This window comes from Misgurnus anguillicaudatus, chromosome 22 (genome assembly GCF_027580225.2).
Source record: "Misgurnus anguillicaudatus chromosome 22, ASM2758022v2, whole genome shotgun sequence".
Lineage (NCBI taxonomy): Eukaryota > Metazoa > Chordata > Actinopteri > Cypriniformes > Cobitidae > Misgurnus > Misgurnus anguillicaudatus.
In genome coordinates this window covers 3159601-3436277 of record NC_073358.2, presented here as the reverse complement: position 1 = coordinate 3436277, position 276677 = coordinate 3159601, and the positions used below count along the sequence as shown (strand labels likewise).

Below are 276677 nucleotides of genomic sequence, written 5' to 3'. Positions count from 1 at the left end.
TGTAACGTCAATAGTAGAACATATCTAGCGAATATTGCTAACTTAAGTGTCACAACTTTGTTTTTATCATTGTAACAACATTGTACTTAATTTAATGTTGGGGCACATCTCGACTGTAACGTCACAATTGGTGTTATGTTGAGATTGTTCTGTCTTTTGCGTGCAAAAAGTTTACATAAAAATGCGTTTGAGGCTCACGATATCTCATTACCATGTACAGAACTCTTATTATTCATCTGTGCTTAGATAAATACAGTTTTTTATTATATGGCACATTTTATAAGCATCTTTTTGGAAAACCTTCAATGAAAATTTGCATTAACAAGCTATCAACATAACACCACATACTCAACGTGTGACGCATGGAATTTGTGAGAAATTTGGTCAAATTTACACCCGTCACCGTAAACCTAACACACAAGAAATTGTCCAAATACATTTTCCCCTTTCCTTAAAGGGATGACATCCACTGCTAACACCACAGACATGATTTTTTTTTAACTATTTACTATCTTTAAACTATTTAAAGTGTTGTGTTACATAAAATGTGTGTCCACAGCCAATTTATTGTGCTAATTGTTTCAATTACATCCCAGGATAATTCTCTGGTATTTTTATGCAGATAGCAGGCTTGGTAAAGGTTATTATGTTCGATTCCCTGGAAAAAAGCAATGTTTACAAACTAAATGCACTGTACGTCACTTAGGCCCTGTTTACACGAGAACGCTCGGTAAAAATATTTTATCAGATGTGCCTTTCTTTTACACTGCGATATTTTTGGGGCTTAAAAACGCAAAAAAGCGAAACCACCCACCAGAGTGGAAATCCCAAAAACGATGTACCGTTGCATTCCCGTCTAAAGGGTAAAAACGCAAAAGTCTGCTCAAGGTGGCTCTCGTTGTGTACGTGTTTACGTCACAGGCATGGACCAGTTCAGGAAAATAACAAGAAACATGTCGGATTATTTCCATATGTCGGACCTTCAATTTGCCATAGCAGCTCTGATAAATATACAAGAGTCTTTGCAGCAGTATTACTGATCAGAGAATGTGCATTAATTATCTCTATCAAATTGTTGATGCGCCAATTCGTCGAGGGCAAACCAGACGGCTGTGGACGAGACCTGGGAGAACAAGGAAGAAGATTGTACGCAGGCGCGTGGACGTGGTGTTGTTGTGTGTCAGTGCTTCACATTGCCACCTAGCTGCCTGGAGTGCATACTACTAGTGATAGTCGTTTTCGAAGCACTGCTTCATGAGGCTTCGAAACATTTACGAATCTTTTGTTTCGAATCAGTGATTCGGAGCGAGTTTCAAACTGGCCAAAGTCACGTGATTTTAGCAAACGAGGCTTCATTACGTCATAACTGTTTCGAAACGTTTCGAAAATCCGATGGTTCACCACTAGGGGGAGTTGATCGCATGACCAGTGTCTAATACCGGGATGGGCAACTTCGGTCCTACGTGTCCTGCAGAGTTTAGCTCCAACTTGCCTCAGCACACGTGCGTCTACGAGCGTTAAAGTTTCTAGTATGCCTAGTAAGACCTTAATTGGCTGCTTCAGGTGTGTTTAATTATGGTTGGAGCCAAACTCTGCAGGACACCGGCCTTCCAGGATCGAAGTTGCCCATCCCTGGTCTAATATGTTTCGGTGAACTCGGGTCAGTTTTATTATAAAAGTTCATAAAACATTTATCCTTCTGACTAATAACGATGCCATTTTGTCTATTTATTGTTTATAGACAGATTTAATGAAAAAAATGTGCATAATTAAAAGGGTAGTTAGTTTTAATGATTTGTTTGCCCTAAATAAAACTAAAAACACATAATACACTTTTAACTATGTCTTAATTAAGTTAAATAATTAACATATTTTAATAAAAAATCTTGCTATTATTTTGTAAAAAAAAGTGTAAAATGTTTGGCCATATCTGCTTTACACTATTTTGACCAGCAGGGGTCGCCTGCGTGTGTGGTGTGTCGAACTGCTTCGAAAAACTGAACCAATTTTCGAAGCAATTGGTTCAATTGATTCGAAGCTTCGAAAAGCTTCGTTTCTCCCATCACTCGAATATCACACACTTTTGCCTCACCACGCAGATTTACCCCTTAAAACGCTCGTATAAACGCCAAATAAAAAGTGATAACGCAACGCCACTTTTGCTTTTCTTTTCAGATCGTTTCCTTGTAAACAGAATACGACGGTAGATGGTTTTTAAGATTTCCACTCTGGAGAGTGGTTTTACTTTTTGGCGTTTTTAAGCCTCAAAAAATGCCGTCGCCGTGTAAATGAAAGACACATCCGATAAAATATTATTTTTACGTTTTCACCCTCAAGCATTCTCGTGTAAACAGGCCCTTAATTGCAAGCAAATACAAAACAAACCATATGGTTGATCTTATTTTATGTATGTCATGTGGCTCTTCCTGAATAAATTGGTGCTTTTTTTTACCAAATCTTGTAAAAAGTGATGATGAACTGTATGTGTTACTTCATCTCTGTTAAAACCCAACAATTGCACATGTTTATCTAAAAAATACTATTTTGTGCTAAAAATACTCTTCAAGAGTCATTCTGAGAAATATGCACATATAGGGCAAACAGTTCATATCGAAAACAAATCACAGCTCAAGGAATTCAGCATAGCAACAACACCAGCATGTCTGAATCGATGGGTTGTAGCTGCATACGTGTGTTTCAGCTCTGTGTTCGGCTTGGCTGTGGGATGAGAGCCTTAAGTTGCTTTGGAGCCGCTGAGCCCACTTTACGCCCACGTCGGCTCCCACTCGCGCTGACACGTCCAGGGACTCAGCCGGGGGTGGGAGAGTTATGAAATATGAATTTCACTCGGGTTTCCAATGGCAACACAGAGAAAATCTGCCACTCTGTTGCCTTTTGCTTCTGTAGGTTTAGATGTTTATCTTTCATCTACGTTTTGTAATATGTGTGTCATTTACAGAAAATATTATAATTACGTGCTTGTTAATGACGACACACCAACTGACATGCATGATAGAAAATGTGACTATGAATGTGAAGATTTTTGTGGATTTGTGCGTAAATTTTACATTTGATAAGGTAATTAAACTTCTTAATGTCAGACTTTAATCAAAGCCATTAAATCTGTCTGTTTCCTAGTGGGACAATTTTTTTGCATTAATTCCAGTGGAGGGCAGCATTGTATAAAAATGTCCAATTATATCCAACATTTTAAATGTTGTTTGTTTGTTTATTCTTGATGCCATTCCAGCATCTATGGCTATATTCATGGCGAGAACTGGTTAATTCATACACAAATGAATCCACACAAGTTAATCGATAGTGATACACACGTTGGGGAGGGTCAATTTGACATGTCCAACTCACAACCTGCATGTTTTTGGCCTGTGGGAGAAAACAAGCCAGGGTGCAACCATATTATTCTAATTGATATATTTACACAAATTTATGTCCATATATATTTCGACACTGACACAGGTTTTATAATTTTTACAGTTATATAATTTATAGGTTTAAAGTACAGACTCTCTGCTTTAATTTGAGGATATTCACATCAATATTGATGGGTGGTTTGCGGTTTCTTTTTTCTCAGACTGTACCAAATTGTTGATCTGAAATCTATTTATATTCCTCCTGTCTGACTGATAGATTTGTTGTATTTGTGAAATGTAAATATGGTCTGTATCACTTGCATGGAGATCTTCTTGAACCACATGATGTGGGCTCACAGCTTCCAAATGCAAATGCCGCACTTAAAATCAACTCCAGACCTTTAACATCCTTCCTTTATGAGGAAGTTATTTAACATATAAACCAGGGGTCTTCAACTACTTTTCTCCGGGGGCCAGATTTTAAAATTGTAAATATGACGCGGGCCAAACTTTTACCCCTATTTTTACTTTTGATATATTTTTTACTTTTACCATATATGTTTGTGTGTTGTTGTCGTTTTTGTTACTTTTGTTGTAGTATATTAAAAACATGCATTTTCAAAAAAAAATAAAAAAAAATAAATTTAAAAGCCTTTAAATTACTGAAAACTCATATTTTCTTTATTAATATTTAAAAACAATTGCAGTTTAAGATGTAAGAGCCAAATGTTAATAGTAAAAGTGTAAAAGATCAACAATCCTAAACATATTTTGTTTATAACTGTTTAACTTTCATTATTTGTTACATGTCAAGTATTCACAACCTAGCCAGTCTTCCCCTAATGACTAAAATTGCACTACATGTTTTCTTTTTTAATATTTTATAGATATATAGGCTAAACAGCCTTTTCATTGTACATTACATACAGATATAACTGTCGGGAGTTCGCCTCCTAGTGGCGTAATGAAAATGTAGTTTAATCGTAAATCTGTCATGGGAGAGAACCTTTAATCTACGAATATATGTTAATATTTACTTACCAGTAATTAAAGTATTTAAGTGTTACTGATAAAGTAAAACAAAAAATAAGTAATAATTTTAACTTTGCACACAGTTTTGATTGGAACGCACTGAAATACATCACTTCCGGTCGCCGCGTCACATGCGGTGTAGTCGCATAAGTTTATTTTCTTTAATGCATCCAAAGCTCGAATTGGATCAAATAATTACGCACCCGCAGATGGTTGGCACCCCACACAGCCCCTTTCTGTGTTGTCTTGTACAGTGGTAAGGTAAAAATAACCACGCTGAATTTAAATCAGACTTTCTCAATAAGGCTGCAGCCTCCGGGGGTCGCATTTCCAGTCTGCATACGTCATATTTCAGAATTTTAACAATTATAAAGTTGACTATTATTCTTAGTTAATCATAAATTGTTGTAATATGCTCATGATTTGTGAATGTAATGCTCAGTTAACTTAAACTTGATGACGTATGCAGTCTGCATATGCGACCTCCGGAGGCAGCAGGCTTCCGATTGAGAAACGGCCAAAGGTGACCGGCGGGCCGGATAAAGATGATTGGCAGGCCGCACTTGGCCCGCGGGCCGCCAGTTGACTAGCCATAGACAATTCCTGTCCATAAAATAGCTTTTGAGTCAATTGTCCCATTACTTTAAAAGGGGGAGCCGCATATTACAGCATATCCAATTTTAATGAGAATACACTCAAATTACAGCAAAGAGTTTGTAACCCATATTAATTATATAAAAATGTTTTGGTAAACAGCTAAAATAACAAAATGTCCAAACATATATGGACCTTTATATATATAAATATATATGGGTGATTCTCATGAAATCCAGATTTAGGTGTCCAGCATCAGATTTTTTTGAAGACAATTTTTTTGCACATATAAGATTACGGTCTGAATTTACTATAAACATTATTTTTAGAGAATTAAAAAAATATTTCCTATAGAATTATTTACATTTTTTAGATTATCATTATCAAAAATGATCATTACCGCAACATGATATTACATTAAAAATATGCATTTACAAACTCATGTTTCGGTAATGAGAACTAAAAAGTTGTCTAGGTACTATGACAAACAAAATTTCAACTTTTATCTGGAGAGAAAAAATAAGAACTGCTTACCTGTTAACCATTTTGAGTGTCACAGTCAATTATGTCCCTTCAAACAATTTTTTTTTTTTAATGTTAGTTCCTTCAGGGCTTAAACAATGATTGAAAATTGTTGCGGAGGATGAGAAATGTTTTCTTTATATTCCTTATTATGGTCTCTACATTTACCAATGATCACCAAATACCACATGTTTCTTATTTTCTTGAACTTTAAATGTTTGGTTTGGAAGAAATGAAAAAATTACTTCTGACCAACTTTAAATTAGCTGATTAGTCATTCTATAGGCATACAGTATATATTATATTTGAAGAGCTCAGATGTTAAACCTGCTAAATACCACCTGACAAATGCTGTACGTATATATATCAAATACGTTTAAGAATCCGTTAAAAAAGTTTTCAGCAATGTTCTCTAAGTGCACAGATGAAGAATTGAATGAACGATGGATCACATACTTCACTGTGGAAGAGTTTTTTATCCAGTTAAAGGTCATCTACCAAATATATATTATTACTCTTTCGCAAAACTAGACTTATGAGGTGTCATGAAACATTTTGATAAAAAAAGTAAATGCAAAGTAAAGGGGATCGCACACCGGCCTAAAAAAAATCTAACACATTGTTTTGAGTATACGCACACCGGCGCCACCAAGCTGTGACTAAGGAAGTTGCTCAAATCCCTATCGCGCCACACAGCGCCACTCACATAGTTTAACATTAAATAACATCATATTTGTCCCAAATCATTAAGGATTAACATTGGCTGCTAACGTATATTTTGCATTTTGAAGTAGACGCTATCTGACGAAGCTCGCGCTATTCCGGTTTACAAACCTCCAAGTTGTCCTAGACGCGGCGCGGCCGGTGTGCGACTCCCTTAAGAGTATCAAAATAAGAAGCATACAGTTACAAACATCTCTGCATGTACTATTTTGCACATGATTTCAAATGACATCATGACATCAATTTTCATTACCGCAACGTGTCCATGACTGGATTTGGGTTCTTTGACATGAAAATACTTATAATTAAAAAATCTAAAAAATAAAACGCTTCAGTGCATGTTATACTATAAACACTTACAGTAAAGAAAATGAGCGCCGTCTTTAACTCATTCCCCGCCAGCCATTTTTTTTAAGTTGCCCGCCAGCATTTTTTGTGATTTTAACAAAAGTTTCACAAAATGCCTTCCAGGAAAATTATCTTCTAAAAATATATAAACATACAAATATATCAAATGAATAAACAGACTCTCTGCTTTCATACAAACAAGAAAAAAAAACGGGGAAAAAACATTTCCTCCTATCTATAGGTTTTTCTCTGCTTATAAACTCTTAAATATGGATATTTTTCTTTAAAAAATAATATAAAGCTGAAATAATAGCATTTTTATGAAAGAGTTTTGTTAAAGATCAGATTCGGAACAATTATAAAAACATGTTTGTGTATGCACAAAAAGCTCCAAAGACAAAGGAATGCATGAAATTGCATCATATGACCCCTTTAATGTTTATTAATGATGCAAATTGTTCATGTTAGTTCATTGTGCAATAATGTTAACAATTACAACATTTAATAAAAAACAATTGTACTGGAAAATTCTGTAATTTACATGAACTACAATAATAAATAGTAAATGCAGAAGTATTGCTCATTGTTAGTGCATGTTGGTGTTAACAAACACAACCTTATTGTACATTTCCAATGATCAAATTAGTAGCTTGGCTAAATATATTTTACGGGTAATGAATGTATTATTTACTCACAAGAACATTTGTGAAATACAATAAACAGTGAGGCCATGAAGCAACAACCCCCCAAAACACAAACACACACACATTCAGTAAAATCACCAACCCTCCTTTTCCACCCTTACAGACTAATTCAATGACTTACAAACATGCCATCGTGATGCCATGATTGTGTGAATATCTATGCATGTGCAAGTTTGTGTGTCTGTATCTGTGTGTGTATGTGTCAGCAGCATAACATAGCCCAACCCTTAAGGAACCCGCAGTACTCTGAGTTGGGGGACGTGCTAACAAATAATGATGTTAATTGTTTGAGGAAGACTGTGAAACTTCGACCCAATATGAAGGCAGAAAAGGAGGCTTTTCCTTGGGCATCGGCCACTTTAGCGGCACCAATCTTCTTAATCCTTGTAGTTCTGATTCCTTCAGGTAAGAGGAGCGAGTCTAACTTGTATATAACTTATATACAGTATGTTGTATTATTGGCTTTTCCAAAAGCTTACACACAGGTGGTGACGACAGTGAAGAGAGAGTATTTCTATTTACATTTAATGTTGTTCATTTTAAATGTTTTAAAGTTTACAATTTTATTTTAAAATTTTTAAAGCTGTGAGTATTTTTGTAATAATGATATGGACAGATGAGTTATCTACACTGTAATAAGTAAAAACATGGCATTGTTTGGTCTGCCTTAAAGTAGTCCTTTTGATTCAATTAAATATATTATTATTTATTACAGTGTATTTGATGTTGTATATTATCTTATTGTGTATATTTTCTGTACTTCTGTATTGTTTCTTTATCTTTATTTCATTCTATATCTTAACAATTCAATGCATACAATCTAAAAATTGTGAGTATCCAAATATGAAATATGTGTTAATATCAATATGATGTGATTGATAAGTCATATCAACCTATGTTTACGTTCCTTTAACTTATCAACTTAAGTTAAGCAATTTCAAGTTGTTTCGAGGTTGACAGTGTAAAGTTTATTAATATAACAGTATTACTTAAAAAGTTTTAAATCACACATGATGCTGTTTAATACTGTCCACCCAACAGCACAGAGACTGTGAGTTACAAGATGCACATTATATTCATATTAACAGCATCATGGAAACCTAGTGCTATTCTGCATTAAAACTCATCTAGAAGCTGTTTGTGTTGTACAATTGGGCAATGTTGTCATCTGTATTGTCACATAGCCCCATGTGTCACTTTTCATCTGATCACCCTGATTGTTTGTTGCTCTGTGGGTCTTTTTGTGGGCTGCTAGGGAGGAAATTAGGCCAAACAATCCAAGCTTTTGTGTGCTTATCTCTACAGGCCTTTCACACTGTAAAACAGTAACCAGCAGCTTATTACAACCTGTGGTTACAATTTAACGGTGCAGTTCTGTAATATTTTGACAGAAATGCAATACGAAATACATAACTATATTTTCAGTGGTGTATAAAGACTTTTCATAATGAACCGTTATGTTTTTATTACCTTAGAAGAGATGTTTTTATCTACATACACCGAGGGTCCCCTTACATGGAAGTTGCCATTTTGTGCCGCCATGTTTCTACAGAAGCCTTAAACGGACAAACTTTTTTCCCAAGATGACATGTTTGTCTGGTGGGCTCTACCGTAGCTTCTCAATGCGTTTCGGTGAACAGTGGACTGAAATGTTGGTTACCTCACCACTAGATGCCGCTAAAATATACACACTGCACCTTCAAGTTTTTTGTCGTATATGTCAGATTAGACGCCAGTGGAGGCCAGTGACTTCTTTTTCGAAGCCGCACAATGCAAAGCTTGTCAAAACATGTATTTAGCCCGTCATGTGTTTGGCTCATTATATTCAAATGTCTGTTTGGCGGATCGTGTGCATCACGTGTCTCTTTTATCATAAAGCCTTTCGATGCGTGTGCAGCAGACATGACACATGATGCAACAAACACATATTTTGACATGATGAGCCACACATGACAAATATTTTGAATTCGCACCCCTTGGAAGAAAAGTCACCGGCCGCCACTGTTAGACACAATAAATTTTCTGCATTTGTAAATGTAGGCTTTCATAAACATTTTATGGTTTAAAAGATAAATTGGAGCAGCTAACCTCTCGCCACGCACACACAGCTGCCTGTGAATGGCGTGAATTGAGCGTTGGCGCAATCAGGAGCTTGCTCTAGTAGTGACGTGATTACATGAAGCGAGCGGAGTCACAGCAACCCCTCCCATAACGCGAATTTCTGCGTGAATGTCTCAATGACTAGAATGTCACGCACGGCTTTCACGCGCGAATGAAGCGAGTAAACTCATGCTGCGTTCACACCAGCCGCGGTGTGAAGCGCACGTGATTTCAATGTTAAGTCAATGTGAAGACGCATTGATGCGCGTCTGGAGGTCTCGCGGCACAAATGAGGCGTTAAGCGCGGCACGGTAGACGCGATTCCGCATCATTCGCGCGTCTGGTTTGCGCGAATGGTGCGAATTTAGCGTTGCCGCGAGAAACGCACGAGTTGAAAAATTTGAACTTTGGCGGAAAAACGCAACACGTTAAACAATCAGGAGCTTGCTCTAGTAGTGACGTGATTACAGAAAGTGAGCGGCAGAAGCCCTTCACATGCTCAAAAATTTCCGCGTGAATGTCTCGATGACTAGAATTTCACGTGCGAATGAAGCAAGTAAACTCAAAATGTTTAAGCAGCAAACTAGACGCAGTAGACGCCAATTTGATGCCTCAAATGCGGCTGGTGTGAACCCACGGTCAGACAGAAAGAAACTTCCGTGGCCTTGCAACCAATTTGGCGAGCTGCCCCATTTGTTTTACTTTGTTATCTGACGATGACACTAAGGTAACCGCAACATTTAAAATTAACTCACATGTCTGTCTCAACGAAAATTAACCTACCGCCAGCCACACAATATCGCAAGCGCTCTTGACAAACAGATGAGAGGTTTGAAAAGGATATTGACGCGAGATAGTTCGGGTCTTCTCGGGTCCGTTCGGCAAAAACACATTCATTTTAAATTACCCGAGACCAGATGCGCTATTATTGTACCCGACCCGTGTCCTAGGCACATGTGAAACTTTTAGACCCGAACCCGATTGGGTCTCGGGTCGGACCTCAGGTTTTCGGATCTAAGTGGACCTGTGAAGACCTCTAATATGTGCTTCAGGTCAGTGTTTCCCTTTCTGGCAATGCAATCTGATTAGTTTATTATTATGGCTTAAAATGATTAAGATAGTGAAGTCAGAAAAAAGGCTAAATGAAACAGCTTATTTACACCGACAAGGTAAATGCAGTCTTTCCTGTGTGTGTGTGTTGAAACTAAATGATAAGGGCAAAGCTAAACTACACACATGGATTGATGAATCATTGCTAATCTCTCAGACCACTGTATATGGAAATGAAGCAATCAATAGTTCAGATAGATCAGTCAACATCAAATTCTACAAAAGTCATCACAAAAGTGTAGATTCACTAGACACAATTGAATCAATTGTCTCATGACCCTGCATGTTGGAAGAAACATGCTTAAAAGGACACTCCACTTTTTTTAAATATGCTCATTTTCCAGCTCCCCTAGAGTTAAACATTTGATTTTTACAGTTTTGGAATCCATTCAGCTGATCTCCGGGTCTGGCATTAGCACTTTTAGCATAGCTTAGCATAATCCATTGAATCTGATTAGACCATTAGCATCACGCTAAAAAATAACCAAAGAGTTTTGATATTTTTCCTATTTAAAACTTGACTCTTCTGTAGTTACATCGTGTACTAAGACCGACAGAAAATTAAAAGCTGTGATTTTCTAGGCAGATATGGCTATTAACTATACTGTCATTCTGGCGTAATAATCAAGGACTTGGTTATTAGTTTTGCAGACAAATGTGCATATGCATGGCTTTTTTATTTATTCATTCATTTATACACATGAGTAAGACCGAATTGTGAAGGAAAACAGCCGGAAAGTAGTAAACAGACAGTTTGCGATGCTAATGGTCTAATCAGATTCAATGGATTATGCTAAGCTATGCTAAAAGTGGTAGCGCCAGACCCGGAGATCAGCTGAATGGAATCCAAAACGGTACAAATCAAATGTTTAACTCTAGCTGGGAATTGAGCAAATTTTCAAAAATAGTGGAGTGTCCTTTTAAGTTATTATCTCATCATGATGTGGAGCTGTGGTCTAGGCAATGGTCAAAAATGTTCCCTGGGTACACATTTGTACCCACAAAGTTCATTTTAGTTCCTATTGGTACCAAAGAGTGCATATTAGCCTATCACACAGATACATATTGATATCTGTATCTAAATGGCATATATTAAGATATTTTAAGGGTACTGTCCCGGTAACAGCTTTTTGACCTTTTTCCTGACATTGTACTATAAAGATGTTCAAATATGTGATTGATTAAATAGTCCATGTTTCATAGGATGTGTTCAAGGGGTGAACATTACGAGTTCAGAGACTCTGATCAGAGGGACGGTGGGTGGAGAAGCTCTTCTCTCCGTCCGTTACTCAAGCACCAGTCAGGATCCTCCTGTTATCAAGTGGCAGCTGAAGAGGGACAAACCCGTCACGGTGGTCCAGTCCATCAGCACTGTGATCATCGGTAACCTGCGGCCAGAATACAGAGATCGTATACTTGTGTTTGAGAACGGCACACTGCTGCTCCATAACCTCAGGCTGTCTGATGAGGGCACTTATGAAGTAGAGATCTCCATCACAGATGACATATTCCCTGGAGAGGGAAGCATCGAGCTAACAGTGGATGGTAAGATTTAAGCTTTCTCAAAAAAAAGAGACCTTTTTGATGGACTAGGTGCTCATACTGATATTCAAATACTTTGAATAAGATCTACCAATACTGATAGATACTGATAGTTTTGCATTTTACATCTTGTTTTTACTCTTTCCCCGCCATTCACGAGTTATCTTGTCAATTAAGAGAAAAGATAAACGTGTTGAGTTTTTCTGGTTATCTGTAATATAACGATTATCCACTAGATGGCGCACTTACCTAATTAATAAAAAACTGAAGGAAAAAATTATTTATTAATTTTAAAAGTATGTTTTGATAATCATTCTGAATCTGATCTTTAACAAACTTCGTTCACAAAAATGCAATTATTTCAGCTTTTTGCTAAAAAAAAATACTTGTATTAAAAGTTTATAAGAAAAAAATATAGATAAGATAAAACTTTTTTCACTTTTTGGTTGTTTGTTTGTTTATTATTTGTTTGAAAGAAGGGGGTCTGTTCTTTCATTTGATATATTTGTATGTTTATATATTTTTAGAAGAACATTTTCCTGGAAGGCATTTTGTGAACTTTTGTGAAAATCACAAAAAATGCGAGCGGGCAACTTTTCAAAAAAAAGGCGGGCGAGAATATGTTAAAGTATGTCATTGTGAAATCCTATAAGTGCTAAGTGTACAAACTGCAATTCTGTTGTCACTGTCACTCAATTCAAAACGAAAAAATGTGTCATCTGCCGATAACGCTTATCGGCCGATATATCGGCACATCCCTACTTAAGCCCTTTTTTACGATAATTGTTTCTCATGGGGACGTAAGTTATTTTTATCATTTAAAAAGGGCAGTCAGTGATTTTATTGCCCAATCCAGAACGTCAGTGTTTGCTACCCAGTCTCATGTAGATGCGTATAAATACCATAAAGTGTGAAAACTCGTGCAATACATACACCAAATCCCAATTTAGCATGCATATGATACGCCAGTCCTTCCAGTTCACTTAATACGGCACATCTTTTGTGCCATTTTATCTATTGGTTTCTCCATTTTTTCCGTTTTTTAATCCATTTTCGCTTGGGTTAGATTTTAAATTTGCTTTAGGACGTCATAGGTTTCTGCATGTTTTTGTCTATTTTTAAGCCATGGTCGCTTGGAGTTGGGTTTAGAATTGGGGGTAGGATGTTTTTTATGTAATAAAAAGTTGTTCTAACCCCAAACCCAAGCGAAAATAAAAAAATAGAAAAAAAGTGAAACCAAAACAAACAACGACACAAAAAGATGCACCGCGCCAAGTGAACAGGAAGGACTGGCGCACCACACGCATGCAAAACTGGAATTCGGCATATGCATTGCACACTTCATTTCACACTTCGTGCTATTTATATGAGACTGGGTGTTTTTCTCCTACCTCCCACGTAAAAATTCCTGGCCGAATTACCTACAGTTTTTTGACAAACACTAAAGTCGTGTGATCATTTAATTGCCATCCGAATCCTGATCTCTGTGTTTATAAAAGGGGATCAATGCAAAAGTCATTTTGCACATCTTTTTAGACCACTGAAAAGCATCGTATGGTCACGCGCTTTGCATTTATTCTGAACCAATGAAGCGTCTTTTTTTTGCGAGCATTTTAAACATTGACATCTTCATAACTAAAATGATAAGAGGTATGGTCACAATCTTTCATCGCTCTTCTATAACGAGTGGGAGCTGACGTCAATAAAAAGAAGAAAATCGCAAAAACGTTAAAAATTTCAATTATGAGCTGCAATGAGTGCAAATCTATTTTTACAGACAACCATGAGAAACAATTACTGTCCGAACAGGGCTTTAGACATATAACCTGCATTTAAATCACAAAGCTTGGAACCAACATTGTACTTGTCAAAACAATGATATTACCACCGCTGAATAATCTGATTTAAACTTTTCAGAGCCAATCTCTAAACCATACGTCCACATGGTGACCTCCACTGTTCTGGAATTGACTGAGAATTTCATGCTAAACTGCACCCATGATACCGGCACGAAGACCACCTACAGCTGGACAAAAGGTGGGAATCAATTATTGAATGAGACTCGCCTGATCCTCTCAACTGACCAGAAGGTCCTGACCATCACACGTGTATTAATGGTAGACGATGATGTCTACATTTGTATGGTGGAAAACCCCATAGGTAGCATGCAAAGCCTACCAGTCAAACTTACAGTTTACAGTAAGAATTTCTCTTTTAACATAATCATTTCAGTACATTACAATACATTCACAATATACATTTGCAGAAATGACTTATTTTGTTTCCAGAAAGAAGCTCCCTTTATATCATACTGTCTACGGTGGGCATCTTTGTCCTTGTCACTCTTGTAACTGTGTGTGCTTGCTGGAGGCCATCAAAAAAGTAAGAAGCGTTTTACTTTTCTCTCTTTCCTTTTTCTGGCTCAGTGTAATGAAATTGATAAACTTGTAACTGCTAAATATTTGTATTAGCAGATCTAAAAAACAGAGGAAAAAGACTATGATACCAAGAGCCATTCCCCAAAACCATCACATCCACTATCATGACAAGCCAGAGGGTATGTATTAAACAAAATGTAGTTCAGAAGTGCATTAATCGCAACTAATCATTTGCAGAATAAAAGGTTTTGTTTACATCATATATGTGTGTGTACTGTGTATAAGAGGCTGTTTACACTTGGCATTAACATGTGTTTTCGTTGATCGGATCACAAGTGGACGACGTTATGCCAGGTGTAAACGGTGTTCAAAACGTTTTGAGCTCGTCCACTTTCGACCACTTTCAACCGCATCCAGAGGTGGTCGAAACCACTTTCGATCGGATCGCTTTGGAGTTGCGGAACGCACATGTGGTTGAATGCGTTCGAACAGCCACACGCGACCGCCTTCTCTCCGCCCATTTATCTAATCTGAGATATTAAACACAAGTTTTACGTCTTTTTTGACTTCTGGCGTGAACATTCGGTGAACAGCGCTATTTTTAGCCTTTCATTGATAAAACTAAGCGGCTGGTCTCCGTAGTTTCGTTTTGAAAGCGTGTAAAAGTTGCCCGATCCTATTTCATCAATTGCGCTGAAAATTCAAAGAAAGCTCTTACATACTCATGTAGAAAACACTGTGCAGCATGTTTACTTGCTAAACAAGCAGTGCACTCCGACATAATATTAGTTTGCGTCCATATAAACTCATAATTACTCCCGCTCGGGTTTGAATGACAGCAGAGAGACTCGCCCACTGTCTCACAGACCAGCCCCTCTTAGTATTCAGCACAGAAGCGGTCGAAAGTGGACAAAAGAGACGGATTTAAATACCAGGTGTAAACGTAATGTGTCTCTCTCGTCCACTTGTGATCCGATCGATGAAAACACATCTTAATACCAAGTGTAAACAGACACTAACTCTTTCCCTGCCATTGACGAGTTATCTCGTCAATTAAGAGTAAGCATTTGCATGTAAGAAACGGGTCCCTATAGGTTTTATGTTAATCTGTAATACCGTGATTTTCCACTAGATGGCGCACTTACCAAATTTATAAAAAACCTGAAACAAAAAAATTATTTACTAATTTTAAACTCTGTGTATGTTTTGATAATTGTTCTGAATCGGATAACTAACAAAATTCCTTCACAAAAATGCAATTATTTCCTTTTTCTTTTTTTGCTTAAAAAATAACGATATGATGTTTTTTCACGTTTGTTTGTTTGTATGAAAGCAGATGGATCTTCTTTTTCCTGATATATTTATATGTTTATATATTTTTAGAAAAAAATTTCCTGGAAGGAATTTTGTGAAACTTTTTGTGAAAATCACAAAAAATGCTGCCGTGCAATAAAAAAAAAGACTGGTGTGGAATGAAATAATAATTATGTCAACCCAGTCTCTTGTAGATGCGTATAAATAGCATGAAGTGTTCAAACTTGTGCAATACATACGCCAAATTACAATTTTGCGTGCATATGATACACCAATCTTTCCCGTTCACTTAATATGGTGCATCTTTTTGTGTCGTTTTATGTATTGGTTTCTCAATTTTTTTCTGTTTTTTAAACCATTTTCACTTTGGTTTGGGTTTAGATTTGGGATTTGCTTTAGGATATCATATAATCTATAGGTTTCTCCATGTTTTTGTCTATTTTTAAACCATGGTCGCTTGGAGTTTTCACACTTTGTGCTATTTACACGCATCTGCATGAGACTGGGCTCAATTATGTATATATAAATACAGACACACATATGTATAATTTTCAGGAATTAATAAATAAATTATTTAATAAATAATATAAAATATAAATAAATATGAAATTAGTGCTGGACAAAGATTAATCGCAATTAATCGCATACAAAATAAAAGTGATTTTGTGCATAATATGTGTGTGCGCTGTGTGTAATTTTTGTGGATATTTAACCACAAACACATACATATATTCATTTCAGAATTTTTTAAATCTATTTTTAAAATGTATATATATATATATATATATATATATATATATATATATATATATATATATATATATATATATATATATATATATATATATATATATATATATATATATATATATATATATACACACACATGTAAATGTTTCTTAAATACATACATGAATGTGTGTGTATTTATATATACATAATAATTACACACAGCACACACTCATATATTATGCCAAAAATCACTTTTATTTTGTTTGCGATTAATCGCGATTAATTTTTGCCCAGCACTAATAAAAATGTATATACACATGTAAATATTTCTTAAATATAAACATGCACGTGTGTGTATTTATATATACATAATTATTATACACAACACGCATATATGATGCAAATAAAAACTTTTATTATGCAAACGATTAGTTGCGATTAATCGTCATGCAGCTCTACTTTCAATTCAATTTTGATTTATTTACAAACTGAGGGGCGTGTCAATATTATATGACAGAGCTTATCTTGTATTGTCCTGTCACTTTTTAGGGTATTTATCTTTATTATATATAACAACATATATCATATTCAAGTATTTTATGGTTATCCAGATGATGTCATCCCAATAATGATTGATCATGAGCGGAGGAATCCTGTTTCACTCTACATCTTAAAAGAGAAGGTAACATTTGATGCAAGCTCACTCTTTTAATGTGTTGAAATAGCCCATCGAGTGTATGAGTGGTCCATTATCTCAACAGAGCGGTCTGTGATTCAGAGAACAAATGTTGAACTCAACAATCTTGGGAATGCTTTTTTTCGTGTTTTACATTAATATTCATGTATTCACCCTATAGTCTGAACTGAAAGAGGTTATTAGATTAGCATATTTCTGCATCATAAGAATAGCCAGAAGACTGGAAGTATTACCACACGAAAGCATCCAATTAGTATGAAAGCACGTAGGCGTGTGCAGACTGTAAATGCATGCGCTTGACACCCTCAGGATCCTCCAGCTGGTGAACCGACGACAACATGTGAAACATGCACCTCCAACGGAAGCAGCCTTCCAGGCTACAGCAGCTCGATTCCTCCTCCATCCGACTCTCTCGAGCCACCAGCACGCTCCACACGCAGATACCCTCGCACCCCGACTAAATCCCCACCGGCTCACCGCCGCCGGAGGAAGGGACACAGCCAGAGCCCACCGGCTCCCTCTCCTTCTCGCAGCCGGGTGTCGAGTCGCTCCTCGTCTGTGCCCTCACCTGTGAATCCATCCAGCCCTGCATCAGAATCCAGAGGCTCTCCAAAAACATAGATGCTGACCTCTGTCGAGCCCACCTGCGGCAAAGAGACTTTTGATATTAGTGACCTGCACAAATACTTTGAATTAATGTGTGTACATATGTAAATACACAATGTGAGTGGCCCCAAACAATGCATTTCAAGATTGTTTTCCTTTATCTTTTTATATCTGAATGCACTTTGTGAATGTAGGTTCTTTACTACACTCTTATAGATGCCAGGTACTGAAATGTGATTATGTTGTGTTGACAAAACAAAAAATACTGTTATCGCTCAAACAAGGCTAGGGTTTTATTTCTAAATTCGTTCATCCAAAGCAAAAATGTTGAACTTGCAATCCCATTCAGTTTCAAGCTCCAACCCATTTAGTCTGATCTGAATTAATTTGCTAAAGTTTTTGTCTTTCTAAATGATTCTGATTGGTCAATAGATGTGCTATCTGCTTGTTAAGGCTGTGTCCGAAAGTTTTAAAATGCTGCCTTCGGAGGCAGGAAGGCATCAAGGCACATCCGAATCCAATGTTAGGTTTACTTCCTGTCTCCTGAGATACTTTCATCAGCCCTGTCCCAAATGGCACACTCCGGACTTGTGGACTTCCTCAGAGTCCACGCTTTGATGACATCATGTAGTGCAGACCTTAGGGACCCTTGACCCGAGTCCACAAGGGTGCACTGGAGTTGTATTTGGGGCAGACTCGAGCATAATGCTGCAAATAGGAAGAGAAGTGCTCGTTTGATTGCTCTTTCGCAAGGACTTTTGGGTTGGTAAAGTGTGTGGTGCCTAAGCCCATTAAGGGTGCAAAGGGGGCGCTGATGAGCACACTTCAGAGCGTAAAATGACAGATGGGACACTATAGACTAAGCAAGCATGCGCAATTTACGACCACTAGACCGAAAGTCCACATCAAGTGCGCCATTTGGGACAGGACCATCGTCTTGTCCCACAATTCTATGCGTGTGTGGGAGGGGGGAATGTGATTGGTTGAGTTCGAAAAAACAAAATGGCAGCCAAGAATGGACTTGCTGGAGCACAAATTTCGTGTAAATTAGGTGATATTTTCACTTTTTGATTGCATTTCTAGTGAGAAATTAGTATTGTACTTTTCAAATATGGGATTCGTTATCACAAAGGCACTCTCTGTTTATATTTTAAACAAAATTTCACTACGCTGCCTATGAAGTCTGTCCGAATGCGTTTATAAAGTCCAAAAGTCATTGCCTCATGAGGCAGCGAGGCAACAAGTCAGCTGCCTACGCGGCCATCATCACACAAGCTTGTGTTTTCAGTCTGACGCAATCTCAAACGTATGAATGGAAGTCAATGGAACAAAAAGTCTAGTGTGATCGTGGCTTTAGCCATAAACCCAAAACAGACTGGATTGTTTCATCCTATAATTGGTTCCATCTAGGTTAATTTAGTCTATAGAGTTACCCAACCATGGATTAAAACAACCCAGGATTTTTACTGTAGCAGTGCAACCTGTCAGTAAAAACTACCAACACCATATAAACCAGAATCTGCCAAGCAACCACTCACAACACCATCAAAACCAACTAGCAGGTCACTGCAGCGTCATCTTAGCAACCACTGAGGACACCCTAGCAACCACTTAACATACTGTAAACTTTCATGCAGTCTTCATTCCAAGCCAACATTTAGAGTTTGTCTTAATGAAGTGTTTTTCTAGTTTCAGTGAATGTAAACAAAAAGTAGAGATATTCTGTAAATAAAAATGTTAAAAAGCACAAGTGGAATCTTTCACAGACGTGGTTTTGTGCCATGTTTCTCCTGATGAAAATCTGAGTGTTATGCAATCTCTCTCTAGACGAAGTTCATACCGTTCCTGAATAGGGAGTGACAATGTGCTTGCTGATTCACACAAAAGACACAATAGGCTCCTTGTTGTGCATAAACACAGCCTTTGAGAACAAACATTGTAAAGTTTAAAAGGCTGTTATTGTGTTACTTTATTCCCATACATAAATTGGAGGAATAAAACACAAATGCTTCGGGAAACGCTGAAGTTATCATACAGACCAGTGGTTCTCAAACTTTTTCGGCATGCAACCCCCCCTGTGTACACTGCATCCCTTCATGGCCCCCTAAAGAAAATGTAAAGAAAATGTATGACATAAAACATGACCTACTATAAGCTACATAACATTAAACCTAAAATTTGAATTAAACAAAACATTAAATTATACTATGTAGTGATATTTTTAAGTTTAATTACACAGAATTTATGATAATGTTTTTCATAAAATATCATTAAACGGGGGCCCCCTGGCACCATCGCCGGGGCCCCCAATTTGAAAACCACTGTTAAAGACAATGCTATTTTTTTTTAAAATATAGCCTAACATCTATAAATATACTAAATGTTTTATTAAATATAAAAATGCTGTTTTGAAAAGTTTTTTAAAAAGTCACAAAGAGTAGCCTAAGTGCAAACATTAACAAACAGAAAAGTCATTGTTAAAGTCAAAAAATATTACCTTTCGTCTCGTGTGCTTTTAGATAGTATTTATATATTTCATCGAATTTTTACAAATCAGCTTATCGATAGCACTTTGTTGAGCCTGAAATTTGGGAGATCGTTCTTATTATTTTCAACATTAAATTGACCAAACTAAATATGTTGTAGTCGTTGATAATTTAAGTTTTGATGGTAATAAACACGGAACAACAATGAGCGGACACTGTGTTCCTAGCCGAACATACATTTTAGAGCACACCAAGGGCGGGGCTCTAAGCAAACTGCTACGGTTTTTATTGACGTTATTTTAGACGAATTAAATCAAAGCCTTACAAAGCAACAGCCAATGGAATTTGTAATAGGCGGGACTAAATGGATGCTAGCGTCATTGACAACGGGTATGATTTGATTCGAGTTGAAGTTTTGAGTCTATTTACATTTTAAAACATGATATTTTGCGTCGGGAAAATACTTACTTTTGGCGAAACCTTGTTGAGAAATGACCGCTGTCTTGCTTTGTAATGTTGTCTGAACGCTTGCTGAGAGTAGCAGCTATTCATACTACACAGTATTTACCAGGGTGCACACATCGAGTGTTTAAAGAAAATGAATCAACCACGAACAACTAAAGAAAAGTGTTCGATAACACAAAGGAAGCTTGTAAAAGAAAACAAAAAGTTAAGCTCAGGAAACGTCAAAAATGTTAAAGTTTTGGCAGAAAGGAACCCGGCTGTGGCACCTGTTGGGGCTTGGGTAGAAAGTGGACATGAGTGTCAGGAACATCCCGAGGTAAGAAATTATAACACTATATGACTAACATAGGCATCTTAAATTATAGATCTAAATGTGTGTTTAATTTTACGCAGCACTGCGCTGATCGATCTATGTATGACGTCAAAATACCAAACCGCACGAATTACTCTCGCGGTACTCTGATGTCATACTCCGATCAGTCTGCGCAGCGCCTCATAACGTCGAACAGCTTATATTTCAGGCAGTTATATGTGGTAAAATGTAAGTAACTGTGTTTGTTTGACAGATGCGTGCTTTGCTCACAGAAGAGCTTTTAGAGGAAATCCGACAGGATAAAGAAGAGAATCTGCGCAGATTTCAGGATGCAGTTCGCAAACGCATATCTCAACAGGCTCGTCTGCGCAAACGACAGCAGCTGCTGAAATCATATGAGACCGTAAGAAATCTGTTGGGTTAAATGTATTTTGGATATAAACAGCTGCCCTGTTACTTTTTAAAAACGATAAAGAGGGAAAAGGGTCGCCAGTTCTTTAGCTGAAGAAAAATATTAGATATGATGTATATAAACAATTTTTAGTCTTGACTGCATGTGTCAAAAAATATTTTAATTAGGAAATTTTCTTACAATACAGTTACATATGCATCTGCCAAATGCACAAGCTTTTTGCATACATTTTTATCAGTATTCATCCCTGTGTCTTTACTTTAGTGCTTATTTGTCACCAACAACCACACTTTCTGTACACTGTCTTGGTAATTTTAGGTTGAATGTGAGGGCAGAATATTTCAACAAACCAGTAAAGTAACCCAGCATCTTACAGCACAGAAAACTCAATTGCCTTCTTGGTCTCATGACCAGCTGGCCATCTGCAGCCCCAGCTCTCGCTGCTTCAGTACTCAGAGGATGGATGCATCTGATCAACATACACATGTATGAGTATTTACTGCATCAGGGCATGAATCGTGTACTCCCATATGGAGCATTCTACATGTAAGTTGCTTATTTTACTTTTCAGGTCAGTAAAGTCCTTAAGCAGGTGAGACGAAGACTAGCCACGTGTCAAACGGTGCAAGACGGAGATGAACTTTCACAGCTACCTGGTGGAATATGGAAAAAATCTTCGACAAGAGACGTGAGTCATGTTTCATGCAATTTTTAAGACCTGATGTTCAATGTTTTAGTATTAATGTCTTTGCTATTTGCTGTAAACAGAAAGCTGAATCACACATTTTGAGAGATAATGAGGATTGTACAAGTACAGAAGGTGCAAGTGATAAAGAGAAAAATGAGCAGGGCGTTGACGCAGAAGAGAAGATACCATTGGTATGGCAACACGATAAGGCTTCGAATTTACACCACCACAGAAGCAAGACCGTAACTTTTCAAAATGATATGGTGAGATGTTGCGTTGATAAAACAAATTAAACTCATCATATTATATGATATGATATGATGTGCTATTATGTTCAATACTTAAGATGACATAAATGTTCATGTATAAATGTTTTAGGTCTACGAGAAGTTGCTAGGGGAGCCAGATCTAACTTTTACAGACTTTAGAGCTTCCCAGGTCCTATGGCCTCGTGATAATCAAGAGGAGCTGAAGAAACGGGTATCTTGTTCGAATTACTATTCATACATTTAACATTTATAATAGTCTACTATTAGCGTTTGTTCAGGTGGAACAATAACCGCACAATAAATGCTCATTTGTTTCAGAGGCAGTCTGAGTTCCTCATGTACCGCCGTCTCTTCATGGACATTGAAAGGGAACACGTGAAAGAGCACCAGAGGCACAGGAAACATCTGAAGAGAACGGCTAGGTTGAACTTTACCCCAAATTTCACGTGACCTTTTCTACCGCAACATCACATTGACATGTTCCAAACTGACTGCTATTTTCATCTTTCTATTTTTCAGTCCTTTCCACATGATGATTGCTTGCTTCTCTATTGTTTTCTCTTCTGCACCAGTCAGACTATGATAAATAGAAATGATAAATATAGTAACATGACTGATAAGATCATGTAAAATAGCTTAGGACTAAATAAAGGTCCAGGACTATTAAATTTAGGAATACAAACATTTCTGTGCAGATACCTTAAATGATCTAGTATGACATCTACTGATACTGATATATACCATTATACCACGGGGCTATTGAATGCTTTATTCTGATTGGTTGAGAAATGTTTCACCACGGGTATGGATTATTTTTCGATAAACGCACACTTGACCTGTCGAATGTCTTAATATAACCACCGGAGCAATAACTGTGGTAAACTGTGGTATATGCAGAATAATTGACTTTAAAATAATGCACACCCGCAATGTAACAGCACTCCATTTGCCGCATTACCACCTTGTATTATTTTCAAATAATTCAACGGCCCGTCGTCAATTATTCCTTACATCCAGGGTTGCCACGGGTCCTTGAAATCCTTGAAAGTTTGTGAATCTGGGGAAAAAAATTCAAGGCCCTGGGAAGTTTTTGAAAATAAACATAAATAGATAAAGGTCGTTGAAAGTGCTTGAATCTATTTTGTGCAAGAAGTTTTCTGAGGAAAAAATCCATATTATTCCCTGTGTAGTGTACTTTTTAAACACACGTGCTAAACTGGTAGTTTTAAATGCTTATATCTTCTGTATGCTTTTTTAAACAATCGGCCAATAGTGGGGGAAAACTTTTATTTGCTGATACCAATTATAGGCCGATATATCGGTGCATCCATAATTAAAATAAATTTTGATTACTAAGCATTTTTGCTAAATGGGCATTTCGGTGTTAAATACTAGGGATTGTGAAACAAAACCATTGAATTTATGGATAACGTTTTGGTTTATGTAGGATTAAGAATGATAAAGAAGAGCTGAGGAAAGCCGAGGAGATGAAGATGGAGAGGCAGCGACAGCAAGAAGAAGAAAGAAAAGAAATGGCAGAGAGGGAGCGTTTGATATTGGAGCGACTGAGATTAGATGAGGAAGAGGCAGCAGAGGAGGTGAAAAGGAGAGAAAAGACAAAGAAAAGCAAAGAGACCAAAAGGTATGTGTTGCTGATATTCAGCTCTTTTCAGAATGTTTAATTGTTTCAAAGCTGCTTTACAGGAATAAAAACAAGAGAAAAATCAGAGGATAACAAAAGTAGCAAAGTACTTATTAAAGATCAAACCTAGTGAGCAGAGTATTAATGTAAGGCATTTCTAAGTTAAGCATATATCAGCTGACTCACGAGGGGTTGAAAAAAATTCCTAGGAGAAAAACCCAGTGGAAAAAAAGCCCTAGGGAAAACAAACCCATAGAGAGAGAGCCAGACAAAGCTGATCCTATAGAAGATATGTTATATACTATATTATACAATTTCGTTGGAATTAAAAAATGTTTATTAAATTTAAAGGAAGCAGGGCAGACATAGGTGATCCAGTAATAAAAAAGTGTACACGGCATTAAAAACTGTAAACACACCAAATGTAAGTTGATGCTGTAATGTTTCTGAGACAGGTACATTGATGCTTTGCGAACTCTAATGAAAGAGAAGTTGGAGAAGGATAAAGTAGATCTGCCACCTCTTTGTTCCTGTGGAGACACGTTCTGGGACACCCACCCTGACACCTGTGCCAATAACTGTGTCTTTTACAACAATCCAAAAGGTGAACTGCTTGCTTAGTTTGTATAAAGAAATAGTTAACTCATTCCCCGCCAGCCTTTTTTTAAAAAGTTGCCCCCAGCATTTTTTTGATTTTCACAAAATGCCTTCCAGGAAAATTTTCATCTTTAAATGTATAAACATACAAATATATCAAGTGAAAGCCCAGACCCACTGCTTTCAAACAAACAATGAAAACAGGGGAAAAAACGTTTCATCCTATATCCTATATTCACCTCCTCAATATATTAAATTATATAGAACGTAAATTGATATTTGAATTGGATTGGGTGCATATAAACTGTACTTTCATAGTCTTCAATCAGATTGAATCCAATTGGATTTATCAAGTATCATTGAGGCAAAATCCTGCTCTGTATGATTGTATACTTAACTATAAATATGTTCTGACTGGCTGTTGAGGTTTTGTCATGGAGCATTTTGGACAGACAAAATCCTTATTGCTGGAATCTTGTTACATCTTGCCTAGTTAGGACACTGTATTACTCACAGTAGTATGACTTGACATTCAGTATGTGTGAGACCTCTGTCGCACTGTTGACATCTTTTGTTTTTCCACTTTGCCTGATGTCATAAGCTATAAGTATTTTTACAAAACCTTGTGAATTTTAATCATCCGATTAATGTTTTTTACAACATAGAATTAACCCTTTTTTTATAAGACGACAACAAATAGTTTATACCCATACCCTCTGACATTGGTAAGATTCTTTCCAAAAATATAGGTGATCAGCCTACTTTTGATTTATTGATATTAATGAATTATTTATTTATTTATTTATTTGCAGTGTACGGTCAAACTCTGCAGTCCGTCATGCTAAGCTGTGATCTAAAGGAAGGAGGTTTTGGTCACTATGCTTCTACCTGGAAGACACCCTCTATGTTTTAGGATGTCTATATTTTAAGATTGGAGACAACCACAGGAATTACATGTCAATAATTTACTGAGGTTTAATTTTTTATGATTATAATTTATGTTTATGATTTTATTTGGTTCTATATGAAACCAAATACCTCAATGTGAAAAGATTTTTTACTTAACTTCTTTTACTTTTGTTTTTAAAAATAAAGATATGTTTTATTGTACAGCATTTATTTCTGATGGCTTTCTGACTATTGCCCTTAAAAAAAACCAAAGTGTAAATATTGACCTGATTACAGTATCTGATACAGAAGTTAGTAAATGATTGACAGACAGACATTATTTCTGTCTGTGTAAATGAGGAAGCATTACATTTCATTCCAGACAACACTGTCCCAAATTCCAGTCAAATGTTATTTTTAGTTAATCGTCATAATTGTAGGTTTATCGGCTTTATTTGGCATACAGCATAACAACGTCAGAATTTGCTTATTAATATTTTTTTAAGGAATTGTAACATTTGTAGTTTGCAACATGCTGTTTCACACAATAGATATGAAGATTACATATAGTCCAAAACACACAAAAATAACTTTAAAGTTAAATTATTTTTTACTATTATTTTTATGCCACAGTACAAAATGTACATTTCAATTATTGTATTGTTAGTTTGTTCCAAAAGTATATTTAATGTATGTGGTTTATTTAGAATTTAATGTAATTTATAAATGTAACATTGCACATTTTTTCTCATAAATATTTTCCTCATAAATAAATAAATAGCTGCATATATCGTTCTTTACCTTCCAAATTACCGGTAACATTTTAAAAAAGTGTACTGCGCAGGCAGATTTGCATATGACATCACAGTTTCGCGAGAGCGAATCGAAAGCTGTGCTTTCGAAGTGCTCTCGCGGTACTGTGATGTCTACGCCGACCGGACTGCGCAGCGCCGCGTGATATCCAACACACCTTAATCGGAAGGCTGCATACTTCATCAAGCCTGGTTTATTTCAGATATCTGAGCATTACATTCGCAAGTCATAAATATATTACAACAATTTACGATTAACTACGAATAATAGTGAACTTTACACTCGTTAATGTTTTGAAATAAGACAGTCTTGATGACGTATGCAGCCTACAAATGCGACCTCCGGAGGCTGCAGCCTTTGAATTGATAACGGGACTACAGTCGGATGACGTCAAAGCACCGCGAGAGCGATTCGAAAACCATACGTAGAAGTCTAATTTCGACTCGCTCTCGCGGTACTTTGACGTCGTCTGCCTGTCAGTTCGTGCGACACCTAATGAAAGTATGCCAAACCGGATCTCCCAGCGAAGGGTTAATTTCGTCATTCGGTGACGTCATGGCGTATCACATGTTCACACAACATCAAATCCAGTATGCCTCAGCCCGCCTGCTTTGGAAAACAGGGGGAATATGGCGACAGTACCTTAAACAGAGTCCTACGGGCTAAAGATCAATAATGCTCATGTGATGTTTTAACACGGGTAATAATAGCAACCGGCGTTTAAACCAGACGGACCACGCAAAAATGGAAATCTTTAGAAATTCAAAGCGTTTTAAGTTTTTTCCACACCTGGAATTAGGAAATGACAACACGTCTTGGATACTTTAAATTGAAAAGCGTCTTTTACATCTGGTTTAGGATTTCGGCGAACATGATCATACGGACTCGTGGTTTTAGCTCGTGAGAATTTTACCCGATTTTGAAAACAAGCTGATCTGAGACACGAAACGCGATTAGTCAGCTTGTTTCGCTGTATATTTTAGTTCTTGGTTTTTCTTTCTTTGCGGAGATTTTTAGTTTTTTGCGTTTTAACGTTACACTTTTTATGGGAATGGATTTTTATAAATAATTTATACCGTCGGTAAATTTTTTAGTAAAGCGATTTTTGCAAAAGGAGACGAACAAAGGTACCTGTCAAAATGAAATCCATCGCACCGGGCATCAAACTCATCACCTCCTTCTCTAGAGACAGCTGGTAAGAAGGCCCATGTAAACATTACATATATCACTTACATATATCGTACTTTGTACAACTAACATTTCTGTCTTTTTTATGTATTTGTCCCCTCTTTATGAGAGGTTTTATATAGCAGATATGATCATTGATTTTTTTTAGACACTATTGATTTTTAACACTGCTGAAAGGTTCGTCATTAATGATCAACAATGTAAGCTGCAGTGAAAAGTGCAGTGAAAAGTTGCAGTGAAAGCAGTACAGTATGAACATTGTTATATTTTTTTTTAAATAAAATGTTTTATAATTTACATTTACTTGCATAGTAATCATAACTCAAAATCTATTAAATGAAATAAGGCTATCTCAGTCTTCAACCACAAAACTGTAATCTAAATGTCACGGGTTTCTCTTTTGCTAAATGCATAGATTTACTCTGTTACGCGTTCATCCCCTACAGGAAATGAAAAAAAGTCATACAGAGGCTTCAGTGTATGTGTGTGTGTTTGTCAAGTATGTTTTCCTGTCAGTCACGTAATGCGGTTTCATTTCTGCTAAACTTGACTGTGGTGTTTTTGTTTAATAAAGTAAACACAACTTTCCCCAAACACAACGTAACGTTTCACACCTTACTAATGTAATACATTTCCTATTTATTCAGGTACAGATTCTTCATCCTCGTGCTCACGTTTCTGTTCTACACCAGCTACCACCTTTCTCGAAAACCCATTAGTATAGTCAAGGTAATAAAAAAGTAAAGAAAGTTAACTAAATGATAACTGGGTAAATCATTACATGTGATACTTTATCAAATATCTTTTGTGTTTTTACAGGGTCAACTGCACAGAAACTGCTCTAATGTCATTTATCCGGCCGACCTCAACATCACTAACAATGACACCTGGTGTGACTGGGCACCTTTTGGTGAGTTTTAGCCTTTTTCTTTACATTCTTTTCATTTTAGACAACATTAGTGCATTTTTATCTGTCAATGCCTATTGAGATCCTTATAAAATAAGGAATAATTGACCAGTTGTAATTTCTCATTAATTTCAGACCAGAACAATTACCAGAACCTGTTTGGAGTGTTGGACAACTGCTTCCTCGTTGCATACGCAATTGGCATGTTTTTTAGGTATAGTATTGGAGTTTCTTGGTTAAAGTTGGAGATATTACATGTTCTGCTTTAAATATAACGCTTTTTTGTTGCTTTTTTAGTGGCATTTTTGGAGAGCGATTGCCGTTGCGTTACTACCTGTGCTCAGGAATGCTTCTCAGTGGTCTTTTTACTGCTCTGTTTGGTCTGGGGTTTTACTGGAAAATCCATTCTTTGTGGTATTACTGCATTGTTCAGGTAAGATACTTGACCTTCAGTTACCCACATTACTATTCGTCCAGATCTTTTCTACTCTTCCAGAGCCTTTGTCATATCCAGACTGGAGTATTGCAATGACTAACTTTGCTGTCTTCTAGCAAATGCAACCAAACTCATTGCCATGAGTTAACTTAATCGCACATTTCTATCAGTTCTATGTTAACCTTAATTTAACAGTTATCAAGTTTTTATACTCTAATCAACGTGGGCGTGGACAAATACGGATGCTTTTTGCAAATGTATGTTTAATGAAAGAGTCAGCAAAAATTATTTTGCAAAAATTCAAGTTAAAGATTTTTTAAGGTTCAAAAACAAAACTGCATCCATAACTTAAAATTAAAATCCAAGCTTTGAAATCTTTAAATCAGTTTAGCATTTAGGACATAACACCTCTCAGAAAAGGTACAAATAAAGATCATTTTAGACGTTAGATGACAATTTACTGTGTTACTTTGGGGTTTACACCAAACGTGAGTTCAACGATTTGCGCAAGTAGATTAAATACAAAGTCAATGCAAAGACGCGACGTTTGCCGGGAAAACACTCGCTATTCGCCTGAAACGCGTCTTCGCCCAAGTTGAAAATATTAAACTCAAGCAAAAAATACGCATGACACGAGTTAAACCCCGCGAGAAATCAAGAGCGAGTAACGTGCTGCTACGCTGCAAGCGCAAGTGAGTTCAATGTTAAGTTAGTGTAAAGACGCGTTGAAGCATGTCTATAGGTTTTGCGGCGTGAATGAGGCATTTGGCGTGGTAGACCTGCGATTCATGCACAGCTTGTGCGTGTACTACGGCTCTGTGATCAGTAGGAAGTCCTTATCAATCTAAAATCATTATGAGTCGTTTATAACGTGAAATTAAAAAACACTCGTTAAATAAAAATCATTCAAAACCTGAAACAATTTGAAGAACAGCGTATAAATATTCCTGTAGACATTTCCTGGAATAGCGTTTGTAATACTACTTCTTCTGTGGCACAAAGGGCGTTTCTGCACAAGAGCGCCCCCTGGCATTCGGATTTGCCGGGACTTCACCGTAATTCATTAAAATTCATTAATTGAGAAAACGCGCATTTGCATGGTTAATCGTTACAGCCCTACGCGCGAATGAAGCGAGTAAACTCAAAATGTTCAAGCGGCAAACTAGAAGCGGTATACGCGAATTTGACGCCTCTAACGCAGCTGGTGTGAACCCACGGTAAGGCTGCGTCTCAATTTATCCAACAATGTGCAAGGCCAAGGGTCAGAAATTGCGCGTTGCATTAATCGCACGTTAATAAAATTTTGTTGCATTTACACAACAATAAAGTGTCTTACAAAAGTTAAATCAATATTTTGTTTTATGTGAATGAGTGGGTAAAATGGTTTTTACATCTTTTTGTAGAAAATTCCCGACTATACAAGATCCAGTACTTTTTTGTTGGTGAAAAATGTTTAGTATGTGTTCCTTGGCCTTATTTCAGCAACTTTAAAAAATGTTAATAACCACACATAAACATAATTTACTTAAAAATAAAAACATGTACACAGTACACATTGTCTTCTATGTTGTTCATCTTTCCCTAGTTACAACTTGTAGTCTATGCTCTATGTTAAATGTTCTCTATTTTGTAAGTCACGTGCTAAATGAATAAATGTAAATGACCCGAAATAAACCCAACAACTAGGTTGAGTCACAAGATTTTATTGTTTGAACAAAAAAACAGAAGTGAATCTTTCTATGTGGCATATTTCTTGTCAGAAGAGAAATTTGAAAGCATTTTGTATATAAAAAGACATTATACACAGCTGTATTATTAAAAAGCTATGCATGTTGTTAAGCTTAAAGTATTTCTCTTTGTATAGTCAGAGTTACTTCATAGTTATGTCTTTGTGAGTCATATGGCTAGCACATGACTGAATCAGCATTACTTTAGGTCTTAAACATGTCGAGCTCATGTGCAAGGCTTGCTGATGAGCTTGTTTTTTCTCTTTTGCTCCTTTCTCACAGGTCTTAAATGGGCTGGTCCAGACTACAGGCTGGCCGGCTGTGGTAGCATGTGTTGGAAACTGGTTTGGGAAGGGAAAGTAAGTGACTGTCACGCTCTGTGGTGCTTACTGTGTAGTTTTGGTGTTAACGGTGCAGATTTGTGTCTGCATTGACATTTTCCAAAAACAATTAATGCAGATTTTCACACCTGCTGTCAGGACATGTTACAAAACGGTAGATAATCATTACAAATTGCTAAATATTTTGAAGCTTTTCTAAAAAAAATTAAACTGTGCTTTGAAATCAACATTAAAATCCATTTGCAACTAATTTCACAAATTTTACTTCTGAGACATTTTTTTAACATTTTAAAGGTCCCATAGAATGTAAAACTGTATTTATTTAGGCATATATAATAAGAGTTGTGTACATGGTAATGACATATCATAATCCTCAAACACAATTGTTTCCTCCTTATGTAAACCTTGTGCATGCAAAAGACCGCCGGAAACCGTCCAATTTCAACATAACACCAACTGTGACATCACAGTCGTGATTTATGCCCCAACATTATATTATTAAGTACAATGTTGTTACAATGCTAAAAAAACAAAGTTGTGACTGCTGAGTTAATGCTATATGCTAGATAATGCTATATGCTAGCATTTAGGCTAAAGTTCTACTGTTGACGTTACAGTTACGTTTTGTAGGTCAATACTGAGAAAAAAAAACTAAATTTATCACTCAGAAATGTCAATTTCCAGTCTTAGAATAATTGATTATTCCTGAAAATCTGTATCTTCATCTGATACAGACTCAAACATAAGGTCTGTTTGTACACACACAGAGCTACTGAACTGATCTGTGAAACAGCCAATTAGAGCAGAGCTCAACATTATTATTCATGACCCTTTCAAATAAGATAATAATAATAGACCATTTCAGTTGGGGACAAATCCTAGGGTTGTAAATGGACATGTAAAACATGAAATTTTTGCACGTATAAAGTATCGAGAACAGTTTAACATATTGTATCAATGCATTCTCTGGCACCTTTAATGTTTCCCAAAAATATATGTTTGCAAATAAACCATAAAGATTGTTAAAGGAAATGGTTAAGTTATCAGGTTGTGCTGTAAATCTGACTAATCCTCTTTGCATACAGGCGTGGATTCATTATGGGAATTTGGAATTCTCACACCTCAGTGGGAAACATTCTGGGCTCCCTCATTGCTGGGGCTTATGTTTCGTCTGCGTGGGGCTTGTCCTTCATTGTGCCCGGTATCATCATCGCCTCCACTGGAGTCCTGTGCTTTTTTTTCCTGGTTGAAAGTAGGTCGTTCTTGTTATGCTGGTGGTGTGCATATTGTAAAGATATAACTGGGAACATAGAACAAACTAAATGATAGTATTGCAAACAAAGTTATCAGAGCTTACGCATAAAAGGGCGTGCTGAAACATTAATGTTGGATTTATTACCAATTTTGACTTTCAGTATTATTTAAATGAAATAAATAGTTTTCAAATGCTTAGTTTGTCATTTACATTTATGCATTTGGTTAACCAAAGCGATTTACAGTGCGCCTGGGTCGTGGGTTTTAAGAATTTAAAAGTATAGTATAAAATAAAAGCATCTGCTGAATGCATATATTTACATTTTATGAAGACATAATTGCAATTATTACAACCAGAGAAAACAAATAAAAAATTTTCGTGTTTTACTCGAGTATTCTTTGCCTGACGCCATGCTTTGTGTTTTATAGAACCTGAAGATGTGAACTGTTCTCCCCCACAACACCACGTGAGTTATTTAACACTTTGATATTAGTTTGCTACATTAAATGTCTGGTCACATAAAGGGTTTTAAATAGGGCTGTCAAAAGATTAATCATGATTAAAAAATAAAAGTTTTGTGTTTGCATAATATATTTGTGTGTAATTATTATGTATATATAAATATTAGGGGTGTGACGAGACACTTAATCCACGAGACGAGACACGATATTAAGTTAACGAGACGAGATTTTCAAATTTTTTAAGAAATCCTCCATGATAAAATGAATGAATGGGAATCTGAAATTATTTAAAAAATAAATTAATTAATCTAGGACTGTCCCTAATAATTATTTAATTATTTAATAATTATTATAATAACACGATGTAACCTTGCTCTCACTTAAAATGTGTCCCCACATTTAGTCCTTGAATTTGAGGGTATTGCACCTGGAAAGTCCTTGAAAGGTCCTTGAATTTGAAGTTAACTAAGGTGTGGAAACCCTGATCACAGTAATATGTAGCCTTTGTAAAAAAACAGCATTGTGTATTATGACACATGCCTGCAGGAGGCGCTAACGAACCCCCTTCTGTTACTCTGACTTTAGATGCTTACATGTAAACCTTTAATATTTGTCCAATTCTATACAATGATACAGCCACTGTTATTTTTGAGCAAGGATATGCAGAGATAAAATCATGTAAAGTCAAAGTGATGGTTTAATCTGCTGAGACGCTTCACATCAACAGACAAACACAAAGTGTCTCAGACTAACATTATTGGAAACACAAAGAAAAAAGCACACGCAGTAAAAGACAGAATATAATGTATGCACATTGCACTGGAAAAGGTTTAGCTGGAAACTTAAATTTATGCTGGTATTACGACAGTGGCCGTTTCTCAAACAGAAAGCTGCATCCTCCGGAGGTCGCGTATGGAAGGCTGCATGTGTCATCAAGCCTGGTTTATTTCAGTAAACTAAGCATTACACTCGCAAGTCATAACCATATTACAACAATATGATTAAATAAACATAATAATTAATTAGACTTCCATAATATTTGTTTTTTTTCTACTATGGAAGTCAAAGGGTACCGCCAACTGTGTTTATCAGTTATCTTCTTTTGTGCTCAACAAAAAAAGAAACTTATAAAGGTTTAGAAAGACACAATGGTGAGTAAATGATGACCGAAATTTCATTTTTGGGTGAACTGTCCCTTTAACAGGTTTCTTTACGTTTCTATGTTTAGGAGAGTGCTGAGAAGGAACCTCTCCTGAGGAACTCATCCAGTGTTGAGGAGATCTTCAGCAGTGAGTCCTCCACAGCTGTGGAGCCGGTGGAAGAAGATACGCAAGCCATCAGCTTCTGTGGGGCACTCAGGATTCCTGTAAGTCATTTTGTGATGACGTGAAGTTGGCCAGTAAAGTACAAGCTAATACAAAACAGTCACACCCACATACAACCCATGGAAAATCACAGGAAATCATGCTTGGTTTTATGCCAATGTTTTTGGATGTCACATTAAAACGTAAAAGTTTTTTTTTTATTGCAAGTAATGATATTGAATTATTGTTATTAAAGGATTACTCCACCTTCATAAAAATATCTAAAAATTTACTCATCCCGATGTCATCCAAGATAATAGTCTTTCTTTGGTCAGTCGAGGGGAAGTTCAGTTTTTTGAGGAGAACATTTCAGGATTTTTCTCCATATTGTGGACCACAACAGTTCAGTTTCAATGCAGGACTCTAAACGATCCCAATCAAGACATAAGGGTCTTATCTAGTGAAACCATCATCATTTTCGCCAAAATAATTAATAAGATAAGACCCTTATCAGTCCTTTCAGAAAAACTGAATTTTTTATGATTGTTGCGGGCAAATATCCTTGATCTTCAGGTTTTCTTAAAAAATGTGATGGAATATGTCTCGATTGGGATCATTTAGAGTCCTTTGAAGCTGCATTGAAACTGAACTGCTGTGGTCCACAATATGGTGAAAAATCCTGAAATGTTTTCCTCAAAAAACTTTATTTTTTCTCGACTGAACAAAGAAAGACAAAAACATCTTGGATGACATTGGGTGAGGAAATTATCATTATTATTATAACAAGTAACTCAATGTTTTATTATAAGAGCCACATTGGCTTTTCCAATGGCTAAAGTTTTCATTTTAAGCCAATTTTCCAAGGAAGGTCCGATTTTGTGAACACATGAAAGGTATCAAAAAATGTAGTTTTTTTTCATCTTGCATGCCAAAGGTGTTTTTTGTTTTAAAGTATGTTATATTTATGTTACAGGGTGTTGTGGAGTTTTCCCTGTGTTTGCTTTTTGCCAAGTTGGTCAGCTATACCTTCCTCTACTGGCTTCCTTTATATATTGCTAATGTTGGTAAGAATCCTACATCAAGTGCTTTTGCAAACACTAAGGCTGCGTCTAAAATCGCGTACTTTCGTACTATACAGTAGGCAAAAAGCAGTAGGCGAGGCGAGTAATATGTCCAAATTTATAGTATTCGAAAAACAGTATATGAAAAGTACCAGAATGACCTACTACTTCCAGCAAGATCCCGAAGTTTTCATTTAATGAACTTTTTACTATCCCTGATCCCCAGGAGAGGAATTATCCAACGAAGAAGACGGCGAAGGAGCGTATTTCTTTTTTTTTATGCTCTTAATGCGCCTCTATTTAAAGGAATATTCCATTTTCTTAAAAGAAAAATCCAGATAATTTACTCACCACCATGTCATCCAAAATGTTGATGTCTTTCTTTGTTCAGTCGAGAAGAAATTATGTTATTTGAGGAAAACATTTAAGGATTTTTCTCATTTTAATGGACTTTAATGGACCCCAACACTTAACACTTAAAAGTTTTTTTCAACAGAGTTTCAAAGGTCTATAAACAATCCCAAACGAGGCATAAGGGTCTTATCTAGAGAAACGATTGTCATTTTTGAGAAGAAAAATAAAAAATATGCACTTTTAAACCACAACTTCTCGTCTTCCTCCGGTCCTGTGATCCGCCAGCACGACCTCATGTAATTGCGTAGTGACGTAAAAAGGTCACATGTTACATTTATGAAACGCACATTTGTGTACCATTTTAAACAATAAACTGACACAAAGACATTATTTAGTATCTTTTGACATACAATAACATCGGAACGGTCCTCTTTCTCCACACTTGTAAACACTGGGGCGTAGTTTTAATACATCATCCATGACCTCTTGACGTGATGACGTGTTACGTGGTGACGTGTTACGTGAGGCCGCGCTAGCGCGTCACAGGACCGGAGGAAGACGAGAAGTTGTGGTTTAAAAGTGCATTTTTTTCTTACCCTTATGCCTCATTTGGGATTGTTTAGAGTCCTTTGAAACTGCAATTTTAAACTGCATTAAAACGGTTAAGTGTTGGTCCATTAAAGTCCATTAAAGTCCATTAAAGTGAGTAAAATCCTGGAATGTTTTCCTCAAAAAACATAAATTCTTCTCGACTGAACAAAGAAAGCCATCAACGTTTTGGATGACATGGTGGTGAGTAAATTATCTGTTTTTTTTTAAGAAAATGAACTAATCCTTTAATGCCTTCCAGAAAATGTTCTTCTTTAAATATATAAACATACAATATATCAAACAAGTATCTCTGTTTGCCTTAAGGGAATACTTCATTGGGTAAGAGCGCCACCTGGTGGATAATAGCGGAAATACGGATTGGCAGGGAAGCGTTTTCTCTTAATTGACGAGTATCAACATGGCAGATGTAGTATGTCCGAATTTATTCATACCATCCTTATTTATACTATATAGTCAATCCCTCCAGAAAAACTTGATTTATTGCATGATCAGCCAAAGTCCGCATATTTATGCGAGGCTGCATTTTTTCCAAATACGACGCACTTTCGCCGCATTAATTAAAGATTTCCGCGCACAAAATATGATTTCATAAGTTGAAAAATTTTGCATTTACTTCACACAAGCGCAGCCGTGTCCTCTGTTGCCATGAGAACGTTATGAAGTGACGTGATTATGTGACGTGAACATCATTGCAGCTTTTGCAAGTTCCTTAATTTTCGCAAATTCCTGCAATTCCATCACATAAATTGCATAAATATCCCGCATAATCCATCGCATTTTTTTAAGAAAACGTGCCGCAAAATCAAGGATTTTTGCCCGCAAGAATCACAAAAAAACTCTGCGTTTTTCTGGAAGGACTGTATAGTACCTACTGTTTTAAAGGTCGATTTCATCTAATTCAGTACCTACTGTCACAGTATGCGATTTCGGACGCAGCCTACGATAAAAAAAATCTTTACTATGACACTGGAAGAAACTTAATATTGTTCTTTTCTCAGCTCATTTTGATCCCAAACACGCTGGGGACTTGTCGACTTTGTTCGATGTCGGAGGAATTGTGGGTAAGCGCATGGCGTGAGTCAGCATATGAGCTGGTTTGCTTCGTCTATCAGATATTCAAACATGATTTGTCATGCAGATGTTCAGTAAGGTTGTGTTTTTCTATGTTAGGTGGCATCGTGGCTGGACTGATATCTGACTACAGTGGAGGCAGAGCTACGACCTGCTGTGCCATGTTGATTATTGCTGCTCCTATGGTGAACTTTAGTTTTGCCACTTTGTGCCAGATGTGAAATTATTCATTCACTTGGTTTATGGGTCGTAAATGTAATCTTTGTTTGATTGCGATTGTGTCAACTGGTGCTGGTTTGATGCAGATCATCACCAAATAAAGACACGCTCGCAGCTACATGCTGATCGTGGTCTTTTTGAGACTGAAGTATTTGTCAGTACATGTTGAAGTTTGCTGGGATTTTTGACAGACATCTGAAGTCTTGTGCCCAGAACAGCCACAAGCTTGAGTTTGCATGTGAATCTGTGCAAACGCTCATGGATGTTTGTTTTTCTTCCTCAAGCTCTTCCTGTACAATAAGATCGGAGAGAACGGCTTGCCGACGACCATCGGTGAGTGTTGACACCCCTAGGCTTATAGTGATTGATATTTTTATTTAAATTAAAAGATAAATAATCCACTCGATAACAGCAAGATTAGTTATATCAGTCAATATCAGGGGTTTATGGCCATTATACACTTGTGCATTATTCAAAGGTCCCACGTCAATGTCCGTAAATAACACATGTCTTCTTTTATCTTCTGTAATGGCCTATAGGCATGTTGCTGTGGTGTGGCGCTCTCGTGAACGGACCCTACGCTCTTATCACCACCGCTGTATCAGCTGACCTAGTAAGAACCGGCACTTTTCCACCATGTGATCTTCACATGGCCATGTGTTTAAAAAAATAATAGACAAAGGTTGGAAATAGACAATGACCTTTAAAGGAATAGTCAATTTTCTTAAAAGAAAAATCCAGATAATTTACTCACCACCATGTCATCCAAAATGTTGATGTCTTTTTTTGTTCAGTCGAGAAGAAATTATGTTTTTTGAGGAAAACATTGCAGGATTTTTCTCATTTTAATGGACTTTAATAGAGCCCAACATTTAATACTTAACACTTAACAGTTTTTTTCAACGGAGTTTCAAAGGACTCTAAACGATCCCAAACTATGCACAAGGGTCCCATCCAGCAAAACGACCGTCATTTTTGACCAGAAAAACAAAAAATATGCACTTTTAAACCACAACTTCTCGTCTAGATCCGGTTCAGCGCGACCTAACGTAAATGCGTAGTGACGTAGGGAGGTCACGTGTTACATATATAAAACGCACATTTGCGGACCATTTTAAACAATAAACTGACACAAAGACATTAATTAGTATCATTCGACATACAACAACGTCTGAACGGTCCTCTTTCAACACACTTGTAAACACTGGGGCGGAGTTTCGCGTTCGTCCTCTGTGACTTCTTGACGTATTGCGTGGGGTCAGCTGGCGCATCACGACGGGACCTAGATGAGAAGTTGTGGTTTAAAAGTGTATATTTGTTATTTTTATTGTCAAAAATGACACTCGTTTTGCTAGATAAGACCCTTATGCCTCGTTTGGGATCGTTTATAGTCCTTTGAAACTCCGTTGAAAAAAACCGTTAAGTGTTGAGCCAAGTATTAATTGTTGGTGTCCATTAAAGTCCATTAAAATGAGAAAAATCATGCAATGTTCTCCTCAAAAAACACAACCTCTTCTGGACTGAACAAAGAAAGACATCAACATTTTGGAAGACATGGTGGTGAGTAAATTATCTGGATTTTTCTTTTAAGAAAATTGACTATAACTCTTGCTCTCAATTAATGTCTTGTGATATAATAAGGTTTATAGGTTGTACATTTATTTTGCATTTTATCTTGCAGGGAACCCACGAGTGTCTCAGAGGAAACTCGAGAGCTCTGTCCACTGTTACGGCCATTATTGACGGCACTGGATCAATAGGTAGGCAGATAATGTCATTTAAATAAAGTTGAGCTTTTTATACAGTAAAGGAAGTCAAAAATGAAATCCTTTTTAGCTAAGTCTAGTTATAAATCAAGTTTTTCCTTTCCAAAAAAAACACTAAAAGTTGTCAGACTAAACATTAGTGTGACAAAATGAAGTTTGCTAAACAAAGAAGGGAAATACTTGAGGCTTAAGATTTGTTTGTTTTGAAAACACAAGACACTTTCTATAACTTTGTTTGTTGTGTAATGTGTTAAATGGCCTGTAGGTGCCGCTATAGGGCCTCTGTTGGCTGGGCTGATTTCTCCAACTGGATGGAATAATGTTTTCTACATGCTCATTGCTGCTGACATACTGGCTTGTCTGGTAAGGCATTATTTTTTTAATAATAGTTCATTTCAGTAATAAAATAGAAATCATGGTAACACTTTACAATAAGGTTGTATTTGTTAACCTTAGTGAGTGCATTCGCTAACATGAACTAACAATGAACAATACTTCAACAGCATTTATTAATCTTAGTTCATGTTTTTTTTTAGCATTTACTAATATATTATTAAAATGAAAATGTAACATTAGTTAATGCACCTTGAACTAACAGGAATAACTGTATTGGCGCTAAAAAGGATAGTTCAGCCAAAAATGAAAATTACCCCATGATTACCTCACCCTGATGCCACCAGAGTTACATATGCCAACCTTTTTCATACGAACACATATTCAGATATTTTTGAAAATGCTCTTACAATTTTGTATAATAGATGAATATGGGGTAATCCACACAGCTTCGCATTAGTAATACGTTACTTCGAAAAAGTGCGTACTAGTGTTGGGCGATATGCCCTATTTTGAGTTCATCCTATCGTTAGCCTGTGAGATCGGCGATACACGATAGCAGTTGTTTACTCATTTATTTATTTATTTATTTGTTCATTTTTACTCATTTATGACAAGTCACTTGATTGGTGGACAGAAAAGAAGCAAGGGCAACACTGTCCTCATGATCGCAACCTTCATAAAACTGATGCCATTAATCCATCTGCATCATTAAGTCCAGGCGCTCTAAAATTTCCTTCATGTCAAGGAGTGGGAACAACAAACTCGCTGGTTTTAACCCTCTGCACGCCTAACAACCTCTCTAGTGCAAGGAAATGTGACAGCCGCGCGTATTACAAGTTCAGGTGCTAGTTCATGCCGCATGCATTCAGGTCCGAGCAAGAGTCCAAGACACGCGCATTGAGTCCATGTGCGTCCGAGAAGGAATCCGCACGCATTATAAGCTCACTTGCGCAAAGTGAAGTCCACAAACCCTCTCATACGAGGAAAAGCACGCAATGCGCATGTTAATGTGAAACTATGATGATGATAATACCTATCGCCAACTATCGTCATGAAAGCCCGCTATTAGCGATATGTCTGACGATCGTTGATACACGATACTATCGTCACAACCCTAGTGCATACTCTACGCTCCTGAATGCGGAGGAGTCTAAAATGGCGACGTTATCGGAAGCTAGTTATTTTCGTTTGTAAAGTTTTAAATATGTGTATTTCATTAACATACTCAATGGGACACTACACTTTTTTTGAAAATATGCTCATTTTCCAGCTCCCGTAGAGTTAAACATTTTATTTTTATTGTTTTGGAATTACCACTTTTAGCATAGCTTAGCATAATTTGTTGAATCGATGACTGATTGAATTTAAAACTTGACTCTTCTGTAGTTACATCGTTTACTAAGACCGAAGTAAAATTAAAAGTTGTGAGGAACTATACTCTCATTCTGGCGTAATAATCAAGGACTTTGCTGCTGTAACATGGCTGCAGAAGGCACAACGTTATTAGGCAGTTCCCCAAAATAGTCCCCTGCTATTGAAAGTTACCAAGGGGACTATTTTCGGGCAGTTTGTAATATCACTACGCCTCCTGCAGCCATGTTACAGCAGCAAAGTCCTTGATTATTACACTAGAATGAGAGTTTAGTTCCTACCCATATCTGCCTAGAAAATCACAACTTTTAATTTTCTGTCGGTCTTGGTGCACAGTGTGACTACAGAAGAGTCAAGTTATAAATAGGAAAAATATCGAAACTCTTTGATTATTTTTTAGTGTGATGCTAATGGTCTAATCAGATTTAATGGATTATGCTAAGTTATGCTGAAAGTGGTGGCGCCAGACCCGGAGATCGGCTGGATGGATTCCGGAACGGTGAAAATCGGATGTTTAACTCTAGGGGAGCTGGAAAAATTTTTTTTTTTTTTTTTTCAAAAAAGTGGAGGGTCCCTTTAACCAGCATTAACTCTTTCCACACCAGCGTTTTAAAAAAAAAAAGTTGAATGCCTTCCAGAAAATGTTCTCCTTTAAATATATAAACATACAATATACAAAAGGAAAGAACAGATTTTCTGCTTTCTCTTTGTATCACCTTTCAAATATAGGTAGGTTTCAAAAATACAAAATTTTGAGCAAAAAGCAGAGATTTGCATTTTTGTGAAGGACTTTTGATAGAGATCAGATTCAAAGCGATGATCAAACCATACACAGAATTTAAACTGTTTGCCCTAAGCGGTTGCTTCTGGGTTTTATAAGTTGGGTAAGGGCGCCACCTGGTGGATAATAGCAGAAATACGGATTGACGGAAAAACTCGGCATTGGCAGAGAAGCATTTTTTTCTTAATTGACGAGTTAACTCATCAATTGCTGGGAAAGAGTTAACAAAGGTTAGTAAATGCTGAAAAACTATATTGATCATTGTTAGTTAATGCATTACTAGTGCTAACAAATACAATCTTATTGTATAATGTTACAGAAATCATAATAGACATTTCAGACTATTTGACGTTGGTCTTCTCGTGTGTTTGTGTCTGTAGTTGTTGTCTAGGTTGGTCTTTAAGGAGGTCAGAGGATGGTGCGGACACACTACAAGACAGAGAGGGTGAGCATCCATAATTTACAAAAAAAAAATTATAATTCGGGTTTTAGAAAATTGTTTTTATAGGTTTATTCAATAAACATAAGGTATTACATTAATTTTTAAAAGCATTAATATTCCATGTAGTCTCACAGTTAACTTGATGTCAATTCATGTTATGTTTTTACGTTACAATTAATGTGTTTTTGTTTAAATCTTTAGATGAAATAGCATGCACTTTGCCATTCCAGGTAAAAATACATAACATTTACATAATGTGACATCATTGAAAGATTACTTACTTCTAGCAAATTTATAACATTGATATTTTTAACTGAGGCTGCTTATGTGTACTTGACATTAATGACAGCCAAAAATATGGACCCGTCATGACCAAAGAGACATGGTACTCTAATTAATGCCATAAATATGATTCGGTTAGAAGTATTTTTAGCCCAACAATTATACTAAGAGGTTGTGACCTGCATTGGGATTTGTTAGCTTTCACTATATTCCCAAAGGACGGGCGGAAATCTGTGTGTTGAAGCGGAAAACATTTATGTCATCATTATGTCTCTGACATCATCGTACCTCTCAATCAATTCATCTCCTAAACAAAATCTTATGATGACTAAAACTGGCTTAAATATTAAATCATTTTCAGATGTATTAATAGACTCTTAAATGGTTAATTCATAATCTTGTGTTTTTATTTCATTGAGAGAATCTGATGTTTAATAGGAAGCATTTAATTTTGCTCATTTGAATGTGTTTGCTGTGGTCTCGTTTGGTCTTTTGTTTAGGTTCAAAGAGATCTGAGCTGGCCGTGAAACAAGACAATATCACACCTGTGGTGGAAAATAACCTGCAGCAAAACGACCAAAAGGGACCAAGGATTGAACTCTCCAAGCCCCAGGGTTATTTTATATGAAAATTGTAACATGACACTTTCATCTTATACTGACAAAAGAACAAAGCTCGGCTGCCGTGTTGAAGGAAGAGAGTCACACGCCCTCATCCACACGTTTTCCTGAGCTGGACAAATAAAGAGAGAATCGCTACGCTCCTTTATTTTAATACCGGATGTTTTAGTGCCGATGCCTAATTTAAATGTATCGTTTCCTAGCATTAAAATATGGCCATCAGTGTATTTGAACTTGTCTCTGTGATCATTCACATTATCAACATAAGCAGATCTGCACATAAGATACGCCTCTTGGTCATTCATGTGGTTGAATCTTATGTAAAGTTTTAGGTATAAAGCATCCCAGGAGAATCTGTGTGTATTTATATGAAGGACAAACAGTTAGGGCTTCTGAATATTGAGTCAAACAGAATAAAAACGGCATGTAGTAAATCATTTTTGGAGACAGTACTGAGTTAAACCCTCCAGGTTTGTCTTAAACTTTAATGATTTGTTTCTGCTGCATAGTACATTTTTATTAGTTTTAAGGGGACGTATTATGAAAATCTGACTTTTTGTGCTGACTTTTTTTTACTTTAAGTGCTATAATTGGGTCCCCAGTGCTTTTATTAATCTAGAAAATATGAAAAAGATCAACCCAGTAACTTAGTTTTGGTAAACCATTCTCTGCAAGCATGTGAAAAAATAGCTCATTTTAATTTGGCTCCCCTTGTGATGTCAGAGGGGGGAAATACCGCCCCTTAATCTGCACTATCCAACCAATGGCACTGCCATTTAGTGCAGATCAGCTAATTTGCATTTTAAAGGACACACCCAAAACGGCACATTTTTGCTCACACATAGTGACAATTATTATAAATTTTAATTTATAATAAATTATCCATATGGTATTTTGAGCTAAAACTTAATATAATACGTACTTTGGGGACACCAAAGGTTTATTTGACATCTTAAAAAAGTCTTGTGAAATGTCCCCTTTAAAACACTATTATGGAAAAAGTGTATATTTACATGGGTGATTCTCACGAAAACGTGGTTTTAAAAATGTCAAGCATGAAAATGTAACAATTGCTTAAATTTACTTTTTTTCCCACCAGACATTGAAAAACAAAGTCTGGAGTAAATGGGAACATTAATTTAATCACTTAACACTTTTTGTAACATAATTTAAAACATTTCATTACCGCAACAGTCAGAAAACATCAACACTGACATATTTTCAAAATGACATGACAAACCTGAAAAAACATAATTTGGAGATTCTGCACATGCATTTAAAATCAAAGTATTATGCTTCTATTAATTAAATTAACATTTAATAAGCATCTGTTGCGGTAATGATAATCAAAATGTCGTGTAAGCATTCTGACAAGACAGTATTTCAAATTAACTGTAAAAAAAATGATCTTACCTGGTAGCCATCTTGAAGTAACTGGTCCATGTGCTTGGTCACTCAAAATCAAACTTTATTAAAATTCTGTATGTGTGCTTAAACTGTTCTCAAAAAGTGTTGCGGAGGATGAGAACATCAGGCATGGACACATCATTTTCCTAATTTTTCTTCATTATTATTATACATGAATATTCAGTAAATATTTTTTCTGTCATCTAAAGTAGTCTAGCAAAACATCCATTTATTTTTTTCATAATATTTTTGTGTTCATTTGATTAAATTACAACATAACGCATGTTCAAACACAGCCGGACACATTGCGGTAATGAGAATTTCAGCAGAAAGTGAGATAAAATTTCCAATTATAAATTCTTATGTTGAAATCACACATTGTGCAAGGTACAACACAGTATTGTGTTAATTCTGATGCTTTTTAATGTTACTATATTACACATTTTAAAGCTAAAATCATTAGTGCCGTGGTGTTTCAATGGTTTCGTGAGAATCACCCACATAAGGTTTAGTTTATTCATTTCATTTAAAAAATGACAAACATTATTTAAGTCTCCAACCATGCTCAGTCAGCAACCATGCCTGGGCTATCCACAGGTCACACAATTAGTTTAGTTAGTTTTAATAATTGTTTTTTTTTTAACTGGTCTTGTTCCTACAACCATTTTAAAACATAATATCATTCACAAATATTAGATAATTTTTTTTTTAAAGAAACATGTTTGCACTTTTTTTTGCTATAAAACTAAGTTCAGGCATTTTTTCAGCGCACACCTTTACATCAAAAGGCTTGGAAGGACGAGATACGGCCATTTGCTATTGGTTTTCTAATTATAATTTTTTGCCTCACAAAAGTGCAAGTGACTGGAAGACTTCAAAATTGAAGATGTTGCTCTAAAATAAGTGAAATGAGATTTGACTATATGGTATGTTAACTCCTTGAGGTTATATAATAGTGTTTCTTAGAACCTGTATGGCATTTTATAAAAAAAAAAAATCTTAAACACTAATCATTTAAGTGCATCAAAACCTTTTATAAAAGTTTTAACATTTTGAACAATACCCATTCTTGTCTTAGGATAACTTTGAACTTTTTGGATCCACTTCAAATGCTGACTAGTGTATATAAAAAAATATTTTATTGTATTCCAAAGCGTACATTTAAGGCAAAAGTTGCAAAAGCTTTTTAATAAACCAATCCGTTTTTGTGTAGGGGAGAGCAGGGCACAATGAAATGCTTTTTGGCTTTGGCTCTATCATTCAAAAAAATTTTATTCATCTCTGTTTATTCACATCTTTGCTACAAATGAACATTTAAAGTTTGTTTGTGGGACCTGCCGTTATCGTACAATTACAACGAAAGTGACAGGAGGGAAAACATTACCCCATGTGTGGTTCATTGTAACAAACAAGAGGGTTTGTTGTAACACCTGCTAGAAAATTTCAACACAAATAATTCAATAAATATATACTAAAGGAGGATATTGTTCTGCGTATATATTCACACATACATTCATTCATCCATGATCATTCATCTAACTATAGACATCAATGCATGTAAATAGATTTTATAAGGGCTGCACAATAAAGACAAAAAATCATAATAGTGAGTTATTTCTCCTTATATTATATTAACAGTTATCATTTTGATGAATAGTATTTACATTGTTTTCATTTCATTATCATTGTATACCTGAGGCTTCATTGTAACACTGTGTGACAACTATGTTTTCAATCCCTATCAGTTACTAGGACTTGCTGACATGTTTGAAAAATGCTGTGATATTTTAGGTAACAAGACAGTGATTAAAATAATTTATAAAACGGCTCGTTCTGGTTCTTCATTCTGATTGGTTGAAACGCGTTTTTAAGCCCCCGGTAAACCCACGGTTCAGACCGCATCACAAGTATCGCTGCGCCACTGTTGCTGCGTACTGATTTGTGAAAATAAACAATACAGTCTTTAATCATTTTTTAATTTTTTTACCTTTGCACAATTATGGCGATATCCAGATAAATGTCAATAAATAAAACATTTCGTCAATAAATAGAAAACGTTCTCGTTCTCTGAGGTATTTTTTGTCTTATTGATATTTCCGCTATTATCCACTAGATGGCAATCTTACCCAACTTAAACACTGACGCATTCACTCGACACAACAGCGTTGTGGTGGATTTAGCGTGACGTGTAAGTTTTGATCAGGCTCTGAATCTGATCTCTTACAAAGTTCTTCACAAAAATGGAATTATCTCCGCTTTTAGCTGAACATTTGAGAGGTGATAACTGATAAGAGAACAAATGAAGGTAGGATGAAACGTTTTGATGTTGTTGGAAAGCGGATGGACTGTTCTTTCATTTGATATTTTATGTTTATTTAAAAAGAAGATAATTTTTCTGTAAGGCATTAAACTAAAACTGGATGGCAACTTAAAAAAAAAAAGTTAAGCATGCTTTCAAGCATATTCGATCATCACTTCAACAGTTGCACGATATATTTTAGATGAATGTTGATATATATCATTATACAACAGTTCTTTCTGGTTCTCGAATCTGATTGGCTAAGAGCTATGCGATATTGTGCTAATATCGGCACTGTAACCGCTTCACCTTTCGTATCATTCCGCCACCTAGTGAATGGAGGTCCTAAGCAGGCTCATCTCTGAATGGAAAAACACAGACGCGCCGTTTGAATCACTCTCCGTGTGTCTCATTAGTTTACTAGCTCATAAATCAGTCTGTGAATCCCCAATCGGAAGTTATTATTCCGTCAAAGATCAGCGCTCTTTGATGTTACGTTAAAGTTAATGGGAGAAATGTCTTGTCACATCGTGTGGACGATTAACACTTGGAAAGAGGAATATAAACACTCTGTTTTTTTCTGGAGCTATATCTCATCAGAACGCGAAAACACCGTGGAACTGCAGGTAAGCACCGCAGCTTTTAAATGTGGACATTGATCATTTACTTTATCGTGACGTGACTATTAAAACATGTTATGAGATATCGCCACTGGTATATTTATAAGCCGCATGCAAAAACATCTCTCTGACACTTATAAAAAACCGTTTTATATAGTACTGACAAGAACAAAGTTTAATAATAATAATCGAGTGCTCGTATCGCGTTAAGAATAAATGAGAAAGCAATAGTAACGTTACACAAGTATAGTTTTATTAACTTTTACCTCGCGCCAAAACAATAACAACACAAAAGACACTAAATATGAATAAAAAAACAAGTAATAGTTTGATCATGACACCAAATACTGCTGATTTGATCTCATTTTGACGATCATAAACAAACAAGGCCAACATGAGAACCAGGGTATCTCAGTGAGAGATGTAGCCCAGAGAGGGCGGTGGTCAGCGGGGCGAGTGAACACTGACGTCCGCTCATGCTTTGGTTCTCATTCGTACCGAATCTCACTAAGCAAACGTTCAAACAGGTGCTATCTTTACTAATCGACTGCAGATTTAAATATAATACAGATACATTCTCGACTGAACTAAACTTAAAACTACACTTTGTGACCAAGAAACGGTAATATAAAAAAAGGCTTTTCCGTCCATTGAGTTGTTATGAGATTCAAAGCAGCCGAAAGTGTTACCTGTCATTCTGGCCGCCCTCAAATCCGTGGCGGAAGAAGTAGTTCTCAAACAAAGAGGCTTTTAAAATAACTCCGTTGTTGTTTTCTAGTTTTCGTTTTTCAACGTGCCGTTTTCGTGTGCCGTCGAACTGTTGTATAAAAGCAATATCGCTCTCGGAGTCGTGTGATATACACTCTTAAGAAAAATGGTTCTATATAGTACCAAATAAGGGTTCTTCAGCTTGTAACAATAGCAGAACCCTTTTTATTGCTATATAAAAGCCTTTTTAGATGATTCTATATAGACTCTTGCCTTGAAAAAGTGCTAAATAGAACCTCAGTGGTGCTATAAAGAACCCTTTTATTTATCAGCAGTCAGGAGGATTATTTTTTATTTGTTTTTTCTTATTTACAGCACTTTATAAGGTTTAACAGTTTAAAAACAGAATTGCAAGACATCAGAACATACTTTTATTTTCACTTTTTCATTACATGAGGTGTCATACAATAATAAATATGTGCATTAAAATCACAATCAGAATAAATATATTAATTATTATGCAAATATAACAAATCACTACCCAAATAAGATATGGATGTTAAATAACAGCTTCAATATTAAATAAATTAACAATCAAATTTGGCAATTAAAATCATTTTAAATAGACAACAATAACATGAAATCAATAAAATCATGACATGCAACATCAAAACATGCAAATGATAATAAATCCTGAATATTAACATATTATTGACATTATATTCAGAAGTATAGCACAAACAGATCGATGACAAAGAATACAAATGAATGGGATGTTTATAATGCATTATTAACTGTAAAAATAAAAGTCAATAGGATTGTGTCAATCTTTGTAGAATCTCACCAAAAAAGTCCATATTATTTTCTTTACGGGATCATCCAATACTCCAATACTCCATCCAATGTTCTTTGTTTTGTTGCAATGATGCTGAACATTTAGTCAGATAAGAGTAAGATAAGAAAGGGAAATGGCAGACCTGCAGAGCTTCACTCATGATCCACCTACAACAGATAGACCAAAAATAATTCTGTTATCACAAGTAAATGTGCCACAAGATCACACACACAATCTCCAAAATGTTTAAACAGTAAATAACTATTATTTTAATGCCAGCATTGAAAGTACCATGCATACATCACCTTTAAAAACAGGATGTGTCTTTCATATCAAGCGGTCATACGCACTGCCTTCACTCCCAGCAAGATTACCTCACATACGAAAACTCTGAAATATCAATAAAAAAAACTAAACACATGTTGTACCACATTCTTTTCATAATTAGTTTAATAAACTTAATGTAAAATATACATGTATATGCTTTATAACACTTTAACAAATCATTAAGTCATTGTTACAGCAGAGTCTCCTATCATTTAAAACAGTATGAAGCTTACCTGCTTTAAAGGGAATGAAGCTTACAGTATAAAGTTTACCTGTTATAAAATAAATAAATTACAATAAGAACACACAAAACTTCAATTTTCAAAATGTTTTTAACAGTAAATGATGATTATTTTACTATTGTACATGTTTATGTTGGTAGGCAGTTCTGCAGGACTGATGATTCAGGGCTTTTACAGGTTAAAATAATCAGGAGGCAGCTTGAAAATAACTGACTAAATTTAAAATCAAAAAAGGAGGGAAATAAAGAACCCTTTTGCCAAGACAAAGAACCATTTCAGCAAAAAATGGTTCTTCAGTAAGCTATGGTTCTATATAGAACCTTTACCATAGTTTCAGAACCTTTGAAGAACCTTTTTTCTTAAGAGTGTAGCTCTATATCATCACGGCTGTGATTGGGCCTAATCACAGCCGTGATGATATAGAGCTATATCACACTCCTACTCGAGCGATATTGCTTAAATAAACACCACAGTCTTTAATCATATTTTCATTGTGTCTTTGCTGCGTCTGTGTTGTTTGTAAACTGCGCTCTGCTATGTTTCAGCCACACTTGATTCTGAGGAACTACTTTGTTTGGCAGAAGAGTAATATTTGTACTAATACAATTACAACTTATTTGTGTTTTATTTTATAAAATCCCGCTAACGTTATGCATATGAAGTAACCGTTTTATAAACGAAATAATCACCCCGAAGCAGTGGGGTTACAGTGCATTTTATAACAGCTAAGGGGGTTTAGGCACTCTGCTTTGCGTCGCGCCTAACAACGCCCCTTAGCTGTTATAAAATGCACTGGTAACCCCACTGCTTTGCGGGGTTTATTGCTTTAATAAGGTTGGTTGGAGTTGGTGTTTTACACATCCGACTCATAAAAACATAAGATGAAGAAATGTACTTTCATGTCTCCACAACACTCTTTGTTCAATATCTTAAACAAAACACATCAAAACTTTTCACAAATTCACAGAAGAGCTTCTGACAGTAAGAAAGACCAAAAGCACAGATCGCTCAGCCCTGTAGAAATATGTAAAGTAGCCGTGTTACAATTAACCCCACATTAGTTTGTGCCCCACTGCATGCAATTGTGTAAACTTGGTGGCATTATGCTTAAACAAAAAATAAAAGGGAAAAGATACAACAAACTTTTTATTAGATTCATCTCATGATCATTGTTAATGTTAGTCAATGTCAATACATTTATATGTGTTCATTGCGCATTAATGCTGCTTTTATAAATATATTAGTAAATGCTGAAATTAACATAAGATTAATAAACGCTGCATTGTTAGTTCATGTTAGCTAATGCATTAACTAATTGTTAACAAATACAACCTTATTGTAAAGTGCTACCCAAAACAGACTTTGCATCTAGACAAAAACCTTTCAAAAGTTTTTTCCATAGACCAAGTGATTCCTAAAAAATATTTGGTTACACTTTATTTTAAGGCGTCACTGTTACATTGTAATTATATATTTAAGTACTAAGTAATAATCATCAACAACATGTACTTACTATAGGGTTGGGGTTAGGAATAAGGTTTGGTTTAGGATTAGTTGCATGTAATTATGCATAATTAACTGTTATTACTATTACATGTAACATGTGTTACAAAGACACCGTAAAATAAAGTGTTACCAAATATTTGATAATATTTTATAGATTATGTTGGATGCAGTGTGCCGCTGAGTTATAAGAGATATCCATGTTACCTTCAAGCAGTAGATGACATGTAACACACAGTCAGCACTAATGCATTAGCCTAACAGTTCCTTGGCAACACTGGAGAGGTGGTGAGGGGTGTGGGTGATAAAGAGCAGAGCTTAAAACCCCAGCATCCCTTCATCAGCATCTCTGTTAGCGGACGGAGATTGAATGGCACCTGCTGAGGTAAGTCAGCACCTTTTATTTGCCTGCTGCTTACATCCAGTATTGATCTACACATATGTTTTAGAGACATAAATCAAGTTCTTTTCAAATTAGTAGTTGTGCATAACTTAGTCTGTCATTTGTATCTAAACAGAATGGGAGACAACAGAAGTATATACCGAGCGAAAAAAAATGAGAGACCATTTGTATGGTTTTTCTAGATTTACTATTTATAGGTATGTGTTTAAGTATAATTTTTGATTCATTCTGCCAAGTTCTTAATTAAAATTATGTTTTTATTTGCATTTATTTACTGAAGAAACATAGTCAAAATAACAAAAAGGATGCATTTTTTTCTGATTTTCAATAAAATATGTTTAAATTAATTTCTCAACAACAAAATGCTAATGTTAATGTGGACAAATAAAAAAATTTGACTAAAAACCCGATTTTTAATAGTGTTTGTCTTTTGCATTTGCTGTTATGTCAAACAATGGACTGAAATGGTCCCAATCCATCTAGGAATGATTAAAGTCAAAACTAGAGTGGTCTCTTCATTTTTTTTTTTTTTTTTTGCAGCTGTATATATATTTTTTAATTATACTTCATTTTTAAAAAAATACTTTGCTGGTCCAGAGCAGGAAATTTGTTATAAATTGATTATCTGGTTAAACCATCAACACCAGAGGTCATCATGGGGTCGAGTTCTTCATCCTATGCTCCCAAAACTATTTATCTGGACGTGGATGGAAAAGTGCAAAGAGTGAGTCTCAACTTTTTTTTAACATTTAAAGGTTAGGAATAGTAAACCACTGGTATCCTCTGACTGATTTTATTTATGTAATATGCAACATGATCTCACAAAGTTCCGTGGGATAGTCACGGAATTTTGTGCTTATTTTTCCGTGGCATTCTCACGGATTGGTTACTCAACTGCTTTTTCCTATTTTCAAGCCATTTTCGCTTCGGTTTAGGGTTAGATTTGGTGTTTGCGTTAGTATGTCACTTTAACTATTGGTCTATACTATTTTTTCTGATTTATTCTTTTATATTTTAAACAATTGTCGCCTGGCGTTGGGGTTAGAGTTGGGTTTGGGTAGGGATGTCATTTCATGTAAATCTAACCCTAAACCGAAGCGAAAATGGTAAGAAAATAGGACAAAACAGTTGAGTAACCAATACGTGACAATGCCACGGAAAAAGACAAATTCGTGAGATCAGGTTGGTAATATACATTCAACATCATTACAAAGATGTAATTAAAGACTTACTATCGGGTAGTTCATACATTAAACATAAATGTATTCTTTTTCCATAGGCTTCAGTGTCTAAATATTTCTTTTGGCCACTGTGTCACATGTGCAAAATAAATATTTGCATACATGTGTTTAATAATGCATGTAAATTCTGCAATATAAAATGTATTTTGTAAATGAATTAAATGATGTCAATCATTGAAAGTCTGCTTGTGAAATAGACAAAACGACAGGCACCTCTTTAAGACACCTACTTATGTTAAAAATATATTAGGGTCATTGTAGGTTACACATTACCAAGTACCTATAACACCTGCCAATGACAATTCAACCCTGACCACTAGAGCTGTAATATATATAGCTGTAAAGTTTTTTTTTTTCTAAACGTGTAAATTCTTTACCACCAAAGTAATGTACTTAAATCAAAGGTTGGATTTTTGTCTTTTTGTGCATTTGGGTTCTATGTTGTTTAAATAAAAAGGAGAATTTTTAGAAGGCTACGACCACATATTTAACAGGGGTGCCAATAATTGTGGAGGGCACTGTATATATATATATATATATATATATATATATATATATATATATATATATATATATATATATATATATATATATATATATATATATATATATATATATATATATACATATACACACACACACACACACACATATATATATATATATATATATATATACACACATATACATATACATATATATACTGTATATATATATATATATATATATATAAGTTAATATGCAATATTAATAAACTCTTGTGGTTTCAGGTGATTTTCAGTCGGCATTGCAGCCCGTGTGATATCAAGGAGCTTCTTTGTTCATCATCCAATATTGCCAGGTCAGCGTCCTCTCATATATAAACTTATGATGGAGCTCAGTCTATATTTGTGTGTGTTAACTTTTTGTTTATATCTCTCCAGAAACACAGCTATTCTTTTAATTGACAAAGAAGGAGCATTAATATCTATTGATCCTACCATGCCTGTAAACAATCCAAAGTAAGATATTAACATTATAAGGATTATAAAAGCTATACGAATCTGAATTATAAATTAAATGGATTGCTAATTGTTAATGAATAATCAAGAAACAGAATATGCATCTGCCTGCTTTTTCTTTGTTTTTAGCAACTTGTATAAGGTTGTACCTCATTCCACAAACCAGGGAGGAGGTATGGATAAAAATAATAATAGGAATATGACGTTAACAGACTATATCAATAAATGCCCTTTATTCCCACTAAAGAAAAAGAAGACATGTTCCAGAACGTCCTGTCGCAGGTGGCCGAGCAGTTCAGCAGGTGAGATGCTTGTCATATCCTATAACTAACTGTAATTGTTGCAGAATGATACATAATAGTTCATAATGTGATTTATGTTTTAGGGCCTTAAGAATTAATGAGCTGAAGACTGAAGTGACCAACAGACTGGCCATGCTGGAGAAGAGAGTTGAATGTGAGCGATGCTGTCGTCTTATGTTGTGCATCTATTTAAAGTGTTGCGAGCTTATAGTCTGAATCTTTGTATTATAACAGTGGAAGGACTTAAAGTTGTGGAAATTGAGAAGTGCAAGAATGATCTGAAGAAACTAAGAGATGAAATGACCTCTAGAGGAGGAGTGAGGTACAAGCACTGCTCCTATCATAATAAATTTACTTTTTGCATTGTATTGCATTATTGTATTATAATATAAAAAATAATTATAATAAATTTGTCAATCAATATTAAAGATATCAAGGTTACATTTTCACAGAGAATGTTCTTTGAATTATGTTTAAGATTAATTTATATAGAAAATAGTAAATCACAAAAATGACTTTAGCTGGGTTTTCACAGGCAGGGTGATGTTTTATTTGAATGTGTTTTGTGTAAGTTTGTATTCTGGCGATGTTAAATATCTACTGGCATATTTCTCATAACCAGAGTGAACTGCAACTGCAAATATAACTTTACCGATGATGGAAAGAAACTCTCTCCCAGACGAGATGTACCAAGCTATCCAAAGGTAAAATCTTTCTTCTTTTTTTTATTTTGCGGTTAAAACAAAGCCAAATAAAATCAAGTAATCGTGTTATGCATTTTTTATTTGCAGTACACACTTTCTCAAGAGACCATAGAAACTTTAAAGAAGCCCACCTTTGATGTGTGGCATTGGGAACATAATGAGGTTTGTCATATTTTTGTGGTATTTGTGCTAAATGTTGCTGTTATAAAATAACATATTTTTATAAATTAACGTAATAAAATGAGTGTGAAAATATGAATCAGTTGTTGTATTGGAATAATTTGATACGAAATGTTTTAGTTGTAATTGAGAAGCACAAAATGTCCTCAAGTCACTGTTTATTATCCATTTAAGCTGTATTATAAGAAAAATTTGAGGAAGAACTGCACTTTCTCTATGATTTGTCTTTGTATAAAAACTTTAATAGCATAGGTTAAAGTCTGAGATTTTCAAGAAAAAAAATTCTTAGTACTTTTGTCTTGTTTTCAGTAAAAATATCTAAAAATTCTTAAATTAAGATGCTTTTTCTTGATGACCAAATGACCCAAGAAAATAAGTCTAGTTTTTAGACCAAAAATATCACATTTTTAAAAAATCTGCCAATGGGGTAAACAAAAAATCTTGAAAAATGTTCTTGTTTTATGCCCAAAATCACTTAAATTAGATATTTTTGGTCTAAAAACTAGACTTATTTTCTAGGTCGTTTTGCTCATCAAGAAAAGCATATTTTTTCTTGAAAATCATTTCTTGCAGTGCACAATTACTAATTACACTGCAAAAAATGACTTTTTGTCTTGTTTTCAGTACAAATATCTAAAAAAATTTCAATTAAGATGCATTTTCTTGATGAACAAAATGACCTAAGAAAATAAGTCTAGTTTTTAGACACAACAAAAACTAAATTGAATTGAATTTGTACTTAAAACAAGCAGAAAAAATCTGCCAGTGTGTAAGAAAAAAGTCTTTGAAATTCAAGATTTTTTTTCTTGTTTTAAACACAAATTCACTTAAATTTGATGTTTTTTGCTCTAAAAACTAGACTTATTTTCTTAGGTCATTTTGTTCTTTAAGAATTTGTAGACATTTTTACTTAAAAAAAAGACAAAAATACTAAGTAAGAAACTCATTTTGCACTGTTAGTTTGTAATTATTATAAAAAAATAAAGATCATTTGGATTATTTAATGGATGTAATGTTTTTTAACAGATGCTAAGCTGTCTGGAGTATATGTATCATGACCTTGGACTGGTTAAGGAGTTTAACATGAACCCAATAACTCTTAAAAGATGGCTGGTAAGAAAAAGTTGATTTGCATAAGATTTATAAAAAAAAATAAAAACATATCAATTACATTTCTCTGCTTTATAAAAGCTGGCAATTCAAGAAAATTATCGTGACAATCCCTTCCACAACTTCCGCCATTGCTTTTGTGTGAGCCAGATGATGTACGGTATGCTCCATTTGTGTAACCTTCAGGTGAGGTCACGGTGACACATTTGTGCATGTTGTTAAGGACGTGCTTCTGTATGTTTGTCAGATAAACATGTTGCCTGCTTTTGTTTCCAGGAGAGGCTGACTATGACAGACATGTGCATTTTGATGACTGCAGCAGTGTGCCACGATCTGGACCACCCGGGATACAACAACACGTATGTCACTGACAAATCCCACTTTACCAACCCACTTATAACACTTATTGTGTAATCACGTGCAATGGTTAGACATTTTGGTAGTAGCCCCAAATACGTTTTTGGACACTTTATACCTTTAAGTTCATGTTTGAATTGTTGTCAGTTTATTTATGATCAAGAAAAATTTATCAAGCAACACATCACAAAAAATAGATGTACTGTTTCAAATTAAGATAAAAATGAACACTTAATAATTGCAAAAACTTTAAACAGTAAAAACAATAAACTTGCATAATTAATTCTTTTAAAATATGGTTTGTGTTGCATTTAATTTCAAACACTGTAATGGTGGATAATTTTTTGTATATTCAGGTATCAGATTAATGCTCGCACTGAGCTGGCTGTACGCTACAATGACATCTCTCCACTTGAGAACCATCATTGTGCTGTGGCCTTCCAAATCCTCTCCCTGCCTGAATGCAACATATTTGCCAATGTAGAGCCGGATTCCTTCAAACAGATACGACAGGTACTTCAAACTGATTTGTCAGATCCACCTGATGTTTGTGAGATGCAGTCTTTACCCAAACACAAACTGTGTTGCATAAAATCACATCTGAGAAGCAGGAGACGTCATTGCATTTTTGTAGACAATTTTATCCAAAGCGCTTACAAAAGTAAAAAAAACAATGAAAGGATTCATCCTATAGAAGGCTATAATATGTAAGAAGGAAAATAGCTTTAACTATATTTTTACCTAGCTTAACCAGAACAAGTATTAGCTTCCGTTAGGTGCTTTTGAATAACATGGTTTTGTTGCTCAACCAGCATAAACCAGTTGAACCAGCAGCATGTAAATTAAAGGGGGTAGTCTCACTTTCATCATTATTTAATCAATGGTTAATGTTATTAACAAGTAAAAATACAGGTAAAATAAAGTTAGGTTTGATTTACAAAAATCAAAGCAATTTTTGCTTTATAGTTAAAAGCAACCAACCATCCTTAATTTAACCTTTATTATTTATCAAGGCATCTCATCAATATTTTTAAAAGAATAGTTGCCCAAATAGGAAAATTTGCTCACCATCAGGCCATCCGATATGTTGGTAAAACATTTTCTTTAGTAGAACAGTAAAGAAGATATTTGCAGAATCCGCTGTGCAGATTAATTTAATGCAAGTAAACGGGTACCGGCACTTTAAGGGGCAGATTCCCGGACAGGGTTTAGATTAATCCAAGACTAGGCCTTATGGTGCGTTTACACCAACCGCGCTTCAGGCGTCAAAATTGCGTCTAGCCCGCCTAGTTTGCTGCCTGAACAGTTCGAATGCATTCGCGCGTGTAGAGCGGAGTAGACCCGCGTCAGAGGAAAAATCCGCTTCTTGTGGGAGGGGCAAGTGCTATGCGATTGTCTGTTTGCAAGATGACTGATGTTGATTTATCGAGAGAGTTCAAATTTTTCAACTCGGGCATCAGCCGCCAATTCGCGTCAAACACAACATGCACAAAAAGCGTACGTACCGCGCCAAATGCCTCATCCCCGCCGCGGGACCTCCAGACGTGCATCAATGCGTCTTCACATTGAAATCACTCGCGCTTCACGCCTCTACCGTGGTTGGTGTAAACGCAGTATTATAGTTATATTAGGACATTTAAGCAGTTTTTACAAACAAACCTTACAAAAAACAATACTGGTGTGCATCTTAACTCTTTCACCGCCAGCGTTTTTTTTTTTAAGTTGCCAGCCAGCGCCAGCGTTTTTCATGATTTTCACCAAGGTTTAATGCCTTCCAGAAAATGTTCTTCTTTAAATATATAAACATACAATATACCAAATGAAAGAACAGACCCTCTGCTTTCAAACAAAAAAAAACGTTTCATCCTACCTTCAGTGGTTCTTTTGTAATCAGCTTTTAAATATGGGTAGGTTTCTGCAAAAACACCACATTTTGAGCAAAAAGCTGAGATAATTCCATTTTTGTGACGGACTTTTCATAGAGATCCCATTCAGAGAGATCTTTAAAACAGACACGGACATGCAGCAGCTTGCCATAGGGCAATACTTCCGGGTTTAAAAAGTTGCGGAAGGGAGCCACCTGGTGGATAATAGCGGTATTGCGGAAAGACTGAAAATCTCGTCATTGGCGGGGAAGCGTTTTCTCTTAATTGACGAGATTCCTCGTCAATGGCGGTGAAAGAGTTAAGACTAAAAAATGGCACTAATAAATGTTAAGATGTGTCAGTGCAAGTTGTTTTTAAATTTAGGCAGTCCAAATATGCATTTTAGTCTGGGTCTAGGATAAGCCCTGTCGAAACAGTTCAAAGCAGATTAAAAAGTAATCCCCATGACTCCTGGTGATATATTGGCATCTTATGAAGCTAATCAATCCGTTTATGCAAGAAATTGAACGTTATTTACAACAATATTAGCGTTAATGCAGAGGCTTTTAGCGCCACCTATAGAGTGGGAGGTTAAAGTGCACTTCCTCTGTATTCTGTGTATGTATATCTAAGAAGTGCGCTTTATCCTCCCGCTCTAGGTGGTGCTAAGAGGCAGGTTTCCCAACTTCCACCAAACATTTGAGCATGAGGGTGAGTAAATAACAGTTAAATTTTGGGGTAAACTATTTTTTGCTCTAACACTATATTTCATCACATATATGTAGTTGATTATGCTGCCATCAAATGTACTAACTCCTTATAAAAAATGTAAGCTTTTAACTGCCTTTCAAATGAATTGTATGTGCCTTGTATAAATAATGCATTTTCATGAAAAGAATAAAAGAGAAATGATGATGATGATGATGATGACAGTAACAGTACTGGTGATATGACGCGTTATCAAATCACTGGAAGAAAAATGCACGACTACATATTCTAAACGTTCTGAATGGGGGCGGGTCTTGAGGCGAGATGATTGACAGCAGATGATATTGTTCTTTGATTGACAGCTGCAAAGGATGAGCTAACGTTAGCTTGCTTTGCTCGTGTTTATTAACATAATAACTTTCTACGTAGTATGTTTACCGTAGTTCAGGGATGGGCAACTTAGGTCCTGGAGGCAGGTGTCCTGCAGAGTTTAGCTCCAACTTGCCTCAGCACACCTGCCTTAAAGTTTCTAGTATGCCTAGTAAGACCTTAATTGGCTGCTTCAGGTGTGTTTAATTATGGTTGGAGCTAAACTCTGCAGGACACCGGCCCTCCAGGCCCGAAGTTGCCCATCCCTGCGTAGTTACACAAAACATGCAACAACTAAACCAAATTATGTTTTAGATATTTTGACCATTTTACATTACCCTAGTCCGCGGGAAAACAGCGCTGAAAAAAGTACTCAAAGTCCTCCTGACGAAAGTGCTGGCTGCATATTCTAATTTTCTAACTTACTGTGGGTTTACACCAAACTCGAAGGTTGCAATCGCATCGCATTGCTCGCTCTAGATTACTCGCGGGATTTAACTTCGTGTCATGCAAATTTTTCGCTCGAGTTGAATATTTTCAACTTGGGCGAAGATGCGTTTGAGGCGAATAGCGTGTGTTTTCACGGCAAACGCGCCTCCCATATGCGTGGGGCGATGCAAATGACGCGTCTGATCGCGTCTTTGAATTGACTTCGTATGTAATCTACTCGCGCAAATCGTTGAACTCGCATCTGGTGTAAACCCACAGTAACTCACAGTGGCCTGAATTTGTTGTCTCAGTTTTTCGCAGTGCATTCTGGTTAATTGAGTTCAACACACTACCAATCTTATTTATCGAAATCTTGCAAATTTCTTTTTTTTTCTCAAGTAAAATGCAAAATAGAAATAAATTACCAGTGATAAAGGGCTAGAATGTCTAGGGTTCAATTCCTCTTTAAACTTTAAACTTACAAAATATACTTTAAAAAGTATACTCATTTTTCAGCTCCCCATTAAACATTTGATTTTTAAAGTTTTGGAATCCATTCAGCTGATCTCCGGGTTCGGCGTTAACACATAGTTTAGCACAATCCATTGAATCTGATTAGACCATTAGCATTGCGCTAAAAATTACCAAAGAGTTTCAATATTTTTCCCATTTAAAACTTGACTCTTCTGTAGTTACATCGTGTAGTAAGACCGACGGAAAAATGATAGAAAATTGCAACTTTTAATTTTTCGTCGGTCTTAGTACACAATGTAACTACAGAAGAGTCAAGTTTTAAATAGGAAAAATATATAAATACTCAAAAAGTCTTTGGTTATTTTTAGCACGATGCTAATGGTCTAGATTCAATGGATTGTGCTAAGCTATGCTAAAAGTACTAGCGCCAGACCCGGAGATCGGCTGAATGGATTCCAAAGCTGTAAAAATCAAATGTTTAACTCTAGAGGAGCTGAAAATGAGTTTATTTTTTTTTAAAAGTGGAATGTCTCTAAGTCAGGTAAAACTAGATCCTTAACATGTTTTGTGCCTTTCTAGGCAATCATTACTCTCATTCTGGCGACCGATATGGTCAGGCATGGAGAGATACTGGAAGCCTTCAAACAGAAAGTGGACAACTTTGACTTTACCAACGAAGAGCATGTCAAATGTGTATGTGTTTCTCATCTTTTCCTCCGGTTTACTACTTGGATTGCCTTTTAAATGCATTATTACTCATAACTGTTTACACAATTCTGTGTGGATACAGCTAAAGATGGTTATGATCAAGTGCTGTGACATCTCCAATGAGGTCAGACCTACTGAGGTGGCAGAACCATGGGTGGACTGTCTACTGGAGGAGTACTTTATGCAGGTATCTCCACAGTGCTGAGTCACGACAACTCTCAAGATAATTTTAAGCATGTTAAAGATCATGACAAGTCTTGGCAGAACTAGATCTGCTTATACTGCTGCTGTTACAGAGCAAGTATGAAGCCAAGTGATGTTACTGCAAAATTAGGCACAGTATCCCATAAACAGATCTAGGCAGGTGGAGCTGGGGTGGAGGCGGGTGATTGTTAAAGCTCTGTGAGCTAGAGAGTTGAGCCATACTGTTTAAAGCAAACTAACAAGGCTATTTAAATATAAATGTAGAAGAAGCATGCTTTGTCATTGGCTAAGAATATCAGTCAAAATGTTTGAAAGCAGACTTTATAGGCAGTTGAGGCTGTTCATGTATTAATATTAAGCAATATGACTTGACTGCTTTTTGGTTTGCTGTGACAGAGCGACAGAGAGAAGTCAGAAGGTCTTCCCGTGGCTCCTTTTATGGATCGTGACAAAGTCACTAAGCCAACGGCACAAATTGGCTTTATTAAATTTGTCCTAATCCCAATGTTTGAGACCGTCATGAAGGTAATAAATTCAAATTATACAGACTACTATGTGAGTTGAAGATTGGGGAATATGCAAGTATAACATCAAGGAGACATCTGTGTCAAGCTCTTTCCTCAGATTGAGGAGATCATGGTTCAGCCTTTGAGGGACTCGCGTGATCATTACGAAGAACTGAAGCAAATAGATGATGCCATGTCAGAGGTAACAAGCTCTATGTGGGTTAACATATGCAAAACCAACACTTCATCTTATAAGGTCTTAACATCTTCTTGCCCAGAATACAAATCGGATTATTGTAGATGCTTTTGGGGCATTATTTTGGATAATGGGTTAATTGGTAGTTTGGTACTTTGCCCTCAGGCACAGAAGAAGAAAAGAGAGAGCATGTCTTTGGGTGGAAAGAAGAAATAAACCATCTGCGTCTTTTATGGTATGAGGGAATTTCACCATTACTCTCTTTAAGTTAAACGCCTTATTCGTGACCCTTTTAGACTAGGACGCTTTTGAAAATATTTATTAACCACACTATTCTAGAAGTTGTACATTATGAAACAGTAAAAATGAAAAAAATGAATTTAATTAGATATTTTGTATCCAATTATTTACTTATGTGGCAAAAAGTGTGTACTAAGGGAGATGATGTGCAGTAAGCAGGTTTTTTTAATAAAATTAAAGGGTGATCAGGATCCTGATTCGGAAAAGAAAGGACTTGTATTGTCCTGCTGGGGTTGAGATCAGTATGCTTTAACACTAAAGCATCTATTGTGCCGTCATGTATAGATTTATGTGTCTTCCATTCATCAAACCATTGCTTGATTGTTGTCTGTCTTTATGTACATTTTGATTGTAACAGAAAAAATAGACCAGTGTCCATATCCCAATGGTTCCTAAGCCATCTCTCCCGTCCTGATTTCTTTCCCCAGGTATCAAAGGCTAATCCAACTTCCAGTTTCCTAAAACTGAGGACTTGAATTGTTTGGGCTCTCCAAGCATCCAATTAATGAAGGCGAGTGTTGGACCCCTTCCAAGGACAAGGCGAATACCAGAGGAGAGGATTCAAAATGACTCTTTGTTTATTTTGCTGGTCTAATTACTCTTCACTTGTATCTTTGCACTATTAGAATGCTTTTTTGGTCAAAGTATAGACTTTTGGGAATTTGGGGAATAAGCTGTGGAGATTTATACCGTAGCTCAAGGATGTTGTTCAATACATGGCGTTATATAAAACTGTTTTTTTACGCTGTGGTGAATTTCAGAGGAGCTTAATTTACCAATGTATGTTTACTGTATACTAAAAATACAGCAGTTATAGATGGGATACTTAAAAACATACAAAAATTTATTAACTTAGGAAAACGTGTTTCACTATTCTTAAAATTTGTAAAGTAAACATAAACCATGAAAGAGCAAACCAATAAAATATATAGTAAAGTTGATGTTGCGTTTCATAATATCTTGTATTAAAGGGGACATATCATGAAATCAGACTTTTTCCATGTTTAAGTGCTATAATTGGGTCCCCAGTGCTTGTATGAACCCAGAAAATGTGAAAAAGATCAACCCAGTAACTTAGTTTTGGTAAACCATTCTCTGCAAGCATGTGAAACAATAGGTCATTGAAATTTTGCTCCCCTTGTGATGTCAGAAGGGGATAATACCGCCCCTTATTCTGCACACTCACAAATGGCAAATTTTTGCTTAACCTACAAAGTGGCAATTTTAAAGTGTTATAACAAATTATCTATATGGTATTTTGAGCTTAAACTTTACATAGGTACTCTGGGGACACCAAAGATTTATTTGACAAAAAAGTCTTGTGAAATGTCCCCTTTAAAGGAGAATTAACTGACAGCAATAATATGATGAAAGCAATAAAACATTGATTTAAAAAAAAACATTTTTAAAATATGTGGTTATTGTGTGGTCAATTTAAGAAAAGCATATGTCTGTGATACCTGTATTTAGATGTTTTTGAGTTGTACATTGATAGTAGGACACTGCTCTCTTTTCCTCAATAGCCAGGGTTGGACATCCTTCACAAGGGTTTTAAGGGGCGGTTTCCCGGACCTTGACCACCTTTACAACCCTTTTCTTCATCATGACATTCCCATACTTTAATCAGAGAGGCTTCCTTAATAATAGAGCCTAAAATAAGCTGGGTTTCATATAACACAATTTTTAAATTTTCTCTTTCCATAGCTTTTTGTCAAAATGAACCCAAGCTCTAACAAATTAGGCTCAAGCTCAAACTTTTGCACAGAGTAAAATGTGCAAAGAAGAAATTAAATGTATTCACAATAGATTATTAACTAGTTTATCAAACTATGAAAGAGGATATGTAATGTAAGTTCATGCATATACGTTTGATAAAAAATGAACCAATATAGTTTAAATAAAGTCTTGTAAGGGGGCGTGCACACCAAAGCTTTGTATGTTTTCAATTATTTCCAATGAAAGCATGGGTTTTTTCCGTGCTGAAAGCCGGCGTTCTGCGTTTGGTTTCCGCATTCAGCGCCAAGTGCCGAGAGTTGAAAACTATTCAATTTTGGGTAAATATTTGGGCATTCAGCAGAAAAAAAGCTGGCAGTCTGCATCTGCTAGTTGTTTTTAGCCGCGTTTAAATCCTTTGGTCTGCACACCCTCTATAGCAGTTATGGGCAACTTCGGTCCTGGCGGGTCGGTGTCCTGCAGAGTTTAGCTCCAATTTACCATCAGCACACCTGCCTAAAAGTTTAATTGGCTGCTTTAATTATGGTTGGAGCTAAACTCTGCAGGACACCGACCCTCCAGGACCGAAGTTGCCCATCCCTGCTCTAAAGGTACCATATAGGGGAAAATGTAGCACGCGCAAGTGACGATTCTCTGTCAACCAATTAACATTCTGCAGTGAATCTAGCTCCGCCCTGTTGGTACCGTACCACCCAGTGGAAACGAGACATAGCTGTTCCCTGTATCCTTACAAAAATTAACTAAAGTTTTTGGCGTAATGAGTAGCATTTCTAAAACCATGGTTAAAGCAACCCAAGTACATATTAATAACCTGCAGTGCCAGTCATTCCCGTTCCGCATTTTCATGTCATTTTATTTAATGTTTTTTTAAACCATTGTCGCTTTGGTTTGAGGTTAGATTTGGGATTTGCTTTAGGATCAGTGGCGGATTTAGCAAATCGGGGGCCCAAGGCGAAGGTATGCATGGGGCCTCCTTTCAGATCTATAAAAGAAAACAAAAAAAAATAGTTTACTCCAAAATGAAGATGGAAAGCAGAGAACACACAAAGTGTAGCACTACACAAACCAATAAAGAATACGTCAATGGGGCAAAAACAGCGACGGACAGTAAATGAGGGAGAAAAAATTTAAATCTGATGCTGCACAAAAAATAGCAATGCATCAAAGCCAATGTTATTACTAATCTTTCACATGGCCAAGACTGTGATAAAAGGTAAAAAAAAATCCAGTCCACAATCACTTTTTTATATTGAAAGTTATATTGAAAAGTAATTGCATGTGTGTTTCCCCAAATCAGTTTTGAGTTTTTGAAAAAAATCATTAGCAATTAAAGAGTAAAAATTCTGGATTTTGTATTAAACATTTAGCAGTTTTAATCAGGACCGAGGTGCACACCGTTACAGACTAGTGCATTTCATTGTGAAATAGAATATTAATACAATTTACAATGCTTTTGAAGTGTTCATGATGATAAGGGTTTTATTTATTAATTTATTTATTAGGTTGGTTGGGGGCCCCCCTAATATGACCGCTGGTAGGGGGCCCCAAGCAGCTGCCTACCTATGCCTCTATGTTAAGACCGCCTCTGTTTAGGATGTCATAAAATATGTAGGTTTCTCCATGTTTTGCTCTATTTATAAATCATGGTCACTTGAAGAATTGGAGTTGGGGTTTGGGTTAGGATGTCATTTTATGGAACAAAAAGTAGTTTTAAGCCCAAACCCAAGTGATGATGGTAAAAAATACAAACCAATACATAAAACGACACGAAAAGATGTGCTGTATGAAGTGAATGGGAAAGACTGGCGAATCATATGCAAGCAAAATTGGGATTTGGCATACCGGTATGTACTGCACAACTTTTGCTATTTAATGAAGTTTATTTAACTAAGTTCGGGAGGAGCATGGTCATGTGATCCAACCAATCAGCGCGTAGAGGTGCCTATAAATATAGCCATCCTTCACCTCTGTCCCATGACAGTTTTTTTCAGCATCCCTCCTCCACCCAATCACCTCACTCTCATCTAATTTCATTTATCCCAGTTAAAGAGGGGGAGTACCCTGGGTTTGGGCTAAAATTCCGAGCTTGGAGCCCTCTCCTTGGACAGCACGCTAATATGCTTTATCTCATTCCCTATCGATTACATGTTAATGCGAACTTGTGAAAACACAATTCATGAGAATAGGCTGGTTAAACTGTGGTTATTTTAGTAGAAGCATGGTTAATTTTCATAAGGATATTTGCTTTTTGGACTTTTTCAAGAACTGTGCATGTGGACCGGCATTTTATGAATCACCAGAAACCATAGTTTTAGCTAAAAAAAAATCTTCTTTAATGTCCTACTGATGAAAAAATGTCACATAGCCTACATCATGTATAAATTTTCATTATTCTGTAAACTTTCGCTGTATTGAAGTGAGGCGCTGTGTCTTTAAGAAGTGGCCCCCATGCAGTGCTGGGGGAACCCGAGGCGAGAAGTTCAGAGGAAGTGACGGGAAACAAGAGGAGCGTCAAGAGTTAAGTTTAACCAACAAAAAATCCTTTCAAGCGCATTCGTGTTTCCCCGAGTTGCATGTGAAACATTTGGTACGAGGCGCAGATGGAAATGAAAGTCATTAGTTCTCCAAACAGGAATTTCCACTCGCTGTTCGCCGTTTTATCACTTTGAATAAGTAATTTACGCCGTCGTTATGTCCCTTTGTTGTGTGAAATGATCTCGAGTGTTTGTAATGTTCGCAAGTTTGCTATTCCCGTCGTGTTTACGCTGTTGTTATCGCTAAGCGTTTGTTCAGAGTTGAGGGTGCTTGTTCGTCTGAATGATGGGAAAATAACTGAGGAGATCTTAGAGGCAGACAGCGAGAAAGACATCATAAAAGTCGAGTTCAAACAGCGAGACGGGACTCTCATCACATTCCTGTCTGATTTCAAGCGTGTGAGTAAAAATTCAACAACATGCAATTTAGTTTAAAGAAATCCAAAACTGAAATAAAAAGTGCACAAGAATGTGTTTTGCCTTTTCCAAACCAATGTGTTTACAATAACTTTTTTATGCTTTCCACGCAAAAAAAGTAGCATTGTTTTGCCAAGTTACGTCATTTCATGTCATGTTAGTCAGTGTTTCTCAAACTTTTTCAGCCCAAAGACCACTTTTTTTTCTGAGGACCACCTAACAGAATCCCACTCTAACACGCCCCCCAAAAAACAACAAAATAGGAAGGATAAGCTAAATTTAAGTTTAATATGCAACAGTTTCAAGTCAAAACTAATTTTTTAAACACAAATGCAATGCTATATTCAGAAATTATTATATGAATTTTATTTCATTTGAACAAGTAAATGTGAAATGAGTTACAGCTTAATATGAACAACAAACTGCACATATAAAAAAAACTTGCAATTAAACATACTGTAACAGCCTAGGTCCCAATTAATGTCATTCCAAAGAGCCATTAGTTTAAAACTGAGGTGGTGGGTATATGAAGTCTATGGTTGTACCTATGGTAACAATAAAATGCTGAAAAAATGTTCCCCTTAATGTCCAAAATCACTGAAATTACAGGGATTTTACAGATGAAACAAAAACTAGTACATTACAAAACTAATAGATCTGTGGATTTTAGCTGCTTTCAGTTGACGCTTGATCTTTTCTTTGGACTACTCTTTGGTCCATTTTTACGTTATTAAAACAGAATGGCAAGAACTGATATCCCAGTTTTGCAAGTGCATTAAAAATCTACTTAAATAAGTGACGATTGTATAAACACTTGCCTTGTTTAGGTCATCTTTTGGCGGACCACTGGGGGAGTTTGGCGGACCACTAGTGGTCCGCGGACCACACTTTGAGAATTACCGTGTTAGATGAATGTATCATGAATTTTAAAGATGAAAAACATTTGACTGAAATTGCTAAAACTTTCAGGGTTCCCACGGGTCCTTGAAGTCCCTGAAAATTTGTGAATCTAGGGGAAAGAATTCAAGGCCCTGGGAAGTTTTTGAAAATATACATACATAGATACAGGACATTGAAAGTGCTTGAATCTATTTTATGCAAAAAGTTTTCTGGAAAAAAATCCATATAATTCTAGACTTTATAAGCACACGTGCTAAACTGTTAGCTTTAAATGCTTATATCTTCTGTATGCGAATGTTGATTCATGCCAAAATGCTTTTTTGCATAGTTGTGTTTGACACGTGAAAACGTCTCGGGTTACGTATGTAACTGTTGTTCCCTTAGAAAGGAACGAGACGCTGCGTCTCCCTTGCCATAATTCCTGCGTCCCTGTAACGCCATCTTTGGCAATATTTCCTCAAAGTGTCACCACAGTAACGCAGCGCGAATTCCCTCGAAAGGGAACTGTAACAATGTATCTTAAAAGATAACACGATGTAACCTTGCTCTTACTTGAAATGTGTCCCCACATTTAGTCCTTGAATTTGAGGGTATTGGACCTGGAAAGTCCTTGAAAGGTCCATGAATTATTTGAAGTTAACTAAGGTGTGGGAACCCTGAATAAATAACACGTCATAAATTTGTTGTATATGTAAGGAATAATTGACGACGGGTGTTGAATTATAAGAAAATAATCCACAACCAATGTGGTAATGAGGCACGGCGCATGAGTCAATTATTTAGCTTATACCACAGTTACCAAAAATATTGCTCTGGTGAGTTAGTGCTGTGTAATTGATCATAGCCGAATTGTCCAAACACCAGGAGATATTCTAATCTTATTTTTGTAAACTGTTTTTTTTTTGTGATTTGGCTTATCTAATGATACAGAGTTCATCTTGTTCACTGCAGTCATATCAGAGATATGTAATGAAACCAAGTCAAGCTTTATGGAGTGAAGTTGTCATCAACCCTACCTCTTCGTGGTATACAGCAGTCATGAAATATCTGATTTTCCACTTTTTCATGTCCCTAGCATGACTTTCTTTTTCGTGTCATTTTATGTAGTTTTTTTTTTTCTTTTTTAAAATCACTGTCGATTTTCAATGACCTCACAGCATGCTTGGCCACCACACCTATTCCTCTCTATGTGCACCAGCCACTTGTACTGTTGTTTAAATTATCTGAATGGGTGATTCTCACGAAAACTTGGTTTTAAAAATGTCAAGCATGAAAATTTAAAAATTGCTTGCCACCAGACATTGAAAAACAAAGTCTGGAGTAAATGGGAACATTAATTTAAAAACTTCACTTATCATTTAACACTTTTTGTAACATAATTTAAAAAATTAGTCCTAAAAAATCTCATTACCGCAACAGTCAGAAAACATCAACACTGACATATATTCAAAATGACATGACAAACCTGAAAGAACATAATTTGGAGATTCTGCACATGCATTTAAAATCAAAGTATTATGCTTCTATTAATTAAATTAACATTTAATAAGCATCTGTTGCGGTAATTATAATCAAAATGTCGTGTAAGCATTCTGACAAGACAATATTTCAAACTAACTGTAAAAAAATGATCTTACCTGGTAGCCATCTTGAAGTAACTGGTCCATGTGCTTGGTCACTCAAAATCAAACTTTATTAAAATTCTGTATGTGTGCTTAAACTGTCCTCAAAAAGTGTTGCAGAGGATGAGAACATCAGGCATGGACACATCATTTTCCTAATTTTTCTTCATTATTATTATACATGAATATTCAGTAAATATTTTTTCTGTCATCTAAAGTAGTCTAGCAAAACATCCATTTATTTTTTTCTTAATATTTTTGTGTTAATTTGATTAAATTACAACATAACGCATGTTCAAACACAGCCGGACACATTGCGGTAATGAGAATTTCAGCAGAAAATGAGATATAATTTACAATTTATAAATTCTTATGTTGAAATCACACATTGTGCAAGGTAGAACACAGTATTGTGTGAATTCTGATGCTTTTTAATGTTACTATATTACACATTTTAAAGCTAAAATCATTAGTGCCGTGGTGTTTCAATGGTTTCGTGAGAATCACCCGAATATCAGAATCTAGTAAACCTTTCAAATACAGCCACCTGCTTTTTTCTTCTGTTAGTCATAGGCTAAGCTGCTTCAGTCATATTTGATGTGAATGCTGTTCTTCTGTTGTGTAGTTACTGCGGGGTGAAGGCAAAGAAAAGCAGTATTGTTGTAGTGAAAGAGAGGCGGTATTCTTGGTTATGTCCATGTGAAAGCAGTTATTTTGCACTGGATTGGTTGGAGGAGGGAGGTTAGGTATTGATCAGCTGATGCTCAGGGTCGTGCTTAGAGATTACACAAGTTCATGTGCTTTGGTGGGTTGTTAGAAATCTTGACAAAGTGACGCTTTAAAATAGTTTTTCTAGGTTATTTGTGCAGTAAGTTATGTGCATTGGGATGGCTTTTGCAGACAACGTGTTTGTTTACATTTATTAGAATTTTCAGATGTTGTTAATTTGACAAAAAAAATAATAGCATTCAGTGAGGTGTAAGGTTAAAATAAGACAAAATATATTTCAGAATTAGTCTCAAAACTTTGTTCCTTTATACTTTGTTCCTATATAGCTCAGTGTAAGAGCATTGTGTTAGCAGCGCAAGAAACAATGGGTTCGAATCAGGGAATACAAGTACTGATAAAAAAATGTATAGCTTGTAATGCACTTTAAGTCACTTTGGATAAAAGCATCTGCCAAATGCATAAATAAATAAATAAAAATCAAGCTAAATTAAGTCTGATTTTTAGATATATTTTTAAATTAACTTGATGAAATTGTGCAAGATAATAAGACGTTTGATTTTTATTTAGTTTCATATTTTACTTCTCAAATTTTAGGTGTAAAACGTCATTCAAGTTACATAAAAACATGGCATAAGGTTTCATGCAATTTTGCTTTTGGATAACTTTATTTTGCAAAGTAAATATATATCGCTTAAAGGATGTCTATAAGGGGCATTTCAACCGTAAATGTGCAAGATTTTGTGTTGTCTGGCTGTTCGTTTACACAACAATGGAATACGGGTTTCAAAGTGAAAGATTTTGATAACTACACCTTGTCATCTCCGTGTAAACTCCGTAAATGTGATTCTGTGATAACGCAGATGTCATGCTCATACATTAATTCAGTATATAGGCATGCGCGAGTATAACCAAAACCAAAATTGAGTTTTTAATGCGTCTCGAACAAAGTTTACAAAATGTTGTCACTTTATTGTTCAGGGTCACTCGTATAAATAAATCTACCTTATTGCTTTCGCCATCTTGATTACTTGTATTTATCTCTGTAGAAGAATGCATATGTGTGCAAGCTTACAGTGTTTCTTTCAACCTGATCTCATGAATTTCCGTGGTATAGTCAGGGAATATTTTGCTCATTTATCCATGTCATTGTCACGGATCTCTGCATGTTTCCGTGGCCGTACCACGGACTTTCTTTTCCTATCATTGTCACGGATTGGTTACTCAACTGTTTTGTCCTGTTTTTTGCCATTGACGCTTTGGTTTAGGGTTAGATTTGCCCAAACTCAACTCTAACCCTAACGCCAGGTGACAATGGTTTAAAAATCTGAAAATATAAAAAACAATATCAGAAAAAATAGTATAAACCAATAATTAAAGTGACATCCAGATCCGGCCCTAGACCAAAGCGACAATGGTTTGAAAATAGGAAAAAGCAGTTGAGTAACCAATCCGTGACAATGACACGGAAAAGAAAGTCTGTGGTACGACCACGGAAAAATGCGGAGATCCGTGACAATGACACGGATAAATGAGCAAAATATTCTGTAACTATGCCGCGGAACTTTGTGAGATCAGGTTGATTTCTTTACAAGGTAACATCGCCATCTACTGACCTGGCATACTTAATACAGCATATAAGTGTACATTCAGATCTTTTTGACAGCATTGTTGTGTGTGTAAATACATTTTTTCATAGGCGTGAAGTACTTTATTACAACATCGTTGTCGTGTAAACATAGTGTATCTTTTTAATATTAGTTTGGTTACACAGCTGAATTTGCATGTCCCTTGAATGAATAAGATAAGAAAAACACCCACTTTAGTCTTGTAAAGTCTCAAAATAATTCCTTTAACACGTTGAAATGCATCTTTGCCTTATGTTTGTGTCTCTGTTTCAAACAGCATGTGAAGATCTTTCGTGCATTGGTCCTCGGGGAGCCAGAGAGAGGTCAGACACAGTATCAGGCCCTGTGCTTCATCTCCCGATTGGATCATGGAGAGCTCATCCCCAGTCATGCCATGGCCAGACTCCGACAGGTGAAAATGCAAATCATTTTAAAGCGCCACCATGCTGACATGCACAGATCAGCATCAATATCTACCAGAGTGGTTTATGTTGGTTGGTCCTGGTTTGGCCGTGATCTAACCACTAGATCTGGTTAAGATACTGTAGTAAGTAAGATACGCCTGGTGGGGACACCAACAAATCAGTGTTCTATGCCGGGGGACCAGCGTCCAAAACAATAGTCAGCAGGGTGATGATTTTACATAAAAAATGTGCTTTAATGATGTTTATTTTGTGAACCCAACAGAAAAACCCTCACGTGGTGCGGAGTGCAGAGGAGGTGCATGGAGTGGAACGGCTCAGTATGAACGCGGTGGTCAATATGAGTATTTCGTGGCACCTCAGTACTCACATCCGAAATGTCTGCAGGGAAGCACAGGACCTCGTGTACACACGGCAGCAAGATGTCAAGCACTGGCTGGACAGAGGTCATTCTAACATAACATGATGCATGGTTTCTCAGTAAACAGTTGTACCCGGTACTTTATTTTCAACATTTATAACTAGACAGGGTTTCCACAAGTCCTTGAAATCCTTGAAATTTTGTGAATCTGGGGGGGAAAAATTCAAGGCCCTGGGAAGTTTTTGAAAATGTACATACATAGATACAGGTCATTGAAAGTGCTTGAAACTATTTTATGCAAGAAGTTTTCTGAAAAATAATCCATATTATTCCCTGTGTAGTGTAGGATAATAGCACACATGGGTGATTCTCACGAAAACTTGGTTTTAAAAATGTCAAGCATGAAAATGTAAAAATTGCTTAAATTAACTTTTTTCCCACGAGACATTGAAAAACAAAGTCTGGAGTAAATGGGAACATTAATTTAAAAACTTTTACTTATCATTTAACACTTTTTGTAACATAATTTTAAAAATTAGTCCTAAAAAATCTAATTTCCGCAACAGTCAGAAAACATCAACACTGACATATTTTCAAAATGACATGACAAACCTGAAAGAACATAATTTGGAGATTCTGCACATGCATTTAAAATCAAAGTATTATGCTTCTATTAATTAAATTAACATTTAATAAGCATCTGTTGCGGTAATGATAATCAAAATGTCGTGTAAGCATTCTGACAAGACAATATTTCAAATTAACTGTAAAAAAATGATCTTACCTGGTAGCCATCTTTAAGTAACTGGTCCATGTGCTTGGTCACTCAAAATCAAACTTTATTAAAATTCTGTATGTGTGCTTAAACTGTTCTCAAAAAGTGTTGCGGAGGATAAGAACATCAGGCATGGACACATCATTTTCCAAATTTTTCTTCATTATTATTATACATGAATATTCAGTAAATATTTTTTCTGTCATCTAAAGTAGTCTAGCAAAACATCAATTTTTTTTTAATATATTTTTGTGTTAATTTGATTAAATTACAACGTAACGCATGTTCAAACACAGCCGGACACATTGCGGTAATGAGAATTTCAGCAGAAAATGAGAAAAAATGTACAATTATAAATTCTTATGTTGAAATCACACATTTTGCAAGGTAGAACACAGTATTGTGTTAATTCTGATGCTTTTTAAAGTTACTATATTACACATTTTAAAGCTAAAATCATTAGTGCCGTGGTGTTTCAATGGTTTCGTGAGAATCACCCACATGCTAAACTGTTCGTTTTAAATGCTTATATCTTCTATGTGCGAATGTTGATTCATACCAAAATGCTTTTTTTGCATAGTTGTGTTGAAAACGTCTCGGTTACGTAATGTAACTGTTGTTCCCTGAAAAGGGAACGAGATGCTGCGTCTCTCTTGTCATACTTCCTGCGTCCCTGTAATGCCGTCTTTGGCAATATTTCAGATAGCAATATACTTCCTGGCTCCCGCGTCACCCTGTCTTTGTCGTTAAGCCTCACCATTGGTTGAATTTGATATACACATTTAGACGCACTTACCCCTGGAGGCGTCCCCAAAGTGTCAGCGCAGTGACGCACCGCGAGTTCCCTCGAAAGGGAACTGTAACAATGTATCTTAAACTGTAACACGATGTAACCTTGCTCTCACTTAAAATGTGTCCCCACATTTTGTTCTTGAATTTGAGGGTATTGGACCTGGAAAGTCCGTGAAAGGTCCTTGAATTTGAAGGTAACTAAGGTGTGGGAACCCTGAACTAGGTATATTTTTATAGAACTTGAAAACGTGCCATCATTTATTTACCCTCATGCCGTTCTTTTTAAACAATGCTTAAGCTGTTTTTTTCCCAAGAAGTGGAAGTCAGTTGTAATCAAAGTATGTTAGTTTAGTTGTTCAAAAATTTTCTTTTGTGGGGTTTTTTTAGCAGAAGAAGGTAAGACACAAGAGTTTGAAACAGCATGAAGGGCTAATATAAATGAAGTAACAAAAACTATTTTTTAACAGTAAAACGGTCATTTCACAAGAAATGTATTATTAATTCAGCACATAGTAAGTTATTATTGAGGTACACAAAGTGCATTGTTTGCTGAGAATAACCCAACAGTTGATATGCTTCATACTGTAAATGCATTGTGTCATTGAGTCTGTTTGCTTTACAGGGGTCGAGGCCTCAATATTTAAGGTGCTTCCACAGAGTCTGGATGTCAATGGCTTACAGAGCTGCAACTCCACAACCGACCCATGGCAGCCCTGTGCCTGCAGTTACAAGTTAAACCTGGAGTGGTTTCCGTGCCAGCTTAAGTACTGTCGGGGTCAGGGGTCAAGTCCCTACAAGTGTGGCATTAAGAGTTGCAGCAAAGGCTACCAGTTTGACTTCTACACACCTCATAAACAGTTGTGCCTTTGGGACGAAGACTCTTAGTAGTACAAAATGGTACTTTTTTAGGAAAAATTGAATTTTAAGGTACTTAAACAAAAACAAATGTGTTTATATCTGTATTTACAGAAAAAAACATGAAAATCACACACTTTTCACATGTTATGTTTTTGTGTATGTGAAATTCATGTGGGTTTTCTGTAAAATGTACTTTATCACATACTGTATTTGTGAATAAAACAAAAGTATTATTTCATTCCCCGCCAGACTTTTTTAAAAAAGTTGCCCGCCAGCATTTTTTGTGATTTTCACAAAATGCCTTCCAGGAAAATTTTCTTCTATAAATATATAAACATTAAAATTATATCAAATGAAAGAACAGACCCTCTGCTTTCAAACAAACAAAATGGGGGGGAAAAAACCCTTCATCCTATATTCATTTCTTCCAGTGGCGGCCGGTGACTTCTTTTTTCGTCACAACATGTATGTAGCCCGTCATGTGTGTGATTCGTAATTTCAAAATATGTTCTGCGCGTCGAGTGAACCAATGTGCGTCACGTGTCTTGCTGCAGACACATCTAATGCTGCGTTCACACCAGCCGCGGTAGAGGCGTCAAGTGCAAGTAATTTAATGTTAAGTCAATGTAAAGACGCGTTGACGTGCGTCTGGAGGTCTCGCCGCGCGAATGAGACGTTTGTGCGAATGGAGCGAATTGAGCTTTGCCGTGGAAAATGTGCGAGTTAAAAAACTTTGGCGAGAAAAACGCGCCGCGTTAACCAATCAGGAGCTTGCTCTAGTAGTGACGTGATTATAGGAAGGGAGCCTCGATGACTAGAATTTATGCGAGGCATTCACGCGCGAATGATGCGAGTACACTCAAAATGTTCAAGCGTCCAACTGCGCGCGGTAGACGCGAATTTGACCCCTGTTCCACAGCTGGCGTGAACCCACAGTAAAGGGTTAATGATAAAAGAGACGCTCTTGTTTGCCAGATACTCGCATAATCTCGTGCGTAATCAGAGTTTAAGGGAGTGTCTTGCGTGGATTTTGTGAATTTGAATAAACGGTTTTGACGTTTGTGCAGCAGGCACTTATTTTGGCAAAACACGTGATGCACATAGTTCACATGACGCAACAAACACATATTTTGAAAACACAAGCAACACACATGACACTACGAACACATATTTTGAATTTGCGCCCCTCGGAAGAGCAGTCACCAGCCGCCACTGATTTGTTCTCTTTTTATAACCTCTTGAATATGGGTAGGTTTTTCTCAAAAATACCAGATTTTGAGCAAAAAGGTGAAATAATTGCATTTTTGTAAAATAATTTTCAGATTCAGAACGATTATCAAAACATACACAGAGTTTAAAATGTTGTTAAATTAGTTTTTGCTTTAGTTTTTTATAAATTGGCCATCTTGTGGATAATAGCGGAATTACAGATTACCGTAAAAACTCGTCAGGAAAGCGTCATTGGCAGGGAAATGGTGTCCCCTAATTGACGAGATAACTCGTCAATGGCATGGGAAAGAGTTAAGAAAGCAAATGGATTAAACACATAAAGATTTGTTACTTTGGATACAAATTGGATAAGGATATTATCATCAATAAGCAACTTAACATTTTGTCTTAACAGGGAACTAACTTAGAAGTCTAACATTACCCAACAGGTTTTGTGATTAACAGAAAGTATTTTAATATGAATGAAAGGATGTGTATTTGTTATGGGTCTTATCTTTTATACTTTTGGCCACCACCACAGTGGTTCCCTAGGGCAGAACATGGTGTTGTTAAGTGGTTGAGTCATAGCAGGTTTAGTTCTGCCTAGGGCAGCATTGATTCTCTTTAGTTTTTACAATGTTGACTTTGACGTGAAATATTAGAATATTTAGCTTATAGCTTTCCATAGCATCCCTTATGTTAAGGATTTAATCTGTATTAAGTATTCAGATCCTAATTGTACTATAAGCTTAAATGTATAAAGCGGTAACTTCACATTTTTATTACACGGTTCTTTTATTTCCTTCGTTTCCTAACTATACACCAAGATCCATGTTGTGATTCTGAACATTTTTATTAAATATAGCCATGCAATACTTTTGAACCTCTTAAAACCTACAGCAAAGTTAAGGCTTTGATTGTTTACAATTTACAATATCATACACATTTTCTGAAAATGAGCAGCTAAATGTCAGCTAAAACACCATCTCTGAACCTATTGTGATGTCTGTTTATTCGTTCATCTCATTCTTAACTAGGTTGCTTTCTATAGCCATGACTAATCTAATTTACATTTCAGTTGCAATTGTTTCGGTTTGTAATGCACAATATGGGAGCATGGGCTCCTCCGGGATTTTCTGATGATCCTGCTATAGTATTCATTTCATTGTTAAAGTTAAATTTGAGGCACTTTTACATAATATTTGTATTAGTAGTGATAATACATTATCTTATTTGACTGTATCACTGCCGTATCATTTGTATCATTTTTAAATTTCTTTATTATTTGTGTATTTTTGTACAAATTAGATTTTTCTCTTAGCATGTTAAAAGATTAAAACGAGTGAGAGGTTAAAGTGTTTCTATGTGAAGTTAATATTTTACATGTTATGATATAAATTCTCAGGGAAGGTAAAATGAAACAAGCTTATTTTACTGTCAGTATTTTTCAACACATGTTATTTATAAAATAAAGTCATCCTCACACACAATTGTTTGTAAATGTTTTTGTGTGTGTGTGTTTGTTTTAAACCATTACTGTCTGCATACAAACCACAAGTATAAGATATTGCCCTCTGGTGTACGTTTTGTGTAATATGGCATGGCATAAAGAAAGGTAGCTATTAGGTGTGTTCGACTACATGCGATCAAAGTACCGCGAGAACAAATGAAAAGCACAGATTTTGAATAACTCTCGCGATACTTTGATGTCATGCGTTGATCGGTCTGCGCAGCACCGCATGAAGTCGACCATTTGAAACATGGTTCAACATTCGGTAACGTAATATGGATTATTTAAAACACTACAATAAAGTTGTATTTGTTAACGTTAGTAAATACATTAGCTAACATGAATTAGCAATGACCGATGTAGTTTTTTTTAGCATTTATTCATCTTCGTTAATGCCTACATGTTAGTTCATTAGTTAACATTAACTTCTGATTTTAAAATGTATTGAAATGATTAAATTAACATCAAGATTAATAGATTAAATGTTAATGAAGTATTGTTTACTGTTTACCTCATTGTTAGTGATTATTTAATATAATCAGAAACGAACCCCATGCACGCGCTAACCCGTGACAACTTAGTACGATTCAGTTGTAGTCACAAAGCTGTCCACACTGTAATGCGTAGTGAAGTTTTGCTTAATGCAATATTAAAGAAATGGTGATTTCTAAGTTCGACATCCACGTGCCACGAAATCTTCTTAAAGCGGGAAAAGCAGTGAGGACCTCACGTGGCACGAATCGATCATAACCAACTGGAACACAAAATTAAGTACATTAAAGGGATAGTTCACACAAAAATTACAATTCTGTCATCATTTACTAACTCTCATGTTGTTACAAACCTGTATAAATGTATTTGTTCTGATAAACACAAAGGAAGATATTTTGAGTAATGTTCATGAGCCCCATTCACTTCCCTTGTATTCTTTTTTCCTATCATGGAAGTGAATGGTGCTCACGAATGGTATGGTTACAAACATACCTCAAAATATCTTCCTTCGTGTTCATCAGAACAAAAGAAATGTATACAGGGTTGTAAAAAGTATATAACAACAGAATTTTAATTTACACATATTTTTTATACTATATAATTTAACTGTGAAAGATGTAAACCAATATGACAAACCAACATGCAATGTTAGAATGTCAACTGTTCATTGGATTCATTTTATTTATTTATTATTAAAAAATGTAATCGATTGACAGCACAAGTTTTAACATTATCAAACAGCTGTTTTTTACTTGAATGTATACATCTAGAATTCATAAACCAGTAGATGATGTTCATGGACATCCTTGCTGTTTATCTATCCGATAACATTTGCAAAATCCCACAGAACATTACCTCGGTTAATTTGTCAACACATCTGTTGTGCAATGAACTGTAACCATTGCAGTGCCAAAATAACACCCCTGTTTCAAGAAGTGACTTAAAAAATGACTTTTTAAAACATCGTGGCACTTTGGAAAAACATATGTAAAATGACTTAAGCCTCTTTCTTTTCATAATGGATGATAACCGTAATGCCACCATTTACATACGCATGGTGCAGTATATCTGAACGAAGTGAGTTAACCATGTTGAATCAAATACTACGCACACTAAAGTTTGCCAGTGCACACACACGTGAACACACACACAGAGAGAGGCAGTGTGGCACGCATGCACTTATTCTCAAGCTTTTCGAAGTTTGCCATCTGCCTATTGTTGTTTTATGCAAAAAGTCAGAGTCTGGATAGGACGCACCAAGGGCCTTATGCAAATGATATGTCTATCGGATGGTGTGGGATACTGAAGAGGTAACTACTCCTCTACTAACCCACTTTGCTAAATGTATCTAAGTATCTGTGTACCTTTGCGAGACAGGGTTTTTTGAGTCAATTTCTCCCTGAAGACTTTTGGAAACCATTGGAGAACGAGGGATACAACTCTGAAAGCGTACCATCGGACGTTTACCTGTCATCAAGGTGAGTGCACTTTAAAAAGTTCATCTTGACTAAAATACTACTTGGCTTTCCAGATCCCTGTTTGTTTCTCAAGCAGTGACCGTTTTGTGGAATCATATTGTTTTGCATCGTACAGTACCTGTACACGGCACTCTATATTGACAGATTTAAATGTTTTTGACTAGAAGAGATTAGGGTGGAGAGACAGAGCGATTGTGGTGAATGGTGAATGGGGATACCCTTGGTCTTATGAATATTACAACGAGCCCTTTACATAAAGGAGACTATTTGAGTGTCGAACGCATTAGAATAAACCTCAAGATCATTTTACTGGCTGGGCCATGCCATGAATTGCACCAGTGTCTGCATAAAGTTGTGATCCTGTAGGAAAATCAGCTGTATTTATCATTACAGATATTAAGATGAGCACTGAGGCTGGTGAACACACAGATTCTCAGCACGATCAAGCTGATAAGGCGCCTTTTCGCTCACTTTTTCAACAAATATTAAGTGCCATGTAAATGTATATATACATGCAGAATAAATCAAAAAATAAGATTTAGCCAATCTAAAATGTTTTGTGCTATACATATGTTTTATCTTTAAATATATTACTGGTTTTAGATTCAAATCTGAGTTTATTTAAACTTTTTAACTACATTGTATGACGTCTTATTATTCTGCTTTATTTGAAATGAGGATCAAGAACTGCCACTGGGTTTTTAAAACGGTTAGTTTGTGGTTACGACCAAAACTCTTTGTGCTAACTGGTCATGCTCTCAGGCAGATCCTCAAAAATATTATTTCCCTTATATTGGCCTTCGAATTAATTGATTGATTTATTCACGTTGTTATGTACTTTAAAAGAGGAATTTTCCTAAATACAAAAAAGCGACCTCTCTGTTTATGTCTATTACGCAGCTGAGAGTCTAAGTGTGAGATGCGTGCCGTTTGATGGACGTGAAGTCTACCAGGATGTATGTGGCGGTTTGTTTGCAATGAAGCGCTCGTAGCCTCAGGCGATACTGAATCATGATCGAGTTACAATGGGTTAGGAAAGGAACAGTCTCGCTGAAATGAGGAACATGACCAAAATGAGGATTCGGAGAGAGTATTGTCACTGAACAATAAATATAAATTTCATTTGTGTTCCATCGCCTCTTTGGTGTGAGGTGTTTGGGTATGGATTAGGATCCGATGTCACGTTAGGTCACGTAATTACTCCAAATATTTGGATAGCACTAAAAGTGTTGCTTGTGTTTACCAGCAATATTAATATTTGGATATGGCATTAGGCACATACCAAAAAAGTAACAATTTTTTGTTACGTAACAAATAAGTTGTTAACAAAGTAACATTTTTTTGTAACAATAATAAATAACGCTACTCGCTTTACGAATTTGACCATGACATTTTTTTGGTGTCGAATTAAAATCCGTAAAATAGATTTGATAAAAATATATAATTTTCTTGTGTGAGAGAGACAGAGAGTTAGAGATGCACCTGGAGGTCTGTAGGTATTCAAATGTGAAGGCCTCTAAAGGTTGCCATGGAAACCGGGTCATTTGCATGATCTGATGATTTCCATACTGGAAGTTTGGCTCAGGAGAAGGATAGATTTCCATATTGTGGGGTGAGTGAATGCTGTTCTAACCACGGCCTCATAGAGCTAAATTTGAATTTCAAATTAAGTGAGATTACCTGCCATTGACGACCTTTGAACCCCCAACTCACCGCCTTTACTTTGTGTAATGGAGCGTGGGGTTTGTTATAATCGGCCTAAACATTTTATAAAGCATTTTTTTTGTGCTGTTGATCAACATCGGATCATTCAGTACAGTACTGACTGTGTTTTTTATTTTGTTAGATATTGAACAAAATGGGATCGACTTTACCCGACAAGTAAGTACAAGCATTGTTTTATCATATACATAATCGTCACTTGGTGGAGGGGTTTCATCTCATAACAAAACCTTTCTAGTGAATAATTGATTTGTTCTTCACATCAGCCTGTCATGTAATATAGTTTTAAGGACAGCCAGCGAAAAGTTTCATATACAGGAACTAGCTTGGGGTTTATGAGCACATTTGCATACCGTGTTGCCTGAGGCAAGGGAAGGAATGTTTGTTAAAGGCCCTCTCTTGCAGAACAAGTCAAGCAGCCTTACTGGTCTCTGAGTACACACAAAAAGCACATGTATAAACACATAAAGAGTACACGCACCGTACACGCACCACCGCAGGACCAAAACACAAAAGTACACAAGTTCCTTTATTAAAATTAGCTAACAAAATCTTTTTGTTCTTTGCAGATAAAGACGGAGAACCTGAACGATTCGCCTCACTCTGGATCGTCACACAAAACATGTCATCTGACTCAGGGATCACCAGTGCCTGGTGGGCTTACTGGGGTATGGTAAACATAAAACAGACTTATCTTAGTTCAGGTGAATAGGCAAGAACATGGTCATAATTTACCTTAAACGTAAATAAATTATATGCTGAAGCTTAACTCTTTCCATGCCATTGACGGATTATCTCGTTTTTTTAAAAAAAATTCAGATAATTTACTCACCACCATCTCATACAAAATGTTGATGTCTTTCTTTGTTCAGTCGAGAAGAAATTATGTTTTTTGAGGAAAACATTTCAGGATTTTTCTCATTTTAGGGGACTTTAATGGACCCCAACACATAACAGTTTTAAAGCAGTTTAAAATCGCAGTTTCAAAGGACTCTAAACGATCCCAAACAAGGCATAAGGGTCTTATCTAGAAAAATAAAAAATATGCACCTTTAAACCACAACTTCTCATCTATCTCCGGTCCTGTGACGGGCCAGCGTGACCTCACGTAATTGCGTAAGGTCACGTGTTACATATGTGAAACGCACATTTGCGAACCATTTTAACAATAATCTGACACAAAGACATTAATTATTATCGTTCGACATACAACAACGTCTGAACGGTCCTCTTTCTCCACACTTGTAAACTCTGGGGCATAGTTTCGATACATCTTCCGTGACCTCTTGACGTGATGACGGATTATGTGAGGTCGCGCTGGCGCGTCACAGGACAGGAGGAAGACGAAAAGTTGTGGTTTAAAAGTGCATATTTCGTGACAAAAATAACAATCGTTTCGCTAGATAAGACCCTTATGCTTCGTTTGAGATCGTTTAGAGTCCTTTGAAACTGTGATTTTGAACTGCATTAAAACTGTTAAGTGTCCATTAAAGTGCATTAAAATGAGCAAAATCCTATAATGTTTTCCTCAAAAAACATAATTTCTTCAAGACTGAACAAAAAAAGACATCAACATTTTGGATGACATGGGGATGAGTAAATTATCTGGATTTTTTTTAAAGAAAATTGACTAATCCTTTAAGAGAAAACATTTATCTGCCAATGACGCTTTCCTGATGAGTTTTTACGGTAATCTGTAATTCCGCTATTATCCACTAGATGGCTAACTTACCCAATATATAAAAAACTGAAGTAAAACATTTTAAATTTCGTGTATAATTTCATAATCTGTTCTCTAACAAAATTCCTTTACCAAAATGCAATTATCTCAGCCTTTTGCTCAAAATGGTGTATTTTTGAAGAAACCTACCCATATTTAAGAGGTTTTAAAAAGACAAAAAATAGAGATTTTCCCTGTTTTGTTTGTTTTACAGCAGAAGGTCTGTTCTTTTATTTGATATATATTTAATGTTTATATATTTATAGAAGAAAAATTTTCCTGGAAGGCATTTTGTGAAAATCACGGCACAAGAAATGAATGTTTGTTGAATGCAAACTGGGCATGTGCTTGCACGGTTCACCTCATTAAAGCTTACAAAAAGTTGGCAATAAGAAAGATAAGGTCTGAAAAGGGTCTTTTATTTTTTAGGAGCTACCCTCCCTGCACCCTCTGCCCCAGCTCGTCCTGATGTCTGGATCTCACCTTTCATCTCCTTCATCATTTCTTCTTTCTCAGGCCCAATCTGGACACCAAGGTTAGTGGATGTCTCTGTCTTTTATCACTACACCTTACAATGTTCGCTCTCTGTTTGAACTATACACTATACATCTCTGTGTTTTTAACAGCACTGCTACAGCCCAACCTGCTTTCCTTGCCATCACAGTCACAGACGGGACTCTTACCGCATCAGCCTGGTCTCGCTCTCACCCCTCAGGTACAACCAAAGCCTAATGTGGGAAATGGTATCAAAGTGTACCTGTTTTACACTATTAGTCAGTTTGGATGCACCTCAATTTATAAAAAATCAGCTATTTTCTCAATATATACAGCATTATTTTTTGGTTCGTTTACCAAGCCTTTTGTTTTAAAGATCATAAGAAACATAAATTCAGTAAAGTCCACCATGGGACTTATTTTGGTTGTTATATTTATTTTAATGGTACTGTACGTTTTTTGTAAAAACCCAGGGAAAGAAAAATAAACGAATGTGTCAACTAAGTTGACACACAAAGAAAACAATGAATGAATTTTCTTCTTGTTACTTAGATTCTGATATTATCTCATTTTCCACAAGGCAATGGGCAGGACGGGTCTGGGTGGCTCTTCTATGGACGGACACCTAGACATGTCTCACTTACAGGTGCCTAAACACGTGGGATCACCTCAAGATGAACCCAATGACCTGGAGGAACTTGAGCAGTTTGCTAAAGCTTTTAAGCAGAGGCGCATCAAACTAGGATTTACTCAGGTAAGGCTTTGTTTTCTAAAGGGATAGTTCAACCAAAAACATAAACTTGATAATTATTTATTCACCCATATGTCTTTCTTTGTTTTTGAGAACCCAAAATGTTTGGTTTTTTAAATGTTGTTTTGGGTTTCTGGTTACTATGGGAGTGAATGGTGACCACTTCACACTGTAAAAAAAAATCCGTAGAAATTGCAGCTGGGTTGCCGGTAACTTACCGTAGATTTAAATTTATGTTATTTACTGGCAATATTTTGTAAAAAGTGAAAGTTGTATCTACTTAAACAAATAACTTCAAGTGGTTACACTTAAAAAATTAAAGCTTTTTAACTTTCTGGTTACTATGGGAGTGAATGGTGACCACTTCACACTGTAAAAAAAATCCGTAGAAATTGCAGCTGGGTTGCCGGTAACTTACCGTAGATTTAAATTTATGTTATTTACTGGCAACATTTTGTAAAAAGTGAAAGTTGTATCTACTTAAACAAATTACTTCAAGTGGTTACACTTAAAAAATTAAAGCTTTTTAACTTTCTGGTTACTATGGGAGTGAATGGTGACCACTTCACACTGTAAAAAAAAATCCGTATAAATTGCAGCTGGGTTGCCAGTAACTTACCGTAGATTTAAATTTATGTTATTTACTGGCAACATTTTGTAAAAAGTGAAAGTTGTATCTACTTAAACAAATTACTTCAAGTGGTTACACTTAAAAAATTAAAGCTTTTTAACTTTCTGGTTACTATGGGAGTGAATCGTGACCACTTCACACTGTAAAAAAAATCAGTAGAAATTGCAGCTGGGTTGCCAGTAACTCACCGCAGATTTAAATTTATGTTATTTACTGGCAACATTTTGTAAAAAGTGAAAGTTGTATCTACTTAAACAAATTACTTCAAGTGGTTACACTTAAAAAATTAAAGCTTTTTAACTTAGATTTTATTTAAAGTATGTAAGTTGGAAAAAAATGATTTTTTAAGATGTTACCAATTGAAGTAATTTTAACGTTTTATCCAACTTTCACTTTTTACATAGTGTATTTATCATTTGTTACATTTATTTAACCCCTTTTCTTTCTTTAAATTTCCGTAAGGATCCTATACCTTTTCTATGACATCTTTTCATCCATTTTCTCATGAATTAGTCTTTTATAAACAAATAGAATTCAAATCTGAATTAAGGAAGCAGAAAGGGAATTATAATTGTAATTTAAGAAGGTGGAATTTCATAAAAAAAATTCATGTGTGAAATTCAAGATGCATTTTTAAATAATCACTTTTACATAAACATGGTATCATGTACTCAATATACTATACCATACGAAAGTTTAGAGTCAATTATTCTGTATCTTTCTAAATTTTCTAATTTACATTTAGGCATTTATCAGATGTTTTTATTCAAAGCGACTTCGAGCAAGAAAATACTTTCATTTTAACATTTTAGAATATCAGTTAACTCATCAAAACTATAGAAAAACACAAATGTAACACTAAAAATTAAAAATTCCCAAATTAACCAAACCATATCTCGCGAGAATTCGTAAATTTTTCACAAGTTGGCTAATTCGTATTATTTCATTCGACCACATTCGTACGTTTTGTACGATTTGCCTTGACCCCTGTCAAGGGTTAGGGGTTTGGTTTCGTTGTTGTTTTTTTCATGAGAATTGTACGTTTTTGCACAATTAACTTCATATGAATTTATACAAATTAGCCAACTTGTAAAATATGTACGAATTCTCGTGAGATCAGGCTGCCAAAAGTGTGTATTTTGGCATCTTTAAACTAGTCACCCACATAATTGGCAAAAACGTACGCTTGGCATTTTTTTGAGATGTCATGCTGAAATAATTTTTAAACAATATTGACCATCTATTCAGGGCAATTACAAATATCATCCATTTTAAAACAAAATGTTTGCTTTGTAAGTAAATAAATGTATATGTTTATTTTAATATGTTTTTTCTCCACATAAAAGCATTTGAAATTAGTTAAGATGTTTTTGGATTATGAAAAACATTTCAGCCAAGTGACCCTTAACTTATGAATGGTATGACTAGAGTATGGCTAGCTGAATATTTTATATAGTCTATATACATTCTAATTTGATCTGTCAGTTTTATTTTTTTATTTTTTATATATATATTTTCCATTGTCCATGAAGAAATATATACTATATATATAATATATATAATATATACACTGTAAAAAGTGATAAGATGGAAAAAAAACTTTGATAAAAAATGTGATAAAATATTAATGTTTTCGTAACTTACATTTTCAACTTATAGTATTTTTCACTTTTTTTTCTTTTTTTGTGTTACCAATTAAAGTATTTTTTTAAGTTGATCCAACTTTTCATTTTTTACCGTGTATTATGTTCTGTATTGCACAATTATAATTACCGTATTTTCATAAAAGTCCTGAAAGTTTCTGAGTTATTTTAATTCAATTAATTCAATTTCCAAGAATTTAGCCAAGCCCTTATTTGGATCTCGTCCAATGTTTAACCTAGTCTGTGTTGCTGTTTTAGGGTGACGTGGGCCTGGCAATGGGAAAGCTATATGGAAATGACTTCAGTCAGACTACCATCTCACGCTTTGAGGCTCTCAATCTTAGCTTCAAAAACATGTGCAAGCTCAAGCCGTTGCTGGAGAAATGGCTGAGCGATGCAGGTATGTGCTTTAAAATGTACAGTTTATAGACAGAACTGTTTTGATCTTCTTTGGTTATAAATCTCACTGTACATCTCTTTCATAAGAAAACTCCCCATCTGACTCCATGAGCAGCCCCACCACCTTACCTCCACTTATGGAAGGATACGGGAGAAAGAGGAAAAAGAGAACAAGCATTGAAACCAACATCAAGCTCACACTAGAGAAACGCTTTTTAGATGTGAGTTGATACTTTTTTTTATCACAGATACTTCGATTTCTATTCATGAAGATAGCTGAGCAGAGTTTTCTTTTTTTGTATTTTATTGGTGGGACATAAAGAAATGCTCATCCCTTTATTTAAAAATCATCTGAAGGATGACTTGTTATTGTAAGTCAAGTTCAGGAGTGGTTTTAGAAGACATTCTAGAGAACATTTCTTTGGTAGAAAAATTTGAATATTCCCATGATGTCATTTAAAGTTTCTTTTTATGGAAGAGAAAGCCTTTAAGAGGAAACGTAATGGGCATATTTGCTACATTGGGCAGCTAGTGGTTTGCCTATGGTGCCCTTCGCAGGCTGTGACCTATGTGCACTTTTTTATCACTTTCTATCACAGAACCCAAAACCAAACTCTGAAGAGATCACACTGATCTCAGAGCAGTTAGCCATGGAGAAGGAAGTGGTGCGAGTGTGGTTCTGTAACCGGCGCCAGAAAGAGAAGAGAATATACTGCCCAGTATCATCCTCACCTATAAAGTCTCATGCCTACAACCCTCGTCTGGTGAGAAATTTAAGAAATCTGTGATTTTACAGTACACTCTCAGAAAAAAGGTACAATAAGGTACAAAATCTGTCATTGGGGTGGTACCTTTTCAAAAAGCACACTTTTGTACCTAAAATGTGCATAGTGGTACACCTCAAAGGTACACATCTGTACCAAAATGGCACTATTGGGACCTGTCGCTGTGAAAACTATGCACATTTCTTTCTGGGAGTGTAACTCTGTCTGAGTTTACTCTTTATTTCACGGATCCTGCAACTTATTTCACAATTTCTACCCTTTAATTTCCCACTGGATTGTTTTAATTGAACATGATTTATAGTGCATAAAATCTATGTGGCTTTACTTTTGAAATTACCTTAATAAAGATTATCAAGTTGTTTTTATTAATAACCTCAGAATCAGCATGGATAGAGCCATATAGGCAGATTTTGTTTTGAACACTTGAAAAGTCTTTGAGGTCTACCACAGTTTGTTTAGAAAAGAGGTGGGCAAATGCAAAGCAGTTTATAATTATATTAAATGGTAAGGATTTTGGTCCAGAATGATTAATTTGATGCAATACCATCAACGTCCATAGATGTCGCTAGCGCTAAAAAAAATTAGACTGTAAAATGAGCGCGCCAGAGTGGCGACAAAATAGAAAAATAAACCCGTGTTTAAAACAGAATGGACAGCAAAATACATTACCAACAATAACTATTGCCTTTTGAAATACCAAAAACGGCTTTCCTCTGTTTTTAACACATTTTTTCATGGTGATATGTAATAAATATCTAGCAATGCACTTGAAATTGAAGCTTGCTTTAACTAGAATAATCATAGTAATTTTTTTATTTATTGTAACCACAAATTTACTATGGTCTCAATGTATTTTACTTGTAGTAGAACTGTGGTAATACAAATAGCAATAAATCTGCTAGAAAATGTTACTACACTAATAACACATGGTTAATCTTTCTGTAAAAATGGCAGGGCTGGGAAACGATTAATCGCGACTAATCATTTGCAGAATAAAAGTTTTTGCTTATATCATATATGTGTGTAATGTCACATATAAATACACACAGATGCAAGTAGATATTTAAGAAATATTTACATTTTTATATTGAAATATAATTAATATTTTTAGTAATGCACCGATGTATCGGCCACCGATAATTATCGGACGATTGTTGATGAATTTTAAACCATCAGCATATCGGCAAAAGCACGAGAAAGGTACCGATTGTTTATTAATTATCGGCAAAAGCACGAGAAAAATACTGATTGCTTATTAATTAACCGCATAAAGGCAATGAGTTGCATGTCTGTTGTTCAATTAAAATGATTTAATGTTCTGGTGTGCACTATACTTAAGCCGACAGAAATCCTTTGTTGAGCTGGCTCAAATGTCTTGGATAATAAAAGAAACAGACTGCACTTTAGTGGGGGAAAAGAAGTCCAACTTTTTTTTGAAGTAGCAATATTTATACTGTTTACAGCAATAGCACTGGCATTATTTATGTTTATTAAAGAAATCCATTATATGTAAAAAAAAAAAATGAGTTAATGTTGTTTATAAAAGAAATGCTGAATAGCAAAAACCACCTTTGAAGGTTGTCATGTTGTCTTATTTTATTTGTTTTAGCTTAATTTGTGCCTCTCTTATTATGTTGGTCAGTTGTAGGTTAATTAGATCTAATCCATGTTCTGTAAAAATAATTTGATGCAGAAATAAACTAGCTGTATAGTATTGTATACAAGTGTTTTAATATCGATATCGGCATCGGTATCGGCCAGAAGTTGTCTGTTTAAATCAGTATCGGCCCAAAAAAATCCTATATTTTATATAATTACGAATACTTAATATATAAATAGTTTTTTTTTCTTAAAATTATACATGCATGTGTGTGTATTTATTTATATATACATAATTATTATACACAGTACACATATATATAACAACAAAAACTTGTAAACAAAAACTTTTATTCTGCATACAATTAGTCGTGATTAATCGTTTCCCAGCCCTACTCACAATCTTATGATGCTAAATATATTACTCAGACTTTAGTACTATGATGTTTTCTTCAGTACTAACACAATACATTTGAAATAACATATTTTTATATCTATTTAATTATAATTACACAGACATGTTACCATGTTTATATCTTTCTTATCATCATCTGTGATTTAAAAGGTTTGAGGTGTTTGTTTGTTTTTCTTTGTAAAGATTAATCCACCACTTAATTTGGTTAATTTCCCTTTTCAGCCTTCAACTTCCCGATCATTCAGTCCACTTGCTTCTGGAGGTGGTAAGTATTTAGCTGGTGGGATGGGTAGATAAACCACACCGTTGCTTATTTAGGGAAATTATTTTATGGCATTGTAATAACTGTGATTACTAAAATTATAAGTAAATATATTTGTTTTTCAGTGTCATCAAGCTCCTCCCCCAGCAGCCCCAGTCGAGGCTCCTCCCCCAGCACTCTCTCCACCACATCCAGTCCGCTGACATCACAAGGGGTCAACCAGACGTTCAACTCTGCAGGGTAAAACACTGTCCAATACCTTTACATCCTTTTATTCATACACTGTAAAATACACACACCCTAAGATCATACAGAGTTAAGTGCATACTAAGTTTGGAAACCTTTTGCAATATTTATGCCAAAAAGATATTTACGGTACTTTGCAAAAGTCTTAGGCCACCATCACCAGCTTTGTTGTTTTAGCAAAGTTTTAATGCATATTCATATTTATTTTTCACTCTTTTTTGAGATACAAACAGAAAATACAGGAAATATGTACACAAAATTAAAAACAAAACAATTTTCAGAAGTAAATGTCTTCGTCAGGCATCAGTCAGTATTTAGTGTGATCTCTCTTGGCACGAAACACATCTTCAGCTTTTTTAAGGAGACTAAAGTTCTGAAGTCATTAGATTAGAATTAGAAATTAGGATTTAATTTCATTTAGGTTTAAGAGATCCTGTAGTTTCCTGCTATTGCTCAAGTGGAAGAAGAGTTTACCCTAAATACTTGACACTTCAGCTTATACTTTTATACAGTTTTTAATACTATATACATGTTTCATGTATTTTCTATTTGTATTCTAATAAAGAGACTGAGAAATAATTATATATGATCACTATACAATTGCAAAAACAACAAATCTAATGGTAGCATGGTGGCCTAAGACTTTTGCACAGTACTATATGTAGTAGTTGTATATATGTAGTTTTCCTTCTACAGAAAATTATCATTTACACAGATTGTACTGTTTAAAATCAGCCATATGACAAAAAATATATACATATTTAAATATATTTCAAAAAATGGCCAAAAATATATGCAATGAAATATATTTTAAAATATGTTTACAAAAATGTATTTTTCACTAATATATTTGGAAATATATTTTAAAGGATTTATAATATTGTCAAAATTAAATATATTTTCAACTACAAAAATATTCTTATAATTTTATAGAATTTTATACAAACATTTATATTTTGGCCAGACAAAATATATTTTTTGTCGTATGGGTTGAAAAATTAGAAATTAATGTGTTGCACCTGAAATACATTTTGAAATATGTGTTCATATATTTCAGGTTAGAACTAAATACTTTCAAATTTTAAAAATATATTTACGCTTTAATTTCTACAAAATATATTTAGAATATATTTTTAAACATATTTTTAGCCAAAGATTTATATATATTTTTGCTGTATACTTTTCCTACTGTATTTTCCATCTATTGTTTGTCTTAAGTGTAAAAACTGGATCTCAGCATCATATAGCAACTGCACGAAAGTGGCGAAATGTACAAGATGCTGAAATATATAAAGAATTTAAAGTTACTCAAAGATTAGATGCTTTTTCGTTAGGGATTTTTGCAGCCGACACTGATTTGTTGTCTTTGTGATGGGCCGATACCAATGCCGATCACAGATTCTTCAAGCTGATATTTGAGCTCTTTGATACCGAGCCCCTAAGGTGACATTGGAGTAAAAAAAATCGAAAGTTTAGTTTCATGTGCACGCACGAAAGTTTCACGTGCACGCGATAGTTTTACGTGCGCACGCGAAACTAAACTTTATTAAATTTTTTCTCCATGTCCCCTTTGGGGCTCCATACTTTGATGACTGTAACTGTTAACATTTTTTCTAGATAAAATAATAACACAGATGTTGCCTTTGTTATAGTACTTGCCGTAATTAGGAATATTATTGTTTTAATGGAGAATCAAATAAATAAGCACAACAAATATTTCTTCTGCAGAGAGAAATTTAATATGCCTTTAAAAAGGCTTATATCTGTTAAAAGTAATGAAAATAAAACACTTCACAGTCTTTACTGTACGAATTAATTAAACACGCATTCATATAAAGTACAACAGTTCCTCAGTCAAGAGCAAAGAGAGATGAATTATGTTACTGTCGCTTTAAGATGAGAGAGATGGCTCTGTACATGTGCACTGATGACAGATGTGTGTGCGCAGCAAACAATATTTCTGTATCTTTTATAAAACACACACCCTTCTTGTTTGTATTTAGTTTGAGTAGATTTTGAAAGGTTGCATATGAACGATTTCTCTCTTTTTTAGATCCTGGTATCGCTGGAACCCTACATCATACCACCACTGAGAAACAGCTTACATTCATCCTGAGGCAACAACCACTCGCTTCAGAACTTACCAAACCAGAGAGTTCTCTGTGAAAGAAATTTGGAAACGTTTACAACGTGCACTGGTAGCAAAACGCAGAGAACCGTGGTTCAGTTTCTCAAGGTCTAAAGGGCTTGTGAATAGAGCTTCATTGCTTACTGCTAAAGCAAAATGCACTAATATGCAATGGCACGTTGTTTAGATATGCACGAAGAATATAACACATTTGTTTTGCATTTTTAGCAGTAGGAACATTGCTGCAGAACCTAAACCCTATTTCACTTTCTGCGCAAGATCTGCGTACAGATTTTGTCGGAGACGAAGGTTCAAATCTGGCCGACAACGATCGTGTCAAGCGACACGCAGCCATAAACGTCCTTTTAAAGGCCATTGATATTTGTGTACATTGTTTACATTTTGCTTTATTAGAAACCTTATTTTCAATCACGTGTAATGCGATAACTTTACAATGAAGGTGTACATTAACAATTTTAGACGCTAGCATGCAGCAATCTTCTTGACAGTCCTGGTTAAGGTCAAGGCTGCTTCTGATGTGTGCAGTCATTTTAGGCAACACTTGTTTGGTAAATACGACAATACAGTTTACAGTTCTTAATATATTTTACGCATGCACCTAGTTTTGTGTTTCTTACTACTGGCATTTCACACTATTTTTATGTTACATTGTCCAAAGCATTTGAAGTTTTTTAGTTTGATGTTTTTTGCTCTTCTGTATGATTACAATATATCGTTTTGGTTGGTTTTTCTTTGCTTTTTTATGTGAATAACACTGTTGTATATTTTACTGTTTGACTATTATTAAAATTGAGCACTAATGCTAGTCGCTTTTTCTTACTGTTTGACCATAATGCTTTACAGCCATGATTAGGTAAAATACAGACAAAGGAGACTTTGGGTTTAAATGAATCTATGCTGGGTTGTTACAAACCATGGTTGGGTTTGTTTAAAGCTTACCCAACCATAGGTTGAAACAATCAACAGTTGCATTTGTAGAGCGTATATTTGTGGTTAAAAAAATAGTATGTTTACAATTGTGACCCTGTCTGTGAAATCTGAGATATCAAGCATCACAATTTGATTTAAGCCATTACATTTCACATTGATTTTAATCTTTGACATGACCTTACTCAGTCAGTATATTAAAGATATCAAAGAAATATTTTTACAGAATATTCTTTATATTATGTAGGATGGTTTTTATTTTTCACAAGCAGCCAGGGTCACATTTATATATAAGCTAACGGTATCATTTAAAAAACATTATGCACTTTGAAACCTGCACCAACATGTATCATATGGATTCCTTTTTTGATGATGGATGAGCTTCAAAAAATAAAAAATAAAAAAAAATAAATGCCATTACAAAGGTAGAAATAGTCAAGAAAATAGTTAATATAATAAAAAGAAAGTCATACCCTGTAAAAAGTTAAACCTAACCTAAAAGTGAAAGTTGAATCTACTTCAGTTAAATTACTTCATTTGGTAACAATTAAAATATTTAAGTTTTATCAATATTACCCGTGAGCTTGACACCTGAGTTTACTTCAATATTTAAATGTAAATTTCATCTAATTATTACTAACTATATATCATATGAAATGTCTGGAATACATATTTCAATACATTATAAAATAAATTATGTAGGGAGAGTAATTGATTCATTTACAAAAAGAGTGCGCCTCAAAACATCCTATAATAAATTTGTAAAAATGTGGGCATTTCAAAACCTTTTAGCATTAGTAATAATGCAGTGACAGTAATTTATTAATTTGTGATGAGAGTATGCAGCAAACCATTGACACCTAGTGGCCTTTGTTGGTAAAACCACTAAATTTGTGTACTTCAACCAAACTTGAATTACTTTAAACTAAATTTTAAATTGAAATTTGCATTACAGCTAGTTTAGACTTTCTGGCGTGAAATATTTTAATTTTTATACTTTTATGTATACAATATATACTTTATTCTATTATTTTTAAGTAAATGTAAACTGCTATAACAATTTTTTTTAAAGTTATATTTTTTGGTCATTTTGCCAGGGATAAAGGAGAAGACAGGAAAGTACAGGGATGAGAGATGGGTATGGGATTGGCAAATGACCAAGAGCCGGAATCGAACTTGGGTCGCCGAAAGTGCGAAAACACTACATGTCGGAGCGCTGCCCACTACACCATCGGCTTTGACGCTATAACAATTTTTTATGTAATATTTTCACTTCCAGTATCTTCTTTAAAACAAGATTAGGCTTCTAGACCAAAAAAAAAATCTGTTATTTAATTGTTACTGCTTGAAGTAATTTTTACAGGATTCTCACCGGTCCTTGAAATCCTTGAAAGTTTGTGAATCTGGAAAAACAATTTCTAGGCCCTGGAATGTTTTTGATAAATAAACATACATAGATAGAGGTCATTGAAGATGATTTTTCTGGAAAAAATCCATATTATTCCCTGTGTAGTGTAGGATGACTTTAGCGCACAAGCTAAACTGTTAGTTTTGAATGCTTATATCATTGTATGAGAGTTTGATCTATACCAAAACATTTGGACACATGAAACTGCAATAATATAATTACAAGATAACACGATGTAACCTTGCTCTCACTTGAAACGTGTCCCCACATTAACTCCTTAAATTTGAGGGTATTAGACCTGGAAAGTCCTTAAAAGGTCTTTTAAGTTAACCAAGGTCTGGACCATATTTTTAAGTCAATCAAACTTTCACTTTTTACATCGTAGGTTGTCATTAATTTAATTAAATTAGGGGTAATTTAATTTTCGGTGAACTATTCCTTAATTTCTTAACCCTTCACGGATCATAAAACAGGTAATCATGATTTGGGGCTGCTTTGCAATGAGTTTAAAATTGTATCAATACGGTTTACAGAAGAATATCATTGCAGTAGTCTGTGACTTTATGCAAGAAGAAAATGACCTAAAGCTCAGTTGTAAGCATTGATTCGCAATCCTGTGCTGCAGCGCCATCTAATGCACATTTTAAAGATGCACATGGACACGCCCCCTCTGCTCTTGCGTGAGACGTCCAAAATGTGCAGCAGGGGGCGCTCCAGGACTGGATTAAAAATTATTGCAAGCTGAAAGAGAACTTGTTTAGGATCCTGAGGCATGTCGAGGGCTGTCAAGTTAAAACAACCTTGTATTATTAATAAATTGAGGAGGAATGGAACATCAAAAAACCCAAAATGTATTTAGTGTTGTGCCAATCTTTTATAAAATTGTAAGAAGTTACAGAAAAAATTTGGAGTTACTTGTAGGTGTTTAAAAAGAATATACAAGGTAGTTACTACATGGGTGATTCTCACGAAATCATTGAAACACCACGGCACTAATGATTTTAGCTTTAAAATGTGTAATATAGTACCATTAAAAAGCATCAGAATTAACACAATACTGTGTTCTACCTTGCACAATGTGTGATTTCAACATAAGAAATTATCATTGTAGATTTTATCTCATTTTCTGCTGAAATTCTCATTACCGCAATGTGTCTGGCTGTGTTTGAACATGCGTTATGTTGTAATTTAATCAAATTAACACAAAAATATTAAGAAAAAAAATAAATGGATGTTTTGCTAGACTACTTTAGATGACAGAAAAAATATTTACTGAATATTCATGTATAATAATAATGAAGAAAAATTAGGAAAATGATGTGTCCATGCCTGATGTTCTCATCCTCCGCAACACTTTTTGAGAACAGTTTAAGCACACATACAGAATTTTAATAAAGTTTGATTTTGACTGACCAAGCACATGGACCAGTTACTTCAAGATGGCTACCAGGTAAGATCATTTTTTTACAGTTAATTTGAAATATTGTCTTGTCAGAATGCTTACACGACATTTTGATTATCATTACCGCAACAGTTGCTTATTAAATGTTAATTTAATTTTTAGAAGCATAATACTTTGATTTTAAATGCATGTGCAGAATCTCCATATTATGTTCTTTCAGGTTTGTCATGTCATTTTGAAAATATGTCAGTGTTGATGTTTTCTGACTGTTGCGGTAATGAGATTATTTAGGACAAATTTTTTTAATTATGTTACAAAAAGTGTTAAATGATAAGTAAAAGTTTTTAAATTTATGTTCCCATTTACTCCAGACTTTGTTTTTCAATGTCTGGTGGGGAAAAAAGTAAATGTAAGCAATTTTTACATTTTCATGCTTGACATTTTTAAAACCAAGTTTTCATGAGAATCACCCACATAGCCTACAGGTAATCACAGTGTATCCTGAATGTTATGTCTTTAATAAAATTGTGAGAAAAAATAACAGTTTGTGTGATTAATCAGATTCTTTTAACATCATTGTGTGGTTTCCCAGACAGGGATTAGACTAAAATAAATGTAAGAGCTGTCCAAACTATAAACAACTTGCACCGATATATCTTAAAATACATCAGTGCTCTTTGTTTTGCTTAAAAATGCACATATGTAATGCTTTTAGGAAGGCATATTTGTTAAAACTAGTTATATTTCCTAATTAAACTAAGGCCTAGTCCTGGTTTAAACTAATCCCTGTCCGGGAAACCGCCCCATAACTTTTAACATTTGTCATGTACAGTAGTGGCCAAAAGTGATTTCTATATTTGTACAATATTTGCTATTAATGCACCAATGCATCAAAATATGATGGTTATGGACAAAACACTTGACTTCCGAGCATTTTTTGAACTACAATAAAAAAGCATACCTGTATTAGAAAATCTGGCTTTTATTTAAATATATAAAAAACATGTATGGAAAAACCAAAAGGCTTACAGATAATAAAGCATACATTCACTACAACCTTATCTGTTATTAATATTTGTTGTTTTGCTGTCTTCATAAACTTTTTTCAAAGCTGAGCTTCAATTTATACTCCATACAACATTTTACTGAAATGCATCAACATCTGAATAAAGAGCAAAGATGACTATTCTTCAAAGTTTAATATCACTTTTTACCAATACTTTATCTTCTTATATCTAAAAAGTATATTGGTTTAAAATAAAAATATTTGGGCTGTCAAAGATTAAAAAACAACATCATTACTCAAATATATCATCTGGTCAATTTTTAAGGAAAGTGTATGTGTCCTTGATACATGCCACTCACAGACAGTACTTCAAAGATGATTAACAATGTACTTTGTTATACAGTGATGTAAAGACTTAGTCATTGTCCAAGTGTATGTAAGAAACAATTTATTGTGTCAGTTAGATTTTGTATAACAGATCAAGGGTGTATTTTCGGGAAGGGCTAAATGCACCCAGCTAAACCAGTTTGCTGTGCCTACTGATTGGTTCAATCCAGTCTTGCCTGGTTTCAACCACGGGTGTAATTTTCCCATCCCGCAGTTTTCATCCCGAGCATTCTGAGACTGACCTGGACGCTTGTGAACAGTATGCTGGCTGTGCTCTTCATCATGGGGACATTGTGTCCCCTAAACTTTGCAGGTAAAAACTGAGAAACCTCTGGTAAATGAGTGAGGAGTTTGAAGAAAACAATATAAATATTAATAATATATAATGTGTTGTTCCAAACAAAGCCATTCGTGTCAGTAAATGCTACAACACTGCTTTATAAGTCTTGCTGATATTATTATTTATTTGTTAGCGCTGGACATCAGCTTGATGAATCCTCAGTCGGATGGGGTGCTGACTGGCATATTTTCAGATGCTTTTCTACTCCGTCTTCCTGACTGTACTTCTTACGGGAATAAGATGGCTAATCTGCTGTACCAGGAATTCAGTGGCAATCAAAACAGTGTGTATTATTTTCAAATGTCTCTCAAATACACTGATATGGACATAAAAGGCAAACAATTAAGGTATTAAGGATTTAATTTATGCTACAGATACCAAATCTTTTGTGGTTCCAACGTGCAATGACATCCAGTCTAAGCAGGGTTATCTTCTGAACAACCTCAAAACTGGAACCAAATACAGGTGTGTGTACGTTTGCAATGGGGTGAAAAAGAGAGATGGGTGCGGCTTTACAACATATTGTATGTCAGTGTTTACTTTAAGTCTGATCTCGAATGGTTTTCTCTTTCAGCATGTGGTACAATATAAAAAACGACACAAGCTTACCACTGACTGATACAACTACAACTGGTAACAGCCTTAAATATAACTCTTTTTATTTGTATATCTTTATGCATTGATTGAAATCAATGCGTTAAATGAAACTGTGACGCTTTAACCCATAATACCAGGTTTACTTCAGTAATTATTATGTTAATTTTCATCTAATCATGACAAACTATATATCATTAGAAATGTCAATTTTCAAAACCTTTTAGCAATAATAATAATACAGTGAGAGTAATTCATTAATTTGTGACAAGAGTATGCAGCAAACTGTTACACCTAGTGGCCTTTGTTGGTAAAACAACTAAATTTGTGTACTTGAACTAAACTTGAATTACTTAAAACTAAATTTTAACTTGAAATTTGCATCACAGATTTATGGCTTTAATTTTTTAGCATTTCTGGAGTGAAACATCTTAATTTTTATACTTTTATGTAAACAATATATACTTTATTACATAGGTAATTCAAAGTGCTTAAAAATGTAAAAATAAGAGGCACACAATAAAATCAAAATAAAAACAAAGATACATGAGAATTTAAAATAACAATTAAAAGAAAATAAATGTGATTTTTAATTAAAACAGTTTAAAATGTGTTAAAAAGAATAAAACTGGAATAAAAATAACTGAAAAAAGTGCAGTCAGTGTGAAGCAGCACTGTAAATGTTTTTATTTTTATTTTAAGTAAATGTAAACTGCTATAACAATTTTTTTATGTAATATTTTCACATCCAGACACTTGACACAAACTTCATCAAGATCAAGATAAGACCAAAAAAATGCCAAATTTATTTTAATTTAAAGGTGAATATCACCTTTTTACCCCCCCACCCAATTCAAAAAGGCCTGCAGTGGGTAATGGGTTAAATCTCATTCGACTTGGATTTCACAGTCAGAGGGACAAATAACTTTGAAATAGTACATCTACAAACTTTTTGCATATGTGCTGTAGATGTGGGGTTTGTTTTAATATGATATGATTCAGTGATCATGTTTGTCTGTCTTTCCAGTGAGTGATTTTCGTCAAATTAAAGGTGGTCTGCAGGCTCGCAGTGGAGCCATGGTGGTCATCACGGTCATCCTGTCTGTGGCTATGGCGGTGCTCCTGGCTGGTCTTATATTTCTTCTGGCTTTTTCTTTTCGTTAAATCTTTATTCTAAATCCTTATAAATGTAACAAGGTGGGCCTACAACATAACAGGACATTTCAAAATATAGCCTATACATTTTTGCCTAAAAATCATTTCAAATCATTTTAGTGCAGTGCATTTGTGATGGTGTAGTGCATGATAAATAAACCTGAACCTTGAACATGACATTATTTGTTTGTTTTTCTGACCAGTTGTCATACGGGAAAATTGTCACAAGGCTTAAATCTTAGTAAGAATTTCCTGAACAGGGATTAGACTAGTCCTAGACCAACATAAATGTTATGCTGCGTTCACACACCAGCCGCGGTAGAGGGGGCAAAAACGCGCTATTCGCGCATGAAAGCCGCTCTTGAAATTCTAGTCATTCGAGACATTCACGCGGAAATTCGCTTCCTGTAATCACGTCACTACTACAGCAAGGTTCTGATTGGTTAATGCGGCGAGGAAATCCGGCAAAGTTCAGATTTTTCAGCTCACGCATTTCCCGCGGCAACGCTCAATTCAAACGAAACATTCCGTACCGCAGGATGACTAACCGCGTCTTTGTATTGACTTAACATGTAAATCACTCGCGCAATCAATTCGCGACTACCCCGTCTAGTTTGCTGCTTGATTATTGGAGTTTACTCGCTTCATTCGCGCGTGAAACTCTAGTCATTTGGACATTCACATGGATATTTGCGTCATGGGAGGGCCTTCTGCAACTCCGCTCGCTTCCTGTAATCATGTCACTACTAGAGCAAGCTCCTGATTGGTTAACGCAGTGCATTTTTCTGCCAATGTTAAAATGTTTCAACTCGCGCATTTCCCGCGGCAATGCTCAATTCGCGCCATTCGCGCGAACTAGTTGCGCGAATGAGGCGGAATTGCATCTATCGCACTAAACGCCTCATTCACACTGCGAGATCTCCAGACGCGGGTCAACGAGTCTTCACATTGACTTAACATTGAAATCACTCGTGCTTGACGCCTCTACCGCGGCTGGTGTGAACGCAGCATTAGAGCTGTCCAAACTAAAAACAACTTGCACTGACATATCTGTAAATAAATACATCAATGCCCCTTGTTTTGCTTCAAACTGCACACAAGTAATGTTTTTAGACATGTTTGTTAAAACTAGTCATATTTCCTAATTAAACTAAGGCCTAGTCCTTGCTTAAACTAATCCCTGTCCGGGAAACCACACCAGAAAGTGTAAAGTGTAATCCTGACCTGCCATGTTTGAATTAAAAGTTGCCTATAGTAACATTAAAATGTTACAACATAACACAACATTAATGTTACAACTGATTTTATAACATCAAACATTTCGTGTGTTCCAGGCATCATTTAGCCCTATACGAAAATTAACCATGTATTATGTGGTAAAAGTGTTATTTTAAATATAATACATTTTGTAAAAAAATAAAGCTTAATTAATAAATATATTTTTTGAAATTTGAAAATATATTTAGTCTTAACCTTTAAATATTAACATATATTTTATATTTATATATATATATATATATATATATATATATATATATATATATACAAAAATGGATTTACAATGAAAATATATTTTTGTAAACATATATAATCAAAATATTTTTAGTACATGAAATACAGCCATTTTTAAAATATATTTAAAATTATATTATAAAACCATGTTTTTTGTCATACCATGGTTTTACTTCACTAACCATTTTGTTTTTTGTTTTTTTAACTGTAAACAAGTTGAAGTGGGAAATATCTTAACTCCAAATTGTCCGCTAGCTTTATTAAAGCACTCTTGTTTGCTAATAATGAAGCAGGCACTTAATGATTTCCACCTGTCATCATGGCAATATAGCGATTTAGCTCTTTCTTGACCTGACTACGGCATTATTTTGTTGAATAAAAGGAAAACAGGCCTGAAGTAGTTTGTTATACTGAACCACGCACTCGACGAAATGTATTTACATCTTCAATCGAAAAGTAGATTTCACGAGCTTCATTTAACCACAGCTTTGCATGACTGGGATATGAACGAGGAAATCAAATTAACCACGACAACTGATCAGTATTATCAGGGTAAAATCACTTACAAATAACAAAATATGCAGTCGAGTCAGTTTTTCAACATCATGAGAATATGTTGTTGTGGTTTTATAGATGAGAAACGGAGCGATCAGTATTTGGCGCAGTGGCATTACGCGAGAATCTCGAGGAGATCTTTACCAGCGACAGACGCGACGTCACATTACCCAACCAATGAGAAAGGTGCGTCTCATACAGTCCTAAAAAACTATCAAACGTTTAAAAAAATTAAACTATAGCACTATTTCTAACAAACAGTATGAAATGCCTTTATATAAATCAGTTCATTTAAAAGAAACTAGATCCCTGCTTGGGTTATGATTAAGACTGTACGGGAATATAAAAAAAACAAATGTTGCTTGTATTCTTATTATCCTTATATTCTCTAAGGGTTAGGCTATTATTTGATCCTATTAGTATAATATGTGACGTAATTGGTTAAAGTCTCAAAGGGTGGTTTCTCAGACAGGGCTGCCTTAATTTAAAGGTGCCAAAGAATGCATTTAAATAATGTTAACTCATTCCCCGCCAGCCTTTTTTTTATAAGTTGCCTGCCAGCATTTTTTGTAATTTTCACAAAATGCCTTTCAGGAAAATGTTCTTCTATAAATATATAAACATAAAAATGTATCAAATGAAAGAACAGACCCTCTGCTTTCAAACAAACAAATGAAAAAAAATCATCCCATCTTCATTTGTTCTCTTTTATCACCTCTCAAATATGTGTAGGTTTCTTCAAAAATACAAAAATTTGAGCAAAAAGCTAAAATAATTGCATTTTTGTAAAGGAATTTTGTTAGAGACCAGATTCCGATTGATTATCAAAACATACACGGAGTTCAAAATTAATAAAATGTATTTTTGCTTCAGTTTTTTATAAATTAGGCCATCTAGTGGATTATAGCAGAAGAACAAATTACCGTAAAAATGCGTCAGGAAAGCATCAGTTTTCTCTTAATTGATGAGATAACTTGTCAATGGCTTGGAAAGAGTTAAATTGTTCTCTGATATCTACATAGAAGGTTTGTGGCTTTATTAAGAGCAAAAATGATCTAGGGACAGTTTTACATGTCCTTTCCAATCCTAGGATTTGCCTTTAGTATGAAATGATCTATTATTACCTTATTTGAAAGGGTCATGAATAATAATGTTGAGCTCTGCTCTGATTGGCTGTTTCTCAGAGCAGTTCAGTTCAGTAGCTCTGTGTGTGTGTAAACAGACCTTATGTTTGAGCTTGTATCAGTCAGATTTTGAGGAACAACCAATTGTTTGGAGATTGTTAATGGACGTTTCTGAGTGGTAAGTTTGTGTTTTTTCAGTATGGACCTGCAAAACGTGATCGTAACATCAATAGTAGACCTTTAGGTTAAATGTCAGCATAGAACTAACTCACAACTTTGTATTTAGCATTTTAACAACTTTGTACTTCATTTATTGTTGGGGCATACATCTCGACTGTAACGTCACAGTTGGTGTTATGTTGAGATTGGTCTGTTTATATCTTTTGCATGCACAAGGTTTACATAAGAATGAGGAAACAACAGCGTTTGTGTCTCACGATATGTCATGTGTGTGTATATATATATATGTTAACATACAGACCTCTTATTATTCATCTATGCCTGTAAATACAGTTATACATTCTATGGCACCTTTAAAAACATCTTGCATTGACACATCTCTATATATATCAGTGCCATTGTTTTGCATGCACACCAGTAATGTTTTTTTTTGTTAGCTATTTTGTAAAAACTACTTAAATGTCCTAACATAACTACTAAGGTATAGTCCTGGATTAATCTAAACCCTGTTCAGGAAACTGACCCTTTATCTAATTATGATATTCGGAGCACCAGTCACCAATTTCAATCTTTGACGGACCTTACTCAAGTCAATATTAAAGATATCAAGGTTATATTTACATTATATAAGATGATTCTGGGGCAGTTAACCGGACGGAGTTAAGTTTAAGCCAGGACTAGGCCTAGTTATAAGGAGACTTAGAGAGTCCTTACTAAAAACATTACTGCTGTGCATTTTGAGACGAACAATGGCACCAGTATTGGGGAAAGTTATTATTAAAAGTAATGCATTACAATATTAAGTTACTCCCAAAAAAGTAACTAATTGCGTTACTTAGTTACTTTTCATGGAAAGTAATGCTTACGTTACTTGCATGACTTTTTTAAAAAAAAGTAACTCAAATATTTATGTGTACATTGAAAAATAATGCGTTACTTCAGAAAATCAATACCATTACGTAATGCACGTCACTTGTAATGCGCCACCCCCAACACTGAATGGCACTGATATATGTTATGTTGGTGCAAGCTATTTAAGTTAGGACAACTCAAACATACTACTATAGTTTGGTACAAGGCTCAAGTCCCGCCCTTTTTTTTGTAGTAAAAAAAAAACGTTAGCTGATGAATAATTTCTTAAAATATCCTGCAAAAACAGTGAACCCATAATTAATGTAATAAACGACTCATAAGGTTACTCTGCTATTAAACACAGTGGTAAAGTTGAAAAATCCTACATCTGTTTAAAATCACATTGAGACCAGCAAAGTTAAGACAAACGTTTATTATAAAAGGACTCCTTAGTGAAATGTTAAAGTGCATTTCAAATGTGCTCTTCTGCCTCTTTTCTTCTAAAGAGCCTGAAATTCAACCTAACCTGTGGTTGATGGTGAACCCTAGTTTAGCCTGTGCTATAAAGTATCCTGACAGTTATCCAAAAGCACCAACACCCCCAAAACCGACTACTACGCTAAGATCCACCACACCTGTTCTACATCAAAGTTTGCACCCAGTGATGCTGCCTGATGAGACCTGTCTGAATGAGTCAGTACACGACACCTCCCTATCCAGCGAGTATCAGGTATGACTAAAGGATTATCCCTGTTATGCATTGTTCAAAATATGCTAAGCAAACGTAGTTGAGCTGGGATGAGCTGATCTGTGACTGCAGTTATCCGTTTTCTTTCACCCAGTTAACGGATGAAGACGATGCTTCCTCTGTAGACGTGCCCATTTGCCGTAAGGTGAGAGGTACACGTCGGGGCAGGGCACCCAAAGGCACCACTCGCAAGATTGGTCTTATGCAGAACAGAAGACTTCAGAGAGCCCTGCAGGACAGCGTAAATCTGAAAAGTGGGGCATGGCCGAGGCCACCTGTTAACTACTGCATCCTTATTGCCATGGCACTCAGCAGCAGTCGTACCGGGAGTCTTAACGTACAGCAGATCTACAACTTCACCAGGTCCTTAAGCTCAAATGTATATATTTATTAGCAGTGTGTTGGGTATTTAAACAAAAGGGTCACGTGTAAAGACTAGAATATCATTTGCTGGGGGCCCTTTTTATTTGGGGCAGTAAACAACCACTCCAAATACATCTTCAAGTACACCAAACAATGCCATAGAACAGTGGTTCTCAAACTTTTTCAGCGTGAGGCCCCCTTTGTGTACGGTGCATTCCTTTGCGGCCCCCCAAAGAAAATTTTAGACAAATTTGTTCTAAAAACGTAACATTTTAATTAAACAGTAGTCCTGTTGGTTAATAGGCTTATTTTTTTTTAGGTTAAATTACACAGAATACATGATAAATTAATGTATTTTAAAAATGTCATAAAACTGGGGCCCCCCTGGCACCATCTCGCGGCCCCAGTTTGAGAACCACTGCCATAGAAGATCTCTTTTTTTGGCTGTGTGCCCGACTGAAAAAATAGCTGAAACCAGCATAAGCTGGTATCCCGGCTTGGTATTAGCTGGTTTTGTTGATGTAGCAAGCTGGTCTAGCTGTATTGTGGTCACTTTTTAGCTGGATGTTTCAATAGTTCCAGAAAAAAAAACACAGGCCAAAAGTTGGGAACGGTGTTGGGGGTAACGCATTACAAGTAATGTGCATTATGTAATAATATTACTTTCTGAAGTAACGAGTAAAGTAACGCATTACTTTATAAATGTACACATTAATATTTGAGTTACTTTTTTTAAAAAGTAATGCGAGTTACTTTTCAGTTTAATTAATTAAATTTAAAAATCAAAATGTACTGAATTAAACTGAACATATTAATGTAGAATTGCGCACTCTGTGTGCCTGAGCAGGAACCATTTGAAACAGAAACTGAGATAGCAGGCCAGAGCTTGACATTTTAGCGATCTTAAAAAATACCTGCAAGGTCTGAAAGAGATCAAGCCTCAGCCAAGTAAGAAAAAGTAACGCAAAAGTAACTTAAAAGTAATGTAAGCATTACCTTCCATGAAAAGTAACTAAGTAACGCAATTAGTTACTTTTTTCGGAGTAACTTAAAGGATTAGTCCATTTTCTTAAAAAGAAAATCTGATAATTTACTCACCACCACGCCATCCAAAACGTCGATGTCTTTCTTTGTTCAGTCGAGAAGAAATTATGTTATTTGAGGAAAACATTCCAGGATTTTTCTCATTTTAATGGACTTTAATGGACCCCAACACTTACCAGTTTTAATGCAGTTTCAAATTGCAGTTTCAAAGGACACAAAACGATTTCAAACGAAGCATAAGGGTCTTATCTAGCGAAACGATTGTCATTTTTGACAAGAAAATAAAAAATATGCACTTTTAAACCACAACTTCTCTTCTTCCTCCGGCTGTGTGACGCGCCAGCGCGACCTCATGTAATTGCATAATGAAGTCGAAAGGTCACGTGTTGCATATGAAACGCACATTTGCGAACCATTTTAAACAGTAAACTGACACAAAGACATTAATTAGCATCATTCCACATACAACAACGTCGGAACGGTCCTCTTTCTCCACACTTGTAAACACTGTGGCGTAGTTTTTGCATACGTCATCCGTGACCTCTTGACTGATGATGTATTGCGTGAGGTCGCGCTGGCGCGCCACAAGACCGCCGTAACACGAGAAGTTTGTGGTTTAAAAGAGCATATTTTTTATTTTTCTTGCCAAAAATGACAATCGTTTCGCTAGATAAGACCCTTATACCTCGTATAGATTGTTTAGAGTTCTTTGAAACTGCGATTTTAAACTGCATTAAAACTGTTAAGTGTTGGGGTCCATTAAAATGAGAAAAATCTTGGAATGTTTTCCTCAAAAAACATAATTTCTTCTCGACTGAACAAAGAAATACCTCAACATTTTGGATGACATGAAGTGTGAGTATTAAATTATCTGGATTTTTTTTTTAAGAAAATTGACTCATCCTTTAATATTGTAATGCACTACTTTTAAAAGTACCTATCCCCGACACTGTTAGGGAATGCCATTTAAAGCCATTGTTTTAATAATTTGACTGACTTTAACTTCTTTTCTCTGTCTCTAGAGAGCACTTCCCATTTTTCATCACCGCTCCAGATGGATGGAAAAACACAATCCGCCATAACCTGTGTTTCAGTAACAGTTTTAAAAAGACCCCACAGCAGGTATCTGGGGATGGGAAGAGGAAGTCTTGTCTGTGGCATCTCACCTTGGATGGCCGACAGAGACTCAAGGACGAGATTCACACGCTTACAGCGGATTCCTTCAGAATGCTAAAGAGGAGCATGAACTATCCAGGTGAGGCCTTCAATATAAAAGGTAAATTGGTACTATATGTAAAAATGTTTACTTTGGATTATGTGCCTTTTTTTACAGATATGATTAAAGCGTTGTTACATCTGTGATTCTGTTGACCTCTGACTTGTATCGGGCTGGACAAGTGAACCTTCTCGAATTTGTTTTCCACTCTATAAACTTGTAAATGCACTTTTTTTTTCATAATGTTATCTTCTTGTTGTACGTTTTCTTTACTTAAACACTTTCTTTTTCTTTGCATAAAATCTAAATAAAATGCATCAAAGTATTATTGTCGTTTTCTGTCCCAACCACAAGAGGGCAGCATAGCATAACTGTGTTTGTTGCTTTACTGTTAGGAAAAATGACATGACTGGTAATATTTTCAATCAAATACAGTCTTGTTCTCTGGTTTAGCGAGTATACTGTTGTCAGTGTTTAGCAAGTCATAATACATGAGCTTTCACTACAGAGATATTTAAGTTCATTCTGAAAGGGGACATGTATGAAAATTTGACTTTCCATGTTTAAGTGCTATAATTGGGTTCCCAATGTTTATATCAACCTAGAAAATGTGATAAAGAACAAACTAGTAACTTAGTTTTGGTAAACCATTCTCTGCAAGCAAGTGAAAAAAATAGGTCTTTGAAATCTAGCTCCCCTTGTGATGTCAGAAGGGGATAATTCCGCACTGCCATTTAGGAGAGAGAGAAAAAATAATTGACAGCACAGTTGAGTTTCAATTTCAACAAACCACCATCATGTCAATTAGTGTTTGCATTTCATCAGCTCATTTGCATTTAACTCTATGTTTGGGGTCAAATTGACTAAATATGCTAATTGTATTTTTTAACCCTTAAACCTACTTCTTGCATTTTTTTTCTTGATACTTTTTAACTTTTAGTCACTTTGGATAAGTGTCTGCCAAGTATATAAAATGTACATAAAGTAAAGTTCCTGTAAAACTGATCTAATGAGTGTTTTTTTACTGTCAATATGTGGAAAAACTGGTTAAACTGTTCTATATATACACTTAATTTATGTGCTACAAAAGATACTACAAAAATGAATCTATTAAATAAACAATGTATGTATATAAAAAAGAAAGTTATGTTTTTTTCCCTAAAATGTTATATTAAATTTGAAGTTATTTAGCATATATTAAACTATGGGGTCAATTTGACCCCAAACATTAAAAGTTGCTAAAATTTGAACATAACAGGAGGGTTAAAAGGACACATTTTTGCTCGCACCTACAAAGTGTCAATTTTAACATGTTATAATAAATTATCTGTGGGGTATTTTGAGCAAAAACTTCCCATGTGCACTCTGGGGACATCAAAGATTTGTTTACATCTTAGGCCTAGTCCACACCGACACAGATATTTTTATAACCAGAGTTTTTCCTCCTGCATTTAAAAATAAAATCCCGTCCACACATGCTCGGTTTAAAAGAAATCTCTGCTTACATGAAAATGCAAAAACATGCTATCACGCGCTGTCAAGAGTATGCCACACCAGCAGGCGGTGCTATAACCCTAATCGTAAAGCCACGTTGGCCAATCAGAACCCTTAATCAGAAGCAAAAATCCCGGTTTTACTGTCTACACCACAACACTGACACCGATGTTTATGAAAATCCTCACCCTGGAAGGGGTTTTCAAAAATGTTCGGTTTCAGTGACCTGATACTGCGTTTCTGTGTGGAAAAACAGCCGAACCGCGTAAAAAAAGTCACGGTTATAAAAATACCCGTGTCCGTGTGGACTAGGCCTTAAAGTCTCATACAGTATGTTTCCTTTAACCAAAATGTATTCTGAATGTTAAATTTTACTGTTTATTTCTCAGAGCTAATGAGAAGCCTATTTCCCTATGCCCCATTTACAGGCCACCCAAGTTCTGTAGTGTCCTGCAATGGTGCAAAAACGCTGTGATACATATTACCATTCCTAAATGTAGGAAAGCATGCAACATGCATTTCCTATATTGCTCTAACAATCCTTAAATCAGAAGATTTATTCAAGATCACTGAATTTCTTATGATTCAAAAGAATCAGTCTCTTTTTCAGGAATCTTCAAGGGTCGGTGATGAAGACTTTTTTACTTCCGTGAAATGAGTAGCACCAACTCCAAAACTGCTGGAACCACACTGTGACAGACAGACAGACAATATTCAATCTCCTTCAACATTAAAGGAGACACATCATGAAAATCTGACTTTTTCCATGTTTAAGTGCTATAATTGGGTCCCCAGTGCTTCTATCAACTTAGCAAATGTAAAAAATAACAACCCAGTAACTTAGTTTTGGTAAACCATTCTCATTGGTCATTGAAATTTGGCCCCTTGTGATGTCAGAAGGGGATAATACCGCCCCTTAATCTGCACTATCCAACCATGGCACTGCCATTTAGTGCAGAGATTAGCTCATTTGCATTTTAAAGTACACACCCAAAAACAGCGCATTTTTGCTCACAGTTTGAAAGTGTCAATTTTAAGATGTTATAATAAATGATCTGTGGGGTATTTTGAGCTAAAACTTCACATACATACTCTGGGGACACCAAAGATTTATTTGACACCTTAAAAAAGTCTTGTGAAATGTCCCCTTTAATACTCATGTGCTTCAACTACTGTCAAATATTTACTTGCATTTTCATTTTGGCAGCTTTTTAAGTTACTAAAGAAAATAAATCTCATGAAATACAGCTTCTTTATAACCTATAAAATCGCAACTATAATACAAATGCACAAACACAGACCTGCATAGACTGAATATGATCCAGATCGTCCAGCAGGGCCACTGCTGAAACACAAACAGAGACAAACTGACCGATGCGCTGGAATGAGCGACCAGAGCTGATGAGATGTTCAGAAAAACACTGGAGATATACTGAAATATTTATGTTGTTTCTATCATCTGCTATTCTTGATTATGCAAGTTTAAGGATACACAGAAGGCTCTGATTACTGTTAAACATTGAGACTCCAGAGAAGAATCCAGCCAATTCAACAGCAAGCAAACCCAGAGTTACAGACAGAGCCACAACAAGCCTGACAGAGGGACAGATCACAATCATCACATTACATTTGCCAATAAACCTCCCATATAGAAAGGATTTGTGCGTATATCTACCGCGTATCTTCTGCCTTGAACTGTTCTTCAGTAAACTCCAGTGGTAGACACGACTGAACATTATTCTCCTGTAAAACAGAAAATCATGATACACTGATATCTGCATATCCCGTTATAGCAGCTGTGAGGTGAGTGACGTCTTACCCGCGACCAGAATATAGTGATGATGATGACCAGGTGCGCGCTCAGCGTGAGGAAGCGCGCAGGCACGAGATTCTTCAATGCAGACATTCCACTTTAACCCACAGACCTGTGAACAAACCGTGTCGTTCATCTATCGCCTTATGGGTGTGTATTCATGTCGCTAATCTCTTAAAACGTTATACCTGTCGTTATCAACCTTAAAAACAGTGATATATTTACACTCGTGCCCAGAAAGTGACGCGCACTTCCCCGTTACTACAGCAACAGCTTCCTCACTACGCTACCGCACGAGCTGCGCGGCACTGATATCGCCCCCTGCCGGCGAGGAAACACACAGCGGCAATCACGAGAATGAAATCTAGGCCAAGCCACGACTGACTTTTGGATTAAACAAAGACCAATGTAAAAAATACTTCAAACTGTGCATGAAACAGTCCTGCAGTATAAAGTATTTAATGTGTTTTTTTTGCTAAAGTATTTAATGCGTCATCACGTTAAAAGGTCACGGATGACGTATGCGAAACTACCACTTCAGTGCGTGGAGAAAGAGGATAGTTCTGACTTTGTTGTATGTGGAATGATGCAAATTAATGTCTTTGTTGTATGTGGAATGATGCAAATTAATGTCTTTGTTGTATGTGGAATGATGCTAATTAATGTCTTTGTCAGTTTATTGTTTAAAACGATGTGCAAATGTGCGTTTCATATATGTAACGTGTGATCTTTCCGCGTGCTTACACAATTACGCGAGGTCGCGCTTGCGCATCACACAGCTAGTGCAAGACGAGAAGTTGTGGTTTAAAAGTGCAACTTTTTATTTTCTTGCCAAAAATGACAACCTTTTCTAGCGAAACGACCCTTATGCATCGATTAGGATCATTTAGAGCCATTGAAAGCTGCGTTGAACCTGCAATTTTAAACTGCACTGAAAATGTAAACTGTTGAGGTCCAATAAAGTCTATAAAAATGAGAAAAATCCTGAAATACTTTCCTCAAAAAAAGTAATTACTTTTTGACTAAACAAAGAAAGACAAACATTTTGGATGACATCGGGGTGAGAAAATTATCTGGATTTTTTAAGAGAATGAATTAATCTTTTAATAACAAAATAATAGGTAAATCTGTCTGGCTAAATCCAACTTAAAGTTTCAAATCGAAATAAAATAGGGGGAATCAACGTAATCGTCGGCTTCCGAAAAAGATTTTAATTTTTGACATGGCCTTAGTTGATATTTAAGTTATATTTTCACAAAATATTCTTTACATTATGTAGAATGTGATAAAAACACAAACAATATTGTAATAATGACCAGGATTTAAATAAGTATTTATGGAAAATAGTATCAACAGTAGTAAACTTGTAAAGCACAAAGCAATAATCATTACCATAATAAACCAAAAGCATATTACTGCTTAAAAAGAGCATTTATGAAACATCCCAAAATAAAAATTTCATCAGGTACATCTGACTTTGAATACAGCAGTTTGTAAATCAAATGTCACAGCACAAAACATATTTAAAACCTTTTATGTTTCTAAGCATAAACACATTTACAAGCAAAAGGATACAGAAAGACAGAAAAAACACAAATACCGACAGAACAGGAACTACAGACATCTACAACTTTAAAAGGAGCATAAAGGTGAAAAATAATACATTTAATACATAAGTTTGTTTGTTTATATCAAACATCCCAGTCAGGATGCCAATCAAGCAGCATCATTAAATAACCGACACCACCTCGTGTTGAACAGACAGAGGATGAAGCCCTAAAGCAGGTGTTTCTGACACTTATAGATGCAGAATTCTCTCTCGTGATCAGCAGATTCTGAACTGAAATCAGTGATGTGAGGCGGCCTGTGGGTTACAGACTGGGGGCAGAACTCGGCGAGAGTTTGCTTTCACCCACGGATGCTCCATTACGTTTCTGAGCGGCATACGCATGGTGGGACTGTGACGGAGCAGCTTAGATATCAGATCTCGAGCACCATCTGACACTACTTTAGGAAACTGAAGATCCACCTGTAAAAAAAACATGATGCATTCATTTTTAGGATTTAAATTCTAAACCTCCCCTTATTTTACCTGGAATATGAATGCATCAAGTAAAAATAATATTTTATACACAAAATCATTGCAAAGCATCACAAAACAGAATCACACAGACCTTAGTAATTCGCTTGTATGTTTCAGTGTGGCTGGCCGTCTCAAACGGTGGGTTTCCAACTAAACACTCGTAACACAGCACACCGATGCACCACAGGTCCACCTTTTCATCATGAGTGTGACCCTCGATCATCTCAGGTGGCAGATAGTCCAGCGTGCCACACATGGTGCGACGTCTAATGGATAACACAGGCTTACAGTGAGCACTTTACTAGTCGTAAAGCATTTGACTAATAAGATGACGTTATATACCTTAGTGATGGCGCATGGACAGACCAACCGAAGTCTGCGATTTTAAGTTCTCCTCTGAAGCCCAGCAACAGGTTCTCTGGTTTAATATCTCTGTGAATTACTTTCTTCTCATGACAGTACTGAAGAGCATCAGCTATTTCCTCCATGTACTGCAGACAACATTGACAAAGGAACCATAATGATAAATCCAATACTTGGTCATCACCCAAAAAATTTTATTCTTCTATAATTTATAAAAATATATTTTCTATTCAACATGCTAAAGAAACTCAAACAGGGTTAACGAGAACAACATGGGGGTAAGCACACAGTTAAAGGAATAGTCAATTTTCTTAAAAAAAAAAATCCAGATAATTTACTCACCACCATGTCATACAAAATGTTGAGGTCTTTCTTTGTTCAGTCGAGAAGAAATTCTGTTTTTTGAAGAAAACATTCCAGGATTTTTCTCATTTTAATGGACTTTAATGGACCCCAACACTTAACAGTTTAAAATCGCAATTTCAAAGAACTCTAAACGATCCCAAACGAGGCATAAGGGTCTTATCTAGATAAATATGCACTTTTAAACCACAACTTCTAGTCTATCTCCGGTCCTCCTGTGACACACCAGCGCGACCTCACGCAATACGTCATCACGTGAAGAGGTCACGGATGACGTATGCGAAACTATGCATCAGTGTTTACAAGTGTGGAGAAAGGGGACCATTCCGACATTGTTGTATGTTGAATGATACTAATTAATGTCTTTGTGTCAGTTTGTTGTTTAAAATGGTCCGCAAATGTGCGTTTCATACATGTAACACGTGACCTTCCCACGGCATTACGCAATTACGTGAGGTCGCTGGCGCGTCACAGGACCGGAGATAGATGAGAAGTTGTGGTTTAAAAGTTCATATTTTTTATTTTTCTTGTCAAAAATGACAATCGTTTCACTAGATAAGACCCTTATGCCTCGGTTGGGATCGTTTAGAGTCCTTTGAAACTGCAATTTTAAACTGCATTAAAACTGTTAAGTGTTGGGGTCCATTAAAATGGAATGTTTTCCTAAATTATCTGGATCTTTTTTAAGAAAATGGACTGGAACTCAATGGGTACCATTAAAGGGTTATAGTAAAAAATAATACTATGGAAGTCAATAGGTAGTGTCAACTGCATGCTTACCACCATTTATCAAAATAAACTCATACAAGTTTAGAAATGTAAATGGTAAATGACATTAGAATTTTCATTTTTGGATGAGCAACCCCCTTTAACTTTACAAAAGAGACATTTGTGACATCACACGTGCGTTTAGATCACTCACAGTAGCTGTGCGCTGGTCATCGAAACGTCCACAACGCTGAAGCTCCTTATACATCTCTCCACGTGGAGCGTACTCCAAAATCAGAAACACCCGAGAGGAGTCGTGGAAATAGTTATAGAAGTGCAGAATATTTGGATGCCTGTTGACACAGATTTTTATGAATCAGTTTGAGTTGCTTAAAAACAGGACGATAAGCAGCTTCTGAAGAGGATTACATACCTGAGATGAGACTGGATCTCAATTTCTCTTCTTAACTGATGTTCTACACCTTCTTTCTCCATTTGAGATTTAAACAGAACCTTTAAAGCCACGATCACCTTCAGCTTCCGCTCTCGTGCCAAGTACACATTCCCAAACTTTCCCTTTCCCAGTGGACGGCCGATGTCGAAGTCTTTAATGGTGAATTTTCTGCATGAAGGAGAATAGAGATTATCAAATAAACTTTGTCCCCATATCTAGAGCATTAAATCTGAACCATTACATTTATATATTCCTGTGGTCTTGGACAAAGAGAAGGACTATTAATTCCAACAGGGTCATACATGTAAAAAAAAAATCCATTCGCAAGCTGCCATGTTACAAGTTCCGATGTTCACACAAGACATTTCACGAGTTATGAGAATTAGCATATTTGGGGTGCTGTCTGAGGAAAGAGCTCCATGCTCAAATTTTAGTCTGAACCCAGAGTACTCCCCACTCCTTAACTGGGACAGCATCTGAGGGTGAGGTGATGGGGTGAAGGAGGGATGCTGCAGGACGAAGGATGGGTATATAGACCTATTCAAACTGAAAACCCTGTTCCCCTGAACTTAGTTTAAAAAATGTATTTGAAAAAAACTTACTTTGAGTTGGACTTGACTGGAACTCTCCCAGGACCTAAAACAAATGCAAATCATTCAACATCAGCTTCTGCACAAACTTCAATATCAACTAAAAACTCAAGCAACATGGCTATATTGTCCATTGTCAGAAGAAAAACTAGAGGCCGACTGATTTATTGTTTCTACGTTTTAATCCGCCTCTTTTGTCCACTTGATTCGAGCGCTTACGCCCAGAATACTTTGAGGGGATGGTCTATGGGCCAATTGCTAAAACACGAGTACCATTTAAACAAACATGCACTAATATTACGCTTCTTGCGTTGGTACTAAACATTCATCAATTGCTCTGAAACATCTGGCATGTTGGCATAAGTTCAAAAAAAGAAAAACAAAAAATGTGAATTAGGTGCGTTTACATTAAGTTGTTTGAGTGAATGACTGTGGTATTGTAAAGCTAAAAACCACAGTAAATAAAAAAAGGAACGCTTTGAAAATGGAGACATGACTGCATTTAGTTACGATTGGGCAAGTTATAAATTTACTAGCTGTGCAGCTTGTAATTGCCAAACTGAATGCTGTGCACAGAAGAACACAGATTTTTTGAGGCTGTTTACACTTGGCACCAAGATGTGTTTTCATCGATCGGATCACAAGTGGACGAGAGAGACACATTACGTTTACACCTGGTATTTAAATCCGTCTCTTTTGTCCACTTTCGACCGCTTCTGTGCTGAATACTATGAGGGGGTGGTCTGTGAGACGGTGGGCGAGTCTCTCTGCTGTCATTCAAACCCGAGCGGGAGTAATTATGAGTTTATATGGATGCAAACTAATATAATGTCGGAGTGCACTGCTTGTTTAGCAAGTAAACATGCTGCACAGTGTTTTGTACATGAGTATGTAAGAGCTTTCTTTGAATTTTCAGCGCAATTGATGAAATAGGATCGCGCAACTTTCACACGCTTTCAAAACGAAACTACGGAGATCAGCCGCTCAGTTTTATCAATGAAAGGCTAAAAATAGCGCTGTTCACCGAATGTTCATGCCAGAAGTAAAAAAAGACGTAAAACTTGTGTTTAATACCTCAGATTAGATAAATGGGTGGAGAGAAGGCGGTCGCGTGTGGCTGTTCGAACGCATTCAACCACATGTGCGTTCCGCAACTCCAAAGCGATCCGATCGAAAGTGGTTTCGACCACCTCTGGATGTGGTTGAAAGTGGTCGAAAGTGGACGAGCTCAAAACGTTTTGAACACCGTTTACACCTGGCATTAACGTCGTCCACTTGTGATCCGATCGACGAAAACACATGTTAATGCCAAGTGTAAACAGCCTCTTTGATGCAGGCACTAGTAGCAAGGGCATTACGATGACTTCTAGCCCCATATATGGTGAAGTCATGTGTTCAGTACGTCAAAAATTATTCTGCAAATGCGTTTCCATCTCCCATTATTTGCATTTACTCCAGAACATAAACCACCTCAAGTGAGCATAAAAAAACATTTTTTATTTTTATTTGAAATTTGGTGTTTCCATCACTTCTTGCGTGTTACCTTAAAATAGGCATAAAATCGGTGTGATGAAAACACATCTACTGACTGAGGTTACTTTACTGATTTTAAGATGTAAAATAAAACGTTGGTGTCCCCAGAGTATGAATGTGAAGTTCTAGCTCAAAATCCCATATAGATAATTTATTATAACATGTTAAAGGGACACTCCACTTTTTTGAAAATGGGCTCATTTTCCAACCCCCCTAGATTCCGTTTTGGAATCCATTCAGTCGATCTCCAGGTCTGGAGGTACCACTTTTAGCATAGCTTAGCATAATCCATTTTATTTGATTAGACCACCAGCATCGTGCTCAAAAATAACCCGAGAGTTTTGATATTTTTCCTATTTAAAACTTGACTCTTTGGTAGTTCATACCAGCAAACTCAGAAGGGCTGAAAAAGGTGACACATTGTATACCCCCGGGCATACATTAAGCGCTGTACAAAGATTAAAAGTGCACGCATTGAAAAAAGATAGGCATGTATTAATTAAGTTGAGGTAAGAACATAGTAAAATATTAAAAAACGGTGGTGTTTTCCTTTAAGGCTAACTCCGACTGGATTAGTCAACTGCCAGAGCAGGGGCCTTATTTATAAAATGCTGCGTAGAAACCAGCGTACATTTGATCTTACGATCATTTATCAAAAAACGCGTACGTGTGATTCACAAAACAAACGCATGCACAGAAAACGCGCATACTCCTTTCTTTCAGATGTGAAATCTATAAATCGCAAATTATTTTGAACTAGTATGCATCTGAACAGTTACAGATTTCTGCCTTTAAACGATGCCTAATAATAGCCATTTACATATAAAAGAGTGCATGTTAATGTTTAAACCCTTTATGAGCAGCAAGAATGGCTTATATTTTCAAAAACCTGCAGCAATCGGACAAGCAAAAGTGCCCCAAAACTAACGTCAGTGTCCATTAAAGTATCGCCACAGAATTTATCCTCCTTAAACGGCCTCTGGTGGGTAGCGTCAGCGTGAAAAGTTTAATTCATCCGCGGAAAAGCTGATGCAGCCAAGGCCTTTTTAGAGAAGCTGCTGGCAACGCGAAGACCCGCCCTTCACCTAACCCCATTTGTTCAGGTCCCATCCATTGACCAATCGGCTATCCTAACCTTAACCACGCTGTGATGACCTCGCGTGATGACCAAAGAGCTTTTATTGTTTTTGTGAAGCAGACCGCAGTAGGTTTTTGAAACTCCCGTTTATGGGAAGTTGAGACCCCCCCAAAAAGCTCTTCGGATCTACATGATTCACGTGGATGACCTTTTTCCAATTCAAAACGGCGCTTTTCACCGAAAAGCAACTAGTTTGCAGGTATGGTAGTTACATTGTGTACTAAGACCGACAGAAAAATAAAAGTTGTGACTTTCTAGGCAGATATGGCTAGGAGCTATACTCTCATTCAAGGACTTTGCTGCTGTAACATGGCTGCAGCAGGCGTAGTGATATTATGCACTGGCCTAAAATAGTCCCTTGCTAATAAAAATTACCAAGGTGTCTATTTTCGGGCCATTTTTGAGTGTGATGCTAATGGTCTAACCAGATCCAATGAATAATGCTAAACTATGCTAAAAGTGGTACTGCCAGACCCAGAGATCAGCTGAATGGATTCCAAAACGGTAAAAGTCAAATGTTTAACTCTAGGGAAACTGGAAAATGAGCATATTTAAAAAAAAAAAAAGGAGTGTTCCTTTAAAATGGACACTTGATAGGTGTGAGCAAAAATTAGCTGTTTTTGGGCGTGTACTTTTAAATGCAAATGAGCTGATCTCTGCACTAAATTGCAGTGCCGTAGCTGGATAATGCAGATTAAGGGGCGGTATTATCCCCTTCTGACATCACAAAGAGATCAAAATTTCAACGGCCTATTTTTTCACATGCTTGCAAAGAATGGTTTACAAAAACTTACTAAGTTACTGGGTTGATCTTTATCACATTTTCTAAGTTAACAGAAGCTATAGGTACCCAACATAGCACTTTAACATGAAAAAGATAGATTTTCATGATATGTCCCCTTTAATATCTGTATCGGCCCCCAAAAAAACTATATCGGTCGGGCTCTAATAATCAGCGTTTTGTCTACTTGAAACGTCCTTTGCAAATCCGAGTTTGTTAATATATTTTAGTGCAACAGGTGATGTGTTTATACGTGGAGATGTTTTACCTGTAATGGTGTGCGTGTCTGCAGACAAATTCATCCCAACTCGAAGCTGACCAAGGCTTGCTTGCTAAACAACAGCATAAACACACCATCACTACCAATACTATGAACCACATTTTTATCACCACAGAGTGTGATATATTTAAAACTACACTAAGTTAGCTTGATGTAACCCTTTCAAAAAAGTGAAATTAATTAAAATAAATGACAATAGAAGGTTAACTTACCTGCGTGTGACCAGCTTGCGGTTGCATGTTTTCTTTATTCTGATGAAAAATGTCATAAACATTAGTTACTTAAAAAAACGTAGCCAACTGAATACTAACACAGTTAAACACAAAACTAGTCGTTATAAGAGTAAAACATAAATACTAACGTTAACTCAATCGGTGTACAGACATGAGGGCGACGTTCAAGCGATGTTTATATAAGTTAGTATCTTACGCTACACTAACACAACATTTGTTTTACACATTAATATATACGTATACATTTTCTCAGGATGATTAATATTGGATTATTTTACCTGCATGACGATAAATATTATATTCCACACACCCTAGGTTTATTCTTCCGTTTCGCTCCAACCGCCTGGATTTAAAATGAAAACCCTTCTCTATTATTGGCCCAACCGCATCATAGCGCTCGCTGATTGGCCCAAGAATACGAAGACTGGTTGGCTGAGCACTTGTCAATCACTGAGGCTCCTCCCTGTTATATTCGCGCATGCGCTTTGACTCCAAATAATGATCGGAGCTCCTTTTTTTTGTTGTTGTTGTCATTACATACTTGCATCAAAATGTGTTTTATAAGTATTTGTTTCATTGTTTGTCATTTTATTTGCATTATTGTAAGTATTCCCAGACTCATTCTGTAACTTTTTCACTATTTGTGCATAGGGCACATATAGCCCACCCTTCCAGTCCAGTTGGTGGCGGTAAAGAGCTATCAACTGGTTTGACAACCGCCACCGAGTAAACATTAAAAGAAGACGCAGATGACTCTTTTGATGTCGCTGAAAATTAAACAAAAGCCAAATGGGTGCATTTTACTGTGCGATCTGCAGGAAAACTGATTTTTCAGGAAAAGGACACATATTTGGGAAAAGCCACCAGAGTAAACTTAAAGTCGTTATTGTCAAATTCTTGGAGAAGGTACGTGTGCTACGAAGATAACAGTGGCCACAGAAAGTTTACGTATTTTGCTAAATGTATTATTTAATTTATGTTTAGGTCTTAGTAACTAACTTATTTTCATTTTGTTTTAAATTGTACCACAGCACAGTGATGTTATTAATGTGCTTTGATGAATACCATTCTTATTTAACAATTACCATACCTTACAGAATACCATGGTGTTTTTAGGCTATGAATGTAGGATGCATACACGCTGATTCTAACATTTTAAAGGGGACATATCATGAAAATCTGACTTTTTCCATGTTTAAGTGCTATAATTGGGTCCCCAGTGTTTCTATTAACCTAGAAAATGTGTAAAAGATCAAACCAGTAACTTAGTTTTGGTAAACCATTCTCTGCAATCATGTCAAAAAATAGCTAATTGAAATTTCGCTCCCCTTGTGATGTCAGAAGGGGATAATACCGCCCCTAAATCTGCACTATCCAACCACGCCACTGCCATTTAGTGCAGAGATCAACTCATGAAACATTTTCATGCAATTTTGATAAAATGTTATTATAAATTATCTATATGGTATTTTGAGCTAGAACTTAACATATGTACTCTGTGGACAACAAAGTTTTATTTGACATCTTAAAAAAGTCTTGTAATATGTCCCCTTTAATGATCATCACCACCACAGTCATTATGTTTATGTTTCCTCATTCACCTTTGCAGGTTAAAGAAGCACGTCGTAACATTAAAAATCCTCGCGTGGAGAAAAACAGTCCCGATCATGATGCTCAATTCTGGTGTTATTGTTGCGGGCTGGAGGTGCAGAGACACGTGACTGACAGTAACATCACTGTCCTGCACGCTGGACTGCTGGAGCACATGAGCACGTAAGAGCACAAGTTATGTAAATAAAAATCTTTGAGAAACACAGGTAAAGTTTTCAGTGAATTCACAAAGTGTCTCTTCTTACAGCCCAGAGCACCGAATAAACACACACAAGTTCTGGTGGGAGAATAAAGCAGACCCCAAACTGAGAGACAAGTTCATTATAACAGAAGATGAAACTGAGAGGTAGCATGAATGTTTACACAGAAGTACCGTAGTATCATGGGGATCCTTTTGGACATGGTATAACAGTGTTTTCAAAGGGGCATGCTTATATACTTCAGAAATAGTAAGAGTAGGATATATACTGTGTCCCGCAATGCAGTGCACCAGATTTGCCCTACAGTAAATTTACTGTAAGACATTACGGCAATGATTTAAAGGGGACATTTCACAAGACTTTTTTTAAGATGTCAAATAAATCTTTGGTGTTCCCAGAGTACATATGTGAAGTTCTAGCTCAAAATTTCATTAAGATAATTTATTATAACATGTTAAAATTGCCACTTTGCAGGTGTGAGCATCCGTGGTTGGATAGTGCAGATTAAGGCGTGGTATTATCCCCTGACATCACAAGGGGAGACAAATCTCAATGACTTAATGTTTCACATGCTTGCAGAGAATGATTTACCAAGATTTATTTACTTGGTTGATCTTTTTCACATTTTCTATGTTAATAGAAGCACTGGGGACCCAATTATAGCACTTTAACATGGATAAAGTCAGATTTTCATGATATGTCCCCTTTAAAATCACTTTATTGAGTCATTAAGTGTGCTTGCAAAAGCACACTTATTGTTCTTCTTAAGTTTTATTATTAAGTGTGCTTGCAAAAGCACACTTATTGTTCTTCTTAAATTTTATTATTATTATTATTTTTCCCGGGTAGATTTTTTTGGCCAGCTCTAGCGACCAGACCGTTTGACGCAGAGACACCATTCAAACTTTAAAATGTTCGGGCAGTACCGGTGCAAGTTGCTTGAGAGGATGAAGTCACAGATCCATGTCGTTCGGCCGCCATATTGGAGAGAACACAAAACCTTAAAAAAGTTTCACAGGTCACAAATTTTGTCCAAACCTCACGAAATTCCACGTACGCGATCCTTGGACCGAGCCTCACAAAAGTTACCAGAAGGATTTTTGATTTTCGGAAGCGTTTGCGCGCCACAGCCCAAACTAAATGTGCGTCAACGCCGCCAAAACAGGAAGTAGTTCAAATCTCAATATGTCTGTAACATTTATTAACCAAAATGTTTATATGAACTCTTTACTCCAATGTGAAGATGCCCAAGATAAAAAAAACATTGCAGAAACATGTCTATATTATGTTATTTTCACTTTAAAATGTCCAATTAAAACCTGTGTAAAATTAAAAAATGTCATTAGCCTTTACCAGTAGAGGGCAGCCTTTACGTTCAAACGTGTTTTTTAGACAGAATGTAAAGATAGCGGCAGCCATCTTTAGAAGCTAAGCTAACAGGCTATTGCTCCGTGGAAAAGTTTGAATAACAATGGCGGGATGTAGTTTTAATGTTAAAATGGGAAAATGGAATATAGAAGAGCTGTTGAGAGAATCGGGTGTTCCTTTAAGAGCCACAATACAGCGAAGAGCTGAGGAAGAGAAAGCAGAGAAGCCCGGAGAAGAGGCGACACCCTCAGACTCTGCTGCGAGCCCGTGGAGGACTCAGTAACCTCGGCTGCCACTCAAGCTTCGTATCGTATATGGACAGATTCCTGGATACATATTTTTAGAATCGTAAACTTCATCTTATTCACTATACAGTATGCGGTTTCGGACGCAAAACTGCAAATGGATTTTATATTCTGAATGCTTGAATCAACGCGAGCTCTCTGGAGAACGTGCATTTTCACATACAGGTAGGAATTATATGATTCAGACATATTTTAATCCCTTTCTTTTATTTCAGTGATATATGGCACGACAAGTTTAATTCCCTTTTTCATCAATGTAATACATTGTAAACGTATTAGTTTGTAAAGACGTCAGTTTCGCGTCCTCGGGTAGCAGTGATCGTTTGGCATCGGTATTTTAATTAATTACGAAATTTGTATTTTATTTTTAAATTGCTATCTTGTGTTTCTGGCGCATTCGCGGATTAATGACTCATTTGAGTCGTTTTCATTACAAAGTGTTGCAAATAAATGAGTCTTTTGAGTCGACTCTTTACAAAGCGAATGGGCCAAATGTTTTAAAGTGGTTCGCGAATCAGTTTGAATGAATTGTTCAGATCGCTTCAAACACGGAATCGTCCGAAGCTGTTTTACTCGTAACCTATGTAGAAACACGCAGAATATAACCAGTGTTGGGTGACGTGGAAATGTATTTACCAATCTTTTAACTAAAAGCAAAACTTCACACATGTACCCGCCATTACATACGCGCGACCGCCGACCTGTTCGTCGTCAGACACAGTTAAACGCGTGCAACCTCCAGAAACACCGTAGCACAGATTGAAGAAAATCCATCGATGATTGACGTCTGATTCGCTGTTTAATGTACTGTATGATGTAAGTGATTCTCACAAAACACACGTGACATGACAACGTAAGAAAACATGAGTTTTGTCTAAGTGTAAACTGTCAATGTCCTCAGACCATCTTAGGAGATTCCAACTTTATACATATACAAAACTGTTGTCAGTTTACTTGTCTGATATTTCAGCTACAAGCTACATTTTTCTGTATACTGTTGGTGTATGTTGCAGTTTTACACATACTGTAGAAATCCCCTTCATAAGTATTCTTCTGTTTGCTGTGGAGTCAAGAAATGTCTAAACATTAAAAGATGAACATGAGACAAAAGTACAGAATCTGTCGCATTATTTTTTTTAATGGGCACTGAGCTGTGTCCTGATTGTTTACACATGAAAAGCATAAAATATGTAGGATCAGTTTGATTCACTTATGTGCATTTGTGTACAATACACATAAGTCAGCATTTAATGCTGTTGTTCTTTGTTGTTAAAGCATGTATTTGTTGAAACATAAACAAAGGTTAATAAAATGTGACATTCTAAACTTCTGGTATACTGATATTTATCTTACCAATTTCTGGTCTCCACATCAAACAGAAAAATCTTGTCTTTATTGTTCTGATACTTATGGAGGGCACTGTGTGTGTGCGTGTGTGTGTGTGTGTGTGTGTGTGTGTGTGTGCGTGTGTGTGTGTGTGTGCGTGTGTGTGTGTGTGTGTGTGTGTGTGCGTGTGTGTGTGTGTGTGCGTGTGTGTGCATATATCTAGATTTATTTTTTCATGAGTAACTAGTAACTCGCTACTTGAGTATTATTTTCATTGCATACTTTTTACTTCTACTTGAGTAATTATTTATTTAGTTACTTTTACTTTAACTTAAGTAAAGTTTTTGGCTACTCTTTCCACCTCTGTTAAAATCTTCATGAATCTAGGCTGAGTTTGCCACGTTGAAGCCTATATAATCAGACAGATAGTAAGTTAATCGCCCATCGCTCACAGCCCAGCACCTGCACCACTGCATGCGTATCGCGCTGACAAACATACACCTGATTTTACTGCCCTGACGAAATCTAAAAGTATAATTTCTCTTATTAGAAGCTAGCCTAATGTTTGCCAGTTATTAAAATGGCGGTTGTAGTTTAAATAGAGGTCGTGAAATAATTAGCATTGACAAAAAACTGCATAAAACAATGTTATATTCCATATTATAAACTTTTGGTTATGTGTACTTAAGTGAGTAAATAAGTTAAATTCTCAATAAGTGTGATATGGCTCTTATTTACCCCTTTAAATGTAGAATAAAGCTTACTCGGGTATCTTACAATGCACTTATGTTGTTATGCAGTTTTAAAATACAAAATACGAACATGTCTGGATGTAGATAAAGCCTACTTGGTCATATTACAATGCACAAGTTTTGTTGTATGCAGTTTGAAAATACATGTTTGTAGAAAAAGTATATTGTACAATGCACTGATTTTGTTGTTATGCAGTTTCAAAATACAACATGAGTATGTTTAAATGTATATGTAGTCATCATCACTGATATATCTCTGGCCCTCATGACAAACTAATTGAATAGCCCTGTCGTAGATGCTCAACACACAATCATATTCATAAATAGTAAAGAAATGCAATGATATTAGGCTATCAGTGCTGCTGTCGCTCTCTCCTATCGCTTATTTTAAAAATGAGCTTATGATCAATAAAATGCAGCTTATATCTGCTGCTTTTGGTGACGTGAACTCTGGCCTACATTAAAGGTGCAGTGTGTAATTTCTGGAAGGATCTCTTGACAGAAATGCAAAATAATATACAAAACTATATTATCAGTGGTGTATAAACACCTTTCATAATTAACCGTTATGTTTTTATTACTTTAGAATGAGACGTTTTTATCTACATACACCGAGGGTCCCCTTACATGGAAGTCGCCATTTTGTGCTCCCATGTTTCTACAGAAGCTCTTAATGGACAAACTTTTTTATTAAGTTGTCTCCAATCATGACATGTTTGTCCTGTGGTGGCTACAGTAGCTTCTCTATGCATTTCAAAAGCGAGGGGTGAGCTGTGAACTGAGCTGTTGGTTGCAATTTGGAACCTCACCACTAGATGCCGCTAAAATATACACACTGCACCTTTAAGTCTCATGTTTTTAAGATTATCTTAAGTACTAAAGGATTTTTGGTATATTATGTACAAAACTAGTGTGTGAAAATAGGGCACTTTAAAGGGATTGTTCACTCAAAAATTAAAATTATTTAAATTACAATTCTAAAAAAAAATTAATAAGAAAACACTGAGGGCTTGACATTAACTTTTTGAGGAACTTGTCCTTCGGACAAGTAAATTTGTGTTTCACTTGTCCATGCACAAAAGTCACTTGTCCGGGTAAAGTTTTATAATATAATGTATTTTTTGTGTTTTGCTAATCAGTGGCAGAGCAAGGGATTTTTCATAGAGGAGTCGGACAACTAATTTTTTCTTACACTTGTCCTACAAAAAATCCACTTGTCCCGGACAAGCGGACAAGCCTTAATGTCGAACCCTGAACATGTGCAGCACAGCCGTTATAGTTGGTTCTAGGCTAGCTAGAGCGGGTTCTCTAGGCTTGTGATCCCTGTATTTACGTAAAATGGTCTGTGCTAAGCCCCGGATGTCCTTAAATGCTGGAAGCACCCCTGGTTACAAGCCTGTATACATTTCTGTGTGTGTGTGTGTGTGTGTGTGTGTGTGTGTGTGTGTGTGTGTGTGTGTGTGTCAGGAATGCTTTCACGTATTGAAACCAAACTTTGTACATGAACTTGGGACTCCAATGCGAGGATGCACAAGATAAAAAACATTCTAAAATTTTACATTTCACAAATCACGTTAGTGACCGCACCAGAGCAAGCACACTTTTGCGGTTCCTCTGGAAGTGCATTTTCTAGTTATTTTTATTATTTTTCCCGGGTAGATTTTTTTGGCCAGCTCTAGCGACCAGACCGTTTGACGCAGAGACACCGTTCAAACTTTAAAATGTTCGGGCAGTACCGGTGTAAGTTGCTTGAGAAGATGAAGTCACAGATCCATGTCGTTCGGCCGCCATATTGGAGAGAACACAAAACCTTAAAAAAGTTTCACAGGTCACAAATTTTGTCCAAACTTTATGAAATTCCACGTACGCGATCCTTGGACCGAGCCTCACAAAAGTTACTAGAAGGATTTTTGATTTTCGGAAGCGTTTGCGCGCCACAGCCCAAACTAAATGTGCGTCAACGCCGCCAAAACAGGAAGTAGTTCAAATCTCAATATGTCTGTAACATTTACTAACCAAAATTTTTATATGAACTCTTTACTCCAATGTGAAGATGCCCAAGATAAAAAAAACATTGCAGTAACATGTCTATATTATGTTATTTTCACTTTAAAATGTCCAATTAAAACCTGTGTAAAAATAAAAAATGTCATTAGCCTTTACCAGTAGAGGGCAGCCTTTACGTTCAAACGTGTTTTTTAGACAGAATGTAAAGATAGCGGCAGCCATCTTTAGAAGCTAAGCTAACAGGCTATTGCTCCGTGGAAAAGTTTGAATAACAATGGCGGGATGTAGTTTTAATGTTAAAATGGCAAAATGGAATTTAAAAGAGCTTTTGAGAGAATCGGTGTTCCTTTAAGAGCCACAATACAGCGAAGAGCTGAGGAAGAGAAAGCAGAGAAGCCCGGAGAAGAGGCGACACCCTCAGACTCTGCTGCGAGCCCGTGGAGGACTCAGTAACCTCGGCTGCCACCCAAGCTTCGTATCGTATATGGACAGATTCCTGGATACATATTTTTAGAATCGTAAACTTCATCTTATTCACTATACAGTATGCGGTTTCGGACGCAAAACTGCAAATGGATTTTATATTCTGAATGCTTGAATCAACGCGAGCTCTCTGGAGAACGTGCATTTTCACATACAGGTAGGAATTATATGATTCAGACATATTTTAATCCCTTTCTTTTATTTCAGTGATATATGGCACGACAAGTTTAATTCCCTTTTTCATCAATGTAATACATTGTAAACGTATTAGTTTGTAAAGACGTCAGTTTCGCGTCCTCGCGTAGCAGTGATCGTTTGGCATCGGTATTTTAATTAATTACGAAATTTGTATTTTATTTTTAAATTGCTATGTTGTGTTTCTGGCGCATTCGCGGATTAATGACTCATTTGAGTCGTTTTCATTACAAAGTGTTGCAAATAAATGAGTCTTTTGAGTCGACTCTTTACAAAGCGAATGGGCCAAATGTTTTAAAGTGGTTCGCGAATCAGTTTGAATGAATTGTTCAGATCGCTTCAAACACGGAATCGTCCGAAGCTGTTTTACTCGTAACCTATGTAGAAACACGCAGAATATAACCAGTGTTGGGTGACGTGGAAATTAATTTACCAATCTTTTAACTAAAAGCAAAACTTCACACATGTACCCGCCATTACATACGCGCGACCGCCGACCTGTTCGTCGTCAGACACAGTTAAACGCGTGCAACCTCCAGAAACACTGTAGCACAGATTGAAGAAAATCCATGATCCATGAATTTGATGATTGACGTCTGATTCGCTGTTTAATGTACTGTATGATGTAAGTGATTCTCACAAAACACACGTGACATGACAACGTAAGAAAACATGAGTTTTGTTATAGTGTAAACTGTCAATGTCCTCAGACCATCTTAGGAGATTCCAACTTTATACATATACAAAACTGTTGTCAGTTTACTTGTCTGATGTTTCAGCTACAAGCTACATCAACATTGAGACTAAAGTTAATTTGTTAATTTGAAATGCTTGTCTATTCTGTGCTTGTATTCTTTTTCTGTACTGTTGGTGTATGTTGCAGTTTTACACATACTGTAGAAGTGCCCTTCATAAGTATTCTTCTGTTTGTTGTGGAGTCAAGAAATGTCTAAACATTAAAAGATGAACATGAGACAAAAGTACAGAATCTGTCACCTTATTTTTTTTAATGGGCACTGAGCTGTGTCCTGACTGTTTACACATGAAAAGCATAAAATATGTAGGATCAGTTTGATTCACTTATGTGCATTTGTGTACAATACACATAAGTCAGCATTTAATGCTGTTGTTCTTTGTTGTTAAAGCATGTATGTGTTGAAACATAAACAAAGGTTAATAAAATGTGACATTCTAAACTTCTGGCATACTGATATTTATCTTACCAATTTCTGGTCTCCACATCAAACAGAAAAAGCTTGTCTTTATTGTTCTGATACTTATGGAGGGCACTGCGTGTGTGTGTGTGTGCGCGCGTGTGTGTGTGCGTGTGTGTGTGCGTGTGTGTGTGTGCATATATCTAGATTTATTTTTTCATGAGTAACTAGTAACTCGCTACTTGAGTATTATTTTCATTGCATACTTTTTACTTCTACTTGAGTAATTATTTATTTAGTTACTTTTACTTTAACTTCAGTAAAGTTTTTGGCTACTCTTTCCACCTCTGTTAAAATCTTCATGAATCTAGGCTGAGTTTGCCACGTTGAAGCCTAAATAATCAGACAGATAGTAAGTTAATCGCCCATCGCTCACAGCCCAGCACCTGCACCACTGCATGCGTATCGCGCTGACAAACATACACCTGATTTTACTGCCCTGACGAAATCTAAAAGTATAATTTCTCTTATTAGAAGCTAGCCTAATGTTTGCCAGCTATTAAAATGGCGGTTGTAGTTTAAATAGAGGTCGTGAAATAATTAGCATTGACAAAAAACTGCATAAAACAATGTTATATTCCATATTATAAACTTTTGGTTATGTGTACTTAAGTGAGTAAATAAGTTAACCGCAAAAACTAAATGTGCGTCGACGCCGCCAAAACAGGAAGTAGTTTATCTCAGGAACGCTTTCACGTATTGAAACCAAACTTTGTACATGAACTTGGGACTCCAATGTGAGGATGCACAAACTAAATCGGCGGCACCAGAGCAAGCACACTTTTGCAGTTCGTCCCGAAATGCATTTTCTAGTTACATTACTTATTGAATACAGTACAGTATGAAATGATGCAATTACGGCAAAATTTGATTGATATACACAGTACATAAAAATACCACTGTGTTGCCAACGTACATTTTTGTCAGGGGAAAAACAATAAATGCTCTTTGTTTTGCAGATTTAAGTCTGAGGTTGCCAAGGCTCTTGAACAGTATGAGGATAAAGAGGATGTGTTTATTAAAGAGGTATAGTAGAGGTCATTTTTGTGGACCTAAAAGGATTTATCCCAGCATGCTGTTTTGCATCAAAGCACAGCAATGATTTCTCTAGATAAACTTCCAAGTGCCGGCCATGTGCTGTGCATTACCTAAAATGGCATCAATAAATTGAGTTTATAACAATCTGAAAAGTGATTTACCTGATTTTTTTGCGAAAAACATTCTTTTAGTTTTTATTGCGCTAATAAAATGAAGGGGCAGTTTCCCGGACAGGGATTAGACTAGTCCTAAATTTAACAAATGTAAGAGCTGTCCAAACTGAAAACAACTTGCACTGACATATCTTAAAATACATCAGTGACTTTTGTTTTGCCTCAAAATCCAGACAAGTAAAGTTTTTAGTAAGGCATGTTTGTTAAAACTAGTTATATTTCCTTATTAAACTAAGGCCTAGTCCTGGCTTAAGATAATCCCTATATGGGTTTTTTACTTTTAAAGGATTTTTTTAACCATAATTTAAATTTTTTTGTTCTGTCATCACCAGCAAGCTGCCGTCATTCGATCTCAGGAACATCACAGACTGGAAGTCCTTCAGTCATTAACAGAGGTTTGTTTTCCTGGGATGATCCATGTGTATCCATATCTCAGAACTCATTTATTGTATTTGCTTCGTATAGAAATTAATTGTAAAGTATATTTGAAACCACCTGCTTTGTCACAAAGTCTCTTTATAAAACAGTCTGTATTTGTCAGACGAATTGTCCTGTTAGTGAAGATGCTAAGTATGCATGGGCTATCATTGTTGACTTTTCCTGAATCAAACATAGCCTGATCCAGCACTTGTACAGCCTGCTGAACTGGGCCAAGACGACATGAAACACGCAGCCAGGTAAAACAGCCGTTGAAATAATGAATATTATTTTGTTTTAATTTATATTATTTTTATTATGACATTTAAGACTTAAAAGGATCAGTTCATTTGTATTGTAACTGACAGTACACAACTAATATCTATTTGGGTGATTCTCACGAAAACTTGGTTTTAAAAATGTCAAGCATGAAAATGTAAAAATTGCTTAAATTTACTTTTTTTCCCACCAGACATTGAAAAACAAAGTCTGGAGTAAATATTAATTTAAAAACTTTTACTAATCATTTAACACTTTTTGTAACATAATTTAAAAAATTAGTCCTAAAAAATCTCATTACCGCAACAGTCAGAAAGCATCAACACTGACATATTTGCAAAATGACATGACAAACCTGAAAGAACATAATTTGGAGATTCTGCACATGCATTTAAAATCAAAGTATTATGCTTCTATTAATTAAATTAACATTTAATAAGCATCTGTTGCGGTAATGATAATCAAAATGTCGTGTAAGCATTCTGACAAAGACAATATTTCAAATTAACTGTAAAAAAATGATCTTACCTGGTAGCCATCTTGAAGTAACTGGTCCATGTGCTTGGTCACTCAAAATCAAACTTTATTAAAATTCTGTATGTGTGCTTAAACTGTTGTCAAAAAGTGTTGCGGAGGATGAGAACATCAGGCATGGACACATCATTTTCCTAATTTTTCTTCATTATTATTATACATGAATATTCAGTAAATATTTTTTCTGTCATCTAAAGTAGTCTAGCAAAACATCCATTTATTTTTTTCTTAATATTTTTGTGTTAATTTGATTAAATTACAACATAACACAAACACAGCCGGACACATTGCGGTAATGAGAATTTCAGCAGAAAATGAGATAAAATGTACAATTATAAATTCTTATGTTGAAATCACACATTGTGCAAGGTAGAACACAGTATTGTGTTAATTCTGATGCTTTTTAATGTTACTATATTACACATTTTAAAGCTAAAATCATTAGTGCCGTGGTGTTTCAATGGTTTCGTGAGAATCACCCATTTCTGCTATTTGGTACCAAAATAAAGCATCGCTAATTTTTTGTATTGTATTGCGCAACACTAATCTTTATGTATATAGCGTAATGCTCTATTTACCTGCCATGTGATGTATTTTTTTTAGATTTGAATATATCCTAGATTGAGCGGCACAACACATGCTGAAAAAATGTATAGCTTGCAATGCATTGTAAGTTGCTTTATATGAATTTATGTTTGATAAGTTCCTACAGTTGCTCTTATGATATGGAGCCACAACCAGGGCCAAGTCATGAGGATCTTCCTTCACACGGTCGACGGGGTGAAGCAGGACTTGGCTTAACCTTCATTGGTTATCAGGTAACTTCTACCACTGTATTCATGCAATCATAACTGGATTAATGTATTAGCTTACGTTTGATTCGCCATTTGCTTCCTTTATTTTCAGCATTCTTCCAGCCATGGCAATGTTCATACAGGTAAGCAAAACTGATATTGCTTGTTCTTTGAGAAGACGCCGAGCAGAAGGACATGTTTGTGTTGAATTGTAGGAGCTGTACCGCCGTGGCTGCAGGAGGAACCGGATAAAGCCTCAGGAAGCGGCCAGAAGGAAATCGGCCCTTCAGTTCAACAGTTTCTTAAACACAGTATGTACTTTACTTTCATGAAACATTGTAGTAATACAAGGTAAAGCTGTGATGTATTGTTAGGACTCGGTTCACAATAGATTACTAGGGTTTTACTGTATAAAACAGCTGCTATTATGCAACAATACAACAAGCCAATAAAGTCAGGAGACCTTAAAGTCCCCATGTAGTCAATTTTGTCACTTAAAACTCATATTTGAGCATCATAAAGGCATATGTTAAAGTTTTACGTGTGACAGTAATTTCTTCATGCTTTAAAACAGCTTGAATGTAACTACAACCTTGCTTCATTTAATATACGTTGCAGATCTATGAATATGCTAATGAGTCCCCACCTCTACTCATAGATATTAATATGCAAATTATGAATTTGTAAATTGTTTGTCTTAAAGCATATAAACGCATGATTTTCACCACAGGGGGACTTTATTTATTGTGGTTAATACTTTTATGTCATTTGGGAAATGTTGAAGTGCAGGCATTCTGGGAAACAGAAGGAAAGATGTATGTGTGATATGTTATGAGATATGTATAGAGATATACTGTATATTATGGGGTCATAAATATCCCATACGTACAGCAAAATTGCATGCTTTGCACAGTAGATGTACTGTATGCTGGGATAAAAGCTGTATGAGTGCTTGCTGTTCTCAACATGGTCTTATTATAATACCATTTAAGATGAAGATCCAAGAGTTTTGAATGCAGGGGTTGTTCGTGTTCTGTTGTACATTTAACACATCTGAATTTTTACAGAGGAACAGGAGAAACTCAAAAAACTTCCACCTAATCGTGTGGGGGCGAACTTTGATCACAGCTCGCATACCGATGCCAACTGGCTGCCATCTTTTGGGCGCGTGTGGAATAGCGGCAGGCGCTGGCAGTCTAGGTGAGCTTTTCTTTTTAATAACTTGACAATATTAGGTTTTATTAACTCTTTTCCCACCGTTGACGAATTATTGCACTATTATACACTAGGTGGCGCTCTTACCCTCCGTATAAAACAGTGGATTAAACAAATCTAGTAAACTCTGTGTATGTTTTGATTATTGTTCTGAATCATTTATAAACTGTGCGTACGCACAGATTTGATCTTAAAGTGTGCATACGGAAAAATCCACGTCAAAGTCCATATTTTTGACGTGGAAAAGTGCTTAGCGCCACGTCAGAGTCTGAGCAGACGTACACACTTTTGCTGGTCTGATTACTGCAGGTTTCTGGCAATACAAGCCATTTTTGCTGCTCGAAATTGGGTTTAAACATTGACAAGCGCTCTTTTATATGTCTATGACATTAATTAGGCATCATTTTAGGCATCTGAAACTGCTCAGCTGCGCACAATTCAAGATCATTTGCGATTTATAAATTTCACATCTGAAAGAAAGGGGTGCGCGCATTTTCTGTGCGTAAGTTCGGTTTATGAATCACACGTACGCATTTTTGATAAATTATCGTAAGATCAAATGTAGGATAGTTTCTACGTAGTATTTTATAAATGAGGCCTCTGATCTCTAACAAAAGTCCTTCCCAAAATGCAAATATTTCAGCTTTTTGTTCAAAATTTTTTTAGTTTTTTGGTAATCCATATTTGAGAGGTCATAAAGGGGAACAAATGTAGATAGGATGAATTTTTTAAATTTGGTTAACTCTTTCTTCACCAGCATTTTTTAAAAAAGTTGCCAGCCAGCAGCAACATTTTTTTATGATTTTCACAAAAGCTTAATGCCTTCCAGAAAATGGGTCTCATTATTAAGCATGCGTAAAGCACAAATTTGTGCGTATGCGTATTTTTTGAACGAATCGTGATCGAACAATAACTTTCGTATCAAAAGGAAACCTAAAACCACTCGTATGCAATAATCACGTACTCTAAAATCAAATACTATGCAATAATTATAATGTGTATGATAATGTTGATATATAAAATTTACATGATTATATTTTATATTATAAAATTTTTTGTATTTTATTATTATACATTATTATAGCCTACTTATTTTTTGTACACATATAAATATGCATATAATGACAAATCTTCACGCTTTCTTTTCTCACTTTTTAAATCTCTAGGCATTAAGCAGACGCTTTCATATAATGTAAACATCATGTAAATGTAATGAGAAGTCCAAGGGTCACTTGATCTCCTGTCTGTTTTATTTTAGATACAGATACGGGTCTCTGTCATATTAATTAAATGTCATATTTGTTAAAGCATCCAATTCTTCTTTAATGTTACTCCGGTCGGTGGACAGCATCTCCTCCAGCGACAGCAAAACCTTCCAAATAAAAAATGCAAAGCAAAACGGAAATTTACAGATAATAAACATGATCATGGATTTCTTTTCAAGCTCTTTAGCTTCTATGACAAACTGCTCTAAAGTTTTCTGTGGACCAGCGCTGTGGAAAGCCCTTATATGGAGCTGGTTTGGGCGTGTTTTACGCAAATTACCAACCGCGTAAAAAAGTGCGTATAGTATACGCAGTTCAAGTGTGCGTAGTGTGTCATTTCAAATCTGCCTTTGCTTTCAAACAAAAACGTTTTCATCCTACCTTTATTTGTTCTATTGTAATTACCTCTCAAATATGGGTAGGTTTCTTCAAAACACCAAAAAAAAAAAATTTTATGTGAACGACTTTTGATCAATGCTCTGAATATGATCTCTATTAAAACATACACAGAGTTCTTATTGTTTGCACTAAGGGGTTGCTTCCAGGTTATTTAAGTCGGGTAAAAACACCACCTGGTTGATATTAGCTGAAATACGGATTGCCGGAAAAAACCGTCAATGGCAGGGACGCGTTTTCTCTTAATTGATTAGTTAACTCGTCAATGTCGGGGAAAGAGTTAAAAGCAAAGGGGCTGTTCTTTCATTTGATATATTGTATGTTTATATATTTAAAGTATATAGGCAAAAATTCTGACGCTGGCTGGCAACTAAAAATATGCTGGTGGAGAAATAATGTTAATAATTTTTAATCCCCAGGCATCAATTCAGAGAAGAGGCAAACAACAAGAGAAAAAGAAAGGGGAGAGATGAAGGAAAAGCAACAAAGAAACACAAAGACCTTAGCAATGGAGATATATGATACCTCATGTACCAACTATTGTTTTGTGGATAAGATGAAAGTGTTTGTTTGATAGCATGTTACTGTGTATTTACTAAAGGAGATATATAATAGCTTTCTCTTCTTTTTGTCTAAGAATGTACGTTACTTCTCTCATATTGAGAATCACTGAAAAGCAAAGAATTACTGTGTAAAGACAGCAAGATAGTTAGACTTTAATTTTTGTCGTTACATGTTAGTTTGAGCGTTTAAGTGTTACTTTCGGACAAATAAATGCACCACTTGTGTTTCCAGTTTATTGAATACATTTGCTACAAATGAACTTGTATATTTTCCTTTTTGGTCATAATCCGAAACAAAACAATCCTCAAAAGGTAAATGTGATAAAATGAAGACACAATGTGCAATATCATCTTTCCATTTTAAACAATACATAATTTCAGTCAAATTTAATAAAATCTTGTCTATTAATGTTCTCAACGGAATGCCAAGACCATAATAATGCTCAATATAATATAATAAAATACCTCAAATGTCTAGACAGAATAATAAAAATACAGATTACATTAATATTAAAGGATACCTTGCAGTCTTTTTTCTTCTTTTTTAGTAGTTTCTGTTAAAATAATACATGACTGAACGCTTTAGAAAGCAAAAGATGAAAAAACAAACAATCGGGTCTCTATAAAAGAGATGCAGTGTTGGTCATAATACAATACATTACATTTAAAGTGGACCTTTACGGGTCTCTTTATCAAGTTCCTGCGATGAAGCGTCTTCATTCTCAAAACCAAGAAAACGTGAAAGAGCGGATGGGCCGAGCTGCCGGATACGAACAACGTCGGCCCAACCCGACGACATTACAGGTCTGGTTTTCTCAAGGGCCTAAACCAGAGAAAACATTTTCAGTAGCTTTATTAAATAGACTTTAGCGAGAAAGCATGAGGAGAGAGAGCGAGAGCACAACAATCATCAGCCCATCCTCATTTATTATGATGTGTCTTGATACTAGCGTTACACCCACCACTTCAGATGTCACGTGCCTTCATTGCCATTAAATGAAACATTTCAACCAAGCACATCTGATGTTAAAAAAGCTTGTGCTTAAGTTAGTATTCTCCACACATTGTCAAGCTTTGTCTGAGAGTTTCAACGCCACTCACTGATGTCGATATTTGTTTAAATCCTAACACCACATGCTACTTATCATCAGGAAATCTGTACAAAACGACCTAGTGTGCTTTCCTTAAGGCAAGATTATGCTAAACTTTTATTTTAATCCGATTATTTCCGATCCGAACAAACAAACCGTGATCTCTAAATTTCATGCAGGGAATGTTTGGCAGATCTGTGCTTTAGCTTCAGCAAGGTGCGGATAGTTCAATAATTCTCCTATCGATGGTTAACCTCACATATGTGGTTGAATGAGAGGCGATGAAACTTTCTAACGTGTCAAACTTTCTCAAAGTACCACGAAACATCTCGCTTGCATGCATGTGGACAGAGATCTGAGCTCATCCTGTATTGTAAGAATCCATGTGGTGTGAATGCAAACTCCAGTTCTGGTGTACAGCATCAGTTGTTTTGAGGAGGTCACTGAAGCGCGAGGACTGCGGCGCAGCCCTACCAGTGTCTTTGTGTCTCTTGCAGCCTCAATAAAAAGAAAATAGCTCCACTTCACTAACTTTTATCTGTAAGAGGAAAAGATTAAAAATGAAACCGTTACACCACAACATCCACAAACAAAACACCAATAAGCTGTTAGCAGAAGATGCACTACCTTTGTTTTCTTCTGTGTCAGTAGCTGTTTCCTCTGATAGCCTTTGGCGTACTTGGTTATACTTAATTTCTATATCCTGAAAATAAACATTTAAGTATTACTTTGGACAACAATAACATGTACAGGGTTTCCACACCATAGTTAACTTCAAATTCAAGGACCTTTCAAGGACTTTCCAGGTCCAAGGTTACATCGTGTTACCTTTTAAGATACATTGTTACACTTCCCTTTTGAGGGAACTCGTGCTGCGTCACTGCAGTGACACTTTGGGGACGCCTCCAGGGGTAAGTGCGTGTGAATGTGTATATCAAATTCAACCAATGGTGAGGCTTAACGACAAAGACAGGGTGACGCAGGAGCCAGGAAGTGTATCGCTATCTGAAATATTGCCAAAGACGGCGTTACAGGGACGCAGGAAGTATGGCAAGGGAGACGCAGCGTCGCGTTCCCTTCTCAGGAAACAACAGTTACATACGTAACCCGAGACGTTTTCATGTGTCAAACACAACTATGCAAAAAAGCATTTTGGTATGAATCAACATTCGCATGAAGATATAAACATTTAAAGCAAACAGTTTAGCACGTGTGCTTAAAAAGTCTAGAATTTTGATGATATTATCTTACACTACACAGGGAATAATATGATTTTTTTTTTACAAATAATCTTGCATAAAATCGATTCAAGCACTTTCAATGACCTGTATCTATGTATGTATATTTTCAAAAACTTCTCAGGGCCTTGAATTCCCCCCCCCCAGATTTACAAACTTTCAAGGGCCCGTGGGAACCCTGCGTGTAACAAACAGGCTGAGGTAAATGATATCTTACTGTAATGGCATTCTGGTAAATTCATGGTAATTTACAGAAATTACTGTGTGAAAGAGGCCATTAACTTAAAGGGCACCTTTTATAAAAATCCACTTAACAAAATGTTTGGACATAATGTGTGTTGGCAATGTGTAAACACAACCACCCAACAATAAAAAAAATCCACCCGCTCCTTGTTTTTTAATCCCCTTTAACCAAAAGCAGTCTTATTAGACATGCTGTTTTGATTCTCTTATCAATGTGAGGTCACACTGATAAACCCCGCCCAATTACAGTCGTACATTACCATAGTTTCCAACCTCAGCGAGTTGTACTCTGTCCACTAGATAATATTGTCTCAGACTGTATTAATCAGAAGTGAAAGCGCTCACTGTCTGTTTGTAAGGAAGTGAGGAGCTGTAGCTCATTAACATTTAAAGGTACAGTCATTAAAACAGCGCGTTTTTGCTACCACCCAAATAGGGTCATTTTGGACATGATATTATAAATGATCTGCAGTGTTGGGGAAAGTTACTTTTAAAAGAAATGCATTACAATATTAAGTTACTCCCAAAAAAAGTAACTAATTGCGTTACTTAGTTACTTTTCATAGAAAGTAATCCTTACATTACTTTTAAGTTACTCTTGCGTTACTTTTTCTTACTTTGCAGGTGTTTTTTATGACTGAGAAGTTCTGCATTCAGAATTTGCAAATGTCCATTGCAAAAATGTCAAGCTCTGGTCTGCCATCTCCATTTCTGACTAAAACTGTTCACGCGTAAAGTGTGTAATTCTACGTTAATATGTTCAGTTTAATGCTTTTACATCTAATTAATTAAACTGAAAAGTAACTTGCATTATTTAAAAAGAGTAACTCGGATATTAATGTGTACATTTATAAAGTAATGCATGACTTTACTCGTTACTTTAGAAAAGTAATATTATTACGTAATGCACGTTACTTGTAATGCGTTACCCCCAACAATGATGATATGTGAGGTATTTTGAGCTGAAACTTTACAGACAAACCTGAGACATTACATCTTGTAGAAAGGCCATAATTAAGCAATATCGCTCGAGTAGGAGTGTGATATAGCTCTATATCATCACGGCTGTGATTAGGCCAGAGGCACGAGGCCGTAGGCAATCACATCCGTGATGATATAGAGCTATATCACACGACTCCGAGAGCGATATTGCTTTTATACAACAGTTTGACGGCACACGTTTGAAAAACGAAAACTAGAAAACAACAACGGAGTTATTTTAAAAGGCTCTTTGTTTGAGAACTACTTCTTCCGCCACGGATTTGAGGGCGGCCAGAATGACAGGTAAAACTTTCGGCTGCTTTGAATCTCATAACAACTCAATGGACGGAAAAGCCGTTTCTTTATATTACCGTTTCTTGGTCACAAAGTGTAGTTTTAAGATTAGTTCAGTCGAGAATATATATGTATTATATTTAAATCTGCAGTCGATTAGTAAAGATAGCGCCTGTTTGAACGTTTGCTTAGTGAGATTCGGTACGAATGAGAACCAAAGCATGAGCGGACGTCAGTGTTCACTCGCCCCGCTGACCACCGCCCTCTCTGGGCTACATCTCTGACTGGATTCCCTGGCTCTCATGTTGGCCTTGTTTGTTTATGATGGTCAAAATGAGATCAAATCAGCAGTATTTGGTGTCATGATCAAACTATTACTTGTTTTTTTATTCATATTTAGTGTCTTTTGTGTTGTTATTGTTTTGGCGTGAGGTAAAAGTTAATAAAACTATACTTGTATAACGTTGCTATTGCTTTCTCATTTACTCTTGACGCGATACGAGCACTCGATTATTATTATTAAACTTTGTTCTTGTCAGTACTATATAAAAGTTTTTTTATAAGTGTCAGAGAGATGTTTTTGCATGCTGCCTATAAATATATCAGTGGAGATATCTCATAACATGTTTTAATAGTCACGTCACGATAAAGTAAATGATCAATGTCCACATTTAAAAGCTGCGGTGCTTACCTGCAGTTCCACAGTGTTTTCGCGTTCTGAGAAGAGATATTGCTCCAGAAAAAAAAGTGTTTACATTCCTCTTTCCAAGTGTTAATCGTCCACACGATGTGACAAGACATAACTTCCAGTAAGTTTAACGTTACATCCAAGAGCGCTGATCTTTGACGGAATAATAACTTCCGATTGGGATTCACACACTGATTCACGAGCTAGTGAACTAATGAGACACACGGAGAGTGATTCAAAACAGCGCGTTTGTGTGTGTCCGTGTGTGGGCAGTTTTTCCATTCAGAGATGAGCCTGTTTAGAGGACCTCCATTCACTAGGTGGCGAAATGATACGAAATGTGAAGCGGTTACTGTGCCGTTATCAGTAGAATATTGCACGCCTCTTAGCCAATCAGATTCGAGAACCAGAAAGAACTGTTGTATAATAATATTCCATTTTATTTATATAGCGCTTTTTACAATTGTTAATTGTTTCAAAGCAGCTTTACATTAATAGATGTAGGAAAAGCATAGAAAAGCGAGCATAGTAATAATGCAACGTATACAGTAAAGTATTAAGTTAAGCCAATAGTGGCGGACTCTCCAGGGGATGAAAAAAACCCTAGGAGAAAAACCCTCCTGGCTAGTTCAGGGGGAAAACTCCTAGGAGGAGAAAAACCCCTGGGATAGATACATATTTATTTATATATATATAAATACTATCAAGGTATGGGAACGGGTAATAGGTGCCCTTTAACTCTTTGTCTGGCGCAGCCCTTTTTGAGTGGGGTGGTGGTGAAAAGGTGATGTACACCTTCAAATGAATATAACTCTGCCATTATTTGGTCTAGAAGCCTAATTTTGGTCGTTTTAAAGAAGACACTGTCATTTTTACGGAAGTGTCTGAAGGTGAAAATATATATTTTTTATAGCAGTTTACATTTATTGTAATAAATAAAGAATGCAACATAGTATTATTTTTACTTTTATTTTTTGCTGTGAGATTTGCTGCATACTCTTGTCACAAATTAATAAATGACAGTCAATGCATTATTATTACTGCTTAGGTGTCCCGCTCACAGGACAGCGCCAGTTAAAGGTTTAATACATATCATTTTGCGGTTTTCCACTCTACTCATTTATACATTGTTAAGAAATCGTTTTCCTAACATATAATATAAATAGCATGTAATATGTGTCTTCTAATAATGAATAGTTTGCATGTGTGCTCAGTTTTCGAGTGAGATGTTACCTTCAGGTGCTGCAGGTTGGCGTGCAGTAGACGTATGTGAGTCATGATCTGTCTGTTGATGTGTGGTCCTTCGCTGCTCTGGGATGAAGAAGAGAGGAGCTTCTTCAAGTCAATGCCAGAGTCTCCTCCAGCCACTGGATCACCATTACTGCCATGCACATCATCATCTGTGCAGCTTTCAACCGAACCTCCGTAACCCTCCAGCACCATGTAACTACCTGTGAAGAAACGGCCAGAGAAAATTATTGGATTATCGTTACATAGGCATGTGCGCTAATGCATCTGGAATGATGGGATATTTATCAATATTGACATTCAGTGTATTGCTGTGTTTTACTCATTTGTATGGAAGCCCATTTCCGCCACATAAGAAAAAAAATCATCCTCTGATAAATCATAATTATGAGTTTAAAAGTCATAATTATGACTTTAAAAGTCGAAATTATGAGATAAAAAGTCATAATTATGAGAAAAAAGTCAAAATTATGACTTTAAAAGTCATAATTATGAGATAAAAAGTCGAAATTATGACTTCAAAAGTCATAATTATGAGATAAAAAGTCGAAATTATGACTTTAAAAGTCATAATTATGAGACAAAAAGTCGAAATTATGAGATAGAAAGTCAAAATTATGACTTTAAAAGTCATAATTATGAGATAAAAAGTCAAAATTATGACTTTAAGTCATAATTATGAGATAAAAAGTCATAATTATGAGATAAAAAGTCATAATTATGAGATGATAAAAAGTCGAAATTATGAGTTTAAAAGTCATAATTATGAGATAAAAAGTTGAAATTATGAGATAAAAAGTCATAATTATGACTTTTAAACTCATAATTTCGACTTTTGATCTCATAATTATGACTTTAAAAATCATAATTTCGACTTTTTATCTCATAATTTCGACTTTAAAAGTCATAAGTTCGACTTTTTATCTCATAATTTCTACTTTTTATCTCATAATTATGACTTTAAAAGTCATAATTTCGACTTTTAAAGTCATAATTATGATTTATCAGAACGTGATTTTTTTTCTTATGTGGCGGAAATGGGCTTCCATACATTTGAGATAAACAGTGACTCCACAAGACTTATATACAGTAACTGTATTTATTGCACAGCACCTTGAAACACTTGATTCTGATTGACTGCTCATGTCACTCTGCAGTCTCCATCTTCTCACATAATAGTAATTATTGCAAAATGATCACAAAAATAGACCGCTTTCCTCTCCGACCACATTCTTATATCATTTAGCTGCTTCTGCACATCAGGACCAACACATACCGCAATCCTCGGACGTCTCAAAGAACCCCGTGTCTCCAGGAGGCGGTTCTGGAGGGTTCTGTCGTCTTGTCTCGTCTCTCTCTGAGCCATTCTCAACCGAGGACCCAATTGCAGTGCTGTCCTCTGTCCCCTGCTGAGAGTTCGTCCTCCGTCCGTCCTCCTGTGCCTGTCCTCTCTCGATATCTCTCTCTGAGTCCTCCTGACTGGAAATGTGCCTGATCAGCAGCTGTCTCAGCGCCGCCACTAAACAACATAAAGAAGCGAGGTCAGCATTGAAAAACACATTTGTGAAGCAACAGTAATCCACAAACACATTTACAACTAATAATGACATTCAGTCGACAGACAGCGTAGTACAGAGGTACAAAATGATTAAAGTGATCATATGATGCGATATTTATGTATTTCTTTGTCTGTGGAGTGTTAAAAGCTATTCGTGCATATAGTTTAAACCCAAAGAGATGTTCTTTCCAAAAGTGAACAAGCACCCACATATCTACATCACTAGTTATGTTTACATGCAAGCAAATAATCCGTTTGTAATCATATCGATGGCTCAATCAGATTGAAAAGCCTTCATGTATGCACCTTAATCAATATGATTGATGTTGATCAAATGCAAATTTCGATTGTATTGAACCGATCATCAGGAGAAAAGTATGCATGTAAACGCATGAATCGTAGTATTTATTTAATTGTATGCAAAAATACCTTGTGCATCTGCGCAGAAAAATTGTGCTTAAGTTCACGTCTTATAGTTATGCCTCACATGATTCTCGTCAAAGAAACATGCAGTAGCAAGGCGATGGCAACACACATTGTATATTCTGCAGTGTTCATGACTTTCATAACATTACATAAAGCAATCAAATAAAATCATGCCTTTCAAAAAGCATGTTTTCAGTGCATATATCTGAAGTATATATCTGATGTTTTAGATTTGGTCCGAGAGCTTCTGACCCTCCATTGAAAATCTACGTACGGTATACTGTCCATGTCCAGAAAGGTAATAAAAACATCATCAAAGTAGTCCATGTGACATCAGTGGGTCAGTTAGAATGTGTTGAAGCATCGAAAATACATTTGGGTAAAAAAATTACGACTTTATTCAGCATTGTCTTCTCTTTCACGTCTGATGTGAAGCGCATGCCCGAGACTAAAGTCACGTGACTGCAGTGACGTGGATGACGTGTTATCCTCAGACATGTTTGCTAAGTTTTTTTTCAAACTTACAGCGTGTGTCTACCTCAGACCGTAAACGAAGCCCGGGCGCACAAAAAAAACCTGCTGAGGCGCACCATATAACACGTCATCCGCGTCACTGCCGTCACGTGACTTTAGACTCGCGCATGCGCTTCACAACAGAACCGGAAGAGAAGACAATGCTGTATAAAGTCGTAATTATTTTGGATGCTTCAACACATTCTAACTGACCCACTGATGTCACATGGACTACTTTGATGATGTTTTTATTACCTTTCTGGACATGGACAGTATACTGTGTGTAGATTTTCAATGAAGGGTCAAACAAGCTCTCGGACTAAATATAAAACATCTTAAACTGTGTTCAGAAGATGAACGGCGGTCTTACGAGTTTACTACCCCTTTAAAGGTTAAAGGATTTTGTTGCTTAGTTATTGATGTTTGGGCTGTGAATAGTCATTGGGATACTTTTGGGCTAGTTTTGAATGTCCATTAAGGTGGTTTTGAATCCCGAATCTGGCAACCCTGGCTGTGCACTTGCGCAGACATTTGGTTCGGATTAGTGCTGCACAATTAATTGCATCGCAATCGCGATGTCAGCCTGTGCGATTATATGACAGCAAAATGTTGCAATTATATTAAATAAATAAATGTGTGGACTTGTTAACACAAACTTTCTGATAACAGTTTGATGATTTTCCTTGCTGTTTAAAAAAAGAAAAAAAAACAACAAAAAAGGCAGTGCACTTGTGGCATGCACGTGTGTGGTGTGCGTCGTCACTTATACCAGAGCGAAGATGGATGCAGAGGAGGTTGACAGTGATCTGGTAGCTAAAAAAAAACTCTATGTCTGTTGTATGGCGGTATTTTGGATTTAGGATTACTGACACTGAGCAGTTGCTACATCATGTGGCAATACAAAAACATTTCTAGTTTTACAAATACACATTTTAGCTAAACTGTGTGTGGATTTTCCTTAAAACCCATCAAGTTGACTCATGATACCATTTAGTATAATCGCAACCGCACATCGCAATATTAGCATCAATAACCACAATGGGAAACATTTCCCAAAACGTCCAGCCCTAGTTCGGATTATGCAAACAAATATTTTAATCAGATTGCAATGTTTAGGGCGCCATATAAAATGTATTGTCGTAACCTACAATCGGATTAAATTTAGTCGGATTGACACAATTTTGTGCGTGTAAACATAGTGACTGTGTGTACTGTTATACATGAAGAGAAGACTGAAGATAACTAAAAAAATTCAACAGCGAGTGGACTAACTTGTCCTAAAAGTGACTTGTCTCGTCACACATAGACAGCACTAAAAACATGTGTCCATTATACATACATTTTGTGCATTTTTGCCCGATATGCATGGCTTTAAAGGGGACATTTTTAAGATGTCAAATAAATCTTTGGTGTCCCCAGAGTACATATGTGAAGTTTAAGCTCAAAATCTTTAATATAAGATGTTAAAATTGACACTTTGTGGGTATGAGCAAAAATGTGCCATTTCTGTGATCTCTGCACAAAACGGCAGTGTGCCGTGGTTGGATAGTGCAGATTAAGGGCGGTATTATCCCCTTCTGACGTCACAGGGGGAGCCAAATTTCAATGACCTATTTTTTCACATGCTTTCACATGGTTTACCAAAACAAAGTTACTGGGTTAATCTTTTCACATTTTATAGGTTGATAAAAGCACTGGGGACCCAATTATAGCACTTAAACATGGACAAAGTCAGATTTTCATGATATGTCCCCTTTAACTCTTTCCCCGCCATTGACGAGATATCTCGTCAATCAAAAGAAAACGCTTCCCCGCCAATGACGAGTATTTCCGTCTTTCCGCAATACCGCTATTATCCACCAGGTGGCGCCTTCCGCAACTTTTTAAAACCGGAAGTATTGCCCTAAGCTGCTGCATGTCCGTGTCTGTTTTAAAGATCGCTCTGAATGGGATCTCTATGAAAAGTCCGTCACAAAAATTGAATTATCTCAGCTTTTTGCTCAAAATGTGGTGTTTTTGCAGAAACCTACCCATATTCAAAAGATGATTGCAAAAGGTAGGATGAAACGTTTTTTTTTTTTGAAAGCAGAGGGTCTGTTCTTTCATTTGGTATATTGTATGTTTATATATTTGAAGAAGAACATTTTCTGAAAGGCATTAAACTTTTGTGAAAATCATGAAAAACGCTGGCTGGCAACTTTTTTAAAAAACGCTGGCGGTGAAAGAGTTAAAAGTAAGTGTTTAATTGAGGCAAAGAAAAGTCATGTCTCAATGTCATCTCCTGTGTAAAATGTTTTGAGATTTAGTCCACCTTAAATTAATAAAAAAAAATCTTTTAAATATGGTGCATCAAACCATGAAGATAATACATTTTCAACTCACACGTTCTGAGAGCTTCGTCAGCTCGGAGCGGCTGAAGCTCGAAGGCCTCGGCCTCATCCTCATCTATGGCGATGCCCTGCCTGGAGCGTTGTTTCAGAAACATAAGTCTGTCATTCAGATCAGCCACCACGAATGCTTCATCATCTTCACCCTGATCTTGTAATGAGCTTTCTTCCTCCTCTTCCTCATCGGATTTGGTCTCGAACGGGTTGGTGCTCGCTGGAGGGGTTTGCGTGACCTCAGTGCTTTCTTTTTCTATAGAGCGCAAACAACAAAAATTTTGTAAGCATATACAAAGATTGTATGCAGTTAGTCAATTGCATGTTTACATGTGGAGGCCAAAGTGAAACGTTTTTAATCTGTACACGAGAACTATTCCTAAACAAAAGTACGTTACCTGGGGGCTGGATATTCCCCAAAGGAATGGGCTCGGAGTCTTTGTTGAGTTTCGGAACACCAGAATTAATCAACTCAACTTCTTCACGTTCACCACTGCAAAAACATGTCAAGTGTTATGAGAGCAGCACTAACCTAGTAAATACGGTGACCATAAGTGCCATTCTTTCCGGACGCGTTCTGTCCAGGATTTCGGTGCGTCTTCCGAAAGTCATATTTGTTGACCACATACGCCATTCAGTTAAAAACATAAGACATACAATTGTAATTTCATTCTCACCTTAAAGCAACACTATGTAGTTTTTTTTACCTTTAAATAATGTCTCTAACATTATTTCAGTGATAGAACAACTTTTAACTGGACAAATTGTACTGTTGCTGCAACCTGAGCAGCCTCCTAGCTGCTACAAGCACACTCTGAAAGTGGCGGTGAGGGTAGAGCACACAGCCCCACCCCTCCCCCTGCCTGCAGAAGAGTGTCTGATATCAGGCACTGTTGCGCTTTTCAACCACATGGGGGAGCTGTAAGTCATTTTTACCTGGAAACTACATAGTGTTGCTTTAAAATGTAATAGTTGCTTTTCTTTAATAATAATAATAATAATAATCCTCTATGACGTATGCTGTCGACAAAAATACGACTTCCGGAAGACGAACCCGAAATCCTGGCCAGGACGCGTCCGGGAATAATGGCACGTATGGTCACCCTACTAGTAAAACACTTTAATAAATAAAATCTTCAACTTACTCGGTTTGAGGTAATGGAATGATGTTGTGCAATTTGGTCTTCATGCAATCGGCTCGGTGTGTGATTTGATACTGCCACCTAGTGAAAGGGAGGTAAAACAATATTACTTCTGTTTATTATAGGCCTTTTTAACTGTATCCAAAGCACTTTTAATAGTATATGATGTTGTGGACTTTATTTATCTAAGGTAAATTATGTTTCCTTAAACTCAATATTTTGTACACATTAAAAAGCAGCACTCACGTCCTCTGCTCAGATACGGTCTGAGCCATCAGCTCGTAGATCTGGGCTCCATTATCAGACATAGACAGCACAAAGAACGACCTGTTATCTGTAACACATTTAGTTTCATGAAAATATCATACAAAATATTTACATATAAATTAAAAAATATACTTTATAACGTCTGCAGGGCTGACACCTAATATGTTGCAAATGACATTATCTAATACATGATGTGACCCATGCTAGCATGCTAGCAATATGAGTCTTCCAAATAATGTGTGGTTTGTTGGAATATTACAAAAAATGACAAAGGTACACGTGTCTGAAGTTGAAGACGTCAGCAAAGTCAATTTTTAGAAAAATCGAAAGAGCAGGTTCAAAAAGGTTCAAAAGCAAAATCACAGCTTCCACGCCTTAAAATCACTGGGAAAAGATCGTTTTCATGTCTTATGGCTCTTAATAACTCTAACATCAAGCAAGTACTGCACTTTATTTTCTCATTCCTGCATGTTTTAAAACGAAACCAAAATGTCAGACGCGCATGTTAACTCTTTTCCCGCCACTGACGAGTTATCTCGTCAATTAAGAAAAGACATTTCCCTTCCATCGACGCTTTTCTGACGAGTTTTTATGGTAGTCTATAATTCTGCTATTATCCACTAGATGGAGCTCTTACCAAATTTATCAAAAATTAAAGCATGAATGAATTTAATTAATTTTGAACTCCGTGCATGTTTTGCGAATCGTTCTGAATTTGATCTCTAACAAAATTCAATTATTTCAGCTTTTTGCACAATTTTTTTATTTTTGAAGAAACCTACACATATTTAAGAGGTTATAAAAAGAAAACAAATAAAGATAGATAAAAACTTTTTCCTGTTTTGTACGTTTGAAAGTAGAGGGTCTGTTCTTTCATTTGATATATTTGCATGTTTATATATTTATAGAAGAACATTTTACTGAAAGGCATTTTGTAAAAGGGTCATTCTACAAAAAAGGTGGAAATGCTTGTCCCTTGCTTTTGCAGACCCCTTAATCATTTAATTTGACCCAATAATCCCATAATTTTATATATTTAATAAATATTGACTGTCCTTAAAATTATTTGTGAGTTTTTTTATTTAATTTTCTTTTTTTTACTTTTTTTTTAAATGTCTGGTCCTGAAAATTGCCCTGTCCCTTTGATCATACATGGAAGTTGAACTGTGTACTTATTATTTAAAACCATGATTTTTGTAAAACAAATCTAATTTACATGTACTTTAACCCTGTATGAATTTACTACAAAACTAAAATGGTAAAAATACACTATTAATATTAATAATATAAAATAAATATTTATGTCATTGGTGTTACCCTACCCAAAGCACTTTTATTTTGAAACAATGCATCAGCTCTTTGAAGTTTTTCTTGGGTCAAGAGGTCAATGAAAGAACTGCAGTGGAGGAAGACAAAAGGTTTTTGAGATGTCTTACCTTATTTGTCTAAAATATCATGATATATCTAGAATTTTAAGATAAGATTTTTTGGATTAGTGTTACTCTTTTTTTTTACAGCTGGGAGTGTTAAGATCTTTACATAAAAATACATTATACTGAATAAGTATGTGATCGTTACATCTCTCATGAAATGGCACATGGCTAATGGCAGCCATTTTGTTAAAACATTAGTTTTTTTCTGTAAATTGTCATTGATGTTACCATCATTGGTGTCACCGTCATTAGTGTTACTTCTCTAATGAGTACTTCCTAAGCACTATTCCTTTAACTGACCAACATAAAAGCATAAAAAAACAAGATGGAAAATTTTATAAAAGTTTATAAGTTTTATCATATTCATTATCTAGTATTATATTCTAATTTTGTCATTGGTGTTACATTGTGTCATTGGTGTTAAACCAAGTTTTGGTGTTATGAATGTATTTTCTTGTACTTTCTAGAAATATTTTGTTGTTGATATGGGATGTAAGACATTGTTGATATTTCAGTCTTTGCATCAAAGCCTTTTTGCTTGAATATTTTTTTGTTGGTTTTTAAAGAAAAAAGTCAAACTGAGAATCAAATAATTTCATACAATGCTGGGTGTAAAGATGAAGAATTTAATTAAACAAATATTAATAATCAATTCTTTTTCTTGCTGTTATCATTCCTCTACTCAACCTTTAACTAAATACACAAGCTGTAATGAGAAAAAATATTTAGTATCAACATTAATGTTGTTTAAATCACAGGTAACACCAATGACAAATAAATGACTCATTGATTCTTTATTAAAATGTATTAAAAAGTTAAAAATAGATTAAGCTCGCCGTTTTGCGGATTCATAGATTTGACAAGTTAATTAATGCTATTAAAGAAGTTTTGGGTATGTTGAAAGAAGTTAATTTAAGCAAATTTCCATCAACCGAATTCCACCTTTTCTGTAGAATGACCCAAAACTTTAGTAAAAATCACAAAAAATGCTGGCAGGAAATGAGTTAATGGACACCCATTTTTGTATACGTTAAACATTTAGAAACGTACAATGATCATTTTTAGATGTTTAATGACTATTTAGAGCATTGGGATTGCTAGACCTCGATTTTGATCAAAATTGACATTTAAACTTTTATTTGCCTCTAGCTCAAAATTAGACAGTGCGCCTTCCAAATTATTTTGCCAGCATGGGTCACATATTTTCTTAATATACAGAACTGTAAAGTCAGACAGAAACGTGTATAATGGTTTTTATGCCACGGTCACACGAAACCCCCAGCATGCAACTGGATATGACATCACATGCTAAAGTGTGTTTAATTAACACATCATGGATTCCGACGTGCTTGCTTTTATTACTATTATTATTATAATACAAAATAGGATTGCATGTTATTTTCTATCAAGATCATTGGTCACACATTTTCATATGATACAAATTCACATGTCAGTGTTCACCTAAATGAGTCTGTGTTTCCGGTCTGCCGTATTTGCATTTGTATGAATGGAAGTCAAAGGAATGACAATTCTAGTGTGGCCGCGCCATTAAGCTGGTTTTCGACATCCCATACATTTTCAAGAGATCTATCAATCAACAATAAACGAAATCAGGGTTTTTATAGTGCAACGCTGCTTACCGGTGGCGACTGAGCGCACCATCACAGTGCTGAGCTTGATGATGGGGCTGAAGATGTGTTTGGTCTCTGCTGTGCCTGCCAGATTCTTACTGTGACACTTTAAGATCAGCTTCTCATCTTGCCTTTGAAGTAGCACCAAGATATCCTCCAGCAACAGCGTGTATAGCTCTGAACACACAAACACACATCTTTTAGTCATTTTAAATTATACAACAGTATCACACTTCTGATTTGATTGGGGAAGCCGCATTCAGTTTATACAACAATGTTATGCTGTTTGTCACAAATGTTATAGAAGTAGATGGTTCATCCAAACTGTAATGTTTGACAAAAAATGCACAACTATGCTTACAAGTACACCAAACTGTGTTGTTATTTTTTTTTTACTTGTAAGAAACTTGTTAACTGGGTTTGATCTATGATTAATCTAATGTGTCTATGTGACAAGCCACACCCACCAATAGTTTTGTCTCTGTTGACTTTCCAGGATAGAGGTCCTTCATGCACCATCTTTCTCTTAGTCAAGTCCAGGCTCTAGATAAAAGCGACAAAACAGAGTTTAGCTGAAAAAAATACTTATTTTCTCCGTAACCATTGACTTCCATAGTAGGAAAACAAACATTATGGAAGTATTGTGATAAATGAGATATATTTTGATAAATGATTGTAAGCACACAGTTGATGGTACCCATTAAATTCCATCATACTATGGAAGTCAATGGTTACCATTAGCGGTGTGCATTTTTGTTATTTATTAAAATATCTTCTTTTGTGTTAAATTCATACAGATTTGAACATGAGGATGAGAAAATTATGACAGAATTAAAATTTTTGGGTGAACTATCCCTTTAAAATAAAACAATGCATTTAAATCATGGTTCCCACACTAAGCCAAGTGTCAAATTCCCTGATTTTTTCCTGATTTTCACTGACTAAAAAGGTGTATTTTTATGACCTATGTCTTAGATGGTGTGAGCCTGATAATGGTGTACACTGCAAGTTCATAAAAATGTAGCTTAAGTGTGTGAAATAAATAAACAACATCAATAAATGTTGAAATCAGTGGAGGTGTGGACCCGGAAACGGCATTCCTTATGTCACAACTCAACAAGCCGATTACATTTTGATAAATGCAAACTACAATTTAAAAACGACAAACCAAATTCCTGATTTTCCATGATATGGACAAAAATATGAAATTCCCTCCCTTTTAATGTCTGGAACTGACCTTTCAAAATTCTATGATATTCCAACAAGTCCATGACCTGTGGGAACCCTGTTTATACGGACCTATTTACACTGACAGGCAATTTTTCTCTGAAATTGAAAAACGAAACCAGTCTTACCTTGAACTCAGCGATCATGGGGTTCTCGCTCTGCTTCAGTGAGGACAGGTCCAATCGCCTCTGGTAGTCCTCCAACCTCTAGAGGCAACATACGATCAGGGATCAATTCAGCATGGTTCAAAACAGATCCATTTGCAACTTAAACAATGTTACCCCTATATTCTCTATAGGGAAAACTCTGACTATAATTCAACATCATTAACTGCTGTAATATGTCAAGAGAAAGCTCTCTGACTGTCTTTAGCCATTTTGGTTGCTATGACATCACAGCAGCCATGTAAGAGAAACATCCATAAAACACGCACCTGTTTGTTCTCGGCTTCTTTCACCTCCTGGTTGACGTGACTGAGAATCTTTCGACAGCAATCGAAAGCATGTTTCACTTTACTTCTCTCCTCGGGGTCCTCTGTAGTCAAAGACATCAAGAATCATCAAACATCCCCCATGGAAGGAAAACGTTCTCAATCTCATACTGTACAGCATTTAAAGGAGACTTTTTAGAGATCTTTGATGTCCCCAGAGTACATATGTGACGTTTTACCATATAGATAATTTATTATAGCATGTTAAAATTGTCACTTTGTAGGTGTGAGCAGAAATGTGTCCTTTTAAATGCAAAACAGCTGATGAAATGCAAACACTGATCACCATAATTGTGGTTTGTTGTCGCCAGAGTGTGTATATGAAGTTTTATCTCAAAATACCCCAAAGATAATTTATTATAGCATGTTAAAATTGCCACTTTGTAGGTGTGAGCAGAAATTTGAACTTTTAAATGGAAATGCGCTGATGAAATGCAAACACTGATCACCATAATTGTGGTTTGTTGAAAATGAATCTCAATTGTGCTGTCAATTATTTTCTCTCTCTCTCTCTCTCTCTCTCTCTGCACTAAATGGCAGTGTCGTGGTTGGATAGTGCAGATTAAGGGGCGGTATTATCCCCTTCTGACAACACAAGGGGACCCATTGTTTTTCAATGGTTTACCAAAACTAAGTTACTGGGTTGTTCATATTTTCTTTGTTGACAGAAGCACTGGGGACCCAAGGATAGCACTTAAACATGGACAAAAGTCAGATTTTCATCATATGTCCCCTTTAACACTGAAGGCGGCTGTAGAACCTGTGTATCTGGCGATGTTCTCCAGCAGAAGCGGATACTTTGTGAGTCTCTGTGTCTCCACTGGAATGATGTCCTTCAACTGCAACCTCCGGCAATGCCGATTACTCTCTGCCTCCTGCAATAAAAACGTCTTCTTTAGACCACAGTTAACGGTGGACATAAGCCTAGGTGCTTCCTGCAATGGCCAGCCTGAGAAGATGGTACTTCAGTAATGATGGCACAGGATGGTTAATTGGGAATAGTGAAATGTGTTGAGTGGTAGCTCACAAGTGTGACCTGACTATTGAATATTGTAACATGATTGACGAATTAAGGCTAGACAATAAGGATGACCCGGGGCCAGTGTGAATGATGCTCGGGGCAAGCTGACAGAACTGTCACATATGGGCAGTTTACACCATCAAAAGTGGACAAAAAATCTTGTATATTACTAATAGAAAGTAGTATAGCACCATACAGGTGTATAAATATGCAATAACTCCAGTCTCACATGGTGTTCCTCAAGGTTCGGTCCTAGGACCACTACTGTTTATCATATACATATACAGTTGTGTTCAAAATTATTCAACCCCAACTGAAATTGATTGTTTTGGCCGGTTTGACATTGATTTTGATCATTCAGTCATCCTGCTTACAATTACATCCAAGAGGCATGTGTAGGTCAGACAAATATAACATAACATTTATAATGAAATAACCACAAATGTCTTTTCTGTGCTCACATCATTATCAGTTTTATTCAACCCCCAAGTGACATTCAATCTTAGTACTTAGTACAACATCCTTTTACAGTTAAAACAGCTTTTAAACGTGAAGCATAGCTTGACACAAGTGTCTTGCAGCGATCTACGGGTATCTTCGCCCATTCATCATGGGCAAAAGCCTCCACTTCAGTCACATTCTTAGGCTTACGCACTGCAACTGCTTTCTTTAAGTCCCACCAGAGGTTCTCAATCGGATTTAAGTCTGGTGACTGCGATGGCCACTTCAAAATGTTCCAGCCTTTTTTCTGCAACCATGCTCTAGTGGATTTGGAGGTATGCTTGGGATCATTGTCCTGTTGAAAGGTCCAACGTCTCCCAAGCCTCAGGTTTGTGACGGACTGCAACACATTGTCATCCAATATCTCCTGGTACTGAAGAGAATTCATGGTACCTTGCACACGCTGAAGTTTCCCTGTACCTGCAGAAGCAAAACAGCCCCAAAGCATGATTGACCCCCCACCATGCTTCACAGTAGGCAAGGTGTTCTTTTCTTCATAGGCCTTGTTCTTCCTCCTCCAAACATAGCGTTGATCCATGGGCCCAAACAGTTCTAATTTTGTTTCATCAGTCCACAGAACACTATCCCAAAACTTCTGTGGTTTGTCCACATGACTTTTGGCATACTGCAGTCGACTCTTCTTATTCTTTGGAGACAGCAAGGGGGTGCGCCTGGGAGTTCTGGCATGGAGGACTTCAGTACGCAGGGTGCGCCGTATTGTCTGAGCAGAAACTTCAGTACCCACATCTGACAAATCTTTTCTCAGTTCCTCAGCAGTCACACGGGGACTTTTTCCACTCTACGCTTCAGATAGCGCACAGCAGTTGCAGTTAGCATCTTTTTTCTGCCACGACCAGGAAGCGTTTCAACAGTGCCCTTTGCCTTGAATTTGCGAATGATGCTTCCTATGGTGTCTCTTGGTATGTTTAACATCTTTGCAATCTTCTTATAGCCATTGCCCTTCCTCTGAAGATTAATCACCTCTTCTCTTGTCTTCCTAGACCATTCTTTTGACTTCACCATGTTTGTAACCACGCCAGTAAATGTTTAGAATGAGCTGAGTATCACAGTCATTTTAAAGCTGCCTAATTGGTGCTTATTAGGCTTTATTGCTGTTCCCTGACATCCACAGGTGTTTTCAATACCTGATTGAAAACACTTCAATGAACCTCTGTTCTTCAGAGTAGTAGTTCTTTAAGGGGTTGAATAATTGTGTCAATGAAGAATTCACAAAAGAAACATTTACTACTATATTACAAAACCAATTGATGTCATTTTAGTTGCATATGGTTCTTTAAGAAGTCGTTGTAGGATTTCATTCTGAATACAATTACAAATGTACACTAAATTCCCTAAAACCCTTAACAGCATTGGGGGGTTGAATAATTTTGAACACAACTGTATCTACTTGGTGACATACTACACAGGCATGGCCTATAATTCCATTGCTATGCTGATGATATCCAAATCTGACTCATTTACTTCCTACATCAAGCACTGGCTGGCTTTGAACTGGCTGGTCGCCACAAAAGACATATTGTTAGGTTACAGTACGTTCAAAACTCAGCAGCTAGGTTTCTCACGTCTAAACAGCCTCTTACTCACTTGCTGAATATGCAGAGGTCAAAATATTTAAGAAAAGATTTGGTTGATGGGAGTATCCAGCTGACCTGTATGAAAGAGTTGAAGCGTTGGTCTTTCTTCTGTTTGCTTTTGATGAGCTCCAGGGCAAAAGGTTGATTGCTGCAGTATGTGCCGGCTGCTCTCTTGATCTTCTCTTCCTCCTCCCCACTGAACTGTGGATAATTCAACCAACTAGAGTAAGTATATGTCTCTGATTGTGCACTACTTGGTCAAAGCTCATCACTTTTTGAATGAACAGCTGGATTACAAATCAGCAGTACAGGTCAGCTTGGTGGACCTCCTCAATTAAGTTGGATAGATTTAGCAAATCACCTTGGACAAGCAATAAACCAGCTACCATGGACCATGGTATACTAATAGCTAGGAACTTTAATCTTTTGTTGAGGACACTGGCACAAATTATGCAAACTCATTGAATACATGAAGCAGAGATTTTTGTTACAGTAGATGGAAGCCCAAGTCACATCCACATATCACCCAATCATCTTGGACCAATGGCAGTCAGAAGGTGTTTAGGAGCCAGTATACTATTTCAAATCACCCCAAAACCTCAATTTTGGCTAAATTAAATGCCCTCCATTCTTACCCAGGACAGCAGTTCATCTCCTATCGAGTCAATGACGGCTGCCTCATTCTTCTTTCGAACGGCTGTCATTTGTTCAGTTAATGACACTGATGTGAAAAGAGAAAGAAACTGTTTACAAGAAACATTTGTTTTGAAGGGTTTTGTGAGGCTCTTATGAGATTTTACCGTGCAACTGTACGATCTCCTCGAGATTGGTGAAGATATTTTTGATGTCTGCTGGAGGAAGGATGGCCTCTCTGGTCAGCGGCTGGTAAAACACGTTATCCAGAACCTTCAGCATCCTAACATGTGCTCTCTCAGTGTAAAACAGCTCTGTACGGTCAAAAACCAAGAAAATGAGAAATTATAAACTGGTACGTTCTCTTTGAGAAAAACAGAAAACTTTGCTAAACTGATAATTATATGCCAGGTACTAGGCTTGCTGGACAGGGGGACAGTCAGGAATTTTGGGTGGGCAGCCATAACACTCAATCTAAAATATATATATAAAACAGATTTGAAGGTTTAAGTTTATTGAGTCCAAGGAAGAGGTGGATTATGTGGCACTTTTTCCACACATAACATTTTTTCTCTCAAAAATACAAACATGTACATGCATGTTGCTCACATATTATTGTAGTCCAGTTTGTGCTGTATGTACAGTATTATGAGACTTTTGCCATTATTATGTTTTTAAGCAACTGAAAAAAGCACAAACGTCAGTACCAAAATCACACAGGGACCCCAGAGTGTTTAGGCAAAAACGTGGTGTTAAATTCTCACCGTTGATGACCTCCTGTCTCTTGATTTCCTGATGGGTGAGTGTGGACAGAACGTCTTTGCTCACCAGCGTCTGCCAGTTGGGATGCTCCAGCTCAGCCTCAGCACACTGATCATCTTCACTTTGAACTTCTCCAGAGCCCAACATCTCCATCCTTCTGCACGAGCACACCAAAACAAATGCAGAGAATGTTGTTTGAGGTATAAACTAAACTGTACACATCTCAAATTATGGCAAACCTGCTAAGAATATGCGCTAACAGTCTCCCTTACAGTAAATGCCCATTTAAAACTCAAAGGTCAGGGGTATCGTTTTATCTTAAGAACACAGAATTAAAGGATTAGTGAATTTTCTTTTTAAAAAATCCAGATAATTTACTCACCACCATGTCATCCAAAATGTTGTCTTTTTTAGTTTAGTCGAGACGAAATTATGCTTTTTGAGAAAAACATTCCAGGACCTTTCTAATTTTAATAGACTCTAATGGACCCCAACACTTACCAGTTTTAATGCAGTTTAAAATTGCAGCTTCAGAGGACTCCAAACGATATCAAACGAGGCATAAGGGCCTTATCTAGCGGAACGATTGTCATTTTTTGCAAGAAAAATAGAAAATATGCACTTTTAAACCACAACTTCTCGTCTTCCTCCGGTCCTGTGACGCACCAGCGCGACCTCACGTAATTGCGTAATGCCGTGGAAAGGTCACGTGTTACATATGTGAAATGCACATTTGCGGACCATTTTAAACAATAAACTGACACAAAGACATGAATTAGTATCATTCAGCATACAACAACATCAGAACGGTCCTCTTTCTCCACACTTGTAAACACTGGGCCGTAGTTTCGCATACATCACCCGTGACCTCTTGACGTGATGACGTATTATATTAGGTCGCGCTGGCGCGTCACACGACCGGAGGAAGACGAGAAGTTGTGGTTTAAAAGTGCATATTTTTTATTTTTCTTGCCAAAAATTACAATCGTTTCGCTGGATGGGACCCTTGTGCCTCTTTTGAGATCGTTTGGAGTCCTTTGAGGCTGCAATTTTGAACTGCATTAAAACTGTTACGTTTTGGGGTCCATTAAAGTCCACTAAAATGAGAAAAATCATGGAATGTTTTCCTCAAAACACATAATTTCTTCTTGACTAAACAAAGAAAGTCATCAACATTTTGGATGACATGGTGGCGAGTAAATTATCTGGATTTTTTTTTAAGAAAATGTACTTATCCTTTAATAGAACAATAAATATCACCCTGGCCATTTTGTGATTATTGGCATGCTTGTACTTTTTATGTTTCATTTCATTTATTTTCTGTATGCTTCATTAGCTGTATTTAAATTACCTTATTTTCTGGAATACAAGACATTTTTTTACGAAAATGCCTCTCAAACTATGTTGTCTGTATTTTAGAGCTTAAGAAGACTACCCGCAAAAATTAGGTAGGTGGCGCCAAATACACATAAACAACTGCACCTGGACTGAAGCAACCTGATTAACTACAGTCGTTTACAGTAGGCCTGACTTCTACTGTCAATAAAATATTCATAGGCTACGTGTTTTTTTTTACAATGAGATGGACAGCCTAGGCTTACTGTTATTAAAAGTTATATATTGTACTGTATGCCATATGAAAAGTGTTAAATAATGTGGGGAATTAAACTAGTCCACTTTGACTTCATTAAAAGTTTTTTTCAAATTTAAGGAAGCATTTTCTTTATTTATAGAAGAGGAATTGGTCTTCAAAAAGGTACACTTTAAAAAGTGGAGGGGGTCATCTTATATTAAATATAAGCAACATACATAAACTATCACTATATAGGCCTTTGAAAATCCATCACTACAACAGAAACAACTCACCTCCTGTCAGGCCTGGGTGTGCCAGTGTCTTGCGTCCTGTAAGATAAATCACATTTCAATGACCTTAAAGCTCTTACAATCCCATCAATCCTAAAAGTCTTGATTTATCGGCATATCCCCAATCATGAGACTTCTCTCGGCTGACTTTCATTCCCTGTCCTAAATAAGATCATTTACAGACGACACTACAAAACAAAGCTTTGTCTGAGACGACGAAAGTGTATTTTCACAGAGACAGAGGGAACATAAATCGCTGGGAGCTCTGTGGTGTGCCTGCTGGGTAATAGACTAAACTAGACTGTTTTTTTTTCATTTACATTTCTTTTAATGATCCGGTTTAGATTTACATTTATGCTTTTGGCAGATGCTTTTAACCAAAGCACCTTAAAGTGCATTCAGGAATGCATTTTTCATCAGTATGTTTGTTTCATGGGAATCAAACCCATGACGCAATGCTCGACTAATTGAACCCGAGAAAATGCTACATGACAACAGAACACTACAGGAACAATATCACGGTCAATATGATCATTATTCATGATTTGGGTGACTTGTGCTGTTTTTTTTGTGATTGTAAACAAATGTAAGCTCATAACTTTAGCTATAGATTTAGCCCAAATCAAACTACAGTCACAAATTAGACTCCAGATTTATTTGTTGAAGTTTGAAAAATGTTGTATTTAATTTGAAATATGATAACAATTAGATATTTGGAAACCCATGTGAACTGTTTCTACTTTTAAGTGGTGCAAAGGATATCTAATACACAGCGTGCAACAACGACTAAAGATGGGATGAATAGTAAAGGCATGGATCCGAGTAATGCCTTCTATATCAGGAAGATATTTTGAGGAATGCTTGTAACCAAACTGAGCAGATCGGTTTGTTACAAATACAACCCCAAATCAGAAAAAGTTGGGACACTGTAGAAATTGTGAGTAAAAAAGAAATGGATTAATTTACTAAACTCATAAACTTATATTTTATTTACAATAGAATATAAATAACATATCAAATGTTGAAAGTGAGACATGTCATGCCAAATATTGGCTCATTTTAAATTTCATGAGAGCTACACATGCCAAAAAAAGTTGGGACAGGTAGCAATAAGAGACCAGAAAATTTAACCGTGACCCATTTGGGTGATTCTCGCGAAATTAGACTTATGAGGTTTTATGAAACATTTTGATAAAAAAAGTAAATGTTTCTTATCAAAATAAGAAGAAGTATACAGTTACAAATATCTCTTCACGTACTACTTTGCACATGATTTCAAATGACATCATACAAACCAATTTTGTTGTTTTTCCACATTTAATGGGAACATTTTCATTACCGCAACGTGTCCATCACTGGATTTGGGTTCTTTGACATGGACACATTTATTTTCCATATTATTGTCTCTACATTTACCAATGATCCCCAAATACCACATGTTTATTTACCGTAAATGTATAACATGCACTGAAGCTTTTTGTTTTTTTAGATTTTTTTCATTATATATATTTCCAAGACCAATTTTCTCATCCTCCGCAACAATTTTCAATCATTGTTTAAAGCCCTCAAGGAACTAACATTTAAAAAAAATCATATTTTTTCTCTCCAGATAGAAGTTGAAATTTTGCTCGTCATAGTACCTAGACAACTTTTTAGTTCTCATTGCCGAAACGTGAGTTTGTAAATGAATATATTGAATGTAATAGCATGTTGCGGTAATGATGATTTTTTTTATAATGATAATCTAAAAAATGTAAATAATTCTATAGGAAATAGATATTGTGATAGTGGCTGGCGGTTGGTTAATTTTTAAAAAATTGACATGTCAGTCAATTTTAAATGTAGATTTTACCGGTTACCTTGGTGTCGTCGTCGTCAGATAACAAAGTAAAACAAAATGGAGCCGCTCGCCAAATTGGTTGTGAGACCAGCGGGGTTTCTTTCTTTCTGTATGACTGCTGCGTGCGGGGCTGCAGACTGCACACATGTCAGTGTCGTTTACATTCGGGTCCAGTCGGGTAAAAAATGCCACTAGATTTTTTTATTATAAATATTTCCAAGACCAATTTTCTCATCCTCCGCAACAATTTTCAATCACTGTTTAAAGCCCTCAAGGAACTAACATTTTAAAAAAATTCTTATTTTTTCTCTCCAGATAGAAGTTAAAATTTTGCTCGTCATAGTACCTAGAGGACGTTTTAGTTCTCATTGCCGAAACATGAATTTGTAAATGAATATATTGAATGTAATAGCATGTTGCGGTAATGATGATTTTTTTAATAATGATAATCTAAAAAATGTAAATTATTCTATAGGAAATAGATATTGTGATAGTGGCTGGCGGTTGGTTAATTTTTAAAAAATTGACATGTCAGTCAATTTTAAATGTAGATTTTAGCGGTTACCTTGGTGTCGTTGTCGTCAGATAACAAAGTAAAACAAAATGGAGCCGCTCGCCAAATTGGTTGCGAGACCAGCAGAGTTCCTTTCTTTCTGTATGACTGCTGCGTGCGGGGCTGCAGACTGCACACACGTCAGTGTCGTTTACATTCGGGTCCAGTCGGGTAAAAAAAAATGGCACTAGATTTTTTTATTATAAATATTTCCAAGATCAATTTTCTCATCCTCCGCAACAATTTTCAATCACTGTTTAAAGCCCTCAAGGAACTAACATTTAAAAAAAATTGTATTTTTTCTCTCCAGATAGAAGTTGAAATTTTGCTCGTCATAGTACCTAGACAACTTTTTAGTTCTCATTGCTGAAACATGAGTTTGGAAATGAATATATTGAATGTAATAGCATGTTGCGGTAATGATGATTTTTATTTATAATGATAATCTAAAAAATGTAAATTATTCTATAAGAAATAGATATTGTGATAGTGGCCGGTGGTTGGTTAATTTTTTTTTAATTGACATGTCAGTCAATTTTAAATGTAGATTTTAGCGGTTACCTTGGTGTCGTCGTCGTCAGATAACAAAGTAAAACAAAATGGAGCCGCTCGCCAAATTGGTTCCGAGACCAGCGGGGTTTCTTTCTTTCTGTCTGACTGCTGCGTGCGTGGCTGCAGACTGCACACACGTCAGTGTCGTTTACATTCGGGTCCAGTTGAGTAAAAATGCCACTAGATTTTTTTATTATAAATTTTCCAAGACCAATTTTCTCATCCTCCGCAACAATTTTCAATCATTGTTTAAAGCCCTCAAGGAACTAACATTTTTTAAAAAAAATCTTATTTTTTCTCTCCAGATAGAAGTTAAAATTTTGCTCGTCATAGTACCTAGAGGACGTTTTAGTTCTCATTGCCGAAACATGAATTTGTAAATGAATATATTGAATGTAATAGCATGTTGTGGTAATGATGATTTTTTATAATGATAATCTAAAAAATGTAAATTATTCTATAGGAAATAGATATTGTGATAGTGGCTGGCGGTTGATTAATTTTTTTTAAATTGACATGTCAATTTTAAATGTAGATTTTAGCGGTTACCTTGGTGTCATTGTCGTCAGATAACAAATTAAAACAAAATGGAGCCGCTCGCCAAATTGGTTGCGAGACCAGCAGAGTTCCTTTCTTTCTGTCTGACTGCTGCGTGCGGGGCTGCAGACTGCACACACGTCAGTGTCGTTTACATTCGGGTCCAGTTGAGTAAAAAAATGCTACTAGATTTTTTTATTATAAATTTTACAAGACCAATTTTCTCATCCTCCGCAACAATTTTCAATCACTGTTTAAAGCCCGCAAGGAACTAACATTTTTAAAAAATTCTTATTTTTTCTCTCCAGATAGAAGTTGAAATTTTGCTCGTCATAGTACCTAGAGGACGTTTTAGTTCTCATTGCCGAAACGTGAGTTTGTAAATGAATATATTTAAGGTAATAGCATGTTGCGGTAATGATGATTTTTTTTTTATAATGATAATCTAAAAAATGTTAATTATTCTATAGGAAATAGATATTGCGATAGTGGCTGGCGGTTGGTTAATTTTTTTAAAATTGACATGTCAGTCAATTTTAAATGTAGATTTTAGCGGTTACCTTGGTGTCGTCGTCAGATAACAAAGTAAAACAAAATGGAGCCGCTCGCCAAATTGGTTGCGAGACCAGCGGGGTTTCTTTCTTTCTGTCTGACTGCTGCGTGCGGGGCTGCAGACTGCACACACATCAGTGTCGTTTACATTCGGGTCCAGTCGGGTAAAAAATGCCACTAGATTTTTTTATTATAAATTTTCCAAGACCAATTTTCTCATCCTCCGCAACAATTTTCAATCACTGTTTAAAGCCCTCAAGGAACTAAAAAAAAAAAATCTTATTTTTTCTCTCCAGATAGAAGTTGAAATTTTGCTCGTCATAGTACCCTAGACAATGTTTAGTTCTCATTACCGAAACATGAGTTTGTAAATGAATATATTGAATGTAATAGCATGTTGTGGTAATTATGTTTTTTTATAATGATAATCTAAAAAATGTAAATGATTCTATAGGAAATAGATAATGCAATATTGTGTGGCTGGCGGGCGGTTAATTTTTGTTGAGACAGACATGTCAGTCAATTTTAAATGTAGATTTTAGCAGTTACCTTGGTGTCGTCGTCATCAGATAACAAAGTAAAACAAAGAAAGCCGCTCACCAAATTGGTTGCGAGACCAGCGGGGTTTCTTTCTTTCTGTCTGACTGCTGCGTGCGGGGCTGCAGACTGCACACACGTCAGTGTCGTTTACATTCGGGTCCAGTCGGGTAAAAAAATGCTACTAGATTTTTTTATTATAAATATTTCCAAGACCAATTTTCTCATCCTCCGCAACAATTTTCAATCACTGTTTAAAGCCCTCAAGGAACTAACATTTTTTAAAAAATTCTTATTTTTTCTCTCCAGATAGAAGTTGAAATGTTGCTCGTCATAGTACCTAGACAACTTTTTAGTTCTCATTGCCGAAACATGAGTTTGTAATTGGATATATTGAATGTAATAGCATGTTGCGGTAATGATGATTTTTTTATAATGATAATCTAAAAAAATGTAAGTTATTCTATAGGAAATAGATATTGCGATAGTGGCTGGCGGTTGGTTAATTTTTTTTAAATTGACATGTCAGTCAATTTTAAATGTAGATTTTAGCGGTTACCTTGGTGTCGTCGTCGTCAGATAACAAAGTAAAAGAAAATGGAGCCGTTCGCCAAATTGGTTGGGAGACCAGCGGGGTTTCTTTCTTTCTGTCTGACTGCTGCGTGCGGACTGCCACACGTCAGTGTCGTTTACATTCGGGTCAAGTCGGGTAAAAAAAAATGCCACTAGTTTGGGTCGGCCTCAGATCAAAATTTCTCGGGTTTGTCTCGGGCCGGGTCTTTCTTTAAAAAAAATTATTTATGCACGTCGGGTTTGGGTATAAAGTGATTTGGGTCATTTCGGGTCCCGAGAAAACCTCTACCTGGCATAATACATCGTTTTAGTCGTGTGAGCGGATCCGTGTAAACCAGAATCTTTTTGACAGCATTGACGTGAATACGTGAAAGACGCAAACCAATGTTTCAATTTTTCACTACATCGATGTTGTGTAAATGTAACCTAATCTAGTGTTTATTTGGTTTGTATACTCACTTGTCTATCTCAGACTCCTCCTCCTGTAGATGCTCTAAGGTACAGGGGCTGAAGTCAAAATGAGTGGTTACAGGATACGAGTCCTGCAAGTCTGCCGAATTGATGCCAGCTCCCAATCTGGGCAGTGCTGAAGATGGAACTGCAGCTAATTCACAAACACAGAGAGACGGGTAATGTCAAATGAAAAATCTATAGAAATCATTGCTGAGGAGGGCAGTCAATTTAAAGACAAACTCTTTAAACGTCTTGAAAATGGCCATTTTGCGCTTTCATGTTTGGCCCATCAATGTTAGAAAAAAAAACTGGAATAAACTGTGAATTTAAAGGAAAACAGGACAACTTCTAGTCAGAAGCAAATAACTAAGAGAGCATTCCAGGATGCTGAGCTCCGAACAAAGCAAAAACAAAAACATCTAAAAATAACCCAAAGAATCAGCGGAAATATGGAAGGAGGGATTAAGAGAGATGATTCAGGACAGATATCAATAGGGAGGAAGAAAACAGTGGGGAAAAGAGAGGAAACTATTCTACCATTTGAAGAAATGTATGAAAGAAAAACACTTTGAACCCTCTCACCAGTGTCAGACTCCCGATAGTTGCAGTCTATGCCCTGTGCCGCTGGGGCACTGTAAGGAGGTGACATGAGCGGGGCATTGGTGCCATCTGAGCCATCACTGGACTGACTGCCCCGCACTGGAGGGGATGACGCATCTCCCTGCTCCCCTACACCCAACGGCAGCTGAGGCTTCTGGAGACGCTGCCTTAGCTCTGGAACCTTGTTTTCTGCAAAGAGACGAGCGAGTGAGAGAGAGAAAGAAGGAGTTTTTCAGTAAAATACCCATGCTAATGGTTCCCAACATGGTCACAGAGGACATTTCATAAATAGGCTAATATATGTATTTTGTTATAATTCTTCATTAATAAATATCTATTTTGATTATGATTGAGTTTTTGTTTGGCTGGGAGACAGCTGCTTCTCCTCAAAAATGATTTTTTACTACTGATCACTTTAAGTCTGAACTTAAGACATTCTTCTTTAACAAAGCATTCACATAAAAATGTCAAGTAAATGTACTTATCCCGCAATAGTTAGTTTGTCCAGAACAAAGCATTCACATAACTCATCTGGGTAATATACTTATGCCGCAATAGTACGCCTGTCTGGAACGGAGCGGATTTTAAACCAAAATACTGTATGACACTTGCATTACATGCAAACGGCCCCTACGCTAATAGGATTCTGTTTTTCTCTCCCTATCTCGTCCTCGACCCCGAGGACAATGAGACAAACAGACCCAGTTCCTGATGCTGTGAAGGTCATCACACCACTGATCTACTGGCCGTCCTTTAACGTGATGCCCAGCCGATGCCTGACCAACGACCACCGGCTGAACCAGTTTAATCCGCTTGCCCGTTTCATATCCCTATCGTGTTTTTTATATATATATATATATATATATATATATATATATATATATATATATATATATATATATATATATATATATATATATATATATATATATGTACCTCTCTCAATGGTTTTTCTCCTTCTAGGAGTTTTACCACAGGGTTTTTCTCCTAGGGGGTTTTTTCATCCCATGGAGAGTCAGCCAACATTGGCTTAACTTAGCACTTTCCTGTATACGCTACAATATTACTACGCTCACTGTTATTGTTTATACTTAGCCGCTGTATTCTGCTAATTATATTTTCTATTGATTTTTCTGTGTTTTCCCCTACATCTATTCACGTAAAGCTGCTTTGAAACAATTAACAATTGTGAAAAGCGCTATATAAATAAAATTGAAAAATATATTTTCGTATATATTATTAAAGGGGACATTTCACAAGACCCTTTAAGATGTTAAATAAATCTTTGGTGTACACAGAGTGTGTATGTGAAGTTTTATCTCAAAATACCACGCAGATTATTTATTTATTTTATTATAACATGTTAAAATTGCCACCTTGTAGGTTTGAGCAAAAATGTGCCGTTTTTGGGTGTGTCCTTTAAAATGTAAATGAGCTGATAAAATGCACACACTGATCACCATAATTGTGGTTTGTTGTCGCCAGAGTGTGTAAATGAAGTTTTATCTCAAAATACCCCACAGATAATTTATTATAGCATGTTAAAATTGCCACTTTGTATGTGTGGGTGTTCACATTTTTCCCCTAAAGTTTTATTCACTCTTACACAATCGACAGGGTCATTTTCATGTCATTAATCCATTATATTTATCCATTATAAATATTTTTCCCTGTTGAACATAAAGTAAGATATTTGTAATCAAGCAGGAAGTGGAGCACCATTGATTCCACTTGACTTGTTCAATGTTGCTTGAAAAGATTGCTCAAAATATAATTTTTTGTGTTCGGTAGAAGTAAATGATGATTTTGGGGTGAAATATCCCTGTAAATGAGTTTCAAAATCAATCACATACGTAAAAAGGCTTCAGTCCTGCTCGGTCGTCTTGGAAGGAAGACACTAGAAATTCGTTGTTTTTTAGGTTTGTCCTCGCTTCCGTCTTTCTCCGGCTTTATACTCTTCTGTTAGAGGGACAGAAAGACACCAGGTTGCTGTCACTCGTTGCCTACAGTCATTTTAAGTGAGTTAATATATGGCTGAAAATCCTTACCTTTATCTTAGGGAAAAGATTCATTAGCTTGGGCTTGTGCTTCACTTTTACGCCCAACTGCTTCATATACGACAGTATGACAAACTGAATAGTGCTACTGCAAAAGAAAGAAAGAGAAACATTTACCCAGAAAGAGGCTAGTACATTTTCTTTTATTGAATGTTTGTGCATGGATACAAAACAATAAGGGGTGTCCAATCCTGCTCCTGCGCCTGATCCCGCTAATCAAGGACTTACTAGACAAACTAAAAACGTTCAGAAAGGTGATTTGAGGAAAGTTTCAGCTAAACTTTGCAAGACACCGCTCCTCCAGGACAGAGTTTGGACACCTTTGCAATAAGTGACCAAAGATTGTGTATTTGACCAGATCTGTCATGTCCAGCAGGGGGCGCAAGCGCTTCTTACAGGCAACAATACTTAACAGTGCGCAGAATATTGTAGTGACAGCTATTACCCCAGCTGAAGACTTTACAAAGCTGTTCTCACAAACGCTTACAAGCCAAACAGATGACTCGAGCCATGTGTAACTGCATTCAGTGCCAGAGTAAAAATAACCCTCCCGAGCTTCTGACAGAGACTGCACGAGGATCTGCTCTCTCGTGAGCCATCTGGACGGACACATACAGTCCCGGTCCCTGCTGCTGCGGCCCATATGCTGCAGTCACTACACAATACTCTTAAAGACGCAGCTAAAACTGCAACGGACGACTGTTGTTGTGATTTGTAACGGTTTACATTCTTATTATTATACCTAGTCATTCTTATGAAGATATAAAAATGTATGACAACTACTTCACAATAAGTTACAAACAACTGGTGGTACTATGATGGGAAAAAATGCACTTCAAAGACAATAGTAAACCATTGCAAGGTTTTAAAAGCATAATAAAACAATCCAATGGTCTGGATTTGGTGTGATCATTAGATTTAGGGACTGTCCAGCATTTCAGGGGTTAATCTGTAGTCATGTAAGGACAAAAGCAGAGAATTCCCCTTACCACTTATCTTCCTCTGTGGCTTGTGGCGTCAACCTGAAATAAAACACAAGTCACATGGTACTTTCACTTTGACATCCAAACAATATTTAGCAATCAAATTGTGTTACAATATGAGTCAGTGTTTGTCTATGCTTGCATCATTCTACAACTCTGTGGCTTTTGTGTCATTCATTAATGTGTGTATAACTGATAAATAATTAACAGATTTGATGTCAAACAAATGGTCATTTCTACCTAAATAACCTTTCTATAAAGATTTCTGTCAAAATGACATCATTCGTCTTTCAGGAAGCGACCTCTGCAAGAACAAGTAAATGTTTCCTCTTTAAAAAAAATTTTTTTTTATTACAAGCTTAAAGGGATAGTTCACACAAAAATGAAAATAATGTCATTAATGACTCACGCTCATGTCGTTTCAAACTCGTAAGACCTCCGTTCATCTTCAGAACACAGTTTAAGATGTTTTATATTTAGTCCGAGAGCTTCTGACCCTCCATTGAAAATCTACATACGGTATACTGTCCATGTACAGAAAGGTAACAAAAACATCATCAAAGCAGTCCATGTGACATCAGTGGGTCAGTTAGAATGTGTTGAAGCATCGAAAATACATTTTGGTCCAAAAATTACGACTTTATTCAGCATTGTCTTCTCTTCCACGTCTGTTGTGAAGCGCATGCGCGGGACTGGAGTCACGTGACTGCAGTGACGCGGATGACGTGTTATCCTCAGACATGTTTGCAAAGTTTTTTTTTCAAACTTACAGCGTGCGTCTCCCCTGTAAACGAAGCCCGGACGCACAAAAAAAAACAGCTGAGGCGCACCTTATAACACGTCAGCCGCGTCACTGCAGTCACGTGACTTTAGTCTCGTGCATGTGCCTCACAACAGACGCGGAAGAGAAGGCAATGCTGAAGTCAAAATTTTTGGACCAAAATGTATTTATACGCATTCTAACTGACCCACTGATGTCATATGGACTACTTTTATGATGTTTTTATTACCTTTCTGGACATGGACAGTATACCGTATGTAGATTTTCAATGGTGGGTCAGAAGCTCTCGGACTAAATCGAAAACATCTTAAATTGTGTTCCGAAAATGAGGTCTTACGGGTTTGGAACGACATGAGGGTGAGTCATTAATGACATTATTTTCCTTTTTTAAACATACAATATATCAAATTAAAGAACAAACCCTCTGCTTAAAAAAAAAAAATCATCCTATCTTTATTTGTTCTCTTTTATCACCTTTCAAATATGGGTAGGTTTCTTCAAGATAATTGCATTTTTGTAAAGGACTTTTGTTAGAGATCAGATTCAGAGCGATGATCAAAACATACACAGAGTTTGTACTGTTTTTGGTTCAGTGGATTCTTCACTGTTTTATAAATTGGGTAAGAGCGCCAACTGGTGGATAATAACGGAAATATGGATTGCCGTAAAAACTCGTCATTGGCAGGGAAGCGTTTTCCAAATCAAACCATGCCCCAGTGCGATTGTCTCTAACCACTAGACTACGACTGCTCCTTCTCGGTTGGCACTTGGTTGGATATTCATGTACACTTACAGTACTTGCTCTATCATAGAGATGATGTGTTCTGCACAGGATCGCTCTTTTTCCAGAGCCACCCGGTCTCTCATTCTCTCAGTGTCCAGTCGGGTCAGATCCGCTTCAGCCAGTGTCAGACCCATACTTCGCTTGTGCCTGAAAAACACAATAGCACACATAGAAGAACATTTTGGAGAATAAAAGTCTACACTACTGTTTGTTTTCTGTAGTGAGTTTCTCACCTGAAATCTTCAAGATGTTTCTGAATGTCAGGGAGAAGCGTGTCCTGCAGCCGCTGGACGTACTCTCTATAGACGTCCTCCGAGATGGGCTCCGGCCTTTTCCGCTCTGTGTTATTTGAGTGTGCGGTCCGCTCTGCAGTCACACACACGCATGCATAAGTAAATATACCAACATCATGTTACCCAAACTGGGCATATTTGATCCTGGGATTGATCTCGGGATGGGAGGTACAATGCCGACGTGTGCTGTAGTGTGGATGCTATCATTGCAGTGACATGGTTATTGTTCAATGATTTGACCGGGGGTTAAAAAATGGATATAAGACTATCCGGGTGATTCTCACGAAACCATTGAAACACCACGGCACTAATGATTTTAGCTTTAAAATGTGTAATATAGTAACATTAAAAAGCATCAGAATTAACACAATACTGTGTTCTACCTTGCACAATGTGTGATTTCAACATAAGAATTTATAATTGTAAATTTTATCTCATTTTCTGCTGAAATTCTCATTACGGCAATGTGTCCGGCTGTGTTTGAACATGCGTTATGTTGTAATTTAATCAAATTAACACACAAAAATATTAAGAAAAAAAATAAATGGATGTTTTGCTAGACTACTTTAGATGACAGAAAAAATATTTACTGAATATTCATCTATAATAATAATGAAGAAAAATTAGGAAAATGATGTGTCCATGCCTGATGTTCTCATCCTCAGCAACACTTTTTGAGAACAGTTTAAGTACACGTACAGAATTTTAATAAAGTTTGATTTACGACATTTTGATTATCATTACCGCAACAGATGCTTATTAAATGTTAATTTAATTAATAGAAGCATAATACTTTGATTTTAAATGCATGTGCAGAATCTCCAAATTATGTTCTTTCAGGTTTGTCATTTTGAAAATATGTCAGTGATGATGTTTTCTGACTGTTGCGGTAATGACTAATTTTTTAAATTATGTTACAAAAAGTGTTAAATGATAAGTAAAAGTTTTTAAATTAATGTTCCCATTAACTCCAGACTTTGTTTTTCTATGTCTGGTGGGAAAAAAAGTAAATTTAAGCAATTTTTTTTAAGAAGTTTTCGTGAGAATCACCCATCCGTGCTTAAGCTGAAATCGTTCACCAGCTTAACAGAACGACATTAGATGAGCTAAATTTGAAAAAAAAAAGGCACAAGCATGGTTTTTTGACAAAGAAAATGCAGATCATTTGCGAACTTAAGACACTGCGAAAAACATTTCACCAAGTACACAATTACATTAAAAGTACACAGCACACCCTGATGTCATGAGTCTTTATGGGATCTTTACAGGATGTGTGTGAATGCACGCACAGATTCCAGAAAATCGGCAATGAACCAAAATCAGACAATCCAGGGATAAATCCCAGGACATATTATCAATGCATTTCAGAAACCTATGTGAAAGGAGCTAAAGTTAATATAAACAAATGTGTATAAAAGAACACATTTCGTAAACCCTTTAGGATAGGATTGGGCTTATAAGTAGGGACAGGTTTGGACAATGATTTGTTAACAGGATCAACAAAGAATAGATATTAGATTATACAAAGTAAAAACCAATACTGACTCATCAACCAATAAAAAGTAATTTGGGGAGAAGTTCTATTTAGAAGTCTAAGCTTACCCAGGTCAGCTATGATGGATTCAGGTACTGTCACTTTTAAACTCTGTTAAACACATAAAAAAAACATGGAGCTCTTAGACACCGCACCAAAATCCAACAGGTTGAAGAAGCTGAGAAGTTAGTAAGGTTCCTCACAGCATTTTTTTCTATAATGAAGGTCTCCATGAGGATACGCCGTGTCTCTTTGGAGCTGCTCTGCTTGTAAAGTTCAGCGTAGAGGTAGCACAACAGCAATGTGAGAAGATGAAATCAGAACTGGATGTAAGAGGTATTATTAAACATTTTTTTAGGTTATTTATGGGTGATCGGTCTCACCAGCGGTGCAGGGTCAAACTGAGAGACCACATGATGAATAAAAGCTGCCAGGTGAGCAGGCCGAGACTTCAGCAGCTCTATGCTCTGAAAACAGCTGCACTGGCCATTCATCTAGAAAGATAATAATCGATTATGAAATTAGTTTTCAATGAATTTCATTATTGATTAGTTGGTCGTCACATTATCACGCACCATGGTCGGACATACAGCGCAATACAGCGCAAGTTGCGTGTTCAGAGTCAGGAACTTTTTCATCATACAATGCGAGTATTTTTATCAGGAGCTTCACAAATAATTTTGATTTTCTTTCAATGTCTGAATTTGAAGATTAAAATGAGTTTATTAATCTGTGGCTAAATTTATTCACCTGCTCATCCCTGTAGACTCAATAAGTTTATATGTTTATTTATATTTTGACATGTAAAAATTTTTTACTATTTAAAAGCTGCACAAACTTTTTTATTTAAGGCTTAAAGTATCAAAATCAAAAAGATTATATTAGTAAAACTCTAGTAGTGTGTGGCTTTTGCACTTTTAAAAGTACACTTCTACAAGTAAACACCCTAATTTAGTGCCTTTATTTAGCTATATGTGAAAAATCTTATTGAGTAATTTTTTTATGGTTTTTATCCGATTAGTCGATTAATCGAACAATAATTGTCAGATTAATCGATTATGAAATTAGTTGTCAATGAATTTCAGTACCAATTAGTTGGTCGTCACATGCTTCCGCACCACTGTCGGACATACATGTGTCATACACGCATCCGCTTCATACAGCGCAAGCTGTGTGCTCAAAGTCGGGAACTTTTTCTTTATACAATGCAAGTTGCATGTTTATCAGGCGCTTCACGAATGTTAATTCTTATTCAAGGTCTGAAGTTAAGAGAATAAAATGAGTTTATTAATCTGTGGCTAAATTTATTCAACAGCACTTCTCTGAATACTCAATACGTTTAGTTTATTTATATTTTGACATTTAAAAATATTTTACTAATTAAAAGCTGCACAAACTCTTTTTTTAAGGCTTAATTTTATTTACTCAATATTCTACTATGTTCTTTCCTCAACGAATTAATACATACCTATCTTTTTCAATGCTTGCACTTTTAATCTTTGTACAGCGCCTCATAAATGTGTTAGCATTTAGCCTAGCCCCATTCATTCCTTAGGATCCAAACAGGGATGAATTTAGAAGCCACCAAACACTTCCATGTTTTCCCTATTTAAAGACTGTTACATGAGTAGTTACATGAGTAAGTATGGTGGCACAAAATAAAACTTTTGGTTTGGAACCATAGGAAAAATGGGGCTAGACTAAATGCTAACACATTTAAGAAGTGCTGTACAAAGATTAAAAGTGCAAGCATTGACAAAAGAAAGGTATGTATTAATTAATCTAAGTTAATGTAAGAAAATAGTAAAACATTGAAAAACGGTGGTGTTTTCCTTTAAGATATCAAAAAGATTATATTAGCAAAACTCTAGTAGTGTGTGGCTTTTGCACGTTTAAAAGTACACTTCTACACGTGAATACCATAATTTACTGCCTTATTAAGTGCTATAATAAATGAAATTTATCCGATTAGTTGATTATTCGAAAATAATCGCCCGATTAATCGATTATGAAAATAAACTATGCAGGCCTAGATTTTACAACAGTGTAATAATTCTCAATGGTGATGATGCCCATTTCATAATTTATGGTTAAAAGGAATACTCAAAGTAGATATCTGAGCATAGAGAAGCAGCGCTGTTATGCAACAGGTTATGCAATGCAAAGAGCAACTGTTGTAGAGGTCATTAAAGGTAAACATCACAAGTAATCAATTTCAAGGGCAAGTAAATGTCTCCTCTAATCAGTTTTATTATGTTCTGTTCAATTCAATAGGTGACCATCTTAAAAAGTCAACCCTGTTACCATTGTTATGTAGCAAACAATTTATTATTTAAAAGTGAATACCTGTAAAAACGTTGTCTAATGAGCACCTTGTACTCATTTAATGATTAGCGCAAATCAAAAGATGGCAAAATGAATTTTAAATCAACTCTGTTATGTTTCAAGGCACCAATTTGACACCAGTTTTGGTGTTTGTAACAGCATGAGAGAGACACAGTTCACCCCTACCTGTTCATGCTCTGTGTCAAAGTCATCATCCTCAGCACCGATGATCTGAGGGGGCAGACGCAAGCAGGGGCTTCCCACATTTGACTGAGAGTCCTAAACGTGAGTTTAACAATTCATGCATTAAAATTAAAAACTAGAAATAAAGCAACAAGGTGAAGAGGTCACTCACTAAGTCAGTCGTGTCTTCAGCATCTGGTGAAGGGCAGGAGTTGAGGCTGTCGCGAGGTGTGGTCTTTGGGCTGTGGCCGGGGGTTTCTCTTTGGCATGGGCTCTCTGGGAATGGACTAGGAGTGACCTGCATGGATAATATAGGAACGCTTGAACACAATAAAGAAAACACAGATCATAGAAAATATAGAGGGTAAAGGTGGTGTACTGACAGGGGTTGTTGTGCTGTTGGTCCAGGATGACTCCGTTCCAGGATCGCCGTGCCAGGAAGGGGGTCGTTCCAAATCTCCCCCTCCATCCTCTAGCACTCCTTCACCTGGTCTTGGAGATAAGGAGCCATCCTACAAAATGAACACAGAAACTCTATTAAGACATGCATTGTTTTGTTCATTTCTGCTTTTGACTGTAACATATGAATAGATTACCCAGAATACTATTTGTGACACAACAGAATGGCTCCTCCCTTTTTTGAAATAGCCAATAGCGTTTGATTTATCTTTGGAAACTGATGAGAACTTGAACTTGAAGTGCAGAATGATGTCATAAAAATCATTGAGCCATATTGGACATACAGTATATGTCCTAAACCCAAATATCGTCAATATTTACATTCGTTATAGATTTCCTGAATAGTTAATATCCTAAAATAATTAATAGATATAGATAAACGAATAGTTCTTAGATATAGTTTATAGCTATACTGAATAAATTAAAAAAGCAGCAGTGTGTCGGTGTACCTGTCCAGCGGTTTTGTTGAGATGCTCCGGGAGCTGTGGGATGTGCTTCTTGTTTTCCTGGATTTCCTTCAGTAGTTTAGCTGTAGGGTTCCTGCTGTAATCCTCCGTCATTGCCTTTAATTCACACAGCACACAGATTCTGATTAAAAAATCGTTCGGATTATTCACTTACTTCTTCTGCTATAGAGGATGTGAGATTCTGCCAAAGTGTCACGTGGTTCATACATGTGCACTTTTATATGTATGAGCTCAGTGCAGTCTTGACCACAAATGTGTCAGTCGATATTAATAGTGTCACTTCTGCAAATTATTCAAACAATACTTTCCCATGAGTCATGGTAATAAATATACTGTATAAGTTTTATGCTTTAAAAAAAAATGACATTATTTTCTGAGGTTTCAGAATACTCCTTTACATCACACAAGGTCTAAAGATCTCGTTCCTTAATACAGATGTTCATCCTCTAACCAAACAGTTACTGTCCTCATGCCATAAAGTAAAACACAGAATTATTTATGGCAGTAAAAAGCTGGCAAAGGCTGGATATTAGGGATGTGCATGTATGTAGGGGTGTAACGATTAACCGTGCAAATGCGCGTTTTCCCAATGAATAAATGAATTTTAATAAATTACGGTAAAATCCCAGCACATCCCAAAGCCAGGGGGCGCTCTCATGCCATAAATTCCTTTGTGCCACAGAAGAAGTAGTATTACGAAAGCTATTTCAGGAAATGTCTACAGGAATATTTATATCACTGTTCTTCAAATTGTTTCAGGTATTTTCATGATAATAAAGAATATTTTGAATGATTTTGTTTAGCGAGTGTTCCTTTTTTAAATGCACGTTATAAACGACTCTGACTCATAATAATTTTAGATTGATAAGGACTTCCTATTGACCAAACGGCATAGTAAACGCACAATCTGTGCATGAAACACATAATCGCAGCCTTGCGATTCAGATTCGGTTTCAGACAGGCATTTTTAATGGGACACATGATTAATCGTTACATCCCTACATGTATGTAATTTTTTCAGTTCGATTAATTCATAGGTCTGAAAAACGAGTACTCGATTAACTGGGGCGGGGCAATCAAAGGGAGGGGCGTACACAATGATAAAAATAAAATATTTAATTAATTTATTTAATTTTTATATATTTAACTTAATTTTGAAGAAACTATGACAGAAAAATTAAAACACATTAGATTTTTGATGAATTAAATGTTCGAACTGTGGGTTCACACCAACCGCGTTTAAGGCAGCAAATTCGCGTCTAGTTTGCCGCTTGAAAATTTTAAGTTTACTCGCTTCATTCGGACGTGAAAACCGCGCGTGAAATTCTGGTCATCGAGAAATTTAAGTGGAAATTTGCGACATGGGATGGGCTTCCGCTCGCTTCCTGTAATCACGTCACTACTATAGCAAGCTCCTGATTGGTTAACGCAGCACGTTTTTCAACTCGCGCGTTTCCCGCGGCAAAGCTCAATTTGCGTCATTCGCGCGAACTAGACGCGCAAATGCGGTGGAATCGCGTCTACCGTGCCTTGGTAAACGCCTCATTCGTGCCGCGAGACCTCCAGACGCGCATAAACGCGTCTTCACATTGACTTAACATTTAAATCACTCACGCTTGATGCCTCTACCGCGGCTGGGGTGAACGCAGCATAACAGGAATAGCTGCGTGATGAAGTGAAACTAAAGGGTTAATAAACACAAACTAAAGCGATTTCTATATGACGCACTCTACATATAATTAAGCCTTATATACAACATAAATGTATTATACAACATGCATCTATCTGCACAAAATGCAAGTGCGCATTTTGAATCATGCATGGTACTGATGTCAGCTTACGTCGACGTCAAACACGCACCCTGTCTTTACAACCACAGGCGCTTGTAATGTTAAGCAGATATCCAAATGCCGCCATAACAACAAAAAATAAATACACCCACACGGTCATCGTTTTCGTGATCAATCGTCAATGCCACATTCTAATACTTGGTCAATCGATTACTCATGCTCGTCCGTACTGGATATGAAGTACAAATTCAGGCACACATTAGGTGCTTGTGTTTAGAAGGTAAACCTTTGTTAAGGGCCCAACAAGTGAGTGATTTGAGTCATGCCAGGCTTGTTTACTGGTGATCTGCGATTAATCTCTTACCCATACAGACGGGACGGCTTTGCGCTCTGATGGGCTGGGGGATGAAGAGGAACGATCTGGGCCAGTGGGTCCTGGGGAATGAGGGGAGTTGAGCGAGGAGAGAGACCCCTCTTCCCCTTCACCGTCCGACAGGGAGATCTGAGGCAGCCCTGGCGGTCTCCCCAACACCGTCAGAGCCACATAGGAACCCGCTGTAAACAAACACCAGACATGCTTATAGGATGTTTGTACATCGAATACACCGACAGGTCTAATACATAATCAAATAATGAAAGTAAAGGATACGCTACTTACATTTTATAAGCTTTACAACTTCTACATGATTTGAATGTGTTACTAATGTCCCGTTGACCTGTATATGAAAAACAAACCATGTTTAACATAGGATTAAAATTCATAGAAAATATCCAACATTGTGCTGCATGTATGTACATGTTAATATTTGTGTAAATATGCTATAATATACTAAAAATGAGGGATGCTCCGTATGCACATATCTCTGTAAAGGCAAAGAGAGAAATCCAAATCTGCACGTCGCACGAGCAACGGGTTATAAAATTGCTAGCAGTACGTAAAAATTTTCTCCAATTGCAGCCGCATTCAAGAGCCTATGATGACAAAAGTAAACAGAAGGATCGTTCATGAGATCTGCAAATTTAGCGAATACTGATCAAGTAATTTAAAGGTGCAGTGTGTACATTTTTGTGGTATCTAGTGGTGAGGTTGCGCATTGCAACCAACGGCTTAGTCCACTGCTCACCCCTCGCTTTTGAAACGCATAGAGAAGTTACATTAGCCGCCACCGGACAAACATGTCATCGTCGGAGACAACTTTGTCCGTTAAGGGCTTCTGTAGAAACGTAGCGGCACAAAATGGCGACTTCTATGTAAGGGGACCCTCGGTGTATGTAGATAAAAACGTCTCTTTCTAAGGTAATAAAAACATAATGGTGCATTATGAAAGGTCTTTATACACCCCTGATAATATAGTTTTGTATACTATTTTGCATTTCTGTCAAGATCCTTCTAAAAATTACACACTGCACCTTTAATGCCATTATCGTCCGATACCGATCTGCAGCCGATCGATCGAAACATCCCTACTAAAAATGTATAATGATCTTTAAAAACTTTAAAGCTCCCTTGTGATGTCAGAAGGGGATAATACCGCCCCTTAATCTGCACTATCCAAATACGGTGCTGCCATTTAGTGCAGATATCAGCTCATTTGCATTTAAAAGGACACACCTTTAAGCTCACACCTACAAAGTGGCAATTTTAACATTTTATAATAAATTATCTGTGTGGTATTTTGAGCTAAATCTTCAAGTACGTACTCCGGGGAGACCAAAGATTTGACATCTTAAAAAAGTCTTCCCATAAAGGTTAAGAGAATATTCAGAGCGCGCAAAAACAACTTTCATCTGTGTGTCAATCACATGTTGCAATGGAAGCAAACTAAGATGTAAATAGAAAAGTTGTATATAGTGTGCACATTTTACATAGTACTGATGAAGATGATGAAGAATAGCAAAAACCTTGCCAAAACATTTTTTCATTTAGCTTGCTTATGATAAATTAAATGAAACTGCTTAACATGTATTTGATTTTATATTATAAAAACATTTTAATAAAGCGATATATACAGCAATATTCCTCTATTCATCCAGCAAGTGGCAGATTAAAGACCAGAGACATCATGTTGACATCAGGTGAGTCTGTCTGGAGATGTCTGTGTATTGTTGCCCAAGGGCTTAAAGATACAAACCCTTTTAATATTTCATAAGGTTGGTCAGACAGGCTGCACAGCTTTATTTCACACATTTAAACATCTGAGCTTTGTTATGGTGGAATCTGTGATAAGGGCTGTCACGATTATGACATTTTGCTGACGGTTAATTTCCTAATAAATTGTGACGATTAATTGCATGTTTTGTTCCTTTGACGTTTAATATTCATACTTTTTTTGTTCATTAAATAATTTTCACATATTGTTGTAATTATTTAAATTAAATATTTTGCAAGGTTTACCTGGGAGTAAAAATAAATACAACACACATTTAAAAGTAATTATTTAATGAATATATCTTTCAAAAACTGAAAATTCTTAATAAGAAATATATTAACTGACAATAAAAACGCAATCAAAATAAACTGACTACACCAGAACAGGCCTTAAATGGTAGCCAATCCTACTATGGTCATATTAGTACTGGACCACATGTCTGTAGTGGCTGCAAAAAAATCAATTCCTTACAGATCCTTGAGAATAGCATCCTTCACTTCCCTAAATTTGGAATTGCTGTTTTGGAAATGTATGTTTTACCTGCCAGTTCATGCTGCTTATCAAAGTTTTTCCAATGTATTGAATGGCTTTGCAATGTATCGCGGTCAATTAAGGAACGCCATCTGATACTGTCGTGTTTATACAGGCGCTGCAGCTCCCCCTTGTGTTTTTAGAGATATGTGCAATCATTGCGGTGATCTGAAATCATCGCGATGAGGTCAAACAATTGCGATAAGATGATTATTTAATCTTTGTGACAGCCCCATCTGTGATGTTCATTACCTTTATGATCCGGTCACCAGTCTGAACCCCAGCGCGCATGGCAGCTCCATCTACATGAGAAAAACAAAATATCGGGACGAAAAATAAAAGTATAAACTTAATAGTTGTTTATGGTGCCTAGATGTACAACATCATAGTTTTTTCTATAGTACTATGAATACCAATTCTTTTAGTAATATGAATAATCCTAATATGGTAATCATTCAGTATCATAGTATAAGTACCATGGCAAAACCATCTGACATCACTGCTGTATCACAATACAGTAAAGTACTCGCACATTATGTTATGTTAATAATACTGCACTGCGGTATTACGTAACCGCTTAATAATAGTTTAGTAAGTCAATTGTCAATCACAAGAATGATGTATGCAAGTGCATGCCAACAATAGAAATTGTGCCTGTGTATTTCATACCCTCTTTCACAAGCTGAACAAACACAGGGTTATCTCCGCTGACTGTCAGCCCAAAGCCATTCTCATCTTTCTGGATGATAACACAACGCTGCACAAGCCCTGTGGGACAGAGAGAGAGAGAGAGAGTTAGGGATGAAGGAATGGAAGGAGTGCGCAGGAGAAAGGATAAGGACTCCGTAAGCACCACTCAGGAGGCTGGATATATATAGTGTGTTATTTCTAGTCACACAAAGTGGATGTGTATGTGAACCCACAAAAACTGATTTCCTAAAAGGCCTTGGGCATGCCATGAGTCACGCCATGAGTTCTGAAATGAGTTTCTTTTTCTGCTCAAAAGCATGTTTATGACCTCATAGGAAGTCTGTGTAAGAAAACTGAAAATAAAAGGCTTTTTGTAACCAAGAGACCAACTGAAGCAAACACTGATCACCATAATGGTTGGTTTTGATAAAATAATTGTGGGTGCAAAAGTGATGTTTACTGCTATCTAGGTTATCTAGGACAGTGGTTCTCAAACTTTTTCAGCGTGCAGCCCCTTTTGTGTACGGTGGATTCCTTCACGGCCCCCCCAAAGAAAATTTATGACAAAAAACAGTTCTAAAACTTCACATTTTAATTAAACAAAACATTAAATTATACAAAGTAGTGCTGCCTTGTTTTTTCAGGTTTAATTTCACAGAATTCATGATAAATTCATGTATTTTATAAAACTGGGGCCCCCCTGGCACCATCTCGCGGCCCCCCTGGGGGCCCTGGACCCCAGTTTGAGAACCACTGATCTAGGAACTCACTTCCAAGTGTAAGTATGTTTGTTACGAAGAGAGATTTTTGTTAGTATCAAAGTGAACATAAAACTGTAGGCTCCAGTTTATCAGCTTCACAAAATAAAATGTAGGGCGGGTGTTGACTTCACCAATCAGGACCTGATTGGATGATGAAAATCTCTCTCTATATAATAAGTAATTGAAGAACGCATAGTGAGATTAGCCAAAAAGAAAAGTAAGTAAATTACATTTATTTCGATTAAGTAATTTGAAGTCAAACCCTTTCTATAAAAAAACAATAAAAAAATTTGCTATGACAAAGAACAAGTACACTACGTACACTACTTTATAGTAAACGTGTAGTAAACAAGTTTACTGTAAAAACACCATTGTTAAAATATAGTTAGGGCTGTTGACATTATAACGATAACGTTAACTATAACGAAAACTACATTAGCGTCCACATCACCGGATGATAATGATACATTTATGCTAATTCGCTCATGTGCGCGGCACTCGCGCAAATCACTTGCCTTTAATGGCATTAACTATTTCTTGTAGTAAAAACTTTTTTGCAATTGTTTTCATGTCACTGAATATGTAAATATGGTGTTCTTGTTGCATTTACACAGCGGGTAACCAGCAGATAGCCTCAACACGCTGCGTCTGCGTAACTCTAAACAGTAAATCTAATAGTTTGTGTAATCTAATCTTACATTTTGGCGTAGTCAATGTAGTAGAAAAAAAGCATTACGTAGTCAATTTCACAGCAACTGCATCAGCGCTGGATACCCGAGATAATTTTATGTTATGGACCTTAGCAATGAGCTTCTCCCCTGCCATTTCAAGTGGGCGTGCACTTAAAGTTCAAATAGATTTGATTGGCTGTCAACGGTTTATTGTTAATCAGGTGTGGGAAAAATGCGGTAACGTTCATTGCATATTTATCGTTATAGTTGTGCTGTGAACTCCGCTATTCTCTTTAATATAAAATGATTTTTAAACTAAATTAAAAAAACAAATTTTTTGTAGTTATAATTATCGTAATAATGTGAATGACCCTTAAGACCATGGTATTTCTGTGGTTGTTACAAATAAAACCAAAAACTGTTAACTGTATGTTACATAATTCATTTTTATAAGGGAATTGTTATGCTGCAAACACATCAAACGTGAAGCATCGCGCTCTTCAGATTACTCGCAGGATTTAACTTCATACCATATCAGTTGAATATTTTACATTTGCGCAAAGATGCGTTTGAGGCGAATAGCGCATTTTCACTGCAATCGCGCAACCCAACGTGTGTCATTCACATCGCCCCCACGCGAGTTCGCGTCTTTGCATTCACTTTGTATGTAATCTACTCGCGCAAATCGATGAATTCGCCTTTGGTTTGTACGCCCCATTAGAAGAGCACTACATCATATAACATTACTGTGTTAACTTGCATATTAACACAATCATCTTCATCTATCAGCAAACTATCACCAAAAGTTCTCTCTTAGGCCTGTATAATTCTGTGACTGCAACACGTTTTTATACTTAATATTTGCACATGATTATTAAGAAACACAGATCTAGCTTTGTCCATGTTATTTGTTGCAGATGTCACACTTTTATGTGCACGTGCTCCCAGATTTATCATAAGTTTAAGGACAAAAGAATTATAAGACGCATCTTGGTACGAACAAAACCTGATCGTATTGGTTTGGTTTTATCAACTCGAAAGAAATTCTGTAAACCTGATTTTGTTTAACCATCTTCATGGTAGCTCATAAGCTATTTAAATGTTATGGCTACATGGGTGATTCTCACAAAACCATTGAAACACCACGGCGCTAATGAGTGTAGCTTTAAAATGTGTAATATAGTAAAATTAAAAAGCATCAGAATTAACACAATACTGTGTTCTACCTTGCACAATGTGTGATTTCAACATAAGAATTTATAATTGGAAATTTTATCTCATTTTCTGCTGAAATTCTCATTACCGCAATGTGTCCGGCTGTGTTTAAACATGCGTTATGTTGTAATTTAATCAAATTAATATTAAGAAAATAAATGGATGTTTTGCTAGACTACTTTAGATGACAGAAAAAATATTTACTGAATATTCATGTATAATAATAATGAAGAAAAATTAGGAAAATGATGTGTCCATGCCTGATGTTCTCATCCTCCGCAACACTTTTTGAGAACAGTTTAAGCACACATACAGAATTTTAATAAAGTTTGATTTGGAGTGACCAAGCACATGGACCAGTTACTTCAAGATGGCTACCAGGTAAGATCATTTTTTTACAGTTAATTTGAAATATTGTCTTGTCAGAATGCTTACACGACATTTTGATTATCATTACCGCAACAGATGCTTATTAAATGTTAATTTAATTAATAGAAGCATAACACTTTGATTTTAAATGCATGTGCAGAATCTCCAAATTATGTTCTTTCAGGTTTGTCATGTCATTTTGAAAATATGTCAGTGTTGATGTTTTCTGACTGTTGCGGTAATGAGATTTTTTAGGACTAATTTTTTAAATTATGTTACAAAAAGTGTTAAATGATAAGTAAAAGTTTTTAAATTAATGTTCCCATTTACTCCAGACTTTGTTTTTCAATGAAAAAAAGTAAATTTATGCAATTTTTAAATTTTCATGCTTGACATTTTTAAAACCAAGTTTTCGTGAGAATCACCCACATAGCAATGGGTAAGGATGCACTATTACTCACAAAAACACTTATTTGTCTTTAAAAACCACACAATATTTTTAGACTAATTAAATGGCTGATAGGTTAGCACTTTTCAAATAACTACATTGTAGTTAAAACACTGAAGTTAAGACATCTTTGCTTTGCAAGTCAATACAACCTACTATTTTAAGTTTTGACCTGTGATAAGTTGTTGACATAACTTTAAAATGTTAAAGGTTGAAATGTTTAGGTAACAAAATACATGTTGATTCGACTTTTTTACAGTGTAAGCAAAGATAGCTAAATGTCTTAAACAAAGGTAAATTAAAAGTAGAATCAAGCTATTTGCTGACAATGTGCAAACTGCTAACTAAAACCAACTCCCAGTGGACAAAGAGAAAGAGGTTAGTGGAGGGTCACCAGTTGGTAAACTTTGATAATATTGCACGTGTACAAATGTTACCACCCAAAAACAAATTTATGTACATTTATCCAGAAATTGGTGTTTATTAAATTGGTACTGAGGACTGCATCCACAGGCGACGCTTTACCGATTGAGCTACAGGAACACACTGCTGGTTTTGGTATCAACCACTGAACCCATGATTTCATTACGACCCTAGTTCAAGGCATTTCTGTTCATTATTTAAAAGCCATATGTCTGAAATGTAAGATGTTATGCAATGAAGAAAGGAAGCATGAAGTCTCTTACAGACCAGATCAAAGAGAAAGACATCATGTGAGATACTGTAACAGAAAAGTTAGGATGTGTACACAACACTGCACGCCATTTTAATCATGCAAAGATCATAAATAAGTATAAATTTGATTCATTTTAATCCCGTAAGGTATGACCCATCCGTGAGGTTGAGTCACACACACACCACAGCAAAACCCCGAGTACTGTTAGCGACTCTTTAACTCTTACCACACGACTCTGCTCTTCCATCCACTACTACACTTTGTACAGGCAGCTCTGATAGTAGAAAAGATGCGGTGTACACACACACACACACACACACACACACACACACACACACACACATACAAACAAACAGCAGAAAACAACAAAATAAATAATACGATTTGTAAAAAGTCATTTGAGTAACATCAGAAGCAAAACTGAACAGGTTCACATTGGCTGTTTCTGAAAGTTGAAGAACGCAAAAAAAGGAATTGCGTTCTAGTGGAGATCGGTCTTGCCAGGCGACCTTGAAAAAACAAACTCAGAAGGTCGCGAGAACACAGAACACACTTGTGAGAATTGAGATATGTGCGATCTTCCTGTTGGTCACCTGACCTCCGCCATTGTTTTGGCGCAATGACTTCTGGGGCGTAAAGCGATTTCAGCGCGCAAGTCTGCACTCGATGCATCCTCGATATCAAGAACACATCCGGGTATTTTCATGCGTCCTCTGTACTTGCGTTCTTGAGAATTGAACTTCGACGGTTAATAATGACGTAGAGCGAGAACATAAGGACGCAAGATCGCTGGAGAACGCATATTGAGAAACAGCCATTGAATAAAAAATCTGTGGGATGAATGTAAACATGGTAACATTTTTGATGTATTGCAGATACTCGTTGATGGCGCAAATGCATTTTCAAATTAACCAAAACAATAAGCAAACACTCTTGGAACGATGCAAATGTTGGATAGCGATTGTCTTATTTTCCCAGTGGTGACATATTTCCGAGTGAAATGGCTTTTGAAACAAAAAAAGTAAGGCAGGACTTGAATTTGTTTGAAGTTAGGTCACGTTGCTATTTGTTAATCTCAGCGATCTTTTCCCATACCATATGACCGGAAGTGAAGCGAGATCATTTCGAGGAGAAGATTTGCGCTAACAGATTAAAAATATCACAATATTCCAAAATAAATTACAGTTTTTCATTTCAAATTCATTGCCAACTTTAAAGAGCACCTATTTCATTGCTAAAAACAACGTTATTTTTTTTATTTGTTATCATACAATGTGTTTGCGTAAAACACATAATTTTCCACATTTTCGTAGCCCAAGATTTCACTCTCTTCCTGAAAAGCACTGATTTTGTACAAAACTCATCAATTTGAAAACCTCTGTGTCCCTGATTGGCCAGCTAATCTGTACGTTGCGATTGGCATGAATACCTCTGACGTCAGCAGGAAATGTGACGCTCCTTACCATGTTTGAAAGATTCGCTCACAATGCAATGCTAACAGGAGTTAACTTACAGGCTGTGAGTCCGAAACGAGGGGAATTATGATAATGTCGGTCTTGTCCATAGATATATACACTAGATGTCGCCTTGGGGTTCTGAGTATGCGTCAAAACCGCCGCCATCTTAGGACAGGGGTCTTGTCATAGGAAGTATCTGGATAAAGCTGCTATCTCCGCCTGTACTTCGAATTCATGGACGATGCCGGACTTTTTTGCTGCGTATGGATGTAAGGGCTACTAGCACTATGCATTACAGTTAGAAAAAGTCGATTTTCAAAATATTAAAACTTTAATTTTTTTCTTGACCCAATGCTAAATATATATCTGCCTGTTGAAATGAACCAAAAGAAAACAAAGAAAATCGCATTCATGACGATTTCTGGTGATTTTATTTCTGTTACATCATTGCCTAGAATGACGCTGATGCGGGATTCCCGTGTTTCAAGATGGCGGCTCTGTTTGACGCATTCGGTCCAATGAACTGCCGTAGCCAAGGCGACATCTAGTGTACATATCTATGGGTCTTGTCTACATCACCAAACCCAGGAAGTAAACTGTTGCTTACAATATGTGTGTTTGTTGTAGTCCAAGAAAAGAGATTTACATTGGAGACGATAAATCGCATCATCGTTTACTTTGGGGTTTGTACCTTTTGCATATCGTTAATATGTACTAATACACATCTACACACCAAAGGTAATGTAAAATGGTCGGACAATAGGTGAGGGGGCAAAAATTCTATATTTTTCCATAGAATTACGAATTAAGAAACATTTTGTCCATGACCAGACCCTTCCTTTTCCTTCTGAATCAATTTATAAAAGCATGACTCAGACATATCTGAGACACACCCTGTATATCCTCTGTGATGACTCGGCTAAATCCCTTACTAAAAATAAACGGCCATCCTCAAATGAGATTTCCCTCTCTGACGGCTGCACAGCTGTGCGTCTCTGAGCCGGGATTACAGCCCTGTGACAACATCCTGCTAAAATGATGAACACCCAGTCTGCTAAAATGATTTCACGTCTAAAACACTAGGAAGCAAAGTGTTAAACTGCTGTACTACATGGCAACATGGGCTCTGCTGATCACTTGGAGATACATTAAATTATTAATCCCAGGCATGATTTCAGATTAGGAAAGAGCTGTGACGACAAATCTTAATTTTGAACCCAGATTGGTGGTGTGTTCAGTAAAGTAAAAGGCCTAAACATGCAATAATGAGGTTCAATGTGACAACATATCAAAATTGACCCCTATTTACCCTTAAAAATAAATACAGAATTACAGTGCTACTATTGAGACCTATCTTCTTGATCTTGCCCAGGTCCCTCAACCACAAGCCGGCCCTTTTGAATTAGAGATGTGACTTTTCGTGTGTGCGCCATAGACTGTAAAAAAGATGGACGCTGTTTAGTTCGCGCAAATAGCGGGAATTGAGCGTTGCCATGGGAAACACGTGAGTGTTCACCCCAGCCGTGGTAAAGGCATCTAGCGCGAGTTATTTAAATGTTAAGTCAATGTGAAAACGTGTTGACGCGCGTCTGGAGGTAGAGGCATTTAACGAGGCAAGGTAGATGCGATTCCGCCTCATTTTCGCATCTAGTTCGCGCGAATGACGCAAATTGAGCGTTGCTGCGAAAAAAAAACAGGCAAGTTGAAACATTTGAAGTTTGTCGGAAAAACGTGCCGCGTTAACCAATCAGGAGCTTGCTCTAGTAGTGACGTGATTACAGAAAGCGAGCGGGGTCACAGAAGCCCCTCCCATGACGCAAATTTCCGCGGGAATGTCTCGATGACTAGAATGTCACGTGCGAATGAAGGGAGTAAACTCAAAATGTTCAAGTGGCAGACGCAAATTTGACACCTCAAACGCGGCTGGTGTGAACCCACAGTAACGGTGCATTCACACGGGCCGTACGCGTTAACGCTTAACGGAAGGCTTGTCTGAAGTGTGGCCAACAGCCAATCACAGTTGCCGCAACAAAAGCTCTGTGCCCGGTTGCATGAAACTCCTTAAGTGAGGGTTTCCCTGAGGGAGAAAAAATCCCTGAGGTAAAGGATTTATTTAAGAGCGTTGCAACAAAGGTCTTAACTGTCACCCTTACCTAAGTGTTTATACTAAGTATTTTACGGTAGTCTCTGCCAAAACACGGCAGCGGAGACGCGGTTGCTATAGTTACAAAATCTCACAGCGGTAACAAATCAACGCACGCAGCTCAACAGACGGCGGATTTGTGTACAATGAAACATCGCAAATAACAGACTGTAAAGTGCCGCGTGTATAAAACCTCAAAGTAATTCAAACTGGAAACACTTTAGATTGACGGACGATCAAACCGCTATTCTCCTAATAAATGCGCATCCTTTTCTCTAGGGATTATTTCGATCGTTAGAAATGCGCGTTGGTACTTCATTTTCTTAAATAACCATAAAATCAGCCATCGCGTGTGACGTTAAGGGACCTGTTATAGTCCCTTAAGTTTTTAAGGGAAAATGTGACTTAAGGACTTTGTTGCAACGCATAGCAGAACTTAAGGTAATACTTTAGCATTTAAGGGTAAATACTTATTGACAGCCTTAAGGGTTTTTCTTGCAACCCATTTTTTATTAAGGGCACCCTTAACCTTATATTTAAGGGATTTCTTAGCTTAAGGACTTTCATGCAACCGGGCACTGGTCTTCCATAAACGTAATTGGCTGGCTCTGCCTAGGTTATTTGCATAAGGCAATCAGAATGGCTGACGCATGCGTTGCCGCTTGAAAAGTTGAGAAATGTTCAACATTTGCCGCGACCAACGGCACTGACGCGGCGCAAACGGATCCACAATTCAGTTCGGCAACGCATGACGTCACCCATTAAGAGTGAATGGGAAGCGTTAACGCTTAGGCCCCATGTGAATGTAAGGGTTGGACGTTTTTTGGCAAAAGTCAATGTTAAATGTTAAAACAATGTACTAATCCAGCATTTAAATGACCACTGACATCAATGTGGCACCTCTGATGTAAAAATTATGTTTATAAAGATGCAATGCAACAGCACCTGGTCTGCATTCAGTCTCTCAAGCAAACACCTCATCTTATTGGTCATTGGAACAGTATGCACAATATCCCAGCTGTAACAATGCAGACCTGTAGATTTCGCTTAAAATAATCTAAATAAACAATGTTGATTACTAAAAATCAACACAAAAATTGTTCTTCCGAATAGGAGCAAGCCAGAAAGAATAAGAAGAAAGGAAGGGAAAGAAAGAAAGTGAGAGAAGGTGAGATGCATAATTTAGATGTCGTCTTTCAAGTGAACACATTTAGTTCTTACCTGTGGGGTCAAATTCGTGCGAGGGGAGGACTGATGCCTTGTCGCTCTTAGGCTTCTTGTCTGGGGGATGGTCCTTACTGAGAATACTTCCTGTCCTGTGCACACACACAAACGGAAAGGAGTCAACATCAATGCCACATCGTGCTATTCTTAACCCACTGCACACAACAACTAGACAGGAAATGTGGATCCACTAACAAAAGGTCACACTCATGCCCATGTCCAAACACAGGCTTAATAAGAACAGACAAAACATTGCAACACAATGCAAACTACTGTTCTCTCTGTGAAACCCAATGATTTATTACAAACATTCATCGTGACATCATAACAAGCGAGCAGAAATCTCAGCATCAACGCATGCCAAACTGTTATAAATATAAGAGGCAAAGACAAACAAGACTCTTACTACATTACAACAATATTGTGGGCATGTTGGCGCAATACATTTTTTCTCCAAATAAATAATTTTAAACTATGACCAAAAAAAAACTATTTCACAAAATGAGTCATTTGATTTCTCAATAACTGTATATTTCACAGCATTTCTGTGCGTTTTGGCAGTATGTTCTGGCACCAAATACTGTCGTGAATCAGAGATTTAAAATTGATAAGTTGACGTGTCCTTTAGCCATTCGTTTTGGATTTTTTACTAACAACATAGCTTCAATAATTATTTGTGATTTACATTATTATTTAGTTTTGGATGTTTAGAATTGACCATGCAGCTGCTTCACAGAAAGTTATAAAACATGCACAACTTCAAGATAAAATCTATTAATCGACAAGAATAATTACAGTTACAATATCAAGATGAATAATCAACAATATAATTTGTATCATAATCGTGTAGCCCTAATATTTGTTTATTGTAATTTGTTTTAAAGTATCCAGTTCTAAACAAAACTTACAAATAAAACATAGTAGCATTAAAAGCATAACAATCCAATAATATATACTTACTAGTCAACGATTCTTTGCTTTTAATGGCCAATAATACACTTTGTCTGGTAGGGCTGCACAATTAATTGAAAAACTAATCGATAATACAATTACAGGTGCGTTAATTACATAAATCATCAAAAGCCACGATTACAGCTGTACATTTGCTCTTATTTCTGTGCATTTCAGCAGGCGTTTCGCGCAGTGAATACAAGGGCTGTCACAATTATGAAATTTGGCTGGTTAATTGTCTAATAAATTGTGACGATTAATTGTCTGTTTTATTGATTCGACATTTAATTCTCATAAATTTTTTCTTTATGAAATTTTTTTTACACATTGTGATTATTTAAATTAAACATTTTGCAAGGTGTACATGGCAGTAAATATGAATATACATAACACATATTTAAAGGTAGGGTAACAGATTTGATCCTGAAACATTTTTAGTTATGTTGGTTAAAAGTCTCCTCACATCCTGATAGCAATCACTGTGTTAAGTTGTTTAAATGTATTTGTAGAAATTTATGTCATCTGTGAATGCGTAGGACCAAAAAATGTTCAACCAATCATAGATTTCGGTCTGAACGGACGTTTCCTTTTTTGTTCCTCATACGTAAACGTAATTTGAATGCGAACCGCGCAGCGAGTCCACGCAGACACCATACGTCATCGGCGCGTTTACGTGCGCTCACCTCCTGTCTGTAAACAGCGAGAACAGCAAACTTTTCTGCTGAATTGACAACCTACACAGGAGCCACAAAACTAAAGGCATCTTTTATAATGGCGCTTTTCCATTGCATAGTACCCCACGGTTTGGTTTGGTTTGGGTCGGGTCAGCTCACCTCACTTTGGCGTAGTTAGCTTTTCCATCGAGTTTAGTATCACTTCGCAGTGGGAGGGATTTAGGGGTGTCGTTATATTTGCGCTGCCCACATCTGTGACATCATACAAGTGAGAGGAGAGCCTTGTTGTACATTCCCATACATTTATTTATTTCTCAGTCCGCCACAAAATTAAAATTGGCCACCACAAATAGATGTTTGCACATCGCGTTTATCACTACCTCTTTATCACATGACAGTTTCAAACACCCGCGGCGTCAGCCGACGGCGCTCCGCTGAGCCTCACTGAAGTTGCATTTAAATAAGCATATAACGTTAATGCTGACGTGCTCGTCGCGAATGTTCCGCCACAAACTGCAAGCCTGGAAAAAACTGTTATGGTGTCCCTGATTCTCAACATGTGGATGTTTTTCGTCGCTAAAAGGGTGTTTGGGATAGCAGAGCACAGATGACAACATGTTTGCTCGAGACAGCGCAAGCTAGCCTAGGCTAGCACAGGTAAAGCTAGCGATGACGCTGTTAGTGACGTTTCTTTCAGACCAATCAGTGATCTAGAATGTTTTCGCGTCACGTTTGGTATCAGCTCGGGTCGCTTGGAACCCCAACCGAGGTGGTACGAAAAAAAGTATCGGGTACCACGTACTGCACCTAATGGAAAAGCTCCCAAAAGTGGGCTGACCCGACCCAGACTGGACCGGACCGTGGGGTGCTATGCAATGGAAAAGCGCCATAACAATAACAGCAAAAACTGGTTGGATTAACATCGATAACTTTACTGCTTTACCACGAGATGCAAACAGCTGCAGGAGCTGCAAAGGGTCTGAAAGGGTCGTTGCACAGTTTATTTTGGTAAGGTAGATATGCGATATGTTTGTATTGAGATGGATTCAGATTCTACTTTGATGAAACATTGTGTTGCTTATGAAATTTGTGTTCGTTTACGGATAAGCGTAATGATATAGTTACTACGTCTACACAACCGAACTTGTGCTTAAACTAATTCTGATGTAAACCAGTTGGTTATTTTGGAAGTGTTATTCACTTTGTACTGCAAAGTTTTCTCACTGCTGAATGAGACATGAGATGTGACCGTCTGATCTGTGCGTGTTCATGTGTTTTGAAAAAAGGCGTACTTTGGATGGCGATTTGACTTGAAGGTGGGATCGGGATTTCATTGCTAGGCGGCTACCGTTAGCATTTTTCAAAATGTGTTACCCTACCTTTAAAAGTAATCTGATATTGTTTATACAAGCGCTGCAGCTCCCCCTTGTGTTTTTTGAGAAATTTGCAATCATTGCGGTGATCTGAAATCATCGCGATGAGTTCAAACAATCAAGATGAAACGATTATTAAATTATTGTGACAGCCCTAGTGAATACAGTGGTAAATTAAAAGCATTCATTAATGTAGGCTTTATATTAACGTGTCCTTAATTAAAAACCTAGGCTGTGTCTAAACTGTTAAAATTAGATTTAGGGTTATAGCCGACATAATCAAATTGCCAAATATTTAATGGTTTCATTACAAAGCAAAAAATGTCAAATAATATTTTTATATTAATGACTTGGATAGAATAACGAAGAGAAAGCAGCTAATAACAGCCAATTATAGATGTCAACCCCTTCAATACGGTGTAAAAGGCATCTCGGGTTAAAACCAAATCTGACTTTTTCTATGTTTAAGGGGTATAATTGGGTCCCCACTCCCCAGTGCTTCTATCAACCTAGAAAATTTGAAAAAGATCAACCCAGTAACTTAGTTTTGGTAAACAATTCTCTGCAAGCATGTGAAAAAATAGCTCTTTCAATTTTAGCTCCCCTTGTGATGTCAGAAGGGGATAATATCGACCCCTAATCTGCACTATCCAACCATGACACTGCCATTTAGTGCAGAGAGAAAAAATTGTTGACAATTGAGTTTCAATTTCAACAAACCACCATTGTGGTGATCAGTGTTTCCATTAGCATCAGCTTTTTTGTATTTTAAAGGACACACCCAAAAACAGCACAAGTGGCAATTTTAACATGCTATAATAAATTATCTGTGGGGTATTTTGAGCTAAAACCTCACAAACGTACTCTGGGGATACTAAAGATTTATTTTTACATCTTAAAAAAAGTCTTGCAAAATGTCTCCTTTAAGATACTGAATGATAAAATGACAAGAGAATATTTTTACAAATTCTAAGTAAAGAATGGCTAAAAATATAAATAAAGTGTCCCTAAATTGTTGAACTGTGCTGTGTATATATGAATATTTTTAATGTGTGAAATCAATGTGTTGACCTTTTGACATTATGTAATAGTACAAAGCATATTAGGACTGCAAAACAAAGCATGCTCCTGATGTCTAATTTCAAAAGAAGAAATAAGTAAAGAATCTTTATGCATTAAAAATACCGCCCTAATTTCTTTTTTTTTTTGGTAAAGCCTGAGATATTACGAATCCAGTTTTTTTTACATTGTGTCACAAGTTCATATCAGCAACAGTATCGGTGTTGTGTCTACCCTCATCTTGCCCTTATCGCTGTCTGCAGAAGTCCACCATTAACTGTCTGTCTGGCTACGGTCCTTCTCACTTTAATAAGGGCTTTTGGGTTTAAATGCAGAGAGCAAAAGAAGGCACTGCACTCACCTGCTCGCTTTTTTGGGAAACCTGAAAGACAAACAAAATAGTTTTAAGAAAATGGCTTTTTAACTTAAAAAAAAAGTTTTTAATGGCCAATAACTTTACATTATTGTTTTAAATACTGGTTGGAGCTGAACCTTAATTTGCTCTCTTTTACACTTTAACTGCTTATATCTAGTTGTGTGTATGTGTTTAACTTTCCATATTCTAAATTTTTCCCCTAATAATTAGTTTGGTGCATCTGTTGAAAGACTTAAAGGCAGGGTGCATGATCTCTGAAAGCCAACGTTGATATTTGAAATCACCTAAACAACATGCCCCAACCCCAATAGATTCTGGACCTTCTTTTGATAGACCCGCCCCACACATACGCAACCCAGGCAACGAAGTCAGTTGGTAGTCGGCCCGACTCCTTTTTCCAAAGTGTTTTTCAAAAATCATGCACCCCGCCTTTAAAGGTCACACACAATCTAATAAATAAGATGTGCCAAGCTTGGGCATAAGCAGAGCTCCAGACTAACTCTTTTCATTAGGAGCACAGTGGCCCCCAACTGAAAATTTTAGGGGCACAACCAGAAAATTTAGGGGCACACACCGTAAATCAACATGCTAACCAATTATTCACATTTCTACTAATTTCCACTGTAATTACTAATAAATACTTTGATGATAGATGCAGAAAGTACAATGTGCTGTTTCAAATTCAGTGTCACATAACAAAAAAAGTCAAATTTACTGGTTGCACATGTGCGACTGGATGTAAAATTCAGTGGCACACTCTCAAATTTTGGTGGCAAAATGCGACCATTTGGTAGCAGCCTGGAGCCCTGATAAGTGTCACGGTGAGAACCAGGTAAGACAGGATGAGGCGAAGTACGAATCCAAATGCAGTTTATTCCAATATATGCAAGTAAATAAGCAAAAACAAGAGCTAGAGAACACACAAGGGACTGGCGACATCTAACAACGAACGACAAAATAAGAATGAACAGGCAGGGTATAAATGCAAGACAATGACCAATGACAGAGCAGAAACAATGAGTAACTATGACAACACACAAGGGGAGAAGCATGATCACAATGAATATCCATGGTAACAAACAAGGGGGTGGAGACACTAATTAACACAGAGAGATACAAATGGGAACAAGGGTATACATGAACACAGGTTAAACACAGGTACACAGAGACATAATATAAATCCAAAACACAAATATAACAAAACACAAGAATCACAGAACACAGGGACACAGGAAGCACTACGTTACATAGCCCCCCCTCAAAAGGGCGGCTTCCAGACGCCCACCAGAAAAACCCAAAGTTTATAAGTCCAGGTGGGCGGTGGCATGGAGGTGGACCTGGGGGAGGGATGGTGGGCCAAGGCTAAGAAAGTCCAACTACCAATGCTATGAAAGTCCAGGGGCCAGGGCGGAGCCGCGGGCGGAGGCATGGACCAAGGCGGAGCCGCGGGCGGAAACAGGGACCAAGGCGGCGCCGCAGGCGGAAACAGGGACCACGGCGGAGCCGCAGGCGGAGACAGGGACCAAGGCGGAGCCGCAGGCGGAGACAGGGACCAAGGCGGAGTCGCAGGCGGAGACAGGGCCCCAGGAGGAGCCGCAGGCAGAGACAGGGACCCAGGAGGAGCCGAAGGCGGAGACAGGGACCAGGGAGGAGCCGTAGGCGGAGACAGGGACCAGGGAGGAGCCGTAGGCGGAGACAGGGACCAGGGAGGAGCCGCAGGCGGAGCCAAAGGGGAAGAATGGGACATGGGAGGAACCGACAGAACTGGCAACCAGGACGGAGCCGGCAGAGCGGGAACCCAGGGCGGAGCCGGCAGAGCAGGAACCCAGGGTGGAGCCGGCAGGGCAGGAAGCCTGGGCAGGTCAGAAACCCAGGGCGGAGCCGGCAGAGCAGGAACCCAGGGCGGAGCCGGCAGAGCAGGAACCCAGGGTGGAGCCGGCAGGGCAGGAAGCCTGGGTAGGTCAGGAACCCAGGGCGGAGCCGGCAGGGCAGGAAGCCTGGGCAGGTCAGGAACCCAGGGCGGAGCCCAGAGAGGGACTGGATACCAGGGTGGTGCTGGTGGTACCAGGAACCTGGGTAGAGGAGAATAGAGAGAGGCCCTCTGGGCCTGGTTAGACGGGGCAGTGAGTACAATTACAGTCATTATGGACCAGACAGTGAGGGCCAGGAGCTTGGGGACAGCCATCTTGGTACAGACGGAGAGTTCAGAACTGGCCATGGTTTTGGTGACCATAGAAAGTCTTTGGAGCTTCGGGGTGACCACACTAGCATACCAATGAGGCGCAGGGGACTCAAACGGCACTGATGACTCACTCGGCTCAGGGGAATCAGAAGACTCACTCGGCTCAGGGGAATCAGAAGACTCACTCGGCTCAGGGGAATCAGAAGACTCACTCGGCTCAGGGGAATCAGAAGACTCACTCGGCTCAGGGGAATCAGAAGACTCACTCGGCTCAGGGGAATCAGAAGACTCACTCGGCTCAGGGGACTCAGAAGACTCACTCGGCTCAGGGGAATCAGCAGACTCACTCGGCTCAGGGGAATCAGAAGACTCAGGGGAATCAGAAGACTCAGGGGAATCAGAAGACTCAGGGGAATCAGAAGACTCAGGGGAATCAGAAGACTCAGGGGAATCAGAAGACTCAGGGGAATCAGAAGACTCAGGGGAATCAGAAGACTCAGGGGAATCAGAAGACTCAGGGGAATCAGAAGACTCAGGGGAATCAGAAGACTCAGGGGAATCAGAAGACTTAAAAGATTCATGGGAATCGAGGAACTTAGAAGATTCATGGGAATCGAGGAACTCAGAAGACTCATGGGAATCGGGGAACTCAGGAGATTCACTCGGCTCGGGGGACTCGGGAGATTCACTCGGCTCGGAGGACTCGGGAGATTCACTCGGCTCGGAGGACTCGGGAGATTCACTCGGCTCAGAGGACTCGGGAGATTCACTCGGCTCAGAGGACTCGGGAGATTCACTCGGCTCAGAGGACTCGGGAGATTCACTCGGCTCAGAGGACTCGGGAGATTCACTCGGCTCAGAGGACTCGGGAGATTCACTCGGCTCAGAGGACTCGGGAGATTCACTCGGCTCAGAGGACTCGGGAGATTCACTCGGCTCAGAGGACTCGGGAGATTCACTCGGCTCAGAGGACTCGGGAGATTCATTCGGCTCAGAGGACTCGGGAGATTCACTCGGCTCAGGGGACTCGGGACAGTCACTAGCCTCTGGGGACTCGGGAAACTCAGAAGACTCAGGGGAATCGGGAAACTCCGAAGACTCAGGGGACTCGGGAAACTCAGAAGATTCAGGGGACTCGGGAAACTCAGAAGACTCAGGGGACTCTGGAAACTCAGAAGACTCAGGGGACTCGGGAAACTCAGAAGACTCAGATGACTCAGATGACTCAGATGACTCAGATGACTCAGATGACTCAGATGACTCAGATGACTCAGATGACTCAGATGACTCAGATGACTCAGTGGGTGTTAGGAAGCTGGAGACCACAGGACGAGGGACCCCAGCCACCCGTACAGATACTAATGGGGCATCCATCACACTGGAGATTAAAAGTCGGATTTTTGGCAGTACTGGAGGGTTCATCAATGCAAGTGGGTGAAGTGGAGTGGGTGTGGCCAGCATTTTGTGAGTTTGTTCGGGTATGGGAGCCATCTTGACAACGGGTGTAGGTGTTACTACTGCACCTTTAACAGCTGGAACAGTGATGATGTTGGCCTTCTGATAAATCGGAGCTGGTATGGATGTGGGAAACTCAAAAACTGGGGCAGGTTTAACAACAGCAAACTGAGGCATGAAGTGGAATGACGTAGCGGCCATCTTGTGCGCGGACGCTGACACAGGGGACACAGAACTGGAGAGAACAGCGTCCGTGCTAACAGCGGATTGCTCGGCCTTGGGTCTCTTCCTTCGCCGCCGATGATGTGAGCAATGCGCTGGCTTCATGATGACTGGCTCGAGTGATCTTCCAGTCTCTGCTGGTTTTTCGGCGGGGAACTCCCACAAATTCCATCGGTTACGGTTGTGCAGGTAACCGACGAAACCCCAGAAATCCAGTATACGCAGCCCGTCCACCTCTTGCTGCGGCACGGGTTCGTCGAGACATTCATTAAAATAGTTCTTCAGTTCAGAGTCACTGAGGTCCAGGCCATGCGAAAGTGACCAGAAAGTTTGCGCAAAACTGCGAACAGGTTGCCCCTGTTGCCGGAGGGAAGTCAGGTCGGCGAGTGCGTTCCACCATTCTTCCTCCGTGGTGGGGGGTGAAACGTGCACTCGGACACTGCTGAGACGGAGCATAAGGACACAGGGAAAACACCAGGGAACTCGGGAAATCACGGGAAAGAGGAATTGCTGCTGGATCCTGAAGTGGTCGTTCGTTCTGTCACGGTGAGAACCAGGTAAGACAGGATGAGGCGAAGTACGAATCCAAATGCAGTTTATTCCAATATATGCAAGTAAATAAGCAAAAACAAGAGCTAGAGAACACACAAGGGACTGGCGACATCTAACAACGAACGACAAAATAAGAATGAACAGGCAGGGTATAAATGCAAGACAATGACCAATGACAGAGCAGAAACAATGAGTAACTATGACAACACACAAGGGGAGAAGCATGATCACAATGAATATCCATGGTAACAAACAAGGGGGTGGAGACACTAATTAACACAGAGAGATACAAATGGGAACAAGGGTATACATGAACACAGGTTAAACACAGGTACACAGAGACATAATATAAATCCAAAACACAAATATAACAAAACACAAGAATCACAGAACACAGGGACACAGGAAGCACTACGTTACAATAAGTGTCCTATGTTTGCACAATTTAAATTTGTTCTCCAAATAAATAATTTCAAACATTAAGACATACAGTATGCCTTCAATTCAAAGGTTTTTTTTTTAAATGTGAAAATCATTACAGTTGAGTGACCTTAAAGGGGTAGTTCACCCAAAAATGAAAATTCTGTCATTTACTCGCCCTCAATTTGTCCAAACTTATTAAAAAAATTGAAAATATTTTAAAGAATGTTTGAAACAAAGCAGTCACCGTTGACTTCCATAGTAGAAACAATAATACTTTGGAAGTCAATGGTGCCTCAAAGCGCTTGGTATCGATTCAGATGTTCCAGATCGATTTGATTTACAAGCTATCAAATCGATTCAATTTCGATTCTCAATTCTATTCCAATTCTCTGAACGATTTTTTGACTCGATTCTCAATTCAATTCCTTGAATATAGATTTAATACAAATACTATATTTATTAAAAAAAGAACAGTGAACATAAATTTACAAGGGTAATTAATAAAAAGAAATTAAAGAGCCACAAATCTCAAATTTTCAAATGCATAAAATTATGTTAAATAAATACAATACAATTTTAATGTAAGATGAAAAAAGTATGCTGAAAAAAGTCTAGTGGAGAAGACTAGTAATTCGATTAACGTTAATCTTATGTTCAATGTTTGTGAAAAAAATATGAACAAAAAAACGACCACGATTTTGAATCGACCACTTAAAAAACCCAGATTAATCGAAAAATAGTTTGGTTACAAACATCTTTCAAAATATCTTCGTGTTTGGCAGAACAAAGAAATTTTTACAGGATTGGAACAAATTGAGGGTGACTAAACAATGGGTGAATTTTCATTTTTGGGTGAACTATCTCTTTAAACTTCTGAACAGCAGTGTAGTTGTGTGGCACGATATTGTGCAACCTTTTCTTAAAGGAAAACACCACCGTTTTTCAATATTTTACTATGTTCTTACCTCAACTTAGATGAATTAATACATACCTATCTTTTTTTAATGCGTGCACTTTTAATCTTTGTACAGCGCATCTTGAATGTGTTAGCATGTGTTAGCCCCATTCATTCCTTAGGATCCAAACTAAAGTTTTATTTTGTGCCGCCACCATACTTACTCGTGTAACTCCTCATGTAACAGTCTTTAAATAGGGATAACATCGAAGTGTTTGGTGGCTTCTAAATTCATTCCTGTTTGGATCTTAAGGAATGAGTGGTGCTGGGCTAGATGCTAACACATTCACGACGCACTGTACAACGATTAAGTGCACGCATTGAAAAAAGATAGGTATGTATTCATTTGTCTAAGTTGAGGTAAAAACATAGTAAAGTATTGAAAAACATTGGTGTTTTCCTTTAAAAACGCTAGAAATTTTGAGGGAATACATACTGTAGCTTCAAATTGAATTTTTTTTCTGGTTTTAAGTTTACAAACTGGTCAGTTCTGTTGATCAGAATAGTAGCCCGCCTATAAACTCCCAAAGTTGGTGTGACCTGTTTTCCAGCAGATATTTCTGCCCTTGGTCACAGGGTGGAAAAAATATCAACAACGATGTGAACCGTAACACACAAGTGCGAGCAGTTCCATACACATCAGATTCTCACGAGACGTATATTTATGAATTTGTGCGTCAGTCGTTACCGAGCCTGATGAAAGTGATAAACTCTACAGCCCAACACGCAATAACTGCAGTATCTCACTCTTGGGGAAGAACTAGAGGAGCCTCTTTACAGAAATAGCTCAGACATCTCGTCTTCCCTCCCTCTCAGCTCCTTCCGCGGGTGGTTTTGGTTTTTGTTGCTGTTCCTTCCCCTCCACAATAGAGCTCAGCGCGAGAACAATGGCTTTCACGTCAGAGTTGGCCCATTACACGGCAGCCCTGTAGGCCTGATTCCCGGAAACAGAAAGGGCTTCTGGCAGGGTCCCTCGTTTCCTGAACGTGTGATGAGGAGGGGGCGTTTGGTATAAAGGGATGGGTCAAACTGAAGGCAGGGGGCAGAACTGGGCTAAAATAAAATTTCTCAGGGCTTGTCTCTTCTTATTTTATCTCTTATTTTTTAAGGAAAATGGTCTGTAAGCTTCCAGCAGTCAACAAACAAATCACAGTATAAATATTTTTATTAGCTGCCAATCCAGCATCAAAAATCACAGACATCTCACATCTTTTCTGCACTGGTGGACCTTGTATTTTACACCTAGGTATCCTTCTTGATTTATTCCACCAATTCATAACATTATGAAGCCACAGCTATAGAAACCTTCAATATTATACAAGACGTTGCATCACAGACGTATCTTCGGTGGCGAAAAAGAATGCCATAGATTCTCATCCGCAATCAAGGTTGTAGTAGTAGTAGTAGTATATTTTATACTTGAGAGGAAAATTGTTTTAAATACTATTTACAATCATACTCGTATAACACCAGATATGTGTCAGGATTTGCGGGTGTCTCACGTGTCAAATTTCCCTTACATTTATACTAGAGCCCTGCACACGTGCAAGTACCCGCCATAAAAATGTAAAAGTTGGATCTACCAGCATTTTAAGTGGTTGCACACTGCTGTCACGATTGCGTTTTGCTGTGCAGCGTAGTGATAACAGCTGCAGTAAGACTGAAATCTAAGAAGCAGAACGCCCTTTATTTTCAGATTACATTTTGGGCGTTTTTTCTCTTGGTCATTTCGGCTGTGGACATTTTGGTGCATCCCTATTAGAAATGGTTGGTGAGATAAAATTTGCAACATTAAGGGATAGTTCACCCAAAAAATTAAATTCTGTCATTATTTACTTACCCCCATGTTGTTACAAACCTGTATTAATTTCTTTGTTCTGATGAACACAAAGGAAGATATTTTGAGAAATGTTTGTAACCAAACCATTCGTGGACCCCATTTACTTCCATAGTATTATTTTATCCTACTATGGAAGTGAATGAGGTCCACAAACGGTTTGGTTACAAACATTTCTCAAAATATCTTAAAATATAATAAAATAAAGAAATTAATGTGGGTTTGTAACAACATAAGGGTGAGTAAATGATGACAGAATTTTAATTTTTGGGTGAACTATCCCTTTATGTAGCAAATAACATAAGAATCTGTCCTCCCTAAATACTGATATAAAAACTGATAATTTTGACTCGATGCCCATTTAACTCTTTTCCCGCCATTGACGAGATAACTCGTCAATTAAGAGAAAACGGTTCCCTGCCAATGACGAGAACTTCTGGCTATCCGCAATACCGCTATTATCCACCAGCAACTAATACAACCCGAAAGTAGCGCCTCTCGTAAAAGAGACAGAACTCTGTGTATGTTTTAAAGATCGCTCTGCATCTAGCAAAAGTCCTTCACAAAAATGGATTTATCTCAGCTTTTTGCTCAAAATTGGGTGTTTTTGAAGAAACCTACTCATATTTGAGAGGTGATAAAAAGAGAACTTTTTTGTTTTGAAAGCAGATGGTCTGCTCTTTCATTTGATATATTGTTTGTTTATATATTTAAAGAAGAACATTTTCTGGAAGGCATTAAACTTTTGTGAAAATCATGAAAATGCTGGCGTTGGCTGGCAACTTTTTTTTAAACGCTGGCGGGGAAAGAGTTAATACCAGGTTTCGGTACCCATCCCTAATAGAAAAAAAATATCAATTTTTTATTTTCATGACAATTAAGCCTAAAATATATTTTTTTAATTATTACATACAAATCAAATCTTCAATTTTCAAACAAATCATATATTTTTACAATTATCATAAATGGCAGTGCTTAAATACTTTTATCTCACTTCCCGAACATTAGCATTTTTTAAATAACAATCATAAGAATTTAGGGGAAAATATGTGTCACGAAACATCAAACATTTACGTGACACCACTTTCACAAACTTTGCGTTTTGGCCATTGTTTTACAAGACATGGGCGTTTTTGGGGCCCGAAAAAGCACATTTTTAAAAACGGGTCGTAAAAGGCAAGTTTCTAAGATTATACTGCAATCGTTTCTGTGTCAAAAAACAAATTTGTGAAAACGTGTTTGCTTATTACATGTTTAGACATTGCAGGGCTCGAAAGTGCGACCATTTGGGTCGCATATGCGACCGAAATTTAATCTGTGCGACCTTAAAATATATTTGGGAGCATTTGTGCGACTGCCCATTTTGTTGTGACGCGAGTTGATTGTGATCCTGCGTGCTGGCGCTGTCCCAGGTTCAGTGTTCTCTCCAACGATACATAACCAATCAAATTTCACCATTAAGTTCTTGCGTTTAATGAAGACCGCAGATTGGCTAATATGAGCGTCAGTCATTCCTTGTTGCCGTGAAGCGGGAAATGTGAAAAGACGAACGCGTCGCGAGCATGACGAGAGCGAGCCGATTACAGCCAAGGTTATTACTGTATTTTTTGACGACGATCTGGATTCAAATGTAACTCCACCACCGGAAAATACGAGTTGACGTTAAACCTTTCAGAGAGAGTGGCTTAAAGATTTCGAGTGTCTCCGCTATGAAAATGTAACTTACTGTGTTTACTGTAAATCCTGTAAAACGGCGTTAATGGCGGAATCAAAACATTTTAAGCGCCAGACGTACCTTGCTTAAACATGGCGAAAGTGCCAAAAACATAAGACGTGTCATGACAAATGTGTTTATTATTGATGGAGACACCGACCTGTCTGTCAAAGTGTGTTTGATGGTGTATGTGCGCATGCGCTGGTGAATGGACATTCGACAAACATCCTTGTGGTCCATGTTGCTGTGGAATACCACAATGCTGATGGTATGTTTTTGTTGTATTTTTTAAAACATTGCCTATTTAGTAGTAAAAGCATCCTGGTAATGCAGTTATCAATACCAATATATATTAGCCTTCTATATTAGGGTCACTTTTGTAATGTCACAATTAATCAGTGTTTTACGTGTTTGCTAGATTTTCTATGTAATCTAAATCATGTTACCTGTAATTGTTAAATTATTATTGCTGCAATACTATTTCATCAGCATTTGGGTATTAATTTAGGAATTTATGCAGCAAAAAATAAAATAAAATAAAATAAAAGACCAACTTTTAAATGCTGGCCATAGGACGTGTAAAGCCCGGTGGTGGTGTTTTATTTTTAATAAAATAAATCTATTAACATTTACATTGTAGTTGTGGTGCTTTTTAATTTTTGGATGGATGCGCCTAAATTTTTGCTGGTGCTCCTAACTCTTTAAAGTTGGGAGCACCAGTGCTACCAAATAAAAAAGTTAATTTTGAGCCCTGCATTGTAGGACATCTTCAACTAATGTTGCACAATATGTCCCATAGTGAAATCGTCCTATCTTTAGCCTGTGAGATCGCCGATACACGAGCGGGTCAATAGTTTTCTTATATATTTATTTGTTCATTTTTTACTAATTTCAATCACTGGATTGGTGCAGAATAGCACGCAATGCGCATTGATGTCAAGTGTGGGTTATGCAGAAAAGTTAATGCAAAACTACTGTATGATAATAATAATTCCATAACAATAATTAAAAATTATAAAGGGCAAACATGCCAACTATCATCACGATGGCTAGTCCATCAGCCATATAACTGAATGTCGATCAGCACAACCCTATCGTCAAATACTGGTCTGGCATGCATAATTCAAGGTTTTAGTTGTTTTTGTCATAAAAATATTACTATACTATACTATTTAGCCTAAACAAGCAAGACATCCAATGGCAGAACTGCAAAAATACTCAAATATTTTCAACATACTTTAGGTACGCAGATCTAGCCATGATTGTCACAAAAGCATGTCCAAGCTGACAAAATATACACAGACACATGACACAAACCTGTTCAACAAGCCTTTAACAAGTGTTTGCACAAAAATGCACATAAATCACTGCGTAAAACACAAGACACAAGAATCAGTGGCGTCAAACAGTACAATCTGAGACATAAATCATACTACTTACCACGTATGACAACTTAGCACAGGCTAATTTATCCTGCTTTTTGACAGACCCTGGCAACAACATGTGTGAATATTCTGCAAAACATCTGTTTTTGCATTCGATTCAAGAGTCATCCAGGTTTAATATCGCATGACGGTGAGTAAATGGTGACGGAATTTAATTTTCCGGTGAACTATTTCTTTAATCCTCTACACTGGAATTTACTCATGCCGTACAACCCTTTCAGGTGGATTAACTTATCATTACTGATCCCAAATCAGTCAAACAGCAAGGCCAAATCACTCCAAAAACTCAGTAAGCTAAAGTTGGACCCAGGAAACAATGTTAATGACTCTACAATGGCAGTAGATTTGTAATGTGATGCTGTGGTAATGGAGGGAATAATGATTAAGCAAAGCCGCTCAGAGCACATTTTGCACCTCATTTTCTCCCATTCGATGGCCAACGTTGGGCTCTGGATTTATGGGTCATTTTGCAAATTATTAGAAATGATTTGAGGGCCTTTGCCTTTCTAAGCCCTTAAGCTTGTTGGCACGAGTTTGGACCAAAAATGAATCATCAGTGCATCTCAGCACACAAAGTAAATGGTGAGCACAAGATCCAGATACCCCAACCCTGCTGTCATTTAATAAAATTATATAAAGAACCACTGTTTAATAGGGCTATATACCATTACATAATATGTCAACCTTTACTGTACGTTTAAACCACCACTCGCAAGGCTGCCCTGCCAACGGCGTTGTAGAAAAAGATTAGTCGACGCTCTGACGATCGAATGCTTGGTTTTGTAAACTTTATATAAAGTGGCCACAAGGCAAACAAGCATGTTGATCTGGTGCAGACTGACCACAAGTAGTGCACAAGTTAACCTCATGAAATATTTTAAATGTTAAAGTAAGAATTTGATCGATGGAAAGAACTTTTTGCTACAAAATAAACCAATTTAAAGCCATTTGTTTGTTGTTGCTTTTGTTTTAATGGTTAAGTGGTCTTATTTCAACATGCAGTTTGTAAAAGAAGAGATGTTCTTGGGAACTTATGTGGTCAAAACCAAAGTACATGACAGCGTTCTCTGGAATCCTCTCAAGCAGAAGACTTCTACATTCTTTTTGGTGGCTGCCAAACCGCGTCACAGCTCATAATCATAAAGTTGAGTTGTTTTAAACTCTCTCAAAGTGGCCGGAAGTGATTCATTTTTAGGGATTTCCCGAGACCACTTTTTCATTTCTGATCCGATACCAGAATTCAGAATATCTGCCGATACCAATATCTGTCCGATACTACTGTAATTAAATGTGTATAGTGCTTTCTGCTACATCTAGTATAATTTTAAATGTAAAAATCAATAATTTAAAATGATTTACAAGTTACAGGAAACATTAGTACAGCATTTTCCGGACTATATAAGTCGCACCAGAGTAGAAGTCGCAGCATTCAAAAATGCGTCAGTCAGATGAAATAACATATATAAGTCACAGTGGACTATACGTCGTATTTATTTATAAAATTATTTTACAAAATCCGTGCCGAAGAACAGACATTTCATCCGGAGAGGCAAGTTATTCAACTTGACAATAGCGCACAGAACAGCAGGCTGAATAGATGTTCGTACGTAATCATAACATTATTAGTTATTTACGCGATAAGCAATAGCATACAGAACATACCTGGAAGGCTGAAGAGGATAACCGGATTAACCGAACAAGCCACCGAGCATCAAGTTCCCGGACTCGTCATTCAACATCACAGAATCCACTGAATTGCATAAATACTGGAGCAGCATAAAGCGGACTCTCACGGCTGTAGACGGTAATGGTCTCTGTTGCCTCATAAATGTCAAAATTAATTCATACTGACTAGGGCTGTCACGGTTATGACATTTGGCTGACGGTTAATTGCCTAATAAATTGTGCCGATTATGACGATTAATTGACAGTTTTATTGCTTTGACATTTAATTCTCATACTTTTTTTGTTTGTTCATGAAATATTTTTTTTGGCAGTTAATATTAATACACATATCACATATTTAAAAGTAATTATTTAATGAATATATCTTTTAAAAACTAAAAAATTCTTCATAAGAAATAAACACAATAAAGTGTCTGAAAAATAACTAAAACTATAAATGCATCAAAAAAATAATCTGACCATACCAGAACCAGCCTTAAATAGTAGTTAATCCTACTAAGGTCATATTAGTAATGAACCACATGTTACTGTTTATCAAAGTTTTGCAGCATTTCCTTTACGGCAGTTTTTTCAAAATATTGAATGGCTTTGCAATGTATCTTGTTACCCTGTCAGTTAAGGAGCGCCATGATACTGTCTCATTTATACAGGCGCTGCAGCTCCCCCTTGTGTTTTTTAGAGAGATATGCAATCATTGCGGTGATCTGAAATCATTGCGATGAGGTCAAATAATTGCGGTGAGACGATTATTCAATCATTGTGACAGCCCTAATACTGACTTACAAGGTGCTCCTGAGAATAAGACACAGCACCAGCCAAAATATGAAGAAAAAAAAACGCAACTTATAGTCCGGAAAATACGGTAATTATTAATCATGACAGTGTTTCGGAGAACATATAACAGGTACGTTTGATCCATTAAGTATGCTAAATATTTTTCTCTTAATTGCGTAAAACTGTCATAGTCAAAAAGGTTTAGTGTGCAGATGGTTATTTTGGTAATTATGCGCTTGACTGGACTTTTTATGCACATTCCGGGTGCAGAATTGATGCGCCTAAGTCATCTACACAGTGGATTAACTCAGTTTGCGAGTAAGTTACAGTGTTTCTGTGAATACAGTTTACAGTGTTTACAGTGTTACTTAAATATCTTTAAATGTGTGTTTGTTCCTACACATGAAGCTATTGAGTGTATTAATATAACGTTAATGGTGCCTTTATAATACTTTGTCCTTTTTCTAGCTTGTCAGTAAAAACCACCGCTAACGCACGGTATCGGAATTAGATCGGTCATGTTGTCGGTCCTCGATCCGATCGAACCAAAAAGCCCGGATCGGCCCCAATACCAATCCAAAATATCAGATCAGGACATACCCATTCATTTTCAATGAGAGCCGCTGGGGAGCTCCGGTGAGCAGCGGCACGTCTTGGACAGTGTGAGCATCGAGGAGAGTTAAAATCAACTCAACTTTATGGTAATGAGCTAAGACCCGGTACGGCAGGCAACCAATCGTAAGGCGGAAACCAAAAGCAGTTGTTGTCGTACTGGAAGATTCCAGATAATGCATTCAAGCGTAAGAGCATCCAACTACTCTTTTTCAATAGCGTCGTTGGCTAGGTTGCCAGGGCGCCGGCAGCGGTGTGAACGTACAGCAAAACGCGCCACAAAGCTGCTTGTCGGAGCTCAAACGGTAAATGAACAGTAACAGATTTTTCTATTCTGTGTATAGACGGTTTCAAAAATGTCTGTAAATGTGTATATTCCAAAAACAATATAAACATAAAGCTGATAAACATATATGCATTTAAATGTATCGTTACCGTGAAATAAAATGAATAATTTTGTGAAATTTTTGGTCATACAGCCAACCCCTACCGTATATCCATATCTTTAACCCTAACCTTTACCCTAGCTTTTGGGTAGTGGTACCACGATACCAATTTGCTGCAGCAGTCTTTGTTTTTTTTGTGCCATAGTAAATCCATGCCTGAGTACTAGTACCATGGTATTTTTTGTGCAGTGGCTAACAACAGAGCGCTGTTGGTTTATTGTACTTTTTTTCAGTTATTTTGTGTTCAAAGGTTTCCTGGCATCCTGTTGGCTGACAGGTCCTTAAATAAGTATGACCACAGCGAAACATGCCTCAAAAGTATGATGGCAAGAGCAGCCACACCTTCTGCCCTATTCCCCCTATTGCTGTCTATCACCCTCTCAAAATGCTCCAAAGTTGTCTCTCCTTCTGCCCCAATAAACCAGATGAGAGCGACGGAACGAGTGCGCTCGTGGACGCACATTTCTTCACGCTTCAATGTCATATTCACGTTTTATTACGATGAGGATGAGCTGGTGGGAGAACGGGTTAGCGGAGTACATGCATTGAAAATGCATGGAAAAGTATAATGTCATAATTAGCATCATCGACTTTGACTGTGGTGCTATCTAAACATTTGTGTTCCTGTAGCTCAATTGGTAGAGCACAGTATTAGCAGTGCAAAGGTAGTGGGTTTGTTTCCCAGGGAACAAACACATACTGATGAAAAATGCATACCTTCAATGCACTTTGAATTGTCTGTCTGTGTCTTTTGCAAGATTTTTATAAGGGTGGAGAAACCAAAAAAGCTGCTCAGACAGATAGAAAGAGATGGCGATCGCAGATAAACAAAACACAAAAGAAATGCAGTCATTTTAAACAGTGACCTGACAATAGTAAAGAGATCAAAAACTATGAAAGGCAAGATTTTTATACTTTGCTGATATTTTTCACCTTGAGACTTCAGGACGAAGTTTTAAGAAATCTAGGGGTGCACCGATAAATGCCGATATACACTAATAATGCGTGGACGATAACTATTCTGAATCGCACAGCCGATATTATTCACAGCTATTTCATGTACTACAGCTTTTGATCAGTCCTGATCTAAAAATCACTGTTAGTTTGAGTTGTTTTTTTAACATGCGTTTGAAAAAGCAAAACATAATCATTATACACATTCTTTATTATCATAAAAAAACCTGAAAAGGTTGAAGAACAGCAATATAAATATATCCGTAAGACATTTCCTGGACCTGTGTGTGTATGGTTTTTCGTCTGCGCCCTGTGGCTTTTAGATGTAGCGGCATTTCACCGTAATTCATTGAGAAGCATAGCAAGCACCATCGGCCGATATATCGGGGCACCTCTAAAAATCCTTAATGATAAAATATATGTATAGAAAAAAGCCCTTAATTGAACTGAAATCACAATATTTTGAAATGTTATTAACCAATCTTTTCACTAACAATTATTTATTGATAATTGATGATATTCAAATTTGGCTATTTTTTGGGAATAAAAATAGACCTAAGTGGGCAAAAGCATTTAAAATGGCCATAATGATGAGACAATAATAATAATTAGGGATGGGTACGAGTAATCGATTGCTCAAGTACTCGAGCTCAGTGCACATCTGAGAGCGCGTCCAGTTTGTGCAAAGGCAAATGAAACCCTCGATTGGGAGGTTCGCGTTCACGCATCAAATTATTTTGCGCAACAACAATGTCCTCCCAACTAGGGATCGACCGATATGGATTTTTCAGTGCCGATGCCGATACCAATTTTTGTTTCATCAGCCTTAGCCGATGACCGATACAGGCTGCCGATTTTCTTGAGCCGATATTTGGAACCAATACTGCTTTTGCTCACTCAACTTACATCATAAAAATTATGTAAAAAAGCCAAAAGAGATGTTATTAGTTTGGACAGTTCTTACTTTTTTTTTAGTCTAGAATTAGTCTAATCTCTGTCTGGGAAACTGCCCCATAGAGATAAGAAATAAAAACCCACTTTGTTCAGCTATGATCAGCTGTTAGGCTAAGCTTTCGATGTTGTCATAGAAAGGTTGGTTGTTTTTAGTCACATGACCTGCAATCGCTTGCGGCTTCCAGCACTCTGTCTGTAAATCATTTGGGAAAAAATTGGCGAACACGGCAGCCACGTATCGGCCGATGCCGATACACATAAAACTCGCAAATATCGGCCCCATATATCAGCCGGCCGATATATCGGTCTATCACTACTCCCAACATTTAATTCAGCAAAATAATGCCTTACATGAAGTCTTAAATATCTTCAAGTTCATAAAATATAATCTACATAAACAAGTTGAAATGAGCGGATTTTATGGATGCGGGCCCATATGCACATGCATACATACACCCAGAAAATTTCTGCTCTGGTCTTTAATTTAGGGGGGAAATAAGGTCTATGGTTTCTTTGGAATGGAAATTTTAGCATGCAAGTCAACTCTAATAATATATTTGCCCAACAAAAAAAATTGTATGCAGTAAAAAATAATGAGTGGCTAGTAACTTTGAAATCCACTAGCCACTGTGGATGGAGCAAAAAGTTCATGTCAAGCCCTGTGTATATGTATACGTATACGTATATGTATGTATATAAATATATAACGCTAACTGTGAATACAAATACTGTACGTGTTCATACAACTGAACGTTGATTAAAAGGAAACTCTGGCTTTTTTAGTCTAGTTTCTGTCAACACAGACAAACCCTGCGGTTTGGAAATTTACATAAGATTCAAAACATATTAAAAGAAACAGCCTTTAAATGTACATAAAGGGATAAGCAGTTTAGAAAATAATTTTACGCACTCATTAACTACAGATTTTTTGACTACAGAAACATTTTTATCCATGTTTGTTGAAAGCGTGAAGACGACATACTTCTTCTACTTCTTATGCTTCTTTTTTTTTTTTAAATGTGAACAAGCAAAATGAGATCAATCTGTGTCAATCTTGTAGACACAGCGTAAGCCACTAAAACCGGTTTTGACGTGCCCGAAACAGTAAAGTCCTCTGACACAAGAGAAGGTGAGTCATTTACATAAACAATAACTAGACGACTAGCCAAATATTTTTCTGGATGACTAGTTGATAATTCACCATAAACACTCCTAATTTGGGGTGGAAGTAATTTGCGTCTTAACAGATTTATGTAACGCAAGTCAACGGATCTGCCACTTTGAAAGCTCATAAGCAGATATATACAATACAAAAGTAATCTCCATGACATATTGACATCTTGTAAAGTAAATCAATTGTTTTTTTTTTTTAAGAAATTGAACGTTATTTACTGGGGTGTAACAATACATCAATATGGATTGATACATTGATTTTATTTTTTTAAAAATCTAATGCCTTGATGCCACACGTAAAAAAATCGATTTGAGGTACCTTTATTTTGACACTCTCCGCATCCACATTCGTCTACGCATTTCCCCAAAGCGCGCATTTTTGTTTATTTTAATCTGCTAGCGTCAGCAAGTAAATGCGATGCAGCAACAAAGCGGTTGTAGCAGCAAAAACACAGCAAAAGAGACGAAAGACGATGACCAGGTCTTCAAAATGCAGGTCTTCAAACATGTTGATCATTTGGGTAGATAATTATTTTTTAAGAAATGTGTTATTTAAGCACTTGTTTGACTGTTAGATCTAAAGTTGTGTGATGGATCAAATGCTTAATTTTAACAGCTTTATTTTTTATATTCATTTATTTTTCTATTTTTTTTCTAAAACTACCTCAGTGATTGTCACTATTGCACATTTTGGCACAAAATACTGAAAGACTTTGACTTTTGCCATTATAAGTTGTATTTTATGTGACATTTTTTGCCTCATTATTTATTTTCTTTATTTAAAAAAGTGTATTTTTTGTTAGTTTGTTGTTGAAATGTTCAAATTGGGACAGAGATTGTGCCATTTTCAAAGAGTTTAATTAAATGTTTATGTTATATATCGTCGCTGTCCGATGAAAACCACGTATGTCCATTTTGCAGATTTTGAGATTTTTCAACGGATTGAATGTTCAGGTTCATTTCCGTATACAGTATGCTTCACATATCTAAATGGCCAATGAAAAGTTGTGAAATCATGTCATCTGATTTTCACGTATATCCATTTGGTGTTAAAGCTGTCAATCACGCCGCGTATCTCCCGCCCTGTGGAAGCATTTCGCCGGTCTCGTGAAGTTTCATTGAAGCTCAGGACTGGATAGCTGAATAAACACAGCCTGGTGAGACGATTCACGCGTTTACATGCATTCTTTTCCCCTGCAGATCAGATCACAGATCGGTGTACACCACCCCCTTCAATACGATCCAAATTTGCATCCGATCGTCCTCAATCGTATTGATTAAGGTGTTTACATAAAGGCTTTTCAATACAATCGAGCCATCAATATGATTACAAACGGATTATTTGGTTGCATGTAAACGTACCTACTGACTTTCCTTCATCGAGGTAAACGTTTCCCCCCTGACGCCAGACGTACGTCTAGGAGTGACAACATTACGGTAGGTCTGTGCAAACAAAGTATCTGTCTAGCATTACCATGTCAGTGTATTGATTCATTGTCCCTGCATAGTTTGCAAGATACAGTTAATAAATGTACAATTAATATTAAATAAACTAAGCGTATTTAATAAACCAAGAGGTAGGCTATTTAATAAACTGAGCATATTCATCTGTCAATATGAAACGCGACTTGGCAATTCTAATTAATGATCGGAAGAAAGCGTATCGACCACCGTTACTGTTAAATATGCACGTATGTCCATTTAAACTCAATTTTGATCAAATGTGGATTATATCATTACACTGGCAAGAATATGGTTACATGTAAAGATGCCGTACCAAGTATGACAACGCTACATTTAACTGCTTTTGAAATACGGTGTTTTTTTCACTTCCTGAAAAATAACCGTTTTGGACATACGTGAGTTTCATCGGGCAGCGACGATATTTTGGTTGCGTTTGTAAGTACAAATTTACCTGTCTAACCAGGCACATAATATAAAAATATCGGCAAACTAATAGGATCAAAACCGTAATCGCATCGGCGGAGAAAATCGATATTGTATCAGATCGTAATGAACTGTCCGATTTACACCCCTATAATTTACAACATTATTAGTGTTAATGCAAAGCTTCTGCCAAGCAGGAAGTGCGCTTTACTTCCGAGGCACGATTTTCTTCTTGTGGCGTTTGGTGGTCGTTGGCAACCCAGTCTCTCAGTGTCACCTATAGCGGGAGCATAAATCGCACTTCCTGCTTAAAAGAAGCTCTGCATTAACGCTAATACTGATTTTTTTTAAATGTCAACCTACTGAACAAATATTTGAATAATCGAATATTCTGGCCCAGCCCTAAATGGCACCAAACAAAAATACAAAAAAGATTCTTTCACACTTCCCCATCTATACTATTAATCAGAAGAATAAATAGCAGCGCCAAAAATGACACCATCGTTTCAACAATTGCAAAAATTCGGCAATAGTAGCGACAAAGTAACCGTCTATAGCGATTTTCACATTTGTGCGTTGTTGTAAAGGCTTTACATTAAATACATGCTAGTACTGACAGCAGAGACTAAAAGATAATATTATAAAATATAAGAAATACAGTTTAACAAAAAGTACGACACATCACCTTTAAGCCAAGACTGACGGAAAAGACGGAGTCAGAGGTCAAATAATCTGGAAGAACACAAGCCAAGGCAAACAGCTGATTGACCAGCAGCTGAACGGAGCCGCTCCATGTCAAACCATCGGCTGCATAGCGGTGCAGTCTCAGACATGAGATTCTGCCTCCAGACAACTGAATTTTTAAACTGATCACGAACAAGCCTTTCTCACACATTTCTCACTTTTATCATTTTAAGAGCAAATGGAAAACTGCTCCTGGGGCTCCAAGCAAACTCATTTACACTTCAGATGCTGCGGTCCAGCCATGACAGCGTGAGAATGATTTATTACGTTGCGTGCAGAAAGCGTCTGTGACAGATGTGGCTGTTTTCTAAGGTCAATCCCTTTAAACCTTAATCGATTCCATAACAGCAAGTATACAACGATGAAAGACGCTTCACACGAGTCGAGACTTGCTCTACAGCTCTTAATGTGTCCCAACTGATATACTATTTATCCTAAATAGTATTCAAAATTAGATTTAGTACGTCCCAAATTGTATGATGAAATGAGTATCCTCAAAGTACAGACATTGTCTCATTTTTCCAGTAAAAATTGTAAGTGCAGATTTATGAACACTCAAACAGCTAATATTACCTACAACTTATTGCGATGTGGAGTTTAGTTTAGACGGAGAGGCAACTTTCCGATCTCTCTGATGAAGTGATTTTATACTGCAATTCATCGACTGGCCACTAGAGGCTCCAAAAGGGAATCAATTCTCATAGACCTACATGTTAAAATGCCCACATTTATAGCAGAAAAACATGTTTACTATTTAAATTCATTTATTGAGAAAACTCGCATTTGCACGATTAATGGTTACAGCCCTAATCATTACAAAGGTAAATAATTACCAGGGAAAGTAAGTATTGTGTTCAAAATTCAAAAGATTTAAAATAACTTGGATGCCCACAATATTAAATCTGTTAAATAAATGTAATGGACACCCGTTGCTCATTGAGAAGAGAGAAGGATATGTGCTTTCACGTCAGTTTCCAAACACGGCAGAAAATATTGGTAGATTTGTCCTAGTCGCTTTTTTAAAATAAAGTCTCATAATGGGTTTAGAAAGTTGCTAAATCTAGCGACAAAGTCACCAAGTTGGCAACAGTGAAGCAGCTGGATGGTAATTTCTAAACATCCAAAACTAAATAATATAATGTAATCAACAAATAATTATGGGAGTTATGTTGTTAGCGGTGTTGGGAAAAATTACTTTTAAAAGTAATGCTTTACAATATTAAGTTACTCCCCAAAAAAGTAACTAATTGCTTTACTTAGTTACTTTAAACGTAAAGTAATCATTATGTTACTTTTAAGTTACTTTTGCGTTACTTTTTCTTACTTTGACTGAGGTTTGATCTCTTTCAGGCCTTGCTGGTGTTTTTTTTTTACTGAGAAGTTCATTTGCATATTTCCATCCCAAAAATGTCAAGCTTTGGCCTGCCATCTCCGTTTCTGACTCAAACTGTTTCCACTTAGGCGAGCATGCATAGAATTTGCGTAATTCTACGTGACTATGTTCAGTTACATTCAGTACATTATTTTTTTAAAATCAAATTAATTAAATGGAAAAGTAGCTTGCATTACATTTTTAAAATGTAACTCAATTATGTATGTGAACATTTAAAAAGTAATGCGTTACTTTTAGGGATCGACCGATATGGAATTTTCAGTGCCGATGCCGATTTTTGTTTCATCAGCCTTAGCCGATGACCGATACAAGCTGCCGATTTTTTGAGCCGATATTTGGAGCCGATACTGCTTTCGCTCACTCAATTTTCATCATAAAAATGACACAATGATGATGCCAAATGTTACAAGTCTCAATTTAAAAAAAAGTAACATTTATTAAACTTAAAAAAAAAAAAAACTATATTTAACAAATAGTAAAAACAGGTGAGGGTGCTATGGAACCATCTTTTGATGTTGTCATGGAAAGGTTAGTTGTTTTTAGTCACTGCAATCGCTTGCGGCTTCCAGCACTCTGTCTGTAAATAATGCCGGAAAGAAATCGGCGAACACGGCAGCCACATATCGGCCGATGCCGATACACATAAAACTTGCAAATATCGGCCCGATATATCGGCCAGCCGATATATCGGTCTATCACTAGTTACTTTACTTGTTACTTCAGAAAAGTAATATTATTACGTAATGTACGTTACGTTACCCCACTGGCTGTTAGTAAAAAATCCAAACCAACTGGCTAATGAACACTTCAACTTATCAAATTTAAAATCTCTGATTCACCACTGCTGAAACGCTAAAAATAAGCACAAATTGTTTCTCCAGTAATGGTAATCCCGATTAGTTTGTCGATTAATTATGCAGCCCTACTTATATCTTTCTCATTACAAAGAAAGTAGAAAGAATTAGTGAAAGAATTAGTGTATAAAATAAGAAAGCAAATTGGGATACAAAATGTGGCTCTCGACACCAAGTGACAGCAATAGGGATAAAACACTCATAAAACTGACGGTAAGGAAGGACACAATCCTTCTACAAGCTGCCGCCAAACACAAAAACATCAGATCTGCCTGTGTAGTGACAGTGTTTTGAATGTTATTGGATGCAGATTTGTTTAAAAATCGTGAAGCATGCATGTTTTATTACTGTGTGTTCCTGCGGCTTGCTGTTAGATGACCATCTGAATAAAAGACGAACTATGCAAAAGCTCCAGTTTCACACAATGGTGAATCTAATCTTTACAATCATTATGTTGGTTAGCTGTGAGGTTTGGACAATGAAAACAGATATCAAGAGATTTAAAAAGATTCAGATACCAAGTAAGACCTTTGGATCCACCGAAAGCAGCTTTTGAACCAGTTTAAGATGTCAGAATTCCCCAAAAACATTCTTTGTTCTTGTTGTCAGCATTCTTTAAAAGTCTAAGACCCGGTAGTCCAGCACTCCAGAAATGTCTGGGTTTATCCAGGACCCTGCTCTATTTATAGACAGTTGATTACGAAAAGAAAAAAAGGCAAAACAATAATACTCCCATGTCCTGAATGCCAAAAATACCAGACAATTCCTGAGGGGTGATTTAAGCGCTTGCTTTTCAGAGCCTGCCGTTGGAGTCGCAGTTTTATCTATTTAATCGTGAAGCTATGTGATAAAATGTACCCTTCTTTAAGTACTAATGATAAAATACAAGCATGGTCCATCTACTAACAAACCAAGTTTAAAATACTACCCAAACTTTGCTTTCTCAAAGACTGTCTTTTCTAGCTTTGTTTCAAATTCTAAACTAGACGACATTCAAAGGCATCCTAAGGTAAAGATTGCTTCAAACAGCGGTTGCCACCAAAATGCTTTTAAGACGCCCTAATTTGAGTCAAAGTTGTAATGCAGCATCACATGCATTCCTTCATTTGCCCTGTGAAAAAACAAGCTGGAAGACTAACGCCGACTTATATTTTGTTTTATACTAAAATAGGGTTGTCTGGGTCAATGTGTTAAAGAGCACCTATGACATTGCTAAAAAACATCATATTTTGTGTTTTGCTGTAATACAATGTGTTTGCGTGGTTTGTGGTTCAAAAAACATTATTTTAACATACCGTACATTATTGTTTCTCCTTTATGCGTTGTCTCCCTGAAAGAAGTTGATTTTGTACAAAGCTCATCTTTCTGAAAAGCGAAGAGTCCTCCTATTGGCCAGCTAATCAGAACAATGGGTCTCATTCACTAAAAATTGCGTACGTTTTTCGTATTTATACGCACACTTGAACTTAACACAAAAACTTTCCGCCTAATTCACAACATGTGCGTACGCACATGAGTTTGTTCTTATACTTGTTCTTACGTTAGTGAATTTGGAGTGTTGTACATGAGTGGCCGCGTGCTCGAGGTCGGTAATTTGCATAAAACACACCCATACCAGCTCCATGTAAACGCTTTCCACAGCTAGGGCTGTCACGGTTATGAAATTTGGCTGGCACTTAATTGTGACACGAAATTGTGATGATTACGACAAAAAATTGCCTGTTTGACATTTAATTCTCAAACATTTTTTTTCTTTGTTTATGAAATAATTTTCACACATTGTTGTGACTATTTAAATTAAATCTTTTGCAAGGTTAACCTGGCAGAAAATATTAATACACATAACACATATATAAAAGTTATCTGATACGGTCTCGTTTATACAGGCGCTGCAGCTCCCCCTTGTGTTTTTTAAAGAGATGTGCAATCATTGTGGTGATCTGAAATCATCACATTGAGGTCAAACAATTGCCAATTATTTAATCATCAGCATTAAGCAGACTTTCAAATAGAGATTTAAAAAAAATAGGAAGTAAAGCGTGAAGATTTGTCATTACGGCATCTTAAGGCTATAATAATGTATAATATAATGTATATAATAATAATAATAATAATAATAATAAAGATTCTGCTTAATAATATATAATAAAGAAAATAATATAAACTATAATCATGTAAATTGTATATATCAACATTATTATAAACATTATAATTATAGCTTAGTATTTGATTATAGTGTACGTGATTATTGCGCACGAGTGGTTTCTTGAATTTTTGCGTACATGTAGAAGACATTTTGATACAAAAGTTTTTGTTGAATCACGATTTGTTCGTGAAAACATTCGTATGCACAAATTTGTGCGTACGCTTTGGTGTGGTATTACTTTTTATCTAGAAAAAAATTAACAGTTATAGTCATCAAAAAGCTCAAATATCAGCTTAAAGAATCGGTATCGGCCGATCACGAAGACAACAAATCATTAATCTGTATCGGCTGCAAAAATCCTGATCGGAGCATCCCTATTACTGGCAATACTTTCCTTGGGTTTAAGTGCATGACATTTTGTGCTGCTAGCGCCTTCCTTTACCAGTAAAAGCCAATTTATACTTTTGCGTCGGGGTTACGCCGTAGGGTACGCCAGACGCTACGCACGTATGCAACGCCGTCATGAGCATTTATACTTCTGCGTTTGTGTTGCTCTGCAGTTAACCGTCGAAATGCGTAGGAGGAAACACAATGCATTCACGCCGACCAATCACAGATCTTGCGGTCCGCGTCGTTTCGACGTGTAGTTACATTTTTGAGGAGGTGCACGTCAGGTACTGCGAAGGCTACGGCGACAGGGTTCGCGTCTATGCGTATGTTACGGCGTACATATAACGCGCACCTAACACAGAAGTATAAATTGGCCTTAAGCTATAAAGGAGGACAACACTCAATAATCAATATATATTATATTATTACAAACAACACATACAGCATTGTCTTATCAATCATGTCCAGTTGTATGCCTTTGATAGAAGTAAGTAGCCATCTATGGATGCAACAGAGCTCAGAAGTTGAAACATAATTTCTTTCATGTCTCAAACATTACTTCATTTTTCACCAACACAGAAAATCCAGAACTCTTTTAACAACCAATAAAACAATTGCGGCTGGATCTGAATGGATGAAAACTGAAGTATGGATGAAAAAAGAGATTTGAGCGCAGCAGAAAAGAATGCTTTCAAGACCAGATAAGCACTGCAAGCGGGAATAAAATGTCCACATTGAGTGAGAGCTATACTAAATACCACAATCTCCCAGTTCACGTCTCGCTGTAGTTTCCAGGCAACTCCCCGCCGGCCTGTCAGTAGTTTCTCTCTCCACTAGTTGATAGATTTTAGTAGCGCAGGCATGACCTCAACGCTGTAACTGAGGGAGGTTGGCTTGTGCACTTTGTCGGGAGAACAAAAACAAAAGGCTGGGCTCAGCAGTTGCTTTTGTCACCGGTTACTTAGACAGAGCGTGTTGAAATTTCAACAGCGCTCTACACCCGGGGCCTATTCAGGTACGGTGACATACCACTGTCTCTCTCACGCTCTGCATGGTGTCATGACAGTTAACTTGTGCCTTGATCATTATGACATTTTTCCATGTGTTTAAAGACGGAATACTGCACTATTTTTTATTAAAATATTAGCTTTACGCCTACAATAGTAATGCAAAATCGCAAACCAACACAGCAGACAATAATCTAGTAGTGGAAGTAGGTTGGTTCCAAGTACAAATGTTGTTGGTCATAAAAAATCTCAAAAAACAGATGAGTTGAAATTTTGTTCAAGCACCAACCTTAGCCAAACCCCAACCATTTTAATCTAATGAACAGGATTTATTATTAGGAGTTATAACGGGATTAAACAAGAATCACTTTCCAAAACGACATGTATAGTAAGTTTTAAACTCAAATTTTAATTCCAAAGCTGCCCTTAATAAATTAGTTAAAACAGTTATCATGTGATCCCATCTGGTAAATTTACATCCTGTTTGCTGCAGCTAAACAATTACAGGGAACATAGTTCCTATCCCAATATAAATAAGTCTCAAAGGAACCGAATAAATAGTTTTCAATAGTAGCAGATATACTGAATTTCATAGTCATCAGTTTTATAAATATTTGAGCTACTAGTTGTATTAGTTGGAGTTATTCTTGTAGTTCAATTGGTACACAATTGTGTTAACAAAACTAAGGTCATGGTTGCGATACTTTGGGTCGCTTAATAAACGCGTATCTCAAATAGAGCTGTACGCTATAGACGGGTAACAACATAAACAAACAGCTTTCGTGAAGCAAACGTAACTTCCGTAAAGAATCATAAACGTGCAAAAAATCTATAACAATAGAGTGCTTTAAGAGTAGTTTATTTCTGATAACAAGCAAAATAAACAAGTAGATTACCGTAGTTCATATTTTATAGCTAAAGCCTATAAATAAACGACACTGATGTTATGCTACTGTGTAAAATTTTTACTATATAGTGTATACAATGTTAACTACAAACCGGCTGCCAAACCTCCCTTCACATAGCAGTGATCCATGATCGCCCGCTTTCCTCGTCTTTGGGTAACCAAAACGACAAGGTTATTTTCAATGAGGTATTTGTTACATTTAGATTTCAGTTTAGATACTAGTCAGACCATTAAACAAGTAAAGTTCTGACCAGATTCGTAACCGCAACAACACACGTGCGTCCGATGAAACAGTCTATACCAAAAAATTATAGTTATTGTGAAAACAGTGTATGCGGCATCCATATTGCAGAGAGTTGCGATAAGTTACATTTATTTTATGTGTTTTTCATTTGTGTGTTGCATGCTTAGATTGTCCAAATAAGACTATCAGAAGGGGCCTTACTAAAAAAAAAAAACACCAAGTAGGTCTTAGTCTGTTTTGTTACTATTGGCTAGACCGCGGGCGCAAAAGTGAACCTAGCGGCTCAAAGCAAAGAGTAGAAAATAAATATGGGAGGAGTACGGACGAGCTAGGAAAACTACAGCAACGAACTCGAATCAAACAGTTCATTACGATTCGATGCAAAATCGATTTTCTCCGCCAGCAATGTGATTTTTGCCGATACATCAACCGCTTCTTCGATGCGATTACGATTCAATCCAATTTGATTAATTTATCAATATTTTTATATTACTTACAAATGCACCCAAAATATATAACGTGAACATTTAATTAAACGCTTTGAAAATGGCACAATTTCTGTCCCAATTGAAACATTTACAACAACAAGCTAACAAAAAAAAAACTCTTAAATTGAAAAATCTATTAATATAAAAAATAAAGCTGTTAAACTTAAGCGTTTGATTTGTCACACAACATCAGATCTAACAGTCAGATGAACAACAATGCACGCTTTGGCGGAAATGCGTAGATGGATGTTACATCAAGGAATTAGGACGTGGAAAGTGTTAAAATAAAGTTACTGGATCATTAGAAATAAAATCTATGTATCGATTTATATTGATTTATTGTTACACACCTAGTCTGAAATAGATTTTTTTTAGCCTGAATTAGATTTAATTACATCAGAAGAAATATGTTTTACCTGTTTAGTTAAGTATGATAATAACATATCTAAATGTTAAAAAAAGCATTTCTCTAGGGAAATGATACACCGCAAGAAATATTGTTTTCGCAGCAATCAACAGCAGAACCGTATATTGCATATTTTGTCAATATTGTACAACTCAAACTTATCAAATTAAATATTGTTGCTTTTGGTATATTGCCATTAATAAATGCATTCCAATGCCATATAGATCGGCATCAAAAAGATGCTTAAAACAAAACTAGAAATCCAAACTTTATTGTCAAAGCCCCAGTAAAGTCAATCTTGAAAGATTTTTCCAAGATTTTGTTAACCCCTTTTTTTTAACCATCATTTAAATTTGGTTTGATAGTTAAAAACACATTTTTCTGTGGTGTGACAACTTAGTACACATTTAATATGTGACTTAACAGGGACTTTAATTGTAACACTGCATATTCTGAGCTTATCACAGCAAGCTGTATATTTTACATTTATGCATTTGGCAGACACTTTCATTAAAAAGTACATTCAAACTTTACATTTTATGTCATCAGTGTGTTCCCTGGGAATCAAACCCATGACCTTTGTGCTGATAAAGCAATGCACTTTCAATTCAACTACACAGAAACAGTCATGATACCCTCAGTCATGCCAATATACGCCAGTCATACAGAGATGGAGGAGGCAGACGTGCTGTGTCTGGGTTCTGTGGTCGGGTTTGGTAACGGTCTGTTGGAGCAGGAAACAGACGGGCACGGTTATTGTGTGGAACGTGTAGCAGGGTGGAGTGGCCAAGCCCTTCTTATCTCGCTCTCAGGAGCAGATGTTGCCAGCTGTGTGGAGCAGAGATAGTGATCGGGGCGCGCCTCCTGTTGAGACTCGCTCCACTGGGCTGGAGAGCAGAGAGATGGGGAGAAAGCGGGATTCAGGAAAACAGATTCACCGCAACAAGTGCAGGTACAGTCCAGGTTTACGAGCAACCAATCGCACATAACTCAGTAATTAGAGGAGAGAAAACGTTTTAGCTTCATAACTGTAGACTAATAACAAACGTAAAAGTTAAATCAGAATTTTTAGTATGTCTACTGCACACGTACAGTTTTTTTCAACTGTTGGAGATGCATTAATAAACTCAACACAAAGTCTTGTAGACCGCCTTTGTTGTGTTGGTTATACTCGTCTACCGTCTACAGAACCGGTTCTTCAAATGTCCATAAAATTGTCATGGAGGATCGCTCCTGTAACGGAGACGTAGTAACATTTACGAAAAGGATTCTGTGTGAACAAATAAGGAGCGTGCCGTAGAGACCTGCAAACTGACTGAAACAGAGACCCAGGAGCTCCTTACTATCCGCGTCACACACTCCTCATAATCTCATCATAAATAAAAATGCACACGCGTGGTTTCGTGAGAGAGAAATCATGGATTATAGCAAACTTCAGACGTTGTGGAAAAAACCTACCAAGTGCACACACAGATTCCGGAAAATCATTGGCAGTGTGAATGAACCAAAATCAACCAATCCCGGAAATGTTCTGTCTATTTTCCATAATCTCTGTGTAAAAAGGGCTCAACCGGTTTGATTAGGGCTGGGCGATATGGCCAAACAATTATCACCAAAAAAAAAATCTGTATAATTATCAGAATAAATGGCACATCTTTATTTCTGTCAAATTGAAAGGCCGATTTTTGCTTTGTGCTTTAAAATATATATATATATATTATTTAATAATTTTTAAAAACTTTTTATTCAGAAAACGAGGAATACTTTCCAAACAAAAGATGAATTGAGGTAGACAATGTCATCTTAATGCCCTTGCTGCTAGTGCCTGCATCAAAAATGCTTCATTCCTTCTTTCGTGCACAGCATTTAGTTTGGCAATTACAAGCTGCACAGCTAATAAATTAATAACTTGCCCCATCCTGACTACATGCCGTCCTGTCTCTATTTTCCAAGCGTGCCTTATTTTGTTTACTGTTGGTAACCAATACCACCGTCATTCGCTCGAACAACTTGATGGAAACGCACCTAATTCGCATTTGTTTGTTTTTCTTTTTTGCAAATTAAAAAAAAAAATTGCTTCACATTTGTATGGAAAACCAAGCTACTAGTGTTGGGCAATATGCCCCATTTTGAGATCGTATATTGTCTGCCTGCGAGATCGCGATACATGATAGTATCTGGGGACGTGGCAGTAGTTTAGGCATTTATTTATTTGTTAATTTTTTACTCATTTATGACAATGATTGATGGGCAAAAAAAGAAGCAAGGGCAACACTGTAATAACCGCAACCTTCTTAAAACTGATATCTTTAATACGAGCGCGGAAAAGCTCAGGCGCTCTAAAATTTAACCCGCTAATAACCTCTCTAGAACAAGAAAGCCACGCGTATAACAAAGGTCATGTGCGAGGAAGAGTCCAAATCATGCGGATAACAGAAGGAGTCCATGCTGCGGGCATTCAGGTCTGCGCAAGACTCCAAGACGCGCGCATTAAGTCCAGGTTCACCACCAATCCACCTATGGTGTCTCTCTCCCTGTGTCCTTACGGCACCAAATGGCTTTGGCCTCTTTCTGCTCTTTCAGCTACAGTACAAAGCAGCCGATCCTACCCACCACTCTCCACAACTGCAAACTTACTTTTTTGGCTTTCGCAACCTTGACATCCTAGTTTAAAGTTGCCCAATGCCCATCACAGCAGAGTTTCACGTGGAGTTAAAGAAGTCTGCCCCAGAGGTTTTAGGACCTGTGACCGTCTTCTGAAATGGTTTTTGAAACATTCTGGACTGTCTCTCTTACAGTATCTGAAACCTATGGATATCAGACTAAAAACCACTAATGGCTGGTGGTGGGATGTTGTTCTCAAAAGTGACTCAGTCTGGCTAGACTGAAGCAAAAAACCTAGACTGTACACCAAAACTAAATCACTCTCATTATAATCAAGTTCTAAACTGGAAACTATGACGCAATGAGCCAAAAGACGTACATCACCTGAAACAAAACCTAGCGCCACTATATTTTTCCCATCTCTGTTCAATAAAATGTTTTTGAGAAATTAAAAACATTTCCTTTGCCTTTCACATAAATAATGTGAGTGATCAGACTCGCATTAAGTTTACTCATAACTTCCAAATCAAAAACAGATTGTGATGTCACTGAAACTGAATTAGTCTTGATTTTACAATAAGTGTAGAAACTTTTGGGGCGGTTTCCCGGACATGGTTTAGATTAATCCCAGACCAGCCCTTAGTTATTTTAATACATTTAAGTAGTTTTTACCAGCAAACCTTAAAAAAATACTGGTGTACATCTTGAGGCAAAACAATGGTACTGATATATGTTAAAATATGTCAGTGCAAGGTGTTTTCAAATGAAAGCAGCTCAAACATGCATTTTAGTCTGGGACTAGGATAAGCTCTGTCCGGGAAACCGCCCTGTAATGTTTAATCTTATGTTTAAACAGGTTATGAGTAGTATTACTGACAGTTACTGGAAAAAATCCCTGTGCTCTGAATAACACAGGTTGGGTCCTAAATTATGCCAAAGAAAGACCAACCCATTGTTAACAACTAGAGACCGGTAACACTGAACACGGCATTTCTGGGAACCCTGGTTGTCCTGTCACCGTACCCTTTTCAGTTCACCTCTGGTTCTACATGGCTGTGGATGATCTGATTTTCCACCAGGTACAAATGGTTCATTTAGACAGGGTTGGCAGCACTGTAAGGAAGTTCTGTGACTTCTGCTGTGCTTTAAATACCAAAAAGCCTGCTAGGAAGTCAACTGGAAAGAATGTAACCTACATCAACAATCAACAATGGGAACATCAACAATTTTGGGGTTGGACTGCAGAAATGTGTGTCTTGGCAATTTCACATCAGGACTCAACATAAAGGACTGCCCAATGGCCCGGGGTCAGTGTGAGAGACGCTCGGGGCCAGTAAACAGTATCGTCACTGGCCCGATCGCCCTCAGTCACTAAAATATATTTTTTGCCTGTGGCCGTTGTCTGTATTTATTCTTTTGCAATGTTACATTGAGGCACAATTTAAGCGTCGCAAACATTAACTTCTCAGCAATGTCATGAGGTTTGTCCTACCTTATGGTATAGATCAGGGTTCCCCAAATCTTACCTTGGAGGGCCGGAGCAATGCAGAGTTTAAGGGCGATTTATAGTCGTGCGTAGGTTCTACGCCGTAGCTACGGCATAGGCTATCCGTAGCCTGTGCGTAGCTCTGCGTAGCCTGAGGCGCACCTCGCAAAATTTTTAACAGCGCGTCAGATCTACGCGGACCGCAAGCGCTGTGATTGGTCCACCAGAACTTCGTTTGTGGGTTAACTTGACCGATTTCTTCTTCTCTGACGGTCGCGCTGCTACTGTGATTACACGCGTGGTTACTGCCCACCAGTGGCCTGCGCGCGTGTTAGCACGTCGACGCAGACGACGGCGCAAAAGTATAAATGAAAACCGACGCGGAACCTACGCCGTCGCGGCTACGCCGTAGGACCTACGCACGACTTTAACGAGCCCTTTAGCTCCAACCCTGATCAAACACACCTGAGCAAGCTAATCAAGGTCTTCATGATCATTAGAAAATAACAGGTGTGTATGTTTGATTAGGGTTGGACCTAAATTCTATAGTGCTCTGTCCCTCCAGGGTAAGATTTGGGGAACCCTGGTACAGACTATCGTCTATCAGAACAACCATAGTGAATGCCACAGCTTTTATGCCCGTGGCTGGCGTACGTTTTTTCATTGTTTCCAATGGAAGCTTTGCATTTTTCAAAAAAAAAAACAGCAGCTTGCATTTTTTTCCGCGCTGAAAGCCGGCGGTTTTTCTGCGCTCAGTGCCAAGAGTTGAAAAATATTCAACTTTGAGTGAAAAGCTCAGCTGTTAATGTCAGTTCTCACACGGCCATCCAATCACAGTGGAGGAAGGGAGGGACAAATATCACAACAACCAACTGGAGCATCGTACAATGACTGATAAACAAGGTAGAAGCATCACAGCAAACAAAGCACTGAGCTGAAGAAACAGCTGGCATTCTGCGTCCTCCAGATGTTTTCAGCCACGTTTAAAAGCTTTGGGGTGCACACCCCTTAAAAGTCCGTGTTTGACGGTTTTTCTACGCTCAGCGCTGAGCAGTGTTGGGGGTAATGCTTTACAAGTAACGCGCATTACGTAATAACATTACTTTTCTGAAATAATGAGTAAAGTAATGCATTACTTTATAAATGTACACATTCAGTTTAATTAATTAAATTTAAAAATAAAATAATGTACTGAATTAAACTGAACATTTTAACGTAGAATTACGCACTCTGTGCACCTGAGCGGGAACAGTTTGTGTCAGAAATGGAGATGGCAGGCCAGAGCTTGACATTTTTTTGATCATAAAAACACCTGCAAGGCCTGAAAGAGATCAAGCCTCAGCCAAGTAAGAAAAACTAACGCAAAAGTAACTAAAAAGTAACGTAAGTATTACTTTCCATGAAACGTAACTAAGTAACGCAATTAGTTACTTTTTTGTGGAGTAACTTTATATTGTAATGCATTACTTTTAAAAGTAACTTCCCCAACACTGGCGCTGAGCACAGAGAGTTGGAAATTTTTTTACTTTGGGTGAAAAAGCTCGTCAATGTCAGTTCTCACACGGCCATCCAATTACAGTGGAGAAGGGGTGGGACAAATATCACAACACCCAACCAGCGCATCATACAACGACTGATAAACAAAGCAAAAGTATCACACGAACCAAAGCGCTCAGTTGAAGAAAGCTGGCATTCGGCTGAAATAAAGCGGGCAGTCGGCGTCCAATGGGTGTTTTCAGCCGCATAAAAAAGCTTTGGCGTGTTTGCCCCACGCTCTCACAAGCATGGCACCATAATTCTTAGACAGAATTGAAGAATGCCACACAAAGCCAAAAATTAAGAGTAACTGTTTCCAGATCAGCAATAAACAAAAAGCACCTTATACTGGACACTGAAGAGTGTCAGCTGTTTGGTGAGCCATAGTTTCGGCAGTCATCGTGTCCTGAGGTTTGATCTAAGGATGTCCATTTCTTTCCTAACTACTCTTCTGGCAGGGAAGGATGGGAAAGCTGCAGTGGCATTACTTGCAGTTTCCAAGGTGACGCAGCTGGGAGAGTCAAAGGGCTCATCACGTGTGTGTAGCACGAGGACACTGTGTGCTGTTCTGGCCCCAATAACTTTAGCCTCCAAAAGCAGACTGGCTCCCACAGCCACTTCCTACTTTTTCAACACGGGTCTTTAACCCCGTCCCTGTCTCTCACTCGCTCTCTCTCTCCCAAGCCACACTTCCTGTGGGAACTGTAGGCAGCAAAGCCATTTGAAAGATTAACATCCTATAGTTCTTTTAGTTACTGCAGTAATAGGCCTTTCCAAACTAAAAAAAACTATAGGGTGTTAATCTTTCAAAAACATTTTAAATACACTGAGATGTTAATGTTAAAGAACATTCAACTTTTCTGATTATAAATGATTCCTAAAACAAAGAAATGACTCGAAAACAAACAAAAAAGTTTTTCCACAACTTGTACAATGTTATATTGGAACATTATAACCCCAATAAGGTTTCTCACTTGAACCGCGTGCTGTTTCACAAATGGACGAGCTACAATAAACAAGCACATAGGCGCCGATCCTTTGGGGGCTCAGCTGGACCACTCACTGAAATGGCCAAGCACATATGATCAAGTACTTCACATTTGCTTAAATTTTTGGTCTAAAACCACATGGAAAGCGCACTTTCCCTTCCTTTCAAAGCGTTTGGGCATTGCTATGTAACAAAGTTTGCATGCTTGATGTTTTGATGAGTACCCACCGGCAAAAAAAAAGAAATCGGGACCTATAAACACGCACGTTTGTTAAGAAACGTACATCTGATCCTTGGGATCCGCAATAATTCGCATGTGATTGTCATTGCGCATCTCGTCAGTGGAGCGGCATTTACTACACAAAGCCGTAATTCACAGACAATCGGGGCAATTTTGCATTAATTATTGCGGACGTAACACCTGCGATATGTATGCGATATGGCCCAGCTTGTCAGTAGGGATGGGCATTCGATTAAATTTTTTTAGTCGATTGTCGGGAGAATTTACGATCGACTATCGATTAATCATTAATATTTTTATAATAAAAAATAATTATTTAACTTTTATAATTCAAAAATGTTGAATACAAAAATACAGCGTGTTTTCCTCCATGAGACCTTTATTACAAGATCAACTTGTGGCAAACAGTTAAACTACATTTAGTTAGACAAACGGAACATATATGCGCTTGAATATGCGGTGCTCTAAAGCAGTGGAACCTGCAGCTGCGAGCCGCATTCTTAAAAACAGACCTCATTTGTTCCAAAAAATCATGACCTCTTCATGATTCTTTTTTTGAAATCAAAACGGAAGGTCACAGATAACGGAGTATGGTGTCAAATATTGCACCCTGGTGGTAAAATGTTGAATTGCTGCCACACAGTGAAATTTATTTAATTGCTTCAAGACACACGCTACGCTAGGCAACGGAACCTGCATTAGATAAAAAAATTATTCGATTAATCAATAACAAATTAACGTAATCGACTAAATTCTTAACGATCAATTATCGATCGTCGATTAATCATGCCCATCCCTACTTGTCAGTGAACTATGGGTTTGGAGTAAATGCTGCTCCATCTGAATAGCAGGTGATGGCGATTTACTACTAATCAAGGAACCGGCTTTACGGACAAGATGTGCATGATATCGTATGTAAAATATCGTGCATCCCTATCTGATCCTCGTTTACATTTTATATTTTAAAATATATATATGCATTATATATAAGCCTATATGCATCAATGCGCGCGTGCACATACGCGCATACACACTTGCTACAAATGATAAGACAAGTTAATGGGATAAATTTAAGGCACTGCTATGCTCACTCCCTATCACATACAGTACTCAGCATATAATTTAACCTATTTTAAATAACCACTACTGGTAAAAACCATGACACTTCCTGGTGGGCGTAAGCTCCGTCCCCTGCCCTCCCCCTATGCTTCTGTCCTTTGATTCATCGTAACCAGAGAGTGAGAAACTTTATTTAGCACGATTATTTGTCCTGTATCCTTTCTGCAGATAAAACAGGCCAACTTCCCATTTCAATCCAATCATGCATTTATATCACATTTGTTTTACATAAAAAATAATAAAGATCATTAGTGAATAAACCAGTCTCTTGCTACTAGGTTGTGGCCCATGATTAGGACAAATTACTATCAGTTTAGCAAGTTAGGACATGTCAGGTATACAAAGAGGTGTTTTCTATTAAATAAGATGACTAACCTTTGACAAAGGCAGAACTAACAATGAAACGTTCACATATTTCTTTTCCGTGAAACCAGTTACTGTTGCTAAAACGTCTACGAATACAGGACTACATTTACATTCACTTACAATCTGACCTTAAATCAGCGCTAAATCACTAAACTTCAGTGCCATCTTCCCTAAATATTATTGCCATTGTAGTAATATTTAGGGGTGTCACGATTCTCCAAATCCTCGATTCAATTACATTTTCGATTCTAAGGTCGCAATTCGATTCGATTCTCGGATTCTCTGAGGTCACATTGATAAAGCCCCGCCCACTATCCCAGCCAAAATACACCTGTCCCATTGAATTGTTATATAATGGCACTAATAAATGTAGTGTCTGGTTAATTTACCAAAGAGGTAATAAAATGTTTACTATCAAGAAATCACCAATAATAGCTCAAATCAAATAAAAAATAACTTCCCTGAGCAATGCAAACAAGATATCATGGTATCTAAAGAGGTCCTTATTATAACATTATTTGGAGAAATAGGCTATGTGTTTTTCAATCATCTCTCAATCCCTCAAAATGTGCGTGCGTTTCCAGCTTAGCTAATGAAAGTGGCACATAAAATGCTGACTAAGGCGGCTGACTGTCAGCTGACCAAACAGAGCACAGCCTGCATTTTACCAACAACATCAACCTAACTGGGAAACACACAAGACAATACATTTCTACTACTGCACCACAAGACTACTTAGACAAAACGGCGCTTTAAAATCTATATATTTTTATTTTTTTAGACTAAGACAACTGCTATCCAAAGATCTAAAGAGTCTAACGTTGAACTCCAAGATGTGCATCAGACGGTGGAATGAGCAAGATGTTCCTGATAGTATCTTTTAATAATACTGCGTCATGTGCCAAAGATCTGAATACTGTCAAAGTCAGATCTCAGTTGGGCGTCCCTCCAACTGTCTGTCTAAAATGTTTTAGTTACAAACACTACTTATTATCTGATAAAGATCAAGACAGTGAAGGGCTTAAATACTAAATAAAATTCAGGTGTTTGTGAAGACCGTGATTCTTTCCATCTTGCGTAAGAACTTCATGTGAAGGCTTTTGCTTTGGGTGATTTACTCAGTAAGGGCTCAGTCACACCAAAAGCGCTTTAAACGCTTGCAAACGCAAGGCGCGACGCACTGCCTTTTTTAAAAAAGAGCAGTGCAGCGCGGCTTTTAATATTGCTAAGCAACCACCGAGTCAGCTGTCTTGTCAATCAAATATTGAAGCGTGAGCGCTCTTTTGCTGTTAACTGTCATATTAGCAGAAACTTTAAAAAGAGGGCGCTTGCTCTGATCTTGTTTGAGGATAAGAGGAGCACAAACACGCAGGAGAGAGTGAGCGAGTGGAGTCCGGTTCTTCAAAGCAACTGTAAACTTCCCTCGCCACAACGTAAGGCCCGCCTCTCCCCTCATTCGATTGGACAATGGAAGACGCGAATGACGTCAGGCGCTCCTCCGCTCTCAGCGCTCCTTCAAAAACGCGTGCGCGGCAGGCGGCAGAAAACCGCAAGGCGCTCGGCGCGCATAAACAGCGCGCAAACGCGCCCTGCCCATAGAATATCATTCAAAAAAGGCGCCTGCAACTGCCATAAACGCTTTTGGTGTGACTGAGCCCTATGGTGGCATAAAAAAAAAGTGACAAATGCCGAGATATTTTAGACTACTTGGCCATTCTCGGTTCTGAATCTGTTAAAAACGATTCTAGGTCTATGTAGTAATAAGCGGCACATTACACAGCATGTGTATGTCTACAAGATATGTTGTCATTGTTAAGTATTTTGTTATGTTTGTTAAGTTTCATTTAAACTAAAGTGTGAAATATATGTGAGTGAATATTTTGCACCCAAAAAATGATTTCACCTTTATATGAATTGCCAGGCCAGGTCAGATTTATGTGATAGTTGCATAATTTTTTTGGCAAGTGAGCAAACTAGCTTTTAAGCCTGTAATGACAACATGTATTTTGATGGCAGGCTTATTGCAAATGCAGGCACTTTGCGGTTCGGGTGGCCCGCCTAAGCTGGGAAACCCTAACGCCTTAACTAGCTTGGCCAAAACAAAAAAAATTGCTACACAAAAGGCCGTCAAATGCATGTCGGAGAATAGCACAGACGCGCTTCACCCCGCGAGCACATGCGCCACACAGCCAAATAAGAGAAAGACGTGGTCCTTCACTGTCTGGAAAATAACTAGTAGCTAGTTGATAAAACATCTTGGAGAATAGCGCAGACGCGCGTCACACCGCGAGCATGCACGCGCACCACACGGCCAAAATGGCCCGTCAACTGTCTGGAGGATAGCCAGTTGATAAAACGCGTGTCCGTAAGAACTGTAAGTGGACTTATGTTTTGTGTTTATTTAAGCCTGAAATGTGCTTTTAAACATTTTTGTCAGGTTTGTATTTTATGATAGCTCTACAAGCTGACTTTTCATATACAAATGTTTTATGACAATTTTTCTATAAGCGAAGTTTTTCTATGCTGAAAATACAGAATGGCCATGTGACACATGAAGTAACAAAGCAACTCCATGCTTTCCCATCATGTGCTGCTAGTGTCCGGCAGCTATGTCAGGAAGAGCTGATGTCCGGGCCTGGCCCAGATGATAGACATTGTTTATTAATGATGTCACCATTTCCCGAGAGGGCCCCGGGGTTACAAAAAAAGACCACAGATCAGCTAAATGCAGTGACAGAGTAAGCTGTATAGAACAGCCTTCAGCAAATTTTCAGTCAGTGCACATATACTTTCCACAGTCTCTGTGTATCAAGACAATGAAATGAACATCACTATGAGATTCCGAGGATTCATGTCTAAGATAATGTTTTCTAATAATACAAATTATATAATAAATACAATACAGATTATGACATTACGCCATGCATAGTCGGCCAAAATGCAGTTTTAAAAAGCTGTGCAGAACAAATGTACAACATTTGAATATTTTCCAATTTTGCGAGAGTAAGGATTTGCGTAGACAGTCTACTGTAAATATAATGTAAACGTAAACTAAAGAGACTGAGTAAATTGCCCTGTAATGCAGGGTTCACAGTAGATGCGGTAGAGGCGGCAAGCGCGAGTGATTTACATGTTAATGTCAATGCAAAGAATGGCGCGAATGGCGCAGAACGCAGAATTGAGCATTGCCGCGGGAAACGCGCGAGTTGAAAAATCTAAACTTTGGCGGATTTCCACGCTGCATTAACCAATCATGACCTTGCTGTAGTAGAGACGTGATTACAGGAAGTGAGGGGAGTCTCAGTGGAGTCGCAGAAGCCCCTCCCATTGCGCGAATTTTCCACGTGAATGACGCACGTAAACTCAAAATGTTCAAGCGTCCAACTTTTTGCCGCCTCTACCGCGGCTGGTGTGAATGCACCATAAGACATGACTTTATGACACGTTTGTGTATAGTTATTTGTTTTCGTGATTACTGCTGTCTCAGTACTTACTAAAGCATCCATAGTCATACCTAACAGTCAGTTACCTAAACATCTACTGTAAATATAATGTAAACTAAAGAGACTGAGCAAATTGCCCTGTAATGCAGGGTTCACAGTAGATGCGGTAGAGGCGGCAAGCGCGAGTGATTTACACGTTAATGTCAATGCAAAGAATGGCGCGAATGGCGCAGAACGCAGAATTGAGCATTGCCGCGGGAAACGCGCGAGTTGAAAAATCTAAACTTCGGCGGATTTCCACGCTGCATTAACCAATCATGACCTTGCTGTAGTAGAGACGTGATTACAGGAAGTGAGCGGAGTCTCAGTGGAGTCGCAGAAGCCCCTCCCCATTGAATTTTCCACGTGAATGACTAGAACTTCACGCGCGAATGACGCACGTAAACTCAAAATGTTCAATCGTCCAACTTTTTGCCGCCTCTACCGCGGCTGGTGTGAATGCACCATAAGACATGACTTTATGACACGTTTGTGTGTAGTTATTTGTTTTCGTGATTAATAATAATAATAATAATAATAATAATAATAATAATATATTTTATTTATAACGCATATGTTACTTACTAAGGCATCCGTAGTCATACCTAACAGTCAGTTACCTAAACAAACACATTCAGCTCAAACTGAAAAATATTTGGGGGTATTCGCACTATGCACTATGATCCATATCCGAGTATGTCTGACCCGATTTGTTTGCCTATAGTGTGATTTTACTTGCAGATTCATGAAACCACATCCAAAAAAAAAACTAGCATTTGAATACAGGGAACTACACTAACCTTTTCCACTGGTGGCACTTGCGCTACCAACTTTTTCAGTTACTGGCGCAAAATATGATTTGGTTGCACATATTTTTTTCAAGTTATATTAAAGGAATAGTCTACTCATTTTCAATATTAAAATATGTTATTACCTTAACTAAGAACTGTTCAATCATCCCTCTGTCATCTGTGTGTGTGCACGTAAGCACTGGAGCGCGCTGCTACGCTACGATAGCATTTAGCTTAGCCCCATTCATTCAATGGTACCATTTAGAGATAAAGTTAGAAGCGACCAAACACATCAACGCCCTTCCCATTCAAGACAAGCAGCTACACGAGCAAGCCCGGTGGCACAAAACAAAACACAGCGCTTTTCCAAGCGGATTCAAAAGAGGAACCACATTCCATGGCGCAACAGCACCTCTGGGAGTACTTGGACTCGCCTGAAAAGTCCGCTCCCCTTCTCACTCTCATAATGGGAGAGGGAGGGTGTTACTGCGCCGAGTCCAAGTACTCACAAAAGTGCTATTACACCATAAAATATAGTTCCTCTTTTAAATCCACTTAGAAAAGCGCTACGTTTTATTTTGTACCACCAAACTTGCTCGTATAACTACTCGTCTTAAATAGGAAAAACGTTGATGTGTTTGGTCACTTCTAACTTTATCTCTAAATGGTACCATTGAATGAATGGGGCTAAGCTAAATGCTATCGTAGCGTAGCAGTGCGCTCCAGTGCTTACGTGCACACACACAGATGACAGAGGGATGATTCAACAGTTCTTAGTTAAGGTAATAACATATTTTAATATTGAAAATGAGTAGACTATTCCTTTAAGGCGCTCTGGATAATAATGAACAATAATGAAACTGTATTGCATACAGATATGCTTTTTATTTTACTTGCCATCTTTTGCACATGCCTTCTTGTTTTCTTAAACGTTGCAGTGTTTCCCAAAGATCTGAAATTTACTTGGTGGTGGTAGCCGGTAAAAAAGGCAATTAATACCCACTGACAAATAATGGTCTACTATACATGTGACGAAGAACTAATAATGTGTGACCCAACCCAATACTTTGATTTATTGAAAATTAATATTAATTTCACATTATATTTCATCAATCTAACCACCCCAAACTTTCTTTGCCATTAACAAAGCTGACACTGTTTGTCAAAGCACCACGAAAACACTTACTGTTTTTGCACTGATATATGAAGCAATTAGACCCCTTTTATCAAACTCAATATAATACAATATGTATAGTATATTAATAGACAGTGCAGGTCTATAGATTATAAATGTTATGACTGATGTTAAAATGGTAATAATTTCTATTAGATAGAGCAGAAGCAGTAAAAGTGCCTATCTTTCTATTTCTCTCTTGCCGATTTAAAAAGCTTAATCCACTCATTATTTCAAATTTAAAAGTCTACTTGCTGTCCCGGTGACAGACTTTACATTGCTTTGCTCGTTCAGTGCAATTGGCTTGACATTAGCATTGCTCTTTGCTACAATCTCTGTCCAAACTTAATATGGATATGGTTTTAGAAAAGATATGGTTTATTAATAATAAGATTATTAAAAAAATGTGAGAAAGAAAAATGCTGCGCGTGGTCGTAACAAGAACCATCGCCATAGAAACCGGAGGCACGCTAAAACAGCACTCGAGCTTTAGCGCAGTAGCGCTCATGGCCGTTTTCCGATCGACTCGGGTTATAAACACAACATTAATCAGACTTGGGACCCAAAGTAATTAAACTAGGACCTAACCGGACCCAACAGACCATTTAAAATATAAACCCGGAACCATACGGGTCCCGCGTCCTCAGTGAAGAAAGACCTCTGCTCAAGTTCAGAAACATGGAAGACACTGCGCTTGCGTCGCGTCGCACCTAATTATTCATTGAGAAACAGCTGAGCACGCAAACGCACACTGATAGGGAGAGACACGACGTGCTTTCACGCAAAATGAAGCCAACGTGTTGATGGCTCAGAGCACGTTATAAAACGTATTCTTAAAATCCACATTTCTGTTTTAATAAATGCTTATGCTTAAAGTAAATCATAGCATATTGTCCAAACATTAGGTAGCACATTTGCGACCCATTAAAAATTAGGGTCGCAACGGCAGTTCAAAAGGTCGCATATGCGACCATTTTGGTCGCAGTGTAGCTCCCTGGAATATGAATAATATTGTTCCACATTGTGCAGTAAATTTCATTTTTATGCTTGGATTCCATCCATGTTTTTCGCATCGCAGAAATCATATGGCCCTAAACATGCGACATGGCCTCTGGACCCCCAAGCCAAAACTCACAAGCCTGAACTGACTGGCCAAATGAGGAAGGAAATCAAGCACACATTTGCAATACCTAGTCGCCATCAGATCTCTCTAAAAAAAAAAAAGAATACACATTTAACACTAATCTAACACTTTTGTTTTCCAAATATCTTGGATGTATGTTACACATATAGGTGTTGAACTGAGAGCAGGTGACCATACATGCCTGTGAAGGCGACCCGTCTTTCCGGTTATGAAAATTACCAACCAATCAAGACTCAGACCATGAGATATGATGTAAACGAAATATTTTATTCTGCATTTTAATCGATTAGTCACGATTAATCGTTTTGCAGCCCTATTTTAATGATGAATGTATAGTGCTTTTTGGAGTTTTGGCATATTGTCTTTGTCTCCCATATAGTTACATTAAGACAATAACAAGACAAACAAGATTTGTTTGTGTTCAACTGAAGAAACGTATCATTGGCATGGCATGAGGTTGAGTAAATTGCTAGATAATTTTCTTATTTGGGTGACCTATTCTTTTAACCCCTGCTGGTTGCTACATATGTAGCTCATGAAGAATGATGTAATAAGATTAAGGGGTAAGAAAAAATACAGAAGTGTCTTTTTCAACACTGTAAACTGACCCAGCATGTTTCCGTGTTTTTTTCTTTGAAACGTGTGGATGCTAGAATATTACAGGTAACAATTCAAGAGGTGTAAAACCACAATAGGGTCAGATTCAGCCCGCTGTGTCCAGGCCAGCTGTGCTCTTAAGAACAGCATTATCAAAACACAGCAAGCTCCCGAGTGACATACCGGCCACACGTCTAAAGGACTTCCTGTCTCAAACTGTGCACCACGACAAACAAACAAAAAGCACAAACTAAACACAAGTAACACTGTCCAGCAAACATGTCTCTCTTTTATAAATATTTGTGCTGCCAGGTCATCAAGTCACCAATCAGTTCCTCTTTTAATCCACAAATTTGTGAGACTGTACTGGAGGGTAGAAAGTGAATACACTCATACTCAAGAGAAGAAAAGCAAAACAGACGATAAAATCAAACCTAATCCAATATTCAATGGTAACAACATAACCTGACATACACCATAATCTTTACTCTATACATGACATTTGGTTTATCCAGAATATATGGGTGATTCTCACGAAACCATTGAAACACCACGGCACTAAGGATTTTAGCTTTAAAATGTGTAATATAGTAACATTAAAAAGCATCAGAATTAACACAATACTGTGTTTTACCTTGCACAATGTGTGATTTCAACATAAGTAATTATAATTGGAAATTTTATCTCATTTTCTGCTGAAATTCTCATTACCGCAATGTGTCCGGCTGTGTTTGAACATGCGTTATGTTGTAATTTAATCAAATTAACACAAAAATATTAAGAAAAAAAATACATGGATGTTTTGCTAGACTACTTTAGATGACAGAAAAAATATTTACTGAATATTCATGTATAATAATAATGAAGAAAAATTAGGAAAATGATGTGTCCATGCCTGATGTTCTCATCCTCCGCAACACTTTTTGAGAACAATTAAAGCACACATACAGAATTTTAATAAAGTTTGATTTTGAGTGACCAAGCACATGGACCAGTTACTTAAAGATGGTTACCAGGTAAGATCATTTTTTTACAGTTAATTTGAAATATTGTCTTGTCAGAATGCTTACACGACATTTTGATTATCATTACCGCAACAGATGCTTATTAAATGTTAATTTAATTAATAGAAGCATAATACTTTGATTTTAAATGCATGTGCAGAATCTCCAAATTATGTTCTTTCAGGTTTGTCATGTAATTTTGAAAATATGTCAGTGTTGATGTTTTCTGACTGTTGCGGTAATGAGATTTTTTAGGACTAATTTTTAAATTATGTTACAAAAAGTGTTAAATGGTAAGTAAAAGTTTTTAAATTAATGTTCCCATTTACTCCAGACTTTGTTTTTCAATGTCTGGTGGGAAAAAAAGTAAATTTAAGCAATTTTTACATTTTCATGCTTGACATTTTTAAAACCAAGTTTTCGTGAGAATCACCCATATACACTTAAAGTAATATTAATATTAGGAATGCATAACGATTAATTGCGATTAATCTATAGCAGAATAAAAGTTTTTGTTTACATCATAAGTGTGGGTGTGAAAACTGTGTATAATAATTTTGCATATATAAATGCACACACATGCATGTTTATATTTAAGAAATGTTTACATGTGTATATACATTTGTATATTTATGTATAATTTATATTATATATAAATACTTAATATATAAATATATATTTCTTCTTAAAATTATACATGCATGTGTGCATATTTATACATAATTATTATACACAGTTCACACACACATATATGATGTAAACAAAAACTTTTATTCTGCTATAGATTCATCATTATGCATCCCTAAATTTTATTTATTCAATGGTTCTGGATGATATCCATACATATATAAGCTTTATCTTTCATATGCATGGTACTTGAAGGAATTTCAATGTATACTGTGGTACTACATCACATGTCCAAAACAACATGATAGAATTATGATTGTTAATGTCTACACAACATGCCAATGTTCATTTAATGCCTTTCATACAATTGAAACTGCAAAAGTACTGTAGTGGTACCATTGTACAATGACTGTATTTGAAGATAGCTGTACTTTTATGAGCAATGTGGTACTAAATGATAACTATACTTGGATGCTATGGTACTTACATAACCCGCGGGCTGCATAACGATAAATCACAACTAATAATTTGCAGAATAAAAGCTTTTGTTTACATCATATGTGTGTGTGTACTGTGTATAATAATTGTGTATATATAAATACACACACATTTAAGAAATATTTACATGTGTATACATTTTTATATTTATACAGGGTTCCAACTCTAAGCCAAATGTAAAATTTCCTGACTTATCCCTGACATTCACAAACTAAAAGCTTAATTTTCTGACCTATGAGGTGAGCCTGATAAATAATGTGGTGTACACCGTACAAGTTTATAGAAAATGTAGCTTAAACAGGTGAAATGAATAAACAAATAAACGGCTGCTTAGATTGTAGTCTCACTTGGGGCTTGGCTCAAGAAATGGCATGATTCCTTACATCAAAACTTACAGGAATATGAAAAAATGAAATTTAATAATCCTGATAATTTACTCACACCCATGTCATCCAAAATGCATATGTCTTTCTTTGTTCAGCTGAGAATAAATGAAGTTTTTTAAGGAAAACATTCCAGGATTTTTCTCAATTTAATAGACTTTATTGGACCTCAACAGTTTACAGTTTCAATGCAGCTTCATAGGGCTCTAAACGATCCCAAACGAGGCATAAGGGTCTTATCTTGTGAAAAGGTTGTCATTTTCTTCAAGAAAAATTAAAAATGCACTTTTAAACCACAACTTCTCGTCTTGCGCTAGCTGTGTAACACGCCAGTGCGACCTTACGTAATATATAAGCACGTCAAAAGGTCACGCAAGATGTTGCAAAACTACCACCGCAGTGTTTACAAGTGTGGAAAAAGAGGACCGTTTCGATGTTGTTGTATGTGTCTTTGTGTCAGTTTATTGTTTAAAATGGTCCGCACAATGCGTTTCACATATGTGACGCGTGACCTTTCAACCTCCTTATGTAATACGTAAGGTCGCGCTGGCTCATCACAAGGCTGTAGCAAGACGAGAAGTTGTGGGGGTTTTTCTTGCCAAAAATGGATCGTTTATAACCATTTGAAGCTGCGTTGAAACTGCAAACGGCATTGAAAAACTGTTGGGGTCCAATAACGTCCATTAAATTGAGAAAAATCGTGGAATGTTTTCCTCAAAAAACTCAATTTCTTATCGACTAAACAAAAAAAGACATAAACAACTTGGATGACATGGGGGTGAGTAAATTATCAGGATTTTTTATGAAAGTGGAATATTCATTTAACAAGCGAATTACATTTTAAATATAAACTAAAATTTTAAGCGACAAACAATATCCCTGATATTCCATGACATGGACAAAAAAAATCCCTGACGTTCAGTGTTTGGAGTAGACCATGATATTCCAGAAATTCCATGCCCCGTGGGAACCCTGTTCATATATAATTTATATAAACGCCACTGAAAAACTGTTGGGGTCTAATAACGTTCATTAAATTGAGAAAAATCCTGGAATGTTTTTCCTCAAAAAACTAAATTTCTTATCGACTAAACAAAAAAAAGACATAAACAACTTGGAAGATATGGGGGCGAGTAAAATATCAGGATTTTGTATGAAAGCGGAATATTTATTTAACAAGTGGGTTACATTTTGATTAATATAAACAAAAATTTAAAGCAACAAACAAAATCTCTGATATCCCATTGCAAAAAAATCTGTGACTTTCAGTGTTTGGAATAGACCTTGATATTCCAGAAATTCCATGCCCGGTGGGAACCCTGTTCATTTATAATTTATATAAACGCCACTGAAAAAATGTTGGAGTCCAATAACAGCCATTAAATTCCAGGAAAAATCCTGCAATGTTTTCCTCAAAAAACTTAATTTCTTATCAACTAAACAAAAAAAGACATAAACAACTTGGATGACATGGGGGTGAGTAAATTATCAGGATTTTTTATGAAAGTGGAATATTCATTTAACAAGCGAATTACATTTTAAATATAAACTAAAATTTTAAGCGACAAACAATATCCCTGATATTCCATGACATGGACAAAAAAAATCCCTGACGTTCAGTGTTTGGAGTAGACCATGATATTCCAGAAATTCCATGCCCCGTGGGAACCCTGTTCATATATAATTTATATAAACGCCACTGAAAAACTGTTGGGGTCTAATAACGTTCATTAAATTGAGAAAAATCCTGGAATGTTTTTCCTCAAAAAACTAAATTTCTTATTGACTAAACAAAAAAACACAAACAACTTGGATGACATGGGGGTTAGTAAATTATCAGGATTTTTTATGAAAGTGGAATATTCATTTAACAAGCAGGTTACATTTTGCAGTAGGTAAAAATAAATAAGTATGTATACCGGTACCTAAAATATATATATATATGTTTATATATATATATATATATATATTAGTATTTTTTTTAGTTATACATGCTTGTGTGTGTGTGTGTGTGTGTGTGTGTGTGTGTGTGTGTGTGCGTGTGTGTGTGTGTGTGTGTGTGTGTGTGTGTGTGTGTGTGTGTGTGTGTACATAATTATTATACCTAGTATACACATATACATGATGTAAACAAAAACTTTTATTTTGAAAACGATTAGTTGCGATTAATCGTTATGCAGCACTCACTGTACTTCACTGTAAGTCATATCAATAACATGTTTATACCTTGGTACTGTTAGTGAATTGATGTATGTATTATATTCCCACATATAACTTTAAGTTATACCTCAGTGTTGACAAACAGTGTCATAAAGTCCACGAGGTACCTCACTCGAAACAGTATCATATAAACATAACAGTGTAAAATATTATATCATCATTTACCTCTCAGCAAGCGTGGACTGTGTGCCGCTCATTGGGCTTTCCTTTCTTGATTTTCTTCAGCTCTTATCCAATTAGCATTTTATCGTGGTAAAACACCTTTGTGTTTCAAAGAAAAAATAATAAAAACGACAACAACCGCGTAGCACTTCCAACCTTTGATAGTTCGTCTTTATGTTTACAGGAATGTCCTCTCCTCGTGAATGACAAGATAGAAACACACAAGTTTATGTTTTATATTTCCTTGGGTTGTCTGTCTTGGTTTTTGTAGTCCGGGGGAATGCAATCGATGCTAAATGCAAACACACATTCAGTCGTCTTTCACACTCGACCGTATTGCACATAGATGATCAATGCAGAGCAAGTAACTCTTTAGTAGCCTTTAGTAAGACCCTTCATCATTTTCCCAGCCAAAATCCCACCACACACAGACCGACAGGCTTCACCTTGCCTCCGTCTATTCGCTCTGTAAATCCCAAACAGAAATCCAGCGAAGCAGTATTTTATTCATATGCTGCTTTGGGTATGAAACAAATTGTCCGGTTGCATTTCACGATAGTCCAAATGCTCCTTGTTCATTCCGCGGATATTTTACTTTGTACGTTCCGACGGTTGTCTAACGTTATCATTCCCCCACTGAAACACTTCCAATTCGGTCATTCCTAAACTAAGCTTGATCCATACGCGGAATGTTCAGTACTGTAAAAAACGTACAAAAAATCAGTAACCGCAATAGTATAGTAACAAATAAGTCAGTAAACTAAATATATATTCGTGTATATATATCCTTTAGGCCCCCTACACGCTGAATGGAGTTTTTCTCCAAAAGAATGCAACGTTATCCTGGCAAATCCAATCTGTGGGATGCAGTGAAAATTCAATCCACGGAATGATCAAAACGTTTACATGATCCGATCTTTCATTGTAATTCCTTCACCTAGTCCAACTTCCAAAAACGCCACATTTCTACTCCAAAATCTTCTGAACTTTTAAATCCTTTGATGTTTGGGGAGGACAACAAGCGGTGGTTCCCAATTCAGGAATTCTGTTTGGAAGAAAGCGTCGTTTTTAAGCAGAAACAAATGAAAGTAGCCTAACTTGTGCAAAGCAACTTTTCCTCCAGCGAACGGTTCCCCTCTTGTCTGGAATCGTTTGTTTGGAAACTTTGGTTTAGTCGGGTCCTTCCCTTCTTGTCTCCATGTTTTCCGAAATTCAGTAGTTTTTGGGCTCGCTTTTTCGCCGAAATCCAAACGATAAAAAATAAGTCTCGCTAAGAACGCAAAGAAAGAAAACACATATATATGTTGTCACGCGTGTCAGTTTCACGCGTTAGAAATGTTTAAAAGCGATTAAAAAAGATCACAAAAAACAGATAATTCCTGACTTTCGGTAAAATCACATCCCGGATCCCTACGCCTGCGACGCTTCACCACTTTTTTGGTGTATCCGTCCGCAGGTCATAGGTCTACTCTACCGTCTCCCTAGCATTGGTGTCAGATTTTATAAAATTTTATCAAGTAAAAGTAAATCACAGATTTATTAGTATCTGAAATATAAAACCAAATTTAAAGACATAGATACGTGCTGTTGATTTGTTATAAAGGAGGATAATACTTTAAATAACGAGTTGGGGGTGGGGGTGGTGTAAACTACCAAAATACTCCAAATAAATACATTAACCACAATTAAGTCTAGTTTAATTTAAGACTCTAAACATTAGTCATAGTCATCCGTTGTGCTGCCCATTCATATATAATATACTTTAATATATTTAATTAATTTAGCATTTAATAAATATAAGCATATATTTTAGCCTAAACATTTATTACTTCTTAATATTTTAACAAGAATAAAAATTAATAGAAATGAAAGTGAATCACATTTTGAGAAAGAAATAATAACAGACGAGTGACTTTATTGCTTTATATTTTGGGTGGAAACTAATCTATTGCACCACCTAGTGGTTCGTTTAAACAATGCGTCAAGATTTGAGTATAAATAATATGTCTTTCTTATTGGCAAGCTCTTAAATAAAGAATAGTAATTTAAGAATATCCAGAATAAAAATAATAAAAAAATAATACGAATTTTAATGATAGTAGCTATGTTTTAATGTTACAGCTTGTATATAGGTAACTGGATGTATAAGTGTGAACATTATACTGATATTGGCAGTGCACAGTCATGGCACATGAAATAAATATAAATAATTAATAAAATCATGAAAATAAATTCAAAATAAAATAATAGAAATAACTTCAAGCAAGAGTGAAAATTAAGATTTTTTTATTTTATTTGAGAAATATATTTGTATACATGGAGACATCCAACTGAACATAGCATACACTTTAAAAAAGTTATATGAGAACCACATACATACATTGTAAAAAGCGAAAGTTGTATCAACTTAAAAAATGACTTCAATTGATAATGCCTAAAAATAAATTCAACCTAAATGTTCTCACTTTCAGATTTTAGGCGTTACCTACTAAAGTAATTTTTAAAGATGCCAAAAAATGCATTGAAATAATTTGTTTAACTGTTCTTTGATATTGACATAGAAGATATGTGGCTTTATTAAGTGCAAAAATGATCCAGAAATGGTTTTACATGTCCATTTACAACCCTAGGATTTCTCCTTTGGATGAAAATGGTCTATTTTTGCCCTATTTGGAAGGGTCATGAATAATAATGTTGAGCTTTGCTCTGATTGGCTCTGCTCTGAGGCTCATGTCAGTAGCTCACATTAGTAAACATTTTAACAACTTTGTACTTCATTTAATGTGAAATTTAAGGTTGAGGCGTATATATCTCGACTGTGACGTCACAGTCTGTGTTATGTTGAGATTGGTCTTTTTTCCAGCAGTCACAGGGTTTACATAAAAATGAGGAAACAAATGCCTTTGAGGCTCACGATATGTCATTACCATGTACAGAGCTCTTATTATTCATCTATGCCTATAGGGAAATATAGTTTTTATTCTATGGCGCCTTTAAGTTGATACAACTTTTACTTTTTACAGTTTACCTAGGTAGGTCCATAAATATTTGGACAGAGGCATTAGTTTTATATGACTGTAATTGGAATACATTTTGATAATAACACAAACTCTGTCCAAATATGTATGGACTTAACTGTATGTAAAACCATGTCGTGTATGGTTTTACAAGTTGTTCACCTATGATTATGGGCCAGTAAAGCTTTTTTACAGTGTAATATCTAATGTTTATGTCTTTTCTGTAAAAATGAGCCTTCCTGTTTAAAGTAGCTACATGAGGACAATGGCAGGCAAAAGCGATTAAGAAAAGATGAAACCAAGTTTCTGTTTCAAAGGCATAGTACTCAAATTCGCCAGACATCATTCGGCAGCTTTAAAGTTTACGGATAAATGAATCATGCAGGAAGCTGGGGGTCTATTTGTGTGACTTAAAATCCCACCTGCATTTGAATATCTGCAAGAGAAAGATGTTGGTGGTGAATTTCCATTGTGCAGTAAAAAAAAACTGAGAGTATGGAGGAGGTTAAACACCTATTGAATAAAAATACAATGGTGGCAAAATTGGAGAATTAAAAAAAACTTCTGAATTTCCTCACTACTTCCGATGAATTATTTAGACATCAATTTCTACAGAGTTTCCATTTTTCTCATCAAGTGTCGACCTTGCAGTGATGAACGGTGAAATTGTACAAGGACACATCGTCTCATGTTCAATAGCATTAGCAGATTTGCACCATGTGTGTAATACCATTACACTGTTAAATCTGATAGCATTATGTCAGTTGTTCTTAACTGCATTGTCGTCAGTCAATATTCTTCCCAGATTCTCAATTTACATAATGTACTGTTTTTGGTGATGGCATTTTGAAACTTTTAATTAACCGAAAGTAAGACTTATAATACGGTACCTGAAAAATGTTTTTGTTAATGCAATCACACTTTGTAACCATTTGAACAACCTTATCTCATAGCAATTTGTGCATACGAGGTGGCTAATTTGGGGTTAGGGGTGGGGTTTTGTTATGGTTTTTTGTATGATAATCGTACGTTTTTGCATCATAAATTTCATACGAATTCATACGAATTAGCCAACTTGTAAAATATGTACGAATTCTTGTGAGATGCTGAGAAGATTATTTAAACATTTGTCAGTTTGTTGTACACTATAGTAAAAATATTAAGTGAAATTTTATTTGATCATGTTGCATTATATCTTTATTTAAAAATGTTTACATTTATTTTATTTTAATATAAATTAAAGGTGCGTGTACATTTTAGCAGCATCTAGTGGTGAGATTGGGAATTGCAACCAACAGCTTACCCCTTAAAGGCTGGGTGCATGATTTTTGAGAAACGCTTTGGAAAAGAGAGTTGGGCCAACAACTAAAACACACTTGTAGCCAATCAGCAGTAAGGGGCGTGTCTACTAACCAACATCGTTGCCTGGGCAGGGTTCCAGACTTAAGGGCGATTTATAGTCGTGCGTAGGTTCTACGCCGTAGCGCTGTGATTGGTCCACCAGAACCCCTCCCATCAGGTAAAAAAAACTGCGTCATAGGTATTTCCGTTTGTGACGGTGAAAACAAAGATGGGGCAAGTTGAGGAGTGATTTAACTCAAACTGCATCAAAAGTCACTGTTTATTTACTTCCATCATTGCTGGTCTTTATACTCAAATTATACACAACAAGTTGCTGTTTCTTCTTCGTTTGTGGGTTAACTTGCTAAGCTTCTTCTTCTTTCACGTTTGTGCTGCTACTGTGGTTACACGCGTGGATACTGCCTACCAGCGGTCGCGCGTGTGTTTGCACGTCGACGCGGACGACGACGACGCAAAAGTATAAATGAAAACCGACGCGGAACCTACGCCGTCGCTGCTACGCCGTAGGACTGCACGACTATAACGAGCCCTTAACTCATTAGGAGCACAGTGGCCCCCAACTGAAAATTTTAGGGGCGCAACCAGAAAATTTAGGGGCACATACCGTAAATTAACATGCTAAACAAATATTCACATTTCTACTCATTTCCACTGTATTACTAAAAAATACTTTCATGATAGATGCAGAAAGTACAATGTGATGTTTCAAATTCAGTGTCACATCACAAAAAAGGTCAGATTTACTGGTCGCACATGTGTGACTGGATAAAATTCAGTGGCACACTCTCAAAATTTGGTGGCAAAATGCCACCACTTGGTAGTAAGTAATCTGGACTGGAGCCCTGCTGGGTTGTGTATGTGTGGGGCGGGTCTTTTAAAAGAAGGTACAGATTCTATTGGGGTAGGGGCGTGTTATTTTAGGTGATTTCAAATGCACTTCTGTCAGGAGATCTTTCTAAAAGTTACACAATGCACCTTTGGGTGATTCTCACGAAACGATTGAAACAATACGGCAATAATGATTTTAGCTTTAAAATGTGTAATATAGTAACATTAAAAAGCATCAGAATTAACACAATACTGTGTTCTACCTTGCACAATGTGTGATTTCAACATAAGAATTTATCATTGTAAATTTTATCTCATTTTCTGCTGAAATTCTCATTACCGCAATGTGTCTGGCTGTGTTTGAACATGCGTTATGCTGTAATTTAATCAAATTAACACAAAACTATTAAGAAAAAAATAAATGGATGTTTTGCTAGACTACTTTAGATGACAGAAAAAATATTTACTGAATATTCATGTATAATAATAATGAAGAAAAATTAGGAGAATGATGTGTCCATGCCTGATGTTCTCATCCTCCGCAACACTTTTTGAGAACAGTTTAAGCACACATACAGAATTTTAATAAAGTTTGATTTTGAGTGACCAAGCACATGGACCAGTTACTTCAAGATGGCTACCAGGTAAGATCATTTTTTTTACAGTTAATTTGAAATCTTGTCTTGTCAGAATGCTTACACGACATTTTGATTATCATTACCGCAAAAGATGCTTATTAAATGTTAATTTAATTAATAGAAGCATAACACTTTGATTTTAAATGCATGTGCAGAATCTCCAAATTATGTTCTTTCAGGTTTGTCATGTCATTTCGAAAATATGTTAGTGTTGATGTTTTCTGACTGTTGCGGTAATGAGATTTTTTAGGACTAATTTTTTAAATTATGTTACAAAAAGTGTTAAATGATAAGTAAAAGTTTTTAAATCAATGTTCCCATTTACTCCAGACTTTGTTTTTCAATGTCTGGTGGGAAAAAAAGTAAATTTAAGCAATTTTTACATTTTCATGCTTGACATTTTTAAAACCAGGTTTTCGTGAGAATCACCCCTTTAATGTGTATTTTAAAGTTCAAATGTCCCCTTAAAAGTTTCCTAAAGTCTTCTAATGGGACTTACTTTTTTTTTGAAGCACTTTTGTTTGATGGTATAACAGTCATTAAAAACTGGAATTTATCAGGACATTTTTAAATGTTCTTAGCAGACCTAAAGAGTCATTGAATTTAATAGAAACCTATGTGAAAGAGGAATAATGGAATAAATTTAAGAAATTGTGGATTTTTAAGTTATGTCCAGCCTACAAATATTTCATTACTAGAGATTGATAAGTGCAATTTCTGTCAAATGGTTTTGAAAATACTTACACAAAAACACAAAAAACTCGTTTCAAACACATTCTTTCCTCCCACATGTTTAAAACGGCCTATTTGACCTTAATCGCATGTCCGTTAGCATCATCCAATTTCCTTTGCTCTTTCCATCGCCTGTATTTAGCTCGAGTTTTCCGACAGGCAAACCGTCCAATGTCTATCATGAAGATCCAGGAGAGCGTGTAAATAGCCACCCCGCCTATTTTCACGATCAGTAATGGCTTTGGGGACGTTAACTCACAGTACAGCATTCTGCTTCCAACACCAATCCTCACAGAGGCAAACAGAAGAATGAAGAGCAGGTCCACCACGTCTCCAGCCAAACTGTCATAGCGGCCCACCCGCTTGAGAAACCAGCGTGCCTGTAGGAGCGGGTTGGTGATCTCGCTGCCGAAGAGAACGCCGCAGGTCTCGATGCCTGACTCGCCCAGACCCAGAGCCAGCAAAATCCCGAGGATGCTCATGGTGTGGTGGGCCAGCATCACGAGACCCTCCGTTTGAAAGTACACACACCAAGCCATGTCAAAGAGGAAATATCCCAGGCTGAGGACTAGAGCCAATATCTGGAGAGATGTGTTTTCTGTGCCTGGCAATAAGAGGCAGAAGTCAGATCCTATTTATTCCTAAAGGGGGCTATTAAACCTCATATGGCCTATGTTCCAACATATCTCATGGAAATCCGTTTTATAGTCACAGAAAATTTGATCACTTTATCCGTGACCATGTCAGGGAATTCTGCTTTTTTCATGACGGGACCACGGATGTTTCTTCCGTGGCACTCCCACGGATTTCTCGTGTCATTTTATGTGTTGTTTTCTTATTGTTTTTTCAAATTGATTTAATGTCAAATTATTGCTTTAAATAAAATATATTGCATCGGAAGACTGATTTTGTTATCATGATTTAGTTATTTGTTGTTTATTTTCACACGCAAGTTCCCTCTTACGTTACTCCTCCCAGGTATTCCTCAGGGTCGTAGGACTGCGCACATGCACAGTTTTCAAATGCAGCGCTTAAATTCCGTTTACAAACTTAAAGACGTAAAATAAATATTTGGATGGATAAAAGATGGATATAGAATGTACTACATGTGTTTTGCTTATTTTGTCCAATAGCATGATCAACGTACATCTACATATTATAATAACAAGGAACGATGCTTCTAACCACAGGTGAAGAGCTTTCATTCAAACCGCACAAGTTTGCGATGCAGCTTTCGAATGTTCGTTTGAATTATGGTTTCCGGAAACACCAAATTGTTGAACTTTGTCAGTAACGACGAAACTTACGACAGTAGATGGCTAACAATGCTTTTGGGAAACGCACCCCAAATCGATTAAAAGACACTCAAACATTTTAAGATTGCTTTCCTTAAGAAGCATCAGCTCTTGTGAACCATGCCTCTCTAAAAATATCCCATCAAGAGTAGTTGCACTCCATAAGGCTGAAAAGGGATACAAAACAATCTCAAAAGGTTTTGAACCCTCACCAGGAATTCACTGTGTATAAAGACAAATACTGAGTTGGCTTACACTTTTTAAAAGGGATTAGAGACAGTTCAGATGCTAAAGGGCACCTATTATGCAAAATCCACTTTTACAAGGAGTTTAGACATAATGTGTGTTGTTGGCAGTGTGTCAACACAGCTACCCTACAATAAAAAAAATCCACCCGCTTTTTGTTTTTTAATCCGCATTAAACCAAAGCAGTCTTATTAGACATGCCGTTTTGGATCTCTTATCAATTTGAGGTCACACTGATCAAGCCCCGCCCACTTACAGTCCTGCATTACCATTGTTTCCACCCTCAGCAAGTTGTACTCTGTCCACTAGATACTATTATCTCAGACTGTGTTAATCAGATCTATTCGAACTGAAAGCGCTCACTTTCTGTTTGTAAGGGAGTGAGGAGTTGTAGCTCATTTGCATTTAAAGGTACAGACATTAAAACAGCACATTTTGCTCCCACCCAAATAGTGTCATTTTGGACATGATATAATAAATGATCTATGGGGTAGCTGAAACTTCACAGATACATTCTAGACAAACCTGAGACTTATATTACATCTTGTAAAAAGGCCATAATAGGTGCACTTTAAATGTTCTTTATGGAACCATTCAGCCCCAAAATTTTCTTTTATGGCATTGTGTAGCAACTTTATTTTCAAGAGTGTGGTTTGAGCTATCATTCATCTTCATAAACAGTGTAATCAACAATAACAGATATTAATTTGCATTATCACCCCTATAACCTTCCAAACAAAGAAGAAAATCTTACCTGGGTGTGTTAAAGGCCATGGCCCAGCAATGAAGCCAATATAGGCAGTCAAACAGACTATCAGTATGCCATGAAACAGAGTTACCAACCTACAGTTCCACTCATCATCTCTGTCAGTATTTAAGAAACACAGCAACACGTATAGAAAGAGCCAACCAATGAGGCTGCAAGTAGTCTCCAGAATAAATAAAGGCATCTTTGCACTGAAATGTCAAAACAAATGCAAATATTATTAAGACACAAATGTAGATTATTATACAATCTAGACACTCACCTACAAATAAATTTCACTTGGAATACAACAAGGTACATGTTCTAGGTTAAATTATCTAGACACTATTTCAGTCACATAAATACATTTGCAACAGATCACATTTACAAACCTTATATTAGTCGACATGCGTATGAATACAAACATTGGTGCATGCTGCTTGGTAAGTCCATGTTGCATTCTTTGTGTCAACACATTACATCCAAATTAGGTCTCATGACACAAAAATCCAATAGTTAGATCTTTTTCCAGCAGCGTTTGGTGACTTTCTATATAAATGTGGCCTGATACATCGATAACACGTCTGATCACTCGCTTCCTCTTCTTCTTGTGGCCAAGCAGGTTGAGCCTCTTATAAGATTAGTTTCTTTACTCCAAATATACCTCAGTTCAATTCCTAAAAACATAGACCCATTCATCTGGCTGGCATAGCAATGGGACAGGCAAAGCATTTGCCTGGGGTCCTGCATTTTTAGGGAGCCCCTCGCGGGCTCATCATTTAACCATAAGAAGTCTTAATATAACGCACCCTCTCCCTCGCTACGCTCATTGTGCTGTTGCCACCAGATTTAATCTACATCCAATCTAATGTAGGTTCGCCTCTGTGTCCGTCGTTGAGCGTACAGTGTCGTGATTTGTGCTGTCCTAAACTCCAACAGCTTAATTTCATTCAATTGGGCCAAGGAGTGAGGCACGCAGTGTGTTTGTATCAGGTGCTTATAGGACCTTACAGTACCTCTAAGCCTGTGGATTAGTCTGATTAGTCAAATCGATATACTATACACGCTCTGCTTTTCATGTGTAAATAATTAATGCATCACAGGACATAAGTTAATGCGTGTCAGTCAATAGACTCACATTAGACAGACGAATTAAAATCCAAAGTGTTCCATTAAGATGGTAAACTGTATACAGGTATGTTTAACGCCTATTAAGCTTCTTGGGGTAAATATGACCCCAATAAACTTAAAGGGACACTCCAGTTTAAAAAAAAGTTTGCTCATTTTTCATCTCCCCTAAAGTTAAAGGCACACCATGGAACTTTTTGGCCACTAGGGGGTGCTAGACATGTATTTTTCACGTCTAGCGCCCCTAGAGGCCACAAGCGCCGCAGCACTGTCGCAAGGGAAAAGAAGACAACTCTTTAGGTCACAAAGTGTGCCTTCCAGCATGTCATATGAATATAATTTTATGGGTTTTATTTATTTCAAACGCCAAAAGATCGCGTAGCTCACGTTTTCAAGCCAGTTGTAACGGTGGTCGCTTGGTTAAAGTTTATATTAAAAAAATTGCCTTAAAGGGGAATCGAACCCGGATCGCCCGTGTCCTAGGTCCATGACACCACCACGGCGCCACAATGTCCGAGTTTGAGGAAGTGGAGGAAGTGACATATGCCGTAAAGCAGATTTTTGTAGTTTTTTGTTTTGTGCTCGGGTTACTACCCAAAACCCCAAGTTTAAAAGTACGAGTAAAAGCGATACAGACCCCATCAGGCTATGGTAGACATGTCATTTAACCTATTTTAAGTCAATGTACCATCACAAGGGTCTTGAAAATATATTACGAAGGTTGAAAAACTACAAAGTGTCACTTTAAACATTTGATGTTTACAGTTTTGGAATCCATTCAGCTGATCTCCAGGTCTGGCGGTACCACTTTTAGCATAGCTTAGCATAATCCATTGAATCTATTTAGACCATTTGCATTGCGCTAAAAAAAATAACCAAAGAGTTTTTGATATTTTTCCTATTTAAAACTTGACTCTTCTGTAGTTACATCGTGTACGAAAACCGATGGAAAATTAAAAGTTGTGATTTTCTAGGCAGATATGTCTATTAACTATACTCTCATTCTGGCGTAATAATCAAGGACTTTGCTGCCGTAAAATGGCTGCAGGAGGCGAAAAGATATTACGCAGTGCCCGAAAATAGTCCCCAGCTATTGAAAGTTACTAATGGGACTATTTTCGGACACTGCCTAATATCATTGCGCAGTCGTACATTGAAATCAATGAGATCGTGTCGCTCTGCTACTGCTAGTCGCTGCTAATCTGAATGCAGCTTAAAGGTGGGGTGCGTGCTTTTTGAAAAACACTTTGGAAACGGGAGTCGGGCCGAGTACCAAAACACACAGCAGAAAGGTGTGTGTCTACTACCTGACATCGTTGCCTGGGTTGCGTATGTGTGGGGTGGGTCTATCAAAAGAAGGTCCAGATTCTATTGGGTTAGGGGCGTGTTGGTTTAGGGGATTTCAAATGTCAACATTGGCTTTCAGAGATCACGCACCCCACCTTTAAATGGGTGCACACACAAAAGCTTTTTTACGTGGCTAAAAACGCCAACTGTATATATATATAGAGAGAGAGAGAGATATTTGTGCCGCCCCTCCTCCACTGTGATTGGACGGCTGTGTGAGAATTGACATTTACGAGCTGAACCTTTCACCAAAAAGTTTCATCTTTTTCAACCGCAGTGTGGTGGCTTTCAGCACGGAAAATAAACGCTAGCTGCAGGCTTTTTTGAAAAACCAATGCTTCCATTGAAAACAATTAAAGGGGACATGGCATGAAAATCTGACTTTTTCCATGTTTAAGTGCTATAATTGGGTCCCCAGTGCTCTATCAACCTAGAAAATGTGAAAAGGATCAACCCAGTAACTTAGTTTTAGTAAGGCATTCTCTACAAGCACATGAAAAAAATAGGTTGTTGAAATTTGGCCACCATCACTGTGATCAAATTTGAATTTCATCAGCTCATTTGCATTTTAAAGGACACACCCAAAACAGCACATTTTTGCACACACCTACAAAGTGGCAATTTTAACATGCTATAATAAATTATTTATATGGTATTTTGAGCTAAAACTTCACATATGTGCTCTGGGGACACCAAAGATTTATTTGACTTCTTAAAAAAGTCTTGTGCCATGGCCCCTTTAAAAACATGCGCTGGCTGCGGCCGTAAACGCTTTTGTGTGCACGCCCCCCTAAGTCTTGTCCGTGTGTCTTATTTGGCACTTTTATGTCGCATTTTTGTGGCTTTTTGTTAAAATAGCTATTACAAAATGCATCAAAAACTACAAAAATTATACTATTTGAATTTTTTTTTTTTATGTCTTTTCTAATGTTTATACATAAATATATTCACAAAATGTATCACAATAGTTGTTATATGAGCAGTTGGCATCATCCAGTCAAATGAATGGTTCTCTATGGCCCTATGCTACCTGGACAAATCAATTTCTTTCCTAACCTGTAATCCTTTTAGGTTTATCTCTAACCAGCAGATGGCAGAATTCACCACCTAACACAATATCCAGAAACAAAATTTCACATGCAAGCTATTGGTGTAGTTGAGGATTTTTGTGGTAAATAGGTATAGAAGTATCTCTCACAGCGTTAATGTATAGAGACGTATGTATGTATGTATGTATACATATACAAATAATACTAAAACAATAATAAAATGTGACATGTGATTTCTTGTCTCTGCAGCAAACAGAGCAATTCTGCCGTCATTGTCGCAATGCTAATGTATATATTTTGGGTTGGTGTGTCATTAGGTATCATATAATGATAAATAACACGCTAAAAGAATTATGGAAAGTTTTTCATAAGATCCCCTGGGGTCAATGTGTTAGCATGACAGAAGCTTGATGCTGTCGGGAGAACAAGCAACCGGCATTTTTCCGTCTCCCAAGTGCCTCTCACGTAAATTATTACATGCTGATGGCTTACGTTCTTTCCCGTCACAAAAAACCACCACAGGTTTATCAATGCCATCAAAGTATTATTTTGTTTTTGTTTGTTTGTTGATCACAAAGTACGAGATGAGGAAAACTAGGATTCTGTGTGTATTCCGCGCCGCCATTGTTGAATGAGGGGCTGTGATTGGTTGAGCGGATTTATTACATTCTGCAGAAGAAGGGGAGTGCCATTTAGTGCGTTTTGGGAAAAAAGATGACAGAATAACACAGCGGATATGGTATTTTGCGTGAAATTAAGAATTTACTTTTAAATACTTACCTGATACAATACTGATTTTGGCCGTTAATTGGCGTTTATCGTGTTTTGGAACCAAACTCTTCATTTATTCTTTTGCATTTTTTTTGCTCAATACTTTGAGTATTTTGCTTTGCAATATTTTTTTTTCAAATAAATGCGCTGCTATTTTGACTCCATGGATGAATTGTTACAATCGTTAACTGGTGTTTCTATCTTCTATCTAGCATTTTCTGAAATGAGTCAACACTACATAGTACATGATGTATATCGATTCAAAACTACTCTGCCCACCAAAGCATGTAGAAGAAACTATTTCAGAAAAAAACATTTGCACATTATAACAAAATACTTGTTTATTTTGAATGTGGTCGCTCAGGAATGGACTCCAGATTGCAGTCCTCATCTGTGTCAGCTGAAGCCCTTTTTACATTACAAGGAGAAAACACACACAGCAAAAAAAGATTTTAGTTTGAGTCAAAAGTTAGAGACATACAACTATTTGTATTAGAAACTATGATGTAATATACATGAACATAATATTTATAATTACAAATGTCTTATGTTTGCTAAATAACTTATGCTTATAATGCTCAGCATTGCTGATAATACTCATATTTCCCCCACATATCTTATTTTCTTGTTTTTAGTTTTTATATTCTATCCATCAGATTCATATCACTATAAATGTGCATTTACATAACATGTCATAGAAAAATGAACACATGTAAATCTCGTGTCTTATTTATTTTACGATCCAAAACAGCTAACATGAAACAAAAACTGTAAATGCATGATGAACATAACAAGACAAACTTACTGTATCTGAGCAGCAGCTCCACTGCTCAATGCATCTCTGGTGACGCGTCTTTATTTTGATACAGTCTGGTCTTTTTGCACCTCGCTCATGCTCCTCATCACCTTCTCCAAAACAAAAAAGTTATCTGCAATCGACGATCCAAAACGGAGATATTTATATCTAAACCTTATCGTTTCTTTAAGCTCTGTATAACTAGCCATAGCCGCTAGCATAACAGCATTTGGTTGCGCAAGTGTACGTGTGTTTGGGCAGATCTGCGCAGACGAACATTTTACCGACACAAACCAATCAAACTGAATCCTTGTAATCGTTTAAAATGATGATTGGTTACAATCCCCATCAATCAAATCTTTGTTGGCTAGGCATTGGCTGGCTTTATTTTGGCTTTATCCAGTCAACACCTAAGGAACGCTAAATGACAGCTCGCTTACCCAATGATGCTCTCCCTGGGCATTTTAAATTCTCAAACCTTATATGATTGGACAAAACAGAAAAAGGCGGTGTCATTTTTTCGGGGAAGAAATTAACGGAGTAGAAATAGATTACTTTTCAAGAATCGATATTTCATTGAAAATTAACTTTTTTTTATTGAAAATGAACATGATCGATCATACTAACCGGAAGCGCGCATGTAAACAAAGGCGGATCTTTTGGCATTTGTCCCTATTTTTCGTTGTTTTGGATTAAAATTGCGGGATGCATTTTAAAGAGTGGACACCCACTGGTGTTGAGATGATATGTAAGTATTGTCCATATTAATATGCGGTCCGTCTGCATTTCAATTAATCCTTTCCACTCCAGTGTATTATGAAAAAACAAGATATGAACATGAACATGAAGTACAGAAACCCATAGATAGGCTACGCCCCTATGGCCCGCCCACGGGCCTGTGCGGGTTACGTTTAAATAATTGTGAATGAATAGTTTCATAGTTAACTATTTATGCTGTGAGATTTTATTTTAAGATTTTTAAAGTGTATCTGACACATGGATGGGTGTCTCTGGGCTAATATGCCCCGGCTATCCACCGACTTAACAACCTGGCCTGAGATAAAACCTGAAAGCGTGTGTCTCACTTTTGTTTTAAGTGTTATTTGCACTTTTAATATTTTTATAAGATTTTCTGAGATAAGCTTGATCTCTATTTGAAGTTTGCTTTTGCACACGCCACCATTTTAGAAATGCGTTGAAGTACACAGATAGTATCGCGAGAAGATGACGTACACACGCACTCAACTGCATCTCTCTTAAACAAAAATTCACAAATTACATCAACACCAATAATTGTCACTAGACTTGCTAATATAATTGAAACAATAATTAATTTAGATTAAACTGAATTTGTAAATTTGTGAAAGACCACAGCGTATTATATGTCAATGTGCGTCAATATTATGTCAATTATTTATTTAACCATTTCTTATTAATTATGCAACTTAAACTTGAAACAGATGCGAATAATGACATTAGACACTGAAAAGCTATTGATAAACTTTTAAGTAAATGTACAAAGCACATCGTTTAAATTAAACATTTATTAAATTATTTAATTTAATTTATAATATATTTAATAAATATTAAAGTAATGTATCTAATGAAATTTATTAAATCATTAACTGTCACATCATCTTCAGCCTTCAAATACTTTTTGCTCCCGCATTTCTGATTAGTTTACAAGCTATGGCGTCACTTAATTCTGCAGGCAGCTATGTGAGACTGATATGATGTCTGTTCAGGAGACAATATCGCACCAAACTTATACAATTTCTTAAGGTTCATGTTTAGTACGAGGAATAGTGATCTGAAATAAAGTTTACCAAAATTATATTAAGGATAATCTCTTTTTGTTTATATTTTTGCCCATTTTACCTTTTATTTAAACAGTGATAGAGGAGGAGAGAGGGGTCGCCGAAAGTGCGAAAGCACCACATGTCGGAGCGCTGCCCAATAATAACTTCATCGGCTCCGGCGGATATTAAAAAAATGTGTTATTTCTTTTTGTGAAATAGAAAATACAGAAAACATGAAGCCTACACGTTACACTAAATTAACTGTTTAATAACACTCCCTCTTAATTTATTTATTTATTTACTTCTTATCACTTTTATTATTTTATTAGTAGCCTATATTATTTTCTTTTGTGGTTTTAATGTAATTATATTTTATATTGTTTACTTATATTAATTGCGGGTTGTAGAGCTTGAAATATGTATAAGTGTATTTTAATGCTTTTTTAAAATGTAAGTACAAATGTACACAAAATATATATTTTTTAAATGTTAATTTGTGTAAAGTTTTAAATCGAAAGTCATAATAAACAAGCATTAAATGAGGTGTAATGTACATATTGTTACACGTATGTCATTTACAACATTTATACAGTTATTTAAATGCATGCTGGTGACAGTTTTGCCTAAATTTTAATTATTCTTTTTAAAAGCTCAGACTAAAATGTACAATATCCGTTTAAATCTTTCAATATTTCTCTGTGTGTTTGCTACCTTAACTAATTTCGAAACACTTTAAACTTTAAAGTTTGTAAACTGATTTGTCTATAATAAAAACAAATGTTAATGTGTGTTTGAATCGGTTTGAATGAATGAAATGCGCGAATCTATTCATAGACGGACATTTGCCGCCTTAAAATATGTTACATTTAAAGGCATAAGAATCCAAATTTTATTTAATGTTAAAACCAAGCACAATATTAAACATTCCTTTTTGCGAACAAAATATATGGCGATTTATTTATTGAAGTCAACACAAATAGCAAATAATACTGAAAGGGCGTGTAAATATTAAATTATTAATACGATAATATTTAAAAAGATGTGATCATTTACTTTTCAAATGTTATAACAAAATATCTAAAGGGCGCTTTATGAAAAATATTAATTCTTTTAATATCCGTGTTTACTATTGGACTGAAGAGAATTTTATTGTTGAAGACTTTTTATCTGATATAGAAAAGATAGACAATTCCCGATATTCATAAAGCAATTATAAAAAATGATATATATGTGTGTGTGTTTGTGTTTATGGTTTCCATGGTTTAACTACAGTTAACAATTTTTAATGTTCGTACGGTGACGCTGTAATGCAGTGATTATTACGTCAAGTTTCAGAGGCTATAAAAGACAGCGCGCGCTTCATTGTTTCGTGGGTTTTCAGTTCGGCGTGTTTTGGTTCTTGTTCACAAGTCCAAGGCGATTTTCTGTGTTTTTCCTGGTTGTTTGTTTGTCTTTGTGTGTTTTGTTCGTCATGTTTCCCGTCTTTGTTATTGACAGAGGATCACGACGATTCCCTTCAGCGGAAGAGCTTTCTGCTGCTTTGAATAACGGGTCGACTCTCCTGTTTGTTAAGGAGAATCGGCCCGTTGTTGCAATCAGCAGACCTCTATCTGCTCCTGAATTCACTGAGCCCTCCGTCCCTGTGTCACAGGAGGAGGCGCTCAGTGAACCGGGCAGTCCGCATGAGGGAAACACAGTGGATGCTGAGGTTTCGGTGAGGCCGTTGTCTACAGCAGAGGAAGCCTGTAAGTTCATACATATTCACCTCTGTAATAGTCCAACAATATCTGTGACTGATGTACAAACAAAAAACACTGAGTGAAATGTGTGAGAGAGAGACACTGTTAGCAAAAGGACTTTTTAATGATTAATAATATTCCCTTATGAATACTGATCGTTTTGTTTTTTTCAGTTAATTCACTTTTTTTAATAATTATTTGAAGTTTTGAAGTGTTTTGCTGTCCTTCACCACCATATGACACTGAATCTCAGATTGACAATCTTGGATGATATGCTGGATTAATGGATGATCCTTGAATCCTTAATTCTTATCTGTTCTTTTCTCTTACAGGTCCAGAGGAGAAGGCCATGGTCAAGGTTGAAGACACTGAGGAGGAGGCGTCAGAGTCTTCTCCTGATCATGTGCTTTCTCCAGTGTCTGGTTCAGGCTCTGTCACCGGCTCTCTTACTGAAGGGTAACATAAGACTTACACAGCATACAAACTCTTTGTTATAGATGTCTGTACTCATGTGTCTAACCGGACTTATTGTTTTGATATATTTGTCGGATCAGGAGTTCCTCTGTTGTTGATGACTGGAGTGAGGTTGAGCCCCTCAGCATGGAACCAGTGCTGTCTCTGCCGTGGATCGGTGAGGTGGTCTCCAGAGAGGAAATGAAGCCACCGGCCCCCGTGAAAGGTGTGGACACACTTGATTTAGTATATTTGTGAAAATTATTTTGTTGTCATCAAGTTTTTTCATTTAACCTCTTTGCTTCATTCTCAGAAGGTTTTCCAGAGTGGAAAGACCTCTGGTACACGGTGGACTTCAGTGCATCTCGTAAGGAGACCACCACACCACCATCCACAAGTGCAGGCGGCCCACATCAGGTGAGATTCTGTCTGTTTGTCTCATTTTCAGAGAGTTTTTATAGAGAGGAATTAACGTAATCACTAAAGTAAAACATCACATTTCAATACCAGCCAGAGTGTTAAACAGTAACTAACACATAACCTGATGATGTGATTTCTAGGAGAACATCAAGGACCACGAGACTAAAGATCTCAAGGCGAGGGCGGAGATTTTAGTCTTTGATGTGGTCCGTTTCTCCGGATGTGGTTATGTTTCTGCAGAATTCCGGTAAGGACTCACAGATCTTCAGTTGTTTTGTTGCAGTAACATTTTTGTGTTTTGACATCCAGCGATTAAGTCACGCTGATCAGATGCCTAATTAATTGTTAGAGAGCCGAGATAGTTTACAATGATAATTTTTCTCCCATGCAGATTTAAGGTAGGGCGAGCATTGGTGGACTTTGCCCTGACCTCTGAGGAGGCATGTAGTCTCGTGAGGAAGACTTTGGACCGGGAGATGCTCCGCCTGCGTAGAGAAGAGAGTTCGCCCCAGAAATTGATTCACCTTTACAGGTTCATAAAGAGGTATGAAGATCTTTCTCCTGCCACATCTGTCAAGAATGTTTTTCAGTTGGCAAACAATGATGATAACAAAAGCGAATCAGAACATTAGAAGTCATACAATTTAGATTGATGCTGCGCTTAAAGAGAATCTTATTAATGTATTCAGTTTGGACAAATGTATTCTTCCATTTCTAATAGGTTTAGTTACAATATGTTAGTTTTGTCTGTATGCAAAAATAAACAGCAATTGCTTAAGCACTAAAATCATTGCAGAAACGGTACTCACAGTTTTTCCTATGCGTTCCTAGGTATCCCATGATTTTTGTAGGCATGAAGTGCCAACTTTCTTCATGGGTCCTCGAGGATCTTTATGATTCAGACCTCTCTTCAGAGGATGAATCTGATGAGGTTGTACCTGCTGCTGCCCCTGCTCCTGCTGACCCTCCAGCAGTGATCCTTCCCTCTCCTCCTCCTGCACCTGCTCCTGCTGACCCTCCAGCAGTGATCCTTCCCTCTCCTCCTCCTGCACCTGCTCCTGCTGACCCTCCAGCAGTGATCCTTCCCTCTCCTCCTCCTGCACCTGCTCCTGCTGACCCTCCAGCAGTGATCCTTCCCTCTCCTCCTCCTGCACCTGCTCCTGCTGACCCTCCAGCAGTGATCCTTCCCTCTCCTCCTCCTGCACCTGCTCCTGCTGACCCTCCAGCAGGGGTTCTACCCTCCTCTAGTGTGTCTCAGTAAGTTAAACAAATTGTGTCAATTTTTATCTGCTACTATCATAATATTACAAGTAGCTGCCGGTAAATGTTTGCAGAAACAGTTCTTAACAATATATTTAAATATGTTTTAGATCTTCACCTCCGGATGGGTCGACTGCTCCGGTTGAGACGCCTCAGCCGCAGACGCCTCCATCCTCTCAGGTAGATTGTGAACATAATTGGTGTTAATAATAATGAAAAAGTAGTTTCATGTAAATGTTTTATTTCTGATTGTTTTACTTACAGCAAAATAAAGCTGACGAGGTGGAGAACATGGAGGTGGAGACTAGTTTACCATCTCCGTAAGTTTATCAAAGTCTCTATAACTTCATCTTTAACCAGTCTAGTATTACCTTTAGCTGTGTTTTTTAATCTTCTTCAGTAAACTTAATATTTTTTTTTAAATGTTTGCAGAAACAGTTCTTAACAATATATTTAAATGTGTTTTTAGACCTTCACCTCCAGATGGCTCAACCGCTCCGGTTGGGCCGCCGCAGACGCCTCCATCCTCTCAGGTAGATTGTAAACATTATTAGTGTTAATATAAATGATAAAATAGTTTCATGTAAATGTTTTAAATCTGATTGTTTTACTTACAGCTAAATAAAGCTGACGAGGTGGAGCACATGGAGGTGGAGACTAGTTATTCATCTCCGTAAGTTTATCAAAGTCTCTATAAATTCATCTTTAACCAGTCTAGTATTACCTTTAGCTGTGTTTTTTAATCTTCTTCAGTAAACTTAATATTTTATTGTTTAAATTTTTGCAGAAACAGTTCTTAACAATATATTTAAATGTATTTTTAGACCTTCATCTCCAGATGGGTCAACCCCTCCGGTTGCGCCGCCTCAGCTACAGACGCCTCCATCCTCTCAGGTAGATTGTGAACATTATTAGTGGCAATTTTAATGTAGAAGTAGTTTCATGTAAATGTTTTAAATTTCTTATTGTTTTACTTACAGCAGCATAAAGCAGACGAGGTGGAGGACATGGAGGTGGAGACAAGTTTAATATCTCCGTAAGTTTATCAAAGTCTCTCTAAATTCATCTGTAACCAGTCTAGTATTACCTTTAACTGTTTTTTAAATCTTTTACAGTAAACTTAATATTTTATTGCTGAAATGTTTGCAGAAACAGTTCTTAACAATATATTTAAATGTTTTTAGACCTCCACCTCGAGATGGGTCAACCGCTCCGGTTGCGCCTCCCCAGCCCCAGACGCCTCCATCCTCTCAGGTAGTTTGTGAACATTATTAGTGTTAATTTTAATGATAAAGTACTTTCATGTAAATGTTTTAAATCTCTAATTGTTTTACTTACAGCAAACTGGTGCAGACAAGGCGGAGGACATGGAGGTGGAGACTAGTTTACCATCTCCGTAAGTTTATTAAATTCTCTCTAAATTCATTTTTAACCAGTCTAGTATTACATTTAGCTGTGTTTTTAAATCTTTAACAGTAAACTTAATATTTTATTGTTTAAATATTTGCAGAAACAGTTCTTAACAATATATATATAAATGTGTTTTTAGACCTTCACCTCCAGATGGCTCAACCGCTCCAGTTGCGCCGCCTCAGCCCCAAACGCCTCCTCAGCCCCAGCCGTCTTCATCCTATCAGGTAGATTGTGCCAATTTTTTGTGCCAATTTTAATGATAAAGTAGTTTCATGTAAATAAGTCTTTAGCAGAACTTCTGTTAATTTTAATTTGTTTTAATAAATGTGTTTTAAATCTAAAATTACAGCAAAGTAATGAGATGGAGCTGACATCAATAATGGCCAGACTCTGTCTCACGGAAACTGATATTAAAGCTCAGTAAGTTTATCATAGTCTGTCTGTTTTAGACTTTACATTTTTTATTTGCACAAATGTTTACAGAAACAGTTCTTAACATTATTTTTAAATGTGTTTTAGACCTTCACCTCCGGTTGGGTCAACCGCTCCGGTTGCGTCTCCGCAGACGCCTCCTCAGCCCCAAACGCCTCCTCAGCCCCAGACGCCTCCTCAGCCCCAAACGCCTCCTCAGCCCCAGACGCCTCCTCAGCCCCAAACGCCTCCTCAGCCCCAAACGCCTCCTCAGCCCCAGACGCCTCCTCAGCCCCAAACGCCTCCTCAGCCCCAGACGTCTTCATCCTCTCAGGTAGATTGTGCCAATTTTTTGTGCCAATTTTAATGATAAAGTAGTTTCATGTAAATTAGTCTTTAGCAGAACTTCTGTTAATTCTGGTAAATTTGTTTTAATAAATGTGTTTTAAATCTAAAATTACAGCAAAGTAATGAGATGGAGCTGACGTCAATAATGGCCAGACTCTGTCTCACGGAAACTGATATTAAAGCTCAGTAAGTTTATCATAGTCTGTCTGTTTTAGACTTTACATTTTTTATTTGCACAAATGTTTACAGAAACAGTTCTTAACAATATATTTATATGTATTTATAGACATTCATCTCCTCACGGGCTGTTGGCGGAGGTCACGCCACCTCAGGCCCAGTAAGTTTATCAAAATCTCTCTACATTCATCTGTAACCAGTCTAGTATTACTTATATTAAAATGATTAATGCTTATATATTACATACTTTATTTTTTACAGTAAAGTTAAATGTTATCAGAAACAGTTCTTACAGTATCTTTATTTGTATGTGTAGACTTTCACCTCCTCACAGAAAAGCGCCTCCTCCCGCCTCACCTCCACAGTGTCGCGCTTTTAAGCGTCCGCCTCCTCCGTCACAGGTAGATTTAAACCGAAGCCTTCAGTAGAACTCAATATTCATTTTAATTTGTTTTAATATACGTGTATTTAATCTTCAGGATGAGATGAAGCCGACGCCAAAGACGGACAGTCGGAATAGGCTGTCGGCTGAGGTCACGCCGCCTCCGGCCCAGACGCCATCATCCGCTCAGGTAGATTTAACCGTTTAGACCTAAATGTTATTTGTGACAATTTCATTGAGAATTTCATTTCATTTATTAAATCTTTGATTGTTTTATTTACAGCAAAATAAAGCAGACACTGCCGTGGCCGACTGTTCTTCAGTTTCTCAGTAAGTCTTTATTTCAGCCTTAACCTTTTTTATATTACATTAAGTTTTTTATTTGAGATGTTTTAGTGCTTGAATGTTTGAATTCTCACAGTACTTTTATATGTTTATAGACCTTCAACTAATAACAGTCGGCCAATCCGGCAAGTGTCTCCTCCCGCCTCTCCTACAAAGCGTCGTGCTCCTAAGCGTCCGGCGTCTTCACAGGTAGATTAAAACTGAAGTCTTTAGCAGAACTCAATGATCATTTTAATTTGTTTTAATATACGTGTATTTAATTTTCAGGATGATCCGGATGAGATGGAGCCGACGCCGAAGAGAAAGAGGCTAAATGGGCTGTCGGCTGAGGTCACGCCTCCTCCGGCCCAGACACCATCATCCTCTCAGGTAAATTTAACCGTTTAGACCTAAATGTTATTAAGTGACAATTTCATTGAGAATTTAATTTAATTTATTAAATCTTTGATTGTTTTATTTACAGCAAAATAAAGCAGACGCTGGGGAGGTCGAGTGCTCTTCTGTGCCTCAGTAAGTCTTTATTTCAGCATTAATCTTTGTTAAACTACATTTAGTTTTTTATTTGAGATGTTTTAGCGCTTGAATGTTTGAATTCTCACAGTACTTTTATATGTGTTTATAGACCTTCACCTCTTCAGAGACATATACCTCCTCCCGCCTCTCGTCGCCGTCTTTGGCGTCCGGCTCCGTCTTCACAGGTAGATTTAAAGCGAAGGCTTTAACAGAACTTAATGTTCATTTTATTTTGTTTTAATATACGTGTATTTAATCTTCAGGATAAGATGGAGCCGAAGCCAAAGAGGGCCAAACTTAACAGGCTGTCGGCTTGTGTCACGCCTTCTCCGGCCCAGACGCCATCATCCGCTCAGGTAGATTTAACCAAAGACCTAAACGTTATTAGTGACAATTTCATTGAGAATTTCATTTCATTTATTAAATCTTTGATTGTTTTATTTACAGCAAAATAAAGCAGACCCTGCCGTGGCCGACTGTTCTTCAGTGTCTCAGTAAGTCTTTATTTCAGCCTTAACCTTTTTTATATTACATTTAGTTTTTTATTTGAGATATTTTAGCGCTTGAATGTTTGAATTCTCACAGTGCTTTTATATGTTTATAGACCTTCAACTAATAACAGTCGGCCAATCCGGCAAGTGTATCCTCCCGCATCTCTTCCTAAACGTCGTGCTGTTAAGCGTCCCGCTCCATCCACTTCACAGGTAGATTTATACCAGAGCCCTGAACAAAACAAATTCAATTAAAAAAGTTATTTGATGTCTTAAATCTCTGTTTGTTTTATTTGCAGGAAGCATCTGAAGGCATGGTATCAGACGCCAAGAGACCCAGACTTGATGGGTTACTTTAAAAAAAAAAGAGAAGAAGAAGAAGAGACCCAACTTCACCTCCTCAAACCCAGAGCAGAAAATAAATAAAAATATTTTGATATTAAACAGAGTAGAGTAGTGGAGAAAACAAAAATGAGAAAGATTGTTTGTGACGCATTCATTATGTTCATTTATTGTGTCAAACTTAAATGTAATGCGATTATCAGCCGCATCAAATGAAAAGAGCAAAAATCATGATCAGGTTTTACCAACATTTCCATCATCCACTAGAAAGCACTTACAACCAAACTTACTGTAAACCTAATAAGACAAAGAACCAAGTTAGGTTGAAATCACTGAGAGAGAAAGTTAACTTAGTCTAAAGTTTCTCTGTTCTCCTTTAACTCCTTTAGTAACACTAAACAGACAGATCACAGATGAGTTCAAACAGTTAACTAACTTAAAATCAATACAAGGTCTTTACATCTTCTAACAATCTGATTACGAGGTTAAAAGATCAAAAAGGTTTTCAAACGTCTCTCTACAGCTTGACGTATAATATATCAGAGATTTCTGACTGCAGCAATAACTTATAAAACATAACACTTATTTTTATTATCATAAGAAAACATTGAAGTTTATTGGTTATGACGTGGACGACTAATGAAAACATAAATCATTTCTGAAGAGTTTGTTTTGAATAAACACAGTAAATCATCTTTTATTTAATATTTAAAGGTGAAAACATCTGTAAGAGAGATCTGTATATGAGCTGTTGACTGTTAATGTTTGTATATAGCACATGATTCACATTGTTTTCTTTATCACACTGCATTCAGGGATCTTGATGGCCACATAAAGGAGGTGATCTATAAATCAACACAACATTTTATTCATCTGTTTCAGAGGTAAGTCATTTTATTACAAATGTTACTTTATAAAGTCACTGTTTTATTATTATAAGTCATTTCAATGATAAACATCCAGTGATGCTCTGAATGAACTGAGATTTATTGAACACACAGTGTTTCTGTTCATCTCATGTTATTCTTGAGTATTTATAGAGTAATATTTCATCCTGAAGAGTCTTTAGTTTGATCAGATTTATAAAAGAGAGATCAGCTTTAACTCTGGAGATGAACCGCGGGAGGAGTGAGTCAAGAGCAAGCAACACACACAAAACATTATCTCACTATCTCTCTCTTGATAACTTATGATTCACTACATGTTCATATCAATGATTAATTCATGAATCCAGCTTTAAACAAACACACACACACACACACACAACTTCGCTGTTACTCTGTTTCAGGGTTTTTTTTAGTTAATGATATTTATCTTCAGAGGACGTCTGCGCATGCGTGCACTTATGATGAGCGTTCAGCAGTGCTATATTATAATGTTTAAGCACTTTTATTACATTTACAGATGCAAATATCAATTGCTGTCTATCTCTGTCTGTTTTCTTTTTGAAAATAAAATATTTTTTAATAAAATGGATTGTTGTTTGTGATTGGACTGAATACTATACACATACATATGTTTATTATTAATATATCTCCAAATATCAGTGGATGCATAAATTAAACACAAGTTACATGCAATTCAATCAGTTACTGAATGTTACAATAAAGTACATTTACACATCAATTCAAAACAAACTCATCGCTCTCTTTTACTTATTAGATAATATGAGATCTTAATTTATAATAAATGTGTGTGTAAATACATTGTCAATATTGAGCCAGAAACTTTAACCTATACTTGTCCTCTGTACATTTGATCTATAGTTGGTCTTTTTCTTTAAAATGGGCCTTTTGCAGCTACTTTCCTGAGCTATCATTTTTTGAGCCAAATGATTAAATGATTAATGACATATTATGTTACTATGGGCACTAATGTAACATTTCCATTCTCCACTTCTGTCACAGCAGATTGTTCAATGCAAATGAATTATTATTAGTGTAGTGCACTGAAAAAGCATTACACAAAATTATTGAAAATCTGTAAGGACTGTAAAGTTTGCAGTTGCTTTAAAAAACCATAGGTCTCCCATTTCTGTTCCTGGAGGGCAGAAATCAGTCTCAACCCCAATCAAACACATCTGAACCTGCTAATATCACAGGGCTGACAACGTTTGAGTTTATCTTGGAGTGAGATTTAATGGGGGGAGAGGGTGTTTGAGGGTTTATAGAGGGTTGGCATCTTGGGGTGGTTATTAAATTATTTATTACAATTATATTTCACTAATTGATTATTAAAGAATAAAATCGTTATGTGTGATCTTTACTAAAATAACCATTTGCCAAACAACTTATTTGATAACAGTGTGGATTTTTTGCTCTTTCTCTATTGAATTGTTGCAAAAAAGGTTTGCATTACAAATGCAATTACATTTTTTAAATTAAATTGAATTAAAAGCTTTTACTGAGTTTAAAGTCTGTTATCATTTTTTTATCCCATCAAACTTCTTAAAAGTCTAATAAGTGGTCTCTGTAAAATTGAAATTGATTGGTGCTAATTACAATACACCAAAACCTATGAGTACTAAAAACTAAAAGTATTCAGATTTCATACAATAATCTTTTCAGATTTAGAAGTTCAATTTTAGTCAGCTCCTCTGACAGTATCTATATCTATTACCACAGAATCATTGTACAGGTAGGTATACAGGTACTACTCAGCACTATGGCATGAATGTTGTCAATAAAGCTTTTGTTAAACCTTAAACATTCCTTTAAAGTGGTCAGGTCTGCATAACAACTAATCATTTGCAGAATAAAAGTTTTTCTTTACATCATATATGTGTGTGTACTATGGATAATATAAATACACACACATACATGTATTATATATTTAATGTGGCACTTCCTCCTCACAGCAGCAGTAATGTGCATTGGTGAAAGATGGATACAGTTAACACTCATTTATACATCACTCATTATATTATCAAAAATAGTGACAATAATCCAAATTCAGAAAAAAACTGTCACAATCTTATAAGATCGGTAAAATTGCACATTTGCATCAGGCTTAAAAAACAAACCTCACCCGGATTGAATCAAGAGCGTATCGGTGACGTAATAACTGTGACGCGCATGAAAAAAATAAAATATTATAATAATAAAGATATTTTTATTTTTGTACAAATATTACCTCCAACAAAAAGTATGGGATTTTGAGTGAAAAGCTTTAATAAACAAATCTACATTAACGTACTGGTTTATTTTGCAGAAATATGACAGTAATACCACACAGTATCAAAACAATATTACAGGGCTAGTCAACTGGCGGCCCGCTGTTCACCTTTGGCCGTTTCTTTCTCAATCGGAAGGCTGCAGCCTCCGGAGGTCGCATATGCAGACTGCATACTTCATCAAGATTAAGTTAACTGAGCATTACATTCACAAATCATAAGCATATTACAACAATTTACGATTAACTAAGAAAAATAGTCAACTTTATAATTGTTAAAATTCTGAAATAAGACTTAATCATTCATGTATGCAGCCTGGAAATGCGACCTCCGGAGGCTGCAGCCTTATTGAGAAACGGCCATAGTCTGATTTAAATTCAGCGTGGTTATTTTTACCTTACCACTGTACAAGACAACACAGAAAGGGGCTGTGTGGGGTGCCAACCATCTGCGGGTGCGTACTTATTTGATCCAATTCGAGCTTTGGATGCATTAAAAAAAATAAACTTATGCGACTACACCGCATGTGACGTGGCGACCGGAAGTGATGTATTTCAGTGTGTTCCAATCAAAACTGTGTGCAAAGTTGAAATTATTAATTATTGTTTGTTTTACTTTATCAGTAACACTCGAATACTCTAATTACTGGTAAGTAAATTATTAACTATATATTCGTAGATTAAAGGTTCTCTCCTATGACAGATTTACGATTAAACTACATTTTCTTTACGACTGCCCCTAGGGGGCGAACTCCCGACATTTATATCTGTTTAATGTACAATGGAAAGGCTGTTTAGCATATCTATAAAATATTAAAAAAGAAAACATGTAGTGCAATTTTAGTCATTAGGGGAAGACTGGCTATATGTTGTGGGTACTTGACATGAAACAATTAATGAAAGTAAACAGTTATGAACAAAATATGTTTAGGAGTGTTGATCTCTTACACTTTTACTATTAACATTTGGCTCTTACATGTTAAACTGCAATTGTTTTTAAAATATTAATAAAGAAAATATGAGTTTTCAGTAATTAAAAGGCTTTCAAATTTCAAATTTTTTTGAAAATGCATGTTTTTTTTTTCAAATATACTATAACAAAAGTAACAAAAATGACAACAACACACACATATATGGTAAAAGTAAAAAATATATCAAAAGTAAAAATAGGGGTAAAAGTTTGGCCCGCGTCATAAAATAAAATCTTAAAATCTGGCCCCTGAAGAAAAGTAGTTGAAGACCCCTGCAATATTACATACAGAATTTTGTGGTAAAACGACCCCCCCCCCACACACACACAAAAAAAAAATCAACCAGACCAGACAACTTCCACACCAGATTCGTGTGAAAGTTAAAATAATTAACAAATGATGTTTTTGAAAACTTTTCATTATTTATAACTGTGTTAAAGTAGTTCAAAAAAGTTTAAAGATCTTTGCACAGTTAATTTGCATCCCCCTCATGTGCTGCGCCCCACACAGCATGTCCCGTTTTTGCCCCATATCGATTCAAAACTAAGTTACTCTGCCCACCAAAGCATGTAGAAGAAACTATTTCAGAAAAAAACATTTGCCGATTATAACAAAATACTTGTTTATTTTGAATGTGGTCGCTCAGGAATGGACTCCAGATTGCAGTCCTCATCTGTGTCAGCTGAAGCCCTTTTTACATCACGAGAAGAAAACACACACAGAAAAAAAGATTTTAGTTTGAGTCAAAAGTTAGAGACATACAACTATTTGTATTAGAAACTATGATGTAATATACATGAACATATATACATTTATAATTACAAATGCCTTATGTTTGCTAAATAACTCATGCTTATAATGCTCAGCATTGCTGATAATACTCATATTTCTCCCACATATCTTATTTTCTTGTTTTTAGTTTTTATGTTTTATCCATCAGATTCATATCACTATAAACATGTGCATTTACATAACATGTCATGGAAAAATGAACACATGTAAATCTCGTGTCATTTATTTTACAATCAAAAACAGCTAACATGAAACAAAAACTGTAAATGCATGATGAACATAACAAAACAAACTTACTGTATCTGAGCAGCAGCTCCACTGCTCAATGCATCTCTGGTGACGCGTCTTTATTTTGATAGAGTCTGGTCTTTTTGCACCTCGCTCGTGCTCCTCATCACCTTCTCCAAAACAAAAAAGTAATCTGCAATCGACGATCCAAAACGGAGATATTTATATCTAAACCTTATCGTTTCTTTAAGCTCTGTATAACTAGCCATAGCCGCTAGCATAACAGCATTTGGTTGCGCAAGCGTACGTGTGTTTGGGCAGATCTGCGCAGACGCACATTTTACCGACACAAACCAATCAAACTGAATCCTTGTAATCGTTTAAAATGATGATTGGTTACAATCCCCATCAATCAAAACTTTGTTGGCTAGGCATTGGCTGGCTTTATTTTGGCTTCATCCAGTCAACACCTAAGGAACGCTAAATGACAGCTCGCTTACCCAATGATGCTCTCCCTGGGCATTTTAAATTCTCAAACCTTATATGATTGGACAAAACAGAAAAAGGCGGTGTCATTTTTTCGGGGAAGAAATGAACGGAGTAGAAATAGATTACTTTTCAAGAATCGATATTTCATTGAAAATTAACTTTTTTTTTATTGAAAATGAACATGATCGATCATACTAACCGGAAGCGCGCATGTAAACAAAGGCGGATCTTTTGGCATTTGTCCCTATTTTTCGTTGTTTTGGATTAAAATTGCGGGATGCATTTTAAAGAGTGGACACCCACCCACTGGTGTTGAGATGATATGTAAGTATTGTCCATATTAATATGCGGTCCGTCTGCATTTCAATTCATCCTTTCCACTCCAGTGTATTATGAAAAAACAAGATATGAACATGAACATGAAGTACAGAAACCCATAGATAGGCTACGCCCCTATCCCGCCCACGTGCCTGTGCGGGTTACGTTTAAATAATTTTGAATGAATAGTTTCATAGTTAACTATTTATGCTGTGAGATTTTATTTTAAGATTTTTAAAGTGTATCTGACACATGGATGGGTGTCTCTGGGCTAATATGCCCCGGCTATCCACCGACTTAACAACCTGGCCTGAGATAAAACCTGAAAGCGTGTGTCTCACTTTTGTTTTAAGTGTTATTTGCAGTTTTAATATTTTTATAAGATTTTCTGAGATAAGCTTGATCTCTATTTGAAGTTTGCTTTTGCACACGCCACCATTTTAGAAATGCGTTGAAGTACACAGATAGTATCGCGAGAAGATGACGTACACGCGCACTTAACTGCATCTCTCTTAAACAAAAATTCACAAATTACATCAACACCAATAATTGTCACTAGACTTGCTGATATAATTGAAACAATAATTAATTTAGATTAAACTGGATTTGTAAATTTGTGAAAGACCACAGCGTATTATATGTCAATGTGCGTCAATATTATGTCAATTATTTATTTAACCATTTCTTATTGATTATGCAACTTAAACTTGAAACAGATGCGAATAATGACATTAGACACTGAAAAGCTATTGATAAACTTTTAAGTAAATGTACAAAGCACATCACTTAAATTAAACATTTATTAAATTATTTAATTTAATTTATAATATATGTAATAAATAATAAATAATAAAGTATCTAATGAAATTTATTAAATCATTAACTGTCACATCATCTTCAGGCTTCAAATACTTTTTGCTCCCGGATTTCTAATTAGTTTACAAGCTATGGCGTCACTTAATTCTGCAGGCAGCTATGTGAGACTGATATGATGTCTGTTCAGGAGACAATATCGCACCAAACTTGCACAATTTCTTAAGGTTCATGTTTAGTACGAGGAATAGTGATCTGAAATAAAGTTTACCAAAATAATATTAAGGATAATCTTTTTTTGTTTATATTTTTGCCCATTTTACCTTTTATTTAAACAGTGATAGAGGAGAGAGGGGTCGCCGAAAGTGCGAAAGCACCACATGTCGGAGCGCTGCCCAATAATAACTTCATCGGCTCCGACGGATATAAAAAAAAATTTATTTCTTTTTGTGAAATAGAAAATACAGAAAACATGAAGCCTACACGTTACACTAAATTAACTGTTTAATAACACTCCCTCTTAATTTATTTATTTATTTACTTCTTATCACTTTTATTATTTTATTAGTAGCCTATATTATTTTCTTTTGTGGTTTTAATGTAATTATATTTTATATTGTTTACTTATATTAATTGCGGGTTGTAGAGCTTGAAATATGTATAAGTGTATTTTAATGCTTTTTTTAAATGTAAGTACAAATGTACACAAAATATATATTTTTTAAATGTTAATTTGTGTAAAGTTTTAAATCGAAAGTCATAATAAACAAGCATTAAATGAGTTGTAATGTACATATTATTATGTCATTTACAACATTTATACAGTTATTTAAATGCATGCTGGTGACAGTTTTACCTAAATTTTAATTTTTCTTTTTAAAAGCTCAGACTAAAATGTATATCCGTTTAAATCTTTCAATATTTCTCTGTGTGTTTGCTACCTTAATTAATTTCGAAACACTTTAAACTTTAAAGTTTGTAAACTGATTTGTCTATAATAAAAACAAATGTAATGTGTAAAACAGTTTGAATCGGTTTGAATGAATGAAATGCGAGAATCTATTCATAGACGGACATTTGCCGCCTTAAAATATGTTACATTTAAAGTCATAAGAATCCAATTTTTATTTAATGTTAAAACCAAGCACACTAATACAATATTAAACATTCCTTTTTGCGAACAAAATATATGGCGATTTATTTATTGAAGTCAACACAAATAGCAAATAATACTGAAAGGGCGTGTAAATATTAAATTATTAATACGATAATATTTAAAAAGATGTGATCATTTACTTTTCAAATGTTATAACAAAATATCTAAAGGGCGCTTTATATGAAAAATATTAATTCTTTTAATATCCGTGTTTACTATTGGACTGAAGAGAATTTTATTGTTGAAGACTTTTTATCTGATATAGAAAAGATAGACAATTCCCGATATTCATAAAGCAATTATAAAAAATGATATATATGTGTGTGTGTTTGTGTTTATGGTTTCCATGGTTTAACTACAGTTAACAATTTTTAATGTTCGAAAGGTGACGCTGTAATGAGTGATTATTACGTCAAGTTTCAGAGGCTATAAAAGACAGCACGCGCTTCATTGTTTCGTGGGTTTTCAGTTCGGCGTGTTTTGGTTCTTGTTTACAAGTCCAAGGCGATTTTCTGTGTTTTTCGTGGTTGTTTGTTTGTCTTTGTGTGTTTTGTTCGTCATGTTTCCCGTCTTTGTTATTGACAGAGGATCACGACGATTCCCTTCAGCGGAAGAGCTTTCTGCTGCTTTGAATAACGGGTCGACTCTCCTGTTTGTTAAGGAGAATCGGCCCGTTGTTGCAATCAGCAGACCTCTATCTGCTCCTGAATTCACTGAGCCCTCCGTCCCTGTGTCACAGGAGGAGGTGCTCAGTGAACCGGGCAGTCCGCATGAGGGAAACACAGTGGATGCTGAGGTTTCGGTGAGGCCGTTATCAACAGCAGAGGAAGCCTGTAAGTTCATACATATTCACCTCTGTAATAGTCCAACAATATCTGTGACTGATGTACAAACAAAAAACACTGAGTGAAATGTGTGAGAGAGAGAGACACTGTTAGCAAAAGGACTTTTTAATGATTAATAATATTCCCTTATGAATACTGATCGTTTTGTTTTTTCAGTTAATTCACTTTTTTTAATAATTATTTGAAGTTTTAAAGTGTTTTGCTGTCCTTCACCATATGACACTGAATCTCAGATTGACAATCCTGGATGATATGCTGGATTAATGGATGATCCTTGAATCCTTAATTCTTATCTGTTCTTTTCACATACAGGTCCAGAGGAGAAGGCCATGGTCAAGGTTGAAGACACTGAGGAGGAGGCGTCTTCATCTGATCATGTGCTTTCTCCAGTGTCTGGTTCAGGCTCTGTCACCAGCTCTCTTACTGAAGGGTAACATAAGACTTACACAGCATACAAACTCTTTGTAATAGATGTCTGTACTCATGTGTCTAACCTGACTTATTGTTTTGATATATTTGTCGGATCAGGAGTTCCTCTGTTGTGGACGACGAGCCTCCACTCAGCATCCAACCAGTGCTGTCGCTGCCGTGGATCGGTGAGGTGGTCCCCATAGAGGACATGAAGCCACCAGCTCCCACGAAAGGTGTGAACGCACTTGATTTAGTATATTTGTAGCATTATTTTGTTATCATCAAGTTGTTTAATTTAACCTCTTTGCTTTGTTCCCATAAGGTTTTCCAGTTTGGAAAGACCTAGGGGACACGGTGGACCTTCATGTCGCTCATGAGGAGACCACACCACCATCCTCCACTCAGGCAGCCGACACACACCAGGTGAGATTCTGTCTGCTTGTTTCATCTTCAGAGAGTTTTTATAGAGAGGAATTATGTAATCACTAAAGTAAAACATCACATTTCAATACCAGCCCGAGTGTTTAACAGTAACTAACACATAACCTAACTGATGATGATGTGATTTCTAGGGCGATGCTCTCAGCTCTGTGATGTCTGAATTGACACCAGCTGATCGAGCCGCCGCTCCCCCATCTCCTGCGTTATCAACAGCAGAGGAAGCCTGTAAGTTCAGACATTTTCACCTGTAATCTGTCCAACAATATCTGTGACTGATGTTTAAACAAAAAACACTGAGTGAAATGTGTGAGAGATAGAGAGACACCGTTAGCTAAAGGACTTTTTAATGATTAATACTATTCCCATGTGCAACCTGATCATTATTTTTTGCAGTTAATTTATATATTTTTTGAAAATAATAATTATTTGACGTTTTGAAGTGTTTTGCTGTCCTTCACCATATGACACTGAATCTCAGATTGTCAATCCTGGATGATATGCTGGATTAAAGGATGATCCTTGAATCCTTAATTCTTATCTGTTCTTTTCACACACAGGTCCAGAGGAGAAGGCCATGGTCAAGGTTGAAGACACTGAGGAGGAGGCGTCAGAGTCTTCTCCTGATCATGTGCTTTCTCCAGTGTCTGGTTCAGGCTCTGTCACCGGCTCTCTTACTGAAGGGTAACATAAGACTTACACAGCATAAAAACTCTTTCTGTACTCGCATGTCCATTTGCAAGATTTAATTTTTTAGCTCTAATTTACTGACTTATTGTTTTGATATATCTGTCAGGAGTTCCTCTGTTGTTGCCGACTGGAGTGAGGTTGAGCCCCTTAGCATGGCACCAGTGCTGTCTCTGCCTTGGGTCGGTGAGGTGGTCCCCATAGAGGACATGAAGCCACCAGCTCCCACGAAAGGTGTGAACGCACTTGATTTAGTATATTTGTGAAAATTATTTTCTTGTCATCAAGTTGTTTCATTTAACCTCTTTGCTTTGTTCCCATAAGGTTTTCCAGTTTGGAAAGACCTAGGGGACACGGTGGACCTTCATGTCGCTCATGAGGAGACCACACCACCATCCTCCACTCAGGCAGCCGACACACATCAGGTGAGATTCTGTCTGCTTATCTCATCTTCAGAGAGTTTTTATAGAGACTCTAGAGGAATTATGTAATTGCTAAATTAAAACATCACATTTCAATACCCGCCCGAATTATTAAGAGTAACTAACACAGGACCTAACTGATGATGATGTGATTTCTAGGGCGATGCTCTCAGCTTTGTGATGTCTGAATTGACACCAGCTGATCGAGCCGCCGCTCCCCCATCTCCTGCGTTATCAACAGCAGAGGAAGCCTGTAAGTTCAGACATTTTCACCTGTAATCTGTCCAACAATATCTGTGACTGATGTTTAAACAAAAAACGTGAAATGTGTGAGAGATAGAGAGACATTGTTAGCTAAAGGACTTTTAATACTATTCCCATGTGTAACCTGATCATTATTTTTTGCAGTTAATGACATTTTTTTTAAATAATAATTATTTGAAGTTTCAAAGTGTTTTGCTGTCCTTCACCATATGACACTGAATCTCAGATTGACAATCCTGGATGATATGCTGGATTAATGGATGATCCTTAATTCTTATCTGTTCTTTTCACTTACAGGTCCAGAGGAGAAGGCCATGGTCAAGGTTGAAGACACTGAGGAGGAGGCGTCAGAGTCTTCTCCTGATCATGTGCTTTCTCCAGTGTCTGGTTCAGGCTCTGTCACCGGCTCTCTTACTGAAGGGTAACATAAGACTTACACAGCATAAAACTCTTTGTTATAGATGTCTGTACTCATGTGTCTAACCTGACTTATTGTTTTGATATATTTGTCGGATCAGGAGTTCCTCTGTTGTTGATGACTGGAGTGGGGTTGAGCCCCTCAGCATGGAACC

The 276677-nt window shown here is 36.7% G+C and overlaps 14 protein-coding genes and 2 long non-coding RNA genes across 27 annotated transcripts; 10 read left to right on the top strand and 6 right to left on the bottom strand.

Moving 5' to 3' along the window:
- Positions 1–6897: 6897 nt before the first annotated feature.
- hepacamb (hepatic and glial cell adhesion molecule b) lies at positions 6898–19514 on the top strand. Of its 2 annotated transcripts, none has more exons than XM_055200407.2 (7): positions 6898–7699; positions 11708–12049; positions 13964–14245; positions 14335–14428; positions 14518–14603; positions 17082–17152; positions 17477–19514. In XM_055200407.2, the coding sequence occupies exons 1-7, from the start codon at positions 7492–7494 to the stop codon at positions 17786–17788; spliced, it is 1395 nt and encodes a 464-aa protein (XP_055056382.2). In that variant the 5' UTR covers positions 6898–7491; the 3' UTR covers positions 17789–19514. The 2 variants fall into 2 exon arrangements, with proteins under 2 accessions (XP_055056382.2, XP_055056383.2); XM_055200408.2 differs by having other exon boundaries at positions 6899–7699; positions 14521–14603.
- A 1070-nt stretch (positions 19515–20584) lies between these two features.
- Positions 20585–25760, top strand: ccdc15 (coiled-coil domain containing 15). The gene is made up of 10 exons (XM_073861028.1): positions 20585–21040; positions 21291–21440; positions 21768–21935; positions 22021–22137; positions 22218–22400; positions 22516–22617; positions 22725–22828; positions 23854–24048; positions 24504–24652; positions 25458–25760. The coding sequence occupies exons 1-10, from the start codon at positions 20858–20860 to the stop codon at positions 25556–25558; spliced, it is 1452 nt and encodes a 483-aa protein (XP_073717129.1). The 5' UTR covers positions 20585–20857; the 3' UTR covers positions 25559–25760.
- A 1157-nt stretch (positions 25761–26917) lies between these two features.
- On the top strand, positions 26918–43107 carry slc37a2 (solute carrier family 37 member 2). 2 transcript variants are annotated; one of them, XM_055200405.2, is made up of 19 exons: positions 26918–27541; positions 28182–28263; positions 28354–28444; positions 28577–28655; positions 28739–28874; positions 30887–30963; positions 32031–32197; positions 32629–32666; positions 33890–34027; positions 34939–35029; positions 36991–37053; positions 37163–37248; positions 37567–37615; positions 37822–37895; positions 38964–39042; positions 39314–39411; positions 41917–41981; positions 42180–42208; positions 42761–43107. In XM_055200405.2, exons 1-18 carry the CDS (start codon positions 27486–27488, stop codon positions 42181–42183), a joined length of 1473 nt encoding a protein of 490 aa, XP_055056380.1. In that variant the 5' UTR covers positions 26918–27485; the 3' UTR covers positions 42184–42208; positions 42761–43107. The 2 variants fall into 2 exon arrangements, with proteins under 2 accessions (XP_055056380.1, XP_055056379.1); XM_055200404.2 differs by lacking the exon at positions 42180–42208.
- A 5548-nt stretch (positions 43108–48655) lies between these two features.
- On the bottom strand, positions 48656–49410 carry LOC141358984 (uncharacterized). The gene is made up of 3 exons (XR_012365580.1): positions 49310–49410; positions 49055–49139; positions 48656–48916 (listed from the first exon to the last, which is right to left on the bottom strand). It is a non-coding gene; the product is annotated as an uncharacterized lncRNA (long non-coding RNA).
- A 2360-nt stretch (positions 49411–51770) lies between these two features.
- On the top strand, positions 51771–62632 carry pde9ab (phosphodiesterase 9ab). 2 transcript variants are annotated; one of them, XM_073860509.1, is made up of 19 exons: positions 51771–51948; positions 53236–53306; positions 53389–53466; positions 53596–53639; positions 53714–53768; positions 53852–53922; positions 54003–54090; positions 54391–54472; positions 54560–54634; positions 55679–55765; positions 55844–55948; positions 56039–56121; positions 56476–56632; positions 60544–60657; positions 60755–60859; positions 61273–61401; positions 61489–61584; positions 61744–61813; positions 62307–62632. In XM_073860509.1, the coding sequence occupies exons 1-18, from the start codon at positions 51880–51882 to the stop codon at positions 61792–61794; spliced, it is 1560 nt and encodes a 519-aa protein (XP_073716610.1). In that variant the 5' UTR covers positions 51771–51879; the 3' UTR covers positions 61795–61813; positions 62307–62632. The 2 variants fall into 2 exon arrangements, with proteins under 2 accessions (XP_073716610.1, XP_073716611.1); XM_073860510.1 differs by lacking the exon at positions 61744–61813.
- Positions 62633–66135: 3503 nt separating this feature from the next.
- Positions 66136–74885, top strand: oafb (OAF homolog b (Drosophila)). The gene is made up of 4 exons (XM_055200401.2): positions 66136–66545; positions 71717–71851; positions 72127–72307; positions 74412–74885. The coding sequence occupies exons 1-4, from the start codon at positions 66324–66326 to the stop codon at positions 74672–74674; spliced, it is 801 nt and encodes a 266-aa protein (XP_055056376.2). The 5' UTR covers positions 66136–66323; the 3' UTR covers positions 74675–74885.
- A 2683-nt stretch (positions 74886–77568) lies between these two features.
- On the top strand, positions 77569–92953 carry pou2f3 (POU class 2 homeobox 3). 3 transcript variants are annotated; one of them, XM_073860742.1, is made up of 14 exons: positions 77569–77631; positions 79236–79336; positions 79730–79789; positions 81186–81217; positions 81628–81726; positions 83208–83313; positions 83405–83493; positions 83854–84027; positions 86557–86698; positions 86785–86918; positions 87297–87461; positions 89719–89761; positions 89884–89998; positions 92058–92953. In XM_073860742.1, exons 3-14 carry the CDS (start codon positions 79738–79740, stop codon positions 92095–92097), a joined length of 1191 nt encoding a protein of 396 aa, XP_073716843.1. In that variant the 5' UTR covers positions 77569–77631; positions 79236–79336; positions 79730–79737; the 3' UTR covers positions 92098–92953. The 3 variants fall into 3 exon arrangements, with proteins under 3 accessions (XP_073716843.1, XP_073716842.1, XP_073716844.1); XM_073860741.1 differs by lacking the exon at positions 77569–77631 and having other exon boundaries at positions 79000–79336; XM_073860743.1 differs by lacking the exons at positions 77569–77631; positions 79236–79336 and having other exon boundaries at positions 79579–79789.
- Positions 92954–97438: 4485 nt separating this feature from the next.
- On the top strand, positions 97439–99549 carry upk2 (uroplakin 2). Its single transcript, XM_055200397.2, has 5 exons — positions 97439–97596; positions 97757–97906; positions 97998–98088; positions 98198–98256; positions 99245–99549. Exons 1-5 carry the CDS (start codon positions 97545–97547, stop codon positions 99379–99381), a joined length of 489 nt encoding a protein of 162 aa, XP_055056372.2. The 5' UTR covers positions 97439–97544; the 3' UTR covers positions 99382–99549.
- Positions 99550–101190: 1641 nt separating this feature from the next.
- Positions 101191–107291, top strand: foxr1 (forkhead box R1). Its single transcript, XM_055200388.2, has 6 exons — positions 101191–101436; positions 101518–101625; positions 104102–104325; positions 104438–104706; positions 106773–107005; positions 107084–107291. Exons 1-6 carry the CDS (start codon positions 101316–101318, stop codon positions 107110–107112), a joined length of 984 nt encoding a protein of 327 aa, XP_055056363.1. The 5' UTR covers positions 101191–101315; the 3' UTR covers positions 107113–107291.
- Positions 107292–108824: 1533 nt separating this feature from the next.
- On the bottom strand, positions 108825–110620 carry tmem107 (transmembrane protein 107). Of its 3 annotated transcripts, none has more exons than XM_073860540.1 (6): positions 110462–110620; positions 110280–110385; positions 110136–110203; positions 109953–110053; positions 109762–109858; positions 108825–109150 (listed from the first exon to the last, which is right to left on the bottom strand). In XM_073860540.1, the coding sequence occupies exons 2-6, from the start codon at positions 110364–110366 to the stop codon at positions 109102–109104; spliced, it is 402 nt and encodes a 133-aa protein (XP_073716641.1). In that variant the 5' UTR covers positions 110367–110385; positions 110462–110620; the 3' UTR covers positions 108825–109101. The 3 variants fall into 3 exon arrangements, with proteins under 3 accessions (XP_073716641.1, XP_073716642.1, XP_055056370.1); XM_073860541.1 differs by having other exon boundaries at positions 110499–110574; XM_055200395.2 differs by having other exon boundaries at positions 110280–110569.
- A 969-nt stretch (positions 110621–111589) lies between these two features.
- Positions 111590–119193, bottom strand: aurkb (aurora kinase B). 2 transcript variants are annotated; one of them, XM_055200389.2, is made up of 9 exons: positions 119078–119193; positions 118779–118817; positions 118555–118618; positions 114847–114880; positions 114224–114412; positions 114005–114143; positions 112699–112847; positions 112448–112622; positions 111590–112302 (listed from the first exon to the last, which is right to left on the bottom strand). In XM_055200389.2, the coding sequence occupies exons 1-9, from the start codon at positions 119081–119083 to the stop codon at positions 112120–112122; spliced, it is 978 nt and encodes a 325-aa protein (XP_055056364.2). In that variant the 5' UTR covers positions 119084–119193; the 3' UTR covers positions 111590–112119. The 2 variants fall into 2 exon arrangements, with proteins under 2 accessions (XP_055056364.2, XP_055056366.2); XM_055200391.2 differs by lacking the exon at positions 119078–119193 and adding an exon at positions 118928–119066.
- A 290-nt stretch (positions 119194–119483) lies between these two features.
- cenatac (centrosomal AT-AC splicing factor) lies at positions 119484–135194 on the top strand. Its single transcript, XM_055200387.2, has 11 exons — positions 119484–119705; positions 120409–120572; positions 120658–120756; positions 129220–129286; positions 129804–129866; positions 130087–130148; positions 131405–131519; positions 131608–131638; positions 131711–131806; positions 132563–132695; positions 134791–135194. Exons 1-11 carry the CDS (start codon positions 119589–119591, stop codon positions 134891–134893), a joined length of 1050 nt encoding a protein of 349 aa, XP_055056362.2. The 5' UTR covers positions 119484–119588; the 3' UTR covers positions 134894–135194.
- Positions 135155–242489, bottom strand: arhgef12b (Rho guanine nucleotide exchange factor (GEF) 12b). Of its 4 annotated transcripts, XM_073860732.1 has the most exons (40): positions 241057–242489; positions 192767–192787; positions 188346–188440; positions 183751–183798; positions 179364–179462; positions 178947–178996; positions 176672–176729; positions 176378–176568; positions 174206–174319; positions 173681–173809; positions 173470–173595; positions 173301–173393; positions 171177–171283; positions 170993–171089; positions 170858–170900; positions 169196–169328; positions 168972–169109; positions 167404–167436; positions 166406–166502; positions 166211–166316; positions 164340–164546; positions 163764–163908; positions 158164–158199; positions 156300–156454; positions 155703–155849; positions 155538–155623; positions 154978–155103; positions 152546–152660; positions 151729–151829; positions 151424–151501; positions 150536–150611; positions 150078–150245; positions 146984–147071; positions 146741–146818; positions 145994–146088; positions 145597–145851; positions 141994–142236; positions 140703–140920; positions 136653–136728; positions 135155–136563 (listed from the first exon to the last, which is right to left on the bottom strand). In XM_073860732.1, the coding sequence occupies exons 1-40, from the start codon at positions 241086–241088 to the stop codon at positions 136553–136555; spliced, it is 4314 nt and encodes a 1437-aa protein (XP_073716833.1). In that variant the 5' UTR covers positions 241089–242489; the 3' UTR covers positions 135155–136552. The 4 variants fall into 4 exon arrangements, with proteins under 4 accessions (XP_073716833.1, XP_073716836.1, XP_073716835.1 ...); XM_073860735.1 differs by lacking the exon at positions 183751–183798; XM_073860734.1 differs by lacking the exon at positions 192767–192787.
- An 868-nt stretch (positions 242490–243357) lies between these two features.
- tlcd5b (TLC domain containing 5b) lies at positions 243358–255395 on the bottom strand. Its single transcript, XM_073860607.1, has 4 exons — positions 255017–255395; positions 250309–254619; positions 249926–250128; positions 243358–248234 (listed from the first exon to the last, which is right to left on the bottom strand). The coding sequence occupies exons 2-4, from the start codon at positions 250374–250376 to the stop codon at positions 247702–247704; spliced, it is 804 nt and encodes a 267-aa protein (XP_073716708.1). The 5' UTR covers positions 250377–254619; positions 255017–255395; the 3' UTR covers positions 243358–247701.
- A 3673-nt stretch (positions 255396–259068) lies between these two features.
- Positions 259069–263952, top strand: LOC129439394 (uncharacterized). Its single transcript, XM_073860365.1, has 22 exons — positions 259069–259224; positions 259312–259415; positions 259559–259665; positions 259810–259962; positions 260250–260675; positions 260789–260858; positions 260943–260998; positions 261148–261211; positions 261296–261351; positions 261503–261572; positions 261659–261714; positions 261863–261932; positions 262019–262074; positions 262228–262315; positions 262441–262511; positions 262611–262836; positions 262966–263036; positions 263137–263187; positions 263344–263428; positions 263507–263599; positions 263693–263739; positions 263850–263952. Exons 1-22 carry the CDS (start codon positions 259146–259148, stop codon positions 263950–263952), a joined length of 2202 nt encoding a protein of 733 aa, XP_073716466.1. The 5' UTR covers positions 259069–259145.
- Positions 263953–269847: 5895 nt separating this feature from the next.
- On the bottom strand, positions 269848–270599 carry LOC141358909 (uncharacterized). The gene is made up of 2 exons (XR_012365438.1): positions 270332–270599; positions 269848–269932 (listed from the first exon to the last, which is right to left on the bottom strand). It is a non-coding gene; the product is annotated as an uncharacterized lncRNA (long non-coding RNA).
- Between the last annotated feature and the right edge of the window lie 6078 nt (positions 270600–276677).

Bases quoted from the DNA above. Each gene is read 5' to 3' on its own strand.
- hepacamb (XM_055200407.2), top strand. From the start codon at position 7,492: ATGTGTCAGCAGCATAACATAGCCCAACCCTTAAGGAACCCGCAGTAC. The intron at 14,604-17,081 runs GTATGTATTAAA...ATGGTTATCCAG, and splicing joins CTATCATGACAAGCCAGAGG to ATGATGTCATCCCAATAATG. The intron at 17,153-17,476 runs GTAACATTTGAT...TGACACCCTCAG, and splicing joins TCTACATCTTAAAAGAGAAG to GATCCTCCAGCTGGTGAACC.
- ccdc15 (XM_073861028.1), top strand. From the start codon at position 20,858: ATGAATCAACCACGAACAACTAAAGAAAAGTGTTCGATAACACAAAGG. The intron at 22,618-22,724 runs GTATCTTGTTCG...CATTTGTTTCAG, and splicing joins AAGAGGAGCTGAAGAAACGG to AGGCAGTCTGAGTTCCTCAT. The intron at 22,829-23,853 runs GTTGAACTTTAC...TGGTTTATGTAG, and splicing joins CATCTGAAGAGAACGGCTAG to GATTAAGAATGATAAAGAAG.
- slc37a2 (XM_055200404.2), top strand. From the start codon at position 27,486: ATGAAATCCATCGCACCGGGCATCAAACTCATCACCTCCTTCTCTAGA. The intron at 28,875-30,886 runs GTAAGATACTTG...CCTTTCTCACAG, and splicing joins GGTATTACTGCATTGTTCAG to GTCTTAAATGGGCTGGTCCA. The intron at 37,896-38,963 runs GTAAGAACCGGC...TTTATCTTGCAG, and splicing joins CCGCTGTATCAGCTGACCTA to GGAACCCACGAGTGTCTCAG.
- pde9ab (XM_073860509.1), top strand. From the start codon at position 51,880: ATGGGGTCGAGTTCTTCATCCTATGCTCCCAAAACTATTTATCTGGAC. The intron at 51,949-53,235 runs GTGAGTCTCAAC...TTGTGGTTTCAG, and splicing joins TGGATGGAAAAGTGCAAAGA to GTGATTTTCAGTCGGCATTG. The intron at 60,658-60,754 runs GTATGTGTTTCT...GTGTGGATACAG, and splicing joins ACGAAGAGCATGTCAAATGT to CTAAAGATGGTTATGATCAA.
- oafb (XM_055200401.2), top strand. From the start codon at position 66,324: ATGATCTCGAGTGTTTGTAATGTTCGCAAGTTTGCTATTCCCGTCGTG. The intron at 66,546-71,716 runs GTGAGTAAAAAT...TGTTTCAAACAG, and splicing joins TCCTGTCTGATTTCAAGCGT to CATGTGAAGATCTTTCGTGC. The intron at 72,308-74,411 runs GTCATTCTAACA...TTTGCTTTACAG, and splicing joins CAAGCACTGGCTGGACAGAG to GGGTCGAGGCCTCAATATTT.
- pou2f3 (XM_073860742.1), top strand. From the start codon at position 79,738: ATGAGCACTGAGGCTGGTGAACACACAGATTCTCAGCACGATCAAGCT. The intron at 86,699-86,784 runs GTATGTGCTTTA...CTCTTTCATAAG, and splicing joins GAAATGGCTGAGCGATGCAG to AAAACTCCCCATCTGACTCC. The intron at 87,462-89,718 runs GTGAGAAATTTA...TTCCCTTTTCAG, and splicing joins ATGCCTACAACCCTCGTCTG to CCTTCAACTTCCCGATCATT.
- upk2 (XM_055200397.2), top strand. From the start codon at position 97,545: ATGCTGGCTGTGCTCTTCATCATGGGGACATTGTGTCCCCTAAACTTT. The intron at 97,597-97,756 runs GTAAAAACTGAG...TTTATTTGTTAG, and splicing joins GTGTCCCCTAAACTTTGCAG to CGCTGGACATCAGCTTGATG. The intron at 97,907-97,997 runs GTGTGTATTATT...TTTATGCTACAG, and splicing joins ATTCAGTGGCAATCAAAACA to ATACCAAATCTTTTGTGGTT.
- foxr1 (XM_055200388.2), top strand. From the start codon at position 101,316: ATGTATTTACATCTTCAATCGAAAAGTAGATTTCACGAGCTTCATTTA. The intron at 104,326-104,437 runs GTATGACTAAAG...TCTTTCACCCAG, and splicing joins CCCTATCCAGCGAGTATCAG to TTAACGGATGAAGACGATGC. The intron at 104,707-106,772 runs GTCCTTAAGCTC...CTCTGTCTCTAG, and splicing joins CAGATCTACAACTTCACCAG to AGAGCACTTCCCATTTTTCA.
- tmem107 (XM_073860540.1), bottom strand. From the start codon at position 110,366: ATGTCTGCATTGAAGAATCTCGTGCCTGCGCGCTTCCTCACGCTGAGC. The intron at 110,204-110,279 runs GTAAGACGTCAC...TCTGTTTTACAG, and splicing joins TCACTATATTCTGGTCGCGG to GAGAATAATGTTCAGTCGTG. The intron at 110,054-110,135 runs GTAGATATACGC...TCCCTCTGTCAG, and splicing joins TTCAAGGCAGAAGATACGCG to GCTTGTTGTGGCTCTGTCTG.
- aurkb (XM_055200389.2), bottom strand. The intron at 118,619-118,778 runs GTAAGTTAACCT...GCTGTTGTTTAG, and splicing joins CGCAAGCTGGTCACACGCAG to CAAGCAAGCCTTGGTCAGCT. The intron at 112,623-112,698 runs GTATATAACGTC...GTTATCCATTAG, and splicing joins GTCCATGCGCCATCACTAAG to ACGTCGCACCATGTGTGGCA.
- cenatac (XM_055200387.2), top strand. From the start codon at position 119,589: ATGGGTGCATTTTACTGTGCGATCTGCAGGAAAACTGATTTTTCAGGA. The intron at 119,706-120,408 runs GTACGTGTGCTA...TCACCTTTGCAG, and splicing joins TTGTCAAATTCTTGGAGAAG to GTTAAAGAAGCACGTCGTAA. The intron at 129,287-129,803 runs GTATAGTAGAGG...TGTCATCACCAG, and splicing joins AGGATGTGTTTATTAAAGAG to CAAGCTGCCGTCATTCGATC.
- arhgef12b (XM_073860732.1), bottom strand. From the start codon at position 241,088: ATGAGCGGCACACAGTCCACGCTTGCTGAGAG. The intron at 171,284-173,300 runs GTAGGGGTGAAC...TTATCTTTCTAG, and splicing joins TTGACACAGAGCATGAACAG to ATGAATGGCCAGTGCAGCTG. The intron at 147,072-150,077 runs GTAAGCAGCGTT...AATGTGTTACAG, and splicing joins GGTGCGCTCAGTCGCCACCG to ATAACAGGTCGTTCTTTGTG.
- tlcd5b (XM_073860607.1), bottom strand. From the start codon at position 250,376: ATGCAACATGGACTTACCAAGCAGCATGCACCAATGTTTGTATTCATA. The intron at 250,129-250,308 runs GTTTGTAAATGT...TTGACATTTCAG, and splicing joins CGCATGTCGACTAATATAAG to TGCAAAGATGCCTTTATTTA. The intron at 248,235-249,925 runs GTAAGATTTTCT...TCTTATTGCCAG, and splicing joins ATGGCCTTTAACACACCCAG to GCACAGAAAACACATCTCTC.
- LOC129439394 (XM_073860365.1), top strand. From the start codon at position 259,146: ATGGAACCAGTGCTGTCTCTGCCGTGGATCGGTGAGGTGGTCTCCAGA. The intron at 261,933-262,018 runs GTAGTTTGTGAA...TTTTACTTACAG, and splicing joins AGACGCCTCCATCCTCTCAG to CAAACTGGTGCAGACAAGGC. The intron at 262,512-262,610 runs GTAAGTTTATCA...AATGTGTTTTAG, and splicing joins GAAACTGATATTAAAGCTCA to ACCTTCACCTCCGGTTGGGT.